Source organism: Balaenoptera physalus (genome assembly GCF_965194825.1).
Source record: "Balaenoptera physalus genome assembly, contig: HAP1_SCAFFOLD_884, whole genome shotgun sequence".
NCBI lineage: Eukaryota > Metazoa > Chordata > Mammalia > Artiodactyla > Balaenopteridae > Balaenoptera > Balaenoptera physalus.
Genome location: NW_028125899.1, coordinates 61,914 through 292,971, shown reverse-complemented (window position 1 = coordinate 292,971; position 231,058 = coordinate 61,914). Strand labels below are relative to the sequence as shown.

The 231,058-nt window shown below is 41.5% G+C and overlaps 2 protein-coding genes, 3 long non-coding RNA genes and 1 pseudogene across 25 annotated transcripts; 3 read left to right on the top strand and 3 right to left on the bottom strand.

The window, feature by feature from the left end:
• Positions 1-16,927: 16,927 nt before the first annotated feature.
• LOC309653690 (dendritic cell-specific transmembrane protein pseudogene) lies at positions 16,928-18,955 on the bottom strand (annotated as a pseudogene). Its single transcript has one exon. The product of its transcript is annotated as a dendritic cell-specific transmembrane protein pseudogene (transcript).
• Positions 18,956-44,610: 25,655 nt separating this feature from the next.
• Positions 44,611-57,831, top strand: LOC309653692. Of its 2 annotated transcripts, XR_014259372.1 has the most exons (4): positions 44,611-44,785; positions 48,525-48,565; positions 55,173-55,265; positions 56,678-57,831. It is a non-coding gene; the product is annotated as an uncharacterized lncRNA (long non-coding RNA). The 2 variants fall into 2 exon arrangements; XR_014259373.1 differs by lacking the exons at positions 44,611-44,785; positions 48,525-48,565 and adding an exon at positions 51,345-51,452.
• Positions 57,832-83,292: 25,461 nt separating this feature from the next.
• On the bottom strand, positions 83,293-91,853 carry LOC309653684 (NUT family member 2G-like; the record flags this gene model as incomplete). Its single annotated transcript, XM_082478522.1, has 7 exons — positions 83,293-84,160; positions 84,681-84,914; positions 85,340-85,482; positions 85,935-86,107; positions 87,154-87,282; positions 88,236-88,950; positions 91,820-91,853. The coding sequence occupies 7 exons, from the start codon at positions 91,851-91,853 to the stop codon at positions 83,366-83,368; spliced, it is 2,223 nt and encodes a 740-aa protein (XP_082334648.1). The 3' UTR covers positions 83,293-83,365.
• Positions 91,854-94,786: 2,933 nt separating this feature from the next.
• On the top strand, positions 94,787-188,876 carry LOC309653689. Its single transcript, XR_014259371.1, has 3 exons — positions 94,787-94,838; positions 95,344-95,428; positions 187,679-188,876. It is a non-coding gene; the product is annotated as an uncharacterized lncRNA (long non-coding RNA).
• LOC309653688 lies at positions 162,202-166,682 on the top strand. The gene is made up of 2 exons (XR_014259370.1): positions 162,202-162,237; positions 162,512-166,682. It is a non-coding gene; the product is annotated as an uncharacterized lncRNA (long non-coding RNA).
• Positions 172,776-222,963, bottom strand: LOC309653686 (cyclin-dependent kinase 20-like). Of its 19 annotated transcripts, none has more exons than XR_014259363.1 (12): positions 222,597-222,963; positions 222,132-222,245; positions 219,820-220,008; positions 219,453-219,574; positions 219,200-219,262; positions 217,739-217,894; positions 207,265-207,411; positions 201,665-201,828; positions 201,097-201,215; positions 198,380-198,567; positions 175,991-176,076; positions 173,456-173,473 (listed from the first exon to the last, which is right to left on the bottom strand). XR_014259363.1 is itself a non-coding variant. In XM_082478534.1 (9 exons), the coding sequence occupies exons 1-9, from the start codon at positions 222,669-222,671 to the stop codon at positions 173,434-173,436; spliced, it is 948 nt and encodes a 315-aa protein (XP_082334660.1). In that variant the 5' UTR covers positions 222,672-222,963; the 3' UTR covers positions 172,776-173,433. The 19 variants fall into 19 exon arrangements, 12 of the variants coding, with proteins under 12 accessions (XP_082334660.1, XP_082334651.1, XP_082334652.1 ...); XR_014259366.1 differs by lacking the exon at positions 173,456-173,473 and adding an exon at positions 184,080-184,121 and having other exon boundaries at positions 175,988-176,076; XR_014259364.1 differs by lacking the exon at positions 173,456-173,473 and having other exon boundaries at positions 175,970-176,076.
• Positions 222,964-231,058: the final 8,095 nt, after the last annotated feature.

Below are 231,058 nucleotides of genomic sequence, written 5' to 3'. Positions count from 1 at the left end.
CATTTTATAAATAAGAAAACTGAGGCTAAGAGAGATAAAAGCCAAGTTGCCTAAGTTCATGTCACTAATAATTAGCAGGACTAAGGTTTGAATCCAGCCTTCCCCATTCTAAAAATCTCTGTTCTTTCTTCTGTACCGTGTGATTGTCATAGTCAAGGTTACCTTCTATTTTTCAAAATGTGATATACCATCCCTTAAATTGAAAGAGTTGAATTAAAAAATAATATTAGATACCAAATCATATTTGATAAATAGTTAAATACTGGTTACAGTTGTCTAATTCATGATGCCATCATGGGTTTTATTTTCCTTTGGGTGCTCATTTACACAAGTGGGGGAGTTGGACTGCAGAACATAAGAGTATATTTTTTGACAATTAGCATTTTGCATTATTGGCTAAACTTGATGGATTTAATAGCTCCTTCAGCAACTTGTAGAATGGAAGTCTTATGTATATGTCCACACAACTAATTACATAGATACCACATAGATGTGTTTTTATTTAACCAACAATTCCTCCTCTCCAAAGTTGGCTACACTTCTCTAAAGCAGTGTTTACCAATTTGCCTAATCATCTGAATTGCCCGTGAAGACCCTTAGAAGACAGATTCCCAGGACCCTTCCAGGACTCTCTAGTTAGTATATCTGGGTTTAGGTTTGGGAATCCATAATTTTACATTATTTTGTAACCTCGGAAGATAATTCTGATGATTAATCAGCTCTGGGAACCACTACTCTGTAAGGTCATGAAGGGATGGATGTTCGTATCTTTGTCTTAGTCCTTCCTGGTCTTCCCTTACGTCCTCTAACCTGTCCTCTTCCTGAGTCCCACTCGGTGATCAGTGGATACATTGTTACTTGTCTTTGCTGAATGAGGCTGGGGGCGAGGGCACCTCACACACCACACTATGTATTTCCTCAGTGTCCAGTAAAGCAGTGCAGACACTTTCTGCCTTAATTGTAGTTACTGTGTTTAGTTATGCTTTTATTTTTCTCATTGCTTTTTTTGCTTTTCATTTGCATTTGCAAAATTTCCTCAGATACAAATCTGACTAACTTCTGCTTTTTGACTAAAAAGTGAGGTTCATGGACACCCAAAATTTTGATCATAAAAGGCTACTATCCCCTGTACCCTGTTATTCATCTCCCTGTCCTTTCCAACTTTTAAAAATGTCACTGCAACCATTAGCAATTAAAATCAAAAGGTACTTTGTACCCTGAAAGTTTGGTGGTTTCAGAGACGCATTAATTTAAATCTTTCCTCCCCACTGTACAGGGTTTACATTAGCCTAATATAACAGGCTTTTAAATATACATATATAACCACACTCAACCCACATTCATTTTATTAACCAGTTCCTCTCCCATAGTATAAATTCAATAAAATAATTATATATAGTAAGGTGTATATGTTAATCCCAAACTCCTAATTTATCCCTCCCCACCCCAACATTTCCCCTTTGGTAACCATAGTTTCTTTTCTATGTCTGTGAGTCTGTTTCTGTTTTGTAAATAAGTTCATTTGTACCATTTTTTTAGATTCCACATATAAGCGATACCATATGGTATTTGTCTTTCTCTGTCTGATTTCCTTCACTTAGTATTATAATCACTAGGTCCATCCATGTTACTGCAAATGGCATTATTTCATTCTTTTTTATGGCTGAGTAGTATTCCTTTATATATATGTACCACATCTTCTTTCTCCATTCCTTTGTCAATGGACATTTAGGTTGCTTCCATGTCTTGGCTCTTGCAAATAGTGCTGCAATGAACATTGGGGTGCATTCTTTTTTCGAATTATGGTTTTCTCTAGATATATGCCCAGAAGTGGGATTGCTGGGTCATATGGTAGCTCTATTTTTAGTTTTTTAAGGAACCTCCGGACTGTTCTCTACAGTGGCTGTACCAATTTACATTCCCACCAACAGTGTAGGAGGGTTCCCTTTTCTCCACACCCACTCCAGCATTTATTATATGTAGACTTTTTAATGATGGCCATTCTGACCAGTGTGAGGTGGTACCTCACTGTAGTTTTGATTTGCATTTCTCTGATAATTAGTGATGCTGAGCATCTTTTCATGTGCTTTTTGGCCATGTGTATGTCTTCTTTGGAGAAACGTCTATTTAGATCTTCTGTCCATTTTTTGATTGGGTTGTTTGCTTTTTTGGTGTTGAGCTGAATGAGCTGTTTATATATTTATAAAATAAATAATCAACAAGGACCTACTGTATGGCACAGGGAACTCTACGTAATATTCTGTAATAACCTATGTGGAAAAAGAATCTGAAAAAGAATGGACATATGTGTATACATAACTGAATCGCTTTGCTGTACACCTGAAACTAATACAACATTGTAAATCAACTATACTCCAATATAAAATAAAAATTAAAAAAAAAAAGTCAATCAGGACTGTTAAAAAAAATAAAAGAGATTTACAAGCTTCCCATTCAAGATGGGGACCTAAAAGGACCCTGAACTCACCTCCTCCCACAGACACACCCAGTCTACAACTACACATGGAACAATTTCCTCTGGAAGAAACCTAAAAACTGGCTGAGCCACTCCTAGCATCCAGCGCACGAGAGAAGGTCCACACAGAAGCCCCCGGTAGGAGAGGCTGGGATACAATCTCGCCATAAACCCCACTTCCTCCTCCTTCTCCTCCTCCTCCTTGACCCCTGTGTGGAGACCCACAGCTTCTCACTGAGGAGCAAAAGCTTTAAACCCCACATTGGGCACCTCCCACTTTTAAGATCTGCACCTGAGAGACGGGCCCCCAAAACATCTAGCTTTGAAAACTAACGGGGGCTCTGTCCACAAGCCCCACAAGGCTCTACGGACCTGGGCTCTTAAAGGGTTCGCACTGGGATGCACCAGCCCCAAAGCTCAGGGCAAAGCGTGGATGCAGGGTGCCGGGACTTGTAGGGGGAGAGGCCCACGTGCTGGTCTTGGAGTTGGCCTGGGCTCAGGCATCTGATCAGACAGGCATTTGCTGGAGCTCTGGGGGTAGGGGTGGGGGCTGGCGGCTGACATCGTGGCTCTCCCTCCGCAGCCTCTGGGGGCCAGGGTCGCCTGAGCGGAGCTTCTATATGCGTCTGGCTGCCGCCCAGGAGCCACTCCTTGATTGCCCGGCTCTGTTGGCCAATGGGGCTGGCGTCCTTGGGTCCCCTGCGAGTATGGTAATCTGCAAGGTGGTTCTTGGTCTGCCACCTGGGGCAGTGCGCAGACAGCCGTCTGAGGCACCCTCCCCAGCTTCTCTGCAAGTGCAGCCTCTTTGCTGGTCCTGGACCTCCGGTCCGAGGTGCAGGCCCACCTATAGGGCTCTATGGACGTCGATGTGCTCTCAGGGAAGGTAGGCTAGTGTAAGGCATCTTTGCGCTCTCCCTCTGCCTTGCTATAGCTCACAGACAGGAGTTTGTACACTCCTCTGGAGTCCCAATTTGGGGGACTGCTTCCCCGGGGGACACCTCGAGATGGTGGCCAGCGAAGCATACACTTGCAGTCCCATAGGACTGTATATACCTGCATACTTTAAAAGCTGCTGCCTGAAGGTCTGGCTTCTTAATCACATACCACAATATAGCACATTAGAAAACTCTAAATATGAAAAATAATCTTCCACAATCTCACCAACAATCATTGACTTTTTCATTCATGCCACCTTCTAGTTGCTGTGAAGCTCATTTTCAGAATCTGTATTGACTTTTTTCTTCTTGTATTGTGATTTTAAAATACAATATTTGTTTAACCAAAAAAAAAAAAAACTCTCTTAAAGAGCTATGCATAAGCTCTACCAAGCACAGCATTGATTTCTAATGTGTATGTGAGTAATAAATTTATGAATATCATGGGTTACCCTCCTTGTGTTTCCTGTGCTCTCCTGCAATAGTTCATGGACTGACTTTGCTAATCGGTGCTTGTCCAAATAGATATTTTATATTCATCTCTTCAATTCTTGCTTACTAAACTTCACAGATAGAGTGGTTCCCCATGATATATTATTAAGAACAAACAATTAACTTGTCATTTTATTTAACAGAACAAAGTTCTCATTTCAAAAGCTCTGCATGCATTGACCATAATTATATGGGAATCTTTTCAAAGCTGCTTTTTCATCTTTTGAGGTTCCCCCACTAACTTTGCCAAATATAGTTATTAATAAATCTCTACAATAATTAATTTTAAACAAATTTGCTTATAATTTAAAACAAGTTTGGAATGTTTTATTTATGTAAGCACTTTTGTAAATGTAAAAAGATATTGGGCATCCTTCAAAGTAATATTGGGTTGGCCAAAATTTTCGTTTGGTTAATGAATACATTGTTCAATAAAGTTCTTGGTGAAAATGAAAAATGTCTTTTATTTTTACTTAAAACTGAACGAACTTTTTGGCCAACCCAATATTTTAAAAAACTGACCTTATAAATTCTCTGATGTATGAACTTTGTATTAATACTTATATAAATGCATACCACCACCTCTTCCATTACCATAGGCTTAATGATTATGCTCTTAGGGTAATGTTAAAGATTTCTTTTAAATAAGTAGTACCCAACATCTTTTTGAGAACATTTAACTTTTTTTACTTGGAGGCAGTGTGAGGGATTGGTGAATCTAATCATTTACATCAAATTCAATCTAGTGTGTATCCTTCCTTAAAGTAAATGAGTTAACCTTATCATTAAACCTTATTTTGTTTTAAATGCACGAATAATAATAATGATAACATAATAATAATAATTGACCTCAATGGTCTTTGTCAGTATTAGTGACTTTGGGTGAAAAAGTTAGTTCCTACTCACTCAGAAATAAGATATTTTGATCCACCAGAGGGCAGACAGAAGAAGCAAGAAGAACTACAATCCTGCAGCCTGTGGAACAAAAACCACATTCACAGAAAGATAGACAAGATGAAAAGGCAGAGGGCTATGTACCAGATGAAGGAACAAGATAAAACCCCAGAAAAACAACTAAATGAAGTGGAGATAGACAACCTTCCAGAAAAAGAATTCAGAATAATGATAATGAAGATGATCCAGGACCTCAGAAAAAGAATGGAGGCAAAGCTCAAGAAGATGCAAGAAATGTTTAACAAAGACCTAGAAGAATTAAAGAACAAACAAACAGAGATGAACAATACAATAACTGAAATAAAAACTACACTAGAAGGAATCAATAGCAGAATAACTGAGGCAGAAGAACGGATAAGTGACCTGGAAGACAGAATGGTGGAATTCACTGCTGTGGAACAGAATAAAGAAAAAAGAATGCAAAGAAATGAAGACAGCCTACAAGACCTCTGGGACAACATTAAACACAACAACATTCGCATTATAGGGGTCCCAGAAGGAGAAGAGAGAAAGAAAGGACCAGAGAAAATATTTGAAGAGATTATAGTCGAAAACTTCCCTAACATGGGAAACAAAATAGCCACCCAAGTCCAGGAAGTGCAGTGAGTCCCATACAGGATAAACCCAAGGAGAAACACGCCGAGACACATAGTAATCAAACTGGCAAAAATTAAAGACAAAGAAAAAGAAGAAGTAAAGAAAAGAAAGAAGTAAAACTGTCACTGTTTGCAGATGACATGATACTATACATAGAGAATCCTAAAAATGCCACCAGAATACTAGTAGAGCTAATCAATGAATTTGGTAAAGTTGCAGGATACAAAATGAATGCACAGAAATCTCTTGCATTCCTATACACTAATGATGAAAAATCTGAAAGAGAAATGAAGGAAACACTCCCATTTACCACTGCAACAAAAAGAATAAAATACCTAGGAATAAACCTACCTAGGGAGACAAAAGACCTGTATGCAGAAAACTATAAGACACTGATGAAAGTAATTAAAGATGATACCAACAGATGGAAAGATATACCATGTTCTTGGATTGGAAGAATCAATATTTTGAAAATGACTACACTACCCAAAGTAATCTACATATTCAATGCAATCCCTATCAAATTACCAATGGCATTTTGTACAGAACTAGAACAAAAAATCTTAAAATTTGTATGGAGACACAAAAGACCCTGAATAGCCAAAGCAGTCTTGAGGGAAAAAAGTGGAGCTGGAGGAATCAGACTCCCTGACTTCAGACTATAGTACAAAGCTACAGTAGTCAAGACAACATGGTACTGGCACAAAAACAGAAATATAGATCAATAGAACAGGATAGAAAGCCCAGAGATAGACCCATGCACCTATGGTCAACTAATCAATGACAAAGGAGGCAAGGATATACAATGGAGAAAAGACAGTCTCTTCAATAAGTGCTGCTGGGAAAACTGGACAACTACATGTAAAAGAATGAAATTGGAACACTCCCTAACACCATACACAAAAATAAACTCAAAATGGATTAAACACCTAAATGTAAGACCGGACACTATCAAACTCTTAGAGGAAAACATAGGAAGAACACTCTTTGACATAAATCACAGCAAGATCTTTTTTGATCCACCTCCTAGAGTAATGGAAATAAAAACAAAAATAAAGAAATGGGACCTAATTAAACTTAAAAGCTTTTGCACAGCAAAGGAAACCATAAACAAGATGAAAAGACAACCCTCAGAATGGGAGAATATATTTGCAAATGAATCAACGGACAAAGGATTAATCTCCAAAATATATAAACAGCTCATTCAGCTCAATATTAAAGAAACAAACAACCCAATCCAAAAATGGGCAGAAGACCTAAATAGACATTTCTCCAAAGAAGACATACAGATGGCCAAGAAGCACATGAAAAGCTGCTCAACATCACTAATTATTAGAGAAATGCAAATCAAAACTACAATGAGGTGTCACCTCACACCAGTTAGAATGGGCATCATCAGAAAATCTACAAACAACAAATGCTGGAGAGGGTGTGGAGAAAAGGGAACCCTCTTGCACTGTTGATGGGAATGTAAATTGATACAGCCCCTATGGAGAACAGTACGGAGGTTCCTTAAAAAACTAAAACTAGAATTACCTTATGACCCAGCAATCCCACTACTGGGCATATACCCAGAGAAAACCATATTTCAAAAAGACACATGCACCCCAATGTTCATTGCAGCACTATTTACAATAGCCAGGTCATGGAAGCAACCTAAATGCCCATGGACAGATGAATGGATAAAGAAGTTGTGGTACATATATACAATGGAATATTACTCAGCCATAAAAAGGAACAAAATTGGGTCATTTGTAGAGACGTGGATGGATCTAGAGACTGTCATACAGAGTAAAGTAAGTCAGAAAGAGAAAAACAAATATCGTATATTAACGCATTTATGTGGAACCTAGAAAAATGGTACAGATGAACCGGTTTGCAGGGCAGAAGTTGAGACACAGATGTAGAGAACAAACGTATGGACACCAAGGGGGGAAAGCCGTGGAGGGGTGGGGATGGTGGTGTGATGAATTGGGCGATTGGGATTCACATGTATACACTGATGTGTATAAAATTGATGACTAATAAGAACCTGCTGTATAAAAAAATAAATAAAATTAAATTTAAAAATTAAAAAAAAAAAAGAAGATATTTTTATTTCTTTCTCTTAGGTGAATTAAGACAAAATATATGATGTGTGAATATGTCAACATATCCCGTATTATAATTAGGATTGATTAGGTTCTAACAGAGAAAGCAGCAGATATAGGATCTAAGAGGAAGGACAAGGTTTTACTTCCTGAGTAGAACAGTAAAAGAGATCTATTACTATGAAGGTGTTTAGAATTATTGTACCTTCCTGTCAAAGAGCAACGTAACTGACAACAAATATGGAGTCAATGAGGACATCATAATGACGCTTATAACAAAATACAGCCACCAAGCTGAGATTCGTTAGATGAGAAATAGTGACTTAGACCATAATGTGATACTCTTTTATAAGCCATTAACATTAGAGGTGAAAAAGAAGTTCTATTAAATTACCTGGGGCAATATCTTTCTTCCTCTTCAAGATTAACAGAGCACACTTGGCAATAGATGTCTCAAGAAATTTAACTAACCATTTGTTTAAATCTAACATGGGTAAGCTGCAATTAAATAAACATTTTATGCCCTACATTAGATTGGCCCTAATGAGTAAGTCTAAATCTTGTTTTCAAGATCAAAATTGCCTTTTGTGACAGCACCTCTTTGCCAGTCTGTCCTTCCAATAGGGACAAGCACTTCAGAGTAAGGGCAAGCATACCTAACAGATAAAGACAGCAGGTCACTCTCTAGAAGTCTCGAGAACTGTTCAAAGTCACGGTCCATTAGAAACAACAGAGATTATGCTACTTCAGAAAGGTAGTTTGGTTTCAAGGAAATTAAGACCCTTTTCCCAACCCCTCCAGTGCCCTTGTCATAGAGAAGAGGGGTAAACTGGGCATTCGTAATAGACGAGGGCAGAGAAACTGGCCATGATTCCCTCAAGGCACTGCCTGCCCGGTGCCCTTGGCACTTACCAAAAGCTACCACATGTTGTTATTTTTTGTCTAAGCATCTGTGTGTCTTCCTGACTAGATTGGAAGCATCCCAAAGGCAGGGGCCAAGGCGAGCTGTCTGGGCATCACCAGCACCTTCTGTGTGCCCTGTTCAAATGTTTCCTGTAGATATTGGTGATATTTTTAGGTAAATAAGTAAGTTAGTTAATTAATAGAATTTCGAAAGACCAAAGGATCCCATTTTCTCTAAAACTTGAGCAGTTGATTTAAAAAGAATTCTTTTTATTGAAGTATAGTTGATTTATAATGTATTTCTGCTGCACAGCAAAGTGCTTCAGTTTTACATACATATACACATTCTTTTTTTAATAGTCATTTCCATTATGGTTCATCATAGGATATTGAATATACTTCTCTGTGCTATACAATAGGACCTTGTTGTTTATCCATTTTATACATAATAGCTTACATCTGCTAACCCCAACCTCTCACTCCATCCTTCCCCCAACTCCCTCTCCCTTGGCAGCCACCAGTCTGTTCTCTACGTCCGTGAGTCTGTTTCTGTTTCATAGATAGGTTCACTTGTGTCATATTTTAGATTCCACATACAAGTGATATCAAATGGTATTTGTCTGTCTCTTTCTGACTTACTTCACTTAGTATGATAACCTCTAGTTGCATTCATGTTGCTGCAAATGGCATTATTTCATTCTTTTTTATGGCTGAGTAGTATTCCATTGTATATATGTACCACATCTTTATCCATTCATCTGTCGATAGACATTTAGGTTGTTTCCATGTCTTGGCTATTGTAAATAGTGCTTCTATGAACACAGGGATGCATGTATCTTTTTGAATTATAGTTTTCTCTGGATATATGCCCAGGAGTAGGATTGCTGGATCATATGGTAATTCTATTTTTAGTTTTCTGAGGAACTTCCATACTATTTTCCATAGCAGCTGCACCGACTTATATTCCCACCAACAGTGTAGGAGAGTTCCATTTTCTCCACACCCTCTCCAGCATTTGTTATTTGTAGACTTTTTAATGATGGCCATTCTGACCAGTGTGAGGTGGTACCTCATTGTAGTTTTGATTTGCATTTCTCTAATAATTAACGATATTGAGCATCTTTTCATGTGTCTATTGGCCATCCGTATTTCTTCTTTGGAGAAATGTCTATTTAGGTCTTCTGCCCATTTTTCAGTTGGGTTGTTTGTTTTTTTGTTGTTGAGTTGTATGAGCTGTTTGTAAATCAAGCCCTTGTCATTTGCAAATATTTTCTCCCATTCTGTAGGTTGTCTTTTTGTTTTGTTTATGGTTTCCTTTGCTATGCAAAAGCTTGTAAGTTTGATTAGGTCCCATTTGTTTATTTTTGTTTTTATTTCTATTGCCTTGGGAGACTGACCTAAGAAAACATTGGTACAATTTATGTCAGAGAATGTTTTGCCTATGATCTCTTCCAGGAGTTTTATGGTGTCATGTCTTATGTTTAAGTCTTTAAGTCATTTAGAGTTCATTTTTGTGTATGGTGAGAGGGTGCATTCTAACTTGAGCAGTTGATTCTTTGCCTAGTTAATGTGGAGCAGATCCCTTCTCTGTAGGAGGAATAAATGCAAAATGAGTAAAAAAAAAAAATCACATATTGTATTAGTTTATTAATATATAATTTTAATAAACACGGTTTTGTTTTGTTTAGAAAACACAGTAAAGCATAAAATCATCAGAATATTTAAATAAGCCAAAACTAAAAATTCATCTTCACCTTCTCAGATCTTTTTTGGTTGAAAGTTATGCCAGTTATATCAGTATTTACCAGAGTATGGGCTGTAGAACTGGTCCTATGTGCTGTTAACAGTTATTACAGGTAAAATTGTTCCATGGTTTAATAATTTGAGAAAATTTTGGGTGAAACAAGGTTAAATGAGATTTCTTTATTATAGGGTTTCTCAAAGTTTTAAAATTATGCCAACATGCATTATGAATCTTCAAGGTTGGAAGGCAGATGGTGTGGATTTATTGACATCATAGAACTCTTTTATGGAACAACTAAGGGATTAGTGGTCTGAGGAACACACTTTGGGAAATGCTGACTCAGATTTCTAATGTAGGCTCCTTCTGCTAGAGAAATTTCACCACTGAAGACCTGTGTTGAAAGACCTGCAATTCAGTAAAACTTCCTGGAATGATGGTTCTCAGTGCTGGCCAACTATTAGAATCACCCGGGAGCTTTAAACGTGCCAGTGCCCAGGCCCCAGCCCAGGCCAGCTAAGTCAGGGTCTTTGAGGGTGAGTTTTCCCATCTATAAAATAGAAATAATACTACCTACCTCACAGGATTGTCATGAACCATAAATGAGACTGTATGTGTAAAATGCCTACTCTGGTGCCCAAAACAAAATTTGGTCTTTGAAACAATGGTTCATTCTGGGGAGAGTGTAGAATTTCAATTTTAAAATGTAGAAGATATTATTAAAATAGAAAATCACTGTTTGGCTGGCACAGTTTTGCATCCATGGATGCTAAAATTAGAGGGTAAATGTATGATGAGAAACCGGATGTTTGTATAGTCTGAAGGTATTTCCCACAATATACTTATTCATTCCAAAGGGAAAATAGTAACTTCAACAGTGGAAGAATCTGCGGACCCCATCTTAACTAAGTGAAGAAAGGTAACCTTACCAGTAATGAGACATATTAACATCACATACCCCTGATCTCATGCATTGAGAAGAGCATGTCAGTGCTTCTGTAGTACTGTTGCCCAAAAATCCATTACCTGGGTTTACTTATAAGGAAGCATCAGACAAACGCAAAGCAAAGGACATTTTACAAAATAACTGGCAGCACTCCTCAGAAATGTCAAGGTCATGAAAAAAAAAGAAAGACAGACTGAGGAACTGTCCCTGACTGGACGAGCCTAAGGAACCATGACAGCCAAATGCAATGCATGAGCCTGGATTGGATCAAGGACTAGCCCTTGGGACATTAGTGGGATATTAGTGGGACAATTGGTGAAAATCCAATGAGTTTTGTAGATTGTGCGTTTTTCAGTGTATTTATCTGGTTTTGACAATTGTGCTATGGTTATGTAAGATGTTAATGTTCGGGGATGAGGGGTGATGGGTAAATGGAACACTGTACTTACTATCTGGCAACTTTTTTGTAAGGCTGAAACATTTTCAAAATGAAAAGTTAAAAAATTGTTTTAAAATTTTAATGTTTCTTCATTTCTTCCCATTCTGGCACTTTAGAGATAATAGAATCAGTATTTTTTCCCTCTTAGGTATTTTGAATATAGGGGAAATAGGCCCCTGTACTGTAGAGTGTACATTGATTATAGTGAAAAAGAGGCCCAAGATGCACATTGTAGGAAGCCTCTCATATGATTTTAATAAATGTGTTCTCTAAATAAATGTGGCTAGAGGACTTGGTAGAAGAGGAAGAACAAAAGAGATCCAGGAAAGTAGAGGATAGGAGCAGAGCAGGTGGTGAGAAGAAATTAGGAGCTGCTGGAGATGGGTTTTGGAAAGAGTTCTTGAATAAAGGGGCAGGGGGAGGCCAGACAGTTGTGGGTAGGAAATAGCTATGAAGGATATTAAGAAGGGCAGAGAAGGGACAGAAGCATTTAAAGATATTTTGCTGGCATCATACATGTATGTTCTCCTTGATATTTGTTTGTGAGCCTGCAGTAGAGATTTTGATTTTTTCCAGTTTTTTTCTTTGAATATTACTCTATGCTGAGACTCTCCTCGAAGGGCCTGGTTCTAGTCATGTTACACTGAGATACAGTCCAGATCATGTGCCCTGTTTGTGAGACAGACAACACAACAATTTATCTGGTAGCCCTTTGGCCCTTATGGAAAAAAGTAGCCTGGCGCTGCAAACTCAAACCGCTGAAGGACCGTGCAGTGCAGTTCTCTGTTGCTGGGCATGAGTAAGGGTCACCATCAGGAGACTTAAGGAGAATTGCTGGAGCAGCGTGGCTGAGGAGCTGCATGGGGCCTCTCACGGGCTCTCTTCACTGGCAATGTCCATTTGTTTCCTCCCAATCATTTTCAGGACTGGAAGCCAGAAATGAATCTGAAAAGACACGAAGCTGGATGAATGAGCATTAAAGTCATTTCAAATGCCACTGACACAAACTTTTCACAAGACTTTGAAACGGCCAGAAAAGCTTATCCTTAGGTATTATTTTGGTCTCTCATTGTCTATGAAGTATTTTCCAGTTCTGGAAGTTGTAGATAGCTGATGGCAACAATGCAAATGATTCTTGTCTATGAACATGCAAATGAATTTCACCCTGCAGAGTACAATTGATCCTCCCATCCTCCCTTGTGGAAGAAGCCGGTTTTGTATCTATTAAGCAAATTCATTTTGGTATTCACGATGGCCTGTATACATGTGTGATTTAAACGGTTCTTTGAATTGGTTGGAGTTTCTTACTGTTCCGTCTTTAATACGTTGAATAAAATCTTTGACAAGTGTTCATTTTATATGTGTATGGAAGTCATTATGTTATCATATATATGTATAAATATATACATATCATATATATATATCTCATCATATATATTTTTTAATGCTGGAGGATGAGCAAATTCTTTGGCGTTTACCAAGCTGTAGTAGATACTTCCCTTCTGTTATTTATCTATCCCGGTAAAGTAACTCTGACTGGGTATTGTTCTTTAACAGCCATTAGGGCCTTCCCAGTAGCTTTTCTACAATATGACCGAACGTACTCAATTGAAATCAGTGTTTTGAAGGCTATCTTGTAGAATCCTCTGGACCGTCATTGCTGTAGAGTCTTCTGGACTTAGCCATGTACATCCGTTCCCCGTCACTGCCCACCCATCCCACCCCCCCCACCCGCCCCAAAACAGTGTCCTATCTGTTGCTGGGGATATAAGCCCTAATGTAAAGTTGAAGAGTGCTTTGAAATTCCATTTGCCCTTCAAAATCAAGATTTCCCTAATTACAGGTTATAACCCTATTTTGGCTTTACCTTTGTGAAGTACAGACTCAGTTTCCTTTTTACTTCTCCCACTGGCTGCTTTGATCGTTTCTTCAGTAGCTTTGCATGTAGGTATCGGATGCGCTCCCTCTGCACACTTGGGTAGAAGGATGCTGACACCAGGATTTTAAGTTGCATCAGGATGGAGGACAACAGTCCTAGCATCACTAGTATCCCAAGAATAAAACTGAGAGGAATCCAGGTCTTAGACAGAAGTAGCTTTGGTTTAGGGAGGCAACTGGGTTCAAACAGAGATATATTAAATGAAGAATCATGGATGATGTCTTGAGCTTCTTGTTTCTAAAATGAAAGAATAAAATCATCAAGATCCATGCCATTTTCATACTCTGTCCTTGTCTTTCTCAATACTGCCCCGTAGCACGTAACATTTATCTGAAAATATGCAGGGAGCTTTGGCTGAAGGGGCTATCCCTGCTCCTTTTATGTGCTATGATTGGAATAAAGGAGAAGGGATGAATTTTAGTTGTAGCCACTGCAGAGTTTTCCAAAGCGGGACTGTGGAAATATAGATTTCCTTGAGAGAAGGATATCAGATAAGTTTGTTTGCTCTGTCCTTTCTTTAGAGAGTCACGATGGCCATGAGACTGTTGAAGGTGCTGAGAAGAAAGCAGAGAAATTCGCTTAACTTCAGCCAACGATTCTCCTATTAATTTTGACCGCATAACCCATTTTTATGGAACACCTATTTCTACACTTCAGAGCATGTGGGACTAATGAAAGGTGGTTTTCGCTTAACTGGGGGAGAAGTTTTTTTTGTAGCAGAGCCCCTCAAGACCCAGTCATAGCCTCTCCATCTCAACAAACACCTTGTCAGCAGACCACAAGGTGATAAAGATGTGGAGGCATTAAATTATGTTCTAAGTCATCCTTCTAGAGCTTGAGGTGGCGGGGGTGGGGGGGTGGAATTATTCTTGATGCAAGAATACAAAGAAGAGTATATTTACTGAAAGTGGCTCTAAAATCCTATTTATAGAGGTCTCAAACTAGGACATTTTCGCATCTCTCTTAGATGATAGGAGGGGCGCATTCCTTCCTGCTTGAAGGCAAGAGAATAAGCCAGTTGCTCTCAACAAACTGACCCAGAGGGCAGATGACATTGAGCCACCCAGCCAAGCCACCAGCAAGAGAAGTGTGTGCTGATTCAGCTCTTACTTTTCCCTGACCTGAGAAAGCCATATACTCTCTTGGTGGATTTGTTTTTCCATTTGGTAAAACAGGAATTAATGGACCAGATCCTGCCCATGAATAAACTACTCCCAGTGTAAATTAAGCACCTTGGGGATGGAGCATTAACGTTACAGACTGGAGTACTTAGTAAGTTATTATCACCCCAACACCCTAGAGCCCTGGGGCCCAGAGGAGGAAAATGACTTCTGAAAAGAACTCAATCACACCCAGAGAACACCGCGCACCTTCGATTTACCCCAATACCTGTGAAAAATCTGGAAACCCCAAAACCTGGGACTTCTACACAGATGTCAAGTCAGATCTGCAATTTCTCCAGCACTGTGGCTAAGCACTAGAAAGCATTTGTGTTGCCTCTCCTTTTCTCTTATTAAAAAGACAGTTCACCCAGGATTAAATAGAGAGATTTCAGTCCCCAGAGCAGAGGCATGCAATCTTTTCAATACTGTTGAAGAAACAAACACATCGATTGAGTCAGTGATGAGAAATCCTGCAATAAGAAAGCAGCGGGTGTCCGGTCTGGGAAGAAGTTATTTAGTCTAGGAATCTAACTGGGGATTTTGCAGCTGGGAGTCAGGGCTTCAGAAAGGTTGTCAACACTTTTGTACGGGCTTGGTGGAGGGTAACAAACTCTCAAAATACCGAGCAATGTACTAAATGGTACCCCAATGTTTTAAAATGTGTTTGCCTCTCTCAAGTAAACAATTTGCCAAGATGGTATGGAGTAATGGATGGAAGATTCACTCTGGTATCAGACAGTCCTGAAAAGTTAATGCAGACCAGTGCTGGGCACATAGTAGGTGCTCAATAAGTAGCGACTGTAGCTATTTTTACTTACAGTGTCCACCCATCCAGCCAGGTCTATTCACGTCGTTTCCCACTTTTCTTCTTTTTTTAAAATTGTATAAAAGTGGGAGAAACCTTGAGCCAATGTTTCTTTTCTTGCTTGACTTCTCCTTTGCAAATCTGCTGCAATGGAGAGACCAGGAACCTCCAAGGGCATCGTGGGATAAGGGCAGGGCACTGCCAGTTACATGGAAGCCAGCTGCTGGTGGCACAGCCTCCCAGGCTCGGCAGGAGAGAGTTTGAGACGAGCTCCCACAGCAGTCTCGCGCTCGCATCTGTTCTGCGCCCACCACCCTGCTGTCATTGTGAGCGTACGTGGTGGCCTCCCCCGCCAGGACGTGAGCCCCTCGATGGCAGCCATCACGGTCTAGACAACTTTGCATCCCCAGGACCCAGCAACACCCCAAAATGTATTTGCCAGGACATTGTCATTGGAAAGCTTCTGGGCCTTTTTTGGAAGGCAGACTTGCTTTTCTCCACTCGTCTACCTAAAACAGTGAGAATTCACAAAACAGGCATGGGTTTTGGCTCAGAGAGAAATAGATGAGAGAGGAGCAAAAAGATAAAGAAGGAGAGGAAGAACTGAGAGGGGAAGATCAAAAAAGGGACTACAGGAGGGGGATGCACTATGGGGGAGAGGAGGAGAGAAGCCCTTTTACCAGCCGCTGCCCCGATCAAGCCTGGCTGAAAATCTTGTTTGGCTTTCATTTGAAACACTGTTTCCATTATCCACCCTCCTCCAGATATGTAGAGCAACGGGGGGTTCTTGTAATTAACTGAAGACTTCAGAGGAAGCAGAGGGCTCAGAGTAATCAACTCTGAGAAGCAGCCCAGGATTAGGCGGGGCAGGGGCCAGACAGTACCTGCGGAGCCAGGAGAAAAGGGGAGGGAGAGTGTGGATGCAGCAGGAGCAAATGGGCTTTCAAAGGAGGGTTTCCAGGTCCCCTTCTGCCCTTCCCCTCTGAGATTGCCCCAGCAGAGGCACAATCTATTGTGGCTCGATAAAGAGGAGGGAAAATCAGACATATGGAAACAGTAGATGGCATGTTCACCAGCCCAGGCTAGTGCACACCACCCAGCGCACATGACATTCACACACACACACACACACACACACACGTGCACATGTACACACATACAACTACACACACTACGTGTGCACATGCACACAGAGGCACACACTAGACACACATGTGCACGTTCCACCTAGCACAGAACGCTACGTTTAAAAACAAATAAGACAAGTATCTGACAGTATCCAGATCCTCTGAAATGTCTACATAATCATAAATTTCCACAGGGAAAAATGGAAAAGAGAAAAGATGGGATGAACAAAGACCATGGTCTCCTCTGTTGCAGTACGGCTGCCACAGGAATCTAATACAGTGATCAAAAATGTTCAGAGTGTTCTCATACTCTAACATTGGGGTTTCAACTCAATCTAACCAACATTTTGGGTGTTCTTCCTACACGCCAGGCTCTGTGCCAGGCACTGAGGATCCAGAGGGGAATAAGCCACTGCCCTGCCTTGGGAAGTTCACGAGCTTTTGCAAACACACAGCAAACAGCTGGGATACACAGTGAGACGGGCCTGCGAGCACCTACCTCTCTGTGCAACTGCAAGTGAACCTCAAGCCCTGGCAAGCTTTGGAAATGTTTGCTGACGGAGAAGATGAGCCAATACAGCAGATAATCTATGGCTGCAAACAACACCCAGATGTAGAGATGGGTAAGCACCGGGAGGAAAAACAGCCCCAGGTTTTTCCTGTCTTTAGGAGTCAGCCAGAAAGATGGGATGATGACATACTTCTTCCTTTCCTGCTTATTCAGCGGGAGGACGCAGGGCCTCTGTGCATGCCTCTCCCTCTCGTCAAACTGAACAAATTGTCTGGTGATGTAGATGTTCTCAAACTTCCAACCACAGGAGCCCAAAATCGCCTCATGAAGAGGCCAGTGCCCAGTAGCACCAGCAGAAGCCCTGTGAGGGCAAATAGCTGCCGCCCCAGGGAAGACAACACCTCTGTCGCCGTCACTACCTGGTACAAGACATGCAGGGCTCTGTCTGTAGTGTCATTGAGCTGTGCCTCCAGGGCTTGGCTGGGACTAAAAAGAGAGACCTCCAGGGTTTGGTTCCAAGAAACAAGGTCATCAAATAGACTTAGGTGAGTGGCAAGGCCGTATATCCACTGAATTGCTTCAATATATTTTTTCAAAAGTGGAAAATGGATGGAAAAGCTCTTTGCCCTTAGGTTGCAAGTCATACTGTCCAGGAGACCTTTAAAGTTGTGAAAAATATTTTCCACGTGTCCAAAGATTACTATCCCTGTGCCAGTGGTGATCAAAGCGTTCCTGCCTTCACGCAGGCCACATGAGAGGAAGAAGAGCAGAATGAAACACCGTGCGTGCTTGGAGCAGCACAGCAGAGCACACGTGACCATCCAGGAGGTGGTGAAGACTACGAATGAGGACAGAAGCCAGGAGAAGGCCCCAGAGAGGAGGCCCACGGAAATGAAAGCAACAAAACAGCAAGTGCCCAAATGTTGGGTGAAGTCCATCCATCCAAGGCTCCTTGGAGACACATACGTCCTCCAAAGACTGAGGAAGATATTGGTGCCTGAGGCCCAGACACCCATGCTCCCTGTGTCCCTGGAAATGAAAGAGAAACAGGGTCAGATGTTACGTTTAAATGTCCTCTGTCACTTTGTAAAGGGCACGATGATAGATTGATTGCAAAAAATGGCCGTAATTTCTTACCCTTCTCAGTCTCTACACTATTACTAAACCAAACTTGGGCCCGCTCACCGCCAATCCACTGACACTGGATTGTGCTGAAGGGAAGTGCAGAGTTTATTGCAAGGTGGTGCCCAGTGTGGCCAAGCAAGGAGAACGGGCAGCTTGTGTTCAAAAGACCCGAACTCAATATAAATGAGTTTATTTACAAAACAGAAGTAGATTCACAGACATAGAAAACAAACTTATGGTTACCAGAGGGGATAACGAGATGGGGAGGTGCGGGGGAGCTAAATTAAAACTTTGGGATTAACTGCTATGTATAAAATAGGTAAACAACAAGGACCTACTCTACAGCACAGGGAACTATATTCAGTGTCTTGTAATAACCTATAATGGAAAAGAATCTGAAAAAGAATATATATACAAATGTTTATGCATAACTGAGTCACTTTGCTGTACACCTGAAGCTAACACAACACTGTAAATTAATTATACTTCAATTAAAAAAACACGGTTTAAAAAAAAGAGACCTGAACTCCGCAGTGGCTTTCGGGGAAGGGTTGTTAAAGGCAAGGTGAGGGAGAGGGTTGCAGGTGCCTGATCAGCTTGGTACATCCTTCTGATTGTGGGTGGTGAGGTAACAGTGTGATGTTTCGGGAATTAACATCATCAACCTCTGGTTCCAACCCCTCTGGGGTCTACATGCTTATTGTCACATGCAGTTAACTTCTTCCACCTTGTGGGGGGTTTTAATGTCTGCAAAACACCTCAGGGATATGGTTCAGGTTATTATCTACAGCCTTGAGGAGGCACTAAAAGTCCTTGACTTTGTGTTATGGCTAAACTCTTATTATTTTGTCTTACTTGACTCTTTTCCTTTGTTTCTGCATTTTCTCACTTTTCTCATTAAATTTGCTCTTTGGACTTGGGGGGAGGCCTACGAGGCTAAAGTTTTTCTACAAACAAGAGGTGGGGGACACGGGGTCTGTCCCTGGGGAGGCCCCGCAGGGTCCTGCTCAGTTTCTACACCTCCTTGCAAAGTGACATTACAGCTTCTCCCATCAAGAAGTGAGAGAAATAGAATCACATGGTGGGGTTTATTTCTCCAGTCCTTGAATTTGGGATGGCCTTGTGACATCATCGGCCAATGGAATGTGGCAGAAGTAATAGTATGCCTATCCTGAGTCTATGATTCCCTCCTGCCTCTCTTGGAACCCTACTACTAACTTGTTGACAAGTCCAGGTGTATTAGCTTCTATTGCTGCTGTAGCAAATTTCCACAGACTTAGTGGCTTATAGAAACAAATATTTATTCTCTCACAGTTCTAGAGGTCAGAAGTCTAAAACTGGTCCAGAGGGCTGCAGAGGGCTGGAGGTTCTAGGGGAAAATCCATTTGCTTGCCTTTTCCAGCTTCTAAAGGCCACCTATATTCCTTGGCTTGTGGACTCTCCTCCATCTCAAAGAGAGCAATGTTGCATCTTCTTTTCTTTCTGACCTCTGCTTCCATCCTTATATCTTCTCTCATGACTCTGATCTTCCTGCCTCCCTCTTCAAAGGACCCCTGTGACTATACTGGGGCCACCCAAGTAATCCAGGATAATCTCTCCATCTCAAGGTCCTTAACTCAAGCACATATGTAGAGTTCCTTTTACCATGAGAGGTGACATAGTCATAGGTTCTGGGCATTAGGACATGGACATCTTTGGTAGGGGCTCGGGGGGTGGGGTCATTCATCATGTCATACCAGGTTGGGCTGCTGAATGACAAGAGGAACATGACCAGTCTATTCCATCAACTCAGCCAATAGCCAGTCAACTGCCAGATATGTGAAATGGGGCATCCTAGGCCAGCCAGGCCCCAGCCACCAGCTGATCACAGATACTTGAGCAATAAGAAATGCTTATTTACTTTGAGCCCCCGAAATCTGTGCTGCTTTTTTGCACAGCGATTGTTAACTGATAAAAGCAGCAATCCTGTGCCATGGGTCTTATTAATTGAAACAAACCTTAGGTTGATGGACAGGCTGAAATTTCAACAAACTGCATTATATAAGATCACTTTCTGACAGTCATCTATTTTCTTGTGCTCTAAGTTTACAGACAAGAAAGCAAACCAAAGGCATCCAAACTTAAATGTGGCATTGGACTGAGGCCATTGTATTCAGCTCTGTAACCATTCTGCCTTCCCTCCCTTGCTCCTACCCTCTGAGTGCAGTTCTCTCCTGAGAATCTTACAAGGAAAATGAGAATATTTTGTCACCGAGTTAATCATCTTTTCTTTTTTCCCAGATCTGGCATAACAAAAGTGAAGGTGCTATGGGGCTGCTACTGCCCTGTCAGTCATGCAGATTTAGGTGTGTGATGCACTCAGAGAGCCTTGGGTTCATTTGGGATGATACAAAATAAATTTGAGCTATCTTAATTGACATGAAAGTATCTAATGAGCATTATACCCTATGTATGGAATTTTAACGAAGACATTGATCAGTTTTTAAACACTCTCAAATAAATCCCTTCTCACGTCAAATATTTTGGGGCTGGATTTATGGAGTAGCTTAATACTGTTTGAGCCAGTGAATTACACTGGTAATGTGAGAAAGGTATCCAGTCACTGGTGGGAGGGCATGAACTGAGCAACCTGAAGGGAAGAAATGGCTCTCTTTTTGGGTTCGGGTGGAATGGGGTCAATGTAGGACAGAAATGAGATGGGGAAATAGGCAGGTTAGGAACAAACCTGTGGAAGTATCTTCAGCAATAATATAGAGGGCTTGCAGCTCCTGCACATAATCTGAATGGTAAAGTTCAGTGCAGAGAAGAGATACAGGGAGACATTGTGTTGAAGAAAGGTCATTACCATGTGGGACTGGCCTTACAGAAGATTCGAGATCCTCCCTAAGAAGGCGGTCTTACTCCATCCGGAGGAAAGGAAATTGGAAGAAATGGACATTAGAGTGGGGACCAGCAAAAGAACAGAGTTCTTTTCTCCTGCAAGCTTGCTGCCTTTCAGAACTGGAGGTTGATTTGGAGGTTGGCAGTACTCCTGCGCACCAAATCCACTCCTATGCCTCTGTGAGCCCCAGAAATCACTGATAGCCCCTGTGCTCCTGAACTGTCCCCAGCCTTGCCGGTGCGAGTCAGCCCTGCTTCATTGCCTGGGTCGGAGGACTTGATCAGTCAGCTGTGAGCAGGGGGACAGTGGGCAGGACGCCCAGCACCACAGCAAATTGGGAGGTGCTGCCTCTCCTCCTAGGTGTGTCCCCATTTGCTTTCTTCGGTATGGCTTTGGATTTGGCCCCAAACCGTTATCTGAGTAATTGGTACACTAATAGATAATAATTGTCTATTATGTCCTAGGAGCACTTTATATATAGCATCTCTCTGCATCCTCCCTAAAGCCTCTGGAGGTTGCTTTTCACACAGTGGACGCCGAGGCTTGGAGTGCTTGCTGAAATGTGTCAGCGATCACACGGAGAGTAGGTGGCACAGCAGAATTCAGACCAGGTCTCCCTGTCCCCTGAGCCACGCCCAGATTCCACGGCTCTGGGTTATGTGACAGGATGCTCAGCTTACTGTATCTGCTGGAAACACATCACACTTTCTGTCAGTGACTGTTTAAGAGCTGATTTGTATATCACAAATCCATTTCTATGTGCTCATTTTTTTGCATCAAAATAGTTTACCCTGTAAGAATGTTTCTCAAATCAGCAGATTTTTCTCTACAGCAAATCAAAAATCCCAGCTGTTTCATTTTTTTCTAATATCCTTTATGAGGTACCATGTTGCTTGCTGTCTAAAAAATTAATAATGCAGATTTTAGATTCATTTTTCCCTCCTCTTGCCTTCATCCTTGTACAGTGTGTTCTTTATAAAGAGATTTCTCTGCAAGTGAGAAACAGATTTATGGATACATTAAAATTTTAGCCTTCGGCAATAAAATCTAATAACAATTAAATAAGATATATTACTGCAGTTTTGTCTTGTAAGAGGCACATGTTTTCTTCACAAGCAACAGATCTAATATTATTCCCCTTTGTTTTTGTGCTGAAAACAGCATGTCACCAAAAGACATCAAAACTTTCTGCAGCAAGAGGACCAAATGCCTTCTCTCCTATTTTATAGCTCAAGCCACAGAGGCGCGTTTGGACCACAAGCTCAGGGCTGGTGTTTCAGTCTGCCCTTCCTCTCACTGTTGAATGTGGCCTTGATTTCTTCACCAACCTCTGTTCCTCATTTTCCCTACTTGAATAAAAGACCTGCCTGAGCTCCTTCCTGGTGAGATTTAAGGAGGGAAGCTTTGGCAAGCACGTTAAGATGGCCTGGAGATAAGGTGCCTAGGAAATGCAACCCGTTTCTTCTTATTTCTTTGCTGCCACAGCAAATTGAGAACGTCCCTCCTCTGAGGCTCTTTAGGCAAGGCTTCAATGTCCCAACGATGAGAGGCTGAGGCAGGAGCTGGATTGCACCGCCTTCCCAGCACTAATGTTTGACACGTTGCCTTTAGATGTCTGTTGATTTCCATCCTCTCGCTCCTGCAGAGGTGCAGTCATTCTGCTGGTCTTTCTTTCTCCAGACGGCCCCAGTTCTTTCCTTTTAGAAAAATCAGGGAATCAGGATTTGGACAAGCTCGATATTTATTCCTTTCTCAAAGACTTTTTCAGGCAGATACCCAGATTCTTAAATTTTACTTTTAGAGCTGGAAGAAATATTATAGGTCAGAGCTTCTTAAACTTGAGGATGTTATCACTGGGGGAGTCTTGTCAAAATGCAGATTTTGATTTCAAAGGTCTAGACTGGCACCTGAGAGTTTGCTTTCCTAACAAGTCCCAGGCGGTACTGATGCTGGTCATCTGACGACCAGGCACTGTGTAGCAATCTCTAGAATTCAGGACTGTCTGATAGCACTTTCAGCGGTGATGGAAACGTTCTGTATCTGTGCTGTCTAACATGGTCAGCACTAGCCTGATGTGACAGTTGAGCACAGAGGGCTGGTGCAACTGAGGAGTTGAATTTTTAACTTTATTTAGTTTTAATTCATTTAAATTTAAATAGTCACACGTGGCTGGTTTCTATCTACTGAACGGCACAGCTCTAGATGAGCAACACCTGGCCGGCTGGTTTCCGCAGATGAGGAAACGAAAATCCAAGGAGGCGACTGGGCTGGCCGAGGCTGTCCTAGACTAGAGGCAGCAGTGGGAGGGAGACCCCAGTTTTCTACCACAATGTGACACATTTCCCATCACATCAACATCTCATTTCTGACTCTTCAGGAAACCTGTTTTAAAATTCCTACCAGAGTTCCTAAGCAACCGAGTTAAAATTTCCCACATACCAAATTTGCCTTTAGGCATCACAAAAATACATAATTAGAAAAGTGGACAAGCAAAATAGTAATAATAATAGATAATAGTTACCAAGTTGTTACCAAGCGTCTGGCCACTGTTATGGCATCCAAAATACATTATTCCTAATTTTCACAGTAGCTCTGTATGATTATATAGATACATTTTAGATGAGGAAACTGAGGCTCAGAGAGGTTTAATAACTTGTCCAAAGTCACACAGCGAGTAAGTAGAAGAGCCAGGATTCTAACCCATGTTTACGTGGCACTGAGGGTTCAGGATAGGCAAGTTTCTCAGACTCTCTTTAACATGATCCTCAAAGAGTTGCTTCTAATTTTGGTTGAAATATATTCCCAGAATCCCAATTATGGGCGAATCCTGAAATGCCATTCAACACTGTAGGTATAAACTCTCCTTGCGTTGTCATCTGCATGGGGTGTCCTCCACCTCCTCTGTCAGCACAGCCTAACTGAACCCTCCAGAGCTGACTACAGATCTCCATCGGGTGTCAGGCCCATCCTGGTCTGAGGTCTAGGCTGCAAGGCATTCGTTCTCAACTGAACCGTCTCTCCCAGCGTCAGGGGATGAGAGCAGCATTCAGTGTTGGTCCCCACCTTCTGTGCTGAGCTGGGGGTTAGGGTCGGGGTTTTCCCTTTGCTGGTAAATTAGGGCAGTGTGGGTAGCACTGAGCCTTTACACGCCTGCAGGGGTCAGACAGGCACCGAAAAGAGTGAAGAAAATCAAGAGATACAGAGACTTCCTGGGGGTCAGGGGTGTGGGCAGTGGGTCCTGGGGGGCTGGGAGCCCATGTCCCAGCTGAAGTTGCAGGAGTCCAGCCCAGCAGATTTTCTTCGAGGCTGTACACAGACCCAGTGTTACCAGATTTTCTGATTTTTTTTTTTTAAGAGAAGCCAGAAATCTAATTTTCTTTGGATAGCATCTCCTGATTAAAAAAAAAAAAAAAAAAAGTTTGGCTCAAATTATTTTTGAATAGTCTGACACTGATTTTGGCTACTGGTTGTCAGTTTGCAACCCTTGGTGTTTGGGGAAATCCTCACGTGACTTCCTCCTCTTCTCTCTGCCCGGCCTTCCTCCTCCCCTTCTCCTTCTCCAGTCATCTGAATTACTTTACCCTCTTTTTATTCCCTGGTACCTTTTAAAATCATGCTGTAGGCCAGATTCCAGTCTCATGCATAAAGGTTTTTCTCTATGCCTTGGGAATATTTTGTCCCCAAAGATCTCTAGCTCTATTTTATTCCCTTCTCTTGCTCTCCTGGATTGAGCCCTTCCCTCTCTCTCCATTGCTTCTTCCAGCAGCAGCTAAAAGGCTAACCTGATCCCTTTAACCTGCAGTTTCTCTTTACGGTGCCTCCATTATCAGTAATGTTTATCTCAACATCAGTGTCTCCCCAGGACCGTGTACCTGCTTTTTTGCTTTTACCAATGGCAATATTCCAAGAATAATTACCACTTTTCTGCCTTTATCCCTAAACTCCAGTTTGCGCCACAACCCGGGGCCAGGAAACCACAGCTGCAGTTCACAGGAGAATATCACCAAGGACCCATCTCTCTTTCACGGGATGAAAGGAGTTTTTGTGTGGCTGGGTGGGAGGGAACGAGTTACGGAACAGGGGCAGTGATGAGAAGCTCCTGGTCCAAGCGCGGAGCCACGCAGAACTGTGCGGTCTGTGTATCCAGCCTGAGCCCACACTTAATCTGCTTTCACGCAGAGCTGAGCTGCTGCCATGGGAAACAGAAGCGGCCAGGCTTCTCCATCAACCTGCGCACGCCAGCAAAACGCCGGCTGTGAGGTGCATAGGCAGTGGATTGGATTGTTTTCCCCGGGGGGTATTAAACGTCAGTGGCAGCAGCAAAAGCCCTGGCACGGAGGACACAGGCTCCCAGCCCCCAGCCGCAGCCCCAGAGCCCTGTTCGCCCACTTTGTTGGGGAGTCAGGGCGATGAACATTCCTGTGTTGTCCTGTGATTCCTTTGAGCGCAGATGAACTCTCGAGGTGCAAAGAACGCATCCTTTGCTTCAGATACAAGGCCCAGTCAGCAGCTGTGACAATAATAACTAGAGCCTCCAAAGTGGCCCAGCCTGGGCGCCTTCAAGATTGGGGGGATATTGAAAAAGCACGTCACCAGTGTCGCTCTGGCGCTGGCAAACAGAAACCCACAGGATCATTGCTTTTGCAAGTGCAGGAGAAACCAATGCAGCCTTCTTTGGGGAAGGACCCAGAGGACAAGGAACTCAACGCGGTCCTATTGCTTCCCTCCTTCCCCAAGTGGGGAGCCCTCACCTTGTCTGACAGCCTGAGATTTCCAGTAAGTGAGACCTGCTCCTTCTGACCCGGCTCCCCATGCAGAAGCCAGTGGCTTATGCTCAACAAGCCCAGATACAGTCTGCAGACAGCCTGGGGGAAAATAAACCCCACTGCCGATGTTCTCTTTCTCTGCTTCTCCGACCCGCTCTGCTAATCCCCTGTGGGAACCTAGTCTAACACATCAGCCTCTCATTGACCTCAGGACTTGATGGGAATCTCATTTTAAAGGGGATTTGGAGAAAGGGCAGAGTGGGATAGAAAAAGACCACGGGGCAGGGAGACAGGAGACCTGTGGTCCGGCCTGCATGTGACCTTGGATAGGTCACTTCACCTCTGGGGACCACAGCTCCCTTGGGTCCTGCCAGCCCACAGTCTCGGAAATAAAGGCAAAGGAGAGTGGCCGAGCCCACTCTGGGTGCTGGCATTTTGCAGAAGCCCAGCACCGGTAAGGGGGACAAAAGGAGGACGGAGCGTTTCTTGTCCTTTTCTCTTTTTCTTTCTTTCTTTTTTTAAAGCTCTTGCAAACTTATAAATTGGTCGGGACCGCAGTGTTCTCTGAGCCTGCCAAAATAGCTCGAGCAGTGCCAAGAGGTGAAATGAATTCCTCATAATTTTGTTTTCATCATTCTTGCCTTGGGAAAGCCAGCGAACGCCTTCCTCTCTGAAAGCAACCTTCACACAAGAAAGGAAAGATTAATGAGAGCTACTGGGTAAACAGAGGAGTGTCTACAGAAAAATTCAGTCCGGCATGGCACTGTCTGTGAGGCCTGGCAGCCTTTCCGAGCCAGCCCTGCTCCTCTCCCCGACCCGAGGCTTGGCTAACAGATCAATTCTTCAAAAGCCAGGGATGGCCCAAGTCCACACAGCTGTTCTGTTAAGAAGATGCTCAAGCTGCAGTCCTCCCTGAGATGAGGGATTCAGATCCCTCAGGCCAAGGTTAACAAAGACTTTCTGGTATTTCTGTACAGAGGTAAACTGTCGGGGATAGAGGCAGAGGTTTAAAGTTTCCTCTGGTCTCAACTGTTTATTCCAATTTACTAATACTTAATTTTTTCTTATAAAAAAAAAGCAATTTCAAAATCAAGATTATTCTGAAAGTTTACTTACAGGCTCTTCTCAGGTTCTTCTCTGAGTGCAAAAATGCCCTTTCCTAGGGCTCTGAGTCTTGATATAGAACACGGAAAAAGGAACCAGAAGTGACAAGAGGGTCACATAGCCATGAATCAACCTCTTTAATTCCCCAGAGAAGTGACTAAGTCGTTTAATATTGACAAAGGGGATACCAGATGCAAAGAAACTACGTATTTCTTTCTAATATTTTTGTCGGAATAGATGTTGCAGAAATCAATCCTAGAAAATAATGAAATAGGGTATTTTCAAACGTCAGAGAGTAAGTTACGAAAACTTGGGTGGTCTCTTGCCCTCTTCCTCTTCTTCCTTCATTCATACTCCCCACCCCCATCCCTACCCCCACAGGTGGGACCAAACATTCACCATCTCCACTCCCAACCTCAGCTGAAGAGACAAATTGCATGAAGGAGCCACCTCTGTCTTGATGACTCAAGAGAGGTGTAGTAATCTGTGTCATGCGTCTCAATCTTTTTTTTTTTTTTTTTTTGTAATATGTATTTATTTATTTGGCTGTGCTGGGTCTTAGTTGTGGCATGGGGGATCTTTATTGCGGCATGTGGAATCTTTAGTTGCAGTATGCAGGCTCTTAGTTGCGGCATGCGGGAACTTAGTTCCCCAGCCAGGGATCAAACCCAGGCCCCCTGCATTGGGAGCGTGCAGTCTTAACCACTGGACCACCAGGGAAGTCCCACACGTCTCAATCTTGCTGGGACTTTCCATCTTAGAAATTTAGCTTCAAGTCAAGAGGACCAGCTTGCATGGTGGCAGGGAATTAGGAAAGCTCAAAACCCTTCCACAAAACTGCTCTTCACTTTTTGATTGGGACTGCAAGAGCTTTTATCTTAAACATTCACACATTCCTGTAAATTGGTGCAGCCACTATGGAGAATAGTATGGAGGTTCCTTAAGAAACTAAAAATAGAGTTGCCATATGATTCTGCAATCCTACTCCTGGATAAATCTGGAGAAAAACATGGCCCGAAAGGATACTTGCACCCCAATACTCATCGCAGCCCTATTTACAATAGACAACCATGGAAACAACTTAAATGTCCATCAACAGATGAATGGATAAAGAAGATGTGTTACATATCTACAATGGAATATTATACAGCCATTAAAAAGAATGGAATAATGCCATTTGCAGCAACATGGATGGACCCAGAGATTGTCATACTGAGTGAAGTAAGTCAGACGGCAAAAGAGAAATATCATAATATATTGCTTATATGCAGAATTCTAAAAAAAATGATGCAAATGAACTTATTTACAAAACAGAATCAGACTCACAGACTTAGAGAACGAACTTAAGGTTACCAGGGGGGAGGGGAGGGGGGAGGGATAGTTAGGGAGTTTGGGATTGATATGTACACACTGCTATATTTAAAATGGATAACAAACAAGGACCTACTCTATAGCACAGGGAACTCTGCTCAATAGTCTGTAACAACCTAATTGGGAAAAGAATTTGAAAAAGAATAGGTACATGTATATGTATAACTGAATCACTTTGTTGTACACCTGAAACTAACACAATATTGTTAATCAACTATACTCCAATAAAAATAAAAAGTTGAAAAAAAATTCACACATTCCTGCCAAAATGCAAACATCCCTGAGAAGGGTCAGTGTAAAGAAAAATCTAAAACAAGTAACTGTATAGACGAGACACTGCAAACCCATGTCAAACATGGTGAAGATACACAAACATCTGATATTTGGGAAACACAGCCATCCACTGATAAACAGTAGGGATCCAGCAAATTTTGTGAGCAAATTAACATTACAAAAAAATCAGCGAGCATCACTGGAGTGGGCTGGAGGGGAGTGAACACAGGAACAGGGAGCTGAGTTAGGAGGTAGAACAGTGTATTAGTCAGGGTTCTCCAGAAAAACAGAAGCAATAGGGTGTGTGTGTGGAGAGAGAGAGGTTTATTTTAAGGAATTGATTCACATGATTGATTGTAGAGGAAGCTCGTCTAAAATCTGCAGGGTGGGCCGGCAGCTGGAGACCCAGGGAAGAGTTCATGTTGCAGCTGGAGTCCAAAGGTGGATTGCAGGCCGAATTCCCTCTTCTTCAGAGGACCTCAGTCTTTTTTCTCTTAAGGCCTTCAACTGATTGGACAGGGCCCACCCACATTTGAGAGGATAATCTGCTTTAATCAAAGCCTGCTGACTTAAATGTTCATCTCATCTTAAACACATCTTCAGAGTAACGTCTAGATTCATGTTTGACCAAATGGGTTCTGTGGCCTAGCCAAATTGACACAGAAAATGAACCATCACAACCAGATTGAGTACTAGAAAGGAAAGACAAAGCATAGGGCTTTGTTTGTTTTGCTTGTCTGTCTGTTTAGGCTGTGAAGGATGAAGGGACAGAATTTGGTAGCTGGGGGGAGAGAGAGGAAAGGAATCAGTGCTGATCAGAACTTCCCGTCCTGCGAACAGGCAGGGACATGGGTCTGGCCTTAGGAGAGGACGTGAGGCATAAAGGCGGAGAGCTGAGAATTAGCCAAACGTGTGCTTGCAGGGCAGCATCCACGCATTTCTGCCGAACTGAGCTGCAAGTTGACACTCTGAGATGGAATGGATGTTCAGAGGGAGCCAGTGTGGAAGCAGGAGACCGGGATGTCTGTTTGTTGCGTGCTGGGCTACACGGTACCTTCCTGACACCCAAAGGGCTGAGGCTGCTGCCGAGTTTAAGCGCATAGAACACATTCAGGAAAAGCAGCAGGAGCACGGCTTCCTCCACTGAGGTGGAGAGGCGAGTGGTGGCGGGAAGAGAGGTATTCCAGACAGAGGAAACAGCACCTGCAAACTCATGGAAACCAATGAGAGGGCTACAAGAGTCTGGATGTGACTGAAGTATAAGGGGCTAGGGACAAGCGGTCCCAAATGATGCAGGCAAGCCTGCCGGGGCCACATCCGTGACAGCCCATCATGTCAGGGGGCTGACTTAGTCCAGAAGGTAGCGAGAGTCCCTGAAGCAAGATGTTCTCATTCAAACAAGAAGGTCCAGACTGCAGTGCAGATGGCTGATCGGGTCATCCGGAAGAAATGCTGGGGGTCCAGGACAGGGAAGAGTCAGGGAAGGAGAGTCGGAAGCAGGCTAGTGACCGTGAGGGAAGGAAAAAGAACAAAGTCCTGGAAATGGCCCTAGACTTTGGTGACCAGGAGGTCACTGGTGCTCTGGCAAGAGCCATTTCAGTAGAGGGGTGGGGGCAGGAACCACAGGTGAGGAGGGGAGGCGCAAACCAAAGGTCACTGTGTAGCAGTGTTGAGGATGGAAACGGAGAGGGGAAGGCAAGTCTTAGAGAGGCAGTGATTTTGGTTTTTGGAAGAACAGAGAAAACTTAACATATCTAGCTCACAAAGGAGATCAGAGGAGGAGAAAAGGAAGAAAGCTGGTGAGGATGGTCTCAGCCCTCTTGGGGAAAGAGAAGAGGGGACCGTCTGCTCAAAGAGAAGGGAAGGAGACAGAGGTTGCTAGGTTGGGGAGAGCAAATCTGGGAGCAGCTGCTGGAAGAAGCAGTGGGAGGAGGGGGGGACCCCAGGCCCCAGGGCCCATCACGGGGAGCCAGGGAGCATGGTTTGGAGAGCCGCCTGGCAATGCCCAAGCTGGGAGTGGGAGAAAAGGGCCAATTGGGTTTAGACCTTAGAGACTCCTAAAACTGGGTGCAGCTTGAGGTTGGGGGGCTGGGATGCAGGTGAATGAGATTAAACGATTGCTGCAAGATTTCTTTCCGGTGCTTCCAGTGAACTTAGAGAATAGAAGAGCTATGCTCAGCGGAGAATCTCAACCTGATTCAGCTCAAATGTTCCTTAAAGACTCTGAGTCTGCAATTAGTGGGCTGGACTCTTTAGAGAGCGTCTGTACTCCTCAGATAAATGGCTTCAGAACAGCAATGGTCCTGATATGCAGGAACCATCCTGATTCCAATGCTAGGACCTGCTGGCCACCAGCCAACTAAGACTGGGGCCCGAACTTCCAGGGCGTCTCTAGAATTCTGCCTGGGATGGCCGGCAAGGAACAGTCAGTCGCTACTGAAATGACTGTACAATCCTGGGGTCAGGAGCATCTCCTGTTCTTTCTCCTGCTGTCAGGAATCTCTGCCCCACAGAGGTGATTTTCGATCTGATGAGTCATGAAGCATGGATAACCTGAGGCTCACTTCAGACCCACGTGACTCATCCAGCCCAAAGATACCTCTGGAGAACTGAGATCGGGAGAGGGTGTTTTGCGAGGCTGCAGGGCCTGGCATTAACAAGTGTAGTCACTTTGTCCATTTAGTAGCTTTTAACCACTTAAAAATTGTTGTAGTCTTTCCTGAACGACCTATTAGAGGTAATAAGTTCCACATGTTGAATGAACAGAGAATTCTGTCCCATGAGGCCAGCTGTGCCATCTCTGTTTTAAAATTCTCTCCTTTCAATTTCAGAGTGATATTCCCAGGTCTATTTTTTCTGAGCTCATCTAAGTGATGTCCTTTATCATGCTAGGTCTTGATCATTTCTGCTGCTTCAGTACTGAAGCCTTCCAGTGTTTAGTACCCGCTTCTGTACTGACTCGGCTCCTCGCCTCCCACCTCCCACCTTTGCCTTGTGTCCTCTCCGGGACCTTTTCTAGCTCCATCAGCTTTTTCTTCCTATTCAAGTTCACTTTTTCAAGCATAACTGGGCTAGGTCCCGGGACTCTCCTAATGAAAGAGGGGTGGTTCTAGAAGCTCACGTCTGGCCGTTAAGACATATGCACGCATAAGGCAGTCTAGGCAGAAGGACAATGAAGTTATATAGAAAGGCCTATGGGAACCCCAGTGAGCACCACTGAACCCTCTGGGGTAGAGAGTGGGGTAAGGGAGCGCCAGAGAGAACAGAATGAGGCTGAGCGCAGCAGGTGGAGAAAGCGGGAGGAAGGAGCCACACAGCCTTGTAAGTGCCAGAGGAGTGCTGGTGGATGCCCACGGGGAAACCCTCCCCCTTCCGCTTCCCAGACTCCCTTACAGTCAGACCATGGATATGCGACTCAGCCTTGGCCAATGGGACCTGAGGGAAAGTCTCTGAAGAGCTCACAGGAGAGTTTTCCTCTCTCTTAAAAAAAGACGTCTAAAAGAAGAAATAAGTTCATCTTTGCTACACATGGCTGTGCCTGCATGTGACTTCTTGAAAAGCTGCATCCATTTTCGTAACACGAGGAGGGGAGACACAGCCCAAGGATGGGAAACATCTGTGTCCTCAGTAGTGTCTGTAGCACCTGAACAAACCCTTGACCCCCTCTGCCCCCAGAGCCCTGATATGAGAGACAAAACATATTCAATGGTTCAAGCCAGTTTTTAAAAACTAAACGTTACTTTTTAGAGCAGTTTTAGGTTCGCAGCAAAGTTGAGCAGCCAGTACAGCGATTTCTCCTGTACACTCTGTCCCACACATGCACAACCCACCCTCACCATCAACATCCCTCACCAGAGCGGAACATTTATCACCACTGATGAATCTACATTGGCACGTCATAACCACCCAAAGTCCATAGGTTATATTACACATCACTCTTGGTGTTGTAACTTCAATGGGTTTGGACAAATGTGTCCACCATTATAGTGGATACTCAGTCAGACAGAATAATTTCACTGCCTTAAAAATCCTCTGTGCTCTGCCTGTTGATCCTTCTCTTCCCACCAACCTTTGGCAACCACTGATCTTTTCATGGTCTCCATAGTTTTGCCTTTTCCAGAATGTCATATAGTTGGAATAATACAGTATGTAACCTTTACAGATTGGCTTCTTTCACTTAGTGTTATGTATTTAAGTTTCTTCCATCTCTTTCCAAGATCAAGCCATTTTTAAGTACCACTTTCTTAAGGTATAATTGACATACAACAAACTGCACATAATTTGATGAGTTTCAATGTATGTGTACACCTGTGAAACCATCATCACAAGCAAGATAGTAAACATACCCACCCCTTTTGAAGTTTCCCTGTGCACCACTGTGACCCCTCCCTTTCTCCCCTCCCCACTCCACCCTAACCACAGGCCACCACTGATCTGCTTTCTGACACTATAGATTAGTTTGTATTTTCTAGAACTTTATAGATGGAACCATACAGTATGTAGTCTTTTTTTTTTTTTGGTCTGTCTTTTTTCATGCAGTGTGATTATTCTGAGATCTCTCCATGTTGTTGCAGATATCAATGGTTCATTCTTTTTTATTGCTGAGTAGTATTCCATTGTATGGCTATACTACAATTGGTTTATCCATAAACCTGTCGATGGACAGGTTGTTTCCACTTTGGGGCTATTAAAAATGAAACTGCTATGAACATTTGCATATAAGTCTTTGTGTGGGCACATGCTTTCATTTCTTTTGGGAAAATACCTAGGAGTGGTATGGCTGCATCATATGGTAGGTGTATGCTTATCTTTCAAGTTTTCTAATGTGGTTGTACCATTCTACATCCTCTCCAGCAGAGTGTGAGAGCTCCAGTGGCTTCATGTCTTCGTTAGCACTTGATATGGTCCATCTTTTTAATTTAACCCACTCTAATAGGTGTGCAGTGGTGTATCAATGTAGTTTTAATTTGCATTTGTCTAGTGAGTAATGATGTAGAGCATCTTTTCATACACTTATTTGCCATCCCTATATCTTCTTTGGTGAAGTGCCCATACTTGTCTCTAATTCATTTTTAATACAACTGCCACAGTAACAATTTCTTTCTGTCGAAATATGTATCTTCTTTACAAAAAAAAAATGCACATTCATTGTAGAAGATCACCCTTAACTTTACCATTCAAGATGATTCTCTGTTCATTTTATACATTTCAAATATTTTTCCAGTTTGTAAGTTGCGTGATAATTTCATTATAGGTTTATTTTTAATATATAGAGGTTTTTAAAAATGCTTTCACTCTTTGTCTTTGAAGCCATAATTATAAGATCTACTCTCCCCACAAGTTTTGTTTGTTTGTTTGTATGGTATTCCTATTTAAATATTTAATCTAATATTTATTTGATAAGTTATAAACTGGGAACTCATATTAGTTTTCTATAGATGTTGTAACAAATGGTCACAGATTTAGTGGCTTAAAACAACACAGATTTATTGCCTTATTATCCTGGAGGTCAGACGTCTGTAATGGGTCTTAAGCGATTAAAATCAAGACGTCAGTAGGGCTGTTTCTCTTTCTGGAGGTCCCAGAGAAGAATCTGTGTCCTTGCTTTTTGCAGCTTCTAGGGGCTGCCTACATTCTTTGGCTAGTGGACCCCTGCATCTTTATCTATTCCGCTGTCTCTGAAAAGATACACAAGAAACGGATTAACTGTGGTTGCTCCTGAGGAGAGGAGGGACCTGGGTGGCTGAAAGACAAAGGTTGAGGTGGGGGACTTTTCACTGCATTCCTCTGGTGTATTTTGAATTTTGAATTGCATGCACTACTGCCTATTCGAAAAATAAATAAAACCTCAACAGTAATAATAAAAATAGTCATTAACTATAAAATAATTTAATATATTGCATAATTTTACAAATATATTAAAGTTCTATATATAAAACTATATGTCAGTAACTTACTATAGTAGTAATGTTGGAAAAATAAGTAAACAATCAAGCAGATGGACTGTATTTGAAGCCAGTTACTAGCTGTGTGGTCTTGGACAAGCCACTTACCCTTTCTGAGCCTCTGTTTTGCTCTGAGCACAGTGACGTCTGTTACTGGGCAAATCAAACGAGAGTCAGGTGGAGAGTGGGCGCAAGGGCTGGCACTGCGCACGCGCGCGGAGCTGGTGCCTGGGGTGCGGATCGGCTCTGGGAAGTGGGAGGTGGTGGGCAGAGGACCGGAAGGTAAGAGAGCAGGGCCTTCGTGGGGAGGGTGAAGCAGCCCTGGGCCAGCAGTCCGTCCTCTGGGAAGCAGTCATTCTGGTTCCAAAGGCACCTCTAGCCCGAAAGCCTGCAGCGCTGGTCCCGCAGTGGGACTTTCTTAGTCCCTGGCCTCTTCTTGGCCTCTTTCCTTTCAGCCACCAGCAGGGTAAACGCTTTGAGTTTATACGGCCCCAGACGCCTGCCCAGGCCGAGTCCCTGGTTGCTTCCTGGCGGGTGCGGGAGGACAATTGAGAAGCCAGAAGGGCTGCCGGGGCCCCTTCCCCGCGGCCCAGTGTCTCCTGAATTTCTCCTCCTTCCCGCAGTCGGGCGCCTCCTGCCGGTGCGCGAGCCGCCAGCGCCTTCCCGGCAGTTCATTCTCCGGAAGGAGAGGAGTCAGGAATCAACTAGTGGGGCAGGAGTTAGGGAAGTGGCTTCTTCCTTACCTCGTTTTGGTCGTGGGTAAAACTGAAGCACCGAAAGTTTGCGTCACAAGAGCAGGGCAGGGAGGCTGGGCTGCCGGGAAGTCCAGCCCGCGACCCACCCGGCTCAAGCTGCGCTGTCCTTTCACCTCCTAACCCACTTTTAAAAATCAAATTACGCTCACAGAGAGAACAAGCTAGTGGTTACCGGGGCGGGGGACAAACCGGGGTGGGGTAGTGAGGGTAGGATAGGCTCAAGGCTGTATTGTACAACTCTGGGAATATAGCCAATATTCTGTAATAACTGTAAGTAGAAAGTAACATTTAAAACTGTATTAAACATTTTTTTTAATGAAAAAGATAAAATTCTGTAAAGGGAAATCAAAGATGGCTTATTTTCATCTGGTCTCTGTAGTCCCCTCCCCCCAGCCCCATACAGTTGCTCAATTGTAACCAACAAATTTATTTGTTCATAAATTAGCAGTGGGAAAATGGAAATGTCCTAACTTAATTCTTCCTTCTCTGTAGCATCCCTGACTCACTCAGACTGGCCTCCCGTAGTGCCTTGAAGAGAGCTAGATTTAGAAGAAATATTACTTCAGCTCTCAGGATGGAAAAATATCTAGCCAGGAGGCAGAGACTCTGGAAAAGTGCTAATAAATTGTTACTGCCTGCTATTAAAAGGATCGATAAGGTAAGGCCAGAAATGACTGATGGGAGGGACTTGGGCTTTGAGAACTAAGGGGGGGAAGTGGTGCCTGACGGCTCAGAACACCTCTGGCCAGGGCAGTACCCACCTTCTTCGGCACAACCTTGGGCAGCTTCATTCATTGCTTTGGAGATCAGTAGTCACTGATGCTGGTTATGAAGAATTAAATCAAATGTCATGTGGGGCAGTTCAGGTATCAGGGAAATTGCCTAATTTATGTCTGTAGCATTGAAGATGCACCAACATACCTCTTCTGTGATTGTATTCGGGATACTCTCATGGGACAGAATTGGGGTAGGGGCTGCTGGTTCCTTGTGAGGCTTCCCCAGGACAGGAAGGAACCCAGGTGTGCTGCTGGCTCCTGCACGCCTGCCCAGCTCGTGCATCTTGTTCCTTGAGACTTCCCTGCCTTTCTGCATGCAGGCAGCCCCCGGGGGAGGCAGTATGGGCCCCACAGCCAGACGGACACGTGGTGGGCCAGGCTCTTCTGTGGGACCAACCTCTCTTCCCGCCAGCACACCTCCCAAGATCCAAGAGGACCAATCCATGCATCCAACAGCCTGATCTTTCAGTCACACACATCTCTGGGCAGCTGTTCACTTCTTTTCCTGGCCGTCAACTGTGCCAGCAGAGAGGCCTGTGGCGGGATTCCAAAGTGCCCCAGGAGGCTTGTTAGCTGAAAGTCCTGCCTGTCTACCTCCTCCAATTCTTCCATAGAACTCCCAATCTTTAGAACCTCCAGAATGCCTTGAGCAGACCACATGTTTCTACCGACCATCCTCCCAACACAGAGACGTGTTTGCAGTCTCAAGGATCAGCGCTGGGAATCAGCTGTCCCTGCAAAGAACAAGACCATGAAACCATGGGACATGAATGAGGTGCAAAGCGAGGGGCTGGGTCTATGGAGGGTGGCTGGGCAGGAAACTCCAGAATCTGGAAGTTGCCTGAGGATGTGCGAAAAGGCAAAATAGGCAAGTTATGTGTGGCGCCCTTGCCATCTCCTCTTCACTTTCTTTTGCACGTGCCCTTCCATGCCTAGCTCTCCTGCTCAGGGAAGCTCTGGATTTTGTTGCTACCTTTTTCCGGAGGCAGCCAGGTTCAAGGCCATTCCTTTCCCTTTCTCCCAGATTCAAACAAGCACAGCCTGCTTTCAGCAGGAGCCCAAGCTCACCAGCAGCCGGGGTGTCATGGGCTTCATGGGAAATGGTTTCACAGGCATCTGAGGAGCACTGAGTGTGCACAGTGGCCTGGGCTGCTCACATAATGACAGTTAGTGGAGCTACCACTCTCCTTACTGTGTGGGGAGCATTCTGAGTGCTAGAATTATCCCTTGCCCAGAGCTACTCAGCATTCCAGTCCTGGAGCCCAGATCTGGGCCCAAAGCCAAGGTCTGTCCTCGACACTTCTCCCCTCCTCTTCTGTAAGGGCCTCAGGAAGATGGATCTCTTAACAGGGGCAGTGAAGGCTCTAGACTGACAAGGGAATGCCTTAGGGGCCCAGATCCTTGACCTTTGCTGATCATGGTATGTAAAGATCACAGGAGAGCCAGGACCTGACGAGGTTATGGCTGGGAAGTGACCAACACCAAAGACATTGGCAGCTCCTTAGATCACCCTGGGGCTGCCTGGCCTGCCGGGAACAAAGCTGGAATACTCTTGATCTAGGGAAATCCAGCCTAAAACAGCCGTTCCCCAGGTGATATAACCAGAGCCTGAACAGGGAGAGAATCACAGGCAGGCGAAGGGCCTGGCCTCTTTGAAGGGGGAGTCCAGCACGGAAAGCCCTGGGCAAGGGGTGGGAGGGGGTGGGGGGGCAGGTTGCAGACATGGAGGTGTGACCACGCCAAGGCCGAGAACAGCCCTCAGGGGATCCACACTCCTGGGGTTCGCTGGACCCCGCCCAGCTTGCTGGAGGCCCAGTGCAGCGGGGAGCTCTGACGTGCCCGCGGACTTCCAGTTTGCGTTTCTACACTGCGGAGCAGCCAACTTGTGCAGCTGGCGGCGCGCCGCAAATCAAGTCGGGAAATTGCAGAGGGGTGGCCGACAGAGACAGCTGCCCATCCTCCTGCCTGGACGCTCATTTGGTGGGAGCCGAGGGTTTATGCACACGTGCCAGGGAGGGAGGGCCCTTGGGCAGCAGGGAGCAGGCTCTGGTTTGATCCTGGCGGCCCTTGCCAGTGGGCAGGGGCACAGATCGGTGAGGCTTTGGGTCCCGTAAGGTGGAACTGGTGGCCAGGCGTTTTAGGCTCTGTCCTCCACACTTGGCCTGAAGGTGTCAGCTCACACTGTGTCTGGAGAGGCTTCTTTCGGTGAGGTCTTCAAAGTCGGCCAGCCTCTCCCTCCTGGAGAGTCTCGAACCAGAGCCTGTCTCCAGCCTTTGGAGGCTATGAAACAGCCCCACTTCGGTTTTCCGAGATTCGCTGCTGGAACCGTTCACACCACTCACCACTCCACAGCCTGGGATGACACAGAGCGGCCCCCGGCAAAAGGGTCGTCACCCCAAGGGGCCTCGTAGGCAAGTGTGCCCCTGGGAGTCACGCCAGTGTGCGTGGGAGCTCCTGCAATGCCACTTACTAGTTGAGTGGCCATGGCCTAGGGACTGAATCCCTCTGAGGATGAGAATCAGAATTCCTGATTTCCTCCCTGCCTGCCTGTCCTCCTCAAATAGGTCACATTCCAGGAGTCCCCAGGCCATTCGGGTGAGAGGGATAAGGATGGAGCCTGTGAAGGGATGGGAGCGCCCATTGGTCCAGGAGAATCCAGTGTGTGGGTACCAAGCAGTTGGCATCCGGTGGACCCAGCAGGGATGGCCACCCCTTCACACCCTGCGCTGCTGAGATGCAGGGCACATCCTGCTGGGCACGCAGCTCCTGCCTCTGCATCCAGGCCAGCCCCAGGAGGGACTAATAACAGTAATAGTGACTATAGCCACCACCTGCTGACCCTGACTCTGTGCCCGGCACTCTTACAGGCAATTTATATCTATTATAAACTCATTTAATGCTAACAACAATGGTAAGTCATTTAATGCCCTGTACTGTTGGTATCCAATTTACAGATGGTGAAACTGAGAAGTTAAAGGACTTGTCCAAAGTCACATAGTTGGTAAGTGACAGTTCTTAGATTCAAACCAAAGCAATCCAGTTTGACTCAAGAGAGCACTTTTAAGGACTAAGCTGAGGTGTCTCTTAAAGATACAGTCAGCACCGCTGTCAGCAGGGGCCAAGTGCAGAATCATGAAGGAGCAGGTTTTGGGGACCCAAGTCTGTTCCGTGTACGGAGCGCGGGGCTCTGTCACCTCACCCCCAGTGTAGAATGGATGCTCTGGTGCCAGGTGGCGGCCAGCAGAGCTAAAGGACAGCCTACCTCTGGGGCTGGGAAGAAAGAATCCATGGAGAGCTCCTTCCCTGGGTGTTGGGCCCCTCCTGAGCCCCTCCATTGACACTGAGCTCGGTAATTCTGCTCCAAACCCTGCAATGGAACAGCACAGGCCCCTGACAAAACAGCAAACCCTGGGGAGAATAGCTGCAGAATTAGAGTAACAAATGCCTAACACTGCGGTGGGGGCTACATAAGCATTAGAATGGAAATTAACCTGGAGAAGAGAAAGCTCGAATGGACTTTAGGGACTGGGTTTTTTTTTTTTTTTTTTTCCATTCCATAGATTGCCTTTCAGAGAGAAAATTAAACACTAAACAGAAAGCAAATATTCAAGGGAAGAGGGCCTCTGCTTTCCCATTGGTAGCCCGAATGCTCAGGCTGGGCCTGCCTCTGAGGTCCCCATCAGACCCGAAGCCTGGTGCCATGGCCTACATGTCCCGGCCACCTTCTGCATATACTGTGGGTGTCGGGGGTGATGAGGGCATATCTCTATGTAAGTAACCTTCAGTAAAGGGAGTTGAGGCGGGACAGCCATAAGGCCATCAGCTGAAACTATTAGAGCCACTAATTGCTGCCTGGGATGATCCAAGCTCTAAGTGGAGCTTTTATGAAGCTGCAGAATTGCCAGGGGGTCTGCAGGACCGGGGCATCCCAGCAGAGAAGCAGCAGCCATTACACTAATCACCACGTCCTCAGCCCGCCGCCCCTCCCCACGCCTCCCCCACCGCCATTCAGTTCCCGGCCTCTCGCACCCTAATTATTCGTGGGCTGGGGGGTGGTACGTGCAGAGGCCTGACTCTCATAATTATATTAAGAGCTTTTGACAGGACCAACCTTTCTGTCTTCTATTTCTGTCTTGTTGAAATTCTACTGTGCTGAAATAACTGTGAGGAGAAGGATCCATCAACCCTTTCTGGAAAACAGACGAGACAGCAGAGTTCACTGTGCACCCAGCACTCCCGTCCACAGGGAGATTTATGGCTTGTTCTCTTGACTAACAGGAAGATTGCCCAGACTGAGGTCAGGTGGGAGGTGGGAATGTCTCAGAGTTCAATGTATTGCCTTCAGTTTTATGCCAATATCAAATCATAGGGCTGAAAGTGACCTCCAGGGGGTCTCTGACCTACCCCTGTTCCTATCTCATGGGCTGGCTCTCTCTTTACACCCCTGTTCTTGTCTTGACCTGACACGTGGTAGTTTGCCTTGTCAGGTATAAAAAAAGGTTTGCGCTGGCAAAGTCAAGGCCATTGGCCAGGACCTTCAACTGGCATGTTGGCCAAGGTCCTGACTGCCTTCCATCCCCAGCCATCTGCTTCTCTGACCTCAAGGGGAGTTAGCAGTATAAGAGCATAATGGCTGACACTGCAGGACTCCTGCAGGAAGCAGTGGAGGTGGAGGCATGAGGGTAAAAGGTCAAGAAAAGCACCCTGGACAAATAGTCACCTGCTCTCACTGAAGACCCGTACAATAACCAACATTATCAATTACATACCATATGCCAAGTCCTGAGTTCAGCACATAACATGGTGTATCTAATTTAAGCCTCATGACAATGCTATGAACTAAGCATTATTAGCCCATTTTGGAGATGAAGAAGTAGAGGCTCAGAGAGTTTAAGTAACGTATCCAGTGTCATATGGAGAGTTTCATGATTGGAATTGTATTTATAACTCAGTTTTGAACCCAGGCAATCCCAGGTCCTCAGACCAGCTCCTTTTATTATTATTTTGCTTTATTCATTAGCAAGTTTTGCACCCGTGCATGAGTAAGTCACATTATGAGAATCTGTGTCTCATTTTCTTCATCTGGGGCCACGTGAGCACAGACTCTGGACTCGGACCTGCGTCTCTGCCACTGCTTGCTCTGTGACCTTGGCGCCTCACAGGGCCTGCTTTCTGTCATCCAAATAGAGATAGTACCTCCCACACGATAATGTTGCCAAGCACATAATAGATGCTCAATAAATGGTGTCGTTTACCATTATTATCAATAATAATATCTCTAATTCAGTCTTATTTAACCATCCGGCTCCAACAAGAGGGATGAGTCTCTTGTACTTTATGCATTTATTTAAATGGACCTATTTAAACATTAGATGGTGGGTTCATTTGAATGGAAGCCTCTAAAGTCAGGGGCTCTCATAATTTTCTGTGAAGCCCACTCTCTCCCATTTCCTCATCTTCATAGCACCCGCCTTGTAATAGTTATCAATTGGGCCCAGATTAGGTCACAGAAGGGCTGAAACTATTGACAAGCATGTGTATAAATGCAGTCAGTCCAAACAAATATCCACAAGAAAACCCACCAAAAGCAAGGTGAATTCATTCTAACAACTTTTGAGTAGGAAAAAAAAAACAAAGAAAGGGTTGGAAAGATTAGGTCCACTGGCTTTGACTAAATGCTTCACTTTGTTCTGGATGTTTTGTCCTCAGGCAAAGCCCGCAAACATTTCTGGCTGAATCTCTGCACTTCCCGGGTTCTGCAGCTATGTCCTACGAAAAGGAAACGGTTTCTCCGAAAACCCAATAACCTGCCTCCCGCTATCCTGCCTGTAGTGTATCAGGCAAGCACCTATTTAGGCAGGAAGGGAGACAGCAAGCAGAAGGGAAGACGTTCCTCTTTAAGTGTATGAGGTCAGGTGTAGCTCCAAGAAAAATCATAATCAGGTCTTTGGAAGAAACCTCATTCCAGCACAGATGGTCCTGACTGATAAGCCCAGCCAGCCTTCAGAGTGAGCGTTGAGACAAAGCTAAAGTAACAGGACTTTCCACCAAGGTAAGAGGGTGTATTTCAAGGGGAAAAGATGTTTTAAACCTGAATATTCATACTCAAATCACTGGGCTCCCTTTGCCTTTCTTTTTTTCTTCTATTAGATTTATTTTTCTAAGGTCTACAGCAATTATCTTGAAAGGGAAATTTTAAAACACTGCACCTTGCTCATGGTCATGGGGCAATGATTTTTTTTTTTCTTTTCTAAATTGGATCACCCATTTTGTATTTATTCATCCCTCCTGCCTCCACGTCTCTCTCTCCCCAGCTCTGGGACGGGCCCAGAGACAATCACCCCCATCTTTGAGTCAGCATTGCTCTCTAGCTCCATCCTATTCTCATCCCTCCATGTCAGTGCTGGTGGGGAGATCTCAGGGCTGATACCCAAAGGCTAGAAGGCATAGGGTGCACTCACATGCCTGGGTTTGTATCCTGGCTCCCCGCTTAGAGCTGTTTGAGCTTGGGCAAGTTACTTAACCTCTCTGGGCTTCAGTTTCCTCATTGGTAAAATGAGGAATGAGAACTAGGACAATTAAGACAGACAAAGCATGCTTGCAACAGTGCCCAGCACATGAGAAGTACTGGGTGAGTGGCATCTATTATTAATAGCCATTATTAGCCATAGATTCATAATGTAATCTCATAGATCTCTCTGCTCACATCATCCCAAAGACTATCTGTGGTCATCTGGGATGATACACTTTGGGCACAAGAGCTGGGCATTGCACACCACACCGTGTGTACACACCACACAGTGTGTGCACACCACACTGTGAGATCTTAGAGAGGGGTTTCCTGAGGCCCAGAGAGGCTCCTTTGCTCAACCCAGTGAGGGCCAGGACTGGAGATCAGGTGGCCTCATCCTCAGGCTGAAATTTATTAGTCAGCCTAAGATTTAAAAACTTTGGCAGAAGAAGAATCACTCTCGAGACTCAAATCACATGAAGCTGAGCCTGGGTACGTGTGTTGTGCTTAAATGAAGCAGCTTATGATGTGGGTATTCAATTGCTATAATCTGTTCTAAATTTAAGCATGCGAAACATCAAGTTATCTCACTATTTTGCTTCAGTTAAAAAAAAAAAAAAAAGATTTAGATTTATGACTGGATGTTACAAGAACTGCTGCTTCATTTCAAATCCTGGCAGGTCCCTCCAAAGCGGCAATTGACCAAGAAGTCACTTCCTGAGCTGAAGGTCAGTGTGCTGGCCCTGGAATGAACATCAGTGCATCAGCGATAAGAGCCAAGCGCTCTCTTCTGCCATTTTGGGGTGAGGTTGAGGGGAGGCCTTGAGGCTCCAGCTGCTCCTGGCACCCCCTATGCTCCCCGTATGGCCCCCAGCCCCCTCCCCTGCGCCCCTCCCACGTAGTGCTGCCACAGAGCTCCACAGGGCATGTCTGTAAGACCTGGGATGCTACATTCCCTTGCCCTCAGACCCTTGGCAAAAGTGTACCCATCTGAAAGGGCTGCCCTGGACTTAGTGCTGGGGCCTAAGGGACAGCCTGGCTTTGGGATCCCAAGTCACTTTTAAATGGCCTTTCAATGTCTGGGAATTCAAGAAGGTACCAGGGTAGGTTAAATATGTTTCTCCTGGTTTATGTGTTCTTGGGTAACAACCTTTCAAAACATCCTTTTTCCTTATCAAATGTCTGATAAGAAAACTTCCAGATGGCTAAACATCCCCTTGAAATAGGCAAAGGAAATGGGACCTGGGAGCACTTTTTATTCACTTTCTAACCGGGTCTGGTTACCCCCTCTGTCTGGTATAGATAAGCAAACATTTACTGTTTTGTAACTTAGAGCCAAGAGGCCAGAACTCTGTTGTGTACCTGGTGCTTTCACAGCTTGAGTAAGAGTACTGTTGATCATAAATTGTCAATTGCTCCCCAACCCCAAGAGCTGTACCAAAGGCCACCTGATCTACAGCCATCCCTGATCAATTGCCATCTCATCTCCCCATCTTAATTCTCAGCACCTGGCTCCCCGAAAGTTTTCTTGTTTGTTTAGCTACGGTCTCCAGAGCACAAGAATATAAACTCCTGACGTCAACCTTGACCACAGCCGTGTCCACGGAGCCCAGAACAGTGAGTTGTTCAACACTCAAGGCTCTTTACTGTGTTAACCCTTGTTATGCAGGAGAGGCCAGGAAACAAGTGGAGAACCAGAAGAAGAAGGAAAGCCCCACGGGGTAGGGGAACATCTGGATATCCACCAAGTAAAAGAAGCTGTTTCCAGGAGAAATCCAAGGAAGGAAAAATCCAGAGCCTGATGACAATGTGGAGGTAGAAGAGGCTAGAAGGGCTGGCTTCCTTCTTTCTGCACTGTTGGACCTACAGGAATAAACAAGAGTTTCAAGTCTCAACGGAGCTTTTCAGTCACGCTTCTCCTTCAGCAAGCTGCCTGATGTTCACGTGATCCTCTCTCACATCCTCTGAGCCCAGCAATAGTCTCAAACCGGCTGCTGGAATCCATCCTTCGGTCTGCTCCCATCGCCCCTCATCATAGCCACAGGTGCTGTGGCATCAAAGGCCACACTGGACAGTGTTGGGAGCGTAACAAACCCTGTGGGTGGCCATGCCGCCTACCTAAACTGATAAGACGGCTCCATGGACTTCACACACTGAGATGTAAGTCAAGGAAGAGCCCACAGAGGGGAGGAGGGAGTTAGGCCTGGGGACAGTGCTCAGGAGCACTGCCAGATGCAGCCAGGAGGGGCTTTGAGCAGTGGATTGGTCAGCTCAGGCTGCGGAACAAAAGACCATAGACTCGGTGGCTTAAACAACGGAAATTGATTTCTCAGTTCTGGAGGAAGGAAGTCCAAGATCAGGTGCCAACAAGTTTGGTTTCTTCTGAGACCTCTGTCCTTGGCTCACAGATGGCCACCTTCTCACTGTGTCCTCACAAGGTGTCTCCTCTGTGCATGCACCTCTCTGGTGTTTCTCTGCATGTCCAAGTTTCCTCATTTTATAAGGACATCAGTCATATTGGATTATAGCCCATCCTATTGGCCTCATTTTAACTTAATCACCTCTCTGAAGACTATCTCCAATCACATTCAGAAGTACTGAGGGTTAGGATTCAGCATATGAATTTAGGGAGGACACAGTTTAGCCCATAATAAGCAGTGTAGGAGCATGGAACCATGGGCACCACGGGCTTTGGAGGTTTGAAAGGATGGGCGGTGGGAAAGAAAGATTCAGTAGCAATTAGAACCAAGGGTGAAGTCCGGAGTTTAAAACCACCAGTTAGAATTGGGATCGTGTTACGGGTTGACTTGTTCCCCCTCCCTCTCCCAAATATCTTGAAATCCTATCCTCTAGAACCCCAGAATGTGACCTTATTTGGACATAGAGTCTTTACATGGGTAATCAAGTTAAAATGAGGTTATTAGGGTGGGTCCTAATCAAATGTGACTGATGTCCTCATAAAAAGGGGAAATTTGGACACAGAGAGACACACAGAGAAGGAAGGTGATGTGAACATGGAGGACCAGAAGGAGCAATCTACGAGCCAAGGAATGCCGAAAATTGCCAGCAAACTACCAGAAGCTGTGTAGACGAGTAAGGATTCCCCTACAGTTTTCAAAGGGAGCATTGTTTTTTGACCTCATAATCTAGATATTATTTTTTATAACATCAATGTAAGATTTTTCCAAATTCAGAATTTTTAAAAAATTTTGCTTACCCTTCTTTCTTGTATCTCAGACCTATTGAGGATTCTTTTTTTTTTTTTTCCTCTCTTTCTCTTTCTGTCTCTCTTTATAGTATAGACTTTAGAATTTCAATTAGTAAGCGTTTGGAGGTCAACTTCCTCAGTGTTTATCTGAAAATGTCTTTATTTTGCCTTTGTTCTTGAGAAGTAGTTCTGCTAAGTATATCTATCTAGCTTGACAACTATCTTATCTGAGCATACTGAAGATATTGTCTTACTATTTTCTGACTTCCATTGTTGCTGCTAAGTCAGCTGTCAGTCTAATTATCACTTGTTTGTGGTTATCTTTCCTTTCTCACTGGCTGTCTTAAAGATGTCATTGCCTCTGATTTCTGCAGTTTTGCTATAATGTGTCTAAGTACGTTCTTTTGTCTACCTTCTTATTAGTTATTCTGCTTGGAAGTCATAGGGCTTCCTGACTGAAGATTTGTGTCTTTCATAGTATTTGGAAAATTTCTCTCTCTCTCTCTCTGGGAGAGGAGATATGCTAATCAACTTTTTATTTTAAAACAATTTTAGGTTTACAGAAGCACAAAGATAGTGTAAAGATAGAAGGTAGTACATATACCCCACACCCAATTTCCCCTATTATTAACATTTTACATTACTAAGGGGCAGTCTCGTTTGCTTTAAAATTCTGCTTCTAACCAGTTCTCTTTGTCCTCTTCTTCTATAACTCTCATTAGATGTATATTGGCATTTTTACTCTATCTTAAATGTTTGCTAACCATTCTTTCATATTTTCTATCTCTTTTGACACCTCTTCTTCCATGTAATTTATTTAGACCTATCTTCCAGTTCACCAATTCTCTCTTCAGCTGTGTCCAAACTGCTGTTTAACCCATTGATTAGTATTTTATATTTCATTTATGATAGTCTTTACTTCTATAAGTTCTACTGGATATTTTTCAAATTTCATCTGAACATTATCACTTTGATACCTGCTGCTCCTTACTAGTGTCTTTAATTCCTACTTTGTTTCGTTAATCAGGTTGTATTCTATATTTCATAATCCCAGTATCTGAAGTCTTTGTAGTTCTGGTCTTTATTTTTTATTCTGACTCTTATTCATGAAATATTGTTTCATTTTCTCTTTTGTGATTTTTTTTTTTGTAAATGCATGTTTGTTGCCACTCTATCAGTGAAAATTAAGGCCTGGGTTGAGAGCATGACTCGTGTTTGCTTATGCCAAATGGGGGAACAACAGCCAAGAGTCACCTAAGTGACAATACTTGGGTTGGGAGAGGGGGTTACTTGTCTAAGTTCAAGACAGACAGTTGTCCCTGTTGTTTGTCTCTGAGTGCCATAATGGTTCTTGCATTTCTAATTTCCCTTTCCTCTGTGGGTGTAACTCTTTTTAAAACCTATAAATACTTGTGGTGGCCTTTGATCTGCCTCCCCCCTTTGAATCCATCCCCCTGGGCACTAATGTTCTAGACCAGTGGGATGCACACAATGCCCCCAGGGTTCACTTGCTTCTGTATTGTGCTGACTTACCTTCCTGGATTCCTGCAGCTGTTCTGCACCTGGCCACCACCACAATGCTCTCTAAACCACACATAATGTGTATACTTTATATTTATTACAAAACACTCCCTAAAATATATAATCATGTACATATTTAAATGACATATATTATATATACATGTTTATGAATATATACAATTGAACAGTTATTATTATGCTGAAGAAGATATGGAAGGAGAAGGAAAGAAGGATGAGTTCATTCATACTAGGGCAGCAACAGCAAAATAAGACAGACAATGATTTGCCCAATATATTTACACTCATGAGGTAGGAGCATGGGTGGGATACCTGTTTTAGCATCTGACACCTTGTTAAGGTAAATAAGAAAAATTTCATTAAGAATTCCAAACATGCCAGCAATAATTTTTGGATGCCATGGTTTCCACACAACGGAGGGAAGAGGAAGGCTGGGAGGATGGCAGGGCAGCTTCCCTGTGCTACTGACTTTGCCAGCACTTGAGCCCTGGCAGGGAGTTAGAAAAAGCTGATGTTAGCAACCTTAGGCATATGACTAACAAACATTCCCAACACTTCTTAATCCACTTCTTAGTTCTCTTTCCAATCACACTCAGCAAACTTGCACTTTTACCTTCATAGCTCATTATCTGAGTTACCATTGTTCCTGTTTCTCTCAAAGTCGGTCTCCAATTCTCAGAATCTCTCTTCTCAGCTCTCCTGACAGCCCTTTTCATAGATATATAAATGTATTTCTCCTAGTTCTTCTTTGGCTCTGTGTGCCCGGGTGACCAAGGCAACACATGGCTATAGAAGTGACTATCCCTGAAATGGGGTCAGGTGATGAGAAAGTGAGTGTGTTTAGGCCTTAATGCCTGGGGATACAATGGCATCCTATCTTTATGTGTGATCTGAAGTCAGCTTGCCTTTGAATGAGACAGGTCTGAACCATCACTGGTGCTGAAATAAACTCTTTGTTTACTCCAAGCCACCAAGGAACACACATTTAGCTCATCTCTGTTGAGAACGCTGGATCCCTGTGACAGTCAAAGAGGCTTCACTTTTGGCAATGAATAGGAGGCTCTGCCATGGTGATGATGGTCCATGACTTTTATCTTCCATTTGTGGCTTCTCAAAGCCGAAGCCCTGGTGAACTTTTCCTCTCTTTTCTAGGTCATGAAGAGGAAACCTGGATTCTAGATGACTGCAAAGAGGTAAAATATCTCCAAAAGATAAAATTCTTTACTTCTTTCCAAAAGATTTTAGTAACAGAATGGTGCTATATTTTGTGAAATCATATTACAAAATGAATTTTGCTAAGATGGAGACAAAAACACACTAACAGCAATAAAAGCATAGCTTACCTTAAGAAACAAAAATAAAGGTATCCTGTATTGGCCATTTGTAAACTTTTATAAATTCTCTGTTTATGTCATTTTAAAATCCTTTTTTTCTTAAAGTTTTTTTTTTTCTTCAAGGTTCATTCATGTTATATTTATTTATTTATTTATGGCTGTGTTGGGTCTTCGTTTCTGTGCGAGGGCCTTCTCCAGTTGCGGCAAGTGGGGGCCACTCTTCATCGCAGTGCGCGGGCCTCTCACTATCGCGGCCTCTCTTGTTGCGGAGCACAGGCTCCAGACGCGCAGGCTCAGCAATTGTGGCTCACGGACCCAGCCGCTCCGCGGCATGTGGGATCCTCCCAGACCAGGGCTCGAACCCGTGTCCCCTGCATTGGCAGGCAGACTCTCAACCACTGCGCCACCAGGGAAGCCCCTCCTTTTTTTCTTTTAGATTATCTTTTTAAAAAAATTCACCTTTCTTACTGATCTCCATCTATGCGGATAATATTCTCCAACTTGGTGGCTTAAAAAAAACAAAGACTTTTTTCTTTCTTTACTAGAGAAGTTTTAAATTTTATAAGCTCAAATCTGTCAATCTTTTTCTTTATGCCTCCTGAATTTTTTGGTTTTTGTTTGTCTTGTTTAGGAAGGCCTTTCTTATCTCAAGATTACAAAGAGATATTCTAATCATCTAGGTTTTCTTTTTACATCTTGATCTTTAATCTACCTGGAATTTATTTCTGTGTATGGTATGGGATAAGGATCCAACTTAATTTTTTTCCCTTTATGAGTATCCCTCATTGCTCCTTCCTGGCCTGTTTGGCTGCCTTGAAAAGATAAGCCTGCAAATAATCAGCCCGCAAGGTATTCCTGAAATCAGCAGCAGGATTCCATTCTGTTCTAACTACATAAGTGGTTAGGGTTATTTTCAAGCGGAAAGAGTGCAAGTGAAACCAACCATGAATGCTTAGTTGTAACAACATGAATAACTTGCTGGTTTTCTTCCAGAAGATGCTCTGACCATAGGGCTCTACCACCTCAAATTCATTTCCTTTCAATTTTAGAAGGAATTATTATACATTTGCTTTATACCTTGAACATTGGGAATGATCATACAACATACCTCCCCTATGCTCAAAATGCTTAGTCTTATGGGAAAACCAATTATATATCAATATGTATCTATATCTATATAATATAAATATATACACATGCAGCTGAGTTGAATAAACACTCTAAGGCAGTATATATTAATGCACTATGACGCGCTAGTGAATTCCTATCTCCCCTCCAAGTCCCCGAGAGGGTAGGATGGTGTCACTGTCGTTTTCATTTGCCTGGAACAAAGTAGGAGATTGGTAAACGTAGGTTGAATGGAATTGAAATAGCAGATAGCATCGGAACTGAGAGAAGAGAGAAATCTTCATATTTAATAAAGGTCAGAGGATGTTTCCTAGAGGCGACACTGTGCTGGCCCTAACGATCTGGAGAGATAGAAAAGAGGAGGGAGGGGCTGCCAGGGTCATCTGACCCTGAGTATTGTCTCCCTTGGAACCAATTTTCTCTGTTCTCACATATTAGTTCAGGTTGTCTGGGGGGGAATTGAAAAGGTGCAAACATGGTGTTGATCTCTCTCAATCATCAAATGCTCCCAGAGCCCCGTAGCTTTTCAAACCTGTGGAAATAGATTCTCTGGGACCAACGTCCCTACTGACGCTCCTCTTTGCAGGAACGACCAGCCGAGTGTGAGGCGCACGCGGGAATCCATCTGACACAGGGCTTTAGCGCCGTGAGTACACACCGTGCTCACAGAGCAGAAGATACGAAACACCCTTGGCCGTCTCGTCAGAAGCCCGAGTCTGACCTCTCCTCCCAGAGCCAGTGCTAGTGTCAGTCACCAAACAGCAGCGGTTTTCTGCCCGAGCACAGGAGCGACACAGCTGGCCCTGGAGATGCTGACCCTTCAGGTCAGCCCTGAGGAGGACAAGGAAACGAGGCTGAAGACAAAAGAATGGCCCCAAGCCCACCCCCTAAGTCAGAGCCCCCTGAATTTGCCTGGCACATTTCCTGGGACCTCAGGACACTGGGACAAGGAGACACGTGGCTGTGACCTAGGCCAGGAGAATACAGGTTCATGCAGACCAAGCTCCTCTGCACCCTTCTCTGCTAACGAGGACCCTGTGCCCAGCCTGTTGGAGCAGAAAGGTGGAAAATCAGACACCCTCCTGGCCTCCCACGGGCGAGAGGATGCTTCATGGAAGGCCCGGGGCAAGATGAGCTTTCCGCTCTCTTGAAGGGTGCTATTGAGCCCGCCCAGCTCTGCACGGAAAGGGTCTCATTTCCAAAATGACCATTGGTGATTTTTCTGTTTTAAATTAGATTTAGCAGAGTGGCTTTTGGCATTCACTTACCCTCTTCTGTTTTCCTTCTCTCCTACTGGAAATGTGGGACTGAACCAGGATTGTGAACACGGCATGGCTATACGGGGGCTGGGGTTCTCCGACCCGCACCTTTCCTGCTTTTGCTGAGCTCTGCTTGAAGCCAACCTCCCGCCATCAACGCATGTACTGAAAGCAGAATTTGTCTTCTGAAACCTCCTGGGCCAAGATTTCCCCAAATTGCTGGCATATTAAAACGAAGCCGCCCTGTGAAATACCGAGCGGGGATCCAAGGCCACAGTCAAGTTCACCTGCCCCACCTGTCTCTAAGCCATGCCCCTGGCCTCCACACTCATCACTGGGGGCGACCTCTCCGTTCTGGGGTGAGTCTCCCCAGCTCCGAGATCCTGCTCACGACCCTTCTGTGAGTCCTTGACTACGGTGGCTCTAGCCCTTCCTCTCCAGGCCACGCTAGCCACCACCAGCTCCAGGTTAAACCATCCTCCAGACTGCAGTCCCCTTGCCTATAAAATGGAGATTGCACTTATACCTGCCTCCAGGATGGTCTTGAGACTGGGGTGACAAAATGACTGGAAAGCCCTTACACTCTGCCCCATACACATAGCACGTGTGGAAAAAGTACATGTGGACCGTGGCCATGTTCCCCACCCTCTCATCCCATTTTGGCCTTTAAGATATCTTTTGGAAATTTTGAGTTTATGTAAATCAGAAGAATACATTCTAGCCCTCTCCCCCCCCGGAAGCAGTAGGGGCGCCTCCTTCTCCTTGGCAATCTGCAAGATACACCCTCTGTCCCTGGTACTCAGAGACTCCGGGAAGGTCTGATACCTGTCCCCGAGACCCTGTCCTCACACCTCTGTCCCCCTTGATCTCCAGCCTGCTGTTCTGAGCACAGGCTTTTCTCTGCATGTCGGGAGTAGGGCTTTCGAGGGGGACAGAACACCTCACTCAGGAACTTGGCTACCTTCTGGCACTAGCCCAAGGAAAACCTTCCTTCCTGCCAGGGTCCCACTACAAAGAGAAGAAAGACGAATTCACCCAGTACTTACTGAGCATCTCCCCTGTGCCCGGCACTGTCTAGGAACTGAGGAAACATCAGTACACAAAACAGACAGATATTCCTGCCCTTGTAGAGCTTATGTTATAGCAGGGGAGGGCAGTGGGGACAATAAACACATATTATGAATAAACAGAAAAAAGTTAACACAAATTAATCTTTTAGCAGATCATCCCACCACACTGGCATACCCCCAATTTAAAATATATGTACTTTTTTCCAGTGGTGGTTTAATTCAGATCATAATGGCCTTGATGACTGCCTTCCTAAGACCAGTGGGGCTGGTCATAGAGTTCAGCAGAGATTTGTTTAAGCTTCTCTTTTTAAAAAATCCATGAGCAGGCCCAGGAAAACCTCCCCTATACCCACAGTCACATGTGAGAAAGGTCGACCTTATACAAACGTTTGACTAAAATTTGCAAGACTGAAACTGGAGAGAATGCAAGTACCAATATAAAAGGCATTCTCATGAGAAGCCTGGTTCAAAAGCTTTAAAAAGAAACGTTCTGCACAATATAATACACCAAGAAAAAGAATCTGCCTCAGCAGATCTCTACCCTGCAGCAATTTTCCCCAAGCTACTGAAGCAGGTTCTGTGGTAGGTTGCCTGAAGGAGAAGGCGTGTCCTTCTAAACCAAAGAATCCTGTGCATTGAGAGGCAAATTTCTTCTAGACCTTCATTTGCTGTAAGTATTTACATGCAAACACACACACATACACGCACACACAACCAGCTAGCTAAAATGTTTCTTCTTCTTTTTTAATGTTTTTTAACAGATTTTTTTGATGTGGACCATTTTTAAAGTCTTTATTGAATTTGTTACAATATTGCTTCTGTTTTATGTTTTGGTGTTTTGGCCGGGAGGCATGTGGGATCTTAGCTGCCCGACCAGGGATGGAATCCATACCCCCTGCATCGGAAGGTGACGTCTTAACCACTGGACCGCCAGGGAAGTCCCTTAAAATGTTTCTTCTAATCCCCATTTTTTTTTTTTTAAATTAATTTATTTATTTATTTTTGGCTGTGTGGGTCTTCGTTTCTGTGCGAGGGCTTTCTCTAGTTGTGGCAAGCGGGGGCCACTCTTCATCGCGATGCGCGGGCCTCTCACTATCGTGGCCTCTGTTGTTGCAGAGCACAGGCTCTAGACGCGCAGGCTCAGTAGTTGTGGCTCACGGGCCTAGTTGCTCCGTGGCATGTGGGATCTTCCCAGACCAGGGCTCGAACCCGTGTCCCCTGCATTGGCAGGCAGACTCTCAACCACTGCGCCACCAGGGAAGCCCCCCCCATTTTTTAAAAAATTAATTAATTTATTTATTTATTTATGGCTGTGTTGGGTCTTCATTTCTGTGCGAGGGCTTTCTCTAGTTGCGGCAAGCGGGGGCCACTCTTCATTGCGGTGCGTGGGCCTCTCACTATCGTGGCCTCTCTTGTTGCGGAGCACAGGCTCCAGACGCACAGGCTCAGTAGTTGTGGCTCACGGGCCTAGTTGCTCCGCGGTATGTGGGATCTTCCCCGACCAGGGCTTGAACCAGTGTCCCTTGCATTAGCAGGCAGACTCTCAACCACTGTGCCACCAGGGAAGCCCCTCCCCATTTTTTATGAGAACTTGATCTTGCCTTCAGAGATTCTGCCTGCTGTGGAACACTCTTGTTTCCAGATCTGTCCTTAGCTGATGTTTCTTGCCCTTTAGGAGGCAACATGCTAAAGGATGCTATCCTTTAGCATCCCCTCCTGAGATGCCTTTCCTGACTAGTCTAGGACATACCCTTCAGACTATACTCCCCACCCACCCTCTGACTCCCTTTTAGAAGGGAAGGCAGAACTAAATATAATTTATTTAGTTTTATCAGAACTAAATATAATTGGAAATGATCTCTTTCACTCATTGATTCCTTTGCTCACTTGTTTGTTGTATGTCTGCTTCCACTGGAAGATAAGCTTCATGGGAACAGAAAGCTTATCTTGCTCACTCCCCAGCTCCTAAAATAGTGTTTGGCAAGAGTAAATGTTCAATAAACATGTGCTTAATGAACACATGAAAACCTGCCAGACTTCATTTAGCAAAGCAGCTTTGATTTTGCTGCTACCTCAAGTGGACATCTTATTTCCCTTCCTTTTATCAGCAGTCCAGTGTTCTGTCTCCACTTTCGATCACTCCTTCCTCAGTCTGGCTTCATGCCTGACCCCATCGCCTCCATAAAGCAGATCTCTTGAAGGTCAGCCATGTCTCCTTCAACGTCAGACTCCGCGGTCTTTCCTTGGCCTCGGCTGTTTTTGACTTATCTCCAGATTTGGTAGTGAGGAACCTTTCTGAGATGCTTCTCATGAATGTGGCCCTAGTAAACTGAGCCCTTTGCTTTTCTATGTGTTTTTATTTTGCCTCTGTAAGTATGTGTTCTTCCTATGTATTCCTTAAGTTTCTGTCCTTAGAGTTTTGCTTTCCACTCTCTCTCCTCTTTACATCAAAGATGGTATCTACTGCTCTGTCTTCATCAAGGGTCTCAGTCTTAGATGATACATATGGGAGTCAGAGCAGCAGTTGCACAGATAGCAGTTCTTTTGCCCTAGGCACATGTAGGATTATTTATCCACATTCTCCTGATCTCAAGGATGATCACATGACTTGCTTTTGCCAATGAAATGTGAGGGGGAAAAAAAGGCATGTGACACTTCTGGGCAGCAGTTTTGTTTTTGTTTTTTTTGTATTGGTAATAGCTGTATTTGAAAGTTCCCCATTGATACATGAGGTCTGGATTACAACTTATATACAATAAGTGATTTCCAAAAAAGTAAAGAAAGAGAAGGGAAGGAAAGAAGGAAAGAAAGGAGGGAAGGAGGGAAGGAAGGAGGGAGGGAGGGTAGAAAAGGAAACCTATATTCATAGACATCATAATATGGGATGTTTATTTCCAAGAGAGATTCTACTGCTGCTATCGTGCACAAGAAGCAGCACAAATTAACACGAGATTAAAATTTGCTCAACTTTCTAACTGGCTCCTGGTTGTCCATGTTCCCCTTGCCCAGTCTCCATGATCACTGAGAATACACTGAAATGGAGCCTCCATGAAACTGCGTCCCTGATGAACAGAGTCTCCTTGCTGAATTGCGGTGGCCATGGTGTGTGAGTTATAAATAAGCACGATTGTTTCAAGTCACTAGGATTTTTAGTGCTGCTTGTTAAGGCAGCATAAGCTGGCCTATTCTGACTTTCTTCTGAAGTTCAATCCCCACGTCTCCAGCTGCTTTTAACATTTCCATCTGGCTTTACTTACAGAAGTATAAGCCTAACATGTCTATACTTGTATTTATCATTTTCTTCCCCAACTCTACAACATACCACTCCCCCTGACTTTTCTATTTTGGTTAATGGTACCAACACTCTTCTCAAAACCTAAACTTTATACAATCGGTTACCATATTTTGTCTCTCCTTCATTTATACCCCACTTTTTTGTTCCCACGGGTGCCTCCTGGGTCTTGCCTTGATTAGTACACTCGTGGGTCAGTCCTATACTAGTACACCTCTTGAGTCATCTCACTGCTTCCATTAACTCTTCTTCCTTTGTCATGGGCCATTCATGAATGTGATAAAGGTAGATTCCAGATCATATTATTCCTTTGTTCAAAAACGTCAATGTGCCGCCGTTGTCTACTGAATCAACTCTCAATCCTGGATCTAGCATTTACAACCCCTTTTTTCTCACCTCTAATCTCCTCTCCCACTATCCCTTTGCATGGATCTTACATGAGCAGTGAACCACTTAACTTACTATGAATGGGATATACTCTGAGCTTGTTTGCCTCTGGTGCACTTAGAATTAATTCCCTGTCCTTGCTTTTCTTCCCATATGCTTGTCAAAACCCAAGTCCACCTTTGAAACCCTGCTGAGATACCACTTTCTTCATAGAAACTTCTCTGATCGTTCCAACCAAAAAGCGACTCCGCTCTCTTCTGAGCCCTCAGCTACTTGCCCTGCTCCACTTCTTGCTGCCACAGTAATTTCTGCAGAAGTCTCATCTCCTCTACAGTAACCTTTTCTCCTTGAAGTCACCATAGCCTGAACACCTTTGGCTTCCACACAGAGCACAGGTCCTAACTTTTGTTGTTTTCCCATAAACATTAGTTGAGTGAAGAAGCACCAGGGCATGGCCTCAATTCACAGAAAAGCTGTGTGACTAAGCAAAGTGAATGCATGTGGGAATTTCACAATTTGACAAAATGGAGAGCTATATCAAGTCTAGGCAATAATTAGTGTTATTGTTGGTTTTTGGTTTTGCATCTATTAAAAAATGGGCCATAACTGGGCTATGAAATTTGTTGTGAATTAGAGATGTACTGCGGGTGATAATGACCACCTAGATATTAGAAACATCTGTGGCTCACCATCATTAGCTTTTCCCAGTGTAGTTTATGAAAGAAATACTGTCAGATCCCAACTGTATACTTAAGACTGTTTATTTATAGCACAGTAAGTGCTGGAGAAGTAACTGGAAACCCTCAAATCTCCCTGTTATCATTTTTTTTTCCAGGAAAAATCCTTATTACTGAAATGGCTCCTTTATAACCTTCTCCTTGATCTGGGATATCAGCTTCTCACCATCTAACTCTGGGAATACAGATGACATAGTGTTGTAAAGTAATGAGTGACCACAGAGCCGATGACTCTCTAAAGATGAGAAACATAAATACAGACCAACATAAACATGAACTTGCTCTGAGAACTTTCCACATCAGTAGTTCTTAAACGTGTAGTCCACAGACCAGCAGCACCAGTAGCACCTGGACCCTTTTTGGAAATGCAAATTATTGAGCCCTTTCTCAGACCTACCAAATCAGAAACTCTGGCAATGGGGCCTAGACATTTGCATTTTAACAAGGTCTTCTTGGTGATTCTGATGGGCACTGAAGTCTGAGAACCACTGCTCTATATCATCTGTTAAGACATAAGGTCAAGAGAACTGAGTAAATTCTATTGGGTGGGCCAAAAATTGCCTTCGTTTTTAAAGTAAAAAAGCAAAAGACACATTTTTCATTTTCACCAAGAACTTTATTGAACAACGTATTCACTGTTTTGTTCCACTACTTTCTGCTGTTTTTCAGGCAACTTCATAATTCCATCTTCCCAAAACTTTTAATCTTTTTCAGCAAAGAACTGTTCCAGGTGCCTTATACAGTCTTCCAGGGAATTGACATTTTTTCCATTAAGAGAATTTTGTAAAGACCAAAATAAATGGAAATCCGAAGGTGCAATGTCTGGTGAATACGGCAGATGAATCAGAACTTCCCAGCCAAGCTGTAACAGTTTTTGCCTGGTCATCAAAGAAACATGTGGTCTTGCGTTATCCTGATGGAAGATTATGCGTTTTCCGTTGACTAATTCTGGATGCTTTTCGTCGAGTGCTGCTTTCAGTTGGTCTAATTGGGAGCAGTACTTGTTGGAATTAATCGTTTGGTTTTCCGGAAGGAGCTCATAATAGAGGACTCCCTTCCAGTCCCACCATATACACAACATCACCTTATTTGGATGAAGACCGGCCTTTGGTGTGGTAGGTGGTTGTTCATTTCGCTTGCCCCACGATCTCTTCTGTTCCACATTATTGTACACTATCCACTTTTCATCACCCGTCACAATTTGTTTTAAAAATGGAACATTTTCATTACGTTTAAGTAGAAAATTGCATGCGGAAATATAGCAAGAAGGTGTTTTTCACTTAACTTAGGTGGAACCCAAACATCAAAGTAATTAACATAACCAAGCTGGTGCAAATGATTTCAACACTTGATTTGGATATTTTGAGTATGTCAGCTACCTCCTGCGTGGTATAACGTTGATTGCTCTCAATTAATGTCTCGATTTGATTGCTATCAACTTCAAGTGGTCTACCCAACCGTGGAACATCGTCCGGTGAGAAATTTCCAGCACGAAACTTCGCAAACCACTTTTGACACGTTCGATCAGTCACAGCACCTTCTCCATACACTGCACAAATTGTTTTTGCATTTCTGTTGCATTTTTACCTTTTTTGAAATCATAAAGCATAATATGCCAAATATGTTGCTTTTTTTCTTCCATCTTCAATATTAAAATGGCTACACAAAATTTCACCAATTTTGATAAGTTTTTAAAAAATGCACGTGGATATGACAGCTGTCACATACAATCTAACAAAATTGTTTTGAATGAAGTTAAAGACAATTAAGTGCTACTAAAGCCATCTTATGGAAAAAAACGTGTCTCTAGCTTTTAGATTGCTCATCTGTTCTTAATATATTAGGCCTATGCCTGCACTGACAGAGTGTGTGTGTGTGTGTCTGTGTGTGTATTTAATGAAAATATTGGTATGAACATTTTTGATAAAATATTGATGTCATGGCTTGACAAATATTCTGAATTATACATTATGTTACAGTTTTAGCTTGTCTCTTGGGTTAAATACTCATTCAAAGCAGCTTAAATTGGGGGTAGGGGGTTAATGTGAGGAATCAGGTGAAGTGATTAGGAGACCCCTTGGATATCTAAGAAGAGGAGATCTCAAATAGGGTGGAGGCTCACACAGTCTGTAGCTGACAGATGGTTCTGAATTCAAGACTGATCAAAGCATCCTGGCAGAGCTATAATGCTACGCCATGACTGTGATGCAATTACAGTGTTATATGTCTGCTTTTTTAAAAATCCTACTATCAATTAACTTCCTCTATTTAATCGTGTTTTTTGTGATCCACAATTTTGGGTTGTAGGGCTAATTCTTTCCATGTTTTTCTTTTGAGAGAAAGAGTATGATACGTTCAGCTTATCTTTTGGGTGCCACATTACTGGTTATTTCTGGTGAGAGTCAAATACTTAATAACTAATACAAGGCAGACCTCAACCAATCAGAATGGAGAATCAACCTACTAGAAGAGGGTGCCAACGAATTAGAATGGGCACTGACTGAACACACCTGGCATGGCCTTATGAATGCATACCTGCTGAATAACAGGCTGAAAAATAGCTGTTTAGATTTGTCCCTTTTGAATGGACTTTGGGCCAAGCAAAGGATCCATATAAGCAGAAACTATGGGGTTTTTTTGCTCAATATCATCTCCACAGAACTCAGCACAGTGCTTGGTACATAGTAGACACTCATTAACTGTTTAACAGGCCATAACTTGGAAAACTATATTTCTAAATATTTAAATAATACCAATAAATATACTTAAAATTCAAGCTCTAAGTCAAATTAAATATGTTGTTCCTTCCGTGTAAATGGCCTTTGAGTCTCCTTATCTATTCCTCTTGCCCTAACCCCTGCTTCACCAACGTGCACATGGACCATTTCAACAACTTTCTAATTCATCTTCCTACCTCTAGAATCTTTCTCTCTAATACAACTTCTATACTCTCTCCAAAGCATCTCTCCATTCCAATGTTTAAGTATTCCAGTTACTTATCCATTTTCCTGTTTGAGGATATGTTCATGAATAAAAACAGTATAAAGATATACGTAAAGGTGATACACATTAATGCAGGATAGTAGTTGCCTCTAGAGGTATAAGGAGGAGTTAGAGAAAGGTTCAACCTAGTAATATAACTCTTTATATGCTTTATATTTAAAAAGTCAAGTATTTTAAACATTTTTGTAGACCACAAAAGAGTTGATGTTATCGTGTTACTACTAGTAGGGCTACCAATAAAATAATAAATAGATAACATTTTTGGCAGTAGGTTTCTGCTTCTAGCCATATAAGTAAGTGAAGTGCTGGACTTCCCAAAACAACTATAAAACTGAACAATGTGTATGAAGCATCTGTTTTCAGGTATGAAACAACATTCAGGGTAGGACTGTGAACTTGAGGGGAGGAAACGCAGGAAGTGAGCCCGTGGGCATTCTGGCTTTCTATCTGGGGACACTTTTCTGGCTCAGCATAAGGAGGAGCAAGCCAAGCCGAGCTGTCATCCTGGTGAGCTAAGGAATCAAGGAGACAAGTTCTGGGCTGCTGAAGCAGCTGGAATTTTTGGACAGAGTACCTGAGAAAAGGGAGCTGTACAGAGAGGTGACCTCAGAAGTCAGCATGATAATTCACCTCAATTTCTGGGCTGAGGACCAGACTATGTATGAAAGGGCTAGACTTTAGAGATCAAATATTTTGAGGAGATTAGCTGAAAAATGATTCTGGGAGATGTTGGGATTTTAGACCAGCCAGAGTGGAGACACCTCCCTGAGTAATGCACACATTGTTATTACTCCAGAAAGACCATAACTTAGGGATGAGGGCCATGCTCTAAGACTAATTTCAAAACTGAAACAGACCTGCCCTAACATAGAATGAAAAAAGTTTGACAGGACCCAAAGACCCAGAAAAAAGTTTGACAGGACCCAAAGACCCCACCAATGACTTAATAGTAATTTAAATACAAAGAAAAGCACATCTAGGTAAAATGTAATCAAACTGCTGAAAACCAAAGGTGAAGAGAAAATCATAAAAGCTGTCATATTTTTAAAAATATACTAAAAAAAGGGAAGAGTATGAATAATGGCTGACTTCTCATCACGAATAATGGAGGCCATTATGATGAGAAGACAATGGAATGACACATTAAAGTTCTACAAGAAAGAAAAAATGAAACAAAACAAAACACAGAAGTCCTATAGTGCAGTTGTGATGGCAGGAGCTGCAGCTACCATCTTCAAGGATGTAACCTTGAAGAAAAAATAAGCCTCTATATTTTAAGGCTACTTTTACTGGGGACTCTTACCTATGACTGAGTGCAATCTCTAACTAATTCAAGAAATAACTTTGGTTGAGCACTTATTATATACTAAGCTGTGTTGGATGTGGTCATTTCTTTTGTCATTTAAACTCCCAAAGCCCTTTGAAGTGGGCATTCTGCACCTCAGTTTACAGATGAGTAAACTGAAACAGAAAAGTAAACAGTAAACAGAAAATTTCACCTCCTTCAGGTGAGCATTTCTTCCTAAAGAAAACTAACCAGCTCTTCCTCTATATGTGCCTGTCTAGTGTATATCTTATCTAGCAACTGACACAGATTTTAGGCATAAAAACATACACTTTGGACATATCCAGAGAATCCCTTTGCAGCCTGGAATGGCTGCAATGGCATTGCTAGTGCTTGAACAGAATTTAATATATACTTTTTAAAAGTAAAATCAAGAGAATACACTGTCTTACAGTATATTCTTCAGAGTTGTCATTAGTAAGAAGACCAGCTGTGCAGTGGAGACAAGAGCCAAGTGGCAATTGGTGGAGAGTTTTACCACTAGGAAACCAAAAACTAAAAAGTTCTTACAATCTGCGGTCTCCCTCCAGGACCACTGCTTGCTGGTGTCTACCCTCCAGTGCCTTGGACCCTTGAGCTATGGTCTATGTTTCTACCAGTGTAATTCACCATGTTAACAGAGTGCAGGAGAAAAAACATATAAACATCTCAATAGAAGGAAAAAAGGCATTTGACAAAATTTAATACCCATTCATGTCAAAAACTCTCAGCAAATTAAGAGTAAAAGGGAACTTCCTCAATATGATAAAGAGCATCTGCAATAATCCTACAGCTAACATAATACTTAATAGTTAAATATTGAACACTTCCCCCCGTAAGACCTGAAGTCTTGGGCAGAACTTACAGGAAAGATTTCGAGATACAGGTTTCCCTCACCATCACAAAGTAGAACATTCCTATGAAACCTTCACAATTTGAAATGACTTAAAGCAAAGAAGCAATTACTTTAGGGCACGTCTTACTAACGGGTGCACAAAATAAATGGAGGTAAAGCAAGACGCTCACAGACACAGTTGCAAGCGATGGCAGCTGGATGCTGAGATGTTGAGTGCAGTTTCTGGGGAAGGAGCTTGGCGGGGCCACTTTCACTGCTCAGGATGCGCGCTGCCTCTATAAGGGCTCACTGCAGAACAGACGCCGAACACTACTTTTGCTTTCACCTTTTCTCATAAAAGCGAAAATCCTCTTCAGATTTCTTTCGGTTAGTGAAAACAATACTAATGTAGGTCTTTCCTAAAGGTGAAGTGGTGCAAAGTGGAGGGTGCCTGTAGTTCCCCACCTGACTGTGCCCTTTGCTCCTCCTGAAGAACTAGATCTTTGGTTTTGTGACTTTGGGATTATTTCTCTAACAGTCTTGAAGCACCATGTACCTAAAGGTTGATTGGATGGTCAACCTTGAGGGCTCAGCACCTGTCAGAACTCAGAACGTTCAGGATCAGTCAACCCCCCATCTGCTCCCCATACCACCAAAGCACTGGGGGTTTTGGGGACTATTTTGATTTTTGTTTGGTTCGTTTCATTTACTGTATTACAAGCAACTTACATAAGCTTCCTGGCTGTTAGCACACAGATCAAGAATGAACTAGGCAACATGCACCTTTCCCCACATTTTTCAATAGTTCTCCAGCAAGAGCTTGAAATTTGCTCAGAAAAGCTTATGATTGCCTAACAGACGGTTTCTTGTTACCATGCTGTTCATCTTTCCCAGGTAGGGCCTGAGTCATCCATCAGTGGTTCAGGGTTTGTGTACCCCAGCATATTGTCAGGGCCGGGCCCTGCTGTCCTTGAGTGGAAACCCAAGAAGTCTGTTGTCCCTGGTAGCCTACCAGCCAGACCTATGACAGAGGGGAGCCCAGACTCTGGAGGTGAGACCCAGAAAAGAGCCTGACCTATTTCTTGCTTAGGAAACATCCAGAGAAGCTGCATGATCAGAATGCAAGGATCTGCCTACGAGGATTCTGAGGTCGCCCTGCTCCCATCTAGTGTTATCTTCCAGGAGACGGGACTTCCCCTCCCATTCCCAATGCTCCAGGACACACAGAGCCAGCCCATATGGAGTGAACTCTCCCAGGGTATTTTTAAAGTCCTAGCTTTTGGATAACTGCCCAGCTCTGTCTGTCTGCCCAGCTGCTCCCTTCTGAGAAGGCCCTGAGCTGCCTTCCTTCTTGAGATTCCTCACTGGGGTCTCTCTTGTATGCAGCTCTGACTGTGGGCTGCTGAATCCATTGGGGGTACCTTCATCTCCAGGGGAGATTAGGCAAAGTCTGCTATTAGGGAACTCAACAGACCCACCTGCAAATCCAGCAGCTGGTGCCCTGAATGTACAGAGGAAACTATTTGTTTCCTTAGGAGTGCTTGTACCTTCGATGAGACAGACCAACAAAGAATGAAACAGTTTTCAGGACATTCTAATTAATTGCTATGCTCATAATAGTTGGCATTTGCAAGCACTTATTTTATACCTTCATGATGCTGTGGGTTCTACATAATCTCATTTAATCCTCCTGAGAACCCAATGCATTGGATAGTTTTACTGTTCCTATTTTGCCGCTGTGGGTAGTGAGACTCAGAATAGAAATGATACTGTCAAGGCTGAACACTAAGTGGCAGAGCCAGGAACCAGCCAATAAAGTGTAATTCTAAAACAAACAAACAAACAAAACCCCCCAAACTGGTTTGTTAAGTAGAAGTTAGTCATTTACACTCTTGGGAGTAAGTCACTATTTCATTTTATATTTATCACAGTGAGGAAAGAAGATACTGGTCATCATCAGACATGTGTCCTAGAGCTTTTACTGGCGTGTTGAAAAATTCAGAGGATATAAGGATGATTCCCTGGCAGGAGTGGTAATGGCCAAAGAGGCATGCAAAAATCTAGGGAAAACAAATCATCCTAATATTCCTACAAGAAAAAAGGGAAAAGCAGACAAAACAGAAATACATAAACCAAACATATAAATGAAAAGTCTAATTACAGAGAGGCTCCACTGATGAGCTCTGATGAGAAAAGGAGGATATCCTCACTTTATCCCATAAGTGAGGATAAATAGCACCTGCGCATGTACCTGTAGGAAGAGTGGTATGATGGGGAGAGCTTCCATGATAAGGAAAAGAGCTGCCATTGGTGAGTACCCACTTTATGCCAAGTCCATATCCGTGTTCTAGTCAAATCCAAATAATAACTCATAGAAGTAGGTATGATTATAACCAGCAACTGCTTCCTCCCTCCCCACCTCACCCTCCTCCCCGTGCTTTGTTGGCACCTTGCAGTAGGAGGAAAATATAATAAAGGTACTGAAATAAATCTGTATTTCAGTAAGTCATTTGAGACAGGTCCTATGGATTGCCTAAGGATAAAGAGGGAAAATGCATGGTGGATGACGTAAGGTGAAGTGGTCTCATAATTGATCGAACAACTCAGTTTGTTGTCAGAGGACCCTGGTTTGCATCTGGATATACCACTTCTCAGATGGGAGACGTTGCTCACATTATTTAAACTCTCTGAACTACAGATTTCTTAGGTGCAAAATAAAGATAATAACACTATTTACTTCATAAGGATTAAGTTAGATTATGTATATTAAAGGCATCTTATAAACTATAATGGTATTACATGACAATAACTATTAATATCCAGCAATATTACCAGTAGAGGATTACAAAGCTTTGATCTTGACCCTATTTTAGTCAACATTTTATCCAAGACATGGATGAAGACAGGAAACACCAGAGCTGGCAATGAAAGCTGATACATTTGATGTCTTTATAATTGAGAGTTTATGCTAGAGTTAGGACAGTCATAGTGATTTTAGGAGGCTGGAATATTCAACAAACCCAATAAGAAAAAAATTTATCAAGAATGAACTTTTATATCTGTGCTTGGCCAAAAACAAAATTCCACAAGGACAGAATGAGGAAGCAGTTCACTGAAGGAGGGTCTGGGAGATTTGGTTAACCTCGAGCCCAGTCTGAAAGAGCTATGTGAGGTGGCTGCAGAAAAAGCAACAGAATTTTAGGCTGTGTTTATAGAAGTAGGGGCCATAGTCTAGTACTCTTCTTGAGCCAGTACCCATCTGGGGTCCTTTGTTTAATTCTGGAGATGGCATTAAAGGACAAGCAAGATGACCAGGTTTCTAGTAAATGAGAAATGGTTGAAGGGATTAGAAGTGCCTGGGTGAGAGAAGAGTAAATAGTGGTAGTAATAATTATAATCACCATCACCACAGCAATGGTTAATACTTACTGAGTACTTACATGTCTAGAATTAATATCTGTTATCTCACTTAATGCTCGCAAAAACCTTGGGAGGTAGGTACCATTGTTATCCCTGCTTCCTCATTTTATAGATGACAAAGCCGACTTAGAGAGACTAGTGGCTCACTCAAGTTTATACAGCTAGTACATGAAGGAGCATATTTTTGAACTCAAGTATTCTTATCTAGAACTGGTACTTTTAGCCAACTTGCTCTGCTGCTTTCTTAGAGCTGGGGAAAGTAAAACAGCTAACAAAATATTTGAAGGACTATCATGTGGAATAGAGATCAGCCCTTTTTAATATAGTTCTAGAAGGTAGTGCTAATGTAATAGGGGAGAACTTCTGTATTCCATTACAAGTTCGTCACTAAAGGGATGTTTCCTATAAGCTTAAATTAGACAAAATGGCCCATTTCTGGGAACCCTGCCTCCTAGGTAATGAGCATTAAGCTAAAAAACCTTTGTTTAGCTCTTAGGAAACATCCTGACCAGGCCCACCTGTGAATGACTGCAGGGAGGAAGAAATTAACACATCCCCTCTGGAGGTGGACCGGAACCAGCAAGTGTTTGACTTTACTCCCTCCCCTTTTAGTATAAAAGAAGCCTAAGTTCTAACTCAGGCAAGATGGTTCTTGGGAATGTGAGTTCGTCATCTTTTCAGTCCGCTGGCTTTCTGAATAAAGTCGCTATTCCTTTCCCCAACAACTTGGTCTCGGTAACACTGAGTCTAGGAAATGTAAAACTCCAGAAGGGAGATTTAGGCTAGGCGTTAGTTAGCAAGGAGAGTCCGTCTAACTGTTAGAGACTATGGCATGGGCTGCATTGCCGAGTTTCTCTCTCCAGCCTCTTGCCAAGCAGAGGTGGGATGGCCGGCCCCAGTTGGAAAATTTTCAGGTAAGGCCTTAGCATCTGCCGGGACCACTTGTACTGAGGATCTTCCCTTCAGAATTCTCTGAAGTAACAGTGGCTACCCCAGCGCTTGGCAGTTGGAACAAGGAATCGACATTCGGCAGCTGGCGAGCTCCATACGGTAGGGTAAGTCACTCCAGTGTGTACAGCTGGGAACTTTATTTTCTCTCCGTTTGGGGCTTTTTCTCTGGAATAAGCCAATTTGTTTTGCATTTGAGTGGGGTACACTGTTGGAGAGAGGAAAGAGTTGTTGGACTTCTCCCCGATTTGTGAACAGGTTCATTTGTTTGTTTGGATGCTGGCATTTGTGAGTGAAGTTTGTGTTTTGTTTGTCTTGAATTTCTGTCTTTAAAAATGGGGAATGTTTCAACAATCCCTAAAGTCCTCTGAGGCGCATTTTGGATAATTGATCTGATTACAGCTATGAACACATGGGTGAGAGGAAGATGATATTTTATTGTAAAAATGTGTGGCCAGAGTACCTGTTAGGATCTCCACAAGGTGTTCAGGCAGGGTTATCTTGGGACTCTGTGCACCGTGTACTGCTATCCTTGCTGTGATAATTACGCTGTTTATGATCTCCTGTGTCATTGGTATATGTAAAACCCCAAGACCAAACTTGAGGGTTTATTTAGGATTTTCTGTTTGTCCTTTGGGTTTTTCATTTTATCTTGTTTGGTACTGTTTCTCCATTTACAGCCAAATCAGTTGTGATATTTAAAACTTTTACTGATGTCAAATGTAGGAAAGGAACAGGAAAAATAAATAAATAAATAAATAAACTTGTCTGTTCTTCTCCAAGAGTGGGACATTCCCAGGAAGAAGAGAAAGGTTCCACTTGGTTCCTAAAATCACCAGAAGGTACGAATAGAAGTGCCTTTTCCATAAATATTAGTAAAAATGGTTTAGTCATCTAGACAGGTGACCTTGATTTGTCCCATCTGCCAGAAACCCAGTTTGAATCCAACCTCTTTTGTAACTGATAGGTTTTACATTGTTGTACTTGATTCATGGCTGAAACTTTGGAATGGGAACTATGAGGTCCCTGTGCTTTTTAATTTTTATTTATTACTATACTTCTTATGGTTCATAACATATAAACACAGACTAGTTCGTTGGTGAAAATAGATTAATAAAACTCTTTGCGTCAATGTATCATGCCTTGCATTTCCCTTGACATTCAATGTCAAATCATAAATGAACTTCTTTTAAAAAAACTTGGCCCCCTTATAGAACAAAATAACTTTTAAAATGTTTATATTTATTATGAAAATAACAATATATAGATGGCAAACAATAAAATATAGAAAAATAACAGACATGAATATATATTTATATGATATAAAATATTATCTTCTATTTGGTATAAAGTTAGTTGTGCTGTATTAAAAAATTGCTATTAATTTATATCAATTATATATCTCACTTTTTACAATTTGAACTTTTCTTGAAGTCCAATTTTTTTTCCAGTAGAAATGGGAAAAATATTTTTCCTAACTGATGGACTATTCTTTAAAACATTGAAGTAATCTTTACATGTTCTTAATTATGAAAGCATATTTAGTATTTCCCCTTTGACCTCCTTCCCCAGCATATTGACTAACGCATCATCAGAATAGTAGTTTCCTATGGTGCATTTTGTGTGCTGACGTTCCCCCAAGAGACTGCATTTCTTACCTCCTCATTCTAAGTCTCTCTTCACGTCTAGAGGATACATTTTCTCAATGTAAACATGTTTAAAAAGAAAATAGTCAACATTAGCCCATTTTATGAAGTCCAGATCCATTTGCTTTCATATTCATACAGAAATATTATGAGAACTGTCCAATACACAACTAACAAAAAGGGTAATCATAATATCAATGATCCTAGAGCACTAACAGAGCAGAAAACCTGAATTTCAACGATAGTCCTTGTCTCCATTTTGTCATCTGTAAAATGAGAGGTTATAGATCTTTCTGTCTCTCTGCTTGTCTCTCTCCCTCTAATTCTTTCTCACTCTCTGCAGCCAACATCTTTAGAGAAACTCTTCTCACATTAACAGGTGAACATGCTCAAAGAGGATTCCATAAACTCACGCCAGACTCCTTTGCTGCTAGGAAAAGGCATGTCTCTTAGGTTCTGTCAAGTACACATATGCATAAAAGAAAAATACGGGGAAGAACCTAATAAAATTTAGAAACTCGTTTTGTAGCACAACACTTGTGGCAATCAAATCACGTTTATATATTTACTACTGGTCTTATCACATTTCCAAAATGCCCAAAGTTTGGTACCTTCTGGGAGACAACCTGAAGGGCTTGGAATAAATGATCCGCATCAATTAAAAGTCTATAGTGACATTTTTTCAAGAGTTAAAATGTGTGCATTTGGAAAAGAAAGTGAAGAAGTATAAATTATACCTGTGTTAAAACTTCTGATACATTCATAGAATTTTTGTTCTTCATTGCAGCAGTCTGGGCTCTACTTTTTGTAGGATTGTTTTTGGGTTTTTTTTCTTTCTTTTTTTCTTTTATTGCCTTGGCAGTAATTACTGTTAGCTTTTTTTTTTTTTAATTTTTATTTTATATTGGAGTATATTTGATTTACAATGTTGTGTTAGTTTCAGGTGCACAGCAAAGTGATTCAGTTATACATATATCTATTTTTCAGATTCTTTTCCCATATAGGTTATTACAGAGTATTGAGTAGAGTTCCCTGTGCTATATGGTAGGTCCTTGTTGATTAGGTATTTTATATATAGTAGTGTGAATATGTTAATCCCAAACTCCTAATATATCCTTCCCCCCACCTTTCCCCTTTGGTAACCAAAAGTTTGTATTCTAAGTCTGTGAGTCAGTTTCTGTCTTATAAATAAGTTCATCTGTATCTTTTTTTAGATTCCACATATAAGTGATAATCATACAGTATTTGTCTTTGTCTGACTTACTTCACTTAGTATGATAATCTCTAGGTCCATCCATGTTGCTTCAAATGGCATTATTTCATTCTTTTATATGGCTGAGTAGTATTCCATTGTATATATGTACCACATCTTCTTTCTCCATTCCTCTGTCAATGGACATTTAGGTTGCTTCCATGTCTTGGCTATTGTAAACAGTGCTGCAATGAACATTGGGGTGCATGTATGTTTTCAAATTATGATTTGAATGGAATATTACTCAACCATAAAAAGAAATGAAATTGAGTTATTTATAGTGAGGTGTATGGACCTAGAGTCTGTCATACAGAGTGAAGTAAGTCAGAAGGAGAAAAACAAATACCGTATGCTAACACATATATATGGAATCTAATTAAAAAAAAAGGTTCTGAACAACCTAGGAGCAGGACAGGAATAAAGACGCAGATGTAGAGAATGGACTTGAGGACACGGGGAGTGGGAAAGGTAAGCTGGGACGAAATGAGAGAGTGGCATGGACTTATATACACTACGAAACGTAAAATAGATAGCTAGTGGGAAGCAGCTGCATAGCACAGGGAGATCAGCTCCGTGCTTTGTGACCACATAGAGGGGTGGGATAGGAAGGGTGGGAAGGAGACACACGAGGGAGGATATATGGGGATATATGTAGAAGTATAGCTGATTCATTTTGTTATACAACAGCAACTAACACAACAATGAAAACAATTATACTCCAATAAAGATGTTTAAAAACAAAACAAAACAAAACAAAACAAAAGAGTGGCTTAATAAGGTTATTGAGTTATTGAGATGTTAACTAGACATGGAACACAATTCAGTTCTAAGCTACTTTTGGATAGTAGACAAGAACTTTCTTTCTCAGTCTACTCATGTTGACTTCTGAATAATAGAAACAAAATGTAATAAAGAGGTAGTACACGAAAAATAATATACCTATCCCAATGCAAAAACGTTTTCTATTATAGTTCCCTGTAAGAATGTTAAATCAAAGGGTTATTGTGACTAGGAAGAGAGATTCAGGTTAAAAAGTTATTTGTAAGATTGTAGGATGAACTTCAAACATTAAATGAGACAGAAAGAGAAGATGAATCTCTCCTGAGACAAAGAGAGAAGGAAAGATATCTTTTGCTCTGGTTTTCTTCAGCATACACTTATGGTGCTTACTATGTGCTGGGCAAGGTTCTAAGTACTTTGCAAATATTACTTTGTTTAGTCTGCATTAACAATCTTTGTGGTCTAGGCATTATGTTACTCGTGCTCACTTGAGGAAATAGATGCACGCAGACATTAGGTATTATTTTCTGAAGTCACAGAGCTGGCCCAGGGCAGTATCAGGCTTCCAACCCAGGCTCATAGTCACTATGCTGTCCAGCCTGTTTTCCTTTCTAGAACCACATGCAATCTGCCAATGTCAAATGCATTGAACATACTTTCCCTTCAAGAAGAAACATATCCATGAAATTCTCTCCCTGTACTTGCATGGAGCACTCAGTTCTCTGCAGCCCCTGAGCCCTTCTGCCTATCTGCATATCCAGGTAGACCAAAGAAAGCCTTAGAGATAGAATACATATATAGATATATATCATATATATGTATTGTACACTAAACACACCTAAATCTCCATTTCCCTAAATCACACGTATACACATACATTCTTGGTCTCTATGAAGGCTAAGCCATTGTGTAGTGGCTTTGGGTTGGCTACTGAACCTTCTAAGTCTGTTTCTGTACCTATAAACTAAGAATAAATGCACTATCTACCTCACTGGCTGAACAGAACTTATATTTTCCTCCTACACACTTACATCTTGGTGCTTCTCATTCCTTAGAAAATTCAGCTGTCACTAACACATTCCCTATTCTTAACATGAAACACTTCTCCCTCTACTCCAGACACAGATGACTTGATCAGGGCACATGTATTCAGAGGAAGTGTGACCTTATTTAGGCTGAACACATTAGAGACACCAAAATCAAGAACCAGAGATACCAGGACCGAGATGGTCAGAACCAGAAGGTTAGGGAACTCCTGGAGTGAAGGCTGCATTTTAGGGACTGTCCTGCTGGGGTCATGAGCAAGTAAAGGGAACACGTGGAACCAGGAGGATGTGACAGCTGCTCTGAGAAGTAGAGATGGTGCTTCAGGCAGCTCTGAAGGTACAGAGAGGGTACCTTTAGGTCTGAGACATCATTCTGCTACTCCAAGCATGGGGAGGCTACCTCTGTCACTTTGTCTCCTAGGAAACCCCTCTGCTTTTGGCTTCAGATAGTGTGCATGAGATTGTGGTCACTTGCAATCAAGTGATTTCCAAACTTGTGGGCTTATTGTAAAGATTAAATGAAATTAGACAAGGAAGCACCCCCCAAGAGAGTTGTAGGGCAACCAAAAGCACCATCCTCTGACATCTGATGCAAATTAAAACAAAAGGAGCAGAGAGCAGGCCACCCTAGGTTCCTGGAGCATGGGCCCATGTGTGGTGTGGTGAGTCCAAAGGGACAGGGGGTGGGGCCAGACCTGATGGGCAGCACAAAAGGTCTGCAGACTTCTCTAGAGATGAGCAGAGGGAGTGAGTCTGTGTTTGGGGAATGGAGAGGAATTGAAGTCATATACTAAATTCACCAAAATTGAAGTCATATGCTAAATTCACCAAAACTATTAAAAGATAGTTTGCTCCAGCAGAACCCAGCAGAGGTGGAACCCAGTGGAGGCAGAACCCAGCAGAAAATAATGACCTTCTAGGTTTGGAGTGTCCTTATTCACTAAAGAACCACAAAGGTGGGATCTTTGTTCACGAGCCGGGGGTCAGGCCAAAGCTCCTGCAGTGGGAGTTCTGAGTCCAAAGCACTGGACTAACAGAGAAGCTCAGACCCCGTGGAATATTCATCAGAGTGCGGTCTCACAGAGGTCCTCATCTCAGCACCAAGACCCAGCTCTACCCAACAGCTTACAAACTCCAGTCTTGGAAGCCTCAGGCCAAACAATCAATAACAGAGGAACAAAATCCCACTCATTAAAAAAAAAAAAAAAAGTGACAGCAACAAAATATGTCACAGAAGAAGGAGCAAGGTAAAAACTTACAAGACCAAATAAATGAAGAGGAAATAGGCAATCTACCTGAAAAAGAATTCAGAGTAATGATAGTAAAGATGATCCAGAATTGTGGAAATAGAATAGAGGTATGGATTGAGAAGATACAAGAAATGTTTAACAAAGATCTAGAAGAACTAAAGAACAAACAAACAGAGATGAACAACACAATAACTGAAATGAAAAATACACTAGAAGGAATCAGTAACAGAATAACTGAGGCAGAAGAACGAATAAGTGATCTGGAAGACAAAATGGTGGAAATAACTCCTGAGGAGCAGAATAAAGAAAAAAGGATGAACAGAATTGAAGACAATCTCAGAGACATCTGGGACAACACTAAACGTACCAACATTCTAATTATACTGGTCCCAGAAGAAGAAGAGAAAAGGAAAGGGTCTGAGAAAATATTGCAGAGATTATAGTTGAAAACTTCCCTAACATGGGAAAGGAAAAGGCCCTGGGTTGGGGGGGTGGGGGTGCTGGGCCTAGGCTCAGTGCGACCAGAAGGGGCCTTGTCGTGTGGAGCATCAGGCCTGGGCTCTGCAGGCTCCCCGAGGCCCACTGGGTGGGGGGAAATGCAGGCCGCATTTCCTTCTGGTCCTCCAATCCCCTGAGGGTCTCTCCCTGTCCCTGTTGTTCCCCTCGTTGTGAATGGGCCCCTCTGTGCATGGGAATCCCTCCCCTCCTCCAGCTGCCCCTCAGGGGCTCCAGTCCCATCTGGCCTCCACTTCTCCTTCCCCTTCCCTCCCCCCATGTCCTACTGGGTCACTCAGGGGTTCCTCCAGTCCTCTTAGGTGTCCGAGGTCCCCCTCCAACACCTGGTAGGTGTCCTAGTTGTGAGGAGACGCCAACTCTGCATCCTCCTACTCTGCCACCTTGACTCCAGCCCCCCAGCTTTTTTTCTGATGGAGATTTCCTTGAAGTGTAGGAGCTGAAATAATAAATAAAAACATGTAAAAAGAGGGAGCAGCCACCACCAATTACGGCAGATTGGCTCTGTGCTGGGGTCCTTGTTCACCACTTAGCTAGGCTTGCTCTGAGCCTAGGGATTAGCCTGAGGTGAAAGCTTGAGTTCTTCTCAGGACTTTTCTGAGCATGTCATGCCTGGCCCTGCATGTGGCTTTCTAAATTCCCCTGCATACAGGCTGCTTTGAAAGTCCTAATTTCCCAAATAGTCTCACTTCCAGCTTCTACCTTGGGCTTTAAATGGTCTATTATATTTCTCCACCCAGAATCTCTTGACCCAGGCATCTGTTCATTTACAGTTGCCTTGTAGCTTTGCAAGTAGCACCTGCCATTTTTCTGTGTTCTGTGTTATGCAAAACAGACAAGAGCATCTTGCTTCAGGCTTTCAGGCTTTCAGTTTTCCCCCTGACAGGTTGGAATAGTGGTACACAATAATTTGTAAATAAGGTCTACTCTGCTCCAACCAGTTGGAATTGGAGAACTGGAAACCAGGCTGCTGCTGGCTCAAGACTAAGACCACTGTTATGTTGGGAGGAGTGGAACAAGAGTAGGTAAATGGCCACAAAACTTTCCTATCTCTTTGGCGATGATTTTCTCCAATTGGGCATTTGCTTGGTTGTGGAAACCTTTGATGATTTTCCAGAGCTCTTACGGAGTTGGTTTAGAAGCTTCTGATCGGTTTTTGTTTTGAATGTTTCTGTAGGGAAATGAGAGTTTGAAACTTCCTAGACCATCACTTTGCTGCAATCTTTCTTCCTTTAACTTTTGAAATGAGTTTTAGAATAAGCTTGTCTATTGTGACAAAAAAAAACCTGTTGGAAGTTGATAGGAATTGCATTTAAACCTACAGATCAATTTGGGAAGAATTCATATTTTACCATATTGAGTCTTCCAATCCATGAAAATAATATGCCTCTGTACTTTTCTTTTTACCACTTGTTTAATTGTTTTCATCAGAGTTTTGTAAGTTTCATTATACAGATCTACATTTTTTAAACATTTATATTAAACATCTCATTTTGAAGGCAGTTATTGTATACATTTATTTATTTATATTTATTTGTAGCACTTTTTATTTTTCTTAAACTGAGGTATAACTGACATACAACATTATATTAGTTTCAAGTGGACAACATAATGATTCAATATTTCTATATGTTGCAAAATTACGACCACAATAAGTCTAGTTAACATCCACCATCATATATTGTTACAATTTTTTTCTTGTGATAAGAACTTTTAAGATCTATTCTCTTAGAAACTTTCAAATATGCAGTACAGTATTTTTAACTAGAGTTGCCGTGTTTTACATTACATCCACATGATTTATAATATTTATTTTATAACTGGAAGTTTGTATGTTTTGACTACCTCCAGCCTTTTTGCCCACCTTCCTCACGCCCGACTTCCAGCAACCACCAAACTGTTCCCTGTATCTGTGAGTCTGTTTTGTTTGTTTTTCATTATTCCATAGATGTGAGATCATACAGTATTTGTTTTTCTGTGTGTGACTTATTTTGCTTAGCATAACACCCTCAAGGTCTATCCATGCTGTCACAAGTGGCAAGATTTTATTCTTCTTTATGACTGAATAATATTCCATTATATATATATATATATATATATATATATATATACACACACATATATATATATACACACACACACACACATATATATATCTCACATTTTCTTTATCCATTTATTCATCACTGGACATTTTGGTTGTTTCCATAGTTCGACTATTGTAAATAATGCTGCAATGAACATAGGGTTGCATATATCTTTTCAAGTTAGCGTTTTTATTTTCTTTGGCTAAATATCCAGAAGTGGAATTGATGAATTATATGGTAGTTCTATTTTTAATTTTTGAGGAAACTCCATGCTGTTTTCCATAATGGCTACACAAATTTACATTCCCACAAGCAGTGCACAAAGTTTCCCTTTTCTCCCTATCCTTGCTAACACTTATTATTTCTTCGCTTTTGATAATAGCCATTCTAACAGGTATAAGGTGATACCTCATTGTGGTTTTGATTTGCAATTTCTTGATGACTAATGATGTTGAGCATCTTTTTGTGTACCTGTTAACCAATTGTATATCGTCTTTGGACAATGTCTTTTCAGATCCTCTGCTTATTTTTTAATTGGAATTTTTTTGTTTGTTTTTGAGTTGTATGAATTCTTTACATGCTTTGGATATTAACCCCTTATTGGATAGATGATTTGCAAATATTTTCTCCTATTCACTAGGTTGCCTTTTCACTCTATTGATGGTTTCCTTTGCTGTGCAGAAGCTATTTAGTGTGATGTACTTCCACTTGTTTATTTTTGCTTTAGTTGCCTTTGCTTTTGGTGTCAAATCCCAAAAAGAAAAAAAAAAATCATTGACAAGATTGATGTTAAGGAGCTTACTGCCTATGTTTTATTCTAGGAGTTTTTATGGTTTCAGGTCTTACATTCAAGTCTTTAATCCATTTTGAGTTGAATTTGTGTATGGTGTAAGATACTGGTCCAGTTTCATTTTTTGTATGTGGCTATCCAGTTTTCCTAACACCATTTATTGAAGAGACTGTCCTTTATCTATTGTATACTCTTGGCTCCTTTGTTGTAAATTCATTGACCATATATGAATGGGTTTATTTCTGGGCTCTCTATCTTTTTCATTGATATGTGTCTCCCTTTATACCAATACTATACTGTTTTGATTACTATAGCTTTGTAATATAGTTTGAAATCAGGGAGCATGCATTTTCCAGCTTTCTTCTTGTTTCTCAAGATTTTCAGGGCCTTTTGTGGTTCCATACAAATTTTAGAATTGTTTGTTCTGTTTCTGTGAAAAATGTCACTGGAATTTTGATTGAGTTTTATTGAATCTGTAGATTGTTTGGGGAGTATGGACATTTTAATAATATCAATTCTTCCAATACATGAGCATGGGGTATCTTTGTGTCTTCTTCAATTTATTTCATCAATGTCTTATAGTTTCAGTGTACAGGTCTTTCACTTCCTTGGTTAAATTTATTCTTATTTTATTCTTTATGATACAATTGTAAATGGGATTGTTTTCTTAACTTCTCTTTTGGTTAGTTTGTTATTAGTGTGTAGAAATGTGACATACTTCTGTATAATGATTTTATATCCTGCAAATTTACTCAATTCATTTATTAGTTCTGACAGTTTTTCGATGGAGTCTTTAGGGTTTTCTATATATTGTGTCATGTCATCTGCAAATAGTAACCGTTTTACTTCTTTCTTCCCAGTTTGGATGCCTTTTATTTCTTTTCCTTGCATAATTGCCCTGGCTAGGACTTTAGTGGTCGCCTTTGTCTTGTTTCTGATCTTAGAGGAAAAGCTTTCACCTTTTCACTGTTGAATATGATGTTATTTGTGGGCTTGTCATATATGGTCTTTTTTATGTTGAGGTATGTTCCCTCCTCTATACCCACTTCATTGAGAGTTTTTATAATAAACTGATGTTGAGTTTTCTCAAAAGTCTTTCTGCATCTATTGAGAGGATCATACGATTTTCATTCTTCAAGTTGTTAATGTGGTATATCACATTGATTGATTTGCAGATATTGAACCATCCTTGCATCCTAGGAATAAATCTCACTGGATCATGTTATATGACCATTTTACTGTATTGTGGAATTTGTTGTTTACTCTCCACATGTTTGTGAATTTTCCAGTTTTCTTTTTGTAATCAATTTCTAGTTTCATACCATTGTAGTCAGAAAAGGAGCTTGATATAATTTAAATCTTCTTCAATTTGTTAACATTTGGTTTTAGCTTTACATATGATCTATCCTGGAGAATGTTCCATGTGTACTTGAGAAGAATGTATATTCTGTTGCTTTTGGATGGAATGTTATATATATATGTTAAATCCATCTGATCTAACATGTCATTTAAAGCCAATCTTTCTTTATCGATTTTCTGTGTGGATGATATATCTGTTGATGTAAGTACAATACTCAAGTCCCGTACTATTATGGTGTTGCTATTTCTCCTTTAAGGCCTATTAATATTTGCTTTATTTATTTAGGTGCTCCTATGTTTGACGCATAAATACTTACAAATGTTATATACTCTTATTGGATTGACCCTTTTATCCATATGTAATGTCCTTCTTTGTCTCTTGTTACAGTCTTTGTTTTAAAGTCTATTTTTTCTGATATAATTATAGATAGCTACCCCAGCTTTCTTTTGGTTTCCATTTGCATGGAATATCTTTTTCCATCCCTTCAATTTCAGTCTGTGTGTGTCTTTAGCTCTGAAGTGAGTTTCTTATAGGCCACATATAGATGGGTCTTCTTTTTTAATCCGTTCAGCCACCCTATGTCTTTTGATTGAAGCCTTTAGTCCATTTACATTTAAAATAATTATTGATAATTATGTATTTATTGCCATCTTGTTAATTGTTTCCTGGCAATTTTGTGATTTCTCTGTTCTTTTCTTCTCTTGCTCTCTTCCTTAGTGGCTTAATGACTTTCTTTAGTTGTATGTTTAGATTCCTTTCAGGTTATCTTTTGTGCATCTACTCTAGGTTTTTGCTTGGTGGTTACCATGAAGCTCACATATAACAACTTATATTTTAACAGTCTATTTTAAGTTGATAACAACTTAAGTTTGAATGCATTCTATAGGTCAACGTTTTTACTCCTCCCTCCTCACATTTTATGTTTTTGATGACATATTTTACATGTTTTTATGTTGTATATCCCTTAACTAATTATTTTAATTATAAGTCTTTTTACGAGTTTTGTCTTTTAACCTTCATACAGCTTTATAATTCATTAATCCACTACCTTTACTATATACACTTACCTTTACTGGTGAGATTTACACTTTCATGTGTTTTCTTGTTACTAATTAGCGCCCTTTCTTTTCAGCTTAAAGAAGTTCTTTTAACAATTCTTGTAAGGCTGAGTTAGTGGTGATGAACTCCTTAAACGTTTAGTCATCTGGAAAACTCTTATCTCTCCTTCAGTTCTGAATATAACTGGGTGAAGTATTTGCGGGGTGAAGTATTCTTGGTTGGAAAGATTTTTCTTTCAGCACTTTGAATATATTGTGCCACTCCCTTCTGAGCTGTAACATATCTGCTAAAAAATCTGATGATAGTCTTATGGAAGTTCTTTTGTATGTAACAAGTTGTATTTCTCTTGGTGATTTTAAGATTCCCTTGTTATCTTTAACTTTGACATTTTAATTTTAATATTTCTTGGTATGGATCTCTTTAGGTTGATCTGCTTTGGAGCTCTCTGGGCTTCCTGTATCTGGATGTCTGTTTCTTTCCCCAGGTTAGGAAAAGCTTTCAGATATTATTTCTACAAATGTTTTCTGCCCCTTTTTCTCTTCTCCTTCTGGAGTTCCTATAAGGTGAATGTTATTCCATTTGATGTGCCATAAGTCCCTTAAGCTATATTAATTATTTTCATTCTTTTTTCTTCCTTATTCTCTGATTGGATGAGTTCCTCTGACCTGTCTTTGAGTTCACCTATTCTTTCTTGTGCTTCATCTTCTGTATTTCTAAGTTCAGTTATTGCGTTCTCCAGTTCGGTGACTTCTATTTGGAACTTTCTTATATCTTCTATTCCTTGGTTGAAGTTCTCACTGTTTTCATCCATTTTCCTTCTGAGTTCAGTGAGCACTTTTATGACCATAACTTTGAACTCTTTATCAAGTAAATTACTTATGTTCATTTCATTAAGATTTTTTCCTGAGGTTTTATCTTGTTCTTTTTTTGGAGTATAGTCCTCTCTTTCTTCATTTTGCTTGACTCTCTGTGTTGTTTTCTATGCATTAAGTGAAATAGTCACATCTCCCAGTCTTGAAGAGCTGTGTGACAGATGAACCTTGTCATTTAACGCTGTCTACTCTTGGTTGCCTCTCAAACCTTTGTGATTGTCTAAGCAGTTTATTTTTAATAGACTTGGCACACCCTCCCAGCAGTTGAGGGTGTGCCAAGACCAGTGAGCATCCCAAACTGGAGGATCTCAGTCAGCACCTAGATTCAGGTTGATAGGAAACCAGACAATTTGGTAACAGCTTTTAAAGAATACAAATATATTCAGTCCTGTGAGATTGCAAGTGTAAGCCTTGCTGGGCCCCAGAAGCAAGCAATCTGAAGATATTCCCTGGGGAGCAGTCACAAGAAAACAGGGCTTCAGATAAGTGTACAAGCTCCATTCTGGGAGATACCAGTGAACTGTAGTAAGGCAGAGTGAGGGTGGAAAGATGGTACCCCCAGCCTACCTTCCTTGAGAGCACATCCGTAGCCTCTAGATGTGTGCTGAACCTGAAGCCTGCTCTTAAGTCTTGTCCCTACTAGCAAATAGGCCTTTTTCATGTAAAGGCTGGGACTGTGTCTCAGTCTGATGTGTAGTGGTACATCCTGGGGGTGGTATCCTGCCAAGAACTGTCTCTCCAATTGTTACAGTCCCATGGGATGCAGAAAAGAGATCCCTCCTGGCCTCCAGAGCCAGGTGATCAAGGAGCATCCCCTGAGTGGAGGCCACAAAAGTGGGATCTCCCGTCTTGGAGATTCTGGCTCTCTGGAGCACATCAGAAGGAAAGTGTGAAGATGATGCTTACTGGATGGAGTGAGGCGCTGGGAAGAGTGCAAAGATGACACCATCTGAATAAAGGGGAAAAGGGAAAAGAAAAAAAGAAAAAGAAGAAGAAGAAAAAAATATATATATATAGCAAGACAGAGGAAGAGCAGAGAAGAAGGAGCCAGCTGGCTGGAGCACAAAGTTGTCACCTGCAGGAAAGGAAAAAGGGGGAAAAAGATGGCACCTTTCAGCTTTATCAAGGCAGAGAGAGAGCAGGAAGATGGCACCCGCCAGCCTCTGTCCCTGGGGAGTATTCCAGGCAGGCCCCTGTTCCTCAGATTAATGCTTTAAAATTGGGAAGTGAGTCTCTTTCACAAAAAGTCAGAGTGCTTTTCAAAGGGCTGCTTCTGCACTTGGCCCTGGGGCAGGTGAGTCTGTGCACAGGCCCTTTAAGAGCTGTTCCTCAGTCCACCACAGCCCTGTGGGTCTCATGGGATGTGCCTTGTTGGTCTTCAAAGTCAGATGTTTTGGGAGTCTATCTCTCAGGTGCCAGCCTTAAAATTGGAGTGCCCAATGTGGGGTCCAAACCCTTCACCTCTCAGGGAGAAGCTCCAGGTTTTGAGCTCCTTCCTGATTGTGTGTCTCCACACCAGGGATGGGATTTATGGAAAAATTGTGTCTCAGCCTTTCCTACCTGTTTTGATGTGGTTTCCCTCTGGTTTTCCTGATGTGAAGGGGTTGCTCCACCATCTTTTAGTTTTTTTCAGAGGAAATTTTTCCATATGTAGCTGTAGATTTGGTGTGTTTGTGGGAGGAGGTGGGTTCAGGATATTCCCATGTTGCCACCTTGAACTGGAACCTATTTACTATGTTTTAAATTTTGGTTTTCAATCGTTCGGTTTGTTACTAGTATATGGAAATATGATCCATGTTGTGTATTAATGTTTACATTAATGTAAACAATGTAAACAATGTACAATGTACATTGTTTACATGTAAACAATGTAATGTAAACAATGTTTACAATGTTGTGTATAGATCTTATATTCTGAGATCCTGCTAAAGCAATTTATTATAATTTATTACGAGTTTTCTTATACATTCCTTGGAATTTTCTATGTAGACCATTATGTCATCTGTAAATAATGACAATTATATTTCTTCTTTTCTAATATGTATGCCTCTTTTTTCCTTTTCTTGCTGTACTACACTAACTAGAATCTAAAGTACTACATTGAAAACTAAGAGATGAGAGTGGACATTCTACCCTTGTTTTTGAACTCAGGGAAAAACATTCATTCTTTCACCATTTCATGTGATGTTAGAAGTAGGTTTTTGGTAGATGTTCTTTATTAGGTTGAGGTAGTGACCTTCTATTCCTAGTTTTCTGAGCATTTTTAATATGAATAGGTGTTGAATTTCGTTAAATGCCTTTTCTATATTAATTGGTGTGACAGTATGTGTTCCTTTAGACTCAATATGGTAGATTACATTGATGATTTTTTACCATTGAACCAGGCTTGCATCCCTGGAATAAATTCCACTTGGTCATAGTCTGTTATTCATGTGGATTCTGATGGTAGGTATTCTTGTGGATTTCTTCTAGTAGGGTAAATTACGGTTCCCCAAAAAGGTCCGTGTTTAACCCCTCCTATGACAATATGTGAATGTCACCTTGTATGGAAAAAAGGACTTTGCAGCTGTGACCAAGTAAAAAATCTTGAGATGAAGAGATTATCATAAATTTTCTGGGTGGGCTATATATAAACACAAAGATTTGTATAGGAGGGACATAGGAAGAGTCAGAGTTGGAGAGACCATGTGATGAGGGAAGCAGAGAAAAAAGTGATGCACTTTGAAGATGGAAGAAGGGACTAATTCCAAGGAATGCAGGCAGCCTCTAGAAGACAGAAAGGGAAAGGAAACAGATTCTCCTGTAGGGCTTCAAAAGGAACAAGCCCTGAGACACCTTGACTAATAGACTACTGAGCTGCAAAAACTTTCTTTCACAAAGGGTCAAGGAGGGCTGGGAGCACATATGTGCTGCCCACCTGGACAGAGGAGGACCTGTGAGGCTGACCTACAGATTAGTGGAGGTGGAGAGACATGAGCCCCTTTCTTCTCCAAGCTCTTTGCAGGGTCCAGCAGAGAGCCATGCCACCTGCGGAAGCCTGCGGCCCCAGTTTTGCATGCTGATGGTGTAGGGGTCATGTTCAGGGAGTCCCTGTTGTCCTAACCCCTGCCTGGGTCCTGGGGAAGGAATCAGAACTCAGAACCTGGAGAAGAGCCTTTGGCCAGCAGGGAAGGGGCGTGAGGCCCGGGGCAGGTCTACAAAAGATCAGAGCATCTGAGTGCTTTAGGAGGAAGGGGCTTCAGAGGTGGGCCAGCACAGGCTGTGACGGAAGCTAAGCAGACTGGGAGGGGGGGCAGTTCGGGGAGATAGCAGGGGTCTGCTCCCTGCCCTCATTGTTTGCTCGTCTCACCCTTATGAGCGGGTCATTTCCCCTGCTCTGATGATTCAAAGTCTCTGCCGGCACCCACAGGACAGTGACTGAGGCATCCACACTCCTCAGCATGGATCCCAGCTCCCACCCAGATCTGGGGCCGCAGACACCTCTCCCCCACCCCTGCTGCCCCTGTGAGCAAGCTGTTCTTGTGAAACACGGTCATAGTTTGTCAGGAGGAACTGTTTTCTATGGGAATACAAATCAGTGTTGATACCAATACACACACATGTCCAGCCATGGGTGGAAAGGGAAGGGACAGTAGTTCTGGGGTGTCTTTGCACACCCCTAGGCCCCGAAGGCCAGTCCCCACAGCCACAGCCAGATGGGTCCTCCTCCCTCAGTTGAAAGAGATGCTGCTGCACAGAAATCCCACAAGTTCCACAAAGGGGCCCAACTGTCGTTTCCCTTAGACTCACCTGTAACAGGTGCCCCATGAATTTCCCCGCGCCCATTCCCCTTGTTGCATCCTCACTGGGATTAAGAGGTAGCTGCCTCAACCACTCTCCACATTGCAATAATCCCAGTGGGACTAGAGAACGCTCCCGCTATGATGAGGCAGACAGTCCTGTCCCCATGGCCAAGACTTTTCCTCTCTGGTCAGGCCACCCACACAGGAAACCCTGGATGAGCGGAGGGTCACCCCAGCGCCATCGCCTGGCCACTTCAGGGAAGCAGAGAGCAGCTCCATAAAGACAAGGGCCGTCTCCAGGCTCCGTCCTAGAAACTGGTTAGTGTCCAGAGGGCTGAGAGGCACAAAAGCAGCTCTCCCTCCCCAGACGGTTCAGGGATGCAGAAGATGCTACAGATGCCCCAGAAGGCCCCTAGCCAAGCAGGCTTTAGAGAAGCGGATGATGAGGGGGTCCCTGGGGAAAGTGAGAGCTATGCGTTCCCAGGGGCAGCCTGAGGAGTCCTTGTCTATGTGGAGGAAAGGTTTGGCCACCTGTAGATCCATAGCTCCTGTGACCTCCCTCACCCTTCCTCTCAGGATCGCTCTCTGTGGAGCAGCACCACACGAAGAAGATGATGGTGGCCTGAGAGCATTTCCCACCAAAACTATCTTTATTCACAATTTTCATACATCACTCCAAAGGTCCTGCCCACACCCACCTCCCCCACCTCCCTAACCCCCCACATCCTCCAGGATCAGCACTGGGGTGAGGAGGAGCCCCTAGGCTCCCCTGGGGGCCGCCCTGGGGGGCTCGCCCTGGAGGGCCGGCCCGGCTGTTCCCTACTGGCTGCAGTGCTTCCTCTTCTTCCTCCTCCTCTTCCCTGTGACAAACGGGTCACGCTTTCTCTTTCTCGGCTGTGAGGGGCGAGCCAGCCCCAGAGCCAAGGCTGGCCTCGCAGAGACCCCGTGGCCAGCCCCGGGGATGGGCAGCTTCTCAGCAGCGGCTGGGCGCCCACACAGAGCCCGCTTCCTCGACTTGGGAGCGGCTGGTGGATCTGGGCTGGGGCCTCTTGTCTGAGGGGAGGGGGCCTGGGGAGCACTCTGGGCCCCCCAACCTCCAGGGGAGGCCAGGCCTGAGGCAGGGGCAGGACTCTGGGACAGCCCGCAAGGCGGCAGGCTCTGCGGAGAGGCCAAGAGGGAGGCCAGGCTGGGGAGCTCCTCCTCGTCCTCACTGGACGCGTCCCTGGGCCCTCGGGCCTCCGGAACAGGAGACGCCTCTCTGAGAACAGACGCATCCCTGGGTCCCAGTAGAGGGCCAGTGCGCCTTTGACCCTGGGGAGGGGAGGGCCGTCCGGCCCGGAATGGAGAGACCTCCTGACGTCCTCGACAGGGACCAAAGACTCTGAGCACGAACGGGCCAGTGTCTGCTCGGATGGGCCTATGAAGAGCCTCAACATCAATCTCTGGTGGGCAGGCTTCATCACTGACCCCTCGATGGCGGTCTTGGTCGTGCCTCTGGGCACCTTGGCCGGCGTGGGACTCAGATGGACTTGAGCCCATTCCGGGTGCACTGTGGCTCGGGGCTGCCGGCCCACCTTCCTCCTCTTTCAAGGCCAGGAGTTGTTTCTGCACCAGCTGGTAGGAGGGAGGAGGACAGTGACGGCTCCACGCGCACGTGTGAGAGGAGGAGCACTGGGCAGTGGGACAATGGCCCTGGGGGGGAGGAGGGGACGGGTGACCCCAGGACTAGACTCCAAATACAGACACGATGGCATTCCTGCCATCCTCCTGCACCTTATTCCCAGCTGTGTGTCCTTCCCTCCGCTCCCGGCTCCCCATCCTCTCCTTCCTATCACCCTGAGCTGCACACACCCCAGAGAGGGCCCTTCCCCATGCCAGGCCGCCGAGGCAGGGAAGGGATGGACAGAGCCATGTGGGCCTCCTGCTCTGGGGCCCTACCTCTCCCCTGCTCACTGGGGTCCCTCGTGCCCTGGTCTTCCTAGGTGTCCCTTGTCTCCCCTGTTCTACCTGCGATCCCTCCCTCCTCTGGCTCCCCTGGGCAACCTGGTTTCCCCTGTCCCCTGGATCACCTGGTGTCCCCCCTCCCCTGGTGTCCCCTGGCTCCCTAAGTGTCCCTCTCCCTCCCCTGGCTCACTTCTTCAGGGGTGAGTCCTTCCTCCTGCTTAAGCTCCTCAGCAAGGGCCAAGAGATCCAGCTGCGGGTCTGGGGAAAACAATTCTGCCGGGAATCGAGGATGAATGACTGCCTCCACCTCGGACAGAAAGAAGAGGCTGTGAGCATCCTTGGCCAGGAGTGGCCTGTGACACAAGAAGACCAGGAGGGAAAGTGAAAAGCAGAGACCCACCCCCACTCTCCTCCACAAGGCGGGGATGGTCAGCACACACACACACACACACACATGCACATACACAGTCACACACAAAAGAGCACATATACAGATGCACATACACAGACACACAAAAGCATACACACAGACACAAACATATACACACATACATCTGCGTAAACCTCCCCTAACACCAGGCTCAGGAACAAGGAGCTGAGCTTAAGTCCCATCGGCCTGAGCAGAACCCAGATCTTAGGTGCTGAGAGTTCCATGCCCTGGCATCTTGTAGACCCCAGGCTCCAGGCCCAGCCTACCTTGGTGACAGAGTGTTCCCGGGAACGCAGCTCGTCAGTGTAGCTCAAGAGACGCGGGTCCAAGTAGGTGTCGTCCTCTTCCTGCTTCAGCTCATTTCCGTCCTTTCCACATTCTGCATGTGACTTGCCCATGGCTGAGTGGACGTGTCCCACCAGCGCCTCCATCCTGTCCACATACTCCCTCACAGTCTCAGGGGGAATCTCCTTGGGCGCCTTGGGCTCCGGGGGCCACTGGGATCTGTGTGGCTTCGGGTGCGAGGGCTGGGCCCTGGGGCCGGACATCCTGGGAGCACAGGCTGAGGCAGAGCAGAAGGAAGGGAAGGAAGGTGAGGGACTCCCGGTCCACCTCCTGACCACCGAGCGCACGTTGGTGAGGGCATTGTCTGGGGGACACTGATGTGGGTGTGGGAGGGGTCAGGACCATCTGAAGCCTCATGCACAGTTGGAGAGGGGAGGTAAGGGGGTCATCTAAGAGAGTCACAAGTAAGGAAGTGGGGAACCTCCAATTTTCTAGGGGTCTCCCCATCAAGCCCACTTCTTAGGCAGACTTCGTGTGGGGTCCTTTGACAGGGAGGTGTGAGAGGAGTTACAAAACTGACCAAGTCAATACCCCGTAGTGACAAGGGGCAGCTGAGACCCCACCCCCCACCCCCCGCCTCGGTGGCTGTTTTGGTTGAAAGACCAATGCCCCTGTCTTGAAAGAAAAGGATCCACCTGGGGGCGGTGGCCAACCCTACGCCCCTGTTACCTGTGCCTTCAGCTCCAGTGGGAAGCTGGGTGACTGGCTGAAGGCCCACTTTCGGGGCTGGGGGCCCCCGAGGATCCAGCTTCGGTGGGGCTGGAGGAGGCAGGTCCTGCGCGCACTGCATCCACTGCAAATGCTGAATGTGCATCTCCTCCTTGGCCGCAAATTCCATGAACCTGGGGGGTGACGGAGGCACAGGCCACTCTGAGAAAAAGGCCTGGGTTCTGGAGCCCAACAAAGGCAGCCAAGAATGAGGCATTGGGAGAGGATGTGCCTTGGGGCCGTCAAGGCCCTGTGAGGTGCTGTCCACAGCAGAGAGCTGCTCCTGGAAGTGATAACAAGATCTGGGACCCTTCCTGCCTCACCAGCACTGGAGGGCATTCAACAGCATAGACCCAGGTCGCTGAATTGAACCAGGTCAACGGGACACATGGCTGACCCAGGGGGCACCCTCCTCATGCCCCCGTCCCCATCCAGAACCACATGAAGGGCTGACAGCCAGAGGCTGGAACAGGCATGTGTTCCCCACAGGGGTCCTTGCCCGAATCCAGGACCCTGGGCTAAGACTGAGCCTCCTGGAACATAGACCTGGAGACAGGACCCAGGAGAGGCTGGACGATGTGGATGCTGAGCTTAGAGGAGAGGCCTTCCCCTCCTCTGAGAGGCGCTCGTTTGTTTGCTTTTGTTTCTTAAACCAAGGGGATTACCATGGAGCAAACACTGGAAGGGCCGGAGACCCCTGGGCTGATGGCAGCTGGCTTCCCCAGCCTCTTGAGGGAAGCCAGGGTACCCACTCAGGCCACTGTTTGTAAGGAGAGGAGGTCCCAAGTTTATGTTAGTGGCCGCCAGCCACCCACCACTAAGGAAGCAGCAGGCTGGCGGGTGGAGCTCTTTCCCCGGCCCAGCCCATATGGCCGGAGTTGGACCCCTACTGGACTCACAGCTTCACCCTGCCCCGTCCTGAGACCTTCACGTCAAGGCAAGGGTAGGTCAAAATCAGGGGAAAGCAGAGCTCCTGGTGGAGGAAGGACAGAAGTCTCAAACTCTCAAGGTGAGGGAGGGGTTTCTGGGGGACAGTAGGGCCCCTGGGCTGCGGGGCGCCTGTGCTGGGTGACAGCCCTTCTCCTCTGTCCTCTCTGATGAGCACCCCCACGGCCAGACCCTGCCCTCACCCACTCGCCTCACCCTCCACGCAGCCCCTGGGCCCAGGACGCTGACTCACTTTTCCGCCCTCTCGTAGTAGATCATCCGGTCAAGGTTGCTTCTGCACCGCCATTCCTGCATGGCCCTCCACAGTCCCTCCTCCTGCGTCATGGTGGGATTCAGGCGGGCCAGGGATCGAAGCACTGGGCTGTAAGCACTCGGGGTCAGTCTCCGGGCCCAGCCCAGCCCCCACCTGCCTGACCCCACCCGCCCATGTGGACCACACATCACTCAACCCAGAATGACTGAGCAAGAGGAGGGTGAGAGGCGGGCGTCTGGGAGGGCAAAGACAAGCCTTCCCGGCCACTGCTGTCACCGCCTCACACTCACTCAAGGACGACCATCCACTCCCAGGCTAGAGCTGGGACATTGTGCCTTGGGGAGCTCTTTTCCTCCTCAAGGCTGCATTTTCATCATAAAAATCACTATCATCAATGAGGCGTGGCATGTGCCAAGCAATCTGCTAACACTTCATAGATTAGCCCAAGGCGTCTTCTGCACAGTCCTCTGAGTGAAGTGTAATTGTCCCCTTTTTACGAGGGACCGGAGGTTTAGGATGGAAATGCCTGCCAGGCTCACAACTCTAGTGGGAGAGAGCCCACGCCCTTAGGAGAGCTCTACCATCACCCTGTTCCTAGTGGAATTCTCCACAACGAAGTGGAGGCATGCATAAAGCGCTCTCCTGGGCCCCGCGCTCCTCCTCCTCCTCTGAAGTGACCTCCCCTGGCCATGTACGCTCACGTCCTGTATGAAGGACGCGGCACCACAGGAGAGTGCGGCATCCACTCCTTGGCTCCTCACCTTACACCACGACCCTCTCTGACTGCAAGTCTTCAGTCCGTATTACCATGAGAATCATGGAAGAGCAAGCTGACCAGACTCACAGGGTGGTGGGGCCAGTTGAGATAGGGCACATTTCAGTCCTGATGTCACGGACTGGCAGGCCCACCCATGTGACCGACAATGTGCCTTCTCATAGCATGGACATCGCCCTCACACCTTCCTTCCAGTATCCCTAGAAACCTAACGTGCGAGTCCATCCCCAGTTCCTCTTTATCTAAAAGCTCCCATAAGCTCAGGACCCTCTGAGCGTTCACTCACATGAGAAAGCAGGAAAAAGCTTCTGCATCAGGACTCAGGCGAAAGTGTCTCCGGGCCAGGGGCTTGAAGCGCTGCCAACGTCGGAAGTTACTGTACTCTCTCTGGGTGTTAGAGGAGCCATCCTGCGAGGCGTTGGACTGGTTGGTGGCCAGGCGGCCCTCCCTGGAAGTGCCATGTGGCCCTGGCCCAGAGTTCACTGGGCGAATGATAGGGGCCAGCTGGGCAGCTGGTGGTGGAGCTTGAGGAGGAAAGCCTGGGGTCCAGCCTCCCTTGCCAGCCTGACTAACTCCAACAGCTGAAGCAGTCACAGCGGTCCCCATCACAGGGGTTGCTATGAATACGGGTGCAGGACATGCAGCGCTCCTGCTGAGGGCCGCTGGAGCGCTCCAGTTGAGGGGGGCCTGAGTAACGACAAAGGTCTGAGTCTGGGGGGCCTCCACTGTCCTCCCTTGTGACCTGACTTGGACAGTGAGGTTGCAAGCCCCAGGGGCACTGGGGCCACGGCCACCATTAGCCACCATAGGCGTCCTGGGGAAAGCTGGCAGCAGCAGGCTGCTGCCAGGAGGGAATGCTGGGGTGATGGGACGTGGCAGGTGCTGTTGCCAGGGTGGCCGGTGCTGGGCGCCAGGAATGGGTGGAGGGAAGGGCACTGCCGTGAAAGTAGACAAGGCGGCACCGGGGTTCATGGTCACATCTGTTCCCAGCACTGGAGATGCTGTTGAGGCAAAGGAAAGGAGTGAATGGAGGAGGAGAATGGGCAAGTGGGACTGAGGCTTTCTGTGGCATCAGAGTGTAAATCTCCACAGGTGAGGGACACTTGGACAAGGGAAACTGTGCAACGTGCAAATGTCTTCAAGTGATTTTCATGCCCTGACCTCCAGTTGAGAATTATTCCACTGGTGACCTCGCGCCCATCCACCAAGGTCCCTGACCCCTGTCTGCCGAGAAGAAATCGCCTCAGCAAGCACTGACTTGGAGAGCCTCCCTAAGGCACCCCCTGACACCTAAGCCTCACAGGCTGTCTCCCAAGATCTGGAACTGTGTGGACATCCGCTCTGTGAGAAATGCCCCTCAGCCGGCGTACTAGCAGGTAGGGACCTTCTCCAAGGTAAGTTCTAGGCACCCAAAGGCCCTTTGTGGACAGGTATTGTGTAAAATATTAGGGCCCCACCTCCTCCTCAGTCCTCCTTTTCCTGATGCTCAGTAGAAATCCCCTCTTTCTTTCCTAGCCTCACAAAACAAAACAAAATGCTGGAAAATCTCTCTCTAATGGAATCCTGATACAAACCCATAACACTGGCCCAGAATGCACCTGCATCTCAGAACAACCCACAGCAGACACGTAACATGGGCCAGGTCCTGCCACCCCCTCCCCAGTGCCCAGAGTCACTGTCATCACTCAGGAGTTCTGTTCCTAGGAGGCGGGGGTGGGGGGAGTGGTGTGTGAGAAGTAGGCGCGTGTCCCTTAGATTCTGTCATTTCACAGCCAGTGATGGCTGCAGAGGATTAAACAAGGGCCAGGGAATTGTCATGTTACATTGGTCATGGGAGTACAGACCGCCTGTGGTCCTTCCCCCTCCAGCTCCCAATAACGGAAAGACAATCTGAGAAGCAGGCAGAAGCCAGTTGCCATGGCGATCAAGTTGTCTGGATCACATCCCTGTTCAGGAGAACAAGGTACACACCACGGAGCACCTAATTAACCAGAACAGGTGTCATAGGACGTTTAATAATAACACAGAATATCGTCTTCCTGCCCCTGGGCTACACTCCTTCCCCCTTTAAAAGAGGAAACAGCCTTCACAGACATTCCACCCGAAACAACCCCACTCCACATCTGTCCCCTGTCCATGAAGGAGTGACAGGAAATATGAACAAACTCTTCCTCTCAAGGCAGCCTGAGGGTCCACCATGAGATACTGGACGAGATGAAGTAGGTCTGAAGTACTGCGATTCCACAAAAGGAAGAACAATTCAGAGCAATTCAGGAACCTGAGCCCTCTCTTGGCTGAAGTTACATGGTTGCCCATCCCCTGTTGAATCCAAAGCAACAGTTGTCTGAACTGAGAAGTGAGCTCTAGGCTGGGAGGAGTGGACAAGGTGTGGGCTGCGGCAGTTAGAGTAACCTCCTGCCTAGCTCTCGGAGAGGGCACTTCACTGCAGGTGTGGCCACACACAGCCCCACTGAATAGTTTTCTCACCAAGACCATCTCTCCCCACGGCCCCCTTAGATACAGTATGCTCCTGTTCAAATCCCTTAGAAAGATATGGTGAGGCAAGCTTCAGGTGCCTCAGGAACACAAGACACGTCTAGGCTTTCCTCATGACCCTCCCTGTGTCACCACCAGGACATCACACACATCCTTACACACACGTTTCAAAGTGGCTTGTCTCCCTTCTAGAAAGAATCAACCTGCCTGCTGCCATCCTTTCTCCATAGCCAGGGCAATTCCTCTTGATCCGCCTCCAATGACCCCTCCTCCCCAGTGCAGTCTCAGGTTTCTTCAGGCTCCCCAGTCTCCCCAGGTGAAATGTCCTCGTGTGTCCAGTGCTCTCTTCTCCCTCTACTTCAGTCCAACTGTGTGCCCACCGTGAAGTGTCACGTGTGAACCCGAAGGATGTGAGGGATGGCAGGGTCTCTGAGAACACACCCCCAGCCTATAGGCTTACCTCCTTCTGAAGCCATCCTGCAGGCTTGGGCACGGACTACTGCTGCCTGGTAGCCTCAATGAGAAAAGTCAAGACCAGGACCCAGAGAGTGACCTGCTTCACTTCGCAGACGCTCAGGATCCAACTGAAGGAGGGGCAGGTTTGAATCATAATAGTAGAATGTGGCTGAAACATTCTGCAGTGGGGGAGGGGCAGAGGGCACGTGGGTCTGGGTAGGGTGGGGGTGGGGAGACATTCCACGAGGGCTCTGGCAGGTAGGCAAGAACCGGAAGTTCCTTCCACCTCACACAGTGGCAACACAATTGGCATGTGCCTCTTTACGCAGTTTATAGACTGTTGTTTTGATTCACGGCACCGAGGTTGGACTTGACGGTCCCTTCCTTTCACTTCTTTTTCCATCAACCTAGTTTTGTGTCCCTCAACACACTCTGCTTCCTACCTGGCTCTTGACTTACTTCAACAGAGACTAGACTTTCTGAACAAAATTCAGAACTGTTAATCTGATAAACACTTGGGTATTTATGGCCACATGGAACTGAGTATTTGAAACTAGGATTGTCTCAGCAGATCCAGTGTCTTTGACTGCTGTATGTACATCACTCCTAAGGGAGTGGTCCTTGTGCTCCAACCAACATCCAGCAGGACCAGCCTTACTAATGATCCTTTGTGCTGGAAAGCCCCCGTCCATCAAAAAACCGTCATGCAGCCCCCATGTCCAAGACCAGAATTCACTAAATGTCTTTCTCATAGTATTCCATGGTTGTAAAAGATTGAGTTTTTTACCTTTTAAATGATTTTAGTATAATATTTTAAGCGAGCAACACCTTCTCATGGTTCAAAATTAAATTGTGCAAAATGGAATATGCAGTGGCGAGTCCTCCTCCCACCTCTTTCCCGGGGGAAAGCAGTGTTACCTGTTTCATTAAAATCTTTCCAGGGATACGCCATGCAACTAAAAACGAAGGCAATCTGTTTTCATTTTTAAAAATGCCTTCTTTTTTTTTTCTAGTTGAAAATTCATATATGTTCTAATATATCTGAGGATATTTCCAATGATTGTATGGGTATCGTGGCTCCTCTGTTTCTGCACTAGATTCCTAGAACAAGAATTTCTACAGTCTCTTACATTTCAAAGTACCTGAAAGAATAGGTTGGCTCGATCTAGCAAAGAAAAATAACAAATGCCTAACTGAATTTGATTTTTGAATTTCACATAAACAATGAATTCGTTTTTAGTATAACAGTGTCCCATGCAAATTTTGTACATACTTTTACTGCAAATTCTTTCCCTCTTTATCTGAAATTTACATTTAACTCGAAATCTGTATTTTATCTGGCAACACTACCAAGAAAGTATAAACATACCAAGCTATTATTAGTTACTCATCTTTATGAGAAAGAGAACTTGGAGTAAAGAGACTCAAGTGTGCATATTGGCTCCAGCAGAAAACACAATTGTAAACATACATAAAATCTGCAGGCTCTTTGGATGAAATGGATTTGGAAGAGCCATCATATAAGCACTGAACATCTTGGCTTAGTAGGGGTAAGGACAGAAGTAAGGAACAAGAAGGCAGAAAATCTTTTTCTCTTTCCTTATGGTAAAGGGACTAAACATCCTAGAGCCCTGGTTTTTCTAGGTGTTAAAAATCCACTACCCATGAAATGGATGTGCACCTTGACACAATGCCAAGAGTTTATCTACCAGTTACCAATCCCCATTCAGACAAACCCACTTCCATCTAAATCCTAGCCTGCAAGCCCTGCTTACAAGTTTGTTAATTTCCTGTCTGCATTTCTTACCCTTGCTCTTTAGAATCTAGGCCTCATCATTGCATATGGTCCCATTAGCATGGGAATCATGGTAGCATTCCTTTTAAAAAACTTGTTTGATTATTTTTTTCATATTGAGAATCCATGTCAGTCAGTTTAACACTATCAAAATGATATGAAAGAGTATTTGTGTTTTGTGTTGTGAGAGGAGAGGACTGTTAGGAAACTTGTCAAGGGAGACGAAGGCTGAAAACCTTAGAGGATGGCAACCAAATCTCTTGGGAGACGAGATTCACTCACTGCTATAGCAGCAGTACAACTCCTACTGATTGTGGGGTGTTGGAAGGAAACAGAGGTTTAGAAGGACTGTTCCACAGTGTGAAAAAGACTCCTGTTGGTGCTTAAGAAGTTCCTTGCCCCTTGTCAGGAAAAATTGACTCAAAAGAAGATGAGAAGATAAGGTGAGAATATTTCAAGCAACATCATGGTGAACTTTATATCTAAAGAAACTCCTGTTGGGGACTGAAAAAAATAAACAATTTGGGAATATCGGTCAGTACTGGAGCTTTCATAATGAAGGAAAACTTAAATGATTGTCAACCAATAACTTCACACTAGAGGGATGGTGAGGCAAAATATTGTACCCAGGCACTCGAGAAAGGCAGGCTTCCTTGTTGCTTTCTCCCTTTGTTCAGTCATTCAACCAATTATTTACAAGATTCTCACTCATAATTCTGATACAGTATTTGAAGGACTCTTCTCAAGGCCACTGATACAAAAATTGCACTGTGCAAAAATTAGCCAGTCCCAATTCTGCGATCACTTTTGTAATACTTCAAAATCCTACACCTCAGAGACAGAGATAATCAAATTAGCCCAAATGTAATTTGGGAAGAGCAGTCACAGAAGGGAGTATCTAAAAGTCCTTTGGATCATGGTCTCTGACTATTCCTGCACAGAGGCTGCGGGCAGGCATTGACTACTGAGAAAAAACAACTCTGGACATGCATCACAAGCCTCAGAAGACAGTTCATCTTCCACTCAATCACGAAACATTAAAGAAACGAAGAGATACCATGTTTGTGTCTTGTGGAGTTTTCAAGTCTGTGCACTTGGAGGCGCTTAGTGCTGTTAGACGTGAGGGGTCTTCAGAGGCATCCTGTTGAGTGAGAAATGCTCTAATCTTGCAATTGACCAGAAAGAGGATCTGATGATTGAAGTTTCTTTGGGAAGTATTACAAAGTTAGGTCAGTAAGTTGATCCCGCTACTATTTTTGTTGTTGTTGTTGTTTTTAATGCCAACTGAAAGTCTGCAAGATATTACAAAAAAGGAGGGAGGGAAAGGAAAATTGTTCCCATACTACCTGCTGTGTTGAAATTGGCCCAGATTGTCCACTCTCTCTCAAAGTTATTTAAAAAAAAAAAAAAAAAAACCGTACAAAGGAAACACCTGTGAATCAACATTTATTGAAAAACCTCCATGTATTAAATACACTGAGAAAAAATATTCTAGTAGAGTAAATGCCTTTAGAAAAACTCTAGGAATGGAGTCAGGAGACAGTATCTTAAGAGTGTTTCCCAGGTCTGAATTCTTTGCTAGAATTGTTCTTTAACGGAAACTTCAGGCTTGCTAGGAAAAAGGACCTACTGTTTCTTGAAAGGCATAAAGAAGAACCAAGGAACTGCAGTCCAAAGGGCATGAAAGCACTTGCCCCAATTTGAGGCTACTGTGCTTAGAGCGGAGCTCTCCAGAACTCTTTGTAGCTAAGTGCATGGGTTTCACGTGTGCAGTATAAAAATCACGAGTGCACATCTCACAAGAGCTGGTTTTAAGAAGAGACCGTCACGAAGGTTCCCGGCGAGGAGCATCTCCAGAGATGCTCCGTAGCGTGCCCGACCCTGCATTTCTCTCCTCTCCTGCAGAGACCTCCTGGAACAGATCCCCGCGCGCCCCTCGCCTGCACGCCTGCGCACGCCCACTGGGGCGGGGCTCTCGGGCACGCGGACCGCCGTCCTCCAATGGCTCCCGGCGTCGTTGGGGCAGTCGGCTCCGGAAGACAGGAGCGCATGCGCAAGCGCGGAGGTTGGGGCCCAAACGGCCGTCCGGCGGGGGCGGGGCCTGTCATGGCGACCTCGAGAGTCAATTCCAGGAACCCTGAGGTAAGGGGTACGGGGACTTTTCACCCCTCAGGTGTCACCGCTCTGCGCTGGTGTTCACCCTGTGGGTTATTTGTGCCCTTGTCCATGTAAGGAGACTCCCCACAATGTGGGTTCATGCCCCCATAGAGCTCGATTCCCTTGAGGGGTTTACCCCAGGGTTATTGGCTCCACTGGGGAGCCGGCTGCATGAAGGGTTCAGTGATTGCGGGGCCTACAGTGGGGGGGAAATAGTGTGTGCGAGCTATTAAACAGGTGCCGTTCTAGTCTGCGCGTTCTGAAGAGTACAAAAGCTAGAGGGAGTTCTTGTGAGTTGAAAACCCTCATCTGGTTCCAAAGGTGCAGCTCAGGTCAATGGAATATGAGTGAAGATCTAGCGAACATCCTCACAGCTTCACTAGTAACTTTTTACCATAAAAATATCAATCAACACTTATGTTCAAACTGTACTCTTTTGTCAATGAGAGCAGTAAGTTTCCTGAATCTAACAATAAGCATTTATTCGTAGTCTGATACTCTCAGATCATGACGGAATTGCAAGCATAGTTTGGCTGGTGATGCAAAAGTTCAGCAAAAATCAACAAAAGGATTAGGTAAGAATCAATTCGGTATATAGAATTTACAGTGAAGAATAGTGTACATTTTAAGTTATTTGTAAATTATGTGCACACATCCATTATATCTTTAAAATTAATTATATGGTATATATCTCCACATTTCTTTAGGGAGTGCTGATTCAGGTTATTAAGGCTTTGCTTGATGACACACCACTGCAAGTGCGTATGGGGCTTAAGGTAGTTTATGTTTGTATTCTGGGGTTGTGAAAGTACTGTGTGGGTGTGTTTGTAGTGTGAATTACATATATGTGCGTTTGTGGCTTGTTGGAGTTCAGTGTCTGTATTTAAGGATATTAAGAAGTTACATCCTTGTTTTTGGCAGTTGGGGAGTTGTGGGTGTTTATGTGTATCTGGAAGTGTCATGTTGTATATGCGTATTTGTAGATCTTCCAGGGATTGTAGGACCTCATGGGCAGTGGGTGGTTTTATGTATATCATTATTTGGGAGTCTATTGGGAATGTGTTTCCATGAATTCCTGGCGTGAGGTTTATTTGTGTATTTATGGAGTTGGTGAGAATCTGAGTAGTGTATTTGCATTTGTGGGTTGGTGATGTCTGTGTGGATATTTGGGATTAAGTGGAAGACATGAGTGTGTTGTTGTGAGAGTGCATGTATTTGAGTTTATGTAGAGGGTTTGAGATGTAATTCAGATGTAGTCAAGTTGTTTGGGTTATGTATTTGTAGTGTAAGACTTTGGGAATGTGCGTTTATTTGTGTGTTTTCTCCCAGCATGTTAGAAATGCGTGTCTGATGGTGGGTTTTGAAGGGTTAGCTGCATGTACATAGTGGAAAAGTTGGAAAAAGTACTTGTGTTTATTATTTTTGGTGTAGGGTCATGTGTTTTGCCTATTTTTGAAATGTAGAGGGATCATTTGTATATTTAGGGCATGCTGTATTATGTGCGTTTCTTTTGGTGGTTTTCAGGAATTGTGTGTTTTGGGGTGTGTGAGGGCAGGTTTAAGACTATTTTATGGGACTGGTGGTATAATGTATATGTGCATATGAATGTGTTGTTTGGTGTGGGGTTTATATGAATCTGTGTTCTGGAAGCAGGTGGTGTTATTTCAGTGTGAGTATTTGGGAGTGTGGGATTATGTATATGCAGATAGTGTGAAGCCTTATGTTTATTTTTGGTTATAGGTTGGTATATTTCCATATGTGTAGTATGGTGAGTAATTGGGGGTATATTTGGGGCTTGTGGTGAGAAACATGTATGTTGAGTTTGTGTGTGTATTCAAAGAGCGTAGCAGATTAGATGAATATTTTCTAGAGTATGTGTTTACATTTTTCATTGGGGGTTATTTGTATCTGGAAGTGAGTATTTTTGTGTTGATATAGTAATGGAGTTATGTGTATACAGGAGAATGGGAGAATTTATTTGTACTGGAAGTATATGATATGGTTCTAAGTAAGTATTTAGGGGTATGGAGGTTTAAGATGTGTAATTTGGGACTTGGAAGGGGTTTTATGTGTATTTATATATGATATGCTGGAGATGTGTCCATGTGTCTTAGGAGTGTGTACTGGTTTGTGTGTATATCCATCAGGGCATGGGTGAATTCATAGGGTTTGAGGTTGTCAGAAATGGTCACAGTGGTTTCCCGGAATGCTGGGATTTTTGTGTTTGGAAATGTTTGGGGATTGTGGTGGTAATGTTGGATTCTGGAAATGTAAGGATGATGTATAGTGTTTGGGGCGATATATATATTTAGAGATTGGGAATATTTGCTGGTGTGTGTGTCCATGAGTGTGTGGGGGTCATGTGTGTATAGTAGCTACAGTTGAGGGATTGTTGGTGTTTTCGTGTCTTGTATGTATCTGAGCATGAGGGGTGTATGTTCATGGTTAGTTTATGAGAGTGTGCATAAGGGCTTTGTGTGTGTATTAAAGTATTCAGGGATCCTCTTTGTGTCACTTCTGGAATGTACTGGTTGAAGAACTTGGTGGAGTTGCTTATATGTGTATTTTCAATGTTCGTGGGATGGTCCTCTATATATTTGGTAAGTTTGGTTGTTTTGTGCCTGTGTGTGTGTCTTTAGGTTCATGGGGCTTACGGGGTGTGTATTCTGAGATATGGGAGAGGTTCAGTGTATGTATTTGGAAACAGAGAGGCTGTGTAGGTTGTGTGTTCAGGAATTGTGGAGTATATGTATTTTGGGACTGTGGGATTGTGTGTGGGTATTTTTTTGGTGGTTCATGAAACAACTGTATACTTGGTGTTTTTTGAGAGCCTATGTGTCTACAGGTTATTTGTTGTGAATATACAGGTAGTGTGTTGGTTGCATATGTTGGTATTTGAGCACATTCAAGGTGAGTGGTTTTGTGTAAAAATCAGGTAGTGAGAGGTGTTTTGTATGTACATTCAGGTTTCAGGTAGCAGTTGTATGGGTGTGTTTAGTGTATATGAAAGATTGTATGTTCTGAGATATGTTCTGGAGATATGTAGTGTGGTTTTGTTTGTATATTTGGGGTGAGAGTTCAGGGTGTTACTCAGGGTGCAGTCAGACTGTGTGCACATATTCACATGAAAGGGGATGGGGTGCGCTGGAACTGGCTCGTACTAGCTTGGTATAGTCAATGGTGCATATCTCTTCCCAGCTCTGTGACGTCAGGTTGAAATTAGTCATGCTGAGAATAGTTACACCAGGTAAGTTGTGAAGCTCCGTAAATCAAAGCTTTCCTACCTGCCCTTGGAAAGCATTTTATTAAGCATTCATCAGCATTTATCACTGGTGTGTGTGTGTGTGTGTGTGTGTGTGTGTGTGTGTGAAGTAAGAATATTCAGGCATCAGTGCGTACGTGTATGGGAGACTCTATGAGAATTTTGAGTGGGGCATTCAGAGGCTGTGGGCCTTGGTATTTGTGCCTTGACCCTGGTCGATCAAGTTGGTGCATTCTTTTTTTTTTTTTCCTTGCCCATGTACTTTTAATGTTACAAGTACATTTTGTTTCAATTCTGACATATTATTTTATGCTATAATTGATATGTTTTATTTACAATAAATATAACAAAATATCCTTTTATTATTTTATTAGGTTTTTAGATTCTGTTTTGTTCTAAGTACTCTTTATATGTATACCTGTTACAGTGCCCTTAATTTTCCTTTTTCTTAAAAAGCTTTTGCTATCTAGTCTGTCAGTTTTAAATGGTACTCACTGACACTCATATATACAACAGTCAGTTACCTTTTTCAAATTTCACTCTTCTCCCTCTCTTCTCCTCCCATTTTTAATGGAATTCTTTCCACATACTCGGAACATGTAACAATTAAACACAATTCTCTCACCCATTACCCTACTCTTGTGTTAGTATTTGATTTACAATTAAATATGTTAAATAATCACCAGCAATCATTTACCAAGGTTTCCTCAGTGTGTGCTGTTGACATGAGCTCATCCTATTGTAGATTCCTCATGAATGACTCACCTGCACAATAGTCCCTGGGTTCTTGCACAGTCGAAACTGTTTACTTATAGACTCGATACGTTAAAGGCAGCTTGGCTGAATATAAAAACCTTGGGTAACTTTTGTTCTATGGAATATTTTGAAAATGCTGTTCCACTGTTGCTTTGCATTGTATGCTGCTCTTGAGAGGCTGGTGCTAGACTAATATTCTTCTCATTATAGGTAATTTGATTATTTTGTTTAGAGGACCTGATGATTTTTTTCCTTAGAGTCGTTTTACTAACATGTTTCTCAAAGTGATTTGTTTTTGAGTCATTTTCCCGGGTACAAGGTAGGCCCTCTCAACATGTCAATTTAAGTTATCTTTTATTTCCAGGTAGTTTTCTTGCCTTACAGATTTAAATATCAATATTTATTTCTGTTGTGTTTCTTTTTCATTTCTAGTAACTCTAATTATATAAAGATCAGATTTTTTTTTCTTGCCTGCCTGGCATTTCATCCACTTTCTCCTTAAACATTTTTACTCTTTTAAAAAAATCTCAAATGTACTCTCTTGGTTGTCTTCCTGCCTTTCCTCAAAGTCCCTTATTAAAATTTTATTCCAATCTGTACTCTCTTGGGCACCCTCTAATTTGTTCTTCCTTCCCTGGTGGACTTTGTCTTTTTCTTCAATTCCTTTTCTGAACTTGATTGACTTTCATTGAATTTTTTGTGTGTTTTGTCCTGTTTTGTCATTAGTTTTTAAAATTGCTGATTCAATGCATGCATTCAATGTTAAAAAACTTATTGTTTTAAAACTAATTGCTTGTTTATGAATATTTAATTCAATTTAGAAGTTTGTTACAGTATTCTTCTGCTCCCTTACTAATTTTTGGAAAGAATATCTGTCACAGGAAATATTTTAATTTGAATTTTCTGTTTACTTTTTGTAGTACTTTATGTTGAATTGAGTTAATTTTTTTTCAATCCTAGGCCTTTTGTTGATAATTTTCCTGGCGTAAGAGTGCCCTCTTTTACCAGTATTTTAAAATGCATTTAAAATTTTTGATTATGTTGGTAATGGTTGGGATGGTGGCAGAAAGAGAGGAGAGGTGGTGTGACATGTTTGTCTTTGGTTTCTGTAGGATCCTTAACTTTTACTTCTTCCTTTTTCTTCCTTCTTTCTTTTCACTGCCACCACTTCTCCATTTGGCAGATTCTCCCCCGAGAAGCAATGCTTCCCAAAGGCTAATACCTAGAGTTCTGCTTACTTTCAAGCCCAATTCTTATAGCTGATGCCAGAAATTGACAATTCTTCAACTTGTGTTTAACATTTTGACACTTACTCTTGTAATCTCACTTTCTGGAAGTGATTTTGTCTATCTTTATCTGCATCTTCTGTTCCACTCTTCTTTTTCACAGAATCTCTTAAGTTCGCCTTCCCTCATTCTTCATGCCTGTAGACTTTTACCAGCCATGATGATACCGACCAGGGTTCTTGGCCTTCCTCAATAAACAGAAATTGACTAGAGGCCAGACAAGAAATTCAGGCAAGGCTTTATTGGGGCCCCTGCTGCAGCAGTGGGGAGCCAGAACAAGTTACCGGTTCCCTTGCTCACTTGCTCCCTTGGTGGGGGGGAAGTGAGCTGGTTCTTTATATGGGGTGAGCGTAGGGGGTGTCCAGGGGTCAGGCCAGAGGGGTGGCTTAAGTGTTTTGTCCACCCCTCTGGTGGTGTTGAGTGCAGGGGGCGTGCTCAGTACCCTGCTTTTGCTCCGGACACCCTGTTTTTTTGCTCCTAGGTCTTCAGAAATGACAGTAGGGAGGTTTTTTGTTCTTTTTGTATCTTTTATACATAATTTGTCCCAACTGCGCATGCATGCAGTTATCTTTAGCCCCTTATAGTTTCTTTGTATTTTTTTGCTTGAGGAGAGGTTTGTCCAGGTGCAAGCATTGCAGCACTGCAGCAAAAGGTCCCAGGTCCCAGGCCTGTCTCAATGAGAGCCTGTTGAAATTTGTTTTTCATTTCTCTACTTGTAAATAATTAGAAGTTCGTGGTATTCTCTGTACCCTAGTATATCTAAAGCATGGCCAGTAGTAATTTTATTAGTGTTCTTTATTTGTGTTGTTTTACTTGTCATTGTCGATCTTCTGGTTTGGAAGGTTGAAGAGATTCAGGTTCAGGTGGTCACCATTACAATCTGTAGCTGGACAGTTTCCCAGGCAAGGTTTTAAACAAGAAAATGGCAGTTTTAGAAGCTGAGCAGAGGCACTACTGCAAGATTGAAAGAGTGGAATTGGGGATCACAGTAATTGTTCTGGTTGGTGAAGTGACTCACAATAAGTAAGTGGCAGTGGAATTTAGAAGTGAGGGTGGATTCAAATTGCACTCAAAACGATAAGGACGAATTGTCAGTTTCTTAAATAAATTGTCTTGGGACTTCCCTGGTGGTCCAGTGGTTAAGACTCTATGCTCCCAATGCAGGGGGCCCAGGTTCGATCTCTGGTCAAGGAACTAGATCCCACATGCCGAAACTAAAAGATTCTCGCATGCCACAACTAAAGATCCCGCATGCCGCAACGAAGATCCTGCACACAGCAACTAAGACCTGACACAGCCAAACAAACAAACAAACAAACAAACAAATAAATATTTAAAAAATAGTCTCTTTTTAAAAAATTGTTATGTATGGACTAAATTTTCTATTCATCGATAGCAAAATAATCAGTTCATGGGTAAAGATAACCTCCTGCCAATGCACAGTAAAGATACCCGCTGGTCATTGACCTTCAGGAAAATTCCAAAGGAAGCATTGTATTTTTTGTATTGAAGTATAGTTGATTTACAATGTTGTGTTAGTTTCAGGTGTACAGCAAAGTGATTCTTTTCAGATTCTTTTCCCTTACAGGTTATTACAAAATATTGAGTATAGTTCCCTGTGCTATATGGTAGGTCCTTGTTGATTATCTATTATATATATGGTAGTGTGTATATGTTAATTCTGAACTCCTAATTTATCCCTCCCCTCCTTTCCCTTTTGGTTCCATAAGTTTGTTTTCTATGTCTGTGGATCTATTTCTGTTTCATAAATAAGTTCATTTGTATCTTTTTTTTTAGATTCCACATATAAGTGATATCAAATGATATTTATCTTTCTCTGTTTGACTTACTTCACTTAGTATGATAATCTCTCAGTCCATCCATGTTGCTGCAAATGGCATTATTTCATTCTCTTTTTATGACTGAGTAATATTCCATTGCATATAAATAGCACATCTTCTTTATCCATTCATCTGTTGATGGACACTTACGTTGTTTCCATGTCTTGGTATTGTTAATAGTGCTACTATGAACATTGGAGTGCATGTATCTTTTCAAATGAGACTTTTCTCTGGATATATGCCCAGGAGTGGGATTGCAAGATCACATGGTAACTCTATTTTTAGAGTTGGTCCATTCTCTAGGGCCAAAGAATCCCCATAAATGTTGATGATTTCTGGCCCCTCTTCGTGCAGATGGGTTCAGGGTGTCTGTACCTAGGCAGGTTCACACTCCTTCAGCATTTGTGTGGTCCTGGCATATGGGTCTTGAGATGAGTGAGCCTGGTGGACAAACGGCCATGTAGAGCAGCAGCAGTGTATTAATCAAGTTTTCATTTTCTGTATTTTGTGATGTTTTGACATCTTAAGAAGCTGTCTGGCCAGGGAGAGACTGCCCCACACTGGGCTAGCAAAGGGCTCTCTGGGAGCTTGTCTTTCATATGCAAATCAACCAACCAGTCTGGGGTCTAGAGCCTCAATTACCCCATTTATCTAACTTACACACTAAGCAAATATTTCCCCTGACCTAAAATGTCCCAGGGTCAGGTACCAGGCAACTAGGGACCACACCTATAGCCTAAAACCCACCAGAATTATTCAAACTAAGCAATCCTAAATTGTTTACTCTGCCCTCCCTTACATTTTCTGTCAAAATTCCAATAAACGCTCTGGCATAGGCTTTCTCCTTGTTCCTGCTTCTGCCTCCTGACCAAATCTGGTACTTACCCACTAGCCCTGTGTGGTGTTGCATGTCCCCTTCTTTCAGGAAATGTAACTAATGAGTTTCAGAGGCATTGGCCTCTCTGTATCATCACTTGGTCACCTCCGTAAATTAAATCCTGGACATAATTTTAGAACAGTTGGCACAGTGAGCAGAATGACTCAAGTGTTCAATGGAGAGGCCACCTCTGGGCTGCTCTTGGCTTTCTAACTGATTTTACCACACAGCAAGTTCTGCCTAAGATGGCACTGTTAGTTCTTGGTGCATTTGCACTTTGGCTGCTGCCACTTTGTGCTGTGTCTACCATATGCTGTATTCCAACTTAAATTGTTATAGGATCTTGAAGGAGTAGTCCTTAAGGTCCTTCTCAGCTCCTTCTGTAACTTAAAGGTGCTATAGTATAGGTCTGAAAAGGCTATAATTCACTAGTTGGCACCTTAGCCAGGACAGATTCATCTCATCAGTCTCTTTTTGTCTGAGATCAACATACCTGCTTTTTAGGCTGGTGACCCTAGGAGTGACTAGAATAACTAGTTAACATACAAGGCAGAGGCTTCTCCCAAAAGTGAGTGAGGGAGGCTTCCTCCAATAGACTGTGTTGGGATGCCAGTCTGATCAACTAAGCGAACAATGGTGGACTGCAGTTTTGTTTTGTTTTCCATCTTCATTGAGAAATAATTAACATATAACATTGAGTGAGTTTAAGGTATACAATGCGATGAGTTGCTACACATACATAATTGCAAAATGATTTCCACAGTATGGTTAGTTAACTTTTCCATTCCTTCACACAGTTACTTTGTGTGTGTGTGGTTAAGCCATTTGAGATCTACTCTCTTAGCAACTTTGAAGTATATGATACAGTATAGTTAACTGTAGTCACCATGCTGTACGTTAGATGACCAGAACTTATTCATCTTATAACTGGAAGTTTCCACCATTTGATCAACATCTCCCCATTTCCCCCAATTCCTAGACCTTGGCAACTACCATCCTACTCTCTTTCTGTGAGTTTCAGCTTTTTTACATTCCATGTATAAGTGATAGCACACAGTATTTGTCTTTCTGATTTATTTCACTTAGCATAATGCCCTCATGGTCAATCCATGTTGCTCAAAAGGCAAGATTTCATTCTTTTTCTTGGCTAAATAATATTCCATTGTGTGTATATCTATATATATAGATATATTTGTCACATCTTCTTTAACCATTCTTCTGTTGATGGACACTAAGGTTGTTTCCATAGCTTGGCTATTGTGAATAATGCTTCAGTGAATATGGGAGTGCAGATATTTCTTTGAGATAGTAATTTTATTCCATTTCCTTTGGCTATATATCCAGAAGTGGGATTGCTGGATCATATGGTAGTTCTCTTTTTAATTTTTTGAGCATACTGTTTTGCATAATGGCTGTACCAATTTACATTCCCACCAACAGTGTACAAGCATTCCTTTTCCTCCACTTTTATCTTTTCTTTTTTATGATAGCCATTCTAATACGTTTGAAGTGATATCTTATTGTGGTTTTGATTTGTGTTTCATTAATGATTATTGATGTTGAGCATCTTTTCATACACCTGTTGGTCATTTATATGTGTTCTTCGGAAAACTGTCTATTTAGATCTTCTGTCCATTTTTAAATTGAATTGCTTGGTTTTTTGCTGTTGGGTTAAATGAATTTCTTATGTATTTTGGATATTAACCCCTTATTAGTTTGTGTACAAATATTACTCTCATTCCATATGTTGCCTTTTCATTTTGTGAATTGTTTCTTTGCTGTACAGAAGGTTTTTAGTTTGATGTAGTCCCATTTTTTAATTTTTGTTTTGTTGTTTGTGCTTTTGATGTCATATCACTAAGACAAATGTCAAGGAGCTTCTACCCTATGTTCTCTTCTAGGAGTTTTACAGTTTCAGGTCTTATGTTTATGTCTTTAATCTATTTTGAGGTAATTTTTGTGAGTGGTGTAAGTTAAGAGTCCAGCTTCATCTTCTACACGTGATATCCAGTTTTCCTAACACCATTATTTGAAGAGACTATCCTTTCCCCAGTGAGTATGTTTGGCTCCCTTGTCAAACAATAATTGACTGTATATGTGTGGGTTTATTTCCGGGCTGTCTACTCTGTTCCATTGTTTTATGTGTCTGTTTTTATGCCATACTCTTTTGATTACTATAACTTTGTAATAAGGTTTGAAAACAGGAAGTGTGGTAACTCCAGCTTTGTTTATTCTTTGTCAAGATTGCTTTGGGTTTTCGTGGTCTTTGTGGTTCCATTTGAATTTTAGGATTGTTTTTTCTATTTCTGTGAAAAATGCCCTTGGAATTTTGATAGGAATGACGTTGAATCTGTAGATGGCCTTGGGTAATGTGGATATTTTAACAATGTTAATTCTTCTGATCCATGAACATGGGGTATCTTTCCATTTATTTGTGTCTCTCAAATTCTTTCATCAAAGTCGTATAGTTGCAGTGTACAGATCTTTTGCCTCCTTGGTTAAATTTGTTCCTAAGTATTTAATTATTTTGGATGCTATTATAAATAAGATTGTTTTCTCTATTTCTTTTTCAGATATTTGGTTGCTAGTGTATAGAAATGCAATTGATATCTGGATGTTGATTTTTGTATCCTGGAACTTTACTGAATTTTAAAAATTAGTGCTAACAGTTCTTGATGGAGTCTTCAGGATTTTTTATCTATGAGATCATAAATCTGCAAACAGATTTACTCCTTTCTTTCTGATTTGCATGCCTTTTATTTCTTATTTTTGCCTGACTTCTCTGGTTGGGACTTCTGGTATCATGTTGAATATGTGTGGTGCCACTCTGGGTACCCTTGTCTTGTTTTCTTGTTTCTGATCTTAGAGGAAAAGCTTTCACCCTTCCACTCTTGAGTGTGATTTTAGCTGTAGGATTGTTGAATATGACCCGTATTCTATACTCAATTTGTGAAGAGTTTTTTTTTTTTAATCATGAAAGGATATTTTGTTTCATCAAATGTTCTTTCCCCATCTATTGTGATGATTATATTATTTTTATCTTTCATTTTATTAGTGTGGTGTATCACATTTATTGATTTGCATATGTTGAACCATCCTTGCAGCACAGGGATAAATTCCACTTGATCATGGTGTATGATCCTTTTAATGTGCTGTTCAATTTTTTTCTATTGTTTTTCTGGTCTCTATTTCATTTGATTCTGCTCTGATTTTTGTTGTTTCCTTTCCTCTGCTAACTTTTGGTGTAGTTTGTTCTTTTCTTTAAATTTTTTGATGTGTGAAGTTAGGTTGTTTATTTGAGATATTTATTTTTTCTTAACATAGTCATATATTGTTACAAACTTCTGTTAGAACTGCTTTTGCTGTTTCCCATAAGTTTTAGTGTGTTGTGTTTCCATTTTCATTTGTTTTAAGATATTTTATTTCTGTTTTGATTTCTTCTTTGACCCACTGGTTGTTGAAGAGTGTGCTGTTTAATTTCCACATATTTCTGAGTTTTTCAGTTTTTCTACTGTTAATTGATTTCTAGTTTCATACCGTCATGTTTTGAAAAGTTGTTTGGTATCAATTCAGTTTTCTTAAGCTTGCTGAGAATTGTTTTGTGAGCTAGCATATGATCTATCCTGGAGAATGTTCCATGTGCACTGGAGAAGAATATGTATTCCACTGCTCTTGGATGGAATATTGTGCATATGTCTGTTAGGTCCATTTGGCCTGAGGTATAGTTTGAGTCCAGTGTTTCCTTATTGATTTTCTGTCTATATGGTCTGTTCATTGTTAAAAGTGGGATAGTAAAGTCTTCTACTATTATTGTATTGTTGTCTATTTCTGCCTTCTTCACTGTTAATATATTTGGGTGCTCCAATGTTGGGTGCATATGAATTTACGATTGTTATATTCTCTTGGTGAATCAACCCCTTTATCATTATGTAATGATCTTCTTTGTCTCTTGTTACAGTGTTTGAGTTAAAGTCTCTTTGTCAAAGATGCAGACATAGAGAATGGACTTGAGGACATGGGGAGGGGGAAGGGTAAGCTGGGAAGAAGTGAGAGAGTGGCATGGACATATATACACTACCAAATGTAAAATAGATAGCTAGTGGGAAGAAGGCACATAACACAGAGAGATCAGCTCGGTGCTTTGTGTCCATCTAGAGGGGTGGAATAGGGAGGGTGGGAGGGAGATGCAAGAGGGTGGAGATATGGGGATGTATGTATATGTATAGCTGATTCACTTTGTTATACAGCAGAAACTACCACATCATTATAAAGCAATTATACTCCAATAAAAATGTTAAAAGAATTAAGTAAAGTCGTTTGTCTGATATACGTATAGCTATCCATGGTCTCATGTTGTTTGCATTTTCAGGAAATATTTTTTTTTCCCTTCACTTTCAATCTGTATGTGTCTTTGAATCTGAAGTGAGTTTTCTGTAGGGAGCATTTAGTTGGATCTTTTTTAAAAAAAAATCCAGCTCCTCTGTCTTTTGACAGGAGAATTTAATCCATTTATATTTAAAATAACTGTTGATGGGTAAGGACTTACTAATGCCATCTTATTAATATTTTTCTGACTCTTTTGTAGTTCCATTGTTCTTTCTTCCTCTCTTGCTTTCTTTGTGAATTGATGATTTCCTGTAATATAAGCTTTGATTCTTCTCTCTTCAACTGTTATGTATCTATTGTAGGTTTTTGCTATGTGGTTACCATGAACCTTACATAATACATAGATGTAACAGTTTATTTTAAGTTGATGACAACTTAACTTCAATTGCATACCAAAATGCTACCCTTTTACTCCCCGACCCCACATTTTATGTTTTTCATGTCAAAATTTACCTCTTTGTATATTGTATATTTTTACAAATTAATATTATTGTCATTTTTAATAATTTTGTCCTTTAACCTTTATACTAAAGTGATTAACACAACACTGTATTACAATATTATAGTATTCTGAATTTGTCTATATACATACCTTTACCAGAATGTTTTATATTTTCATATGTTCTCATGTTAGTAATTACCGTCATTTCCTTTCAGCTTGAAGAAATCCTGTCAGCATTTTTTGTTACTGGTTTATTTCACTTAACATAATGTATTCAAGGTTTGTCTATGTTGCAGCATATTACAGAATTTCCTTCCTAAAAAGGAAGTTTTTAGAATAAAGCAACGAAATATTCCATTGTAAGTATATACCACATCTTGCTTATTCATTCCTCATTTAATGGGCACTTGAGTTACATCCATGTTTTAAATAATATGAATAATGCTGCTAGGAATGTGAGTGTACAAATATCTCTTCAAGACCCTACTTTGTTTTTAGTATATACCCAGAGGTGGAATTTCTAGGTAATATGGTAATTCTACTTTTAATTTATTGAGGAACCTCCACACTTTTTTCCATTGTAGCTGTACCATTTTAAATTCCCACTGACAGTGCACAGGGGTGCCAATTTCACCACATCATTGTCAGTACTCGTTGTTCTCTAAGAAGTCATTACCAAATCAAATATCATTACCAAATCAAATATCAAATATCAAATATCTGGTATTTTGTCTTGTGTTTTCTTCTAAGAGTTTTGTTGTTTTAGGTCTTATATTTATGTTCTTGATCCATTTTGAGTCAATTCTGTATATGGTGTTAGGTAAGGATCAAATGTCATTCTTTTGTATGTGTATATCCATTTTCAACAGCACCATTTGTTGGAAAGACTACCCTTTACCCATTAAATGGTCTTGGTATTCTTGTCAAAAATCATTTGATTGTATATGTATTTATTTCTGGTCTCTGTAATCCACTCCATTGCTCTATATGTCTGTCTTTATGCCAATACTATATTGTTTTGATTACTGTAGCTTTGTAATAGGTTTTGAAACCAAGAAGTGTGAGCCCTCCAGTTTTGTTTTTTTCAAGATTTTTTGGGGCTGTCTGAGGTCCCTTGAAATTCCATATGAATTTTAGGCTAGGTTTTTTTCTATTTTTGCAAAAATATCTTTGGGATATTGATAAGTATTACATTGAATCTGTGGATAACTTTGGGTAATAGTGACATTTTAACAATATTAAGTCTTTCAATCCATGAAACTGGGATGTATTTCCATTTATTTATGTCTTCTTTTATTTCTTTTAGCAATGTTTTGTAGTTTTCATTTTGCAAATCTTTCACTTTTGTAGTTAAACTAATCCCTAAGTATTTTATTCTTTTTGATGCTATTGTAAATGGGTTTAAAATTTTTTTCTTTTTCAAATTGCTCACTGCTTGTGCATAGAAATGCAACTGATTTTTGTGTGTTGACTTTATATCCTGCCACTTTGCTGAATTCATTTATTAGTTCTAACTTTTTTGATGTGGAATCTTAGGGTTTTCTAGATATAAGATCATATTAATTGCAAACAAAGATAATTTTAGTTCTTCCTTTCCAATTTAGAAGCCTTTAATTTCTTTTTCTCACCTAATTGCTCTGGCTAAAACTTCCAGTACTATGTTGAATAGACGTGGTGAAAGTGGGCATCCTGGCCTTGTTCCTGATCTTAGAGGAAATGCTTTCAGTTTTTCACCATTAAGAATTACGATGGCTGTGGGTTTTTCATGTATAGCTTTTATTATGTGGAGGTACTTTCTTTCTATTCCTATTTTGTTGAGGGTTTTAATCATGAAAGGCTGTTGAATTTTGCTAAATGACTTTTCTGCATCATTCAGATGTTCATGTGTTTTTTCTTTCATTTTGTTGATGTGGCATATTGGTTGATTTTTGTTTGTTGAAGCATCCTTGAATTCCAGGAATAAATCCCAATTGGTCATGGGGTAAAGTTCTTCCAATATATGCTAAATTCTGTTCACTAGTATTTTCTTGAGGATTTTTGCACCAATGTTTGTAAAGGTTATTGATCTGTAGTTTTCTTATAGTGTTTGTCTTGCTTTAGTATCAGAGTTATTTTGGCCTCACAGAATGAATTAGGATGTGTTTCCTCCTCTTCAATTATTTGGAAAAGTTTGAGAAGGATTAGTGTTCTTCTTTAAATGTTTGGTATAATTTGCCAGTGAAGCCATCAGGTCCAGGGCTTTTCTTTTTTGGAAGATTTTTGATTATTGATTCAATCTCCTTACTACTTAGAGTTCTGATTGTCTGTATCTTTTTTGGGGGAGAGGTGTATGAATTTACCTCTAGATACCTTTTTGTTTGTTTGTTTTTGGCTGTGCTGCGTGCCTTGCAGGATCTCAGTTCCCTGACCAGGGACTGAACCCAGGCCATGGCAGTGAAAGCACCAAATCCTAACCACTGGACTGCCAGGGAACCCCCACCACCCCGTTTTTTTTCTTTTCTTTTTTTTAGTTGCGATATAGTTGATTTACAATATCATATTGGTTTCAAGTGTACAACATAGTTATTAAACATATTTACAGATTATACTCCATTTATAGTTATTTTAATATATTGGCTATATTCCCTGTGTTGTGCAATATTCTTGTAGCTTATTTATTTTATACATATTAGTTTGTATCTCTTAATCCCCTACCTTAATCTTGCCCCTCTCCCCTTCTCTCTAGGTAGGTAATCACTAGTTTCTTAGTGATTAGGTAATCACTAGTTTCTTCACTAGTTTCTTCTCTGTATCTGTGCATATATTTCTGTTTTGTTATTTTCATTCATTTGTTTTATGTTTAGATTCCATGTAACAGTGATAACACACAGTATTTGTTTTTCTCTGTCTGACTTACTTCACTTACTTCATAATACACTCCAGCTCTATCCATGTTGTTGCAAATGGCAAGATTTCATTCTTTTCTATGGGTGAGTAATATTACATTGTATACATATGCCATATTTTCTTTATCCATTCATCTGTTGATGGACACTTAGGTTGTTTCCACATCTTGGCTATTGTAAATAATGCAGCTATGAATATAGAGGGGCATGTTATCATTTAAAATTAGTGTTTTCCTTTTCTTGGGATATATACCCAGGAGTGGAATTGCTGGATCATATGGTAGCCCTATTTTTAATTTTTTGAGGAACTGCCATACTGTTTTCCACAGTGACTGCACCAATTTACATTCCTACCAACAATGTACAAGGGTTCCCTTTATTCCACATCCTCGCCAACATTTGTTACTTGTGTTCTTTTTGCTGATAGCCATTCTGACAGGTGTGAGGTGATATAGAAAACATCAATGAAGCTAAAAGCTGGTCTTTGAAGAGGTAATCAACGTTGATAAAACTTTAGCCAGACTCATCAACAAAAAAGGAAGAGGGCCCAAATCAATAAAATCAGAAATGAAAAAGGAGAAGTTACAACCGATGCCAGAGAAATACAAAAGATCATAAGAAACTACTGCAAACAACTATTAAAGTGGACATTAAAATGGACAATCTAGAAGAAATATGCAAATTCCTAGGAATGTACAGTCTCCCAAGACTGAACCAGGAAGAAATTACCAGTAGTGCAATTGAATCAGTAATTTTAAAACTCCCAACAAACAAAAGTCCAGGAACAGATTGCTTCACAGGTGATTCTACCAAACATTTAGAGAAGACTTAACACTCATCCTTCTCAAACTATTCCAAAACCTGCAGAGGAAAGAAGACTTCCTAACTCATTTTATGAGGCCACCATCACCCTGATGCCAAAACCAGACTAAGATATCACAAGAAAATTACAGGCAAATATCACTGATGAACATAGACGCAAAAATCCTTAATAAAATGTTAGCAAACTGAATCCAACAATACATTAAAGGGTTCACACACCATGATCAAGTGGGATTTATTCCAGGGATGCAAGGATTTTTCAGTATCCACAAATCAATCAATGTGATACACCATATTAACAAATTGAAGATTAAAAAACATATGGTCCTCTCAATTAATGCAGAAAAAGCTTTTGACAAAATTCAACATCCATTTATGATAAAAACTCTCCAGAAAGTGAACTTAGAGGGAACATACCTCAACATAATAAAGGGCATATATGACAAACCCACAGCTAACGTCATACTCAATGGTGAAAAGCTGAAGACATTTCCTCTAAGATCAGGAACAAGACAAAACCACCCACTCTCACCACTTTTATTTAACATAGTATTGGAAGTCATTCTGGTTTTGATTACATTTCTCTAAAGGTTAGTGATTTTGAGTATCTTTTCATGTACCTATTGGCCATGTGTATTTCTTCTTTGGAAGAATGTCTATTGAGGTCTTTGGCCCATTTTTTAATCAGATTGTTTGTTTTTTTAGTATTGTACAAGCTGTTTATATATTATGGATATTAACTGCTTATCAGTCATATCATTTGCAAATATTTTCTCCCATTCAGTATGTTATATTTTTGTTTTTTTGTCATTTTGTTTTGTCAATGATTTCCTTTGCTGTGCAAATGCTTTTAAGTTTAATTAGGTCCTATTTGTTTATTTTTGCTTTTACTTCCATTGCCTCAGGAGACATATGCAAAAAATTATTGCTACTATTTATGTCAAAGAGTGTTCTGCCTATGTTTTCTTCTAGGAGTTTTATGGTCTGTAGTCTTATGTTTAATTATTTAATTTGTTTTGAATTTATTGTATATGGTGTGAGAAAAAGTTCTGATTTCATTCTTTTATATGTAGATGTCCAGTTTTACAAGAGCCACTTATTGAAGAGACTGTCTCTTCTCCATTAAATATTCTTGCCTCCTCTATCATTGATTAATTGACCACAAGTATGTGGATTTATTTCTGGGCTTCCTATTCTGTTCCATTGATCTCTGTGACTGTTTTTGTGCCAGTACCATGCTCTTTTGATTACTGTAGCTTTATAGCATATTCAGAAGTCAGGGAGTGTGATAACTCCAGCTGTGTTCTTCTTTCTCAAGATTGTTTTGGCTATTTAGACGTCTGTTGTGTTTTCATACAAATTTTTAAATTATTTGTTCTAGTTTTGTGAAAAATTTCATTGTTACTTTGATAGGGATTGCATTGAATCTGTAGATTGCCTTGGATAGTATGGTCATTGTCACAATATTAATTTTTCCAATCCATGAACATGATATATCTTTCCATTTGTTTGTGTCATCTTCTATTTCTTTCATGAGTATCTCATAGTTTTCCAAGCACAGGTCTTTTACATACTTAGGTAGTTTTATTTCTAGGTACTTTTTTGTTTTTGATGTGATTGTAAATGGGATTGTTTCCTTAATTTCCCTTTCTGATATCAACAGATATCAACAGATTTCTGTATATTAATTTGGTATTCTGCAACTTTACTGAAATCATTGATGAGCTCTAGTAGTTTTTTCATGATGCCTTTAGGATTTTCTATGTATATTATCATGTTATCTGCAAACAGTGACAGGTTTACTTCTTCTTTTCCAATTTGGATTCCTTTTATTTCTTTCTTTTTTCTGATTGCTGTGGCTAGATCTTCTAATACTATGTTGAATAAAAGTGGCAAGAGTGGGCGTTTTTGTCTTGTTCCTGATCTTAGAGGAAAAGCTTTCAGGTTTTCACCACTGAGTATGACGTTAGCTGTGGGTTTGTCATATATGGCCTGTATTATGTTGAGGTGTGTTCCCTCTAAGTTCACTTTCTGAAGTTTTAATCATAAATGGATGCTGAATTTTGTCAAAAGCTTTTTCTGCATTAACTGAGATAACCATATGTTTTTTTACTATTCAATTTTTTAATATGGTGCATCATATTGATTTATTTTCAGATATTGAACCATCCTTGTATCCCTGGGATAAATTCCACTTGACCGTGGTGTATTATCCTTTTAATGTATCATTGGATTTGGTTTGCTAAAATTTTATTAAGGATTTTTGCATCTATGTTCATCAGTGATATTGGCCTGTAATTTTCTTTTTTTGTGATATCTTTCTCCGGTTTTGTTATCAGGGTGATGCTGGCTTCCTAACATGAGTTTGGAAGCCTTTCTTCCTCCTCAGGTTTTGGAATAGTTTGAGAAAAATAAGTGTTAACTCTTCTCTAAATGTTTGGTAGAATTTGCCTGTGAGCCATCTGTTCCTGGACTTTTGTTTGTGGGAGTTTTAAAATTACTGATTCAATTTCATTACTGGTAATTTGTCTGTTTATGTTTTCAAGGAGATTACACATTTCTAGGAATTTGTCTATTTCTTCTAGGTTGTCCATTTTATTGTACAAATACATATTTGTAGTAATTGCTTAAGATTCTTTTTATTTCTGTGGTGTTGGTTATAACTTCTTTTTCATTTCTAATTTTATTGATTTGTGCCCTCTCTTTTTCTTGATGAGTTTGAGTAAAGGTTTATCAATTTTGTTTATGTTTTCAAAGAACCGGTTCTTAGTTTCATTTTCTGTTTCATTTTCTGTTTTATTAGTTTCATTTTCTGTTTCATTTTCTGTTTTATTAGTTTCATTGTTTCATTTTATTAGTTTTCTGTTTTATTAATTTCATTGTTTCATTTTCAGTTTCATTTTCTGTTTTATTAGTTTCTATACCACTTATTTCTGCCTTGATCTTCTACTACATTTGGGTTTTGTTTGTTCTTCTTGTCCTGGTTCCTTTAGGTGTAAGGTTAGGTTGTTTATTTGAGATTTTTCTTGTTTCCCAAGGTAAGCTTGTGTCATTGTAAACTTCCCTCTTAGAAGTGCTTTTGCTGTGTCCCATTGATTTTGGATCGTTGTGTTTTTGTTTTCATTTGTCTCCAGGTGTTTTTAAAACTTTCTTCTTTGATTTGTTCAGTGATCCATTGGTTGTTTAGTAGCATATCATTTAGCCTTCACATGTTTGCATTTTTTGCAGTTTTTTTCTTATAGTTGATTTTTAGTGCCATAGCCTTATGGTGTGAAAAGATGCTTGATATGATTTCAATTTTCTTAAATGTACCAAGACTTGTTTTGTGGTCCAGCATGTGATCTACCCTGAAGAATGTTCCATGTGCACTTGAAAAGGATGTGTATCCTGATGCTTTGGGTTGGAATGTTCTGTATATATCCATTAAGTCTATCTAGTCTAATGTGTCATATAAGGCCTGGAGGCCTGGTTTTTCATACTGATTTTCTGTCTGGATGATCTGTTGATGTAAGTGAGGAGTTAATGTCCCCTAATATTATTGCATTACTGTCAATTTCTCCTTTTATATCTGTTAATACTTGCTTTAGTTAATTAGATTGTCTCATATTGGGTGCATATATATTTACAATTGTTATTCTTTTTGGATTGCTCCCTTGATCGTTATGAAATGTCCTTTTTTGTCTCTTGTAACAATCTTTGATTTAAAGTCTATTTTGTCTGATATAAGTATTGCTACCCCATCTTCCTTTAGGTTTCCATTGGCCTGGAATACTTTTTTACATCCTTTCATTTTCAGTCTGTGTGTCTTTAAATCTGAAGTGAGTTTCTTGTAGGTAGCATGTACGTGGGTATTGTTTTTATATCCATTCAGTTACTCTATATATTTTGATTAAAGCATTTAGTCCATTTATGTTTAAAGTAATTATTTTGTTAATTGTTTTGGGTTGTTTTGTGGTTTTTTTTCTTATTTTCTCTCTGCTTATGTTATCTGATGACTGTCTTTAGTGTTCTATTTTGATTCCTTTCCTTTTTCTGGGCGTGTGTCAGTTATAGATTTTTGTTTTATGGTTACCACAAGTTTTGTATATAGAACTCTATATGTATAAATGATTTTTAAAATTTGTTGATCTCTTAATTTCAAACACTTTTAAATTACTCTGCATTTTTACCCTCTTCTCACGATAACTGTTTTTGACATCATATTTTACATCTAATTTTTTGTGTATCCCTGAAGTTCTTATTGTTGGTCTAGCCTTTCATAATTTCATGTTTCTAGTGTCGCCTTTTCTTTTTTGTTTAGAGAAATCCTTTAAACATTTCTTGTAAAGCTGGTTTAGTGGTGCTGAACTCTTAGGTTTTGCTTGTCTGTAAAACTTTTTTAATCTCTCCATCAAATCTGAATGAGAGTCTTGCTGGGTAGAGTATTCTTGGTTGTAGGTTTTTCCCTTCATCACTTTAAATATATCATGTCACTCCCCTTGAGGTCTGCAGAGTTTCTGCTGAAGTCAGCTGATAGCTTTATGAATGTTTCCTTGTATGTAACTCGTTGCTTTTCCCTTGCTGCTTTTAATATTCTCTCTTTATCTTTATTTTTTTCTCATTTTAGTTACAATTTGTCTTGGTATGGTCCTCTTTGGGTTGATCCTGTTTGGGACTCTGATTCCTGGACTTGAAAGTCTGTTTCCTTTCCCAGGTTAGAGAAGTTTTCAGCAGTTATGTCTTCAAATACATTCTCTGCCCCTTTCTCTCTCCTCCATCTGGGACCTCTATAATGTGAATGCTGGTACATTTGATGTTGTTCTAGAGGTCTCTTAGACCATCTAATATTTTTTTGCTCCTTTTTCGTTTCTCTGTTCAGCATCAGTGATTTCCACTACTCTGTCTTCCAGCTCACTGATCCATTCCTCTGTATCATTTATTCTACTGCTGATTCCTTCTAGTGTATTTATCATTTTAGTTACTGTATTCTTCATCTCTCTTTGATTGTTCTTTATGTTTTCTCTTTGTTAAAAATGTCTATTTCTTCTCACTCTGTTCATCCGTTTTTCTCTTCTCTTCTTCGATCATCTTTACGATTGTTACCTTGAACTCTTTCTTGGGTAGATTACTTTTCTCCACTTGGTTTTTCTTCTGGGTTTTTAATTTTGTGCCTTCATTTGGAATATGTTCCTCTGTCACCTCATTTTGCCTAACTTCCTGTTTTTATTTCTGTTTATCTGTTAAGTTGGTTACATTTCCCAACTTTGGAGAAGTGGCCTTTTGTAGGAGACATCCTATGCATCCCAGCGGTGTGCTCCCCTCTGGTCACCAAAGCTATATGCTCTAGGGCTGCTGCCTATGTGGGCTGCATAGGTCCTTCTGTTGTGTTGGGCTGACTACTAATGGGCAGTCTAGTAGGCTTGGCTGGCCCCCGGTATGGTTGGTTGCCAAGCCCTACCTTGTGTGGAGGCTGCCAGCTTCTGGTTGGCAGGGCCTGGTCATGAGGCAGCTAGTTGCTGAACCCTGGGGGATTCTAGGGCTAGTGCTGGCTTCCTGGCGGGTGGAGTCAGTGTCCAGGTGATCCTGAGCCTGTGCTTACCCTCTGATGGATGAAGCCAGGTCCTAGGGTTAATGCTGGGACATGGAGTTTGGCTGCAGGGCCCAGGGTTCCCAGAGCTGGTGTTGGACTGCTGGTGGGTTGAGCTGGTTCCTGACACAGCTGATTTCAGGGTTTGGGGTGTCCTGAAGCTTGTGGTGGCTGGAAGCTGGATGCAGCTGGGGCCCAGCCAGTCTGAGGGCCAGTGCAGGCCTGCTGGTATGTGAGCTGGGTCCATAGGCTGCAGGAGTACAGTTGCCGTGGGGTCAGTGTCCACCTGCTGGTGGGTGAGGTTGGTCCCAAAGCTAAAGCAGGCTTGCTGACGGCCAGGGCTGTAGATTCTCTGGCTGGTGCCTGCATTCTGGTGCACACAGCTCGGTCCCAGGGTCTCTGACTGCAGGGCATTGGGGGTCCTAGGTTTAGTGTCTGTTCACTTGTGTGGGAAGCCAGGTTCTGGGCCCTCTGGAGGGCAGGTCCATGTCCAGGGGTAGCTATGGGCTATGGGGTTCTTTTTTTTTTTTTTTAAACTTTTTTTTTTAATTTTTTTTTTAAAATTTTTATTTATTTATTTATTTTTAATTTATGGCTATGTTGGGTCTTCGTTTCTGTGCGAGGGCTTTCACTAGTTGTGGCAAGTGGGGGCCACTCTTCATCGCTGTGCGCGGGCCTCTCACTATCGCGGCCTCTCTTGTTGCGGAGCACAGGCTCCAGACACGCAGGCTCAGTAATTGTGGCTCACGGGCCCAGCCGCTCCGCGGCATGTGGGATCCTCCCAGACCAGGGCTCGAACCCGTGTTCCCTGCATTAGCAGGCAGATTCTCAACCACTGCGCCACCAGGGAAGCCCAGGCTATGGGGTTCTTAAAGCAGCCTGTCTGCTGGTGGGTGGGGCTGTGTCCTGCCCAGTTAATACTTTGCCTGAGGCATCCCAGTGCTGGTGCCTACAGGCTGTTAGATGGGCAGGGGGTGGAGTTGGAGGTTGGTTCTTGGGGCTAATAAGCTAGAGGGAGTATTCCATAATGGTGCTTATCAGTACTGGTGTCCATGTAGTAGAATGAGCTCTCAAAAGTAGTTTCTGTCAATGTCTGTATTCCCAGGGTGAGTTCCACTTGCCTCCTGCCTCTCTAGGAGACTCTCCAAGATCAGCAGGTAGGTCTGACCCAGGCTTCTTTCAAATTACTGCTTCTGCCTTGGATCTTGTAGCATGTGATTTTGTGTGTGCCCTTTAGTAATGGAGTCTCTATTTCCCACAGCCCTCTGGGTCTCCCAAAGTTAAGTCCTGCTGCCCTTCAAAGCCAAATGTTCTGGGACCCCCAGGTGGAGGAGTCTGATGTGGGGCTCAGACCACTCACTCTTTGGAGATAACCTCTTCAATTATAATTATTCTCCAGTTTGTGGGTCACCCACCCATGGGTATGGGTCTTGACTATACCACCACTTAACCCCTTCTACCCACCTAGTTGTGGTTCCTTCTTCATATCTTTCTTTGTAGAAGCTCTTTTCTGGTAGGTTCTGGTCTTTTTGATAGGTGTTCTGTAAATAATTTAAATTTTGGTGTGCCTGTGAGAGTGGGTGAACTCAGAGTCTTTATACTCTACCATCATGGCTGATCCTTTTCAGATTGTTCTTTTTGTGTGTGATGTAGTCTTGGTAGGTTTTGTTTTTCTAGGGATTTGTCCATTTTATGTGTGTTATCCAATTGGTTCACATAAAATTGTTCATAGTTCTCTCTTGTAATCCTTTTTATTTCTGTAGATTTAGGAGTATTGTCCCCACTTTCACTTTTGATTTTAGCAATCTGAGTCTTCTATTTTTTAGTCCATCTAGCTAAAGATTTGTCAATTTTGTTGACGTTTTGCAAAGAATCAACTTTTGGTTTCATTGATTATCTCCATTTTTCTATTCTCTATTTCATTTACCTATGCTCTAATCTTTAGTATTTCCTTCCTTCTGCTAGGTTTGGATTTAGTTCATTCTTTTTATAGTTCCTTAAAGTTGTAAAGTTAGATTGTTGATTCAAGAAATTTCTTTTTTAATTTAACAAATTTCCCTCTTTACACCACTTTTGTGCATCCATAGGTTTTGGTATGTTGTGTTTTGTTTTCATTTATCTCTAAGTATTTTCTAATTTCCTTGTGATTTCTTCTTTGATTCACTGATTACTTAAAAGTGTATTATTTAATGTCCACAGTTTTGTGAATTTTCCAGTGTTCTTTATGTTATTGATTTCTAACTTCATTCCATTGTGGTCAGAGAAGATATTTTGTACGATACTTATCTTTTTAAAATCTTGAGAATTGATTTGTTGCCTGTCATATGGTCTACCCTGGCATATGTCCTATGTGCACTTGAGAAAAACGTGTGTGCAGTTGTTGTTGGAAGGAGTGTTCTGTATATGTCTATTAGATATAAATGGTTTATTGTGTTAAGTTCTCTATTTCCTTACTTGTCTTCTGTCTGGCTGTTCTATCCTTTATTTAAGAGCAGGATTAATATCGCCAACTATTACGGCAGAATTGTCTATTTCTCCCTTCTGTTCAGTCAGTTTTTGCTTCATGTATTTCAATGGTCTGTCATTAGGTGCATAATTGTTTATAATTGTTACATCTTGCTGCATTGGGCCTTTATTAATATATAGTAGCCTTCATTATTTCTTGTAAACTTTTTTGATTAAAGTATATTTAGTTTGATATAAGTATAGCCACTCCTGCATTCTTTTAGTTACTGTTTGCATGGAATATCATTTTCCATCCTTTTATTTTCAAACTGTTTGTGTTTTTGGATATCAAGTGAGTCTTTTGTAGACAGCATATAGGTGGGTAATGTATTTTTATCTCTTCTGCCAATCTCTATCTTTTGATTGGAGAATTTAATCCATTTACCTTTAAAGTAATTACTTGTAAGCAGGGACTTACTTCTGTAATTGTACTAATGTTTTCTATATGCCCTACAGCTTTTTCATTCCTCATTGACTACATTCCTGACTTCTTTTGCGTTTAGTTGGGTTTTCTCACAGTGAGATGTTTAAATTCCTTGTAAATTTTCTTTTGTTTATAATCTGTAGGTATTTTCTTTGTGGTTGCCATGGGGATTACATTTAATCATAAAGTTATAACATGCAAATTTGAATTTATAGCAGCTGAACTTCAATAACATAAAAACTCTGCTCCTTTACAACTCCATTCCCATCCCTTTTGGTTGTAGATATCACAAAATTACATCTTTATACATTGTGTGCTCCCAAACAAATGATTTAAATGCATTAGTCTCCTGAGTTATATAGAAAATAAGGTACAGTAATAATAGCTTTTATGTTAATTTTTTTTAAACATATTAATTTTTGTTTTTTGGGTTTTTTTTTTAGCAAACAAAAAATACAGTTATAGACCATTGTTAAAAAACTACTGGCTCTTGGGACCTCCCTGGCAGTCCAGTGGTTAATACTCTATGCTTCCACTGCAGGGGCTATAGGTTCAAACCCTGGTCAGGGAACTAAGATCCCGCATACTGCGTGACACAGCCAAGAAATTTTTAAAAAGTATACTACTGGCTCTTATAATTGCCCATGTATTTACCTTTATAGATATCTTTATTTCTGTATATGGTTTCAAATTATTGTCCAATGTCCTTTTGTTTCACCTTGCAGACTCCCTTGAGCATTTTTTTCAGGCAGATCTAATGGTCACAGACTCATTCAGCTTTTGTTTATCTGGGAAAATCTTGATTTATCCCTCACTATTCAAAGACAGTTTTGCCTAAATTGGATTCTGCCTGAATTTAGGATTCTGAATTGACAGGTTTTTTTTTTCTTTTAGCACTTTAAATACAAGCCCACTGTCTTCTGGACTCCAAAGTTTCTGATGAGAAATTTGCCACTAATCTTGTTGAGGATTCCTAGTATGTGATCCCTAGTATTCACTTCTCTCTTGCTCCCCTCATGATTTGCTCTTTGTGTTTGTCTTCCAAATAATTGATTATAATGTGTCTCGATGGGGGTCTTATTTTATTTCATTGTGGGTCTCTTGGAGTTCATTGAATTTCTTGACTGTTTATATTCACGACTTTCATCAAATTAGGAAGTTTTCAGCCACTATTTCTTCACATATTCTCTCTGCCCCTTTTTCTCTCTTCTCCTTCTGGGGCTTGCATGATGTGTATGTTGGTCTTTCTGTTGGTGTCCCATAGTTCTCTTAGGGTTCTCTTAGGGTCTCCTAGGGTATTCCTAGGGTCTGTTTGCTTTTTAAAATCTTTCTTCTTTCTGTTCCTCAAACTCAATAATTTCCATTTGTCTTATATTCAAGTTCACTGATTTTTTTCTTCTGCCTACTCAAATCTGCCTTTGAATCCCTCTAGTGAATTTTTCATCTAATTTATTGTACTTTTCAGCTCCAGAATTTAGTGTTTGGTCTCTTTTTAGGTTTCATTTCTCTATATTTATGTTTCCATTTTGTTAACACATTATTTTCTTGACTTTCCCCATGTCTTCCTTTAGTTCTTTGAACACCTTTAAGACAGTTTTTTAAAAGTCTTAGTCTAGTAGGTCTGCCATCAGGTCATTTTCAGGGACAGTTTCTGTTAACGTATTTTTTCCTTTGAATTAGCCATACTTTCCTGTCTCTTTGTATGCTCTTTGATTTTTTATTGAATACTGGCTATTTGAATCTAATGAGGTTGTAACTCAGAATATCAGATTCTCTCCCTCCCCCATGGTTTGCTTTTTTTGTTATTGTCTTGTTTGTTTATTTTATTGTTGTAGACTGTCTCTGTGGCAAGGATCAGCCTGAGGTGTAAACTTTAGTTCTTCTCAGGTCTTTTCTTAGTCTGCAACTTTTCCTGGGCATTTCTAGCTTTCCCCATATTTGAAGTTGTTTTTGAGTGTCTTAATGTCTCCTAAAAGGGGAAAAGTAGAAAAATGAAGAGGGGGAAAGAAAAGGTACTGGCCCTTTATATCCCATGGAAGTTACTTTAGCTGGAGGGGGAGGGGTTTGTAACAGTTACGGTAGGTACAACAAAAATGGCCACTGACTTCTTTGACTGCACCTCTGTGATCAGAAGCAGCAATCAGAAATCAGAGCACAGGTCCCTAATATTTGGAGCATAGGATCCTTTTTTCCCACCCTGACTCCCACAAGCTGTGTACAAGCTGCTTCAGGAGATGTGCACAGTTGCCTGCCATGTGCCTGGGGGTGGGGGATGGATAATTGCTACTATGCTAAGAGCTGAAATTGACTGAAGTTAAGCACAGTTTCCCATCCAAGCCTTCCCAGAATTCTTCATCACCAGATCTTGATAAAGTTTATTCCTGGGTCCACCTTCATAATTCTCAATTAGTACTTCTGGGTTGGGGCCTTAAAATGTGCACTTCTTTTTAGCTCTTTGCTGATGCTTATGTTGCTGTGATTTGCCCAAACTTTGAGAGGCACTGTTCTAGAACACTTCATTCTCTCTTTGGCAGTATCTAATCTGAAGTGAAACTCATTTAATGAGTTTGTAATTTAAGTTATATTTTTCAAGCCTGGGAATTCTGCTGGATTCTCTGCCCTAGATTATAATCTTACTTTTTTTTTTTACTTTTTCGTGTAAATTTTATTTTATTGATTTTTTTAAACTTTTTCTTTTATATAGGAGCATAGCCAATTAACAATGTTGTGATAGTTTCAGATGTACAGCAAAGCGACTCAGCCATATGTATACATGTATCCATTCTCCTCCAAACTCCCCTCCCATCCAGGCTGCTACATAACGTTGAGCAGAGTTCCCTGTGCTATACAGTATGTCCCTGTTGGTTATCTGTTTTAAATATAGCAGTGTGTACATGTCAATCCCAAACTACCTAATTATCCCTTTCCCCCACCCTTCCACCCTGGTAACCATAAGTTCGTTCTCTAAGTTAGTGAGTCTGTTTCTGTTTTGTAAGTAAGTTCATCTGTATCATTTCTTTTTAGATTCCGCATATAAGGGATATCATACGATATTTCTCTTTCTCTATCTGACTTACTTCACTCAATATGACAATCTCTAGGTCCTTCCATGTTGCTGCAAATGACATTATTTCATTCTTTTTAATGACTGAGTAATATTCCATTGTATATATATCCAGAGAAAAATATGGTCCAAAAGGATATGTGCACCCAAATGATCACTGAAGCACTTTTTACAATAGCCAAGACATGGAATCAACCTAAATGTCCATAGAGGAATGGGTAAAAGAAGATGTGGTACATATATACAATGGAATATTACAATCTTACATTTTAATTATTCAAATAATATTAAGGACATTTACTTTATATACATGCATAGTTATTTCATTATCTGTATCTCTGATTTTGTTTCAAAGGTCTTTTTGTTTGTTTTGGGTTATTTGGATATTGTCTTTTCTTATATCTGGTTATTTTTGTTTGAATACTAGAAATTGGTTTTGGAAAGTTGAAGAGGGAATTTGGATTTATAGTTGATTCTGGAAGGATACTCAGGCACTAGTAACCTCCAATCTTCTTAGTCCAATAAGAGATTGAGATGATTAAAAGCTGGGTTTTAATCTCTGTGTAAGCTGGGTTGTTTTCCACTTATCCTAACCCATGGTGTATAGCCAGTCCATGGTTTACAAGGGCCTTCTCCTTTGTGAGGATTTTAACATCAGTTTTTATATGTTAGTTCCATTAATATATCAGTTCCTCAGGTTTATCCTCAGGTTTTTTTGCTGCCATTTATAGAATTGGTAAATTCTTTTTTTTCTACAGGTAAAAAAAAAGTTAGGCTCTTGGAATATACCTCTAGAACTTTCTTCTCCTTCACAACAGATTTTAAAATATTCTGAAAAAAAAATATTCTGTATCATTTTTTAGTCATTTTCAGTGTGTTTATTGTTTAAAATTACCTGTTACTTCACCATTCTTAGAAGTTGAACCCTTGGCCTCTGTGTTCACTTTTGAAAATCGTCTCTTTGGCTGAATAACTGCATTAAATTTTTCATATAACATAAACTTTCAGTCTTATCCCTATTTCAAGGTCTGTGATTTTGAGCTGAGGCCCGGAAATTATTTTATAAACTCCCCAGTTGAATTAAATGCATAGCCAGTGTTTAAAACCCCTAACATATCCATTCTTTTTTTTTTTTTCCTTAGAAAATTATAGTGGTTTATTAGAAAAAGTAATCTCCAGTTAAGGAGTATTATAAAAAAAACAGATATAATTCAAATGAGAAAAGGATCAATACAGGGAATTCCCTGGTGGAGCAGTGGTTAAGAATCCACCTGCCAGTGCAGAGGACATGGGATTGAGCCCTGGTCTGGGAAGATCCCACATGCCGTGCAGCAACTATGCCTGTGTGCTGCAATTACTGAGCCTGCGCTCTAGAGCCCACGAGCCACAACTGCTGAGCCTGTGTGCCAAAACAACTGAAGCCCACGTGCCTAGAGCCAGTGCTCCACAATAAGAGAAGCCACCACAATGAGAAGCCTGTGCCCCACAACAAAGAGTAGCCCCCACTCACCACAACTAGAGAAGGCCCACACACATCAACGAAGACCCAACACAGCCAAAAATTAAAAAAATAATAATAATAAATTTATTTTAAAAAAACCTTATTAAACAAAAAAGGATCAATTCACCAGGAAGACATAATTCCAAATATAGCATATCCATTCTTTTTTTTTTTAAACTTTTTATTGGAGTATAATTACTTTACAGTGTTGTGTTAATTTCTGCTGTGTAACAAAGTGAATCAGCTATATGCATACGCATATCCCCATGTCCCCTCCCTCTTACGACTCCCTCCCACCCTCCTTATCCCACCACTCTAGGTGGTCGCAAAGAACCAAGCTGATCTCCCTGTGCCATGCAGCTGCTTCCCACTAGCTATCTATTTTACATTTGGTAGTGTATATATGTCAATGCTACTCTCTAACTTTGTCCCAGCTTACCCTTCCCCCTCCCCATGTCCTCAAGTCCATTTTCTATGTCTGTGTCTTTATTCCGGTCCTGCCCCTAGGTTCATCAGAACCATATTTTTTTTTTAGATTCCATATATATGTGTTACCATACAGTATTTGTTTTTCTTTTTCAGACTTACTCCACTCTGTATGACAGACTCTAGGTCCATCCACCTCAGTATAACTCAATTTCGTTTCCTTTTATGGCTGAGCAATATTCCATTGTGTATATGTGTCACATCTTCTTTATCCATTCATCTGTCAATGGACACTTAGGTTGCTTCCATGTCCTGGCTATTGTAAATAGTGCTGCAGTGAACATTGTGGTACATGACTCTTTTTGAATTATGGTTTTCACACGGTGTATGCCCAGTAGTGGGATTGCTGGGTCATATGGTAGTTCTATTTTTAGTTTTTTTTTTTTTTAAAGGATATAAGGGTAAATTTTTGTTTTAAATTTTTTTTAATTTTAAAAAAATTTTATTTTTTATTTATTATTTTTTCTGGCTGTGTTGGGTCTTCGTTTCTGTGCAAGGGCTTTCTCTAGTTGCGGCAAGCAGGGGCCACTCTTCATCGCGATGCACGGGCCTCTCACTGTCGTGGCCTCTCTTGTTGCGGAGCACAGGCTCCAGACGCGCAGGCTCAGTAGTTGTGGCTCATGGGCCTAGTTGCTCCGCGGCATGTGGGATCTTCCCAGACCAGGGCTCAAATCCGTGTCCCCTGCATTGGCAGGCAGATTCTCGACCACTGCGCCACCAGGGAAGCCCCTGTTTTTAGTTTTTAAAGAAACGTCCATACTGTTCTCTATAGTGGCTGTACCAATTTACATTCCCCCCAACAGTGCAAAAGGGTTCCCTTTTCTCCACACCCTCTCCATCATTTATTGTTTGTAGATATTTTGATGATGGCCATTCTAACCTGTGGGAGGTGATACCTCATTGTAGTTTTGATTTGCATTTCTCTAATGATTAGTGATGTTGAGCATCTTTTCATGTGTTTGTTGCCAATCTGTATATCTTCTTTGGAGAAATGTCTATTTAGGTCCTCACCCCATTTTTACATTGGGTTGTTTGTTTTTTTTGATATTGAGCTGCATGAGCTGCTTGTATATTTTGGAGATTAATCCTTTGTCAGTTGCTTCATTTGCAAATATCTTGTCCCATTCCAAGGGTTGCCTTTTTGTCTTATTTATGCTTTCCTTTGCTGTGCAAAAGCTTTTAAGTTTCATTAGGTCTCATTTGTTTATTTTTGTTTTCATTTCCATTTCTTTTGCTGTGATATATGTCATAGAGTGTTCTGCCTATGTTTTCCTCTAAGAGTTTGATGGTGTCTGGCCTTACATTTAGGTCTTTAATCCATCTTGAGTTTATTTTTGTGTATGGTGTTAGGAAGTGGTCCAATTTCATTCTTTTACATCTAGCTGTCCAGTTTTCCCAGCAACACTTATTAAAGAGGCTGTCTTTTCTCCATTGTATAATCTTGCCTCCTTTATCAAAGATAAGGTGAACGGATGTGCGTGGGTTTATCTCTGGGCTTTCTATCCTGTTCCATTGATCTTTATTTCTGTTTCTGTGCCAGTTGCATACTGTCTTGATTACTGTAGCTTTGTAGTATAGTCTGAGGTCTGGGAGCCTGATTCCTCCAGCTCCGTTTTTCTTTCTGAAGATTGTTTTGGCTCTTTGGGGTCTTTTCTGTTTCCATAGAAATTCTGGAATTTTTTGATCTAGTTCTGTGAAAAATGCCATTGGTTGTTTAATAGGGACTGCATTGAACCTGTAGATTGCTTGGGGTAGTAGAGTCATTTTCACAATGTTGATTCTTCCAATCCAAGAACATGGTATATCTCTCCATCTGTTTGTATCATCTTTAATTTCTTTCATCGGTGTCTTATAGTTTTCTGCGTACAGGTCTTTTGTCTCCTTAGGTAGTTTTATTCCTAGGTATTTTATTCTTTTTGTTACAATGGCAAATGGGAGTGTTTCCTTAATTTCTCTTTCAGATTTTTCATTATTAGTGTATAGGAATGCAGAAAATTTCTGTGCATTAATTTTGTATCCTGCTACTTTACCAAATTCATTGATTAGCTCTGGTAGTTTTCTGGTGGCATCTTTAGGATTCTCTATGTATAGTATCATGTTATCTGTAAACAGTGACAGTTTTACTTCTTTTTCCGATTTGGATTCCTTTTATTTCTTTTTCTTCTCTCATTGCTGTCGCTTAAAGTTCCAAAACTATGTTGAATAATAGTGGTGAGAGTGGGCAACCTTGCCTTGTTCCTGATCTTAGAGGAAATGGTTTCAGTTTTTCACCATTGATAATGATGTTGGCTTTGGGTTTGTCATATATGTCCTTTATTATGTTGAGGTAGGTTCCCTTTATGATTATTTTTTGGAGAGTTTTTATCATAAATGGGTGTTGAATTTTGTCAAAAGCTTTTTCTGCATCTAGTGAGATTATCATATGGTTTTTATCCTTCAATTTTGCCAATATGGTGTATCACATTGATTGATTTGCATATATTGAAGAATCCTTGCATTCCTGGGATAAACCCCACTTGATCATGGTGTATGTTCCTTTTAATGTGCTATTGGATTCTGTTTGCTGGTAGTTTGTTGAGGATTTTTGCATCTATGTTCATCAGAGATATTGGCCTGTAGTTTTCTTTCTTTGTGACATCTTTGTCTGGTTTTGGTATCAGGGTGATGGTGGCCTCGTAGAATGAGTTTGGGAGTGTTCCTCCCTCTGCTATATTTTGGAAGAGTTTGAGAAGGATAGGTGTTAGCTCTTCTGTAAATGTTTGATAGAATTTACCTGTGAAGCCGTCTGGTCCTGGGCTTTTGTTTGTTGGAAGATTTTTAATCACAGTCTCAATTTCAGTGCTTGTGATTGGTCTGTTTATATTTTCTATTTCTTCCTGGTTCAGTCTTGGAAGGTTGTGCTTTTCTAAGAATTTGTCCATTTCTTCCAGCTTGTCCATTTTATTGGCATATAGTTGCTTGTAGTAATCTCTCATGATCCTTTGTGTTTCTGTAGTGTCAGTTGTTACTTCTCCTTTTTCATTTCTAATTCTATTGATTTGAGTCTTCTCCCTTTTTTTTCGTGATGAGTCTGGCTAATGGTTTATCAACTTTGTTTATCTTCTCAAAGATCCAGCTTTTAGTTTTATTGATCTTTGCTATCGTTTCCTTCATTTCTTTTTCATTTATTTCTGATTTGATCTCTATGATTTCTTCCCTTCTGCTAACTTTGGGGTTTTTTTGTTCTTCTTTCTCTAATTGCTTTAGTTGTAAGGTTTCATTGTTTATTTGAGATGTTTCTTGTTTCTTGAGGTAGGATTGTATTGCTATAAACTTCCCTCTTAGATCGGCTTTTGCTGCATCCCATAGGTTTTGGCCCGTCGTGTTTTCATTGTCATTTGTTTCTAGGTATTTTTTGATTTCCTCTTTGATTTCTTCGGTGATCTCTTGGTTATTAAGTAGTGTATTGTTTAGCTTCCTTGTGTTTGTATTTTTTATAATTTTTTTCCTGTAATTGGTGTCTAGTCTCATGGCATTGTGATCAGAAAAGATACTTGATAAGATTTCAATTTTCTCAAATTTACCAAGGCTTGATATGTCACCCAAATATGGTCTATCCTGGAGAATGTTCCATGAGCACTTGAGAAGTGTATTTGCTTGGTTTTGGATGGAATGCCCTATAAATATCTATTAAGTCCATCTTGTTTAATGTATCCTTTAAAGCTTGTATTTCCTTATTTATTTTAATTTTGGATGACCTGTCCTTTTGTGAAAGTGGGGTGTTAAAGTTCGCTACTCTGATTGTGTTCCTGATGTTTTCCACTTTTATGGCTGTTACCATTTGCCTTATGTATTGAGGTGCTCCTATATTGGGTGCATAAATATTTACAATTGTTATATCTTCTTCTTGGATTGATCCGTTGACCATTATGTAGTGTCCTTCTTTGTCTCATGTAATAGTCTTTATTTTAAAGTCTATTTTGTGTGATATGAGAATTGCTACTTTAGCTTGCTTTTTAAAAAAAATTATATATTTAAATTAATTAATTTATTTTCCTATTTTTGGCTGAGTTGGGTCTCTGTTGCTGTGCATGGGCTTTCTCTAGTTGTGGCGAGCGGGGGCTACCCTTCATTGCAGTGCTCAGACTTCTCATTGCGGTGGCTTCTCTTGTTGTAGAGCACAGGCTCTAGGCACGTGGGCTTCAGTAGATGTGGCTCACGGGCTCTAGTGTGCAGGCTAAGTAGTTGTGGCACACAGCCTTAGTTGCTCCGTGGCATGTGAGATCTTCCCGGCCCAGGGCTTGAACCTGTTTTCCCTGCATTGCCAGGTGGATTCTTAGCCACTGTGCCACCAGGGAAGCCCTAAATATTTTAAATGTTACAATGTCAAATACTCTTTTTTAAAAAAATTAGTTTATTTATTTTTGGCTGCTTTAGGTCTTCCTTGCTGTGCAGAGGCTTTTTCTATTTGCAGCGAGCATGGGCTACTCTTCCTTGTGGTGCACAGGCTTCTCATTGCAGTGGCTTCTCTTGTTGCGGAGCACGGCCTCTAGGTGTGTGGGCTTCAGTAGTTGTAGCACGTGAGCTCAGTAGTTTTGACTCATGGGCTCTAGAGCGCAGGCTCAGTAGTTGTGGCGCACAGGCTTAGTTGCTCTGTGGCATGTGGGATCTTCCCGGACTAGGGATCGAATCTGTGTCCCCTGCGTTGGCAGGTGGATTCTTAACCGCTGACCCACCAGGGAAGCCCCCAGCTTTCCTATGATTTCCATTTGCATGGAATATCTTTTTCCATCCCCTCACTTTCAGTCTGTATGTGTTCCTAGGTCTGAAGTGGGTCTCTTGTAGACAGCATATGTACAGGTCTTGTTTTTGTATCCATTCAGCCAGTCTGTGTCTTTTGGTTGGAGCATTGAATCCATTTACATTTGAAGTAATTATCGATATGTATGTTCCCATGACCATTTTCTTAATTGTTTCGGGGTTTTTTTTGTAGGTCTTTTCCTTCTCTTGTGTTTTTCTTGCCTAGAGAAGTTCCTTTAGCATTTGTTGTAAAGCTGGTTTGGTGATGCTGAATTCTCTTAACTTTTGCTTATTTGTAAAGGTTTTAATTTCTCTATCGAATTGAAATGAGATCCTCGCTAGGTAGAGTAATCTTGGTTGTAGGTTTTTCCCTTTCATCACTTTAAATATGTCCTGCCACTCCCTTCTGGCTTGCAGAGTTTTTGCTGGAAGATCAGCTGTTAACCTTATGGGGATTCCCTTGTATGTTATTTTTGCTTTTCCCTTGCTGCTTTTAATATTGCTTCTTTGAAAATAATTTTTGATAATTTGACTAATATGTGTCTTGGTGGGTTTCTCTTTGGGTTTATCCTGTATGGTACTCTCTGTGCTTCCTGGACTTGATTGACTATTTCCTTTCCCATGTTAGGGAAGTTTTCTATAACTATAATCTCTTCAAATATTTTCTCAGACCCTTTCTTTTTCTCTTCTTCTTCTGGGACCCCTATCATTCGAATGTTGGTGCATTTATTGTTGTCCCAGAGGTCTCTGAGACTATCCTCAATTCTTTTCATTCTGTTTTCTTTATTCTGCTCCCTGGCAGTTATTTCCACCATTTTATCTTCCAGCTCACTTATCCATTCTTCTGCCTCAGTTATTCTGTTATTGATTCCTACTAGAGTATTTTTAATTTCAGTGATTGTGTTGGTCATCACTATTTGTTTGCTCTTTAGTTCTTCTAGATCCTTGTTAAATGTTTCTTTTATTTTCTCCATTCTTTTTCCGAGATTTTGGATCATGTTTACTGTCATTACTCTGAATTCTTTTTCAGGTAGGTTGCCTACTTTGTCTTCACTTATTTGGTCTTGTAAGTTTTTACCTTGCTCCTTTGTCTGTAACAAATTTTTTTGTCATTTCTTTTTTTTGGGGGGGGGGGTGATGCTGTATTCCTGTCTTACTGGTTGTTTGGCCTGAGCCGTCCAGCACTAGAGTTTACAGACAGTTGGATAGAGCTGGGTCTTGGTCCTGAGATGAGGACCTCTGGGAGGCCTCACCCCAATTGATATTCTCTGGGGTCTGAGGTTCTCTGTTAGTCCAGCAGTTTGGACTCAGAGCTCCCACCTCAGGAGCTTGAGCCTCACCTCCAGCCTGGAAATCAAGATTCTGCAAGCTTCATGGTGAGGGAAAAAAAAAAAAGAAGAAAAAAAGAAAAAAAAGAGCAGTACAATATCAAAGAATAAAAAACAAAATAAAATTAGAAAGATAAAAAATATATTAGGAAAAATAAAACTACATTTGAAACAACTGAAACAAGGTAAAATAAAACCACAACAGAAAAAAGAAAAAAAAAAGGGGGGGGTGGCAAGCCAAAAAGAGAGAACACTAACAAAGTATAAAGAATAAAATAAAATTAGAAAAATAAAAGATGTATTAGGAAAAATAAAAATATAAAAGAATCAACAATGAATCAACAAGGTAAAATAGGACCCCAATCTAAAAGAGGGGGGGGAAAAAAAAAAGCCTTGGCTATGGGGGCGGAGTTTAAGCAGGGGTGGAATTTAGGCAGGGGTGTGGTTTTTGGTGGGGCAGGACCTAGGCAGGTGGGGGGGTTACGTTTGAGCATTGGATGGGGCCTAGGTGGGGCGACCTTCAAGCATGGGGCCGGGCCTCTGCTTAGGACCTGCACAGAAGGTGAGAGGGCCTCTGGAGTGTGGTGTTCTGGAGTTTGGAGGTAGGTCCCTGAGTGAGAGTGTGTGTGTGGGGTTTAGGCCCAGCTCGTTGGAGGGGTTCTCCAAGTGTAGAAGTAGGGCCCTGGGTGGGGATGTAGGGGTGGGGCTTGTGCTCTGCGTGGCAGGAGGGAGGCTCTGAGGGTATAGCATTAGGCCTGGGAACCCAACAGGGTTCCTGGTGCCTAAGTGGACAGGGAAAGCACTGGCTGCATTCCCTTCCGTTCCTTTGTGCCCCTCCCCTACGGTCTCCCCTGTCACCGCTGGACCCCTAACTGTAGGTGGGTCCAGCTGGGTGTAGAAACTACAGCCACCACTCAGAGTGCCAGTCCTGGAGCTCCAGCCTTTACTTTTTCTCCCCCTTCCCTCCCTCCCACTCCCTCAGGGCCTGCGTGGCTGGAGGGGGTCTAGGTGGGCAGAGGATCAGGCCCAGGATCCCAACAGGTTCCTGGGGGTCCAAGTGGGCAGGGGAAACCTGGCCATACTCCCTTTTGATCCTCTGCCCTCCCAATGGTTCCCCAATTTCCCCCTTCGGGCATGGGATCCCTTCCCCTCCCCGAGCCACCCCTCAGGGGTGCCAGTCCTGTCCCGCCTCCACTACTCTCCCTTCACTCCCCCCATTCCCCATGTCCTACTCAGTCGTTTGGGGTTCCTCCCTTCCCTTTAGGTGTCTGTGGTCCCCCACTGGTGCCTGGTAGGTACCCTGGTTGTGAGGAGATGTGAATTCCGTGTCCTCCTAGTACGCCGTCTTGACTCTAGCATATCCATTCTTTCGCCAAATTATCTTCAGTGTCACCTTAGTCATATATCAAATTTCCATATGATTGTGATTATGTTCCATATTTTTTATTCTCTTCTCTTATCTCACCCCTATCTTTGCTACATTATTGCCTATCAAAACTTATTAAACTTTAAAACATGCCCCTTCTACACTGAATTTTGCCTTGCTCTTCTTCAAAACTGTCTTGGCTATGTTTGGCTTCTTTATCTTTCATAAGAAATTTAATATGTGCTTTGGAATTTTCATAAAAATCCTTGTCATTATTTTTATTGAAATTGCATTGCATATATGGTTATATTTGGGAGTTGACATCTTTATGACATTTTCTTCCCATCCATAGTTATATATATATATATATATATATATATACACACATACATATTATATGTTAATTATATATCTATATATACATACATACATATATGTAATTAACAGTTATCTAATTTTTATTTAACATGTCTCACTGAAGTTTTGTTTATTTTTTCACAAGTTTTATTAAATTTATTCTGTGTCATGTATATAATTAATATATTGATAGTATTTGTCATTATAAATATTATCTTTTTAAAAATCTGTTTAGTTTTTTTGCTGTATATAAGAATGCAATTGATTACTAATCATATGCTTTCTTCTATTTTTAAAAATTCTCCTTTGCCTTTGGTGCTCTGAATCTTAAAAGATGTACAATTTTTATTTCACATTTTTGATAATTTTTGTGCTCTTTCTCAAGGATTCATGTATTTTCATACAGTCTGAAAAATTCTCAGTCATCACTTCTCACCTGGAGTTACACTGCTTTCCCAGGCTCTTTACTGTCTTTCCCAAAGTTCTTCCTTTTCCATTGCCATCTATCCTTTCTGTAGGGCCCAGAGTGAGGTTTTTAAAGTGCAATTCAAATCATTTCACACCCCTGCTTAAAAGCCCAAGAAGGATCTCCTTTGCATTTAAGATTCTTTAAAAATCCTTATAATGGCTGATGAGGCCCAGCCAATGTCTACAGCCTTGTTCTTTGGTATCTTCGTCTGTGCTTCAGTCACACTGACCTCCCTCCAGTTCCTTCAAGAACATGATGTTCCCATCAGACCCTTCACATCTCTGGTCCCTGCTTGGACTACTGCTCCTGACCACTGTGCTGGTCTCACTTTTCCTTATTCTTCATGCTGTAGCTTAGTTATGACTTTCTTAGAAGACTTTCTCCATGGCACCCACAATTATAATTCACTGTCCTTGTTATGGTCTCACATAGCATGCTATGTTTTGCCTTTATAGAACCAATCACATATTGTAATTATGTGTGTTTGTGATTATTTGTTTCTTTCTCCTTTACCACAAGCCTCATAAAGACAAAACTGAGACTTTCGTGTGGAACCCCAGCACCTAGCTTAGTACCATACTAGTCATTCCAAAGTTCTACAAGAAATAAAGTACATATTTAATATTTTAACTGAGCCTCAGATGGAAATCATTTGTCTGAAGTCACTCAGCAAGTGAGTGCTAGAGCCAGGATTCACACTCTAGCTCTCACCACCACTTGCCAGTTGGCAGTCAGCAGTTGGCAGGTCTGTCACTTACCTTCAGGGCCAGTGTATCATACTGAGAAGTGCTGTGATCATACCTCGTTAATGTTAAAGCACCAAGGGGAAATGTTTTAAAATAATACAACAGACCTAATGTTAGGCCTGTACATCCATGAGACCCAAGGAAGGCATATTTGATCAGCCTGACTTTATGAAGTGTAATTTGCATCTAACTGCATCTATGAAGTGTAATTTGCATCTAACTGCTGTTCCTTAAATATTGCTTAAGATTCCACAATTGTGTATATTTGGCCTACATTTTTGTTTGGGTCCTAGATACCTGTTAATGTATATTTTTAAGGGATTAAAAAAATAATTTTCTTGTGTTGTACTCTATACCTTAGTTATAAATATTTAGGAAAATATACAAATTTAAAAATGAAAAACAATCTTGGATAACAAAAATAGTTCGGTTTTAGTTGTTCCACTTATCTGTCAATTGAGTAGTTTTGGAAAATAGATAATTATAACATTCTCTGAATAGCCTTGACACAAACAGAAAGCCATTTTTGGTGAAAATCCTCTTTCATAATTGATGAACCAGAGAACCTTTCAAATCAGACAGAACTCAAGACTCCGGGCAGAGTTATAACTTGGGTGCCTTTATTATCTCAGTCCCTCCTGAGATTAAAAATGCAGTGATACCCTCTCAGATAATTCATGTATTCAAATCCAAATCCAAGAGTGAGCCAATTAAGCATAGGCTTGTCAGGTTTTTCCAACGTTAGCTATATCTCTGTCCAACCTTTGCTTTATATGTTTGGTAATAGAACCAGCTGCATGCCTGTTTCCCCATTGGTGATGATGTCCCTTCTGTCTGCAGCTACATATCCAAAGCCAGACATGATGATGTGAGCATAGAGTGTGCTATGTCAAGAAAAAACTGGACACAATTTTCTGGTGATGTACTCTTTGAAAATGTGTTATGGTAAAAAATGAAGTAAATTTTGTCTCATCATTCTAGGTGTAGTAGATTTTGATTGGCAAGCCCAGAATAATTATGTTAACTGTATTAGGAAAAAACTGCCTTCTATGGATCAGAAAAAGACACTTCAGCTGGCGTTGTGGAGTAAGAGTAGTAAGAAACATTTGCTCTAATCCTGGGCAGAGTATTAATTAGATGGAGGTAAAGGTAGCAAACAAACATACCATAATAGAATTTCAATCTAAGGAATATGAGAGTATATGGGGGAGGGGGGTTAGTATTGTGAATTCAGACTGGGGCTGGTTTGAGAGGAAAATCCTCTGAATCCTTCAGAGTTAATTACTGCAAGTAATCAAAGTCACCTGTGATTATGAATCCATGAAAATAAGCAAAAACTAAAGCATTTTACTTTAGAACCCCACAGCTGAACTTTAAAAGACTGCAGTACAAAAAGACACAGTACAAACATTGAGACCTATGTGAAATTGGGAGGCCAAGACAGAGACATACATAGACTTTCCATACATGGAAAGCTGTCATCCCTTATAGGTGAATTGAGAAAATATTCTCTCCTGAGAATTTCCAACCACTGGGACATGTCCCACCAAGGTCCTAGCAGAGTACAGATGGGATACTTCAGGCAACTTATGAGGGTTTAATACAGGAACTTTTAAATGTGTGAGCAGGAGGTAGGGAAACAAACAAGAGATAGTGATACACCCAGAACTTGTACCTGTGGAGCTATTGCTAACTCCAAGACCAAAGTGAGGAGGAGCACTGAGGGTTGCTGGAACACAGAAGGTGAAATTCATGTGCAGAAGGTTGCCTTGAGAGAAGCAGTGACCTCAGCTGAGAGACAGAGTCAGCCTAAGGCAGCCCTACTGATCAGCTAAACTCAAATGTAAATTACTAGGGCATCTGAGTTGTTTGTCACTCTTGTTCACCAGGTCCAATCAAGATTTTGATATTATTGTGGACTGTTGTGGTATTTCTGCATAAAGTCAAGGTCCCTGTGAACTATATGTGACAAAGAGCAAGAATGTTAACATGGGCCCCTGGCAAGACAATGAATGTATACTTCTGTTTTCCCATGAAAAAGCCAACTGCTCATGAGCCTCTTTTTTTAAAATAAATTTATTTATTTATTTATTTATTTATTTATTTATTTTTGGCTGCATTGGGTCTTCATTGCTGCACGCGGGCTTTCTCTAGTTGCGGTGAGCGGGGGCTCCTCTTCATTGCAGTGCATGGGCTTCTCACTGTGATGGCTTCTCTTTGTTGCGGAGCATGGGCTCTAGGCGCGTGGGCTTCAATAGTTGCAGCATGCGGGCTCAGTAGTTGTGGCACACGGGTTTAGTTGCTCCGCAGCATGTGGGATCTTCCCGGACCAGGGCTCGAACCCGTGTGCCCTGCATTGGCAGGCGAATTCTTAACCACTGCGCTACCAGGGAAGCCCAGCCTCTTCATTAATGAGAATGGAAAGTAATGTGATCACCAGGTCAACACCATACTAAGTGTCTGAATTTGGTAGATGTCTTTTAGCAACGATTCAACACTCAGCATAGAAGTTATAAATTGAGACTACCATACTTTGTTATAGCAGACTACTGTTATCCATTATGATTCTTCTGGTTTTGCAAGGGTCATAAATGGAAAAGGAATATGATGGAGACTACTACCACTACATCTTTTATGACTCTTCTGGCATTAATCTCAGTAAATCCTCCTGAAGTGCATTATTCTTTCTGAGTTGTTGTTTTGGCTAAAATGTCAGTTTCCAGGGTTTCCACTTGGCTCTTTCTATTGAAATAGCTCTTACTCTACAAGTTTGAAGATCAGTGTGAGGATTCTGCAGCCTCTATTCCCACATCTATCCCACTTATACATTGTGGAGCTGGGGCTATACACAGATTGGGTTTATGGAGGCTTTGAAGAGTCTTCATATTCCCCATCCCCACAGTTACTCTGAATAATAACTTCAACAACCTTTGGGAAATAGGAGAATACACACACACACACGCACACACTGGTATTACCATGTTTTTCTTCAGATAGGAAAAACAGTCAACAGTCCCCTCATTGATTGGTTTGTGTGTCTGTGAACTGACACGAATTCTGTATACTAGGGGAGGAGCCAGTATCATGCAATTAAAGAAATGCTAGTGTGCTCTACATTTACCTTGCCCCTAGGGACACTATGACAAAGTAGCCATTGTTATACAATCCAAAGGTCCAGGTACTTGGTAACCACTCTTGCACTGCTGTATTATGTAATTATATCCACCTTCCCACTGATAATTAAGTGCTGCCTCTTGGTTTCTGCCATTCTGGAATCTCTACATCCTCATTGGTATTGCCATGGTAGTATCTCCCACTGTCAATTCAGACCAATAGCAAAGAGTCACCATCAAATTTGTCAAAGATGCTGGGTCTCCTTTACCAGGGTGTTCCTTAACTGCTTTAGGGAAAGGAGAGACATCTGCTTGCTTAGGCTGACAGAATGCAACAGAAGAGTGATGGTCAGTTCTGAATCCAGGTCTCAAGAAGCCCCATGTGATTTGTTCTCTCTCCTGGAACCTACCCAACTACCATATGAACACTCAGGCTAGCCTCCTAGAGGATGAGAGACTGACTACCTGGAAGATGAGTGGAGATGAGTCATCACAGCTGAGACCATCCTAAACCAGCCAACTTTTGGCCCACTGGATGGCTGATGCAGAAGCACCAGCAGCCGATCCAAAATTAGCTGGACCTGGCCCAGATCAACAGAGCCACTCAGGAGCTAAATAAGTGGTTGTTGCTTTGGCCATCAAGTGTTTGTAGTACTTTATTACACAGCAGTAGCTAATTCATTTAAACAGTAGAAAGTCTTAGTAAATATATGCTACTGCAGGCCAGGAGCTATTGCCACTCTCCTAATCTTCAGTGAGTTCATGTTCCCATGGCAGTGATGGGTATTGCATGTTTGTTTCTCTGAGAAACCCACCTCCTCCTCGGACTAGGATTACACAGGTAAACTAACTTAGTCCAGGGAACATGTCAGTGATGTCCAAAACTCTATAGGCCTTGATGCTTACAGAGTTTTAAGGGAAACCCTTTAAATAAAAGATGACAAAATAGGTACAAAATTACCTCTGCTTATGAATGTCTATAACAAGAAAATAAATCACAATGAATTACATATTTTTTTTGAAATTTCATGTAATGTCTGAAACATTTATATTAACATATTTCCATACAAATAACCCAATGAAAGTTTAGTATTAGTTGTTTTCTTTGTTTGTTTTATACTGCATATTCTTATTAGTCTTCAATTTTATACACATCAGTGTATACATGTCAATCCCAATCGCCCAATTCAGCACACCACCATCCCCACCCCACAGCAGTTTTCCCCCCTTGGTGTCCATATGTCCATTCTCTACATCTGTGTCTCAACTTCTACCCTGCAAACTGGCTCATCTGTACCATTTTTCTAGGTTCCACATACATGCATTAATATACGATATTTGTTTTTCTCTTTCTGACTTACTTCACTCTGTATGACAGTCTCTAGATCTATCCACGGCTCAGCAAATGACTCAATTTCGTTCCTTTTTATGGCTGAGTAATATTCCATTGTATATATGTACCACAACTTCTTTAACCATTTGTCTGTCGATGGGCATTTAGGTTGCTTCCATGACCTGGCTATTGTAAATAGTGCTGCAATGAACATTGGGGTGCATGTGTCTTTTTGAATTATGGTTTTCTCTGGGTATATGCCCAGTAGTGGGATTGCTGGATCATATGGTAAATCTATTTTTAGATTCTTAAGGAACCTCCATACTGTTCTCCACAGTGGCTGTATCAATTTACATTCCCACCAACAGTGCAAGAGCCTTCCCTTTTCTCCACACCCTCTCCAGCATTTGTTGTTTGTAGATTTTCTGATGATGCCCATTCTAACTGGTGTGAGGTGATACCTCATTGTAGTTTTGATTTGCATTTCTCTAATAATTAGTGATGTTGAGCAGCTTTTCATGTGCTTCTTGGCCATCTGTATGTCTTCTTTGGAGAAATGTCTATTTAGGTCTTCTGCCCATTTTTGGATTGGGTTGTTTGTTTATTTAATATTGAGCTGAATGAGCTGTTTATATATTTTTGAGATTAATCCTTTGTCTGTTGATTCGTTTGCAAATATTTTCTCCCATTCTGAAGGTTGTCTTTTCGTCTTGTTTATGGTTTCCTTTGCTTTGGAAAAGGTTTTAACTTTCATTAGGCCCCATTTGTTTATTTTTGTTTTTATTTCCATTACTCTAGGAGGTGGATCAAAAAAGATCTTACTGTGATTGATGTCAAAGAGTGTTCTTCCTATGTTTTCCTCTAAGAGTTTTATAGTGTCCGGTCTTACATTTAGGTCTCAAATCCATTTTGAGTTTATTTTTGTGTATGGTGTTAGGGAGTGTTCTAATTTCATTCTTTTACATGTAGCTGTCCAGTTTTCCCAGCAGCACTCATTGAAGAGACTGTGTTTTCTCCATTGTATATCTTTGCCTCCTTTGTCATAGATTAGTTGACCATAGGTGCGTGGGTTTATCTGTGGGCTTTCTATCTTGTTCCATTGATCTATGTTTCTGTTTTTGTGCCAGTACCATATTGTCTTGATTACTGTAGCTTTGTAGTATAGTCTGAAGTCAGCGAGTCTGATTCCTCCAGCTCCGTTTTTTTCCCTCAAGACTGCTTTGGCTATTCGGGGTCTTTTGTGTCTCCATACAAATTTTAAGATGATTTGTTCTAGTTCTGTAAAAAATGCCATTGGTAATTTGAAAAGGATTGCATTGAATCTGTAGATTGCTTTGGGTAGTATAGTCATTTTCACAATATTGATTCTTCCAATTCAAGAACATGGTATATCTCTCCATCTGTTGGTATCATCTTTAATTTCTTTCATCAGTGTCTTATAGTTTTCTTCATACAGGTCTTTTGTCTCCCTAGGTAGGTTTATTCCTAGGTATTTTATTCTTTTTGTTGCAGTGGTAAATAGGAGTATTTCCTTAATTTCTCTTTCAGATTTTTCATCATTATTGTATAGGAATGCAAGAGATTTCTGTGCATTAATTTTGTATCCTGCAACTTTACCAAATTCATTGATTAGCTCTAGTAATTTTCTGGTGTCATTTTTAGGGTTCTCTATGTATGGTATCATGTCATCTGCAAACAGTGACAGTTTTACTTTTTCTTTTACAATTTGTATTCCTTTTATTTCTTTTTCTTCTCTGATTGCTGTGGCTAGGACTTCCAAAACTATGTTGAATAATAGTGGTGAGAGTGGACATCCTTGTCTCGTTCCTGATCTTAGAGGACATGCTTCCAGTTTTTCACCATTGAGAATGATGTTTGCTGTGGGTTTGTCGTATATGGCCATTATTATGTTGAGGTAGGTTCCTTGTATGCCCACTTTCTGGAGAGTTTTTATCATAAATGGGTGTTGAATTTTGTCAAAAGCTTTTCTGCATCTATTGAGATGATCATATGGTTTTTATTCTTCAATTTGTTAATATGGTGTATCACATTGATTGATTTGCGTATACTGAAGAATCCTTGCATCCCTGGGATAAATCCCACTTGATCGTGGTGTATGATCCTTTTAATGTGTTGTTGGATTCTGTTTGCTAGTATTTTGTTGAGGATTTTTGCATCTATATTCATCAGTGATATTGGTCTGTAATTTTCTTTTTTTGTAGTATCTTTGTCTGGTTTTGGTATCAGGATGATGGTGGCCCCATAGAATGAGTTTGGGAGTGTTTCTTCCTCTGCAATTTTTTGGAAGAGTTTGAGAAGGATAGGTGTTAACTCTTCTCTAAATGTTTGATAGAATTCCCTGTGAAGCCATCTGGTCCTGGACTTTTGTTTGTTGGAAGATGCTTAATCACAGTTTCAATTTCATGACTTGTGATTGGTCTGTTCATATTTCCTGTTTCTTCCTGGTTCAGTCTTGGAAGGTTATACCTTTCTAAGAATTAGTCCATTTCTTCCAGGTTGTCCATTTTATTGGCATAGAGTTGCTTGTAGTAGTCTCTTATAATCCTCTGTATTTCTGCAGTGTCTTTTGTAACTTCTCCTTTTTAATTTCTAATTTTATTGATTTGAGTCCTCTCCCTCTTTTTCTTGATGAGTCTGGCTAATGGTTCATCCATTTTGTTTATCTTCTCAAAGAACCAGCTTTTAGTTTTATTGATCTTTGCTCTTGTTTTTTTTGTTTCTATTTCATTTATTTCCGCTCTGATCTTTATGATTTCTTTCCTTCTGCTAACTTTAGGTTTTGTTTGTTCTTCTTTCTCTAGTTCCTTTAGGTGTAAGGTTAGATTGTTTACTTGAGATTTTTCTTGTTTCTTTAGGTAGGCTTGTATAGCTATAAACTTCCCTCTTAGAACTGCTTTTGCTGCATCTCATAGGTTTTGGATCATCGTGTGTTCATTGTCATTTATCTCTAGGTATTTTTTGATTTCCTCTTTGATTTCTTCAGTGATCTCTTGGTTATTTAGTAACGTATTGTTTAGCCTCCATGTGTTTGTGCTTTTTATGTTTTTTTCCCTGTAATTGATTTCTAATCTCATAGCATTATGGTCAGAAAAGATGCTTGCTTTGATTTCAATTTTCTTAAATTTACTGAGGCTTGATTTGTGACCCAAGATGTGATCTATCCTGGAGAATGTTCCATGCGCACTTGAGAAGAAAGTGTAATCTGCTGTTTTTGGATGGAATGTCCTATAAATATCAATTAAATCTATCTGGTCTATTGTGTCATTTAAAGCTTCTGTTTCCTTATTTATTTTCATTTTGGATGATCTGTCCATTGGTGTAAGTGAGATGTTAAAGTCCGCCACTATTATCGTGTTACTGTCAATTTCCTCTTTTATAGCTGTTAGCAGTTGCCTTATGTATTGTGGTGCTCCTATGTTGGGTGCATATATATTTATAATTGTTATATCTTCTTCTTGGATTGATCCCTTGATCATTATGTAGTGTCCTTCCTTGTCTCTTGTAACATTCTTTATTTTAAAGTCTATTTTATCTGATATGAGTATAGCTACTCCAGCTTTCTTTTGATTTCCATTTGCATGGAATATCTTTTTCCATCCCCTCACTTTCAGTCTGTATGTGTCCCTAGGTCTGAAGTGGGTCTCTTGTAGACAGCATATATATGGGTCTTGTCTTTGTATCCATTCAGCAAGCCTGTGTCTTTTGGCTGGAGCATTTAATCCATTCACGTTTAAGGTAATTATCGATATGTATGTTCCTATGACCATTTTCTTAATTGTTTTTGGTTTGTTTTTGTAGGTCCTTTTCTTCTCTTGTGTTTCCCACTTGGAGAAGTTCCTTTAGCATTTGTTGTAGAGCTGGTTTGGTGGTGCTGAATTCTCTTAGCTTTTGCTTGTCTGTAAAGCTTTTGAATTCTCCATCAAATCTGAATGAGATCCTTGCTGGGTAGAGTAATCTTGGTTGTAGGTTCTTCCCTTTCATCATTTTAAGTATATCATGCCACTCCCTTCTGGCTTGTATAGTTTCTGCTGAGAAATCAGCTGTTAACCTTATGGGAGTTCCCTTGTATGTTATTTGTCATTTTTCCCTTGCTGCTTTCAATAATTTTTCTTTGTCTTTAATTTTTGCCAATTTGACTACTATGTGTCTCGGCATGTTTCTCCTTGGGTTTATCCTGTATGGGACTCTCTGCGCTTCCTGGACTTGGGTGGCTATTTCCTTTCCCATGTTAGGGAAGTTTTCGATTATAATCTCTTCAAATATTTTCTCTGGTCCTTTCTCTCTCTCTTCTCCTTCTGGGACCCCTATAATGCGAATGTTGTTGCGTTTAATGTTGTCCCAGAGGTCTCTTAGGCTGTCTTCATTTCTTTTCATTCTTTTTTCTTTAGTCTGTTCCACAGCAGTGAATTCCACCATTCTGTCTTCCAGGTCACTTATCCATTCTTCTGCCTCAGTTATTCTGCTATTGATTCCTTCTAGTGTAGTTTTCATTTCAGTTATTGTATTGTTCATATCTGTTTGTGTGTTCTTTAATTCTTCTAGGTCTTTGTTAAACATTTCTTGCACCTTCTCAATCTTTGCCTCCATTCTTTTTCCGAGGTCCTGGATCATCTTCACTATCATTATACTGAATTCTTTTTCCTGAAGGTTGCCTATCTCCACTTCATTTATTTGTTTTTCTGGGGTTTTATCTTGTTCCTTCATCTGGTATGTAGCCCTCTGCCTTTTCATCTTGTCTATCTTTCTGTGAATGTGGTTTTTGTTCCACAGGCTGCAGGATTATAGTTTTTCTTGCTTCTGCTGTCTGCCCTCTGGTGGTTGAGGCTATCTAAGAGGCTTGATGGGAGGCTCTGGTGGTGGGTAGAGCTGACTGTTGCTGTGGCGGACAGAGCTCCGTAAAACTTTAATCCACTTGACTGTTGATGTGTGGGGCTGGGTTCCCTCCCTGTTGGTTGTTTTGCCTGAGGCAACCCAACGCTGGAGCCTACCTGGGCTCTTTGGTGGGGCTAATGGCAGACTCTGGGAGGGCTCACACCAAGGAGTACTTCCCAGAACCTCTGCTGCCAGTGTCCTTGTCCCCACGGTGAAACAGAGCCAGCCCCCGCCCCTGCAGGAGACCCTCCAACACTAGTAGGTAGGTCTGGTTCAGTCTCCTCCAGGGTCACTGCTCCTTCCCCTGGGTCCCAATGCGCACGCTATTCTGTGTGCGCCCTCCAAGAGTGGGGTCTCTCTTTCCCCCAGTCCTGTCAAAGTCCTGCAATCAATTCCCACTAGGCTTCAAAGTCTGATTCTCTATGAATTCCTCCTCCCGTTGTCGGACCCCCAGGTTGGGAAGCCTGACGTGCGGCTCAGAACCTTCACTCCAGTGGGCGGACTTCTGTGGTATAAGTGTTCGCCAGTCTGTGGGTCACCCACCCACCAGTTATGGGACTTGATTTTAATCTGATTGCGCCCCTCCTACCATCTCGTTGTGGCTTCTCCTTTGTCTTTCGATGTGGGGTATCTTTTTTGGTGAGTTCCAGTGTCTTCCTGTGAGTGATTGTCCAGCAGCTAGTTGTGATTCTGGTGTTCTCGCAAGAGGGAGTGAGAGCACGTCCTTCTACTCTGCCATCTTGGTTCCTCTTTTCATGAATTACATATTTAAGAAAGTTTTGAAAACTACAGAAATATCACAAAGTATATAAAATACCATAATGTTTATATTAATTGTCTAGTGTATTCTGTAATATATTTTTCTATACTTCAATGGCTGCTTATTCTTTGATTGGTTCTCATTTGAAAGTAAGTTTGCAGGGGTTTTTTTTTTTCTATAGAGAAAATAGATTCTGATGTCATGCTTGACTGTGTTTATTATAGGTGGCATAGAAAATTCATTAGCTTCACAAATCATTAGTGGTAAAGTTATGGAAAATTTTGGGATTGTTGTCAAATTTAAGAAAAACCCTATCAAAATTATTTCATTTATTAGCTACAGGATTTCAGCTAATTTCATATAAGTGGTCAATTTTCTGTTCTTTTATATGAAACTGTTAGACTTCATTATGATAGCAAATATCAGATACCCTAAGATAGAGCCCATTATGTTGGGCTTATAAAATGTGTGACTTCATACACAGATGGAATCACTGTAGTACTGCCAGAAGTCTTTATCCTATAAACATAGGCATTCTGATTTTCAAAAAGTAAGTGTGTGTGTGTGTGTGTGTGTGTGTGTGTGTGTTTATTGCATTAATAAGTACAGGTTAAAACTTCTGTTTTGACTGGGAAGATATTCAAACCAAATATGCAGCTTACAGAGTTACACATCTGATGACCTAATACTTGGGAGAATTTTCCACAGATAAGCTTTTTTGCTCCTTAGATTTCAAACTTTTTTTCCTTTAATACCAACATACTTTCAGGCCCATTTAAGAAAACAATATAAATATCCACAAATTGTCCCTGAAAATCTTGAAAATAACTGTCTTAAATATTCTCAAAGAGCAAAAAGGAGAACATGGATAAAGAACTAAAGGAAATCAGGGGAACAGTATATAAACAAAATGAGAACACTGACAAAGAGAAATTATAAAGAAAACCAAATTCTGGATCTAAAAATTCAGTAGCTGAATTGAAAAACTCACTAAAGGAGTTCAAAATCAGATGCCAACAGGCAGAAGAAAGAATCAGTGAACTTGAATACAGGTCACTTGAAATTATTGAATCTGAGAAATAAGAAAATAAAGGTGAACGGAGTCTAAGGGATGTATGGGATACCATCAAACAGACTAATATATACATTATGGGGATCTTAAAGGAGAAGAGCAAGAGAAAGAAAAAGGGTCAGAGAGATTATTTGAAGGAATAATCACCCCAAACTTCCTAAACTTGAGGAAATGCATGGATATAGAAATACAAGAGGCTCAACCAGCTCCAAGTAGGACAAAAAGGGACTCACAGTGAGACAGTTTATAATCAAACTGTCAAAAGACAAAGGCAACAAGAGAATCTTGAAAGCAGCAGGAGAAAAGTGACTCAGCACATACAAGGCATCCTCAATAGAATATTAGCAGATTTCTTGGCAGGACTCTTACACAGTCCATATAGTAGTGGGATTATATATTTAATAAAATGCTGATAAAATGCAGAAAGAAAAATTGTGAACCAAAAGTTCTATATCTGGCAAAACTTCCTTCAGAAATGAGGGAGAAATTAAGACATTCCAGATAAAACCTGAGGGAATACATTACCACTAGGCCTGCCCTAAAAGAAATTATAAAGTCATTCAAGATCAAATTAAAGGATTCTAGACAATAACTAGAAGCCATATGAAAATATAAAGTTCTCCCATAAAGGTAAATATATGGGCAAATATAAAAATCATTACTTTGTCATTTGAGCCTGTAACTCCACTTTTTATTCTACAGGATTTAAAAGACAAAAGCATAAAATATATTTATAAATATGTTAGTAGGTACACAGTATATAAAGATGCAACTTACAACATCAATAAAATAAAGGGGGGGCAGAGATGTAAAGGAGTAAAGTTTTTTTATGTGATCAAATTGGTTTGGTATGAATTTTAAATAGGTATGACTTTAGAATGTTATAACATCCCCAATGTTAACCACAAAGATAATATCTATAGAATATACACAAAAGGGAATGAGAAGAGAATCCAAACGTGTCACTACAAAAATTAACTGAACACAAGGGGAGGCATTAATGGAGGAAATAAGGGACAAAATATTCTATAAGACTTAAGGACAACAAATAAAATGGCAACAGTTAAGTCCTTCACTAACACTAATTACTATAAATGTAAATGTGTTAAACTCTCCAATCAAAAGACATAGACTGGCAGAGTGGATTTAAAAAAACAAAACAGGATATAACTGCATGCTCTCTACAAGAGACTCACCTATCTACCAAGGGGGGAAAACTGCAGTGAGGTGGGGATGGTGGTGTGCTGAATTGGGCGATTGGGATTGACATGTATACGCTGATGTGTATAAAATTGATGCCTAATAAGAACCTGCAGTATAAAAAAACAAACAAAACAACTAATACTAAACTTTCATTGGGTTATTTGTATGGAAATATGTTAATATAAATGTTTCAGACATTACATGAAATTTCTAAAAATCTTATATTTGTATTTGTATGGAAATATGTATTGAAATATGTTAATATAAATGTTTCAGACGTTACATGAAATTTCTAAAAATCTTATATTTGTATTTGTATGGAAATATGTATGGAAATATGTTAATATAAATGTTTCAGACATTACATGAAATTTCTAAAAATCTTATATGTTCTGGTATAATGTTATAAGTCATAATCCTAGTTATTACTTTAAAATGTATATCTCAGAAATAACTAATTTTCTTGTCAAATGCATTATTATGAACTTTCATCAAATCTTTTACCGTGGTCATTTTTAAGTCTTTTGTCATTTACAGACAGTTCTGGGTGTACTCTGATGATTTTGCAAATATGTTCCTATAAAAGGGTTTCATCTTCAAGAAATTCATGGAAAAGACTCTGACAAGTACAGGTTTCTGGTAACTGACTGTACTGCTGAACTGAATGAATAAGCATTTTCAGAACTCTGATGAAAAACTGATGAACTCATAAAAGTGCTAACAAAAGATCAAGATGAATAAAAAAAACAATTAATTACATGGGACTGAGTGAACTGATGAGGATGAGTATAATTTTTGTGACTTTCTGCCTGAATTTAAAAAAAAAAAAAAATCCCACAAGGACTCAGAGGCGGGGAATATACAAATCAATTTTCACTGCAAAGTAAAGGAGCTGTTACAGTGGAGGATTACTGGACTGAATGGCAATATTATGACATAGTATGAGTGTGTTTCATGTTTGGTAATTGCAATCATTGTTGCTTTTGTTGTGGTCATCCATGTACAATGCTTGGTGTCAGTCTATCTATCTCTTGTAAAAATAAAATACAGTGTGTGTGTGTGTGGAAAAAAAAATGTAAATGTGTTAAACTCTCCAATCAAAAGACATAGACTGGCAGAGTGGATTTAAAAAAACAAAACAGGATATAACTGCATGCTCTCTACAAGAGACTCACCTACCTAAAGACACAAATAGGTTCAAAGGATGGAAAAAGATATTCCATGCAAATATTCTGGATCAAAGAGCTCTGAAGAACAGCAGCAGCTTGGGGTCTTTTACAGCCCCAAGATTAGTCTTATCTATGGCTAGCACATGTTGGGTATAGTTTCACAGGTTTTATGAAGAAGACAGGCTATAAGTAGCTAAGAATGAGCTTATTTGGACTATATTTAAAGCAATTGGGGGCATTCCCTGGTTAGGACTCAGCGCTTTCACTGCTGAGGGCCCAGGTTAGATCCCTGGTAGGGAAACTAAGATACCGCAAGATGCATGGTGGCGTGGCCAAAAAAAAAAAGCAATTCAATTTGTAAAAATTTGAGTTTGATACCATCACTCTTTGAGCTAGAGGTCTCAGCCTGCTGTTAAGAAGTAAACAGCATGGGACTTCTCTGGTGGCACAGTGGTTAAGAATCCGCCTGCCAATGCAGGGGACACGGTTTCGAGCTCTGGTCCGGGAAGATCCCACATGCCGCGGAGCAACTAAGCCTGTGAGCCACAACTACTGAGCCCAAGAGCCACAACTACTGAAGCCTGAGCACCTAGAGCCTGTGCTCTGCAACGAAGAGTAGCCTCCCGCTCACCACAACTAGAGAAAGCCCACGCACAGCAACAACTCAAGACCCAACGCAGCCAAATAAATAAATAGATAAAAAGAAAATATTAATAAATAAATACATAAATAAAAGAAAGAAAAAAAAGTAAACAGCATAGGGACCAATATACAGGGACATCTTTGGCTCATTTATACAATAATATATCCCCTGGCTCCATGTTGTTTTATAATCTAAGTTGTGTATAACTTTGTAATGTCTGAGTCTGCAGCCAGCAATAAAGCATTCTAAATGCCCAAAATCCTACAAGGGCATAAAGCCCATTTCAAAGCCCATTTTCAGCCAGTTGACCCACTTAGTGGGGGGAAGTCAGGAGAATAGATCAGAAAAGGAGAAGATTTTGACTTGTTCAATCAATTTAGTTAATAGAGTGACATTATGACTCCTTTGATACATGTCCCTGGCTATCTTTAAAACGTGGTAAGTGTTATGACTCACATGCAGCAAGATATGTGAGGAAGTGCACAGACACAAACACACCCCCATTTTAACAGCTAATAAATAATCTAGGGCTATGCAGTTGTCTAATGCCGTGGTCCCTAAAGTACACTGAGATTCAGCCAAGAGTTCTAATCCCTGGGCCATTTGTTTCATTTCTGTGGATAATTCCTTGGACATGGCTATCTGTGTTTCTTTGTGAAGTGTCCCACACATATGCTGTTCTATTTCCAGAGTTAGTGAACCTAGAGTGATTAGTGCCAGGGGGACTATTAGCAGAGCTCGTTTGTGTCCTTGGAGAGCTGTGGCTAGTGTGGTTTGTGAAAACAAGGACTTGGGGTGTTCTGCTGCTGAGTAAAAATCTACTGGAATTTTCAGCCAAATTCAAGTGCAGGGAAAACTTTGCAGTGTTGGGTGGGAGGAAGCTTGTGATAGGGGAGACTATTTGATTCTCTTTCAGGTCCTCCAGCCTCCCTCTGCTGCCTATATGCTCTGTGTTTGTAGGAAAGGTATATTTGCACAGCTTAGTGCAATTCCAAGTGGTGTGAATAGGAGCATACAATGTCATGGTCGAACAGACTTGAATGTTCTCTACCTCACACTCAGCACCTGGGTCAACTAATGGGTTATGTGCTTAGCCCACCACTGTCTACACATTTATGTGGCAAGCCTCACATAAATTCGTTGGATGTTGATGCTGTTGTTGGATGTTAATGGTGAAGGGAAGAGGCTCATCTTGATGGGTGAGGTTTACAGGAGAGTTTGGCCGTTATGCTGTGTACTAAAATCAGGTTGTAGGAATCTAACCCAGCATGCAGTTAGATCTGCATACATATGTATTGCTGTGGCTAAGGCTGTATGCAGATTTGGTTTGGTGGGCAATTGTATATTCCTTCTCGTTCAGATTGGTGAGCATTAGTGATTGAGTTTCCTGCTGACTGCCATAATAAGTAGCATCAGTGTGTGCACATGGACATGGGATAGGTTTCACAGATAATCTCAGCAGTGTGATAAAAAGTTAATTTAGACATGCACCAAATTAGTTCCTGAACCATGGGGCACTCACATATGGGATCCTCCCAAGTGGGCCAAATTATTTCTAAAAGCAGACATCAATTGTATTATACATTTGTCCCAATTCTATCCCTATTTATTACAAGTTTGCTGTGTTTCACTGTGGGACCCTCTGCTCCATGGTATCCAAACCTTCCTAGGGCAGACGTTAGAACAGCTTTCATAGTGGCCCCTTGGGAGGTGGTGTTGTGACTACACCAATACATTTCCTCCCAGGTTAGCTTTGCTACTTGTCTTTTCATTATTGTTTCTATATGCGGTAAGGTGGGATTTTTAGGTTTTTTAAAAATTGAGATATAATTGACATATAATATTGTATTCACTTTAGGTGTACAGCATAATGATTTGATATATGTATATATTACAAAATGATAACCGCAATAAGTTTAGTTAACATCCATCACCACACATAGTTTACAATTCTTTTTCTTGTGATGAGAACTTCTAAGATCTACTGTCTTTACAACTCTCAAATATACAATACTGTTAGCTACGTCATCATGCTGTAAATTACATTTCTAGGGCTTATTTATCTTATAACTTTCCAGTTTGTACTTTTTGACCACCTTCACCCAATTCCCCCACTCCCACCCCAACCCCCCACCTCAGGCAACCACGAATCTGTTTCCTGTTATCTATGAGTTCTGGGGTATTTTTGGTTTTTGATTTTGTTTTAGATTCCACATATAATTGAGATTATATAGCATTTGTCTTTCTCTGACTTATTTCATTTAGCATAATGCCCTTGAGGTCCATCCATGTTGTCGCAAATAGCAGAATTTCCTTCTTTTTTATGGCTGAATAATATTCCATTATACATATATTTATATTATATTATACTTCATATATATGTATGTATGTGTGTATGTATGTATGTGTGTATATATATATATATATAAATATATACACACATACATACATATACCTATATATCACATTTTCTTTATCCATTCATCCATGAATAGACACTTAGGTTGTTTTCATGTCCTGGCTATTGTGAATAATGCTGCAATGAACGTGGGGATGCAGATATCTCTTTGATATAGTGATTTCATTTCCTTCAGATAAATACCCTGAAGTGAGATTGCTGGATCATATGGTAGTTCTATTTTTAATTTTTTGAGGAACCTTCATACTTTTTTTCCACAGAGGCTGTACCAATTTACATTCCCATCAACAGTATACAAGTTTTCCTTTTTCTTCACATCCTCACCAACATTTGTTATTTCTTGTCTTTTTGAGAAGAGCCATTCTAACAGGTGTCAGGTGCTATCTCTTTGTGGTTTTTATTTGCATTCTCCTGATGATTAATGATGTTGAGCACCTTTTCATATATCTGTTGGACAGTTGTATGTATTCTTTGGAAAACTGTGTATTCAGGTCCTCTGCCCATTTTAAAAATCAGATTATTTTTTATTTTGTTCTGTTTCATATTACTTCATAGTGTTGTATGTATTCTTTATGTATTTTGAATATTAATCCCTTTTTAGATATGATTTGCAAGTATTTTCTCCCATCTTTTAGATTGCCTTTTGATTTTGTTGATGGTTTCCTTTACTGTGCAGAAGCTTTTTAGTTTGCTGTAGTCCCATTTGTTTATTTTTACTTTTAGTTCCCTTGCCTTTGTATTCAGATCCACAAAAACATTGCTAAGAGCTATGTGAAGGAAGTTACCTCCCATCTACGCTTTTTTCTAGGATTTTTATGGTTTCAGGTCTGATAGTCAAGTCTTTAATCCATTTTGAGTTAATTTTTGTGTATGGTGTAAGATAGTGTGGTCGAGCTTCATTCTTTTGCCTGTGGCTGTCCAGTTTTCCTGACACCATTACTGAAGAGACTATATTATCCCATTGTATATTCTTGATTCCTCTATCATCAGTTAACTGCCAATATACGTGTGGGTTTATTTCTAGGCTCTCTATTCTGTTCAGTTGGTGCATGTGTCTATTTTTTTGCCAGTATCATACAGTCTTGATTATTAGAGCTTTGTACTATAGTTTGAAATCAGAAAAGCCTCTACCTTTGTTCTTTTCTCAAGATTGCTTTGGATACTCAGAGTCTTTTTGGTTTCATATAAATTTTAGGATTGTTTGTTCTCTTTCCGTGAAAAAATAAACCATTGGATTTTGATTGTGTTGCACTGAATCTATAGATTTCTTTGGGTAGTAGGGACATTTTAACAATATTAATTCTTCCAATCCATGAGTATGATATACACTCCCATTTATTTGTGTCTTCTTTAATGTCTTTCATCAATTTCTTATAGTTTTCAGTGTACAGATCTTTCATCTTCTTGGATAAATTTATTCCTAGGTATTTTATTCTTTTTGATGCAATTGTAAATGGGATTGTTTTCTTAATTTCTCTTTCTTTTTTTTTTAAATTTATTTATTTATTTATTTATTTATTTTTGGCTGTGTTGGGTCTTTGTTTCTGTGCGAAGACTTTCTCTAGTTGCAGTGAGCGGGGGCCACTCTTCATCGTGGTGCGCGGGCCTCTCACTGTCGCAGTCTCTCCTGTTGCGGAGCACAAGCTCCAGACACACAGGCTCAGTAGTTGTGGCTCACGGGCCTAGTTGCTCCACGGCATATGGGATCTTCCCAGACCAGGGCTTGAACCCATGTCCCCTGCATTGGCAGGCAGATTCTCAACCACTGTGCCACCAGGGAAGCGCTTAATTTCTCTTTCTGATAGCTAATTATTAGTGTATGGAAATGCAATGATTTTTGTATAATGATTTTGTATCCTGCAACTTTATTGAATTTTTTTATTCTAACAGTGTTTTGGTGGAGTCTTTAAGGTTTTCTAAATATAATATCATGTCATCTGCAAATAGAGACAGTTTTACTTCTTCTCTTCTGATTGGATGCCTTTATGTAGGTTTCTAAAATAAGGTCCCAGAACAATAACATTGGGCAGAAATTACCCTCAAATATTTCCCAAGTACTTATTAATGGTGGTTTTGATAGGTCTAGAAAATTCTGTAATAGCTGAAGCAAGTAGTTGGATAGAAAATAGTTGGGTAGAGAAACTCCCATGCAGAGAGCAGTTAGATTTCTCTATCAATATGATCAAATATGCTTTTCATGAGAATTGTCTGCTATAATACCCAAGAGATATGATTATTCACTGTGGGCAGCCAGTATTGCAATTATTGTAGAGCCCACCCCTACTGAGTGGTACATAAAATTTGCAGTTGGTATGTGAGGAGGTTAGGTTATGGAGCATTCTCAAGCCAGTTTCTAATTTCCTAGACATGCCTTAGCTTAGGTAACATTATATTGTACACATTGCCTTCCTTGAATATATTGATCAGTATCCAGGGAAGAGGTCCATGGTAACGTGCCCATGGCCACTTGGTTAGCGCAATTTCTTTCCACCTCAATAAATGAGGCTCATACTGGCAAAGGAGAGAGATCATTGTAAAGAACAGAAAGAGAGGCCAGGGCTTCCCTGGTGACGCAGTGGTTGAGACTCTGCCTGCTAATGCAGGGAACACGGGTTCGAGCCCTGGTCTGGGAGGATCCCACATGCCGTGGAGCAACTGGGCCCGTGAGCCACAACTACTGAGCCTGCGTGTCTGGAGCCTGTGCTCCGCAACAAGAGAGGCCACAATAGTGAGAGGCCCGCGCACCACGATGAGGAGTGGTCCCCGCTTGCCGCAACCGGAGAAGGCCCTCGCACAGAAACGAAGACCCAACACAGCCAAAAATAAATAATTTTTTTAAAAAACACCTGAAAAAAACCTGTCTATTGATCTTACCACTCCTTGCAATTATCACTTTAAAAGAAAAAAATAAAAGAAAGAGAGGCCAATAACTGTAAGGGTATACATTGTTGTCAGGGTTTATATTTATCATCATCTCAGGGATTAGCAGGAGGTATACTTTTATCTCCATAATCCCATAAGGTTCGTTGGTATAGTCTCTGAATTACAGAGTTTTTCATTTGATTGTACCAATCCCGAGCATCCTGGTTGTAATTTGAGTGCACACTATATCTGGGCATTTCTTAGATGAGACTCGATAGGTAATGGCCATTGCTCTATTTTTTAATGGCACTAGTTAATAATAGTGGGTTTCATCTGATTTGAAGTTAAAGTTGGTCTATAGGGCTTAGAAGGCACCTATAAGTCACAAGTGGTATCACAGACTCTAGCTTATCCAGAGGACTATTGCCAGTGGTAGTAGAGATAGGAGAAGGAGTGCCAGCCTCAGTGCTGATTGACCAACCCAAAGAGCCAATGGTGTGGTTCCCCCAGTCTAACCCATATTGTGTTTCTTTCTGTGATGTGAATGCCAAGGACATGGAGTAGGTGTGGGTAGGAACTTCTCAGGTAAGGAAGGGACACAGCAATAGAGTAGAGATTAAAGTCTGAGGTTGTCTGCAGCCAGCTATACGATAGTGATGGTCCCCTGAGTGTCATCCAAGTGCTAGTACCCAGTCTGAGGGTGATTAGTTACACCTCCTGGGTGTCAGGATCAGGTCCATGTTGGTTCCACAAAGTATGTGGGCAGCCTATCCAAGTGGTGTGGGTAGTTTGCTTGCCTCTCGCTGACGATGAGCAAACTCAGGCTGAGAATGGCCCCAGAGCCAGTGGTCCACATCAGGCTCTTATCAGGATCAAGGGGGAAGTGGTCAGGCTCTGTATTTTCTATGAGGGAGAAGAGAACGGTGCAGGTACTGAGCGGGATGTTCCTTTGCTGTGGGCAGCAATGTTAGAGCTACCATATCTGTGAAAACTGGTCATTGTGTTGTTTCTGATGCAGGTGTATACACCATTAGAGGTTGCAGCGTCTCTGTTGGTGGTTCCCTCAGTTGCTGTGAATTTAAATATGGTATAGTTATGCTATAGATTCCATGAATTTAATGTAATCAGGGAGTGTGGATTTAATGTAATCAGGAGAATGGGTAGCTTTTTTGACCACTTGGGAGACAGTTGTCCTCCAAGTTCTCTCAACAGCCCTTGTTTTAAAAGCCCTTTATGTATTTATGTGATACCTACCACTGTTATTTTGTAATGTCATTTCATAATGCTCATTATTGCATTTGCTTCATGGTGAAGTGGGAGCCTTGATCTGACTTTTTAGCTTGTGGCACTCCGAAAGGTTGTAAAAGCTGCTTTGTTTACACCTCAGTGACATTAGCAGAGGTTGATGCCTTGCATGGGTAAGGCAATAGAAGGCCTGTGTAGGTAACTACCATTGTTAAGGCAAATTCAGTGGCCCCTGATGCTGCTGAGAGAGGCACAATGAAATTGATTTGCAAGTTCTGATGTGGCCCTTCTCTGCAAACTTTTCCTCTGATGTGGTAGGCCCAGTATCTAAATTTCTGGCATATGGTACAATACCCAGTGGCTTTTTGTAAATGCCTCTCTTTTGGGTCAGCTCATCTATTAACAATCCATTTTTGTCACTCCATGATGCCCAAATGCCCTGATCTCTCATGTGCCCACTGGTAGAAGGGACAAAATTCTGGGACTTTCCTTCCTGTTTTGGTGGATTGGTTAGTTTGTCAGCTTTGTTGTTGTATTATGCCTCTTACATGTCTTGCTTAGTATGAGCCAAGATATGGTGCACCCAGCTTGGTAGAATGGGAACCAGTGTAGCTATTTTTCCCTCATATCTCTTTACCCCAAATGTCTTGGCCTTGTATTTTCCAGCCCTGATTTTGTCAAAGTCCCAATCAAGTACTTAGCCTGTTAGCCACCAACCAGGAACATATCTGTGAAAATACAAACCTTAAGAAAGTTTTTGTCAAGGGAATACTCCATTGCTAGGAGTATTGCATATATGGAAATTGGAGTATTTGAATAGGGGAGATAGGCTGCAGCTGCCATTGTGTGGCTCCCTTAAACCCACTGTTCACTCCACTGGTAAAGAATGACTATTGGTTTTCTTGTTTTAAGAGTGCTGACCATCTTCCCTTTAGCCCCCCTTGGGCAAAGGGTGGAGGCATTTCTGCAGTTTCATCAAGTTAAACTGAGTGGCAGGATATGTGGCTGTTTCCTCGTAGAGCATAACACTACAGTAGGTATGAGTTCTGCCCAATGCTGTAGATACCATTTCCATTTTAACAAGGAGACTTCTGATTCAGATCCACTTCTACAGGGAGCTTTTACCATTACCCAGGTCATAACAGAAATCTTGGTTCATAGGGTAATTTTCTCTGCCCCAGTAAGAACTTCAGCTTTGATCACTGAAAAGTGAAAAACTTACAGGTAACTTGATAAGACAGGGGACAGTGACTACTGGGGGAAATAATGTGCTGGTGCCAGAATGAACGTTCCTACCAAATGTTAGTTGGATCCCTTTAGCAATGTGAGAAATTAAAGTGCTAGGAGCTTGTCTCTTACTGGATTGGGGATAGTTCACTCTTCTGAATTGTAAACGTAACCTAACATTTTAATAGACTAGGAGGGGCCTTGTACTTTAGGGGGATACTTGTCCATCCCCTGTCAGTGAGTTGTTCACTCATGGCTGTACTGGCCTATGAGACATAGTCTTGGGCAAGTTCAATGAGGAGGATGTCATCCATATAACGCCAAAGCTGAGTTTCTGATGGAAGTGTCGGGCAGGCATCCAAGCCCTGGCTGCAAAGCCCTTGTGTAATTGCAGGGCTATTTAAGAACTCAATAGGTAATCAGGTAAAGGTATATTCTTGAGCCTCAAAGGAGAAGGTGAATTGTGGTTGACTGCAAAATTTGTACTGAATAGATCATGTTACCCAAGTCTATAATTCCAAACAATTTACCCATGTTGTTATGAATGTCATCCATCAAGGCAAGGATGGTAGAGGTACCCTAATAAAGAAAATAGCCTTGTTCAACTTTCTATAATCTATACTTCACCTCCAGTCATCAGTAGTGGCTTTAAGCACAGGAAATACAAGGTAACTGAAAAGTGAGATGGTGGGAATCAATATCCCTTCTTACCTAGGTCAGCTCTGATAGCCCCTTATCCTTCAGTTCCTTACCTTAGCTAGCTAGTACTATGACATATTTATCACCTGTACTGGTAGGGAAGATTAATTTGTTCCCACTGAATGATACCAACCAATAGCATAAAAGCCTTAGGCTTGTTTCCTGAGGTTACCTGCTGCTGAGTGATAAATGGAATATTTATAAATGGAATGGAATATTTATAAACGGAATATTTCCTGCCATATCAATAAACAAAGGATGTCACAGTGATCAAAGACTGCAACCCTCCAATGTGAGCTGGTGAGCCCTGAGGAAACTCAGGGCTGAAAAGAATACCTGCCATCTAGCAGCCATCAGACTGCAGCCACTCCCTGCGATGAGCCCTGAGGAAACTCAGGATGTGAAAATACAGGATACTGGCCCCAGATAGCTGAGGTGCATGTCAAAGGAATGATTTCAGTGAGCCCGGATTCTTGCATCTTCCCATACATAGAAAAGCACTAAATTCCTTAACTTGAGATATCTGGTTTTCTTTAATTAACAATAATCTTTTGATGTTCCTGACTACCTGCCCTTTGTTGCCAAACTCCTATTGATCCTGGCTCCTCCCCTCGCCTCCTTGGAGCAGTTTCTCAGAGTTATCTGAAACACTGTCTCCCGAGCTGCAGTCCTCATTTTCCCCCAAATAAAACTTAACTCGCAACTCTCACGTTGTGCATTTTTTTAAGTCAGCATGAGGGAGGTGTATTCTAATAATGGAAAAATAGGGCGTCTTGGAGGAAACAAGAATAGAAACATCTTTTTAGCAAAACTGGGCCAATTTTAATAAAGTTGGTAATTAACCATTATCAATCCTGCTCCCAAGGCTGTCACCTCCTCGAGGTGTCCCTTTAGGGAAAGAGTGCTTCCTGGGAATAGGGAGATTTGGGCATCTGTGTCCAACAGAGCCACCAGCATTGTTCATTTTTGAGCCCAAACCACGGTTAATGTAGGTGGTTGTTTGCCAGAAGGGGACTGCTTCCATGATGGTGGGATTCCCTATGTGGTGTAGGTCCCTGCCACTGGTAGAGATCAGGGTTAGGCACAGAAGGTGGGGATGACCCCAAAGGTGATGCCTGTCATCAACTGTAACTTAACCTTAGTATTGTAACTGCTTACTGATTTTCTAGAGACCATCCAAACTGGCACCCCCTGTCCCTTAGGTTCCAACACAATATCTCTTGTCATCTTGGGGTTGATATTTAGGTATGGTTGTAGGTGGCTTGTTTGGCCTAGAATGGGGGCAGCCTCACTGTTGGTGTAATTTTTAGGCCGGGCAGGATATTGCTGTAGAATTAACAGGAACTTGACTCTGAGTTTGTCTCTCAAGAGCTTCTTTTAAGTGTAGGGCTGGTACGGCCTCTTGAATTGTTTCAGCATTCACCGTCATTGTCAGTAAAGAGGACTTTTATTTGTGAGGGGGCACCCCTGAGAAACAACTGGGTGGACTCAGGACTCAATTCAGCCTCCTTCAACTTGCCAAGTCATCATGATGCACATCATCTGTTGCCTGACAGGCCCACTCCAATGTCCCCAACTGGCAGAGGCGATCTTTGGCCTCAGCTAACATTTTCCATTGACAATCTGCCGGGCTGTTATGAGGCCTAATGTAGGGCAGGTGGCCTTACAAGCCATGAAACTCCACACCCACAAAATACATATGGACCAGGGTCCAAAGCCACCTCTGGGGGTCATTCCCACCTTCCACACTAATTGTGTGGGATCCTTTACTGGGATACCATTTTACATCCCATACTATGGCAGCCCCTGTTAGGTGAATCTTGCTCCCCACCAGATACATTCTAGACAGCCAGGAAGCCCTTTTTCATTTGGTTCCTGGGCAGGGTCTTTCAAAGGAGAGACTGGGCCTCAGGACAAGGGAGTGAATGTGTCTCCTCCTTCAAACAAGGGAAGGCCCCCTTGGCCCTTCCCTTTTGTCTTCTCTGTCTGTATTACTTTGCAGGTGATTACCAACAAAGCAGAGGGTAAATTATCCCAGTCACTATCAGGAGGACACTGTGCTGCATCTTCCTCTCCAGGGCTCCAGTCAGTCTCCCCAGGGTCCTCCCCTCCATTGGGTCTGCCCTGGGACTTTGGGATCTTGCCTCCTCTCCAGGCAGTGCCTGGGTGAGAAGCAGCGGTGAGCAAGCCCTAACACATATCTTGTGGTTTGGATCATCTGCTCAGCAAGGTGTCCACCTCCTTCAGGGTCCTGGGAAGGGCTGGGCTATAAACTTCCTTGACTTTGGTCCTTTGAGTAATGCTTTAGCCAGCTCAGCCCAAGCACTGGGGAGGGGCTAGAATGACAACATCCATAACAGCATGATAGATTATCACAAGAGAAGAGGCATGCTAGCTGCTTGCAAAGGTGTCTCCCCACCTGACATCCAGCATCCACCTCTGCCTTATCAGTTTCTTTACCTGCCATAGCAGTCACCAGGGATGAAGACATTCTCTTATCTCAGAGTACTCCAAACTACCAACACACTATGGGAAGCTTCTACTGTGATGGGGCCAGGGTTAGGGGAGCCCACCCTCAGTCCAGAGGGGTGCATCCCTCCCCTTTTTTCTATCCAAGCCTATAGGTCTTACAGTGTCCCCTGCCTGCCCAGTGGGGGACCCAGGCAGATGGGCTAACCATCTGTCTCTGGATGACTCAGTGTTTCTAACCCCCAAAGTCAGTTCTAATAGTGTGGGTGCACTCAGATACTGGTGCTACCTCTTGGCCAGGCTAATGAAACAGAGGAGGAGACTGTGAAAAATGTAGAGAGCAGTACACAAGAGTGATTCCAACCAAATTGTTGCAGAGGCATTCCAAATTTTGAGTCCCAACCACTTAAGACTATTCAGGATCAAATTGCCAATTGATTGTCCTACTGACTGGGTAGACCCCATACCAATTCCTTGATCATAACCAAATTTTTGTATTCAGTGCCACTTGTTATGAGTTCGAAGTTTGGTGGGGGGAGTGGTGATCAAGGAAAAGACAAAACCATGGGATGGCAGTAGCACATGGCAAGCTTTCTTTGGGCATTACTTTGAGAGGTTGCCCGAGAGAGAAAGTCCCTCGCAACAGGAGACCTTCCAGAGACAGCACCACCAGCACCCAGAAGGGGAAGAGGGCAAGGAAACTCGTGGGGGAGAGAGAAATTAGAGAGGTGTTTAGGTGATGTTGCTTAGCAGCAAGATGGAGAGTCTCTGGTTCAGAGAGCTCCAAAGAGCAGCAGCAGCTTGGGGCTTTTTATATCCCAGGATTCATCTTATCTATGGCTAGCTAATGTTGGGTGCAGTTTCATGGGGCATGCAAAGCAGGCAGTCTCTAAAAGGTGAAAGTAAACTTATTTTGGCTATATTTAAGGCAATTGTATATGTAAAAATTTGAGTTTGGTGCTGCTGGACTTTCAGCTAAAAGTCAGCCTGCTATGTTGAAAAAGACTATTGAAGGACCAATATACAGGGGTATCTTTAGCTAATTTATATTTTGTGTGTGTGTGTTTTAATAATAGGAACAAAGCCTCCTTGGAATAGTGGCTGATTCCGTACTGGGGGAGTTCAAGTAAAAAATGAGCTGGAACATACTATAGTGCCAGAAAGTAATGAAATGATTATTGATGGGAACATAGTAAAAGGACACAGGAGAATGAGTGATATCAATGAAAATGGCAGAGTAAGAATGTCAGAAAACTCCCTTTTCTGTAAAAGAACAGAGAAAACTGGCCCCCAAATTTGTCACAATCATGTTTTCTCAGAACTCTGGAAATTAAGCAAAGATCTGCAGAAAGCCAAGGACTGTCTATTCAAGGAAGATTACTGAATCTCAGTAAAAATACTTTGTTATCTTTTTTTCATTCCAACAGTTTATTTTTTTTCTTTTCCATTATAGTTTATTACAAGATATTGCATATAGTTCCCTGTGCTATACAGTAGGACCTTGTTATTTATCTATTTCACATATAGTAGTTTGTATCTGCTAATCCCAAACTCCTAATTTATCCCTCCCCACCCCCCACTTTCACCTTTGGTAACCATAAGTTTGTTTTCTATGTCTGTGAGTCTATTTCTGTTTTGTAAATAAGTTCACTTGTATCATATTTTAGACTACACATATAAGTGATTGCATATGATATTTGTCTTTCTCTTGTCTGACTTATTTCACTTAGTATGATAATCTCTAGGCCCATACATGTTGATGCAAATGGTATTATTTCACTCTTTTTTATGGCTGAGTGATATTCCATTATAGGTATGTATATGTGTATATATATATATATATATATATATATATATATATATATATATATATATACACACATATACACACATACATATACATACATACCACATCTTTATCCATTCATCTGTCGATGGGCCTTTAGGTCGCTCCCATGTCTCGGCTATTGTAAATAGTACTGGTATGAACATTGAGGTGCATGCATCTTTTTGAATTAGAGTTTTCTCTGTATATATGTCCAAGAATGGGATTGCTGGATCATATGGTAACTCTATTTTTAGTATTTTAAGGAACCTCCATATTGTTTTACATAGTGGCTGTACCAATTTACATTCCCACCAGCAGTGTAGGAGGTTTCCCTTTTCTTCAAAACCTTTCCAGCATTTATATTGGTAGACTTTTTAATGATGGCTATTCTGACTGGTGTGACGTGATTGTAGTTTTGATTTGCATTTCTCTAATAATTAATGATGTTGAGCATCTTTTCATGTGCCTGTTGGCCATCTGTATGTCTTCTTTGGAGAAATATCTAGTTAGATCTTCTGCCCAGTTTTTGATTGGGTTGCTTGTTTTTTTGTTATTGACTTGTAGGAGCTGTTTGTATATTTTGGAAATTAAGCCCTTGTCAGTCTCATCATTTGCAAATATTTTCTCCCAGTCCATAGCTTGTCTTTTTGTTCTGTTTATGTTTTCCTTTGCTGTGCAAAAACTTTTAAGTTTGTTTTGTTGTGTTTTAACTTGCACGAGTTCCATCCTCCACTCTCCAGATCCATGGTAGCTTTGAAAACTAACAACCCCCAATTACAGTGAAAACCAGCAGCCTGCCAGCCACTGGAAGGATCAGAACAAATTTGGAGATTTTTCAAAGCTCCATTACCAGAGAATTATCATTACTTGATCTGACCAGTGGTTCCCTGGAAACCCTGCTTTGAGGACTAAGTTTATTTGACCTTAGAGCTCAGTGTGAAAAGCCTTCTTTGGGGGTGTTTGTCAAGAACAATTACAGGCAATTGCTTACATTTGCAGTGACCTGAGGCAGTGAATAATAGTGGGGGCCAAAAATAGACCAGCCAAATAGTGTAAAAGGAAAAACTGGGTAATGAGATGTTCATAAGGGTTTGAAAAGTTGCTAGGAAGCTAAAAGTCCCCTAATGCCTAAGAATAAAAAAAGGAAAATAAAAACTTCTCCCAGTTTTCTCAGATTGATTCTGTGTTTAGGCACTCATTTATTGCATAGCCAGGCCAATTACAACTCTACCTTCACCTTCACTTCTTGTTTGTGCTGAGCCTAGAGATCAGCCAGAGATGAAAGCTCAGAATCTTCTCAGGTCTTTTCTGAGCATGTGTCATGCCTAGGTTATATGCATGTCTTTCCAAATTACCCACTATACACAGGCACTTATGAAAGCCCTAATTTCCCAAAGGAAGTCTTTCCCTAGCTTTTCTTCCCAGGCTTTTGCGTATTTATTATTTTCCTCAACTGTAATCCTTTGCCCTGGGCTGAAGAAGTTTGTTCATTTGCCTTACAATGTTTCTGAGGAATGCCATCTGTGTAGCCAATTTTTTGGCCTGAGAGAATTCCAAATTAGATGAAACAGACAGGCACCTTCTATCAGTCTTTCAGGTAGTATCCAAGACAGGTCAAAGCAGACAAACACAATTCTTTGCAAATAAGGGCTTCTCTGCTCCCTCTAGAACCAGGGACCAGGGTCCCATGCTGGGAATGAAAGCTTCTTTTCTCAAGACCACTGCCAAGCTGATGAAGGGTGTAGGTCAAGTACAAGTAAAAATGTTGCAATGCTTTCCTACCATTTTAAAGTTGACCTTTTCTTGATTCAGCCTTCTCTTGGTTGCTATGAACCTCTGTTTTCAACAATTCTAACTAAGTTGATTCTTATCATTTTTACTCGATTTTTCAGTGTTTCTATTGAGGGGTAGGCCCCTGGAACTATCTACTCTGACATTTTTGCTAATGTCACCCCTTTAGTGAGGTAGGTCTGTTACCAATGAATTCTTTGTTTTTGTATAGCTCAAAATATGTTAATTTTTCTTCATTTTTGAAGAATAGTTTTGTTGGATATAGAATACTTCATTTGACAAGCTTTCTTTCCTCTCAGCACTTGAATATATCCTCATACTGAGACAAGATGGAAGGAGGCAGGGCACAACCATTAAAAGAATGACATAGCCACTGAGAAGAATGGGATACGACAAAAAATGGTTAGAACTGATTAGGTCCAAGATGGCAGAAGGTTCAACTTCCAGTAGACCTTGAGCCTCATTATATGCTCATTGTAATACATTAGCATGCTAAGTGACACACCCACAGGTGCCATGACAGTTCCAAGGCTGACCATAAAAGGCCAAAAAGTGGGCAGTGGCCCATGTCATGGAAATCCCTGCCTCTTCCCCAAAACAGTTGGAATAATCCTCCCACTTGTTAGTCTATGAAATTACCCAGCCCATAAAACTAACAACCCCATACCTCGGGGCCACTCTCACTTTCTTAGATGGCCTGCGTTCTGTCTGTTGAAGGTGTATCACTTTAGATAAACTCACTTTCACTTTACTATGGCTTGCTCTTGAATTCTTTCCTGCGTGAAGCCAGGCACCCTTTCTTGGCAGCCCATCCCAGGAACTCACCTGAGACCTGAGACATGACCATCCTCTTATGCCCCATTTTCCTGCAATACTACTGCATCTGGCCTCCATGGTTTCCAATGAGAAATTAGCTGTTAATATTATTGAGGATGAAAAAATTGAACTTCATCAAAATTAAAAACCTTTGTGCACCAAATGAGATTACCAAAAGGTGAAAAGATAACCTTATAGAATAGAAGAAAATATTTGCAAATCACATAACTGATAAGTGTTTGGTATCCAGAATATATAAATAACTTTCATAACTCAACAACAAAAAGCAACTCTATTAAAAAATGGGCAAAAGACTTGAATAGACATTTCTCCAACATGAAAACTGTTCAACATCATTAGTCATTAGGAAAATGAAAATCAAAACCACAATGAGATACCACTTCACACCCACTAGGATGGCTAAAATTTTTAAAAAAAGAAAGAAAAAAATAACAAGTGTTGTTAAGGATGTGCAGAAATTGGAACCTTTGTACATTGCTGTAGGCAGTATAAAATGGTTCAGTCATTGTGTAAAAACAGTTTGACAGTTCCTTGAAAAGTTAAAAACAGAACTCCATACAACCCAGCAATTCCATTCCTAACTATAGACTCAAACTAATTGTAGACAGGGGTTCAAACAAAAACCTGAGCACAGATCTTTACAGCAGTATTATTTATAATAGCCAAAAGATGGAAACAACCCAAATGTCCATCAACAGATAAGTGGATAAACAAATTGTAATATATACATACAATGAAATGTTATTCAGCCATAAAAAGGAATGAAGTACTCATAAATGCTACAATGTGGGTGAATAGTTAAAAGCTAGCTAGGGCCTTCCCTGGTGGTGCAGTGGTTAAGAATCCACCTGCCGATGCAGGGACACGGGTTCGAGCCCTGGTGCAGGAAGATCCCACATGCCATGGATGCAACTAAGCCTGTGCACCACAACTACTGAAGCCCGCATGCCTAGAGCCCATGCTCCACAACAAGAGAAGCCACCACAATGAGAAGCCCGTGCATTGCAATGAAGAGTAGCCCCCACTCGCCACAACTAGAGAAAAGCCCATGCACAACAACAAAGACCCAATGCAGCCAAAAATAAAAATAAACAAAATAAATAAATAAATAAAAATAAAAGCTATGCTAAATGAAAGAAGTCATACACAAAAGATGATGTAGTTTACAATTCCATTTATATGAAATAGCCATAGGTAAACATATAGACACAGAAGACAGATGGTTATGAGGAGTGAGAATAGGGGAGAATGGAAGTGACTGTGCAGTGGGTATGTGGTGTTTTTTGAGGTGATGAAAATGTTTTGGAACTTATAGGTACTGGTTGCACAATATTGTGAATGTACTAAAGGAAACTGACACATGAGACCACATAGACTTAATTGATATTTATAGAGCATTCCATCCAAAAGCAGCAGGATACACATTCTTTTCAAGTGCACATGAAACATTCTCCAGGATAGATCACATGCTGGGCCACCAAGCAAGCCTTGGTAAATTTAAGAAAACTGAAATCTTATCAAGCATCTTTACTGACCACAACACTATGAGGCTAGAAATCAACTATAAGCAAAAAAAACTGCAAAAAACACAAACATGTGAAGGCTAAATGACATGCTAATAAACAACCAATGGATCACTGAAGAAATCAAAGTGGAAGTCAAAAAATACCTAGAGACAAATGAAAATGAAAACATGATGATCCAAAACCTATGGGACACAAAAAAGCAGTTCTAAGAGGGAAGCTTATAGTGATACAAACTTACCACAGGAAACAAGAAAAATGTCAAATAAACAACCTTATGTTACAACTAAAGCAACTAGAGAAAGAACAAACAAAACCCAAAGTTAGTACAAAGAAAGAAATCATAAAGGTCAGAGCAGATATAAATGGGACTAAAAAAACAATAGAAAAGATTAATAAAACTAAAAGCTGGTTCTTTGAAAAGTTAAACACACTGACAAATCTTTAGCCAGACCTATCAGGAATAAAAAGGGAGAGGGCCCAAATCCTTAAAATTAGAAATGAAAAACACACAGAAGTACAAAGGACCATAAGACACTACTACAGGCAACTATTCAATATATGCCAATAAAATGGACAACCTAGAAGAAATGGACACATTCTTAGAAAGGTACAATCTCCCAAGACTGAACCAGGAAGAAATAGAAAATATGAACAGAGCAATCACCAGTAATAAAATTAAATCAGTAATTTAAAAACTCCCACCAAGCAAAAGTTCAGGACTAGATGGCTTCACAGGTGAATTTTACCAAACATTTAGAGAAGACTTCACAGATATCCTTCTGAAACTATTCCAAAAAATTGCAGAGGAAGAAACACTTCCTAACTCATTGTATGAGGCTACCATCACCCTGATTGCAAAACCAGACAACGATATCACAAAAAAAGAAAATTACAAGCCCATATCACTGATGAACATAGATGCAAAAATCCTCAATGGAATACTAGCAAACCAACTCCAGCAATACATTAAAATGATGATACATCATGATCAAGTGGGATTTATCCCAGAGATTCAAAGATTTTTCAATATCCACAAATCAATCAATGTGATACACCACATTAACAAATTCAAGAATAAAACCCATATGATCATCTCAAAAGATGCAGAAAAAAATTGACAAAATTCAACAACCATTTATGATAAAAAACTCTTCAGAAAGTGGGCATAGAGGGAATATACATCAACATAATAAAGGTCATATATGACAAACCCACAGCTAACATCATACTCACAGTGACAAACTGAAAGCATTCCCTCTAAGTTCAGGAACAAGACAAGGATGCCCACTCTCGCCAATTTTATTCAATATAGTATTGGAAGTCCTAGTCACAGCAATCAGAGAAGAAAAAGAAATAAAAGGAATCCAAATTGGAAAAGAAAAAGTAAAACTGTCACTGTTTGCAGATGACATGATGCTATACATAAAAAATCCTAAAGATGCTGCCAGAAAACTCCTAGACCTCAGCGATAAAGTGCTGGATACAAAATTAATATACAAAAATCTGTTGCATTCCTATACACTAACAATAAAATACCAGAAAGAGAAATTAAGGAAACAATCCCATTTACTATTGCATCAAAAAGAATAAAATACCTAGGAATAAACCTACCTAAGGAGGCAAAAGACCTGTACTCCAAAAACTATAAGATGCTGATGAAAGAAATTGAAGATGACACAAACAAATGGAAAGATCTACTGTTCTTGGATTGGAAGAATCAATATTGTTAAAATGACCATACTACCCAAGGAAAGCTACAGATTCAATGCAATCCCTATCACATTACCAATGGCATTTTTCACACAACTAGAACAAAAAAATTTTTAACTTCTATGGAAACACAAAAGATCCTGAATAGCCAAAGCAATCTTGAGAAAGAAGAACAGAGCTGGAGGAATGACACTACCTGACTTCAGAAAAGCTACAGCAATCAAACAGTATGGTAGTGGCACAAAAAACAGACATATAGATCAATGGAACAGTATAGAAAGCCCGGAAATAAACCCATGCACTTATGATCAATTAATCTATGACATGGGAGGCAAGAATATACAGTGGAGAAAAGGCAGTCTGTTCAACAAGAGGTGCTGGGAAAACTGGACAGCTACATGTAAAAGAATGAAATTAGAACATTCTCTAACACCATATACAAAAATAAGCTCAAAACAGATCAAAAACCTAAACATAAGACTGGATACTATAAAAGTCCTAGAGGAAAACATAGGCAGAACACTCTTTGACATAAATCACAGCAATAATTTTTTAGATCCCTCTCCTAGAGGAATGGAAATAAAAGCAAAAAGAAATAAATGGGACCTAATTAAACTTAAAAGTTTTGCACAGCAAAGGAAACCATTAAATAAGTTCAGTGAAGTTGCAGGATAAAAAATCAACACAAAAATCAGATTTCTCTACACTAACAATGAACAATTTGAAAGATAATTGAGAAACAATTCCACTTACAATAAATAGCACCAAAAATAGTAAAATATTTAGAAATACACCTAATTAAGGAGGTGAAGGTCTAGTACACTGAAAACTATAAAATATTGATGAAAGAAATTAAAGAAGACACAAATAAATGGAAAGACATGCTATGTTCATGAATTGAAAAATTTAATGTTGTTAATAGGTAAATGCTTGTCAAAGAGATCTATAGATTTTATGCAATCCCTGTCAAAAACCCAACAGAGGTTTTTGCAGAAATAAAATTCATATGAAATCTCAAGGGACCCCAAATAGCCAAAAAAATCTTGAAAAAAGAAGACCAAAACTAGAGAAATCACCATCCCTGATTTCAAAATATACTAAACAGTTACAATAATCAAAACAGTGTGGGGCTTCACTGGTGGCGCAGTGGTTGAGAATCTGCCTGCCAATGCAGGGGACACGGGTTCGAGCCCTGGTCTGGGAAGATCCCACATGCCGCGGAGCAACTGGGCCCATGATCCACGATTACTGAGCCTGCGCGTCTGGAGCCTGTGCTCTGCAACAAGAGAGGCCGCGATAGTGAGAGGCCCGCACACCACGATGAAGAGTGGCCCCCGCTTGCCACAACTAGAAGAAAGCCCTTGCACAGTAACGAAGACCCAACACAGCCATAAATTAATTAATTAATTAAAAAACAAACAAACAAAAACAGTGTGGTACTGGCATAAAGATATATATATATATATGGAACAGAATAGACAACCCAGAAATAAACCCTCACATATAGGATCAAATGATTTTTGACAAGAGTGCTGAGACCATTCAGTGAGGAAGGGCCAGTCTCAAGGACCCAAAAAGTTGGAGGACTCCACATTACCACATTTCAAAATATACCATAAAGCTACAGTAATGAAGATTCTGTGGTACTGGCATAAGAATAGACATAGAGATAAATGAAATAGAATTACGTGTCCAGAAAAAATTCATACATTTATGGTCAATTGGTTTTCAACAAGGGTGCCAAGAAAATTCAATGGGCAAATAGTGCTAAGAACAATTGAATAGCCACATGCAAAAGAATGAAGTTGGACCCTTATCTCACAGCATACACACAAATTAATAGATCATAGGCATAAATGTAAGAAGTAAAACTATAAAGCTTTGAGAAAACAGATGTAAATCTTCAGATTGGGCAATGTTTTCTTAAATATGCCAACTAAAGCACAAGCAACCAAAGAAAAAAATTGATAAATTGTACTTCATCAAATAAAAGTAAAAGCTTTGGGTTTCAAAAGACACTATCAAGAAAGATAAAAGGAAATGTACACAATAGGAATTTTTTTCAAATCCTGTATCTTAGGGATGTGTATCTGGAATATATAAAGAACTCTCTTACAAATCAATAACAAATAAATAATCCAATTTAAAATGGGCTAAGGATCTGAGTAGATATTTCTCCAAAGAAGGTATATAAATGGCCAATAAGCACATGAAAAGATTCTCAACAACAGCAGACATTACGGAAATACAAATTTTATTCACATATTATTTATTTATTTATTTATTTATTTTTGGCTGCATTGTGTCTTCGTTGCTGTGTGCAGGCTTTCTCTAGTTGCGGCGAGCGGGGGCTACGCTTGGTTGAGGTGCACGGGCTTCTCATTGTGGTGGCTTCTCGTTGCAGAGCACAGGCTCTAGGCACGCAGGCTTCAGTAGTTGTGGCACACAGGCTCAGTAGTTGTGGCTCACAGCCTCCAGAGTGCAGGTTTAGTAGTTGTGGTGCACAGGCTTAGTTGCTCTGCGGCATGTGGGATCTTCCCAGACCAGGGCTCGAACCCATGTCCCCTGCATTGGCAGGCAGATTCTTAACCACTCTGCCACCAGGGAAGTCCCAAGGAAATAAAAAATTTAAAAACCAATATGACACTGATGAACATAGATGCAAAAATCCTCAACAAAATACTAGCAAACAGGGTTTCCATGGTGGCACAGTGGTTGAGAATCTGCCTGCCAGTGCAGGAGACGCGGGTTTGAGCCCTGGTCCGGGAAGATCCCACATGATGGACAGCAACTAAGCCCATGTGCCACAACTAGTGAGCCTGCACTCTAGAGCCCGCGAGCCACAACTACTGAAGCCTGCACACCTAGAGCCTGTGCTCCGCAACAAGAGAAGCCACCACACTGAGAAGCCCGCGCACCGCAGCGAAAAGTAGACCCCCTCGCCACAACTAGAGAAAAGCCTGAGCACAGCAACAAAGACCCAACGCATCCAAAAATAAATAAATAAATTTATTTTAAAAAAAATACTAGCAAACAGAATCCAACAGCACATTAAAAGGATCATACAGCATGATCAAGTGGGGTTTATCCCAGGAATGCAAGGATTCTTCAATATATGCAAATCAATCAATGTGATAAACCATATTAACAAATTGAAGGAGAAAAACCATGTGATCACCTCAATAGATGCAGAAAAAGCTTTTGACAAAATTCAACACCCATTTATGATAAAAACCCTCCAGAAAGTAGGCATACAGGGAACTGACTTCAACATAATAAAGGCCATATATGACAAACCCACAGCCAACATCATTCTCAATGGTGAAAAACTGAAACCATTTCCTCTAAGATCAGGAACAAGACAAGGTTGTCCACTCTCACCACTATTATTCAACATAGTTTTGGAAGATTTAGCCACAGCAATCAGATACGAAAAAGAAATAAAAAGAATCCAAATCGGAAAAGAAGTAAAGCTGTCACTGTTTGCAGATGACATGATACTATACACAGAGAATCCTAAAGATGCTACCAGAAAACTACTAGAGCTAATCAATGAATTTGGTAAAGTAGCAGGATACAAAATGAATGCACAGAAATCTCTTGCATTCCTATACACTAATGATGAAAAATCTGAAAGACAAATTAAGGAAACATCCCCATTTACCATTGCAACAAAAAGAATAAAATACCTAGTAATAAACCTACCTAAGGAGACAAAAGACCTGTATGCAGAAAACTATAAGACACTGATTAAAGATGATACAAACAGATGGAGAGATATACCATGTTCTTGAAATGGAAGAATCAACATTGTGAAAATGACTATAATAACCAAAGCAATCTACAGATGCAAAGCAATCCCTATCAAACTACCAATGGCATTTTTCACAGAACTAGAACAAAAAATTGCACAATTTGTATAAAAACACAAAAGACCCCAAATAGCCAAAGCAATCTTGAGAAAGAAAAACGGAGCTGGAGGAATCAGGCTCCTGGACTTCAGACTATACTACAAAGCTACAGTAATCAAGACAGTATGATACTGGAACAAAAACAGAAATATAGATCATTGGAACAGGATAAAAAGCCCAGAGATAAACCCACACACCTATGGTCACCTTATTTTTGATAAAGGAGGCAAGAATATAAAAGGAGAAGAGACAGCCTCTTCAATAAGTGGTGCTGGGAAAAATGGACAGCTACATGGAAAAGAATGAAATTAGAACACTCCCTAACACCATACACAAAAATAAACTCAAAATGGATTAAAGACCTAAATGTAAGGCCAGACACTATCAAACTCTTAGAGGAAAACATAGGCAGAACACTCTATGACATAAATCACAGCAAGATCCTTTTTGACCCACCTCCTAGAGAAATGGAAATAAAAACCAAAATAAACAAATGGGACCTAATGAAACTTAAAAACTTTTGCACAACAAAGGAGACCATAAAGAAGACGAAAAGACAACCCTCAGAATGGCAGAAAATATTTGCAAATGAAGCAACTGACAAAGGATTAATCTCCAAAATACACAAGCAGCTCGTGCAGCTCAATAACAAAAAAACAAACAACCCAATCCAAAAATGGGCAGAAGACCTAAATAGACATTTCTCCAAAGAAGATATACAGATTGCTAACAAACACATGAAAGGATGCTCAACATCACTAATCATTAGAGAAATGCAAATCAAAACTACAATGAGGTATCACCTCACACTGGTCAGAATGGCCATCATCAAAATATCTACAAACAATAAATGCTGGAGAGGGTGTGGAGACAAGGGAACCCTCTTGCACTATTGGTGGGAATGTAAATTGATACAGCCACTATGGAAAACAATATGGAGGTTCCTTAAAAAACTAACAATAGAACTACCATATGACTCAGCAATCCCACTACTGGGCATATACCCTGAGAAAACTATAATTCAAAAAGAGTCATGTACCACAATGTTCATTGCAGCTCCATTTACAATAGCCAGGACATGGAAGCAACCTAAGTGTCCATCGACAGATGAATGGATAAAGATGTGGCACATATATACAATGGAATATTACTCAGCCATAAAAAGAAACAAAACTGAGTTATTTGTAGTGAGGTGGATGTACCTAGAGTCTGTCATACAGAGTGAAGTAAGTCAGAAAGAGAAAAACAAATACTGTATGCTAACACATATATATGGAATCTAAAAGAAAAAAAAAGGTTCTGAAGAACCTAGAGGCAGGACAGGCATAAAGACGCAGACGTAGAGAATGGACTTCAGGACAAGGGGAGGGGGAAAGGTAAGCTGGGACGAAGTCAGAGAGTGGCATGGACTTACATATACTACCAAATGTAAAATAGATAGCTAGTGGGAAGCAGCCGCACAGCACAGGGAGATCAGCTCAGTGCTTTGTGACCACTTAGAGGGGTGGGAGAGGGAGTGTGGGAGGCAGACGCAAGAGGGAGGAGATATGGGGATATATGTTTATGTATAGCTGATTCACTTTGTTATAAAGCAGAAACTAACACACCATTGTAAAGCAATTATACTCCAATAAAGATGTTAAAATAAAAAACCAATGTGATAGCACTTTACACCTATATGGATGGATATATTAAAAAGGCAGACAGTATCGAGTGTTGGCAAAAATGTGGAGAAATTGGAATCCTCATTCATTGGTAGTGGAACTGTAGAATAGTGCAGCCAACTTGGAAAGCATGAAGTTACCACATGACCCTGCAATTCCACTCTTATGTGTATACCCAAGATTATTTAAAACATCTGTCTACACAAAAACTTATTGAATGTTCATAGCAGCACTATTCACAATAATCAAAAAGTTAACCCAAATGTCCATCAACACATGAATGGATAAACAAATTGTGGTGTATACATACAATGGAATATTATTCAGCCCTAACAATAAGGGGGGTGAGGAGTAACTCCTCAGTGAGTATGGGGTTTTCTTTTGGGGTGATGAATATGTGATGAATGTTTTGATAGAGACAGTGTTTGCACAACATTGTGAAAATACTAAATGCCCCTGAATTGTTTGCTTTAAAATGGTTTGTTTTGTGTGAATTTTATGTAATGTTGTATGAATTTTACCTCAACTTTAAAAGTAAGAAAATGAAATAAAATTGTAATGTGTCACCAAAACAATGAATAAATAGCCCTAAGCTTTAAAGAGAATATTGATGTTTAGGAACTTAAAATGGAATACTTTGTTTATCATAAACCACCACAAAAAAAGTGATCAGCAGTTTACACTGTAAGTATCAAACAGCTCATTGAAAGAATATATAAACAACTCTTGCAAATTAATGAAAAATAGGCAACATGGCAGAAAAATGGGAGAGTTGGACAAAAGTACAGATGAGTAACTCCTATCATGACATGGAGACTTACAATCTCAGATTCATAGCTCTAAAGGTATAGTAAAACATTCACAAGGGCAGTATAATTGCTATCATAAGGAAGATAATGTTTAATCTGAAGTATTTTTAATACTGAGGTTCAGTAGCATGGAAATAACAAATAAAAATATAATCTTACCTCACTAACCTGTTCTTCACCTCTTTATTTTTTTTATCTTCTCAAGTTCAGCAAGAAAAGCAGTTGCCATCATCACTCTCCTTCAGTACACTAATCATCCCTCAAAATAAAATGGTTATGGTTCAGGTAACTGTGGAAATAAAAAAAGAAAGATGTGTATTAACTTTTCTCTTTGAAAAAATCTCATGCAGTTTTACATATCTATGGTGGGCTGGATAAATTTGTACATGGCAGGAAGAAAAGTGGCTTTCCATTTGCACAGCCCAACCGAAGAAAGAATGTAAATTCCTAAAGAATTTCATGAATAATAATGACAATAAGACATAGAGTACATTTCCAAAATCATGACAAAGGCAGTATACAAATGAAATGGTTTGATTCGGGAAAATTATTAACAACCCTAAATTAAGGAAATTAAATAACAAACCTCATACCACATACCTATCCTATACTGTACTCTATACTTCAGCACTTTCCAAAGTAAAAATAATTATATTTTTTAGGAATTCCAAACAAGTATCATTAGAAACATAAAAGGCACGATACTCAGAAACAAGAGAATTCTTTCAAATGACCAATACTTAAAGCTTGTATAAACTGTTCACTTACTTTAGGTCAGCAAAATTCAAATTGCTTTACTAGAGCAGCCAATGAAGGGTCACATGGCGAGTTTTTCTATTTGGGAGAATGAAAACTAGTGATCTATATCAGAGTCCTGTGAATTGTTGACATTACTCCACCTGCAATTTCCTGAAACCCTAAGCCTGGGAAATATCCTTTCAGCTTAGTTCCTTAATGTCAGGGCTTCAGAAATGTGGCATCCACCAACTCTTGTGATTATTTCAAGTATGAAAAAAGAATTTAATAAATTATATGCTGGAATTCAAAGCTCTGCATTTGTGGGGAAATCTAATTTCTTAAAGGATGGCTTGAAGAAATACTTTGATATTGAGCAATTTTTAAACCTGTTAACGTGAAAAGAATGTTTGTTTGGTAAAACAGCGTCATCCTGATCGCAGGTGGCCTTGGCCTGTAGCGGCTTGAAGCAGGATTTCGGTTTCCAGGCAGAGATTGAGGTCGGGCAATGACAGTGAGAGCGCTGAATCCTAGCCACCACACTGCCAGGGACCAGTGGCCAGTGACAAGTCCCTGGCCCGTCAGCTGTGTGGAAATGAATTTCCACATAGAGACGGAAAGTAGTGAAACAAGTAAAGTGTTTATTAGGAGGAAAAGAGTACAGTACATGTGGATGGACACACAGGTGGGCTCAGAGAGAGAGTCGCACCCTCGTGGTAGTTTGTATCACTTTTATGGGGCATTTCTTCTGGGTTTCCTTAGACCAATCATCTTGCTTTGCCTGCTTCTGAGTCTGTATTTGGTTTATCTCAGGGTCCTCCCATGTGTGCGTGCGCATCTCTTAGCCAAGCTGGATTCTGGTGAAGAGGCCTATAGGTAGTTGACATCACTTACTATGGGGTGGCCCCCCCTCCCTTTTTGACCTCCATGGAGCCTTTCTGTGCATGTATAGTCGAGAAGGTCTCCTTGACTTCAAGAATGAGGAACATGTGGTCTTTTATCTCTTATCTGAGCAGGGCCCAACCTCCTCCATCATCCTGCTTTTATGGGGTTCCTGCTATTATGGAGTTCCTGTCCACAGGGGAGAAACTGTTCAGCCTGGGACCCATCTACCTCCTGCCTCAATCCCTGAGACAACTTGAAGCCTCAAAACCAACACCATCATTTTATTTTTACTTTAAAATGAAGTAAAATATTAATAATGGCTTAGAGTTGTATAATACAAAATGAGAATACAAACAAATTTAGGTCACTTCTGAAAGTTGAAAGCCAACCCCTCTGTCTCTATACACACACACACTTTGTATATAAATATAAAATGTGACACAATTTTTCATAATAGAAGAAAAATTGGTGAGAATACATCTGTTAGAGGATTATCAGTATTGAGTATTTCCATAAGAATCTAATCAAACCAAGGCTTCTTTGACACAGAATTAATTTTTTGTTCTGGTAGGAAAGAATATCACTAGGATTAGAAAGCAAATATGATGTCCCATAAATTATTAATAGTTCATGAGTAAATAAATATATGTAATAAATTTCATGAAGACACCATTAACAATGCCATACAATCAGCCTAGTATGGTGTTTGTCATAAAGTTCCTTGCAAAAACATTGTTGAAGTTTATTAGCCATTATAGTCAAACAACCACAGTGTGTGAACTTCGGCATTTCTGAAAATATCCACAGGGTACCCATATCCTCAGTAATTAACCTCAGTGCAGGTTATGTCCTAATTGGGGGTGGCTTCCAGCATGTCCTGAGAGCAGAGGCTCACCCCATGGAGCCAGCTTGGGGCTTGCCAGCTTGGCATCTGTAAACCCAGGACATCTCCATCAGCCCCGAAATGGCTGCCAGCTTCCCTTGTGCTCTCTGGTCAGGGAGACTAAAAACCTTGAGATGCAATGGACTTCAGAGCTCCTCTAGCTCAGCACCTTGTTCAGGAAACTAAAAACAGGCCAAGATATTTTGGCAATTCGAAATCCACCTCTTCCAATTTCCCCTTGAGGATAGCCATCGTAATTTCAAAAAGTGGCGAATATGATCATTTATTTATGGTATTATATACCTGAAGAGGAACCTGTCCTTTTGTTTCTTCTGCAGTAGTGGACTCTCACTTTTCCAACTCCATCCTGAAATCACATCTGTGAAACCCTTCAGAGAAAAATTTGTAAAATGTTAGCCAACAGAAAAGGTATTATAGTAATTCACTTCTCACTGTAGTAATACTTCCAATCTGAAATCAGTTCTAAGAGGTCTCACAGGAGAACCATTAAACTGCTACCAGTCAGTTGTTCATTGGGCATTTCTATGAAGTCGAATTTCTAGGAATTGGAGATGCGGTGAAATGAACTATGGTACTACAGCTATCATTATCTCATGACCGTTATAAATAAAATCAACTTAAATGTGCCTTTACTAGTGTGAAACGTAGAAAAGTTGGCATTTTAAACGAAAGTATGTAACTTTCTGACAACAGTAATATCTGACTAAACAAAGTGCTCTATTTCCAGACCATACCAAATGCAAGGTTTACATCTTATTGCTGGAGTAGAAGGAATGAGCATCTGTATTATCATCTCTCATTCTTATGGGAGAAGGCAGGTCTCTAGTCGACCTTTTCTCCTCCCCCCCATCTCAGGATCAAAAATTAAGTTTCCCTGTAGTTGTCACTGTCAATGCTGGAGAGAGTCATTTCAGTAAAATATAACCTTATTTTATTAAATGTTGAAAAAAGTAGCCCTGTGAAGAGAGCCAGAATCCATTCCACAAAATTTCTGCTTCTTCTGGTCTACTCATGAATTTCTTCCCTTGCCCAAGTAAGTCAAGAAATTCTTATGAAATTGCCCTGACACTAACAGAAGGAAAACTGGAAAATTCACAAATATGTGCACACTAACAACACACTCTTAAACAACGAATGGGCCAAAGAAAAGATCGCAAGAGAAGTTAGAAAATACCTTAAGACAAATGAAAATAAAAACATAAACATGCTATACCAAAACTTAATGGGATGCAGTGAGATAAGTTCAGAGGGAAATTTATAGCTTTAAATGCCTACATTAAAAAATATCTCAAATCAGTCACCTAACTTTGCACCGTAAAGCACTAGAAAAAGAAGAGCAAACTAAACACAAAACTAGTACAAGGAAGGAAATAATAAATATTAGAGTGGAGATAAATAGAGAATAGAAAAACAAGAGGGAGGGGCTTCCCTGGTGGCACAGTGGTTGAGAGTCTGCCTGCCAATGCAGGGGACACGGGTTCGAGCCCTGGTCTGGGAAGATCCCACATGCCGTGGAGCGGCTAGGCCCGTGAGCCACAATTGCTGAGCCTGCGCGTCTGGAGCCTGTGCTCCGCAACGGGAGAGGCCACGATAGTGAGAGGCCCGCGCACCGCGATGAAGAGTGGTCCCCACTTGCCGCAACTAGAGAAAGCCCTCACACAGAAACGAAGACCCAACACAGCCATAAATAAATAAATAAATAAAAATTTAAAAAAAAAAAAAAAAAAAAAAAAAAAACAAGAGGGAAAATAAAGGAACCAAATTTATTTTAAAAGAGCAACAAAATTGACAAACCTTTAGCTAGAGTGACCAAAAAAGAGAAAAACTCAAATTACTAAAATCAGAAACGAAAGTGAGGAAATTACTACGGACCTTAGTACTAACGATAGCACTGAATTGTACTCTTAAAAATGGTTAACATGATGAATTTCATTTCATGTAAATTTTACCTTAGTAAAAAAGCCTGTATTTGTGTGGATTCATACCTGGAATCTCTGTTCTGTTCCATTGATCTACGTGTCTATCATCTCACCATTACCACACTGTCTTAATAACTGTGACTTTACAGTAAGTCTTAAAGTCAAATTTTTTTCTTTTCAAATTTATTTTGGCTACTCTAATTCCTATGACTTTCTATAAAGAGTTTAAAGTTAACTTGTCAATATATAGAGTGAGTGATGCTGGGATTTTTATTGGAATTGTGTTAATCTATAGATCATTTTTTAAAGAATTGACATTTTAACTATATTGAGTCTTTCAATCCATGAGCATGATATATCTCTCCATTTATTTAGATTTTTTAGACATCCTTTGATTTCTTTCATTAGCTTTTTTTAGTTTTAAGTGTACAGCTCCTGCACGTTTGTTAGATTTATATCAAAGTATTTCCTTTTTTAAAAAGAAGCTATTGTAAATGGTATTTAAAAAACAGATTTGGTTTCCTATTTTTCATTAATATTATATAAATTACATTTTAATTTTTGTGCATTGACCTTTTATTATGCAACTTTGCTACATTCACTTATTCATTCCAGTAGCTTTTAAAATAGATTCTGGAGATTTCTACTTTAACAATCATGTCATCCTTTCCAATCTCTAAGCTTTTTTCCCCTTGCTTTATTTCACTGGCTTGTCAACCAACCTATGGTGTTGAATAGGAGTGGAAAAAATATATATCTTTGCTTTGTTCTTGATCCTGGGGTAAAACATTAAATCTTTCACTACTAAGTATGATGTTAGCTATAGAATTTTTTTGTAGATGCTTTCTATTCCTAATTTACTAGAGTTTTAATGCTGAATGGATGTTGAATTTTTCAAGTTCTTTTTCTGTATCAATTGATATAATCATGTGGTTTTAATTATTTTAGTCCAGGGGTCAGCAACTGTGACTCACAGGCCAAATCCTGCCCATTGACTGTTTCTTTAGAGGCCACAAGCCAAAAAATGATTTTTTCACATGTTTAAAGTATTGTAAAAAGAAGAAGAATATGCTATAAAAACTGTATGTCACCCACAAAGCCTAAACTATTTACTATCTGGTTCTTTACTGAAAAACAATTGCCAAATCATCCTTTAGTTGATTAATATAGTGGATTGCATCAATGATCTCTGTCTGTTTAACTAGCTTTGCATCACAAGAAAACCCCCACTTGGTTGTGATGTATTATTCCTTTTATAAATTTCTGGATTTAATTTGCTATAATTTTATTAGAAAATTTTATGTCTATTTTCATAAGGGATATTGATTTGCAACTTTCTTACAAGGCCTTTTAAGGCTAATACTAGCCTCAGAAATGAGTTAGGAATCTCTCCTTTTCTATTTTTTAATTTGAAAATATTTTCTTAAGAAGCTCTATTTATTTTATATTCATAGGAAAATTGAGGAGACAGTATAAAAGTTACCCCCTGCCCCAACACACACACAGCTTCCCCCACTACCAATGTCTCATACCAGAGAGTACATTTGCAGGTTATTTGATAATCAACCTACATTGACACATCATTATCACCAAAAGTTCATCAAGGTTCACCCTGTGGGTTTTGACAAATGCATAATGACATGTATCACCATTATAGTATCATACAGAACAGCTACACTGCCCTAGAAATCCTCTGTGCTCCACAAATTTATTTATTCCTCCCTCCTTCTGAACCCCTGGAAACCACTGTTCTTTTTTACTGTCTGCATAATTTTACCTTATCTAGAATTTCATATATTGCAACCATACAGTGCGTAGCCATTTCAGATTGTCTTCTTTCACTTAGTAATAGGCATTTAAGTTTCCTCTATGTCTTTTCATGGCTTGAAAGCTCATTTCTTTTTAATGCTGAATAATATTCCATTGCCTGGATGTTTCACAGTTTATTTATTTATTCACCTAATGAAGGACAACTTGGTTGCTTTTAAGTTTTTGCAATTATGAATAAAGATGCTATAAACATCCACGTGCAGGTTCATAACTTTTCAATTCCTTTGGGTAAATGCCAAGTAGTGCAGTTGCTGGATCATATGGTAGGAGTATGTTTAGTTTTGTAAGAAAGTGCTTAACTGTCTTCCAAAGTGGTGGTACCATTTTGCATTCCCACTAGCAATGAATGAGAGTTCCTCTTGCTCCACATCCTTGTCAGCATTTGGTGTTGTCAGTGTTACAGATTTTGGCCATTCTGATAGGTGTGTAGTGGTATCTTACTATTGTTTTAATTTGCAATTTCCTAATGACATATAATGTTGAGCACTTTTTGTATGCTATTTTGGTATCTGTTTATCTTCCTCAATGATGTATCTGTTCAGTTTTTTTGCCCATGTTTAAATCAGGATGTTCATTTTCTTATTATTTAATTTTAAGAGTTCTTTGTATATTGTGAATTACAGTCCTTCATTGGATAAATCTTTTGCAAATATTTTCTCGCAGTCTGTGGCTGTTTTCTTATTCTCTTGACAGTGTCTTTCACAGAGCAGAAGGTTTTTCTTTTTTTAATTTTTTATGAGTCCACCTTATCAATTATTTCTTTCACAGACCATACCTTTGGTGTTGTATCTAAAAAGTTATCACCATACCAAAAGCCATCTAGAATTTTTCTGTGTTAACTCCTAGGAGTTTTATAATTTTGCATTTTATATTAAGGTCTATCATCCATTTTCAGTTAATTTTTTTGAAAGGTCTGTCTCTAGATTCTTATGTTTTTTAATATGTGGCTGTCTAGTTGTTCCAGCACCATTTGTTGAAGAGAGTGTCTTTTCTCCATTTTACCATTGTATTTCATCAAGATCAGTGATATTTTCACAGAAATATAGTGATATTTATGTGAGTCTCTTTCTGGGCTCTTTATTCTGTTCCAATGGTCTATTTAACTGTTCTATCACCAACACCACACTTGGTTCCTATAGCTTTATTGTAAGTCTTGAAGTCAGGCAGTGTCAGTCCTTCTGCTTTGTTCTTCTCCTTCAATACTGGCTATTCTGGGTCTTTTGCTACTCCAGATATACTTTAGAATCACTTAGTTGACATCCACAAAATAACATGCTGGCATTTTAATAGGGATTGCGTTGAATCTATAAATCAAGTTACGAAGAACCAACATCTTGACAAAATTGAGTTTTCCCATCCATGAACATGAAATATCTCTATACTTATTTAGTTCTTTTTAAAATTTGTTTCATCAGAATTTTGTAGTTTTCCTCATATAGATCTTGTACGTATTTTGTTAGATTTACACCTAAGTATTTGTGTTAATGTAAATGGCAATATGTTTTTAATTTAAAATTCTACTTGTTTATTGCTGGGATAAGGAAAGTGTTAACCTTTTGTACATTAACCTTACATCTTTCAAATTTGCTGTAATAACTTATTAGTTCCAGAAATTTTGTTGTTAATTCTTTTGAGTTTTCTATATAGACAATCATGTCATCCATGAACAAAGATAGTGTTATTTCTTCTTTTACACTCTGTATAACTTTTATTTCCCTTTTTTGGTATTATTGAGTTATCTAGAACTTCTGGTATGATGTTGAAAAGGAGTGGTGAGAGAGGACATCTGCCTTGTTCCTGCTTTTAGTGGAAAAACTTAGTTTCTCATCATTAAGTATAATGTTAGCTATCAATTTTGTATAGATGGTCTTTATCAATTTGAGAGAGTTCCCCTCTATTCCTAGTTTGCTAAGAGTTTTTATCAAGAATGAGTATTGGATTTTGTCAAATACTTTTTCTGTATCTATTGATATGATCATGTGATTTTTCTTCTTTAGACTGTTGATGTGATAGATTATATTAATGGATTTCCAAATGATAAACCAACCTTGCATACCTGGGATAAATCTCACATGGTCATGTTGTATAATTCTTTTCATACATTTTTGGTTTTGATTTGCTAATGTTTTGTTGAGGATTTTTGCATTTGTGTTCATGAGAGATATTGGTCTGTAGTTTTCTTTTAAAGACTATCTGGTTTTGGTTTTAGGGTAATGCTGGGCTCATATAATGAGTTAGGAGGTTTCCCCTCTGTGTCTATCTTCTGGAAGAGATTGTATAAAATTGGCATAATTTCTTCCTTAAATGTTTGAATTCACCAGTGAACCTATCTGAGCCTGCTGCTTTCTGTTTTGGAAGGTTATTAATTGTTGATTCAATTTATTTAATAGATACAGGCCTATTCAGCATCTCTTTCTTCTTGTGTGAGTTTTGGCAGATGTGTCTTTCAAGGAATTACTCCATTTAATCTCGGTTATCAAATTTGTGGCCATAGTGTTGTTCATAGTATTCCTTGATTATCCTCCTACTATCCATGGGATCTGTAGTAATGTCCCTCCTTTATTTTGGATGTTACTAATTTGTATTTTCTCTCTTTTTTTCTTAGTTAGCCTGGCTAGAGGCTCATCAGCTCTATTGATCTTTTCAAAGAACTAGTTTTTTTTTTTTTAAATTGAAGTATAATTGACCTACAACACTATGTTAGTTCCAGGTGTACAACATAGTGATTCAATATTTCTATACATTAGAAAATGTTACTATGATAAATCTAGTTACAGTACATTACTATACAAAGATATTACAATATTACTGATTATATTCCACATGCTGTACATTTCATCCTCACGACTCATTTATATTGCAGCTGGAAGTTTACACCTCTTAATCTCCTTCACCTATTTTACTCAACCCCCCACCCCCTACCTTATGGCAACCACTATTTCTTCTCTGTATCTAAGAGACTGTTTCTATTTTGTTCATTTGTTCATTTGCTTTGTTTTTTACGTTCCACATATAAGTTAAAATCATACATCATTTTTCTTTCTCTGCCTGACTTATTTCACTTAGCATAATAACCTCTAGGTCAATCCATGTTGTCACATCGAAATCAAGAGATCTCATTCTTTTTTATGGCTGAGTAATATTCCACTGTGTATAATATACCACATCTTTATCCATTTATCTATTGATGGATACTTAGGTTGTTTCCATATCTTGCCTCTTGTAAGTAGTGCTGCAATAAACATAGGGATGCATATATTTTTTCTAATTAATGTTTTTGTTTTCTTTGGAAAAATACCCAAAGTGGAATTGCTGGATCATATAGTAGTTCTATTTTTGACTTTTTGAGGAACCTCCATATTGTTTTCCATAGTGGCTACACCAATTTGTACCACCAACAGTGCACAAGGGTTCCCTTTTCTCTACATCCTTACCAACACTTGTTATTTCTTGTCTTTTTGTAATAGCCATTCTGACAGGTGTGAGGTGATATCTCATTGTGGTTTTGATTTGCATTCCCCTGATATTTAGTAATGCTGAACATCTTTTCATGTGTCTGTTGGCCATATGTATGTCTTTGGAAAAATGTCTATTTAGGTCCTCTGCAAATTTTTCAATTGGTATTGGGTTATATGAGATCTTTTGGGTTATATGAGTTCTTCGTATATTTTGGGTATTAACCCCTTATTGGATATCATTTGCAAATACCTTCTCCTATTCAGCATGCTGTTTATTCATTTTGTTAAAAGTTTCCTTTGCTATACAAAAGCTTTTTGGTTTGATGTAGTCCCATTTGTTTATTTTTGCTTTTGTTTCCCTTGCCTGAAGACACATATCCAAAAAAATATTGCTAAGACCAATGTCAAAGAGTGTACTGACTATGTTTTTCTAGATGTTTTGTTTTCAGGTCTTACGTTTAAGGCTTTAATCCATTTTGAGTTTTTTTTTTTTTTTTTTTTATGGTGTGAGAAAGTAGTCCAGTTTGATTCTTTTTCATGGAGCTGTCCAGTTTATCCAACACCAATTAGTGAAGACACTATCTTTTCCCCATTGTATATTCTTGCCTACTTTGGCATAGAGGAATTGCCCATATAAGTGTGGGTTTAATTCTGGGCTCTCTATTCTGTTCTAACGATTTATGTATCTATTTTTGTGCCAGTACCATACTGTTTTGATGACTGTAGCTTTGTAGTATAGTTTAAGATCAGGGAGCATGATACCTCCAGCTTTGTTCTTCTTTGTCAAGATTGTTTTGATTATTCTGTGTCTTCTGTGTTTTCATACACATTTTAGAATAATTTATTGCAGTTCTGTGAAAAATGCTGTTGGTATTTTGAAAGGGATTGCACTAAATCTGCAGATTGCCTTGGGTAGTATGGTCATTTTTACCAATATTAATTCTTCCAATTCATGAACACAGTGTATCTTTCCACACAAAAGACCCAAATAGTCAAAACAACCTTGATAAGAAAACAAAGTTGGAGGTATCATGGTCCCTGATTTCAAACTATACTAAAAAGCTATCATCATCAAAATAGTATGGTAAAGATGGATCTTTTCAATAAGTGGTGCTGGGTCAATTGAATATCCATATGAAAAAATAAGTGTGACCTGACACTTACCTCATACCATACATAAAAATCAATTCCATATGGATTGCATACCTAAATGTGAAGAAAAAACAATTAGGCTTCTAGAAGAAAATCTATGAGAACCACTTCATGACACACATCCAAAAGCTGAAATCTAAAACATGGAAAAAGCAAGTGTTGGTATGAATGTGGAACAACAGTAGATCTCATACACTCTTACTGGGAGCATAAATTGGTCCAACCACTTTGGAATACTGCTTGGCAGAGTCTACTAAAGCCAAACACATGCATATCCTATGACCCAGCAATTCTGCTCCTAGGTATATATCTATCAGAAATGTGCACATTTATTTACCAAAAGACATGTACTAGAATATTCATAGCACTAATCATAATAGTCCCAAGCTGGAAACTAAATACCTGTTAAAACTGGTGTGGATAAATGAGTTGAGACACAATAAAGTACTATGCAGCAATGAGAATCAATTACCTATAACTACATGTAGTATGGATGAATCTGACAAATAGAATACAAAGGAAAATAAAACTACAGTTGACCCTTGAACAACATGGGAGTTAACCCATGTATAACTTATAGTCAACTCTCCATATCCCTGGTTCCTCTGCATCTGCAGATTCAACCAACCACCGACTGTGTAGTACTATACTATTTACTATTGAAAAATACCCACATATAAGTGAACCCACAGTTCAAAGCAGTGTTGTTCAAGCGTCAACTATATAATATACCACATAACATACTATATGATTTCATGCATGCAAAGTACCAAAAAAAGCAACATTAATCTATGTTCTCAGATGTCAGGATAGTGGTTACTCAGAGAAGTTTGAGACTACAAGGAAGCTGAGAGGGCTTTGGGGGTTCTGACATTGTTCTCTTTCTTGATTAGAATGCTGATATCATGAGTATGACCAGATAGTGATATTTCTTTGGGCTTTATGCATGCAATATTGCACTTTTCTGTATGTACACTATGTGTCAATAGAAAGTTTAAAAAAATGTTTTCACATCATGGATGTGTCATAATGTATTCAAACATTTCTGTACTTATTGGTCATTCCATTTGTTTCAGCTTTTTTCTTCTACAAATAATGTAAAATAAACATCTCCATACATATTTTATACATATTGGTCCCTTTTCTTTTTAAACATCTTTATTGGAGTATAATTGCTTTACAGTGGTGTGTTAGTTTCTGCTTTATAACAAAGTGAATCAGTTATACATATACATATGTCCCCATATCTCTTCCCTCTTGCATCTCCCTCCCTCCTACCCTCCCTATCCCACCCCTCTAGGTGGTCACAAAGCACCGAGCTGATCTCCCTGTGCTATGCGGCTGCTTCCCACTAGCTATCTATTTTACGTTTGGTAGTGTATATATGTCCATGCCACTCTCTCACTTTGTCCCAGCTTACCCTTCCCCCTCCCCGTATCCTCAAGTCCATTCTCTAGTAGGTCTGTGTCTTTATTCCCTTTTAAAGAAATAAATTCTTTGTATATTAAGTGGTTTAAGTCTCCACACTAATATACAATATATGTGACATTTCTTCCAGAAAAGCTGTAAAAACTCAGATTTTCATTTTCACTAGCATTGTTTATATTTTTCCTCTTATATGCTCATTAGAATTTTTTCATGTCTTTTTTCAGTGTGTATATTGAGTTCCTATCCTCATTTATAATAGATTAAGTCATTTTGCTTTCCTATATGTTGCAAATACTTTTCCTAATATAGGTACTCTACATTGAATTCGTTTATAGTAGACTTCTGATAAAATTTATGGTGATTTAAAATATGTCCACAAATACTCTGATACCATTCCCTTGAAGAGATGGAGTTTAATTCCTCTATCTTCATCATGGACTGGACTTTAATGACTTCCTTTTAATGAATAGAATGTGGCAAATTGACAATGTTTGACTTCTGATACTAGGTTATGAAAGGCATTGCTCTCTTCTCTTTCTCTCTTGAATCATTCACTCTGGAGGAAGTCCGCTGTCATGTGGTAAGGAAACTCAAGCAGCCCCGTGAAGTGGCCCACATGGTAAGGAGCTGAGGCCCCCAACCAACAGACATGTGTGTGAACTTTCATGGAAGTGGATCCTCCGGCCCCAGTCAAGCCATATGACTACAGCCCTGGCCAATGGCTTGACCCCAAGGCCACCCGGCTAAGATACTCACAAAGGCCTGGCCTTCAGAAAATATGTGAGATAATAAGTATTTGCCTACTTAAACTGCTGAATTTTGTGGTAAATCTTTTTATAACATATAAGTAATATATAATTAAAAAATTTTATTGTTAAACACAATGTATGTGCAAAAGCAAACAAAACATAGATGTACAATTTAACAAAGTATTATAAAGCAAACACTAATGTAATTACTACCCAGCTTAAGAAATTAAAAATTGCAGGTCCCCAAAAAGAATATGAGTGTTCTTTCATGATCAAAACCCTCTTGCTCCAGTTTATGTGCAATCACAATCTTGATTGTCATAGTGATCATTTCTCTGCTTTGCTTTATGATTTTATCTCCTATGTTTACATCTCTAAACAATACAAGTTAGTTTTGCTTATTTCTGAGTTGCATATAAATGGAATCTATGGAATCATAGATTTACTTTTTTATGCCTTCTGTTCAACCTTTTGTAAGATTCATCAATGTTGTTGTATGGAGCTCTAGTTTGTTTACTTGCATTTCTGTAGAATATTTCCATTGTATGACTCTACTGCAGCATATTTATCCATTTTACTATTTATGAATACTTGGGTTGTTTCTAATTTGGGACTACTATGCTTGCTTTTATGAACAATCTTGTTCATACTGTCATGGTTCATGTGCGCATGAGCTTCTCAAAGTTATATATTCCTAGGGGTGGTGATAGGAATATCACCACTTTACCATTTAATAACAACTTGTTTTCCAAAGGGACGGATTAATATGCACTGCCTCCAGTGCTGAATGAGTTCTTGTTGTGACATATCCTCAACAACACTCATAACTCTAAAGGTTTTTAATGTTTGCCAGTCTGAGGGGATAGAGTGGTATCTCACCATAGTGTAATATGCACTTCCTTGAATAATAATGATTTTAAGTAAATTTTCATATCTTTTTGGCCATTTTTATTTTCTCTATTATGAAGCACCACCTATTTTCTATACATTGCCTGCCTTCCTATTGAATCAGAGATTTAAAATTATATGTTTAAATTAAAAAAAATATATATGTATATACATTTTAATCCTTTATTGTTTATAACTTTAGAAAATATTCTCTGACACTCATTACTTTATCTTTCAATTTTTAAATAGTGTTTTAATGTACACAACTTTTACATTTTAATGTAGTTAAATTATAAATCTATTCCTTATGGGTAGTTATTTTCTGACTGCTTTAACCAATTTTATACCACAAAGTATATATATTTTTATATATAAAAATATATATATTAAATAATATATTTATATATATATAATTATAATATAAATGTATTTATTTTATATTTATTATATAAATAACATAATTATGATATATTATATATTTATAAATATATCTAACTCTAATATATTATATATGTAATACATACATATATAATTATATTACTCGAGATATATCATGTTCTTGGACTGGAAGAATCAACATTGTGAAAATGCCTCTACTACCCAAAGCAATCTACAGAGTCAATGCAATCCTTACCAAACTACCACTGGCATTTTTCACAGAACTAGAACAAAAAAATCTCACCATTTGTATGGAAACTCAAAAGACCCTGAATAGCCAAAGCAATCTTGGGAAAGAAAAACGGAGCTGGAGGAATCAGGCTCCCTGACTTCAGACTATACTACAAAGCTACAGTAATCAAGACAGTATGGTACTGGCACAAAAACAGAAACATAGATGAATGGAACAGGATAGACAGCCCAGAGATAAACCCACGCACATATGGTCACCTTATCTTTGATAAAGGAGGCAAGCATATACAGTGGAGAAAAGACAGCCTCTTCAATAAGTGGTGCTGGGAAAACTGGACAGCTACATGTAAAAGCATGAAATTAGAATGCTCCCTAACACCATACATGAAAATAAACTCAAAATGGATTAAAGACCTAAATGGAAGACCAGATACTATGAAACTCTTAGAGGAAAACATAGGCAGAACACTCCATGACATAAATCACAGCAAGATCCTTTTTGACCCACCTCCTAGAGAAATGGAAATAAAAACCAAAATTAAAAAATGGGACCTAATGAGAGTTAAAAGCTTTTGCACAGCAAAGGAAACCATAAACAAGACCAAAAGACAACCCTCAGAATGGGAGAAAATATTTTCAAATGAAGCAACTGACAAAGGATTGATTAATCTCCAAAATTTACAAGCAGCTCATGCAGCTCAATATCAAAAAAACAAACAACCCAATCCAAGAATGGTCAGAAGACCAAATAGACATTTCTCCAAAGAAGATACACAGATTGCCAACAAACACATGAAAGAATGCTCAACATCATTAATTATTAGAGAAATGCAAATCAAAACGACAATGAGATATCATCTCACACCGGTCACAATGGCCATCATGAAAAAATCTACAAACAATAAATGCTGGAGAGGGTGTGGAGAAAAGGGAACACTCTTGCACTGTTGGTGGGAATGTAAATCGATATAGCCACTATGGAGAACAATATGGAGGTTCCTTAAAAAACTAAAAATAGAACTACCATATGACCCAGCAATCCCACTACTGGGCAGGTACCCTGAGAAAACCATAATTCAAAAAGAGTCATGTACCACAATGTTCATTTCAGCTTTATTTACAATAGCCAGGACACGGAAGCAACCTAAGTGTCCATCAACAGATGAATGGATAAAGAAGATGTGGCACATATATACAATGGAATATTACTCAACCATAAAAAGAAACAAAACTGAGTTATTTGTAGTGAGGTGGATGGACCTAGAGTCTGTCATACAGAGTGAAGTAAGTCAGAAAGAGAAAAACAAATACCATATGGTAACACGTATATATGGAATCTAAAAAAAAAAAAAAAAAAGGTTCTGAAGAACCTAGGGGCAGGACAGGAATAAAGACGCAGATGTAGAGAATGGACTTGAGGACATGGGGAGGGGGAAGGGTAAGCTGGGACGAAGTGAGAGAGTGGCATGGACATATATACACTACCTAATGTAAAACAGATAGCTAGTGGGAAGCAGCTGGATTACACGGGGAGATCAGCTCGGTGCTTTGTGACCACCTAGAGCGGTGGGATGGGGAGGGTGGGAGGGAGATGCAAGAGAGAGGGGAAATGGGGATATATGTATACATATAGCTGATTCACTTTGTTATACAGCAGAAACTAACACCTTGTAATTATGCTCCAATAAAGATGTTTATAAAAAAAAAGAAATTAGATTTACTCTAAGTGCTCAAAACACACACACACACACACACACACACACACAAAGAATTAATATGTAAATTTAGCAAGGCAGTTGAATACGGGTCAATATACAAAAATCGAATGCATTTCTATTTATATTTATACACAAATGATTTCTATGTATGCTACATATAGTATGCACAGAAATTTTTTTGTAAATTCCAAACTATACAAAGCCCTATGTATTACTGTTGCGTTGCACCCTACAGGCCTGCAAGCCCTGCACTTGCCCAGCCTCGACACCGAAGAAAGAGCCTGGAGTCAGCGACATAGACATCAATGGTTTAATGGATGGAGGAGCTTACATGTCCTGGAGCTACACTCCACGGTGTGCAGCAGACAGCGGGCAGGACATGGTAGTAGTCTTTGCTCCCAGAGCTCGGGGAGGTTACCGGTTATAGGGGGAATTGACATCAGGTTGGCTCATCGGTTACCAGGGAAACAAGCAGAGGGGCACGTCCCTCACCGTCCCTTTGATAAGCTATCACAGTGGAGGTGCTCTGATCTAAAGATTAGAACAATCACTAGCTGGGGCCGGGGGCAAGTATGTATTAGGAGGGAAGCTTGGTGATGTGAGTAGTGTGTAGATGAAGGAGGACTGGTCGGGCAGGGGTTGTACAGCGAGCAAGAGAAGAGCCATCTTGGGTGGCTTGATCATACAATTATTTATGTATTTCTATATATGCTGTATACTAGCAATGAAAATATTGGAAAATCAAATTTTAAAATAACATTTAAATCGTATAAAAATACTTACGAATAATTTTAACAAAATATGTGCAAGCCCTATTCACTTAAACCTACAAAACTTTGTTGAGAGAAATAAATGAAGGCCTATATAAATGGGGTCATATATGCCATGTTCATGGCTTAGAAGACTAAACATTAAGATGTCAGTTATCCCCAAATCAATCTATAGATTCAAAGTAATCAAAATCCCAGTAAGCAGTTTTGTAGAAATTTCCAAGCTGACTTGACAAATTTTATGGAAATGGATATATTTTCCAAAAAAGAAAATGCTGGAGGTCATGACTTAACTGTAATCTGCGGGAAACAAGACCCTGTGTTACTGTCATGAGGACAGACAAACAGATCAGTGGAGACTGACCCACATGTTCAACATATAACACATATAACACATACAGTCATTTGATATTTTGACAAACGAAGGTGATGATATAATTTGATGAAGAAAGGATGGTCTTTCCTACAAATTCTGGATACCCATTTGTAAATAAAAATGAACCCTGACGCTGACCATGCACACAAATATAATTTAACTTGAAATGAGCCACAGACCTATATGTAGATCATCTTCCCAATAACCCGTGAGACGAAGTCACACAAAGCTAAGCCAAGGCGTCAAGGTGCTGGGTTCTCATTGGGGCCCCATTCAGGTTGTTGGCAGTCCAGGACATTGTGGCTACAGAACTAAGGTTTCCCTGCCTGCTGGTTGGTGGCAGAGACTATTCTTGTTCTCAGGCCCACCGACAGCCTGGCAGCCAGCACGTGAGGCCCCCACACCCGTGAGTCTCTGACTTCCTCTTCTGTGACCAGTCAGAGAAAACTCTCTGCCTTTGAAGCACTCATGGAATTAAAGTGGGCCCGCCCAGATCATCTCTCTTTAGCCAGGTAACAGAAATTTCTCGTGATGCTTGTAACGTTAACAATTTCTCCTTGAAATTCCACACATTTTTGTTCCATATATATTTTAGGCCATACTTTAAAGTGCATTCAAAATTAGCCTCGCTGTATCTTTCTGGGAGGCTGATCAAATTATTATTTTGAAATGACCCCTAAGATCTAGTAAAAACTTTGATCTTCCGGTCTTCTCGTCTAACATTACCAGCTGTGTGAGCTTGCTTCTGGTTGGCATCTCCAACGCCTATCATTTTCCCATCCTTTTAATTCCATCCTCCTTAAGTGTTCTGTTTTAGATGAGTCTTGTATTAATTTCCTAGGGCTGAAGTAACAAAACAGGGTGGCTTAAAAAAACAAAAATTTACTCCCTCACAGTTCTGGAGGCTAGAGGCCCAAAGTCAAGGTACCAGCAGGGCTCTGCTTCCTCTGAAGGTTCTAGGGCTTTCCTTGGCGTGTAACAGCACACTCCAATGTCTGCGGCATCTGCACATGGCTTCTCTGTGTCTCTGTGCCCTCTCCTCTTCTTAGCAAGATACCGTTAGATTAAGGGCCCAGACTAAATCCAGGATGATTTCATCTTGAGATCCTTAACTAAATACATCGCAGAATAGGAAGGGTGGCAGGGAGGTGCAAGAGGGAGGAGATATGGGGGTATATGTGTATGTATAGCTGATTCACTTTGTTATAAAGCAGAAACTAACACACCATTGTAAAGCAATTATACTCCAATAAAGATGATAAATAAATAAATAAATAAATAAATACATCGCAGCAGCACCATTTCCAAAGAAGGTCACATTCTGAGGCTCTGGGTAGACCTGAATTTTGGGGGGATACCCTTTTCCGTACCCCACTGGTGCATGTGTAAAGTCAGCAGTCTCCAAATCTGAGCCAAATTTTGTGTAGGGGGTTGATCCTGCCCCATCCTCCGACAGGGCAACCTCAAGAAAATCAGTGCTTCTGATACAAAACCTACCGACCTCAGCCCCGCACAACACACCATCAAAGTGAAAGCTGCAGGCTACATCTGGGCCCTAGTGGTGACAGAGGTGATCAAAGGTTCAGGTTCAGATCACAGGTGACTCTCTGTTCCCAGGTACGTATTATGCCTTGGGACGTGGAGGTAGCATCCTGCAGGCTCCGCACAGCCACTGGAGCCTCCTTGCTAAGACAGAAATGACATCTTCAGGATGAAGGCAGGCCTGGCCATCTGGTGCAGGAGGAAGTAGCTTCCTGTTGTCCTCAGACCCTTGCCACAGGCAATGACACTGGAGCAGGCCACCCTCTGAGTAGACATGAAAGGGAATTCTCTCGTGGTATAGAGAGCACTGCCACTGTCCCATGCCACACGGCCCACCAGAGCACTGCTGCTGCCCGTACCTTACCGGGTGTCCCTGATAAAGGACAGACACAACAGTCCACACAAATGGTTGACCTTCAGGCTGTCATCTCAGTCACCTTAGCCCTTGATGCCCCAGCAAACAACCAGCATGTTTACACTCTTTGGCCACTGCCAGTGGCATGGCCATGTGGCCAGCCAATGCAGAAACTAAATTCTCATCCAAGCTTTCCCATTTGGGAGGAAGACCTCAGGACCTCTTGCCCCCCAAACACCCCAGATATAAATGATAGTCACACATGTCTGCACATAGCAGGCACTCCTATCCCCTTTGGAGACCCAGACATTACCAACAGTGACCAAGACTCTCATTTCACTTTAAAAAACACACAACACCAAGCTCTTGAGCAAGTCATTCAAGAGAACTTCCCTTCATCTGCCAATTTAGAACGCAGGCCTCACAGAGGACCATATGGCCTACTTATACAAGTTCAGGTTCGGGGAAATGAAACATGTACCTGTCAGTCATCAAACATCAGAAATGCATCATAATAACTTACTCCATTTTTGATGTTTGACAGCTGATAGCCTTTAAGGACCACCCCCCTCTCTTACCCCAGGGCAAGCTGATAAGAAAGGGGCACCTGCAGAGAATTCACACCAGTAAACCCTGGCCCAGGGTAAGAACCCCACCTCCCAAACCACAGGGAAAGCCAGAGTCAGTAACTCCTCCCTGCTTCCTCAAGCCATTTCCAGAGCTGCCTCCTGGGAGCCCACACTGCTCTCCCAACAAAGTCTCATTATGTGAAAAATTGACCTTTTCACTCCCACTCGCTGCATGTGTGGCATCATCAGTCTTGATAATGAGAACTAAAATGTTGCCTGCCATATCAGTAAACAAAGGATGTTGCAGCCATCAAGCCATCATATTACAGCCACCGGAGGGTGAGCCCTAAGGGAACCCAGGATGTAGACAAATGGGCTGCTCACTGCCAAACCCTCAGCCACTGCCGCACCCCCTGGTTCTGCCAGTGTACCCTGAGGAAACACAGGATGAGAAAACACAGGATACTGGCCCCAGATATTTAAGGTGCATATCAAAGGAATGATTTCAGTGAGCCCAGGCTCTTGCATCTTCCCAAACATAGAAAAGTACTAAATTCCATAACTTGAGAAATCTGGTTTTCTTTTATTAACAGTAATCTTCTGATGTTCTGACTACCTGGTCTTTTGTTGAGAATCTCCTATATATCCTGGCTCCCCACCCTTGCCTCTTCGGAACAGTTTCTGCAATGTCATCTGAGATGCCATGTCCCGGGCCTGCAGTCCTCAGAAAGTCCACCCAATAAAACATAACTCTCAACTTTTAGGTTGTGCATTTTTTTTTTTTCAGTCAACAATAACCAAGCCACATTTTGGGTCAGGTTGATCCTGCCCCCTATGGTGCAACCACAAAACACATTCATCTTCCTCTTATGATTTAGAAGCTATATGCTGTATACTATTCTTCTAGGAGTTAGACGAGAGATTACTATTTGCAGACTGCCTTATAAAGTATACTGCTAATTGGTACATTTAATCTTCTCCGACAATTCAAGGAGCTTAGACCTTTTAGTTCCTCATAAACCTCCCCTAGCCTAAATGCTAAAGTCATGCATTTTATTTCTACATATAGTTTAAAGTCCACAAGGCATTGTTGTTGCTGTTTTATACAGTCAATATTTAGATTTCCTCATCAAAGGTGAGGTGGATTTCCTCACTGTTGCGGCTCATCGATCTTTCCTGCTTCTCTGACATTTCGTCTGTGATCATTTTCCCTCTGCCTGAAGAAGTCTCATTAGTATTACACCGAAGGTCATTTTACTTCCTCTCGCTGCTATTAAATACATTTTTCTTAGTCTTCAGTTATCTCAGTTCACTCTGATGGGTCTATATGCAGATTTATTTTTATTTACCCTGCTTGGGGTTTGCAGGGCCTTCTTGATTCCATGGAGTACTGTCCTTAGTCTATTTTGGAAAAATATCTACCATCATCTCTTCAAATGTTTCCTATGCGCCCCTGCCTCACCTACTCCTAGGATATAAAATAAACAAATACTAAAATTTTTTCATGGATCCTTTATGGCCTCGCCATTCAAAGTGTGGTCTATGACCTGATAGCATCAATATTCTCAAGAAGCTTCTAAAAACTCAGCATCTCAGGCATCCCCAGGGATCCACTGAATCAGAATCTTCATTTAAACAAGATCCACAGGTGAGTCACATCCCATTCAAGTCTGAGAAGCACTGGTCTCCATCTCTCAGCCTCTCTTCCACATTTACCACTCCTTGTCTCCCCATTCCATTGTAGATAATTACTTTTATCTTCCAGTTCACTAATTCTTTCATACTATTAACTTCTTAATTGATGTATATAATACACATAGAAAATTGCACAAGACATAAACATAAGAGCTCAGTACATTTTTACAAAGTAAATATTCATGTCACCACCGAAGTTAAGAACACTGCCAGTGGCCCACAAGTTCCCCCCACCCACCCCAGACTTTTGTGGGATTCAATTGTCCACTCTGCTATTAAATTCATCCGCTGAGTCCTAACGTTTGTTATTCAGTTTTGCTACTCCAGAATTTCTTTCTACTTGGTTCTTTTCCAAATCTGTATGTCATTTTTCACGGCTTTAAGTTCTCTGTTGAAATTTATCTCCTTGAGCAGGGCAACCACAGGTGTGCTAGTGTTTGTGTCTATTAACTACAATATCCAAATCCCCTGGGGCTCTACTGACATTGTCAGCTGTTTATCCTGCAGGTTCTAGTTCATGTTATCTTTTTTTCTTTTTTATGGAGTATAGTTGACTTACAACATTGTGTTAGTTTCAGCTGTACAGCAAAGTGATTCAGTTATACATATACATATATTCATTCTTTTTTACATTCTTTTCTCATGCAGGTTATCACAGAATATTGGGTAGAGTTCCCTGTGCTATACAGTAGGTCCTTGTTATCTATCTTATATATAGTAGTGTGTGTATTCGTCCCAAGCTCCTGATTTATCCCTCCCCACCACGTTTCCCCTTAGGTAATCATAAGTTTGTTTTTGATATCTATTAAGTCTGCTTCTGTTTTACAAATGAGTTCATTTGTATCTTTTTTAAAAAAAATTAGATTCCACATATGAGTGATATCATATGATATTTGTCTTTGTCTGACTTACTTGACTTAGTATGATAATCTTCAGGTTCATCCATTTTGCTGCAAATGGCATTATTTCATTCTTTTTTATGGCTGAGTAATATTCCATTGCATATATGTACCACATCTTCTTTATCCATTCCTCTGTTGATGGACATTTAGGTTGCTTCCATGTCCTGGCCATTGTAAATAGTGCTGCAATGAACACTGGGGTGTATGTATCCCTTTGGATTATGGTTTTCTCCAGATATATGCCCAGGAGTGGGATTGGTGGATCATATGGTAGCTCTATTTTAAGTTTTTTAAGGAACCTCCATATTGTTCTCCATAGTGGTTGTACCAATTTACATTCCCACCAACAGTGTAGGAGGGTTCCCTTTTCTCCACACCCTCTCTAGCACTTACTGTTTGTAGACTTTTTGATGATGGCCATTCTGACAGGTGCAAGGTGATACCTCATTGTAGTTTTGATTTGCATTTCTCTGATAATTAGTGATGCTGAGCATCTTTTCATATGCTTTTTGGCTATCTGTATATCTTCTTTGGAGAACTGTCTGTTTAGATCTTCTGCCCATTTTTTGATTGGGTTGTTTGTTTTTTTGACATAGAGCTCCATGAGCTGTTTGTATATTTTGGAGATTAACCCCTTGTCAGTTGCATTATTTGCAAATATTTTCTCCCATTCTATGGGTATCTTTTTGTTTTGCTGATGGTTTCCTTTGCTGTGCAGAAGCTTTTAAGCTTAATTAGGTCACTTTTGTTTATTTTTGTTTTTATTTTCATTACTCTAGGAGGTGGATCAAAAACGATATTGCTTTGATCTATGTCAAAGAATGTTCTGCCTATGTTTTTCTCTAAGAGTTTTATAGTGTCTGGACTTACATTTAGGTCTTTGATCCATTTCCAGTTTATTTTTGTGTATGGTGTTAGAGAATGTTCTAATTTCATTCTTTTACACGTAGCTGTCCAGTTTTCCCAGCACCACTCATCAAAGAGACTGTTTTTTCTCCATTGTATATTCTTTCCTCCCTTGCCATAGATTAATTGACCATAGGAGCGTGAGTTTATTTCTGGGCTTTCTATCCTATTCCATTGATATATATTTCTGTTTTTGTGCCAGTACCATACTGCTTTGATTACTGTAGCTTTGTAGTATAGTCTGCAGTCAGGGAGTCTGATTCCTCCAGCTCCATTTTTCTTTCTCAAGATTGCTTTGGCTATTCGGGGTCTTTTGTGTTTCCATGTAATTTAAAAAAAAATTTGCTCTAGTTCTGTGAAAACTGCCAATGGTAGTTTGATAGGGATTGCACTGAATCTGTAGATTGCCTTGGGTAGTTCATATCATCTTACCTCATGTGCCTACTTATCTCTAAGTGAGTGCTGAACACTGTATTTGAAAAGAGAGGCCTTGGGAGTTGTTAACCTTCTCCAGAAAGGATTTTCATTTACTCCCAGCCAGTAACTGGGCAGCTGCAGCCAGTTCAGGGACTGTTTACTTTCAGACCACCCTCCCTCTTAGGTTGAAACTTGATAACCCACCCAACGTAAGAGGATTCACAGGGCTCCATTCCTTGGTGGCCCTGCCGTCCAACTTTTGTCTACTTGGCTATTAAGCTCTGCTCAGCCCCTTAGCTTTGTAGTAAACATCTCCAGGGCAAAAGCAGCCCCATTGTTAGGCTCAGCACTTTGATTTCTGCCATCTTCTGAATCTTGGCCTAGAAACCGTTTGCTCTTTTTAGCTCTCTGACTTGATATATATTCTAATTTTTCTAATTGTCCTTCACTGACAAGTATGTGTGAATCATGTGCTCTACCATTCCCAGGAGAGAAACTTAGTGGCTTCCTCTTCATCTACACAATATATTCTCAAATTGCTCTGGAGATGTTAATTACACTTATTCCAAAGTCTTCTTTAAACAACTAGAGTTGTTTATGTGAAATCTGTTTCATCAGGTTTTACTTTTTTTGTTTACGAGCTTAGTTCTTTTACAGAGTTAGTTCTGTTTACATATGAAACTGTTCCTGGATGTCTGCTCATCTTGATATTTGGGATGCCAGTTTGCCCACACTTGCAAAGACCTCCTTCCCTCCAGGAGGAGGATACTGCCCCCAGGTGAGAGCTACTTCCTCAATCTGCCAGCTAACACCCACTTTTGCCATTTCTCTCTGGCCAAATGCTCCCTCCCAATGCCCAAGAATCACCTCTAAAACAAATGTCCTGGCAGCAGAAGGCCTTCATCATCTGAGGCAAATGCTTGCATTCTGTCGAACATGCCTCAGTTTTCCTTTGAGTTGGGCCCTCGTGGAGACTTGAAAAGGGGGAAAGAAGGGTGAGAATGCAGTAGTGAGAAGGAACTGCAAGGGGAAGAAAGACTATGAGTAGGACCAGGAGACAGGAAAGCAGGGGCCCGTGGACAAGAAAACACAGGCAGCCCACAGGGCTGGACCTCACTCTGAAGGGGTGAGAGGCTGCAGAGATGGGGCCAGGGAACAGGCTGTGGCACACTAGAGCCGAAGGGGGATGAGGAGTCTGCCCTCCACGTGGCAGGCAAGGAGGAGCTTGGGGGACCGAGCAGAATTATGTGGTCACTTGGTCTGCCATGTGGAGGGCCTGGCTTGAAGTGCCACCTGGCACAGTGGTCTGGTGCCAGGTCCACAGACCCTGGGAAACAGCAGAGGTTCCTGAGAGCTGGGTCACTCACCAGCAGGAGGGGGCCTTCTGGAAAGTCACAGTATGTAGGCAGGCAGGAGGCTTGCTCACACCCGTTCTCTGCTTTCCATACTTTGATCAGTCCCTGCTCGTCCACGGTGACAACCAGTTGCAGCCGAGGGTAAGTCACCAAATTCACCAGAGCTGCAGGCTGTAGAGGGCTCGACAGATCTCCGTGCCCTAGGCAACAACAAAATTAATGTAACAACTCCCATAGGTCCCATTTATTTCCTAAACACTTATTATTTTCATTCATTCGACCATCACCCAGTGCATACTGGGGACATGTAGGTGTAAAGGATATGATCCCCATCCTCACAGGCTGCACAGCATGGTAGGGAACACAACACAGAAGCAGTGTTCCACCATAGAGGAGACAGGTGTGTCCTGGAGGAGAGCAGTGGCTGAGCGTGGGTGTTGAGACTGCCTGGGGTTGGTGCCATTGCAGGGGGATTGAGGGTGGGCTTCTTCATGTGCACTGGGCACAGGATGTCTGAAGCACTCCCAGTGGTTACCTATGGCTCAACTGAAGAAGGCTGGGCAGGGAGGCAGGACCCAACACTACCCACCCTGCCCGGGATCTGGGCTGTGCTTGGGACCTAGGCTGTGCTGGGGACCTGGGCCGTACTCAGGACCTGGGCTTTGCAGGGCTGCATAAAGTGAACTTCCACGTGGAACGTCTCACTTGGTCCCCAAGGAACCCAGGTTTACAGATAAACTAATTCAGCCTTGTGGTTGTAAACAGTTTCTGTTGCATATCTGCAACTGCCCTGCTCAGAACATGCCCTTCCCAGTGGTGTACCCAGCAGTGCCACCGCGGGCCAGGCCTGGCGAAGGCCCATGCCCTGTCACGGCCATTAGCACAGAGGAAAATGACTGGTCCGAGATGGGCTGATTCCCAGATACATGGTCTCTCCCAGGATTCTGAAAGCTAGAACAGCGAGGTAAAGAGCCCGGGTCCAGCAGGCCCACGGCACATTAGGATAGGGCGTCAGAGAACCAATCCTCTAATTGCTGTTTCTGAGTTTCTCAGAGTTGCCACATGGGGTTTCTTTCCAATTTGGAGTTATTACGGTTCTTTTTCTATCAGGTGTTATCATGTTAGCATGATCTTTTTCCAATCATGATATCCCAGTATTCTTCCATTCTTTTCTTTCTTCCCCCTCACATCAACAAATCAACAGTTGATTTCTGTTGCTTAAACAGCTAACAAGACTATTACTAGTAGGAACTCGGCACCGGTGACTGGGTCATGTCAACTAGGTCTCGGAGAATACACATTATTCACCAGTGGCTAGTAGTATGGAAGTGGGCAAAGAAGCAGTGAAACTCCCCTTCCCATTTCAGAATAGAAAGTAGCAACCAGGGGAACAGAGCGCAGAAACAGGCTACATACTGCATGACTCCAACAAAATGATTGAGCTTTCTAAAAATAAAATAAGATTGGAGATGTGTTCACAAAGAGGATTAAGGTTGGCAAGCCAGGCAGAATGAGTGCAGAAGGGTCTAGCCCTGTCTAACAGTCCCACACTGTGACCAACGGACCACACTAGAGTTCAACAAACCACAGCCTGCAGCCAAACCCAGCCCACTAACCATTTTTGTATTTTCGTTAAAAAAAAAAAAAATCAAAGAATATTTCATGACACATGAAAAAAACAAGAAACTCACATGTGAGGGTCCATAAGTACAGTTTTATTGGAACACAGCCACTCCCTTTTTGTTTACTTCTTGTCTACAGCTGCTTCTGCTTTTCAGCCACATAGTTAAGTAGTTGCAACAGGACCATGTGGTCTGCAAAGCCTCAAATATTTGCTCTCTGGCCCTTTACAGAAAAGGTCTGCCACCCCAGCACCAAAGCTCTTTATGTTCAAGTCAAGACCTTTTTGTTTTGGCAACTATGGAACCTCCCAGCCTTCAGGCCTTCTTCCTGCCCAAGAGCCCCTCATCTAAGCCTGTGTGGTCTCATGTCCACAGCCTAAGGTGGGTCTCTTTCAGGGCAACACAACTGCAATGAAACAGAGACCAGCCACCTGCACCCATCAGTCACCAGAGACCTTCACTCGAAATTATAATGTCAAACATCACTGTATATGAGGAAAATAAAGCACGTGGAAGAGAAAAAAAAAACATGATAAACAAATGAAAAACTGACCATGGAGGAAAGACATATGATGCAAATAACTGTATCCTTTAAACAACAAAAAAGAGCAATCAGAGAATATGAAAATGGATAGGAAAGCTTTTTAACAATTAGTACCAACCAAGTCCAAAATACTAATCAAGTTATCGAGGTTGTAACACTTAAGTTTGCAAGTGGGGTGAGTAAAAGCTGCATTATCTGGGCAAAACCACCCAGAGGCTGGCATTGGCTCCAATGTGGACATCACAGAACTGGGCATGGCAGCTGTCATCCCCTTGCATAAACAGCCTCCATCAGGCACTGCAAAAATGCCCATCTCCCTGAGGCAGGACAGCAGAGAGTCAAGGGCATTTGCGATCAATCAGACTCAAGTCTGAAGTGTGACCTGGCACAGCGACTGAGCCTCCTGCAGCTCAGATTTCTCATCTGTACAATGGGGCTCCCACTCCTCACCTCACAAGTTGGCTGTGATGGTTAAAGAGAATAAAGGCAAAGGGCCTCGCTAAGACTGAGGACATAGCAGCATCTGGTCACTTCTCATCCTGGCCCCCTCCTGGACAGCTCACCTCTTGCAGATCCCAGGCACACACGGTGCCATCTGACGACACGGTGCACGCCACGGACTTCTCCCGCCCATCAAACCAGTACTCTTTGGTTGAGATGTAGGCCAGCTCATCTATCTCTCCTGAAAGAGAACACAGACTTGCCTTAAGCACACACATGGATGCCTGGCATGTGAACATTCAACTTGGTGAAGGGGAGGCAGGCAATTCATTCCTCTTCTCTCTCAGGAGCATGACAGGTGCTGATTCTGGGGACAGTGGTGGACAGAAAGAGCTGGGACTTCAGACTTACGATTTGGGTATCATGCCCAGGACTGCCTACCACCCACCAGCCATGTTACTGTGAACAACAGTTACAACATCCTTATCTCTTAGTTTCTGTTTCTTTCTACTCTGAAATAGATGTAATGATCTCTGTGAGGATCAAATGATAACACAGGTATAGAACATAGCAGGGTATGTCCTCATTATGTGGCATTTTCCAACTAATTGGCTGAAAAACCAAATCCCTAGAGATCTGACCAGGGAAAGAGTGGGAATGCACAGAGTTACCACCTTCCCCACCCCGTACCTTTGTGCCCAGCAATGGCTTTGCAGATAAAGTCCTTCTCTGGCCACCCAGATTCCATTCGGAACTCCAGCTCGGATCAGCAGAGATAGTACTGTTTCCATGTCTGTGTGCCCAGGGTCGTCTGGGAGGCTTTACAGGAGGACCAGCGTCTCAGACACAGCTGCCTGAAACAAAGACCCACAGTCCCAGGCAGAAAAGGAGTCATTAGAAGGTGTTTTGGCATCAATAGGCCTAGCTTTGATTCCCAGCTTCACCATCTACTAGCTTGGACAACTCACTTTGCCTATGTAGGTCTCAGTTTCCTCCACTGTTAAATGGGGATAATGATATGACACTGAACGAGTGCTCACCACGTGTCAGGAATAGGTGCTTTTCGTGTTTCCAGTCAAACTATATAACAACCCCATAAGGTAGGTCCTCATCTCCATTTTAGACATGAGAGAGAGGTTAAACAACTAACCCAGGGTCATGCAGCCTCGGTCATGCAACTGGAACTCAAGAGTCTGCATTTTTTTGAAGCCGTCAACTATTGTTGAACTATTTCTCCCTTCAATTTTGTCAGCCCTTCATGCATTTTGTTGCTTTGTTATTAGGTCCATTTACATTTATAATTTTTAGATCTTCTTGATGGATTGATCTGTTTATTATTATAAAATATCCTTCTTTGTCCCTAGTAACACTTTTTGTCTTAAAATCTGTTTTGTCTGATATTAGCATAGTCATTCTAGCTCTCTCTTGGTTGCTGTTTGCATGGTATATGTTTCCATTCTATTATTTTCAACCTGTATCTTTGAATCTAAAGTGTGTCTATTGTAGACAGCATATACTTGGATATTTTTAATCCCTTCTGCCAATCTCTGCCTTTTCATTGGAGTGTTTAATCCATATATATTTAATACAACTACTGATAAGATAGGATTTACATGTCATTTTGCTTATTTCTATGCATTTTTCCTTCTATTCCTCTATTACTGCCTTCTTTTGTATTAAGTATTTTCTTGTGTCCTATTGCCTTGTCATTTCTTCAACTGTATATTCTTTTAGTTCTTAGTGGTTGCCTTGGGGATTACTGGATAAAAATCTTAATTTATGACAATCTAGTTTTGATTAATATCAACTTAATAGTATCAAAAAACTTAGCTCCTGTGTAGCTCCATTTTATGCCCCTCTCATTCATGCTGTTATTGTCATACAGATTACATCTTCATACGTTATGTACCCAATGGAGAGTCACAATTATTGTTTTATGCAGTTGTCCTTTAAATCACATAGGAAAAAAGGAGTTACAAACAAAAGAATTCATTTATGTTGCCTTTTATATACACCCATATGGTTACTTTACTGGTGCTACTTCTTCACGTGGATTCAAGTTCCTGTCTAATGTCCTTTCATATCAATCTGAAAGACTCTCTTTAGTATTTTTTGTAGGGCAAGTCTGCTAGCAACAAATCCTCAGAGCTTTTGTTAATCTGGGAATGTCTTAATTTTCTCCTTCATTTTGCTAGATATAGAATTATTTATTTATTTATTTGTTTATTTATTTATAATCAGTCATCAATTTTATACACATCAGTGTATACATGTCAATCCCAATCGCCCAATTCAGCACACCACCATCCCCACCCCACCGTGGTTTTCCCCCCTTGGTGTCCGCACGTTTGTTCTCTACATCTGTGTCTCAACTTCTGCCCTGCAAACCAGTTCATCTGTACCATTTTTCTAGGTTCCACATACATGCGTTAATATACGATATTTGTTTTTCTCTTTCTGACTTACTTCACTCTATATGACAGTCTCTAGATCCATCCACATCTCAACAAATGACTCAATTTCATTCCTTTTTATGGCTGAGTAATATTCCATTGTATATATGTACCACAACTTCTTTATCCATTTGTCTGTTGATGGGCATTTAGGTTGGTTCCATGACCTAGCTATTGTAAATAGTGCTGCAATGAACATTGGGGTGCATGTGTCTTTTTGAATTACGGTTTTCTCTGGGTATATGCCCAGTAGTGGGATTGCTGGATCATATGGTAATTCTATTTTTAGTTTTTTAAGGAACCTCCATATTGTTCTCCATAGTGGCTGCATCAATTTACATTCCCACCAACAGTGCAAGAGGGTTCCCTTTTCTCCACACCCTCTCCAGCATTTGTTGTTTGTAGATTTTCTGATGATGCCCATTCTAACTGGTGTGAGGTGATACCTCATTGTAGTTTTGATTTGCATTTCTCTAATAATTAGTGATGTTGAGCAGCTTTTCATGTGCTTCTTGGCCATCTGTATGTCTTTGGAGAAATGTCTATTTAGGTCTTCTGCCCATTTTTCGATTGGGTTGTTTGTTTCTTTAATATTGAGCTGAATGAGCTGTTTATATATTTTGGAGATTAACCCTTTGTCCGTTGATTCGTTTGCAAATATTTTCTCCCATTCTGAGGGTTGTCTTTTCGTCTTGTTTATGGTTTCCTTTTTTGTGCAAAAAAAAAAAAAAAAAAAAACAGAGCGGGAGGAATCAGACTCCCTGACTTCAGAATATACTACAAAGCTACAGTAATCAAGACAATATGGTACTGGCACAAAAACAGAAACATAGATCAATGGAACAAGATAGAAAGCCCAAAGATAAACCCAGGCACCTATGGTCAACTAATCTATGACAAAGGAGGCAAAGATATACAATGGAGAAAAGACAGTCTCTTCAATAAGTGGTGCCAGGAAAACTGGACAGCTACATGTAAAAGAAGGAAATTAGAATACTCCCTAACACCATACACAAAAATAAACTCAAAATGGATTTGAGACCTAAATGTAAGACCGGACACTATAAAACTCTTAGAGGAAAACATAGGAAGAACACTCTTTGACATAAATCACAGCAAGATCTGTTTTGATCCACCTCCTAGAGTAATGGAAATAAAAACAAAAATAAACAAATGGGACCTAATGAAACTTCAAAGCTTTTGCACAGCAAAGGATATAGAGTTCTTGATGACAATCTTTTTCTTCCCACACCTTCAACAAATCAGCCCACTCCTTTTTGGGCTCCATGGTTTTTTATGAGAAATCAACCGTTACTCTCATTGGGGTTGTCCCATACATGATGAGTTGATTCTCTCTTGATGCTTTCAAGATTCTGTCTTTGGCTTTCAAGTTGGATTATAATGTGTCTCGACATGGAACTCTTTTGACTTTATCCTACTGGCAGCTCACTGAGCTTCTGGATGTGTAAATTAACATTTTTCATCAAATTTGGGAAGTTTTCAGTCATATCTTTTAATACTTTCTACTTTCTTTCTCCTCTCATCTGGAACTCCCTATTATCTGTTGCTTGCATGCTTGATGGTGTCCCACAGGTCTCTTAGGCACTATTCATTTTTCTTCATCTTTAGCTTCATTGCATTCCTCAGACTGGATAATCCCAACTGACCTATATTCCGGTTTACTGATTCTTTCTTCTGCCTGCTCAAATCTGCTCTTGAATTTTTAATTTGATATTGTACTTTCCTACTCCATAATTTCTGTTTAGTTTTTTTTTTTATAATTTCTCTTTATTAATATTCTCTATTAAATGAGACACTGTTCTCATACGTCCCTTCAGTTCTTTTCACGTGGTTTCCTCTAGTTCTTTGCACATACTAAAATAGTTGATTTAAAGTCTTTGTCTAGTAGGTCTGATGCCTGCGCTTCCTTGGGGACAGTCTTTATTGTTTGCTTTGTTTCCTGCATACTAGCGACACTTTATTTCTTTGCATGACTTATAACTTCTGTTGAAAACTGAACATTTTAAATAACATAATGTAGAACTCTGGAAATCTGATTCCACCCCACCCCCGGTTTGTTATTATTGCCCTTATTATTTTTTGTTTGTTTAGTGAAGTAACTGAAAAGTTTCTGAAGTAACTCTGAAAGTCTGTATTCTTTGTTATGTAGGGCCACTTATGTCTCTGCTCAGTTAAATTAATGTGCAGTAATGAGAGGACAGAGATTTCCTAAATTTCTGGAACCACTAAGTTTCCTAGTCATTGCCAAAGGCTCTATGTGTAGGTTGGGGCATGTGTGCAACACTCAGCCAGGCAGTTGACTTCTCTGCCTTAGTCTTCACTTCCTGCTTCCACAGAACCTCAAGGTTAACCAGAGGTAAAAGTTTAGAGCCCTTTTATATCTTCCCTGAGTTAGCACACAGCCCTGCACAAGCACTTGGCCTTCTAGATTCCTAGGAATGTGTTGGAGCTTTCCAAAACCCCTAAGGACATCACATTCCCAGCTTTTCCTTTTAAACTCTTTGGTTAGCCTATTGTTTCCTTAACTATCATTCATCAACTCTGATTAAAGACTAATTAAAAAGTTAATCAATTCTCTTTAGTTGTTTTGACAAATGCCCCAAGGTAAAGGTTTTTCACATTGGATGAACACCAAGCAAGGTAAAATAAAGACAGCTTACACGTGAGCTCTTCCAGGAAACACCAGACAGGTTGAACAATGACAATTCTCTGGGAATAAGGCTTTGAAGAATCTCTCATCCCATTCTTACCCTTCCAGTGACTGCGGCTCCTGCTTTCACTGTGATTGTGAACTGTTGGTATTCAAGGCTAACACAAAGCTGGAAGGTTGTTATGGGAACAGGGCAAGTGAACACTTGCTGCTCTTACTGAGAATAAGCCATTTTTTTCTTGAATAAACATTTCCCAGACTACTGTAAGTCTCTGGTTAATTTCCAGAGTTCTGTAAAAGTTGATTTTGACAATTTATGCCAGTTTTCTCATTGCTTTTACGGAGGAGAAAATTTTCAGAAGTCATTAATCCACCATTTTCCAAGAGTCTGCATCCTTAACTTGTATGTATCAGTAACTACTGTCAATTCTATGATAGCAACTCGCTTATAAGGTTGTTGAAGATAAAACATTAGCTCATCCACACTATGGAGAATACTGAATCCCCACCTAGTCTGTGGACCCCAAAGTGAGTGAGACATGGTCCTTGCCCTATGAGTACTCGCAGCTGGTGGTTAGGAGGATAAGTAAAACTAAAATTCTGGAGAGAAATGCTAAGTTTCAGAAGGGGCAGCCTATGGTGCCATGGGAGTAAAACACAAGGAGAGTGAACATCTGGGAGAGGATTAGGGAGGCCCCATGGACAAAGGCTTTCAAAATTTACAGTCACCAGAGTTGATACAGCATCAGAGGACTCCAGTCATATCTCACAGAGGAGAAAAATGAGGCTGGGTGGGAAATAAGTAGCTCACAGCGCATGGTCCCAATAAGTACAACGCAAAGAGTTTCTCTCCATTCAAAGCCTGTACACTCACCGAGCACCTATGTGTCAGGCTCTGTACTAGGCACCAGTGACCTTCTAACACACTGTGAAGGATCCAGTGCTTATGTTGGATATGGGTTTTCCTGTACCCTCTGAAACCCTGTTCCTTCTACCAGAAGTAGCATACTCACAGCCTGCAGGCAGAATGGGCATCCAGATTACCTTGTCTGGCCTGCATAGGATTGGCCTATGTGAACTAGCTGCCAATACTTAAAAATCAAGAGATTTCACATACTAATTCGGTAAAAGAAGAAGATCTAACTATACTGAAATCAAATTCTCACCTGGAAAAATTTATCTGGGGCCACACAGAACAGTACTCTTCAGACAAGAATGAGCTTTCAGGGAATTCCCTGGTGGTCCAGTGGTTAGGACTCTGCGCTTTCACTGCTGAGGGCCTGGGTTCTATCCCTGGTCGGGGAGCTAGGATCCTGCAAGCCGAAAAAGAATGAGCTTTCAGCTCCACCGTGGCCTTCACCATCCCTTTTATCTCTTGGACTAAGAGGCTGAGTATCAGCTGCCTCACATCATCATTCTTATGTTGTTGATTTTCTTTTAGTTGAAATAATCAGAAAGGGAAATTTCTTGTACCCATATCTCAACCTAAACAGTGTGAAAATAAAAGCTAGACTAAGAAGATAATGTGGTTTAAGAAAAAGGGGGGATAACATTTCTTTGTGGAAGTGAAGTCTATTTCTACATATTTAAGGCCATTATACATCAAACCATAAGTAGGAACCATGACCAATATTCAGAAGAAATAACACCAAGTGATTTGACCAAAAAAAGGGCAGACTGTCAACAAGGCTAAAGTGTGCACATGAGTAAAGTATGAGAAATACAAGCCTCTGAAATACAAGGATGTATCAAGTGAAAAAACACCATGGCACCAAAACCTTTCAGATAGCAATTAACAGCAAAACAATCTACTGTACACAAACAAAAAAAAAAATATTTGTACCTTAAACAAAAGCAAATATTTGCAATTTTCCTTTTAACCAAAAATCTAACACATAGTGTGTTAAAGAGATGGCAGAATTTAAAAGGTCATGAAGCATTTTAAAGAAGTAACTTGAAGTGTTTTAAATTAGAATTATAGAGTACATATTAAAAACATATGACCGGTTAACCATGTTCATTTACTGTTTCCGTAAGAGTTCCTATGGGCCTGGAGAGTTTTGGGGCCCAGTACCCATGACAGGTACAACATTAGAAATGACACGTGCATGTGACAATGCTCCTGGAATGCTGTTGCAGTTGTCCCAGTTCCAGAAACATAAACCCAGTGTTTTTTATATGAACATAGGTCAAGGATACCATCCCAAAGAATGACTGTATGCTAAAAAGAGTTTAGCACCAAAAACTATAAAATAGTAATGAACCGAAAACCCATTCGTGACTTGGCTTGCAGACAGCTGAAGAATCTGCTTGAGGAACCTGGAGGTACACACAATATGGTAACCCATGCATACATGTGGGGGTTAGGTGATAAGCTGCTCAAGAGATTTTTTGAACTGCTGAAAGAAATATATTACTTATGTTACTCAAAGGGAAATTCCTACCCCAGTTTATCAGTAAAGATGAGAACAAAGACTAGGGTTTAGGGTTGGCATCCTACCCATTCCAACTGTGAGAATTGCCCTCCAAGGGCTTCCACAAATAGTTACACCAATCTATGAGTCAACTCATTTATTTCTAGTGACACAGTGTCTTTGAGAATCACATTTGGCAAGACATTCTCTTGTCCACTTATCTACAGAGAAATCAATTTCCAGAATTGAATGTTCTATCTAGAGTACATCCCCCAAATTGTAGAGATAAAGACTGAAATCCAATAAAAGTTCCCTTACTTCAAAATTGACTAGAGATTAACATCATTTTTCTAATTAATATTATTAGCAATAAAAAAAATGAATAAAAAGCAACAAACAGAACAGTGCTGTATGATACTGAAAAATAAATATGGCAAGGTTGGCATTCCACAATTCTCAAATATATCAATTCACAGTTATTCTAAAAATAAAAACCATCAAGCAAAGATTCCCTCCATGTTTGGAGGAAACTACATGTGAACAGTTGTTTTCCATCAGGAAAGACTAAAACTAAATATAGCTCCTAGTTGATAGTCAAGGCTATGTAGTCTGTCCTATATTCTGCAAGAGACAGAAGATCTGACACTTACCTCTTGGGACAAAAGAAAAGATGTCAGGTTCCAAAGGAGGAATGAACAGAAAAGAAAAATTTAATAATTTAATGATTAAAATATTTTTTATTTTCTACTTTTAATTTTTTGAATTTTATTTAAGTTCTCATATCAAACATGCTTATATAACTATGTTGTTACACCAAAGTTGAAATCAAATAAAAGTGGTTTATTTGTCTATTGATTTGTCTATCAGCCAGCTGCATTCAATTTGCTGTACATTTCTGCCCCTGAGTTTGGTACCCCCACCTACATCAACCTCCACTTGATTAACAAAATCGCTTATATTTCAATATACTATACTATACTACCTCACACCCCCAACTAGGGAGGAGTTTCCTGCTGGTAAGGGCTGTGGATTGTCCCTTCTTGTCTACTTAACAGAAACGCAGTGAGTGCTGAAAAGTACACCCCTCTCTCCTTTGAGGGATACTCTCCTGAGCAGGCCTGGCTCTTCCTCCACTCACCTCCACAGTTCCTTGGTCCTTGAAGCCTCATTCCAGACCTAGAAGAGTATCTGGTCAGTCAACATGCAATTAGTGCCTAGCCTGCCAGGCCCTGTGGAGGGGACAGAGAGCTAAATGAGACCCAGTGCTTGCACTCAAGAACACTCACCCTGGGGAGTTACAGACAAATTCAGACCATCAAATAAAACACACCAAATAATGAATGACAAAGGAGAGAATGACCAACTCAGTTGGAGCCAAGGGGTTCAGAAGTAACTACTGATCAACTCCTGAAGGATGAGTAGTTATCCTCTAAGAAAACGGCTGAAGCATGTCAGGGAGAGAAAGATCCGCTTGGGCAAAGATTCAGAAGTATGAAAAAGATGATGAGTAAGTTGCCTTAATCAGAACATAGAGAAAGGAGCTGAAGACAGGCTTAGACCAACTCTTGGAAGTCAGAAGGGCAAAAACAGTGAGAAGTCACTTGAGAACTGTGAATGGAAGAGTGGCAAGTCAAACTGTGTTTTAGGCTGCTATGAGAAGGAAGGACTTGGAGACTTCCCTGGTGGTCCAATGGTTAAGAATCCGCCTTCCAATGCAGGGGGCATGGGTTGGATACCTGGTCGAGGAACTAAGATCCCACATGCTGGGGCAACTAAGCCCATGCACGCTCTAGAGCCCATGCGCCACAACTAGAGAGCCCGTGCACTGCAACGAAAGATCCCACGTGCCACAACAAAGATCCCGTGTGCCGCAACTAAGACCCGATGCAGCAAAATAAATAAATAAATATTAAAAAAAAAAAAAAAAGACTCTGAGCTTCCACTGTAGGGGGCACGGGTTGGATCCCTGGTTGGGGAACTAAGATCCTGTAAGCCACGTGGTAGGGCCAATTGAATAAAAAAGAGAGAGAGAAGGAAAGACTGGAAACGAGGGCAGAGCAGCAGGACCCATAAGAAAGTTGCTGCAATGGAGTAAATTAAGGCTCTGGCTAAAGGGATGTCCCAGAGATGCCAAGGTGCAGGAACAGAACTGCTACCTGGGGAGGGCACACAGGCCGTATTCCCACAAACTGCTCTCTGCAGAAGTATCTGGAAGAGGCTCAGGTGGCCCTGGGAAGGGATCACAGTACCCTGCCTCCCCCTCTCTCAGGCCCACACCTGCATCCTGGAACTTCTTGGCCTCTCCAGCTGGGCCACCCTGGGTTCTGGAGCCTATACAGCTTCAGTAGAAACCACTCTGGAGCTTTCTGTGGCCCAGACCTACTGAGGGTCCCAGCCAGATACGTGGCTTTCCAGGCCCTGGCAGAAATAACAACCACCCTGTCTGAGCCCAGGTTCCTACTTCCACAGCCCTCACTCACCCGAGATCAAAGTTTCTCAGTCCTTAAGAAATCTTTTTGGCTAGTAGGAATGTAAAGTTGATACTTTGCAATAATCAAACCAGGTAAGAAGATTTCCGCATTCTTTTTTTCTATAGTTCCCAGTTCAAAACCCAACTGAGATGTTCTTACTTCCCTAACATAAAATTATAATATGTAATATAACCTGCAAAATGGGTGTTACCCGCCTTGGAGAATGCCTCTGTTAGATGCTGATCTTCATGATGACACTGTGAGGCAGGGTTTATTGACCTCATTTTACCTAACAGGGAAACCAGAACCTGGAGAAGTTGCTGCTATCAAAGGGTAAAAGGCACCTCCCTTTCAAAATCTGCTGGGAGACTACCTGGGCGACCTCAGCCAATGCACTCTCGGCACGATACTCACTTTCCCTATTGGTAAAAATGGGGATAGCAACCCAGTATTTTACTTGATACATTTAAGTTATAATTACACAATTCAGGTAAGGGTCTGTTTATTAATCTTTCTGTAAAATGATATAATAATGTATTTTAAAAGTAAAGAAATTCATTTACTCAACAAACATTTACTTAGAGTACACTAAATATCAAGCCATACGCTGAGTGTATACACACAGTGATCATACAGTGGTTATACACACAGTGATGCAAGAGACAAAAGAATGAGTCTAGTGGGGGTGGGGGGGAAGCAAACATTTAACAAGCACAGTATGTGATCATTTAGTCACAGTTGTGCTGAGTAAGAGCACAGAGGAGGAAGAGCTCGGAGCACAACAGGGGCAGAAGCGCAGATCAGACTAACGCACCAAACAGGCACTTAGGGAGCACAGCCAGTACAGGAACTCGACTGGCTGGGAAGGGACAGGCGGAGCCCGCAGGAGGAGGTGCCACTCACAGGGAGGGCACGGCTTTCCAGGCAGGCCCCAGAAGGGGAATTCCAGAATATTCCAGAAGAGGTGGGATCCCTAGGCCAATCTTAGGGGTGAACCCTGTTCACAGGTGCCCAGTGCAAGCCAACCGCACAGGGGCTCTGGACACACCGACAGACGGAGGAACAGAGGGATAAGAGGTTTCCACAGCAACCCCTTCATAGGTCGCCGAGGTCGCCACCCCGGGGGCCAAGAGCGTCCTCTGCAGATTGCGGATTCAGGGCCGTCCGACGCTCCCTCCCAGATTTGGGAAACGGAGGCTCCGAGGGGACGGGCCAACCATGGACACGCCAGTGACCAGGAGCCCAGCCCTGCCTACCGCCTGGGACAGGACGCGCTACCTTATCCACCTGGGCGACGCAGAGCATGTCTCGGCCTTCCAAGAAGGAGAAGACGTGCAGCAGCTCGGGCAAACCCATCTGCGGCTCCACGGCGCCAGCCCCCATGGTTGCCTGGGTCGGGCTACGCCTTCGCTGCGCTTCCGCCCCCGCAGGCCGAGCCCCGCCCGCTCGCTTCATCCTCTCCCAGCCTCCGCGCTTCCGTTCGGAACACCCACTTCTACTAATCCGCTCACCGGCCCTGCTTCTACTTGGCCTTAGACTGGCTTCTAACCCTTGTCCTGACATTCGCTGAGACCCTCGCCCACCCCCTTATACTGACATTCATCCTCGTTCTGACCTTCGCCCTGACCCTCACGCGGGACCCTGTGGTGCCCCTGAACCCAGCACCTCCCGAGCCCTTGCCCTGGTGCTGGCCCTTATCCAGACCTTGACCCTCTTCCTCAACCTCGCCCTAATCATCACCCTTGATTTCATTAGCATCTGACATCTACCACACTCCTGTCCCTACCCTCACCTGACCCTGACTCACCCTAATACACACCTTCATCCTGAGCTTTGCCCTAGCCCCGACCCTGGCCTTCACAATCACCTTCAGAATGATCCTCAGCCTCCGTCTTACACTGGCACTGGCCCTTGCCCAAGCCCTGGCTCTAACCTGGTACTTCCCTCATCATGGCCCCTGCCCGGGCTCTCACCCTACCTAGCCTTAGCCCCAACCCTGGACCTCACCCTGGTTTTGGTCGTGGCCCTGGCCAAGATCAGATCAGAGTTAGTGTAAGGGTGAAGGTCATGATCAAGCTCAATGTCAGAGCAGCCAGGGTCACAGTCAGGATGAGGGTAAGATCAGAGACAGAGTGATGAAGATCAGAATCAGCGTGAGGGTGAGTGTCCAGTTCAAGGTAAAATTCTATGTCAGGTTAAGGATCAAGATAAGACAATGGTCAGGGTCATGGTGTCAGAATCAGGTTCAAGGACAAGATCACTATGAGGGAAATTTTAGATCCAGGGTTAGGTTCAAGATCAAGTTCAAGATCAGTGTGAGAGCCAAGGTTAGGATCAGGTTGAGGCTCCATTCGAGAGGATCAGTGAGAGGATGAATGTCAGGATTAGGATGATGGTTATTGTCAGGGTGAAAGTAAGATTGAAAGTTGGATTCAAGTTGACAGTGGATGTCCAGTTCCGTGTAGGATTCAGGGTCAAGGTGAGGGTGAGGTTGATGTTCAGGATTAGAGTCAGTGTCAGGTTCAGGGTCAAGATCAATGTGAGGTAGTGTCAGGGTCAGGGTGAACATGATGTTCATTGTGAAGGTCAAGGTCAATTAAAAGTCAAGGTGGGTCCCTTTTCTATTGCTGCTGGAAGGAATTAAGTCCTCCTCCTCCAACTCTCCCTCCCCCCAACCCCCATTACATTGGCCCAATCTGCATAATCCAGGACACTCTTTCCATCTCAAAGTCTGTACGCTTTAATCACATTTGCCAAGTCCCTTTTGTGTGTAAGGCAATGTATTCATAGGTTAGGACATGGGCATCTTTGGTGGGGGGGGGGACATTATTCTGCTTACCACAGAGGGTCAGAGTTTGGTTTATAGTCAAAATCAAGTTCAAGGTTAAGTTTCAAAGTGAGGATGGGTCAAGATGAAGGTGACGATCAGGCTGAGGACGAGTCATCATAATAATGAAAGTCAGTGTCAGTGTGAAGTTCAATTCAGGGTCAGGGTCTAGATTAGGTTCAAGGTCATGATGGGATTAGGGTGTCAATGGTGACAGCCAAGTGTGAGTCCATGTTCTGTGTGAGGCTCAGCATTAGGATGAGGACCCAGGTCAGGATGAAGTTGAGGTCTAGGTCAAGATGAGGGTCAGGATCAGGATCATGGTCAGGCTTGGTGTGCAGACTAGTTTCAGCTTGAGTGTACAGTGTAGTTCAGCATCAAGGTGCAAGTTCAAGGGCAGGGTGTGTCAGTATGATGGTCCTTGTCAAGGTGAGGATTCAGTCTAGGGGCAGAGTGAAGTTGAGGGTCAGAATCAGATTGAAGGTGGTGAGTATCTCATTTATCACAGTATTCACAATCAGTGTGAGAGAAGCTGTCATTGTCAAAGATAAGTCAAGCTCAGGACAAGTGTCAGGGACATGTTAACGGTCAGGATCAGGATCATAATGAGCATCAAGGTAAGAGGAATGTCAATTAGAGACCCAGGGTTAAGGTTAAGATGAGAGCCAAGTTCATGGACAAGGTTTAGTTCTAGGTCAAACGGGGTCAGAGTTTGGGTGAGGGTCAGAGTCAATGCCAAGATCAAAGCCAGGCATGGGTGGGGAAGGGGCTGGCAAAGAATTGAGTGAGGGTGAGAGTCAGTGTATATGTCAGGGTCAGGGTGATAGGATCAGGTTAAGTGTAAGGTTTAAGGTAAAGGTGAGGGTCAATGTCAGGGTGGAGTAAGCGTTAGAGTCTTTGTGAGTGGAACTGGCTGAGGGTCAGTGGTCAGGGTTTGGGTACAGACTTGCGTTCATACGAAGGTGAGAGACACCAGAAATTGAGCTAGACTGAAGCTTAGAGTCTACAGATGTGGCTGGACAAACAGGCAGAGGCCAGATCCTTAAAACATCTTTAAAGACATATGGGACACTCAGACTCTTCCCTGAAAGCAACAACTAGAGTTTACTGTGCTTTGCCCTCTAAGAGCTTGGAGAGCAGTGACTGTGGCACTGTTAGTCACCTCTGTGACTGCAGTGCTTACAGAATTTTAGCCACATGAGCACAAAATGAATATTTTAAGAATACAAGATTGCTAAGAATAAGTTTCTCTGACTTCTCTGTTTTTATCTATCTGTGAACCAATACCACATTGCTTATTTATTACAGCCCTATGATAGTCTTGGTATCTGATAGGGTAAGTCCTTTCATCATTTTTTGCCTTTTCTTCTGCTTCTGCCTCCTCTTAACCCTTTCATTTCCGCATATATTTTAGAATTGGCTTACCAAATTATTTAATAAGAAAAACAAGAGCCAGTTCAGATTGTATTGGGATTTACTGAATTAACAAATGAGTTCCAGGAATGTCTGTCTTCTTATTTGCCCAGTATCTCTGAGTAAAGAGGAGGCCCATGTGGTCCAGGCTCACCCGTATCCTGAGGGTGATGTTGGTAAACCAGCTTAAGGTGTGGAGGGTCACTTATTGGGTCCCCAACTTGAGCCATTCCTGGGTCCTGATTTCTGCCAACTCACCTCCAAAAGGGAGCTCTGTCACATGAAGCACCTAGCAATCCCCCAAGACTAAAGTCGCCATGAATGGGGCCACTTTCCCAGTGACCACAGAGAAGCAAGGGCCAGGGGATGATGCTACCTCAGCCACTTCCCTCAACTGGAAAGGAAGAGGGGCATACATCACGTAGAACTACCGGGCGTTTTTATAATAAATCTCAAAAGTGAACTAGTGTTTAATGTCTCTGAGAACAAAATCAAACCAAACTTTCCTTCCCACTTGGATTTCCGACATGAGGACATCCTACACTCAGCGCTCCCCCAAATGGCTCTACCAGGACTGTCCCTGACCAGGAAGGCAGCAACTAGAGAACCAGCCCCATGGCAGGCATGGCAGCGGAACTCACTGCCTCCTTCTGATGGATCTGTTACCAGCAACAGATGGGAGGCCGACAGCACAGGCCGAGGGTCCCCTCTGCTGAGGCTGGATGGCCTGGCCAGGAGCAGGACCACTGTGGTCGAATCAGGCCGGAGCAGAAGAACAAGAGGCCTGGCTTGTCCTGGGGAGGGAAGGGGGCGACACGCCTGTGGGGCCTGGCCCAACGTCTCAGCCCTCCAGGATGAAGGGCCGAATCAGCTCCGGGTTCAACAGTGACTCCTCGAGAGGCCGGTCCACGTGGAGGTCATGGACGTGGGGGGGGTCCTGGGAGGGGCCTTGAGGGCAGGTCCCCCTGGGCGCTGAGGAATTGGCAGCTCCGAGGGGTGGGCAGGCAGGGGAGCTGTGAAGAAGTACTGGTGCAGGAAGGCCTGAGGGTAGCAAGCAAGGGGCAGCAAAAGGAAACTGGTCACTTCCCCGTCCCAGCTTCAGCCACTTCCCTCCGAGGAGGAGACGTGAACATTGCCCTGGAGAGGATTTTGCCTTCATCTGCTCATCGTTCAGGTGACTCCAACACCTCGCAGTGCTCACTGTTTGCGCACTGCTCCAGAGACAGGAGATGCAGCGGTAAACAGAACAAAGAGCTCTGCCTTCAAGTTTTCCACATAGTGAGGAGTGGGGGTAATAAACACGATAAAGAAGTAAGACAAACAGGGCATCAAATGATTAGTGATGTGGGAAAGAGAAAGTATGAGGGGGGGATGAGGAATACTGGAGGGGCTGCAGGCCTGAAGAATGGTGAAGGGAGGCCCCTGGGAGGTGGCGCTCAAGCAGAGACCTGAAAGGTGAATGAGTGAGGCCTAGGGACAGAAATGCACAGACCCCCAGGACATGGAGAAGCCCTGGGGCCCGAGGGGAGTGAGCAAGGGGAATGGGAGTTGGCAGAGTCACAGAGGTGATGGCCCCAAATGTGTGATGGCTGTGGGCCACTAGGACCTGGCTTCTCCTCTGAGGGAGCCCCAGGAGGGCCCTGCAGGCGAGGATGCGACAGCCTACCTGGACAAGGTCCCTCTCTTTGCCACGTGGAGGAAAGACTAAATGGGCAGGAGAAGCAGGTTCTGGGAGGCAATGGGGGCGGGGGGGCGCTTAGAATGGGGGCAGCAGCAGGGGGCTGAGAGGTGGTCAGTTGGCCTCAGTACACTCTGAAGGTGCTGCTGACATGGGAACTCGCCAGGGGCATGTGTAAACACACACTGCTAGTGCCGAGGGCAGGGAGCGGAGGCTGCCATGAGGCCAGATGGACAGATACACCCGACAGAGGCCCTCACACCATCAGCCATCAGCCCATGGTCCTCCCCTCCTCCCCTGCCTTCTAGCCACGACCCACCCCTCCTGGGTCCTCCTCTCCAGGCCTCTGCTCATCATTTCTCTTGGGAAAACAGCTCCCCATGCTTAAACCTGCCCTTCTCCAGGAAGCCTTGCATGACCCCAAAGTCAGTCCCAACATCCCTCCCCTCAGCTCCCACAGACTGACGGCCCTGCCTCACCACAGGGTGGAGACCCCACAGGCACAAGCCACGTCTGTTCACTCTGGATCAGGGTCCAGGACAGTGCTCAGCACGTGCCAGATGCTAGTAAATTCTTGTTGAAGGAATGAAGGGACGAAGAAGTGAGTCACCAATAACCCAAGACTCGCTCTTCTGCGACGTGTGCATGCCCTTCTAATGGGCCACCCCTGGCCACCTGCCCTCTAGGGTCCACTCAGGAGAGGCACACCTGCCCTGCACCCTCCTAACCCTGGCTCCAGGGGTTCTGGTCCCAGCCCATCACAGGTTCTGAGAATCTCAACCTGCCTAGTCAAAAGGACACGGACGAGGAGGGTCAGGGCAACGGGTGTCACCCTACCTGGGAGGCTGCAATGCGCTGGCGTGGAGGGTAGAGGAGGAAATGCCCCAGCAGGTCCAAGGCCTGGGGAGAGGCATCGGGCAGCACCTCCTCCAGGGGCACGGGAGCCTGCTCCTTGAAGGAGATCTTGTTGTAGTCAGGCAGGTCCTTGATCTCCTGGAGGAGAAGGGGGTCCATCAGGGCCGGCACCCACCCCGCCAGCCCCCTTAAGGTGTCAGTTCTCGCTCCCTGTCACCTACCTGCTCCCATTCACTCATCACTCCCCCATCCATGCACCCCTGCTCACATGTCACTCATGACATCACGTGCTCACTCAGTCCTTCAGTGCTTCCTCCACATCTCAGGCGCCTGCTCCATGCCCAGCTCGGTTTGGATGCGTGTGTGCTGGGGACGGGTGGGAAGGGATAGGGCTTGGGCCCTGGCCCTCGCACCTCCAGCAGGGCAGGGGAGGAGGAGACCCCACGCTGGGCCAGGACCGAGGTCCGGCAAGTCAAGGAGGCATGGGGCCACGAGAGAGAAGGTGCGGGGCAGGGGAGTCACTAGCTATTGGGGTAATAGAAGCCACCCGCCCCCACCCCTTCCCACTGTAGGCCCCTGCAAACCGGCCAGACTTGAGGACTGGGGGCGCCCAAGATTCGAAGCACACAGCAAAGCTGTTCAATGTCATTCTCCCCTGGGAAAAGGGGGGACCCGTTCAACAGCTCCCCCAGGATGCAGCCAACAGCCCTGCAGATACAGAACCCAAACAACTCAGAGATCTCACACCATGGAAACAGATCCCCCCACACCACCACCCACACCTCACACTGTGGTCAAGATACCCACAAAGTAGCCTTCAGGCTTCATAGCTAAGGATACAGATCCCCAAACAGTCAAAGACTTCAAGCCTAGAACACAGAGCATATCCCCCTCTTTAAACAGCTCTCAGGCCTCAACTCTGGAACACACATCAACCCCTCAACAGTTCTGAGACTTCTCAGAGCCTCACATTCTGGGACACACTGCCACCTCCTCCCATTCTGGGGCAGACTCCAAAACGGCCCCCAAATCTCAAACTCTTAGGCATATACAAACCATCCTACCCCAAATAAAGGTTCAGGGCCTTCATATCCAGGGACCCAGGCCTCTAGATAACTCAGGAACATTGCATCCTGGGATATCACCCCCTGCATAGCAGCTTAGACGCCCCATGCCTCGGACCACCTCCCCAACCTCAGCCCAGAAGCTTCCTACTGGGACAACCACTCTGATCCCACTTGACCCCTCCCAGCTCAAAACTGTCATGGGGAGGAACACTGATCCCAAACTCCTCAGAGATACTCTAACCAGGGGAGACACCCCCATGGCAACCTAGAGCTCACAGCAGGAAAACCCCCAAATGGCTTAGAGACCTCAATGCCCAGGAGGAAAAGGTGACCCAATGACCCACACTCCCCCTTGCCCAGCCCATAGGCGTCTCACCACAGGTCGACACCCTGATCATACTGGCGGGCACCATACAGGAGCTCAGGGGCTCGGTACCACCTGTGAGAGGAGGGCAGGTGGTCACAGCCAGGTCACCGGTCTGTCAGGAAGCTGCCTCGGAAGGTCATCCTGGCCCCCACACCAGCCCCAAGAGCACTGTTTGGACAGAAGGTCCAGAAGCATCTCTTCCCAGCAGGAGGGTTGGGGCCTGTCTATTGCCAGGTCCTGCTTGGGAACTGGTCCTCCCTACCTGGTGGCCACCTGGTGCGTGTAGAGACGGCTGCCATCTGGGGAAAAGACCCGGGCCAGGCCAAAGCCCGCTATCTTGAGCTGGCCCGAGGCACTGATAAGCAGGTTGGCTGGTTTCAGGTCCTGAGGGCACACGAAGAGGCATCAGTCCCTCCAGAGCCCCCACAGGACCTCGGGACAGGAGGGCTTGGCAGGCTGGGCACCCAGGTCAGCGCAAGACCCGACCTCCTCCAGGGCCCCAGCCCTGGCCTCCTACCCATAGGCCCTGCCCCCTCTGTCCCTTTTCTAACCATACCTTTCATCAAGGGCTGGCCTACCCACAGCCCAGCCACCCCCCCGGTCCCACCCCAGCCCATGCTGGAACTGACCCGATGTACAATGTTGTTGGCATGGCAGAAAGGGACCCCCTTGAGCAGCATCTGCAGGTAGCTCTTGACCTGCGCCTGGGTCAGCGGCCTCTGGGCGTGGCGCACCACCTCAGCCAGATCTGACAGCATGAACTCGAAGGCCAGCACGAAGCCTGCGCCATGCGGGAACACGGCCTTCAGCTGTACCACCTGCAAGCGGGGCATCCCGTCAGCCGCCAGACTCACATGGCTCAGACTCTCTCTGGGACCCTCAGCCCTTGCACCAACAGACGACCAGGCAGGCAGAGATGGTGGCATGAGATCTGAGCTCAGAATCAGGGAGCTTGGTGATCTCTTGCTTCCCTCTCCCAGGAGAAGGCAAGTCCCTACTCTAATGCTCCAGTAAACACTCAGGGAAAAGGAGGTCTAAGAAAGGCGACTTAGGGCAGTGTCTGGTCCCCCACCCAGCCCACGAACTGGAAAATCACCTGGAAACACACACACACACACAGGTGATCACAACTCCCAGCACTGGGAGAGCAGGAGACATGTCACATATACTTCCTGAGGGCCCACGAGGTCACAAGGGCAGGCTGCACAGTAGTGAACAGGAGCAAGGGCTGGTGGGTCCCGAAGGACTTGAAGGAGTTCAGGGGACAAATGACTGACAAATGACCAAACAACAAACGTATAGGGTATTCTGATGAAGATTCTGATGAAGAAAGAAGAGGAGGCATCTGGGAAGGAGCTCTGGGCCAGGGGACAGCAAACACAAGGCCCGGAGGCAAGAACAGGAAGGAGGCTGCTCTGTTCTGCACTCCTGGAGCCTAGACAGTGCTTATCACGGGCGAGACACTTAAGAAGTTGTGAATGAAAAAAGAGGCTGGAGCGGGGTGGAAGCAGATGGTGACAGTTCTTTCAGAGTGAAGAGAAGCCTCTGGAGCTTTTCAAGCCAGGGAGTGGATGATTTCATGTACATTTTTTGACTGTGGAGTGGAGGCAGTGGCCGGGGGGCGGGGGGGCAGGGGAGCCTGCTGTAGTTGTTCTGATGAGAGGTGAGGATGGCCTGGGCCAGGGTAAGATCTGGAGTGTTTTGAACGTAGACTCTTCAGGCCTGCTGATGCACAGGACATGGGACCGTATCACCAGCTTCCTATGGGCCCTCCACCTCTCCCACACACAAGCTGTCAGCAAAGCCCTTTTACTTTCCTCAAAAAACAAGAATGGCCATATTGCTGTTTTTCTGATGTTGAGGGTAGTAGACACTCATTTTACAGATTGGGACAAACAAATACATTCAGATAATACCCAAAATTATAATGAAAAAAACAGCAAAAGAAAAATCCTATCACCTACAGTCAACCTTAGGAGTCTATTCCACCAGACTTTACAAGAGACATGGCACACACAGGCATGTATTCGTATATATATACAAAATATTTTCATACAAAACCAAGATGACACACACAGTTTTATAACATGCTTGTGTCACCCAATATATCAAGGACATCTCCAGAGAATAAGAAACAAGTCAGAGTATCACCCACCCTTAGGTGGGTGGACCTACCCTTGTCACTCCCTGGGAAGTTAAGCACATCCTCTACTCAGGACATGGACAAGAGAGAATACCACAAAGAGAATGAAACTGGGTGTGTGAGGTGTCTCTCCTCGTGTGCCCACAGCCCCTCCCAGGCCTGTCACAGCACAAACCACGCCAGATGGGCGCTGTAGCCTTTGGCCATCTCCCCTACCACACTTCAGTTCTCAAGAGCAGGGTAGGGGCTGGTTTCTGTGTTGCCAGTAGCCAGTAGAGGGTAGAGTCCATGGGAGGCCCCAGTGTTAAACCGTCCTGATTCTGCGATCAGACCTGGGCCAAAGCCTCCACAGACAAGCGGAACAAGCTGAGCACCGGTAAGCTGGTGGCTGCGCCTCCTCCCCTGGCCTGAGATAGGGAGGGCCTGAGCGTGCCTTGCGGAGCAGAGGACGAAACTCAGAAGGACAATATACATAAAGCAGTCAACCTGGCATGCAGAACATAACAGGAGCTCAATAGGTGGCAATTATCATTATCATCAGAAATCACCAAGTGTTTTGAGAAAAAAGGAATAAGTTAGTGAATGAGCGAACGAGTACGCGAAGAAATAAGCGAGTGAACGACAGGGAATGAATGAGTGAAGTAACTGTGTGAATGAGGGTGAACAACAAGTGGAGAAGAAAGGGAGTGAGTGAGGGGTGAGGAAGCAAATGAGTGAACAGAGTGACTGCAGGACCTCAGAGTGGGAGTGAGTGGAGGAGGGCGGGAACCAGCACCTCAGAACACCAGCCCCACTCACATACTGACTGTCCTCGATCTCCTGCAAGGCCTTGATCTCCCGCAGGGCCTGGTTGGGGATGCCATCCTCCAGCCGCCGCAGGGCCACCTTCTTGAGGGCAACGATCTCTCCAGTCTGTTTGGGACAGGACGCAGACACTGCAGGCCCATCCCCGGCTGGAAAAGGGGATGCGACGCCGAGGCCTGAGGCCCTCGTTGGGGTGGGACGCGCCCCCCACCCCGGGCTGGAGGGAAATCAGGGCCAGCAGGCGCAGCGCTGAGCAAGCAGCTCAGAGACATCCACGCCACGCTCCTAGGGGGCACTCGCCTGAAGAAAGCACCGCTGGTTGCTGGACGCCCTCCACTCAAGAGAGCAAAGGAGGCGGGAGCACGCCACGAAAAGCTGCGGGGAGGCAGGAGCCCAAGCGTGGGTCGGGACAACGGGTAGATCTCAATGGAACCGAAGGAGGAAGGGCTGGGTGCTCACCTCCACGTGCTTGGCCTTGAAGACGATGCCGTGCGCGCCCTCCCCAATGCGGCCCAGGATGCAGTACTGCTCCATAGCCCTCTGCCAGACACCCGGACCCTCTGCAATCACAGCCCCTCCCCGGCACCCGTACCTTTCCGCATTAGCCCGCCCTGCCTCCCGCGCCCAGATGCGGCTGCCTAGCAACGGCGCAGGAAAGAGCGCAGAGGCCGGGAGGCCGAAGGCAGCTACAGGCGGCGTCCAGGCCTGTCTGCGCCTTCCCCTAGGCCCTCGCCATCACGCCTCAGTGCGCTTCATTCGGCGGGAATCACCCGTGCACAGACCGTGCCAGCAGGAGCGAGAGCCACCGCCGACCCCTCGCAGCACTGCCGGGCGTCACGTGACGAGTGACGCCTGGTTACGCAGAGGGGCGGGGGCATGCAGCCAAGGAGCAAGGCGGAACAGCCTTGGCAGCGGGCTATATAGGCGGGAGGGTGGAGCCGCTCTCCGGGGTGGAGGCGGGGCACTCAGCGAGGCGGGCGGGGCACTCAGCGGGGCGAGCGGGGGCACGGGGCGGGGCCGCACAGCCGGGGGCGGGACCGCGGCGCCGAGGGCATGGCCGAAAGGTGACGGGGCGGGGCCGGCTACTATGGCAGGCCAGGGTACCCTCGCCCCCATACCTAGAGGTGCAAGCTTCCACCTGTGAGAACCTACAGGTGCCATTTCCACCTATGAGCCCCAAAGCCAATGATGATTGAAGCGAGACGGGTTCGGGTCTGCATTGTGGAGGGAGCGTCAGTTGGCAACATGTAAAGACAACGTTTAAAGAGTAAAAAGTCTGACCCAGAAAGTCCATGTCTAAGGGCTTCTCATGAGGAAACATTTGGAGGCATTTGCAGCCTGAGTGATTTTTAAGAAGTTCATGCCATGAAAGGATGTTGACAAAAAACACAATTAGCTTTTTAAACTTCTGAAAAGGTGCTCAATCTCATACACAATGAGATAAATGTAAAACAATCTACAATTTTCCATCTTTGGGATAGCTAAAGATCTCAGATCTAACAGTCCATTTAATCTTGGAGAGGCAGCAGTGAGTGGTGGCATGAAGCAAGATCTTAATTCCGTGCCCAGGAATTGAACCTGGGTAGCCTAGATGAAAACCAGGAATCCTAACCACCACCCCTTGGCTCTTGCCCCCTGTGAAAAATGCATTTCTCATGGAGGCAAAACTGTAAAAACAGGTACAAAGTTTATTAATAGAGACACAGCACAACAACAACAAGTGGGAGAGCACACAGAGAAACAGTTTGTTTAGTTAAGATAGAAGCAAGGCAGAGATGCACACCTGGAGACAAAGGGTGTGGGTGTCCTCCCTAATGAGGAGGAGCGCAGTAAAGAGGAGAAGTCATTTATATAGGGCAGTTCTTCTGGGTCTTTGTGTACCTTTGGCCAATTATCTGGTTTCCTTTTCCACACCTGACCTGCCCTAGGACCCTCCCCAACGTGCATGTGCAACTTTTTTCCAAGATGGATTACAGCCCAGAGGCCTATGGGATGACCTTAGCATCACATATTATGGGGTGGTGCCCCCTCCCTTTTGACTCCCAACGAGCCTTTCTGCACATGTGCCCCAAGGGTGGGAAATGTATGACCCCTTGATCTTTTCACAGGGTTTAGTCCCACTCTGTCCCTGCCATAAAAATGTCCAGTGTCCAGTTATTTACCCTATTTCTGTTGCTGGTTTTTATACTGAGGTACACATCTCAAAATATAGACAGGAGTCCAGTCATAAATACGTAGTCCTGGAGCCCATTTATCTCTTGCTTCAGGAAATGTAAACAGGGGGCTGGTTATGAATGTCCGGCCTGGAGCACAACTTCTTTTCACCACAGGAAGGGCAAACAGGAGGCCAGCTGTAAATGTCTAGCCTGGAGCCCCTCTATCTCCTGCCTCACATTGGCCATGCTGTGGGAAAACAGGAGCTTTCATATATTGCTGAAGCATTGGCACTGCTAATCAAATTACATCTGCATATCCCCTTGGACCCAGCAAGGTCTCTTCTAGAAGTACCTCCAACAGATATATTGCACACAGCGAAATGACATGTTCAAAGTTATTCATTGAAGCATAGTTTGAATAGCAAAAGATTAGAAACACCATAGATGCCAATCAATAGGAGACTGTCTAAATTCTGATACACCCATCAAATGAAAAATTATGCTCACTACCTTAAAAATGAACAAGGATGCTTTTTTATTACAATAATAGGAAAATTTCTAAGATGTATTGTTAAGTTAGAAAGGCAAGATGAAGAACAGAGCATATACAGTACCGCTAGCCGTGTAAAAAGAAAAGAAGAAAAGAATATAAAGAATGAATTTTTGTGCATTACAGGATATCTGGAAAATACTCAAGATTTCATGACTGTGCTTACCTGGTGAAGGGACTGGGAGGGTTGTGGACAGGGTAGGAGGCAAATGTTTCACTGGGGCTCTTCGTATTCTTTGAGATGTGAACTGTATAATTTATTAATTCTTAAAAAAAGTAAGAATTTTCAGGCTCAGAAATTCTACTCTGTTCTAACAACTTCAGAAGAAGGCCTTGATGTTCACCCTGTTTGATGATGGCAGAGACCAGACAATAACCCAAATATCCCATGGAAGAGTGGCTGAATAAGTTATGAGAGTAACTTAGAATGACATGCTTTACAGCTATTATAAATGGTGAGGGTAGACACAGTGGTGGAATTGGAAAAGATGGTCTTCAAAAAATAGTACGGGTCATTTGAAAAGTCATATGAGGAAGAAATGTCTATTGACCCAAATCTGAAATCATAAACGAAAACTGATTCCAGATGGACTGCATACCTAAATATAAAAGGTAAACAATGAAGCTCTTAGAAGAAAACATGATATCTTAATGACTTTGGGTTAGGTAAGCCTTTTCTAAATAAGGTTACAGAGAATACTAGAAGGGAAATAAAAATTAGAAGTCAGACTTCGTCATTAGTAAGAACATCTGTTCATCAAAAGAAACCATTTAGAGAGTGAAAAGCAAAGCCACAAAAAGGGACATGGTATCGTAACACATGTATCTGACAAAGCACTCATATCCAGAACTTATAAAGAACTCTTACAAAATCATAAAGAAGAAGCAAACCTTCAGAAAAATTGGCAAAACCTGTGATAGACACTTCACAAAAGGTGATACCCAAATGGCCCATAAGCATTTGAAAAGGTCTGTGCTAACTCCACTAGTCATCAGGAAATTTCAAATCAAAACTTTAATACAATATTACTATAATCACTAGAATCATTCCACTCCTAGGAATTTAACTTGGCAGAAATGTGTAAATATATATATATATATATTCACCAGAAACACACAAGAATATTCATAGCAACACTCTTTTTAATAGCCCAAACCTGGAAACAACCCCAAAGTCTATAGTAAAATAAATAAATAAATTGTGGGATTTTTACCTAATGGAGTGCTACACAGCAATGAGAATAAACAAACCATAACTACTGGCAACAACATGGATGAATCCCAAACACAATGTTCAGCAAAGAAACTTGACAGAAAATAATGTAAAATGGTGCATCTGCTACGGAAAACAATATAGCAGTTACTCACAAATTAAAAATAGAATTACTCTGTGATCCAGTAATTCCACCTCTGGGTATATATCAAAAGAATTAACAGCAGGATCTTGAAGAGATATTTGCACACGCATTTTCCTAGTAGCACTGTTCACAATAGGCAAGAGGAGGAAGCAACCCAAGTGTCCATAGACAGAGAAATGAATAAACAAAATGCAGTATATACATGCAATGGAATACTATTCATTCTGAAAAAGGAAGAAAATTCTGACACTTTCTACAATGTGAATGAATCTTGAGGACATTATGCTAAGTGAAATAAGCAGGTCACAAAAAGAAAAATACTGTATGATTCCATTTATATGAAATATGTAGAGACGTCAAATTCATATCAACAGAAATTAGATTGATGGTTACTGGGTCCTGGAGGGAGGATGAAATGAGGTGCTGTTTTTTAATGAGTATAGAGTTTCAGTTTTACAAGATGAAAACTTCTGGATATTGGTTGCACAATACTGTAAATATATTTAACACTATTGAAGTGTACACTTAGAAATAGTTCAAATGGTAAATTTTATATGTGTTCTTTTCCACAATTAAAACTATTTAAATAAAAAAAAATTTTAATAAACAGAATATGAAGGGCTGGTAGGAAAATAGCAGTAGATCTAACATCTAGGAGAGGAGGAAGAGGGCAAGGCTGAAAAATAATATTTGAATAAATAATGACTGAAAGCTTCACAAATTTGGGGAAAGGCACAACCTACAGATTCAAGAAGCTGAGTAAGAATAAGCCCCAAAACATCATAATGCCCAGAAACAACATAATCAAATTACTGAAAACTAAAGGAAAAAAAAGCAAAAACAAAAAAAAACCAAAAAAAACCTTCCTGAACACATCCATAGAGAGATGACACATTGCCTCCTGGGGCAGATTGTCTCTAATTCCTGTGATTTCTCATTAGAAGCCATGGAGGCCAGAAGGAAATAGCACATTTTTCAAGTGCTAAGAGAAAGGAACTGTGAACAGAATTCTATATCCAGTGAGAATATCCTTCAGAAATGAAAGTGAAATGAAGACACTCTCAGATGAAGGAAAACTGAGTGAATTTGTTGCCAGCAGACTTAATTTGAAAATTGCTAAAGGAAGTTCTTGAGACAGAAGGCGAATGATAACAGAAGGAAACAGGGAATGTCAAGAGTGAAAAAGAAGAATAGAAAGGGTTAATATTGGTGAGGATACTAGATTATTCTCCACTGAGGTTTTAAAAATTGTTTGCTATTGAAAAACAACAAAATATATAGCGTTGTTTGAAGTAGTTCTCAGTGTATTCAGATAACATTTAACACAAACAATATTTAAAACAGAAAGCAAGAAACTGCTAAAAAAAATCAGGATACAAAATTAATGCACAGAAATCTCCTGCATTCCTATACACTAATGAAGTAAACGCTAAAAGTGAAATTAAGGAAACACTCCCATTTACCATTGCAACAAAAAGAATAAAATACCTAGGAATGAACCTACCTAAGGAGACAAAATACCTGTATGCAGAAAACTATAAGACACTGATGAAAGAAATTAAGGATGATACAAAAAGAGGGAGAGATATACCATGTCCTTGGATTGGAAGAGTTAACATAGTGAAAATGACTATACTACCCAAAACAATCTACAGAGTCAATGCAATCCATATCAAACTACCAATGGCATTTTTCACAGAACTAGAACAAAAAAATTCACAATTTGTATGGAAACACAAAAGATCCCGAATAGCCAAAGCAATCTTGAGACAGAAAAATGGAGCTGTACCAGTCCCTCCCATCAGGAAACTTGCAAAAACCTCATAGATAACCTCGTCCACCAGAGGGCAGACAGCAGAAGGAAGAAGAACTACAGTCCTGCAGCCTGTGGAACAAAAACCACATTCACAGAAAGATAGACAACATGAAAAGTCTGAGGGCTATATATCAGATGAAGGAATAAGATAAAACCCCAGAAAAACAATTAAATGAAGTGGAAATAGGCAACCTTCCAGAAAAAGAATTCAGAATAATGACAGTGAAGATAATCAAGGACCTCGGAAAAAGAATGGAGGCAAAGATCGAGAAGATGCAAGAAATGTTTAACAAAGACCTAGGAGAATTAAAGGACAAACAAACAGAGATGAACAATGCAATAACTAAAATGAAAAATACACTAGAAGGAATCAATAGCAGAAAAACTGAGGTAGAAAAACAGTGAGTGACCTGGAAGACAGAATGGTGGATTTCACTGCTGTGGAACAGAATAAAGAATAAAGAATGAAAAGACATGAAGACAGCCTAAGAGACCTCTGGGACAACATTAAATGCAACAACATTCGCATTATAGGGGTCCCTGAAAAAGAAGAGAGAGAGAAAGCACCAGAAAAAATATTTGAAGAGATTATAGTTGAAAACTTCCCTAACGTGGGAAAGGAAATAGTCATCCAAGTTCAGGAAGCACAGAGAGTCCCATACAGGATAAACCCAAGGAGAAATATGCCGAGACACATAGTAGTCAAATTGGCAAAAATTAAAGACAAAGAAAAATTATTGAAAGCAGCAAGGGAAAAATGACAAATAACATACAAGGGTACTCCCATAAGGTTAACAGCTGATTTCTCAGCAGAAACTCTACAAGTCAGAAGGGAGTGGCATGACATACTTAAAGTGATGAAAGGGAAGAAACTACAACCAGGATTACTCTACCCAGCAAGGATCTCATTCAGATTCGATGGAGAAATCAAAAGCTTTACAGACAAGCAAAAGTTAAGAGAATTCAGCACCACCAAACCAGCTCTACAACAAATGTTAAAAGAACTCTCTAAGTGGGAAACAAAAGAGAATTATAGCACCTGCAAAAACAAACCCAAAACCACTAAGAAAATGGTAATAGGAACATACATATTGATAATTACCTTAAATGTGAATGGATTAAATGCTCCACCCAAAAGACACAGGTTTGCTGAATGGATACAAAAACAAGACCCATATATCTGCTGTCTACAAAAGACCCACTTCAGACCTAGGGACGCATACAGACTGAAAGTGAGGGGACGGAAAAAGATATTCCATACAAATGGAAATCAAAAGAAAGCTGGAGTAGCAATACTCATATCAGATAAAATAGACTTTAAAATAAAGAACGTTACAAGAGACAAGGAAGGACACTACATAATGATCAAGAGATCAGTCCAAGAACAAGATATAACAATTATTAACATATATGCACCCAAAATAGGAGGACCTCAATACATAAGGCAACTGCTAACAGCTCTAAAAGAGGAAATCAACAGTAAACACAATAATAGTGGGGGACTTTAACACCTCACTTACACCAATGGACAGATCATACAAACAGAAAATTAATAAGGAAACACAATAGACCAGATAGGTATAATTGATATTTACGGGACATTCCATACAAAAACAGCAAATAACACTTTCTTCTGAAGTGCGCAAAGAACGTTCTCCAGGATAGATCACATCTTGGGTCACAAATCAAGCCTCAGTAAATTTAAGAAAATTGAAATCATATCAAGCATCTTTTCTGACCCAAATGCTATAAGACTGGAAATCAAATACATGGGAAAAAATGTAAAAAACACAAACACATGGAGGATAAATAATACGTTACTAAATAACCAAGAGATCACTGAAGAAATCAAGGAGGAAATGAAAAATTACCTAGAGACAAATGACAATGAAAACACGACGATCCAAAACCTATGGGATGCAGCAAAAGCAGTTCTAAGAGGGAAGTGTATAGCAATAGAAGCCTACCTCAAGAAAGAAGAAAAATCTCAAATAAACAATCCAACCTTACACCTAAAAGAACTATAGAAAGAAGAACAAACAAAACCCAAGGTTAGCAGAAGGAAAGATATCATAAAGATCAGAGCAGAAATAAATGAAATAGAAACAAAGAAAACAATAGCAAAGATCAATAAAACTAAAAGCTGGTTCTTTGAGAAGATAAACAAAATTGATAAGCCACTAGCCAGACTCATCAAGAAAAAGAGGGAGAGGACTCAAATCAATACAATTAGAAATGAAAAAGGAGAGGTTACAGCAGACACCACAAAAATACAAAGCATCCTAAGAGACTACTACAGGAAATTCTATGCCAAAAAAAATAGACAACCTGGAAGAAATGGACACATTCTCAGAAAGGTATAACCTTCCGAGACTGAACCAGGAAGAAATAGAAAATATTGACAGACCAATCACAAGTAATGAAATTGAAACTCTGATTAAAAATCTTCCAAGAGACAAAAGTCCAGGACCAGATGGCTTCACAGGTGAATTCTATCAAACATTTAGAGAAGAGCTAACAACCATCCTTCTCAAACTCTTCCAAAAAATTGCAGAGGAAGGAACACTCCCAAACTCATTCTATGAGGACACCATCACCCTGATACCAAAACCAGATGAAGATACTACAAAAAAAGAAAATTACAGACCAAAATCACTGATGAATATAGATGCAAAAATCCTCAACAAAATTCTAGCAAACAGAATCCAACAACACATTGAAAGGATCATACACTATGATCACGTGGGATTTGTCCCAGGGATGCAAGGATTCCTCAATATACTCAAAGCAATCAATGTGATACACCATATTAACAAACTGAAGAATAAAATCCATATGATCATTACAATAGATGCAGAAAAATCTTTTCAAAAAATTCAACACCTATTTATGATAAAAAAGCTGCTGAAAGTGGGCATAGAGGGAACTTACCTCAACATAATAAAGGTGACAAACCCACAGCAAACATCATTTTCAATGGTGAAAAACTGAAACCATTTCCTGTAAGATCAGGAATAAGACAAGGATGTCCACTATCACCA

What these genes read in the sequence shown, in the direction of transcription:
- LOC309653686 (XM_082478524.1), bottom strand. Translation starts at nt 222,671, where the DNA reads ATGGAGCAGTACTGCATCCTGGGCCGCATTGGGGAGGGCGCGCACGGC. An exon ending in AGATCGAGGACAGTCAGTAT is followed by an intron (nt 220,009 to 222,131) that starts GTGAGTGGGGCT and finishes CCCCGCTTGCAG; the next exon opens with GTGGTACAGCTGAAGGCCGT. An exon ending in CCAACAACATTGTACATCGG is followed by an intron (nt 219,575 to 219,819) that starts GTCAGTTCCAGC and finishes GTGTGCCCTCAG; the next exon opens with GACCTGAAACCAGCCAACCT.